At 39.7% G+C, this 272808-nt stretch overlaps 2 protein-coding genes across 15 annotated transcripts; both read right to left on the bottom strand.

The window, feature by feature from the left end:
- Positions 1–58206: 58206 nt before the first annotated feature.
- On the bottom strand, positions 58207–99277 carry AEBP2 (AE binding protein 2). Its single transcript, XM_058023451.1, has 9 exons — positions 98631–99277; positions 81632–81839; positions 78521–78628; positions 70989–71175; positions 65930–66054; positions 64266–64333; positions 61963–62076; positions 61639–61705; positions 58207–60337 (listed from the first exon to the last, which is right to left on the bottom strand). Exons 1-8 carry the CDS (start codon positions 99275–99277, stop codon positions 61651–61653), a joined length of 1512 nt encoding a protein of 503 aa, XP_057879434.1. The 3' UTR covers positions 58207–60337; positions 61639–61650.
- Positions 99278–115018: 15741 nt separating this feature from the next.
- On the bottom strand, positions 115019–272567 carry PLEKHA5 (pleckstrin homology domain containing A5). Of its 14 annotated transcripts, none has more exons than XM_058023545.1 (30): positions 272454–272567; positions 272226–272302; positions 269347–269404; positions 181923–182006; positions 180856–180976; positions 174545–174649; positions 171134–171206; positions 167081–167181; positions 165649–165764; positions 160226–160678; positions 153914–154379; positions 150494–150577; positions 147758–147877; positions 146459–146512; positions 142331–142411; positions 136611–136673; positions 135959–136039; positions 135675–135824; positions 134174–134275; positions 133654–133765; positions 133373–133419; positions 132408–132596; positions 131776–131893; positions 129334–129449; positions 127093–127302; positions 124408–124566; positions 123031–123152; positions 122098–122246; positions 120886–120990; positions 115019–117976 (listed from the first exon to the last, which is right to left on the bottom strand). In XM_058023545.1, the coding sequence occupies exons 1-29, from the start codon at positions 272540–272542 to the stop codon at positions 120896–120898; spliced, it is 3795 nt and encodes a 1264-aa protein (XP_057879528.1). In that variant the 5' UTR covers positions 272543–272567; the 3' UTR covers positions 115019–117976; positions 120886–120895. The 14 variants fall into 14 exon arrangements, with proteins under 14 accessions (XP_057879528.1, XP_057879529.1, XP_057879532.1 ...); XM_058023546.1 differs by having other exon boundaries at positions 122098–122243; XM_058023549.1 differs by lacking the exon at positions 132408–132596.
- Positions 272568–272808: the final 241 nt, after the last annotated feature.

Raw genomic sequence — 272808 nt, 5'->3', positions numbered from 1 at the left:
CTGGGGCAGCTTTTTCAGGAAAGGCATATCTACAGCACATGGGTTATGGTCCCCTGGGGAAGGGACTGCATCACATCACCATCAAAGGCTCTGCAGCACGGGACTGTTGTGCAAACCGGAGTCGTGTCAGCATCCACGCCTTCTCCACACATTTTCTCATGAATGCTGAGGCTGTCACTGCACTCCACATGGAGCTGATTCCAACAGATAAACCCTGGCTGAGTGCTGGGGGGAGCCAGGCCACAGAGGGAATGCACAACAGCAAATTCATCTTCCATAGCACAGCACAGGTCACTCGAGACATGTATCACTCCACATGAACAAAAAATCCTCACTTGCAAATGTGGCTGCAGGACTAAAAGTGCAGGCCAGTCTTGGGCCTGGGCATCTAAATTTCCCCTCTGGCTTTTGAATTTATCAGGCCAGAGCTCAGTTTTCCCCATGGGGAATGGAGATACTACAGTTTCCCAACATAAATGACACAAACACACCAAAATCCTGAAGTCCTGACATGCAAACAGGTTTTACATTTATATCAGAGAGAGAAATAAACTTTAGAGGTGCATATCTCTGTTTCTGTGTGAACCTCCATGAACTTCCCCCTTGGATTAAGCATTTCTAGCTGTGTTTACAGGAAACTGAAAAATGACTGTGTGGAAGAATACTACGGAAGAATGCTATTTCTTAAGGGCTCAGTTTGCAGATATTATAATGGATAGCTTAACAGATATTTTAATGCCTCTCTGACTAATGCCGTATTTCCTAGTAAATGTATAAATATATCATTGTTAAATAAACAGTCCTCTAACTTCTTGTAATTACACACAGCTGCAAAAACCTGTTTGCTCAAATGTCAGGAAGCAACACAGAACTTTTTGCCTTTTCAGATTTTCCCATAACCCCAGGCAATTTATCCTGAAGCTTAAAATGGCATGTATATATATTTCCTTTTTTTTATAATTAGAAATAAATAATTTTTTTAAGCTTTCATGGTGCATTCACTAATAATATACTTATGTTTTGGTCTTTCCTTGGAGATCTTTGACTAGGCAAAGCTTTCACAGAGATTTTACTGAAAGCAAAAATAGTAGGAGGTCAAGGCTGACAATCACAGGTGTCAGCTCCCCATGATAACCACAGGTTCATTATCTGCAAACAACTCTGCTATATTTTGCCAATTTAAATCATTGTGCTGCCTGAAGTGTCTGAAATTTATTGAGTTTCCAATGGAAAAAAAAAACAAAAACAAAACCAAAAAAAACCAAGCAGGGTCATAAACCCACAGAAGCCATTTAGAATCAAAGATGGCCCTAAACTGAAGCCTTGATCCAGACTCTTGACTGCAGCTGAAATTCAGGTCCAAACCTATTCACTCAGAAACTAGTGATGAGAGCCATACAAATATTTTAATACATCTTCAATATTTCTATGCTATAACTTCTTGTCTGGCTTCTTTCCTTGGAATGAGTGAAATCAGAAGCCCAAGTTCAAGCTCTCTATAAAATCTGGGAAATGTTTTATCCACCTCCAGACTCTGACAGTGTTACCCCCTGTTTGAATTCTATGCCAAATAAGAAGTAAAACTTCTGTTTTCCAAGGAGTCCAAGATTTAAATACTCCAATGTTATTGAAAAGAAAAGAAAAGAAAATAAAGAAAAACCAAAGATCATAACCAAAACCTCCACTTCTTTAAACTCACTTCAATGTGTTAGAAGAGTTTCTGCTTATCTATTCATTAACTAAGACTAATGGGAATTTTTATTTCTTACTATTCTGCAGGATAGATTCCATTATTAAAAAGGAGTTCATTTCATTAAATTCTGATACCTCGCTTACAAGCATCAAATTTAGGAAGAACAAAATGTAAAGACAAGGATAAGCTCCCATCTGTTTTAAATAAGATGGTCTCTGGGCCAAAAGGAGAAAGCTATAAATATTTTTAAGTTTAGTTGAGCTGTAGAGTTTTAATCTCACCTGATCAGGGCAAAGCTGTGAATTTTATCTCGGAAGATACTCACATTTTAACTACACAAACTTGTCATTACCTATCTCCAAACCAACATCTCTGCCACAGCAATGCAGGTCAGACCTGGGAAGGGTCTGAAGGGAAAAGGGAACAAGAAAAGCCTGGGGGACTGCTTAAAACTAATCCTGGAGCATCCTCTTTCACTAGCTCCAAAAGTTCATGCATAATGCTCTCTCCACACAGCCCAAGAGGATATGGCTGACAAATTCCAGGTGCAATGAAAACCTTTGGAAAGCTGCTCAAGAAAAGCAAATCCTTCCACAAACTCTGATTCTTGACCTCGATCTTCCCCTGAGAAAGCTGAGCAATCACAGTAAGTACATAACAAAAATTAATTAGGATTCATTCTCCTGGTGTAAATAGTGAGCAGTAGGAAAATTACAATGGTTTCCAGCAGCTGAAATACATTTTGATCGCAGGGGTTTTGTCTAATAGATAAGCCAGGCACTGTTTTTGTCAGATGCATGGAGAACACAGTGGCTGAAACAAGTTCCAGCTTGTAATATTCACTAATATATTTCAACAAAATTCTTTCCTCTCTTTGCATTTTGTTTTTGAGAGCAGGCTGAGCAGCATCTTTGTGCTAATATCCAGATTGTCAAATGGAGTTTTTAAATAGAGCAGGGGAGCTGGATTCTAAAGCAGATGCGAGCCAACACAATTGTTAGAGAACAAGGCTGGTGCTCACGTTTCCTGACACACAGACAAGGGCAGACTGCAGCATTCTGCTCCTGCTGAAGGGCTGGGACTTGGGCCAGGCAGCTGCAAGAGTCAGGTTGAGAGGACACACAGACAAAATGATGCTGTGCAAGGGGAATATTGTGTGACTTCCACGAGCCGGTGCAAACACAGGAACAATGCTGCTTCACTGCTATCTTTCACCAGAAAAGCAATCTGGGCTTCTTTCCCCAGATGCTGAACTTTGAGTCTTTCCTCTCTGCTTATCAAAGCTCCAGGGAGCCAGGACTGCCTGCAACTAGTGAAAGGTCTGCTGTTTGCACTCCAGTAGCAACAGATCTGGAGCTCAATGCATTAACGGGTCTGGTGAAATACAGAACATTACTACAATGGAAGTCCAAACTCTTTCTCCTTCATTCATTATTTTAATCACAACCACTCTCTTGAACATGCTGGAGAAAAGGCTAAGGTTCCCTGCTCCAGTGTTTCAGTCCCTTGCAGAAAATGACATCAGAGCCATTTCTGTGGATATCCATGCCAGCCATCTCATCGAGGCAGGACCGAGGCAAGCTATCTCAAAAGTCTATTTTGTTCAGACACAGTTTGCCTCAGGAAACATTTTACTGGGCAGAAAGTTCCTGCAGCTAACATGGCCTGCAGTGCTCAGAATCCAACTCTGACACACTTCCCTTAACCCAGAGAGGCTCCCAGAGGAGCTTTGCTACCATCACTTCTTGCCATCTGCCTTGCAGACACGCGAGCAGTGCATGCTCCTCATCAGCCAAAAGCTCCCAGCTTGATGAGCACCAGATGTTCTCAGGTCTCACAAGGCCTCAGCCAGGCAGGCACAGCTGGCAGGGCTCTAATTAGGCATGAACAGGTCTCATCTTCAACAGCCACTCATCCATTGACCAAGTGGTACATTCAGACACTTCAGGACTTTCACCTGGCTGCTCAACTTGCTTTGGAGTCAAGAAGAAGGTGGTGTTCATGTCACAATGACCCTCCTAAAAGTGTCCGACTTTTAGGACACATGGCAAGATCCCAAGTACACCCCTTTGGCTCAAATCTCCATTAAAGCAGTGCAGGAATACCTCAGCTCTTCCCAGCTCAACTCAGAGCTAGATTACCTTGGTAAAGTTTTATCTCAGCATGGTCCTACAGTGGATGCTACAAACTCCATCCTCAGAGCACACAGATGGGGCTGGGGCATGGCTGTGTGCTCCAGCAGGCCTGGACAAAGGCAGACAGAAGTTCTGTCAGCTTCCACTGAGGAAATAAACAATTTGTTCTTGCAGAACTCTGCTTTATACAGGACAGGGTTCTGGGCACTCCCATCAGCTTCCTAAATCAGAGATTTATCTTGATCAATACCTTATCACTACTGCTCCACTTCTGGCTGCCAGTTGTGGCACTGAATTATTTCTGCTGTGTTAGGATGACCTGGAGAGTGCACCTTTCCCCTGAGCAGGGCAGTCCTTGACACTGCTTATTCAAATGTTATTAATTTCAAGATGAGATTGCCATAGCCCACTTCTGATTGAAGAGGTCCCTGAAGTCCACCAGAAGCCTTCACAACTGCAGACATCAGCCTTTCACGTGAGGCAGGCTGCCATGAGTGCGTAAAGCATAAACTGATCTCCCTCCACAGGGTCATCTCAACCACAATAATTTTGTTGAAGCACAGTCTTATTTAAAATGCTAATTATATCACTTCAGCTGCACTGAGAGTGTGAGAACCAGGGGGAGAAATGACTGCCCAGACAAGTCCCTATCACAAATAACTTGTTTTAAGAGTGTGCCAACTGCCTAAGCCCCAGGAGCAGATCTGGAAATGTGTCATGGGAGCAGTATGGGCACATATTCTCCCAATAAAACTGATGCCAAGAGCCACAACTTGCTGCTAAGAAGTCTCCAATTATTCTAACTTCACGTGTTCTGTTCAACTTTTACACTATGGAGAAACAGAGCATGAGCTCCCTAAGATGGCAGAAAACCTTGCTTAGATTTCAGAGCACCTGAGGGCAGAGAGGGAAGGATAAATGCTCTCCTGCACCAGCCTGAGAGCTGAGTTCAGCTGACTGTAGAACTCAGGCTGTCCTGCCATTCCCTCCTGACATTCAAACTGACCAAACTCACCACAACTCCTGGCACATGGCACACACCATGGGTGTCTGCAAACCAAACCCCCTGTCAGCAGGTACAGTCCTTGCTTTTCCTCTCTGGAATGGATTTTCAAAAATCTTTTAGTCTATTCTATTCCCTTACCAAGTGAATAGAACCTAGAAACCAGACTAAATAGATCTTGATTTTAAAAAATTAATCACTTCTTGGTTTCCTTTTGCATCCCATCTCTCCTAGGCATTTATTCCATTGCTTTTACTGTTCTAGTAATATTTATATTGGGAAAAGAAGTACAAAGAAAGGCATAAAACCAGAGCTGCAAAGCCTGTTAAACCCACTTCCCACAGGTGTAAATGCCTGGATGAAATTTAAGGAACTGAAGAATTAGGACTGGAGAGTTCAAGTCCTGAATGAAACAGGAACCAGAGCTGGCTGGGGGTTGGCTGCAGGATGAACTCCTCAAAAACAGACAGAAACCTTAGCTACATGCAGGTGCAGCTTCAAAATCTCTGCATTTTCATCAAAACAGAAAATTCCATTTCCATTCCAGGAAAAAAAGAAACCCAAGCCCCTTGCTCTGTCACAAACATGGAGATATCAGATTTTCAAGGGATGAGTACACAGGAAATAACTTTTCTTGTAGAAACCCCATAAATCTCCCCCATGGGGAGATTTGTTACCTGTTCAGGCCACATTTCAACCATGGCAAGAAGAGAGGTGTGAAATCAGAGCATGGCATGTTGGACAGAAGCAATTTGCCTCCTCATGGCTCAGCAGTTCTGGATTTTCATCAGTGACCTGATGACCAGCCTGCCCAAATCCTCTCTGGCAGCATGAGAGCCAGTGCTGCTCGAGCTTTGAAGAAGATATTATGAGAAATAAAGATATAAAACACCAAAATTGTTCAGCCTTCTGTAAGCGTAGCTGAGGACTAACCCTGAACTCAAAAAAAAAATTCACTTGTTAGGTGAAAAGGTTTCTATTGTGTTATTTCAAACTTTGCAGGTAATTCCAGGCAATCTGAATTCAGTATCAAGGCTAGAGCAGCTTGCATAAACAACTCTCCTATAAAAGAGATCAGAATAAACCTCATTTACAGAACTTATGTATTTTTGATTGGAGAGAAGCCTGGTTTTTAATCATTGAGTGATGAACTGAATCCTGTGTCAGGTCACCTTTTGAAATAAGATATGGAAAAACAATAAAGCAGACTTAGAAAATCCAGGATAAAATCCTCCTAAAATCTCAGAGCAAAAAAGAAAAAAAAATAAATGAAAGTAACCTAGGTCAGGTTTAATGCATGATGAGAACAAGTGGAATACAAAGAAGTTTTTGTAGTATGTTTTCCTTCCAGGTTAAAGTAATCACCTCCTAATTAGCTCATGTGATGGGCTATTACCATCATGTGTGTCCACATCCCAGATTTATAGCTGGCAAAGAATTCTCCCTTCTCTTGTAGCACTTGGAGAGCTGCATAAACCCTGACTAATACAAATCTGGTATTGAAAGGGAGTCCTGGGTAATCACAGGGGCTTGGAGAGGGAAAAGTCCTTGCCTGGAATGATGTCTGGGGAGAAGAAAATACTCCAGAATCAATGAATCTGCTCCAGAGCCTCCAGAAATATGTTCTTCCCTCTTCCTGCTGGAGACCTGGCTAACAGGGACAAGAGAGATTGTGCTGCCCCTGCAAGACACAGAAGAGATTATTCCAGGATAACAAATGGCACCAGCTGAGGTCCTTGTGGAGAGAGATAAAACAAGAAAGCAGCAGAGCTGAGATCTTAAAACCAAGCACCTTAACTTTGTAAAACCCTCCTGTGGTTATGATGTTGTTGCTTCAAATCAGGAGTGCAGGGTGGAAACTGGCCCAATTCTGGATGTTACTGGGGAAGAAATAGTGGACTCATGCTAATGTTACAAAGGGGGATACATGCATTTTCTTCTTTAATTTTGTATGGATTCATTTTCTGGATTTACCAAACACAATTTACTTTCCCCTAATAAGAATGCTTTCCTATCTGTGTGTGCACAAGCCCCCAGGGAGGGTTTGCTTATTTATTTCACATTTCTGTGCAAGGGCTCAGCCTGATTTAGAGCACACATGGGAGGCAGCCTAAATATTTTGATTCTGACCATTTCTGCTGTCATTAACCACTTAAAAACTTCTAATTACAATGACAGACATCTGTCCAAATCAGATGCTATTTCCTTTTAGGAAGTTGTCCTACCACCAGAGGGAATACATCTAAGTCAAGTGAAAACATGCCTGCAAAACTGTGTGTCAATACAGACAGCAGCACATATCCTACCCCATCCCTGTAGCGGTGAAAAGCATCAGGGCACTTCTTTTGCATCTTTGCCAGTCTTGCTGGAGCCTTGCCTTCCCTCTGGGCCCCAGGGATGTGTAAAACCCCACTGAGTTCCCAATGGGAAGGCACTGCAGTGTGGGGCAGAGATGCCCTGTGGGAGCTGCTCACAGCCTGCACCTCTGCTGGGACATGGAATTCTGGATGGAGCACCCACCTGGGCCCCAGGTATGGCTGTAGGGGAACTGGGGACACCCAAAGGGGGTACACAGATTCCATCATCAGAAGGCATGATAAGCACTTTATTGTTAGAAACCTGTCGGGGTACCTGTTGCTGATCCCTTGACTTCTGGGTCTCAAGCTGGGCCCTCCCAGGGGACTCCTCTATCTGGGGAGACCCTCCTGGAGCAGTTTTGTGTCAGGAAAGAGAGACCCACTGGATCTTTTCGGTTTTCAGGCTCTTGTTTATTATTATCTCATCTAAAGTTTTGCACGCTTTCCACACCAGGCTCAGCACACTGGGAAAGCACCACAAAATGGCCAACAATCTCTTGTTCCAAGGTCTTTTCAGACTAAACTGTCCAATTAAGAGCTGACACTTGGATTACTTCCCCTTTTAACCCAATAACTGATCCCAAAGACCCCACAATCCAGACTTTTCTGCCCAATTACAAAATGCCACCCAAACCCATGGAGAAGGAGGAAGAAGCAGCATGAAGAAGAAACCCAGGATGACACCCTGTGCCCAACATCTTGCTCCCATCCACAACATACTAAAAATCCCAAAAACCTAAATTTCTCACCAAGTGATGCACCTACACTACTCTCTATAATCTATTTCACACTTTTGTGGGTTCCAGTCTGTCTTGAAGTCTGAGAAACTTTCTCCATGAATGAGGGTCAAAGTCAGTGCTGCCCTGGGGGTCAGGGCGCCCCAGAGCAGACACAGAAATATTCCCTGTGTGCCCTGGGTTACCACACAAACCCACAGTTCTTATAGAAGCAATGGTGGACTTAAGACCTGATTGGTTTTTAGGAATCTTCTCTCACACCATTGGTGAACTATGAACAGCACACTCTGGAGAACCATATCTAAAAACAATACTTACAGAAAGAGAGATAATAATTGTTTGAATGCTTTTCTTCCAAATTTCCTACAGTTTTTACACAGCCTTCCCAGGATTTTCCTGGGAGAACCATGTCTCTCTGTTCAGGGGATATGTGATTATTACATCCACATCTCTGGGCTGCACTCCCTTGTTTTGTGTGGACATAGAAAAGGAGAAACCCCTCAAATGGGGCTCAAATGGCTCTGCCACCCCTGAGCTGGCCTTGGGCTGGAGATGTCTGCGGAGCAGGAGAGCGTGTCCTTGGAGCAGATGTTCCCTCAGGACACGAGATGAACCCCAGCTCTCTGCCCTCAGAAATCCCTCTCACAAGGTATCATCTCGCAGGTCAGCAGCACTGGCAGCTGGTGCTGAATAAATCACACCTTGAATCTGTTTAACATAACCTCGCTCCCAGCTCCTGATAAATGAAAACACTACGTTTCCTTTCATAAGAAATGCATGAAAGTGTGCCATTCATAAAAAGATTCAATTAAATAGATGAAGCATATCCTGCTGTGACCCACATCCCAGTGACAATGTGCTCTTTCTTTTGTGGCAGTGGGACTTGTTCAGGCAACTCCTGGTTTTGGTTTTTGTATTCTGGTTATCTATTTAAAACACACAATTCGTCCTGTTCAGAAAACCTGTTCAAGGCTTTAGGATTAATTTTGCAAACATAAAATAATTTCTCTAGTGTGAAAGTAGAAATACAACTGCAAATAAATACAACTATTTATTTGAATAGAGGCTGCCAAATCATATATTTTTTTTTCTCCCTGAAGCAGAAAAGTAAAGTCCTTTTTCTTCCACTTAATGGAAAATACAGGGGACTTTTGCTATGGGCCAATTAGATCAAAAGGAATAATAGCAAAATGGTTCACAACAGACAGTTCTTTCTTCCTCAGGCTTTTATCTTCTCAATAATTATATTTAAGCCTGAATATAAAAGACTAAAATGTTAGTTTAAGAGCTGACTTTGCAGAAGTATTTTTAATACCTTTTGCCACCTTTGATTTCAGTCTGAGACAGGAAAGAGAGCCAATGAAGGAAATTATTCACCCCAACAAGGGAGTCCAAAATCATTACCTTGGGAGAAAAGTCCACAAATGTACTACCTCACCTTCATATTCATCTCTTGCACAGTTTGAAACCACAAAAGTAGTTATTACACTGAAATGTGAAATGTGTTATCCTAAGCAAATAGATTTCACTGGAAATACTCAAAGCAATTACAGAGCATTTATCTTTCTAATGCTTTTGCTGAAGAACAGGACCATTTAATTAGGAAATTAGATTAAATCCTGGCTCACTGAAGTCAATGGGAGTCTGGTATTCACCCCACTGGTTTAATCTTGAGATTTCAAAAGGATTGCTGTCAGCTGAAACTTGAACAAGTCCTTCAGTGCACTGCTGCAGCAGGTCCTTAACCTCCAGTCTCTTCATCAAGAGATAAAGAAAGTGGATATTTATTGTTTATTTCTTTATAAAGAAAATGGATATTTATTATTTGGTTCTTTATAAAGAAAATGGATATTTATCATTTATATCCTTATAAAGAAAATGGATATTTATCATTTATATCCTTATGAAGAAAATTGATATTTTCCTCATGTAGAGGCAAAGTTCAGCTGTGCAGGATGATGAGTTTTCTGGAGGGATGGTTAAAAATCTCTCACAGAAAATAAGTCTTACCAGATCCCAACCTGCATTCAAAGTGAACACCAAAGGCTTCTGTCCTTGCACTGCAAGTTTAGCATCAAAAAACTGTGCTTAGGGAAAACATTTTGGGATTAAAGCACAACAAAGCCTTAATGCCTGTGGGCATATGATTACTCAATATGCCTACAAGAAATAAAAACATTTACAGGACTAAAACATAGCTATTATAAAATACCTGATAGCACAAGTCTAGGTACCACTGGTGTTAAAATGTTTAATAAAAATTTATTTAACAACAAAACTAACAAAACTAAACCAACACCATCATAAAATACACCACCATGTTATTAAAAATGCATTAAATAGCATTTCTTTAAATCTATCGAGACTCATGGAAGTGAGATTTCAGTGCACATAGCCTAGGGCTCAACAATAAGAAAAGGTGAGTGGAAATTCAGTCTCACACCATCCTTACAATGCCATGCTGTTGGCACTGGGTGATGCAAGCACATCTCAGCATTACCTGATTAGTTTTGTTCAGTGTTGCTGTGAATTAATTGAACATGTTAGCACAAAAGGCCATGGCAAGGACCTGTTACACATCTCAGTTGGACCAAATGAGAAATGATTGCTGGAGTTAATTTAAAAAAAATGAGAATTTATAAAGTTAACGAGTGAGGTCTTGGAGAAAAATGTCATTTATTGCCCCTACAGGTCTGGAAAAATCTGCTGGAGGCAAACTGCATTTCCCAGCACCAGTCCATGGCTGAGAGTCTCCAAGAACATGACACCACCCCAAGAGGCTGCTGAGTCTGTTACAGCCCCACGGTTACACACTGACATTTGCTATCACAAATTCCAATTCTCAAAAACAATTCATTTATTTTTCACAGAATTGGAGAAATAGCTTAGTTTTGTTTGCTTCTGGGGTAAGCTGACATTCACCTTAAACTATATGAACTCCATATTTAGGGTCTTTATAACATTTTGATCATCTCTGTTAAACACAAGTATATTTCTGCTACACATGTATGTGCAATTGCCACTCTACTCTTTGCTAGTCAGTATTTTAAGGTCACCTACAGCATTAATCCTGCTTCATATTTTATTAAACTACCATTCTCTTCCACCAAAAATGTTATGTTGATCTCCTAAACCCCTCTGGCTCCAGCTGTAATTCTCTTCCCCCATGGATTTAGTCTGTTGCTGGTCACTACAGCACCACTTGCTTTAATAAAAACAGGAATGAATTCGTTTTCAGTTAGCAATTGCACCAAAGGGCAAGGCAATGAATAGACAAATAGATATGAGTATAATCATTAATGTTAAAAGAATAGTGGGGACTATCTGAAATCCTTACTAAACTTTTTTTTTTTTGTTTTATCCAGCATCAACAGAACAAGGCAGAGTGGTCAAGTAAGACTGATTTATACCACAGGCTTAACACAGGCCCTTAGCATTTCAAGGAAAAGACAGAATCCAGGTTTCAGAGGACAAGGAATTGCATTTGACTCGTGTCCAGGTGAAGGTGGGCATCACTTTTCAGGGACTGAAAACCCCCTAGGGCCAAGAAGAGCAAAGAGTTGCTGTCCAGGCTGCACAAAGCTTTTCCACCCCCAGGGCACCACCTTTGACTTTGCCTGGTTCTTCTCTGCTGTCTTTTATTGCCACTGCTGTCTCCATCAGAAAACACACAGCCCTGGGTGGGTCTGGCCCAGTTATGTCATTCTTAATCTGAAGTTTCACAGGGAAACTCAGAATGCAGAAGGAACCCTACTTTTCCATGTAATCACCAAGATGAGTCAACAGCAGCTCTCACCATGTACCTAAGGGTCTGCATCTTTATTCATTAGCCCTGTCTCCAGGGCCTGTCATGCTAAACCAAGAGTGATCATCTTGCCAATTAGGATTTTTCACTGTTAGGCTGGGATTTTTACTGAGTCACAGAACACTGACATGAAAGCAGAGTGTCAGCCTAAACTCTGCACTGTGAATTCTGCTTAATTAAGACACAAGGTTGTGGCATCACGATCCCTAGCCAAGAGCAAGAATGGAACAGTAAACAATGCCCCACTGGAAGTGCTCAGTGTCAGTGAGAGAAGTAGAACAGCATCATTTAAAAACTCTGCACTGGACAGGGACAGTGGCAGAAATAGGCCTTTGAGAGCAGTGTGACTCTTCTGTGCAGAAATGTCAGTTTGGTGTGTTCCAAAAAATACTGTAACACCTAAATATCTGCCTTGAAATGATGCCTCAGGTTTTAGCTTTTCTATTTTTCACATTCTGTACTGCTTTAGTGTGTGGGTCTGAGCTTCACATGAGAGGATGGTGAGTTCTGAGCACAGAGCAGGGAGACAAAACAATTCCTGCTCCAGCTGGGCACCAAGGACAAATGCCCCAAATCTCAGCCCAGGAGCACAAACCCCGTGGGCTGGAGAGAGAAAAACAAGCAGGGTGGGACTGCCTGGGCTGAAGCTGGGATGGGACAATGAACTGCAAGGTGCAAATGGAGCAGAACTGATCCCAGGGACAGAGCCTGTGCCCGGCCGTGCATTTTGGGGCCATGTTGCATAAAACCATATTTAGATGTGTGCTACACATTTAAATTAACTGCTGAGTTACTTCAATAAGACAAACTCAAAAGAAGACCATCTAAAATACAGGCTATAAACTCATCCTTCCTTTCTTCTTAATTTCTACTGCCATTTTATTTCCTGATTAGCCAGGCTTGTCAGGTACTTTCTCATTTCCACATCTTGCCCATAAATTCACTTCATATGCACATTTTTCTCTTGTGCTCAGTTTAACAAGAATTAAACACATTTTATCAAAAATGGATAAGCTATAATCAAATACAAGAGGCCAACAAAATCCTCCCCTTAATCTCTCATTGATTCTCAGCAATTTCATGTTCCAGAACTTTTTTTATTCACCCAGCACAAAGCACAATGTTCCTTATCTGTGTCTATGAATCCACACATACATTTGTGAAAATTAAAAGCAGCCCTGCCATCACAAATGAGCAGAAAAAATGTTTCAGAAACTTACAGATTCTTTTGCAAATATTGTGGTCTCTGAATGAAAGCTTCTTTTTCCACCCATATCTAGGTGTTAGTGGTTTCCATGACAACTTTTTGTCAGCTTTCCAGCAGGCCTTTGAATTGAAGTTTACATATGTTATTCAAATATCAGTTTTATTATTTGATGAACCCTAAAGCCTTCTTAACAGAGGCTGTTTAAGAGTTGATTTTGACAAAAATGTCACATGCCTTCAGACAAAAGGGAAAACCAACCCAACAATGACAACTCATGCAAACATACATTTGTTATCTTGCAGCCTCAGTAGCCTAATCAGAACACATCACTCAAACACAGTAAGGGGAGAAAAACTTTGAAGAAAATCTTGCAAGAGAGAGATGTGGCAAATTGAGCCACATAGAATTAAGACTGCTGCAGTTTCTCTGGTTTGTAGCCAAAATCCTGTGGATACCTTGGGTCTCCGTTTGAGCCACAAAATTCACTTTGATTCCCCCAAGCTGATAAACGGTTGGCTCATGAAAGTCCCTCAGCTCTCAATTCAATGGAGGAAAAAATACAAATACAGAAAAAACTTCTGTGCAGAATAATGGGGCATTCTACATGGGCAAAGAATTCTGCAACTTTTCTCGTATTATGACAAAACATTTTTTTTATATTTTCTGCAAAAGGTGGTTGGAAGAAATTTGTTACCATAAGGCATCTTCAGCTTCCAAAAGTGAAGACTGAAAAAAAGAGTTCTGCCATGTCAGAAAAGGGGAGATATTCCTGGGAAAACGTGCAACCCAACACCTGAAATCCTTAGGAGAGGCCAAATTTGATCCCTGTTCAGCTGCATCTCTCCTCATGACAGACATGTCATTCTACAGGGGGATATCCCAGAGATTGACAGCTTGGGGAATAGGGTGGATTTACATTTTGGGGGATTTTTATGGTGTGGGTTTTTTGTGGGGTTTTTTTGTTGTTGCTGTTTTGAAGTGGAACATTTGAAGTGATGTGCAATTCAGATTGGCTTAGATAAAAACATGACCCTGTAAAGCATTTAAAATTGGCAAGCAGGCTGGGGTGAGCATTCAGGCAGCACAGCTGGGTGCCTGAAAAGGGAGAATCCAATCAGCAGTGATTGCACATAGATAAATCCTGTGAAGATGAGGAGGGGAAAAAGGGATACTGGCAATTTTCTATCCCGCCTAGAACAGGGAAATAAAATCCTTGTGCTGACCTCAGGGAGAGCAGTAACATTTAGAGACTCAAACTTGAAAGGGGAAAATATTTCCCCTTATGTTTGGTGCTAGACTTCTCTTGAGAAGCATTTGGACACATGAACTGGGGAAAGGAATGAAAGCACATTTGGGAAAGCCTCAGATTGTGCCCAACCGTGCACATCTGTGACTCTGCACTCAGCTATGCACTGTCTCCTTTAGCCAAACCTCTTTTTGAAACTGAACATCAACACCAGGCAACACAAAGCCAGCCCAAAGTGGAGAGTTTCAAGTTTTCTAAAACCCCAAATAACAGGAGTTTCAAACCCAAAATAACACCAAGCATTGCCATGGGACAATCCTATTTGCTCAGTGTGCATCAGACACACAATTTGAGGCACACAGACAAAGGGCTCTGATCACACAAGAATGACAAGACAGCAGCTCCTCCAGCCAGAACCAGCCAAACAGATCTTAGAGGGGTATTAAAAATGTGTTTAGGATTATTCAGTTTAATTTGTTTTAATAACTTTAATTTAATTAATAACTTTAATTCCTGCCCACTGTGAAACAAACAGGAAGACAGCAATGTCCAGCTAATCCAGTGGCTTAATGCATCAGAGCTGTGTCATTTTTTTAGACTCAGGGTCTGGGGGGACATTTTTATTACCTGGCTGGAACTGCACCTATGCTGTTTGCAGGAAAAGTCCTTACCTTTGAGTGCCAGGATGTTCAGTGAATGCAGGAGTTTTCCCTTCAGTCCAAAGGCAGAACAACTGCAGCAGCTCTGAGGGTCCTCCCTGCTGCCTTTGTCATAGATGTTCTTCCATCTTTATCAGATAAAGACTGATCTCAGATAATGTGATAAAGATTTCCATCTTTATCAGAACCCATTATGTGCTGCTTCTTCTGCTGTCTCCACTGTCCTAGCAGCAAAGCCAAGTTTCTTCCCAAATCCTCAAAGCACCTTGGTGCTATTATCTACATTTGGGGGCCTAAGCAGAAACCAAGTTTTGGTCATTTTTCAGTGCCTCACCAGTGAGTCAGACCATTTGGCTTTGTAAGCTAAAAGTAAAAATTATCCCAGCACTACAAGAGGGAAGGAAATTGAATTAAACTCTCTCAGCCACCATTTCTCCTCCTGAAAATTTCCAGTTCTAATTGCAGATAACAGGCAGGTGGTGACAGATTGCACTGCTTGATTCTCTTCTCCTCTCAGGTGAGCATTGCAGTGAGGTTTTGTGGCTTTCTCTGGGGGGCACCAATTTTTTCTCCTTCTTTGGAGAAACTCACTGTCCAGCAAACAGCAACGAAGGAAGAGCCCCAACCTCTGCAGAGCTTCCTCTCAGTAAGATCTTGGCCATGAATATTTAAAATAGTTCTGAAGCAAAGAAAAGGTCACTGTTATATAGAATTGAATGCTGATTTTGGTATCATTATACTGATTTTAAATGTCATGCAGTTAAGTAGCAATGGGGAATTAAGTTCCCCTCTGCACTGTACACAGACATCAAGGGAATCGTGTTCCTCTCTCTAACAGGAGAAGGGATTTTTTGAGTCTGTTTCAGCTCATTATCCAACATGACATATATATTGTATATAAATTATTGATTTTCTTTTATTTGTGTGTATATACCTTATTTATAAGTTAGATAAGTCATATATTGCATTACATGAGTGCTCAAAGGTGTTGTGATCTGGACAAGAAATTATTAGAGACAAGCATTGGATGGCCCTGTAGCAGGAGACATTTCGATTTTTAAGAGCTTTTGTGTTTCTACATGTGCCCAAGGTGTCATCTCTTGGCTTTTCTATTTAGTCAGACTGACAAAATTATAAAACACTACTCCCGTAAGCATCCCTTTTTTGTAAGATGACAAAAACAAGGTTAAAAAATGAAAGCATCAAACCTTCCCAAGCTGTCTCCTGAGAAACAAGAGACTTTTGCCCAGGGCAAGGAATCAGCTTCCAGCACCTCAAACAGCAGAGCTGCAGCAGTGTTACAGGGTATACAAATCTCTACAGCTCTGGGCACATTATTTTCACACAGAAGCAAACCTGAGCACAGAGGTGCAGCACTGAGCTCCCCTGGAGAGTTCAAAGCAGAGCAAGAGTTCACACTGCAGCCCTGGGGAAGCAAAGTTCTGGGCAAACTCTTGAAGAACTCTGACAAAAACAGGCAGAGAAGAAATGTGATATTGGTAAAGAAAGTAATCTATCCAGGCACTACAACAATGCAGTCATAAAATTGAAGGAAAATGTGTTTTAGGATAATTCTAGCATTTATGCTCAATCATTTTGTCCCAAGGCATTTTTCAAAGTTGATTTCTATGCCTGGTTTTTTTTCTGGGTCTTCAATACCCCACCAAAACTAAACCTAAACCATCATTAATTGCATTGGTTTTTGTTGGGCTCTGCACCACTCTCTCTTTAATGTGGGAAGCTGAATTTCACATAACAATTCCCAGCTGCTGCACTCTGACAGTCAGCCCCAATGATGGTGTCCAGCTGAGGTTATTCCAGCATTATCCCAACTGATTCTCCCTTCTTGTTTTGCAGATTTTGTTACCAGCACCTGGTGCAAAGCCACCTGCCTTAACTGAAGACCAAACACCCCTCACATCTATTTTAGACAAAGCTTTTGCTCTTTACTGTGTGCATTGCCCCTCTAGTGCCCTTTTCACTTTTCCTACTACCAGCATAAAATTCCCTTTGGGTTTCTCACCCCCTTGATGTTTTCATTCAGCCTTTTCCACTGTTTCATACCAAAGAGGACTTGGAGGGACATTCAACAAACTAACAACAAACCCTCCTGCCTGAACAGAGCCCACTCTGTGATCTGGTTTAGAAAAGTTATGGAAAGGTTTTGTTCTGTGCGTTATCCATGGGGAACAAAGAAAAAAAATTCTCTTTTTCAAAACTAGCAGAGCACAAAAATGTGACATTGATGGAATTGCTTTCTTGCATTTCTTCATTTGCCATCTCAGAACAAACAGTCCTAAATCTTCCAATGCCAGCAAGGGCTGCCACGGAGCTTTTGTATCACCACGGCAGTGAAATAAATGGCAGATATTTGAGAGTCAGATATTGACAGATATTTGAAAGATGAAAAGAAGGCAGTGTTGGGGGTGAAATGTAAAGGTGCAGCTTCACATTTCAAACACAAATGGTGGGACACTGCCACACTGGATTTTACTGCAAAAACAACTTCAATAAAATATTTCCAGGGAGAATTGGTACTCTTGTCTGCAGCCAGAGGAGTAGTGCAGTGTCATATATACACAGAAATTATCTGGGGGACAGGACATGCTTAATCAAGATCCAAAAAAGAGAAATTCTTCCCCAAAACATCTTTCAGCCCTGGCACCTTGCCATGTGAGCAGCACTAAATCACAGTTTTAAACAGATTTGTAGAAACCATTTTTCTCAAACAAAAAGTGTTAAGTTATTCAGTCAAGTATTTTCTGCTAAAAGACTTTTTCTGCTGAAGTTTCAGCTTTCCAACAAATGCTGGGGAGCAGTAGAGAAAGAAGTGTAGACTTGCTACAGAAAAATACATATTGCATCCCAAATTGGAAATCTCTTTTGATAACACATTGTAGTTCAGGACCTTACTGTTGTTCACACTGTCTGAACTGGGCTCCTCAAACAGAATATATCTAACTATGCAAAAATTTCGCAATTTTTATTATGAAATCTGTCCAGGCAGACTGGGAACAAAAGAAAAGTGATCTACAACTTCCAACAGTTTCTTTCTGCACTGTTTTCAAAACAAATTATTTAGTCCACAGGCAAACCTGTTCAATTTTTTCAGAAAAGACAATTTTTCACCTTACCTTCTGTAAAATACAATGGCTTTCAATTAAAGCCAAAAAAAAAAAAAGAGGATTTGCAGATTAGTTTGTCCCACAGATGCTCAGCTGAAATCCATGTGAATTAAACTCACAAAGATTTTTAAAGCAAAGTCCTAAAGGTATCTACCCCAGTCCCAGCCCAGCCTAAGTTAATAATGTGCTTTTAATTAATTTAATCTTCCCTTTGCCTAAGTTCAAGGGTCCAAGCCAATCATCTACACAAAGCTGCTTATCACAACGAACATTCATAATTTCAAATATTTGGTGTTATGGAGCTGATATGGGCAGAAGGATAGGAAGCTACTTACACTGAAAATGCAAGTTTACGAAAGGGTTTTTTGTTGTTTGGGAGGGGCAGGGCTGTTTGTGATTTTTTTAATAGCTCATCCACATCTACTAAGCTGCTGTGGTATTTCAGAGGCAATATTTTCAACATTGGCTGACAAACTCCACAGAGCTCTCTGAGTCTTTAAACTCATTCCATAATTTAATACATTAAAAATATTTTCTCTCTACTTTTCAACAAAACCACTACTTTTGATAAATATGGACCAAATACTTTCTTGTGCCAAAATATCAACTAAGCCTGAATATTTAAATCTTAAAGATGCAAGTCTTTCATCCATTAAAAACAACCAACTTTAAAATAAAAATAAATTTGGTTGTGGCATGGCATGTAAAACCTTTTTGCAGAACTGTGTTTAAAGTTCACCTAGAGAAAATATTTTCCCTACCTGCAATGTTGCTTTGATTTCACAAGCTTCCTGTGGCCATATATTGAAGCATGCAAAATTAACATATGGAAGGTCTCAGAACATATTACCACACACTCTAAATATAATCACTCATCGAGTATGATGTCATCTGAAACTAATTCAGGCCCCTCACAGCAAGCCTGCCCTTTGAGCTCACACCAGACTGGCCATGGGTGTCCAAGCTGTCCCCATCTCCTGCCGCCTCCTCTGTCATGGACAGATTTGCTGAAAAATACTTTTGCTAGGATTTTTCTTCTAAGAAGCTGAGAAGCCTCAGAGGAAAAGAAAAACAATAATTATCTGCTGCTGTGGAATGCAACAGGTGCATCTTTGATTGGCCTCATGTGGCTGTTTTTAATTAATAGCCAATCACAGTCAGCTGGCTCCAACTCGCTGGTCAGTCACAAGATTTTATTATCATTCTTTTTCTTTCCTTTGCTAGCCTTCTGATGAAATCCTTTCTTTTAGTATAGTTATAATATATCATTTTATTTTAATACAATATATATCATAAAATAATAAATCAGCCTTCTGAAACATGGAGTCAGCATTCTCATCTCTTCCCTCATCCTGGGACCCCTGTGAGCATCTCCACACCTCCTCCGAAGGCTCAGGGGAGCCTCAGGGTCACCTCCTGTGCCACCCCTCCTGCCAGGTGACCTTCCCCAGCCAGGTTTGCTGTCCCTGCTGCCTGTGGGATGGGGACAGTTCAGGTACAACCCCTCATCCTGTGATGGTTTTCACAGGGATCTCAGGTCGAGGGAAGAGACGAGGATCTGACTCCATGTTTCAGAAGGCTGATTTATTATTTTATTATATATATTACATCAAAACTATACTAAAAGAATACAAGAAAGGATTTCCTCAGAAGGCCAGCTAAGAATAGAATGGTTAGGAATGATAACAAAGGTTTGTGGCTCGGACTCTCTGTCCGAGCCAGCTGACTGTGATTGGCCATTCATTAGAAACAACCGCATGAGACCAATCACAGATGCACCTGTTGCATCCCACAGCAGCAGATAACCATGGTTTACATTTTGTTCCTGAGGCCTCTCAGATTCTCAGGAGGAAAAATCCTAAGGAAAGGATTTTCCATAAAAGATGTCTGCAACACCAATCCATCAGAGAAATGTCACCTCCTCAAGCTGACTCCTCTTTTTCCTCCTGCCCATGTTCCCCTCCTGTCTGTAACACACAGTTCTGGGGTTTTGTGTTATTTTAGATCAGAGAGCAGGCTCATTTGGGCCAGAACCCACAGCCTGAATACTTGGCTCGCTTCTGACCACAGGCACAGATTACCTTGAACAAAACCAGCCTAATGATTATGGCACCATTCTCAGTTATTTCCTTTGCTACCAGTTCTGCTGGTAATAATAACAGCTGCTGAGTACTTGACACTTTTAAAAAGCAATTGTCCTTATTAAGTAAATAAATATCAACTTATCTTTGGGGACTCATTTTTTGTAAACCTTGGCCTTACTCTGGCTGCTTTTGTTTTTCAAGCTAAATGAATTACAAGTATTATCCCACTGTTAATATCTACACCACTGAATGCCAGCATCAACAGATTCCATTGACAAGCTGTGCTTGGGTTCTCCCCCCTCCTTCTATCAAATGTGCCAGTGCTTTAAAAACATCCCCAAGTAATTGGAATTACTCACTCAAAATGGAACGGCTGCAAACTTCCCCCTGTGTGGCAGATAATTAGTTCTGGGCATCTCGTCCATTATGCCTTGGGGCATTTTCTGCAGATGCCACCTAAAATTCCAGAGGATGTGTTTTTCAGTGCAGAATCACAGCAGGCAGCCATGCCAGGAGCAGTAACAAGGCTGCTGACAGCCTCACACTCTCCTTCATTCAAACAGCCCTGTGTTTTTTCAGCAGAGCTTTTTTCTCTGAATACATTTCACTTCCCACAAATAAAGGCTTTGGAGAACTCAACCTTGATAAACAAAACCCAAACCCCCTTTAACAACACTGAATAAATGTTAACCCATCTCTAAAGATTTTCCCTGTCATTCTCAAAAATATTACGCTGGTATAAATGAACAGTAGTTTTATTAGAGCACCTTTTTTTTTTTTTTTTTTTTTTTTTTTTTTTTTTTTTTTTTTTTAGTTTCCTACCTCTTCCCATTGCAGCAGACAGCAATAAATGGAGCACAAGAACAGCTTTTTGCTTCTTATGCATGGAAGGATATAAAGTTTTAAAGGTTTTTGGCACAACCAGATAAGGCTGAGCATGACTTAAAATAAATTCAGTGTTATCCAGCCCAAAGTAACCCTCTCGTGATAGTGGCTATAGGAGCTACATCATTTTATAACATCACAACAATCACTGAAAATAAACTGTAGCAATAACTAATTTTTCTGATGTTGCATTCTGACAGTGCCAAGGTTTAAAAAACCCTAAACATATATTTTATATTATAAATAAAGTATCAGCTGTTTAGAGATGCCAGCAAATGTTAGGGCTCCATCCTGTTAGGCACCTTATAGATTTTATCCCACCCAGGTTACCCTCTGAAGTTACTCAAGAGAAATTTTTGGGGATAGAACACATAACTGTGATTTTACAGGCAAAAAAAGTCACATACGGCTCAGCAACTACAATTAGCAGCTTTGAACCTGGATGATTAGACACAACTATCTGTATCTGGACATTAATACAAAACTTTGGAAAATCCAACACCATTTATTCACCTAAAAAATGAATCCAGGTGCTACTGAAAGAAATTCAGCTACTTTCTCAGAGTACCAGATTTTGTCTGGGGTTGAAAGGTTGAAAGAGGGATGCTGGCAATATTTTGTGCTTTTGACACAAGCACAAAGTCATTTCTGCTCTCTGCAGTGAGTTTATTAAGGTTTTTGTGCTCAGACAAAGGCTCTTTAGCCTTTTACTAACAGCTCTTAAAAGTCCTTTGCTTTGCTGTTCACAACTTCTATTCAGCATGAGTGGATGGAAAAGAAATTGATTTAGAATTTGAACTGTTGGCAGGAAGCAAATCTATATTTTATTGCTCTAATTCATTCTAGACTACACTGGAAGCAACCTAATCCACATTTCACCTGCAAATCCTAACCTGAGGACTCCCACAGCAGCCAAGGATGCTTAAAGAGGTGCTCTAACAGGGTAATGGTTTTTTATTAGACTGGGATTTATCATCATGAGGAGATGGTTGTTCCCCAGGAAGAGACTTGATAATGTGAAAAACTCCTCTACTGCTCTGCATGGGGATCATACACCTACAACAGATCCAATGAAAAAAATCCAACTCTCCAAAAACCCAACCACACTCTTGTAAGTTTAGAAAGCCAAATTTAAGATAAATTAAATTTGAACTGGGGAAGAAAAAATAATCCAAAGAACCCTTGAAATAGAAATGCAGACCAGGCAGAAGACACCACACTGAAGACAAGGCAAAAGGAGAAAGAACATAGGGAATCCTTCAGTGTTAAAAAAATTTACTGAGTCTGAACTTTGCTAATCTCTAAAACAATTGAATTAATAAAAAAAATAAGTGAAGAAGCACAGAACAAAAATTTTAAAAGAGTATCCAGATCAGTTATCTCTAGCAAATAATTTCTTATGTTATGTGAAGCCATAATGGGGAGCCAGCAGAGTGTTCTCATGGAATGCTGTCAAAACTCTTCTACTAATAATGTTTATGACATGCAATTAGCCACGAAGTCAAGGAGACACACAATATATGGTCCCAAACCACAATACACTGTCTGGAACAAAATGTCAGATGGAGAGATTGGTGAGATTCAGGGCTGGCTTTAAAGACTCATCTTGGCAGCCCCGAGTACAACTGGCAAGAGGGAAGCACAGAAGGACGGCCACTATTGTTCTGGTTTATTGAACTTTTTAGCACTGATGCCTGAAATGTCTCAGAAGAGGCTTACAAGAATAGCAAGAGGAAAGGAAAAAGGCCCAGCTTACTGCAGCTGAAGCATTTTTCCATAAAAGGCAGAAAGAGGTATAAGAGAATGGGATGGTGTTGCCACCAAAGACATGGAAAGGAGTGACAAACTTCTAAGCCAAAGCGGCAAAAAAATAAGGCAGAACCTGAGGAATAGTTGTTTAAACTCGATATTAACTTTGGAAGGAAATCCTGCAGCTTGTTGAGGGACTTGGAGCTTGGCACAGCCAAGGTGGGATCCATTTCCACAGGTCCTGAGCCCACAGAAGGCTCCTGAAGAGTTCTGTAACAGGACTCTCCTGCCCCAGCCTGCTCTGCAGCTGTCCAGGCACACAGTGCTCACTGGAAATCTTGGCAGAGTGCTTTTCTGGGAGCCGCAGAAGGGAACTGAAAACAGACTCTGAAATTCTTCTTTTTTTTTTTTTTTTTAAATAATATTTGTTATTCTGGATTCAGGTTCAGTGAGAAGAGCAACAAGCAGAAATAAAGTTTCAAGGAGACAGCCTGAACTGGGAAGAAAATACAGCCCAGCTTCCAAAGAAACTATATCAACAACCTTTCTGTTTCGTGTGTTTGGATGGATTTCACTGAGAGCTGGAGCAGAAAGGCATTCTTCAAAAGCCTTAACCCAATTCTCTCCAAATTTGGTCAAAAAGGTTCTTTAATAGAATCACATTCAAAGGGGGGGGGGGGGGGGGGAAAGGAAATAGAAAAAAAACTCTCATAAACTCAATTACCACCAGCACACATTTCAAAGTCAGCTATCTAGGCTGCATGTTTAGTTTTTCATTTTGCAGCACAGTGGTATTTACACTATCAAAGCCAGAATCAACAGAGTGGTTGTTGATGGTTGGTTTTTTTTCTCCTCTTCCTTCCCTAAAAATGGGTCTGGTCAAGGCTGTGCTGGTCAAAGTCTGCAGTAAGGCTGTGACTCAGTCTGTGAGTCCATCCTCCAAAGGCAAAAAGGGGCGGATGAGGGGCACAGGAGGAAATAGAGCTGCCATTTCATAATAAACCCAAGACAAGCAGCTGCAAGCAGTGGCTGTGCAGAGCTCCATCCAAGGGGCACAGGCAGGGCCGTGTCCTGCACAGGGACAGGGCAGGAAGGGTATGCTTCTCCCAGGGACAGCAATCCATGGCACATACCTAGGGCAGCTCAGCACAGCAGGATCCTGTCACCACGGGATGAGGATTCAGAGTGGGGCTGTGCTGTCTGATCCAGCAAATCTCCTCTCTGGCTGACAGAGCTGCCCTTCAGGGTCTCCAAAGATGCTAGTCCCAGGCTCCTTTGATTTGCAAAACTGTAAATGCTTGCTCTAATCTCAGCTTGTTTAAAAAATAAGCACATTTCTATCCCCAGTCTATCCTCTATGTTTCAAAATAATCTTGACAACACACACTGCTTGATAGAGTTGAAAGTGTCATAAATGTTTTTTTACAATCGAGTTATTTTCACAGTCAGGACAAACAACTACTCAGAGCTGACCTCAGAGATCTCTCCCAAGTTTTTTAAAGGATCTCTGTTCATTTCAGCTGTGAAGAATAGCTCTGCCCTGGCTGCCAGGGCCAACAGCAATTGCTCACAGCTGTAACAACTCCAGTGTGCAAGCAGTGTGAAAGCAAACCACTAATCCCAGGCCAGGGCTGGGGACTGAAAGCAGGGCATGGAGGGAACCTTGCAGGAGTCTCATTCCTCTGAAGAAAGTACTAATAGCTGCACTGGGCCCAGCAGGAGCCAAGGAAAAGAAAGCACTGGTCGCAACCCCTGCTGCTGCTGCTTCTCTGCTGTCTCCAAACCAGGGGCAAGCCCCTCACGTTCTGCAGACAGCAGCACTCCTGGCTGGAGCATTCCCAAGGAGTCTGGCACTCCAACAGCTCCTGCTCAAAGTTGTGGATGCCCATAGAATGAAAAGCAAAACCATCTCTAACAAATAATCTCTTTTACCTCTTGAGTTTTCTGCTAATCAGCACTCGAGCACTGGCACTGCTGCCCGTCACAGCCCCAGTCCTTCCTAGCCAGGGCTGCCAGGGCAGCAAGGAGTGACAGGGTTATTTCTGAGGCTGATGATGGAAACACATTCACACAGTGAAGCACTTGCAGAAGAACCCATAAAGAGAACAATTGGATGCCCAGCAAGTGCTTCAATTTTCCACTTTTCGAAGATGAGCTTTAAAAATTGACCCTGCCCCAGATTGTGTGGATCTACCAAAACTCAGTTTCTTGAATTAATTGGAACATTAACTAATGTTGCCTTTTCCTTGTTCCTGAATCTTTATGCCATTAACAGATTAGCATATTTATGTGCAAAGCAGGTTAATTTTTTTCAGTGCAAACCCACCTTGCTCATACTGGGGTGTACCATATAGTGCAGCCCTGACTTTCAGCACCAACACACACTGAGGGAACAGCTCAAGTGTGAAAGGGCAAAAATTATGAGGACAGCTAAAAAATCCCCTCAGGCAGGAATTTCTCTACAGGATGGGAGGTATATTTTCCTCCATGACATCTTGCATCTACTGCAGCTATAAGATTCTTACAGAAAATTATTTTACTCGTCCATCAAACCCCTCCCACTTACTCTCAACACCAAGAGAGGAAAACCAATCCTCTGAATCAACCTGCCCACCCACATCCCACCAACACAGAGGACTTCACTCTCAGCCTTCAAGTAGCAAATCATTTGTTCCATAACCCAAACTCCATGCCTGCATTGCTTACAGTAAATCAGTTTTGATATTTACCTATTTGACCACTGTGATTACATTATCCCTACGTGCTCTTATCTGCAGTGACAGTCTGCCAGAGCTCTTTTTGTTTGCAGCTACTATTATTTTATTTGCAATATGGGAGAACTGAAGAGCTGCTCTAATAGACACAGAAAAGAATAAAAACAGCCTCTGTCCTAAAGATTTCCCAGTTCCAAGTAAACTGCCCAATCCTCCCTTTGTCTTTAATTTTTGCCATTGATGAAACCCATGTATTTTATCCTTTTGAGATACTCAAATTTTTGTGTCTTCCAATATAGTTTCCTTTTTCTCTAGAAATCTACCTTTTGTGAATTGGCCATACAAGGTCCCTGTGTCTCCTTTCTTCAAAACTGTCAGAGATATATAAAATTAAGGTCTCTAAACCACTTACCTTAGCTCAGTAACTGGTAACAGCAATCAAGGCACGTTCTTCATGAAGGATGGAAACCCTTAATCTCATCCCTTTTAAATCCATTAATTGTTTCAAATATTTCCCCAGATATTATCATTACCTCTGTATTGGTAGAGAATGCCAATCATGATTATATTTGCACTCTTGCATGGTGCTCTCCAGCAGGAGTGAGCAAGATGGGAGGGAGCTTTTGCCAGGAGATGTGGTGGTGGGACAAGGGGGAATGGCTCAAACCGACAGGGAGTAGGTTTATATTGGATATGAGGGAGAAATTCCTCCCTGTGAGGCCCTGGCACAGGTGCACAGAGCAGCTGTGACTGCCCCTGGATCCCTGGAAATGTCCAAGGCCAGTTTGGACACTGGGGCTTGGAGCAACCTGGGACAGCGGAAGGTGTCCCTGCCATGAAGAAGAACTGAGTGATCTTCAAGGTCCTTTTCATCCCAAACCATTCTGTGATTCTGTGATTCATTCCATAATTCTGGAACAGTACAGAGCTCTTATCAGCCCTTCAGTCCAGCAACAATTTGCTATAAAATGAGAGCCAAGAGACCAGGTACAAGATTTTCTCATTGTTCTGGAAAACATCATTTGATAAGGTATGTGAAGCCATCAATTAGTTTGTAATTGCCAGCAGAGCAAAATACCAAAACTATCTGTCTCATAATAGAGAAATTCCAGCCTTACCTCCTCAGGATTCTCAGAATTCAATCTGTACAACAATTATGATGTACAAAAGGAAAGGAAGCCATCTCCCACACAGCACATGGGGTCACATCTCTTCTATTTCAAGTGGTTCTGTTACAGGGAATCCTCAAAGATCCTTGATGACTCAGTCTTTAAGAGTGCCTGAAAAATTCCTGCCAATTAAAAGAAAGATGCAGAGGTACAGAGATATCTCGGGGCAGAATGTAAGGGGACTCAGGCACAGCGAAGGGCTGTCATCTCAGTTCTTGTTTATTAGCTATTTGCATTTATATGCTATTATCCACCTGCATGACTAATTAATCCATGAGGAAGGGAGAAGAAAACTCCACGGAGCAGCCAAGGAAGGGTTCAGGTTTATGAGAGACACTTGTGTGTGAGCAAGGCTCCGTGAGTGGCTCAGGGATCCTGAATTAGAAGGCTGTTCAGATGAGCTTTGCCTCTCGAGCTCTGAGTCACTGAAGGAGGTGAGCTGATGGGGTTGGAACAGCAAGGCAGGCACTTCACATCTCTCAGGTACACGAGGGTGGGATGTGAAGAACGGGACTGACATCATCACCCAAAATGTGAGAGCACAAGCGGCGTCAAACGCTGGCAGCCGTGGGTGTGGCTGCAGTCCCTGGGCTCCTTTGGAGATACCAGGGATGAAAGGCAAACCTCTGCACTTTAAAAGAGCCTCCATCAAAGGCCCAAGCACGGATGGTGACTAACTTCTTCCTGTGAAGAGAATCTTAAAAAGAAACCGGAAAAAGAGAGAGGGAAAACAGCCAAAGGGCTCGCAGGACTAAGCTGTGTGGATTTGTCTGACCTTTATAAAAGCAAAGATCAATAGGCCTGACAGAACTTCACAAAAATGAAGGTGAAATCTTCCTCAGATGTCAAGCACAGTGAAATGGAAAAATAGTGCAAAACTATCCTAGTGCTGTCAGCAAAGTCTGCTACCTGTGGGAAGCCTCATCCCAAGCACAGGGTGCCTTTTGTGCTTCTGCCGCGTTAAATCTGTGAGTCTTGGTGGCTGGTGATGTGTTTAGCACCACACTAAAATATGCTCCTTGTCACAAGTTTCCTGTTGTTCCGGCTTGGTTTCTGAGGAATCCTGACACAGGAGCCCTGCAGAACTTGCCTGAGAGCATGTTATGATGCAGAAGGCATCACACACATCACTGATAAAACAGCCTCAGACAGATGTCCTCAATTGTTACATTGATCACTCAGAGGATTCCTAAATGCTAAACTCAGGATGGCATCATGAAAAGGCATTGCCTGTGCTGGAGTGCCAGCTGTGTTTAGTGTAACCCAGAGACAAACAAGGCAGGGAGATGATTTGTTGGAGTTGTAGGGAGTTCAGCAACCTTCCAGGGGTTACACAGGTAAATTTTCTAATGAAAACATTATCACCTCATTACCTCCAACATTTTTTAAAGTGCAGGATGAGCACTCTGATACCAAATGCCTCAAGGATGTCTTTCCCCCACAGAGAGCATCAAGCGTGGACCTACTTGGTCCCCTCAAGCCCTGCAGTCAGGCACAGGAGCAAAAAAACATGTTAAAAACAGCTTTTGCAGGAGCTTGATGTCTTCCTTCTGCTTTTCTTGGACATGGCCAAGGTCTATACAGGTGTATGCCAGATGGGCATGGCTACACTGCTTGTGTTGACAAGCACAATATTTCCAAGAGTTTTCTTGTTTTTCTTGGACAAGCTTCTAGAGAATGCCTAAGATTTCTGCCATGTATTTCATTAAATTCTGGAAAATTTTAAACTTCCCTGTAGAAGCCAGGAGAAGATGAGAACGTTGCAGCTGGGGCTGGATGTTGTTCTGCTGGAGTTTGAGGGTTTTCTCCATTCTGTCAGATAGCTGGGGCTGGAGAAACAGAGCTGTGTGGGGAGATTTAAAGCACCCTTTGAAAGGGAAGAGCTGTTCTCTCTGGAGGCAGTGGGCATAGCTGGCTTTGGGGCTGTGAGAGGTGATGGAAGCTCAGCCAGGGCCAGAAACACAAGAAGCTGCATGAGTAAATATGGGATGAGCTCCTGTGCTGCTCTTGCTGCAACCTCTGGGCTCTTTTCTGGAAGCTGGGCTCTGGAGAGAAAATTAAGGCAAAAGGAAAGCGAAAAGGTGCATTCACAAGCAGGAGAGCCATAATTATTTTTGTGATGTGCTGGGACCACCAGCCTGAGGTCAGCTCTCCACAGTCCTAAAGCCCTTCTGTCCCAGTTCTGCACTGCCTTGCTGGTTTATTCCTGGGCATCTCCAGACACATAAATGAAGTGCAAGGTATTAAATTCAGCATTCCTTATGCTTCTTGGTCCAGGTTTGGTGGCAGATTTGAGGAGTAATATCCAGTCCAACCTTCACAGCTGGCTCTATTTCCCAGACACCTTGCACTTGTTTGGGAGTTCTTTGTACCTCATATTCTGCCAAAAAAACATATACAAAAATAGATGTAGAGGCAAACAATCCAAATAAAAACTAAAACCCCAGAGTTCTGGAGCAGCATTGAGACTGATTTGCTCTAGAGGAAAGTGCCACAGGAAGGAAGGTGCTGTCTGTGTAGCAGCCAGACCAGAGCTCATTCCTTGCAGCAGGAAATGAGCCTGTTCTTGCAATGACCTTTCAGTCTCTTCCCATACCTGGCAGAAGCCACCCACATCTTTAATACACAATTTTTTAAGCTTTCATTGTCAGAGATGGAAGATGAACATCATTTGCCTGTGCTCATCACTCAGCTAAAGAGAGCTGAGGCCTCACTGGCACAAGTGAGGATCCTTAACCAGCAAACTGAAGTTATTTTAAAGGTTCTCTTCAGGATCCACCAAATTTTCTAGCAAAATTTCATCCTTGTCTCTCAGCAGGGCACTGAGAATGTTCACAGCTGAGCAGCCTTGTTCTATACATGAAACAGGTGGTTTATTTAAACCACAGAGAAAAAAAAGCTTCTACTTACACATTTAATCTTCAGTTCCCAGGATATCAGAGATGCCTGGAATAGAATTTAGTTCTCATTGTGGATATATTTTAAAAGACATACCAAGGATCTCTGTAAATGTAGATAACTGTGTGTTTGCCAACTTTAAAATTCAGTGTATTAGATATCACTGCTCATAAAGAAGTGTTCACCAAGTTTCTCCATATTGAGCCTTTTTTCTAGTGTCCCAGAGAACGTTTCTTCCACTTTCTGATTAGTACCTCTGGATGCCTTCTAGGTTCCTTGGTCTCTCTTGCGTTATTTGGCCATTGCTCAATTACTTAAGACTTTAAAAGTAGACACTCTTTCTCAACAGTTTTCCAACCTCTTCTCTTAAACATTCCTTCCAGCATAAGGGGCTGCTGACAGTTGCTGAATCTCTGCATTTCTTAGAAATTTATTGTAGCAATTCACAGTTTTTAGATCTCCTGCTCTTTTGAAAGTCCTAAAACTTTCAAATGCATTTATTAGAACCGAATACTGACGACTCAGTGATTCACTTTAAAGTGCAGATTTCCCAAAAACAAATCTTAAGCTGCCAAATCCAGCCCTGCCTTAGCCAGCCCCTGACGTTTTCACGAGGATGTGACTGCCAAGATATGGAAATTGAGTCATTTTATTCTGTCTTTGTCTTCTAGAGTTCAGATTCTGATTTCTCACTGAATTTACTTGTAGGACTCTCCTCTGGAAAAAAAATATAGAAGAAAAAAATCAAGATGACCAACTCCCTCTTGTTTTAGATGGTTCCCTTGTGTTTACTTGTTCCCGACTGAGCTGTCACATCAAAGATATTCCCCAACCACATGCAATTATTCCACTATCTCCTTATCAAACCACCTAATGACTCAGGGTATATCTGTGAGTTTCCTCACCGTGAAGTCAGTGACAATGCCATTTACTGGAGGAGAGAGAATGCATTTCATCTGGATGCTGACAATGGAGCAGTTGTTAAAGCAGATAATTAGGAGTAGCCTCAGACCTTTGTGCTGTTTTTCTTGGCACATGACACTGCACCACGTTCCTCAGCAGATCATGGTTTCTAAAGAAGTTTCTGAAGAAAACCCACAAGTGTACAACTGGTTTCCTTTCCTTTCTGCTTGCTGGCTGCTCTGATGTCTGTGCAGGGATTCTTACAGGAGAAATTTGTGCAATTTGTGCTCTGCCAGGCTGAAACTTTGGTCAGTTCTTCTTTGGAAGGTTGTGCAATGCCACATGAGCCTTTGCCATAGCTCACTTTGGTACGTTTTGGTAACATCTATTTGACCACAGGCCCCTCCTGGTCCCTGGCTTCTCTTAAGTCAGTGATTTTATCACACATTTTGTCTTCATATGCTACTGTCTTTCACAGCAGCCTGGTCTTCAGCCACAGCTTTCTCACATGCACGATCTCTGTTTCTCTTCTGCTGTTGGACTCTTCCCACTTCCTTTGTCATTGTCCTGCAGGAAAAACTCACAGGCAGCACCACCTGAAGGCTTTGACACTCCTCCCCTCATCCAAACCTTTCCTTGCTCACCCCTGCTGAACCCTCCAGCTCCCACAGCCTCCACAGAGGGGATTTTTCCAGAGGCAAGGCAGAAATATCAGAAACATCGCTGTCCCCACCAGCAGCAGGTTCACCTTCAGAGCTGGTCTGTCCTTGTGCTTCCTCCCAGCTCATCTCCCATCTTCACAGCCGTGTCACTGGCACAGCACAGCCCACCAGAAACCCAGTCAGGGACTTTGCCTCACAGCAGCAGCCTGTAAGAGCAGCTCAGAGGGGGCTTGATTTTAATGGATTGATTTTTTTCAATTCTGATTTTATGCCCACAGGCAGGGCAGGCGCCTACAAGGCTTGGACAGCTCTCCTGAGGCACCTGAGCTCCAGGTCATCTCCTTGGAATCCACCTCCCTCAAAGAAAACTCAAATACTACTGTTCCTTTTGTAGTTTTTTCCTACTCTCCAAGAGGAGAGCATTTTTCCCCCTCCTCTCTTCTCTTTAAGATGCATGCTCCATCAAGGATTTTCCTTTCTGTCAAGGAAAGAGAATTTTTTTCACTGAGAGAGAATACTATTTTCACTGAAGTTGACTGGATAAAATTATCCAGAGTCTCACAAGTCATTTGGAAAGCTAAACAGTGTATTGATAAAATATGTACATTGATCTTTAATATTTCCTACCTGTAAAACTTTAAGATATCTGCAAACAACCTGCTTATACTGCTGTATTAGGAAAATAAGCAAATTATCAATATTTTCATCTTTACAGTATATTAATTTTATCCCTTGTAAGTCTCATGGAAAGCTAACACATCTGGTATTTTCCTTATCTTAGACAGAATATCTGAGCTTCCCAAGAGTTTGCATCTTAAAGTAGCTTGTGCAACACTCAGCTATGACTTCTCCAAAAGCTCTTTTAAAAAGCACTGCACATTTTCAGAGCACAGAAGTGACATGGAAAGCTAAGCCTGATTTCAGAGATGTCTGGAGCATTCAGAGACAGCAGTTCTTACCCACCTCAATAGCTCAGGCACATTTGCATTGCTCCTGTGCTCAACACCTTTCGTGCCAGACAAGAGTTTTACCTGTGTCAAATTTTAATTGCTCATTTCTTTATGAATGTCATTGTAATTATTACATCCACTCTGCATTTTAACCTCCATGGTGAGTTGAGAGATGCTGTTTCTGCTGAAAACTGGCTGTGGTTTGACAACATCTGTCAGCTCTGATGCCCTGGTTGTGCATTTCACGTGCTTGGAAGGAGACAACCGGCTGAGAATCACTCCAGCCAACATTTAAGTCTCCTCCGCTGGACCTACAAGCAATGAAAGCCCTGTTGTTGATTTGAATAGCTTTCTGCTGAGAAATTGGGTAAGGCTGGGTCAGGGAGTGGCAGGACATTGGCAGAGGTGAGAGAAAGCCTAATTTCAAGGAATGATTGCTTGGAGAGCACCAGCCCAGACCACCAGCAGAGCCCAGATGGCAGGGACAGCTGCCAGGCACAGGGATGCTGAACAAGCCTCTGGGATGGGGTCAGGCAGGGGCAGAGCATTCAGGTCCATTCCTTGTTTTCCAAAGGGCTGCTGGGATCTCTAAAGCTTTCCAGGCTGCACTCAAAAAATTCGTTTTGCTAATCCTACTGTCTTACTCCCCAGTCCTTACTCCCCATTCCTAAGGATTTTTCTGGTCAGCTCCCACAGTCAGGGTATTTTTCTGTGGTGAAAGGATGGGAAGGGCATCACACTTACCCCAGAACCTGTTGTTTTCCACAGTCCAAGAAAAGGAGCAGACATTGGGTCAGCACCCAGGAGTCGTCCTGCCAGTGTAGTTCTAGAGGAAGAGAAGAGCAGAGGGAAATATTGCCCAGATTAATCTTCAGCAGGTTCATATGGTGTTCAAACAATTTCTGTGAACAGGACTGGTTAAAGCAGCTCCCACAAGAGAGACCAGAGTTCCTCTTTGCTCTTATGTGGCCCAGGAGACAGAATTCACAGCCAGGGCTTATCAGGGTTTTTGTGACTTGGCCTGGCCTGTCAGGTTTGACACACATTCTGTGCATTGTTTCTAAATTTCTCTGCTCTTGGGCTGCCTGGAATTTTGGCTTTATTTTTATTTTTCTCTTGCTTATTACATGATCATTCTATTATGGAGCTCACTGGTCAGTGAGGTTTTCCCAGGCACTACAGCACATTCTCAGTGCTACAGAAAATTCTCAGTGCCCTTGTCATCCCTGCAGCCCAACACCAGGAAGCCAAGGGGCACCAAAGCCATTGTGCTTTGCACCTCTTTACCTTGCCCTTACACCTGGCATTCTGAATTACCACTGCTGCTGCCTCACACTTTGATTCAGAATCTTAGGGTGAATATTTACACTCATCAGAAAAAGCAAAAGTGTGCATTTTTATTTTCCTTTACCCAGGAGTGCACAGCCTCCTCTCTCACTGTGACACCCCTTTCTTTCTTTCTATTACTTGTTCTGCATTCACTGCCCACTGCTAACCTATTCCTGATCTGTGCATCATCACCACCCTCTCAGCTGAAAAATATAAAAGATTTGCTTGAATTCATTTAATTGTGAGCTGCACCATTGAGGGAGCTGTACCAAAAATAGCTTGATTTATGAGCTGGCAGTTGAAGTAGCCCCTTAGCAGTGTTTAACAAGTGCTGCTGATGCAAAATGTCTCCATTAATTCAGGTTTGAGGAGTCAGGGAGCTCCATCTCACGTGCATCAGAGTGGCAGCTCACGTTTGAGGAATAAACCTGAAACAGTTTTATGGGAAAAGCCAGTGAAGAGACACAGCAAAAATTTACTGTCAAATCTCTATATGGGAAAAAGCCCCACCCCTCATCCACGGTTCTATTACAATTTTTGCATTAAATGCCAAGCAAGGGTAGTGAAATTAAAGTAAATATCACTCTGCACACTTTGTACTCACTTTTCCCTGCCGATATACTGAATTATGGCATAGATGGAATATATTGTCTCTACTTCACTGCTTTAAACACAATTTGGTGAACTGGTTTCCAGGACAGCCCCTGCAGTGTGCTTTAAGATGCAAGAGAGTCAGGAGCAACTTTGGCTCACCATTTTCAGGTGGTGCTTGCTCAACATGACCCTTTGCCACAAAGAGAAACAAAAGCAGCCCATGGAAGATGCTGGGTGCTGACACAAAGAGCACAGGACGAAATTCTGAAATTCCACTTTCTCTGTGGTGATTCCTCCATCATCAAGCCAGTCAGGGTTACACCTAATAAAGTACAACAGGAAAAGCCAAGCACAAGTAATCCCATTTCTAATTCTGCACAGCTCTCCACTGCACATCCCTGTTTCCAAGGGCAGGAGCAGGGTCCCTGGAGAAGGGTGATTACTGATATGGGAAAGGAATGGGCAGCGATGGAAATTCTTATTTTCATATCTACAGATCCTCAAGGCTGGGGCAGAAACCTTCTGCTACTGCCATGCCTCTAAGCAGGGGTGGGAAGAATCCAGCAAAAGAAAGCAGTTTGTAAGAGCTCACTCAGGAGCAAACTGAGATTCCAAAAGCTCCAGCACAACCCTGGAGGGCCACAAGACACTCCAAATGAATTGGATGATATTGAAAGGTCTAAATAAAAAAAAAAATCCCAAACTGTAATGACACATTTACAGGCAAGATATAGCCCATAAAATCTGAAAGCAGAAAGATATATAAATTTTGGGATGGGGACAATTATCCATTTGTAAATGTGGAAATAACAGCAGCCCTGTGCCCAGTGGGCAATAAAACACATTATGGAGCAGGGCACCAAGAGGGACTTGCTTGATCAGGGGAGTGAAAGAGATGAATGAAAAGGTCACTAGGTATGAATAGAAACATCTGAGCACTCTGAGGCTTTCACAATTTGTTAACCAAACAGAGATGCTGGAAGAATGGATGCTGGAGAAAACGGGGCAGAGAAACAGAGAGCAGTAGGAGAAAGAAAATACAGTGACTGAGTAATTGTCCTTAAACACAAAAGACCAGAGGCATAGTAGTAAAATTAAAGTAAATATTACTTTACTTAAAGTAAAACAAGGCACATGTACTTACAAAATTGTCTCACATAAATTACAGTGAAGTAGGCTGGGGTTTTTTCTATGTAAAGAATTAGCTCACATGCTCTCTCCTTATGCAAAAAAAAAAAAAAAGTTTGCACAGAGGAAGCTGTTGTACAGCTTTAAATCCCATAAAAATTGATATCAATGCTGTGCTTCTTGCAGCGGGGCCAGCAGCACACACATGTGAGGGAGCCAAGCCCCGTGACTGGGCCCTGCACGTGTGCTGTGCTGGGGGAGATGTCATGTAGAGCACAGATAATTCCTCTGATGTGGCATTTGCTGGGGCAGCCATGCAATGCTCTGTGCACAGCAAACCAACGAACCGTGCAAAACCCACAGCTCACTGCTCCCTTCTTCCCTGAGGTTGAATCAACTTTCTTTTTTTCTTTTTAATGCAGTATTTATCTCTTTGAGCCATTCATGTTTCTCCCTCTCTTTTTTTTTTTTTTTTTCCAGCTGCTCTCCCATTTATGAATTTGTGCTGTATATGAATGGTGGCTGTAATCCATTCATGCACTCTGCATTCATGGGGGTGCAGAAAATACAGGAACATTTGTGGATACACAGCTCCAACAGTGAGCCTGGCACAGAGCTGGCCTTGGGTCTCTGAAGGGATGTAGAGACAGCCCTCCAGCCCTGGCTCCCTCAGAAACAGCACTTCAGAAAAGCCTCCAGCGTGGGGGCTGCCATCCTCTAACTCTGTTGTATTTGCTGGGAAATGTCCCAATGGAGGCAGGAATGATGGATCTGACTCCATGTTCTCAGAAGGCTAATTTATTACTTTATGATACTACATTATATTAAAGAATAAAGAATCCAATGAAACAATCACCTGTGGGTGAACAATCTCCAAACACATTCCAGATTAGCAAAACAGAGGAGAAGCAAATGAGATATGAATTCTTTCCCTTTCCTCTGAGGCTTCTCAGCTTGCCGGGAGAAAACTCCTGGGCAAAGGAATTTTGATTTTTTCAGAGAATGTGAATGCTACAGCACTCACCAAGGAAAGCACCACAGGCAGAATCCCAGTTCCAGGGCCATGCCTGGGTTTGGGCAGGAAATTGAAGTTCCCTGAGTGGTGCCTTGGTGCTGGCCATGCTGCACTGCCCGTGCTCTCTCCAGCTCTCTCTTTGGGATCCTCTCTGCTAGACACAGGTTTCCAGCTCTCCTGCCACAAGTAGATGGGTTACAGATTTACCATGAGTTGTGCTGGTTTTATTCCCATGAACATTCTGTAATTCAGTGAGTTTAAGACTGAAATTAAGACTAAAAACAAAAAATCTCCATTGCTGACAGGACAAATCTAAGATTTTATCACAGCATTGTGCTGCCTTTCAGTTGCTTTCCACATCATAGCAGACTCCTGCTTATGGTTTGAAGTGCATAGTCACAAAACACAGAGTGTGGCAGGTTAACACCACTCTTGGATTTAGGAAGTTTTCCTGACCTGAATGTCAGTTTGTTTCTTATTTAAATATATACATACAGAGGCCTCTGGAGCTTTTAAAGGATATTATCTATGACCACACACATCCAGAGATGTTTGAAATCAATGTTTTAAAATGTTTGCTACCAGGTGGTCTTATTTTTCCTCTCTCAAGAAACAAGGCACATGTGCATACAAAATTGTCTCACATAAATTATAGTGAAGTTGGTTGTTTAGGTTTTTTTATGTAAGGAATTAGCTCACATGCTCACTCCTTATGGAAAAAAATAAATAGGTGTGCAGATGTCAAAGATTTCCAAGGTGAGTATCCTATAGGAAAATATTGCAGCTGGGAAGCAGCAGGAAATAGAACAGACCAAACATCTGTTTGGTTTCTTGTTGTTGTTGTTATTTTATTATTATATTATATATAATGTTATTATTATTACTATTACTATTATTATTATTATTTTCCAGTGCAGCAGCTATGCATTTGTCTGATTACTTTGACTCTCAAAACAAGAGCTCTGCATCTGTGCAGCAACTCACTGAATTCTAACTTGTCATCAGGGAAGGGCTGGATGGAACGGTGCTCATTAAAACAGAAATCCACTGTGGGATGGGGCTGCAGGAAGGTGTCCCTGCCCCTGGCAGGGGGCTGGAACTGGGTGAGCTCCAGGGTCCCCTCAAACCCAAACCATTCCATGATTCCAAACCCTGCACATAAATAAGAATAACCTGACACAGTGTATTGATAAAATACAGGATGTTCCACAGGATGCCTCGGGGCCATTTCCCCCAGAGATAACTCAGTGGGGAAGCACTGATCAGGGGCATTGCTGTGAAAACAAGGCTGGGGGATCCCAGAGAGCAGCTCTGAGCAGAGCTGGGCACGAAGCCTCACAGAGGGGGCACACAGCCTCCCAGTCTGAACGCTGGCAGAGCAGGGAGGGCTCCACACCCAGCAGAACGTGCTGGAATTCCACCTGCAGGGAAGGGACTCCACAGACCTGAGCTCCTTTCGGACCCTGTGTGCACTTTTGGAGGTGCTGGCCCTGCCCTGCAGCAGTTCCAAGCCCTGATGGTGGCTGTTCCAGGACACACAATCTGTGAAATACCATTGGAGATCAAGTGGGTCAGAGCAGGGAAAGTCAGATCTCTCTGTTCTCATCTGCAAGGGCACAGCCATGATTTACAGAGGGCAGATGAAATTTAGTTTGAAAACTAAATAAATGAATAATTTGTGTGCCAATAGGACAGAATTTTGCAGCAGCACTGATGAAATAAAAAGCAATTTGGCTTTGCACAGGACAGACCCTCAAGCATAGATAGGCTCTACAGTAACAAAAACTTCCTTCTCTAGAACTTGATTTGGTTTGGTTTCTTTCCTAACTACTGACTGGATGCCTTGACAACACAACAAACCTTTATTTCCTTTTGAAGGTTCAGCATGTCATATAACAATAACCAGATCACTCCCCCTAATACACAGAAAACCAAAATTGCTCAGAAGAAAAATCCCATTTCTGTTGTTTGGCACCAATTATTCACCATGTAAATTACTCTGGAAAGCCTTTAAGCTCAAAACCCATAATATTCATCAGTGTCTGTGAAATTATTCCACAGGTATCAATCAGAGATACAAGCTGAACCAGTGATTTCCTCCCCCAGTGAAGCCCAGAAACTTTTTGTCCTGACATTGATGAGAGGTAACCTAAACCTAAAATGGAATGAAATGCAGGAAAACAAAGCACACAACATGAAATTAGGGCATTGAGATCAGTGGGGACAGAGGAGGAAGAGCCTGCAGAATTAACTTGGATTGAAAACCCCAAAATTCTCATTAGGTGGAGAGTAACAGCTACTAAAGCTGTTTTAAGCATGGAACCAAGCAGAAGGATACAACTTCTGTAACACACAGACAGATAAACAGAAGGTTATGTATTATCCATGTTATGGCTCAGAAAAAGGAACCCATCTCCCTTCTGGTACCTTTAAAAGAAATTTTTTTTAAAACCCAACACCTAAGGCTCTACTTCAATAGATTTTTGCCAGAAGATGCTAGATTCTTTGGGGAATTCTCTAGAAGCGATTGAGATGTAGGGAAGTACATGAACATAAAAGTTTCATCTGGGCAAAGTTTATTAAAGGAGTGGGAGCCTAAGTTGCCCACACACTGTTGAAGCCATTAATATTCTGTTTGCAACATGTAGTATCAAATGATTCACAGATGTTTTAATAATTGGCTTACAAGCCTATATAACAAACTGTGTTTCTATAAACTTGCAGGATATGCTAGATCACCACTTTTAACTGTTTTTTAAATGAAAGCTTAACACCATCTCTGATCTTTAATTTTTACATGCAAATAATAAAACTACTAAAATGATCATAGTTTCAGAAACCATGATTTCAAATGAAATCCAAGACTGAACTCCATGGTTTGGGTTTCTATTTCCCAAATGCTAAGAACTAATTTTTCCCCCATGTTGTCTGAAACAAGAAGAATTTTCCTGCCTCCAAACAAGGCAGGCTGAGGGCTCAGAGGAGAAGAGATGGATTAAATGTTGACTGAAACACTTAAGGTCCTTCAGGAAGAAACACAAATGCCAGGTGCTGACCTAAGGTTCCAAAAGCCTGTAACCAGCGTACAATAAAACTGAAATATTTCAAAGTCTCCTACCCTTTGACAGATGTTGCAATCATGTTGTTTCATTTTTCTGGTTTCAACACTCACATTCTTGTCCTTTGGACATTCCTCATATTCAGCTCATGCTTCTATCTGTTGTTTGCAGCAAGTCTCTAAGGCAACCACGGGGTTGGGCAAATAGTTTCACTTTGTGCAAGATAATAGGTAATTCAAAACATCTATTTTTTCAAAGCAAACTGAAGTCATCTACACATCAAACACTGCAGCTGATTAAGAGTCCAAGAAAAACCAATCAACATGGCCAGTTAGACAATAACAACTCAATCCCAAAGTGCTGCAGCTCCCATCAACTTCCAGGGTCATGGCTGAAATTCAGGGGTGTGTAAAGCACAGCCTGCTGCCAAACATCCACCCGCTGCAGGACAGAGTGAGGAAAAGACTGATTAACTGGGGGGTCTATTGCCAGAGGATGCACAGATCAAAAGGTGAAATTCATTTCAGCCCAAAGAGCCCTTCTGGCACCTACAGACACAGCAGGTGCTCCTCACCCGGGCTCCAGGAGGGTCTGAGCCAGAGGAGAGACCACGCAAATAAAGCACATGATGATGAACAATTACCATCCCCACTGGCCTGAAGTGGGCCCTGTTTTTCCCTCAATACAAGTCAAAAAGCAAGGGCTTTGTCCTGCTAAGACAGGGCACTGTCAAGTTCCTTAAGACACAGACAAGAGACATGTCAGCTCTGAGCTTGGCACAATGAGGTTAATTCTCCAACCTGACAAAAAGGATCTGCCTGCTGTCCTTTTGGATGCAGGGAAACAGAGGAAATGACACTGATCTAACTCAACTGCCTGCACTCCTGTTTGCCAGGAGAAGAGCAGCTCTACTTCAAAATTTCCTGTTATTCTACAATTGCCAAAAGATCAGAAAGCAGAATTGGACTGAGGCTCTCAGGGCTTTAACAAATGAACTCTTTGTGGGCTCAGGTACTTGGGGCCCTGCAGAGAGACCTGAAACAAGAGCACAGAGCTGGGCCAAGACCAGGGGGAAGGCTGGGAGCAGCAATGTCCTGCCAGGGCTGTGGCCAGCACCCATCTCCTCAGGCAGCACCCTGAGGACTGCAAAGGGTGCTGATGGCACCACCCAGCCCACAGCATCTGTCAGACACTCCAGGGATGGGACCCATCCACAGGGTTTGGATTTATAGTCCTGACAAAGCTTTACTTACCACCTCCCCTGCTTTATGGTTGGCCCCTGTGCAGCCATAAGGTCTCCAGGCAGTATTGCTGCCCCGAGCTCCTGTGCACAGGAGTAGGTGAAGAAAAGGGAGAGTTTATTTAAAAAAAAAAAATTAAAAGTTCAAATGGATTGACATGTTTTGCTTGGACCAAGGGGGTGTTTGCTCAGCCTCACACCCTGCAGGCCCAGCTACACCCACAGTTCTGCAGGCAGTTTTTCCCTGTGATCCTCACTCGCAGCGGTGCCTGGAGCACAACCCCACAGCACAAACCCATTCTTGAACAGAACAGCCTAAACCAGTGCCCCTTCAGAGCTGTGCACGGGCTCTTGGACAGCTCAGGACCTGATCCTACAAGCGTTTCACCCCTCACTGGAACTGGCTTACATCCCAGACCAAGCAGCATCAGGCCTGAGACATTTTCTTCCATGTCAGCATTTCCCTGCCTCGTGTGTACTCAGGTGTTACCAATTTCTAACTCAGCTGGTGACTGCACTTAAAGCTTAGACAGTGATCCCTGAAACATCTGAGAAATAGGATAACAGCAGCTTTGCAGGCCAGTTGCAACAATGTAAGTGAATCCCGTGGACCCCATAAAAGATGCTGTTTTCTCTGAACTCCAGTAGTCTGAAATCAAAATACACGGTGCCCCAAGTGTTTGCAGAGTAAAGAAAGGTCACTCGGCTTAGCAGCAATGACACTGAGAGGCCAGCCAGCACAGATCTCACCACCAATATTTGTGTCTCACCTTGGGGAAGCCCAGAATCCGTGGAGAACTCTTGTCCATCACATGGCAAACACATGTCCTCCTGTGTGTCCTCCTCCCACCAAAGAGGCACCAAGGGTACAGCCTGACTCTTCTTTTATTAAACTTCACTGTGCTTGGAAGTGCAGCAGCAGAGGCAGGTTCTGGCTTTTGGCAGAAAATTCTCAAATCATCACCATTTACTACAAGGTAACACAAGGGGCACAGACCCCTCAGAGTCAGGGCAACATTGCAGAGTAAAATGCAGATGGAAGATGCAGTTGTGGATGGATTTTCTGATCCAGCAGCACAGATTGCTTCATCCACAGAGATGCACAACACATCATTCTACACATCTGATACCAGCCCTTCACAGAAATACACCAAAAGCACCACCCAAGTCTGATGGAGAGAGTTGCACAAATCACCTTGAATACTGAGTTCCCAAAACATTTGGGCAGTGTCCAGTGTCCACGGTTTCAGAGGCTGCACACCAGAACTGGCTGAGGAACTGCACTTCAGCTGTGGTACATAGAAGACCACAGAAGTGCTCAATAGCTTGCACAAGGTCTCCAGTTGGTGCCCCATAATATTCTGAAGCACTCTATGGTCACAAAAGCCAACCCCACTCTGGACATCAGCAACACTGAGGTGTCACATTCAGTGCCACCAGGAAAAACACCAGGTTGTGTTTCTATAACAAGACAGTTTTGGGAGAGAAGAACCAGACCAAGTCCAAGCTCTACTGCTATTCACAAATCCTGAAGTCTGAGAAGCAGATGGATTAGTAAGGAAAAACCAGATTGTTGCAGTCACAGCTGGTAGCACTAATTTAGATAATGGTTGTAATGGGAATAAACCATCATTAGCTGATTTTCTTCTGGTTCCTATTGTGCAGTTCCCTCACACCACAGAACAAATACCAGCTTATTGCAGATTCCTGGGGACATTTCCAAACCATGGGCTAAGCAGGGTGGTTCCTTTTGCTCAGGTCTGGACAAATTCCTACAGACTCCTGGAGAGTCAAGGTCTGAGTGTGAATCATTTCCTCCCCACTCACTGGTTTTCTTTCTGAAATATATCTGGTGAATGAACAGAGGAGGAGCTGTGACAGGTGAGAGAATTGTCTTCTCAATTTACACAGCACCTGAGCCACAAGCAGGTGAGAACACAAATTCATCTTATTTAGTTTCACACTGTAATATGCTGCCAACCACCTGCTCTTGTAGCTGCAGAGAGACAATTTTTATAATAATTTTGCTCTCTGATAAATTGTAGTTATGTCAAAATATATGAATTTCCTGGAACCTCAGATATAAAAAACATTCCTGAGGATATGTGACATGAAATCACCCCTGTACCTGTATCTTCAGCCAGATATACACATGAATAAATTTAAATATAGATGTTCAGTATGTATATAAACTCCTCCTGTGGAATCTCCCTCTGAAATGAAGAAAAACAGCCAGTTTTGAGGAAAACATTAAAAAGCAGAGAGAAAGGAACCAGACTCTTCCAGAGCATGGAAAAACAGAGTAGTTGGGTACAAATACCACATCTTCTTGCCATGGGAAGGAGAACAGGGGAACAAGGGAAGCACCTCATCCATTTCAGCACTGAGGTTCCCAGAGGAAGGTTCCCTCTGCTCCTAGGAGAGTGTTCCTCCACCCTCAGCTGTCTTATTCCTTCACAACCCTTCACAAATGCAACCCTAGATGCTATCAGGGAACAATTTTAGGTGACAAAGCTCAGGTGCCATGAAATTCCAGGCATTGGAATTCCAGGAGTGGGTTTCAGCCATTGTCACAGAAGGAGCAAAGTCTCCTAGAGAATCTGCATTGCCTTTAGCAAATACCCTGAAGACAAGAAAATGGCAATATTTAGGTAGGTGGTTGCTCCCCAGATGTCTTCTATAGCCACAGTTGGAGTCATTATTCATTTTAGCTTTTTTACAAATATTTACCTTTTCTCTAGACACTCTAGCAGCACAAACAGGAACACGTGAGTCTGGTTTTGGAGCAGGGAATGAATGTACAAACTTCTCTCTACCCTGGGAGATGGTGCATAACGAATGCAGTGCTTTGTTTGGTATCTCACTCTCTGTACCCCTGCTTCTCTGGAGTAATTGGAATTAAAAAACAAACAAACAAAACAAAACCAAAACAAACAAAAACCCCAAACCCCAAAAACAAACAAGAAACAAAACAAAACCAAAAAATACCCCAGCAAAACCAACCAAAAAAATTATTAAGAAGTTTAAGGAAGAAACAAAGAGCAGCAGAGGAGAGACTCAGACTCTCCAGCTTGTTGTCAAGATTGCTGGGGTGAAAAATAAAGGTCACAAATCCTGACCAGAAGAACAGGGAGACAAATGCACTCCAAAGGAGGTCAATATTCAGAAGACCACAACGCAACACTACTGCAGTTGGGGGTTCTGCACACCTACACCAATTTCTACTTGAATAACTGTTTTTCTTGAAAAGCCTCTTTTGTGCATCTGAAAAATGGAATTATTGGCATGTCCTGTTAGAATAAAACAGAGTTATCATTGTCATGGAGCTGCTTTAAAAAAAATAATTCCTAGACTGAAAGAAAAACAACTGGAGTCACAGTTGGAGCAAGAGCAACTAAAGCTCCTGGGCTTGCATCCACTATAGCTGGGGGTGAATTGAAATAAACTTCCCATTCCACAGAGCTCTGGTAATCTCCTGGGAACTGCATTCACCCCCAAAGCTATAAATAAATAAATAAATAAACAAATAAATAAATAAATAAAAGCAGCAAGCCCAGACCTCCCACACCATCGTATTTGACATAACAGGCCACACTTGGGTGGCCCAATTTGTAAACCAGCCGCATTTTTATGACAGTAGAAAGCACTAAATCACGCTCATGAAAACTGGATATGGCTCCCAAAAAGATAGGAAAAAGAAACAGAATATGAGCAAGAGTGAAAAGCAAGTGCAGTACTCAAGAAGGACGGAGCTGAATGAAAGAAGACATTTAAATTTAAATTTGCTCTGGGCAAAGGGGCATACCCCAGTGCATTTTGATTCTTTTTGGCACTTTCCCCTTCTATTTTTTGAAACATCCAAGCCTACAATAATATTGGCCAAGACATTCTCCTGCTCCCCACTAGAGAATCTCAATTACTGCAGATCTGTAAGTGTCAAACACCTGGCGTACTCTGTAAAAGAAAGACATTTCCTGCTGACAAAGTTCCAGAAAAATGGCTGTGGCTGAGGGGAGTGCCACAGGCTGCAGTGATGCTGCTCCTCAAGCTGATCCTGCTCCTCATGGCAGAGCTCATCATGATTTCTTTATCACCATTGCTTGAACAAGGGCTTGCAGCCCTCCCTGGAACAACCCACATCTATGACAGGACAGTCCAAAATCAGAGCATCCCCAAGGCATGTAAGAACAAACACTGACATCCAGAGAACTCTGCCTATGGTTCCTTGCAATTCCTTTTGGAATCTGAACCACACTCTTGGCAAAGCCTAGAACACAGGCAGGTCCTAAACACTCAGTTTTCTCCTGATGCCCCACGTGTAACTGGTGATACATTTAAAAATTAACAAATCTTTAGGAATAAAAATCGTAATGTTCTTCTTTTGAGCCCATTTACAGAGCTCCCTGGAGCACATTTCTCACTGCAGGGCTAGAGGCTCACCTCCCACTACCACAGCTAAAAACTGCAACACCACAGAAGAAAACCTAATCCCAGGGAATTGCAGAAGATGGATTAAGTCACTCAGATAAAACAGGAACAACAGATTCAATGTTCAGACCTTGACTTGCAAATTCAGCTGGATTTATAAGAGCAGCCCTTAGGGTTACACGGAGCTTATCTCCCACATTAACTCATGTGAGACTAAATGCCATGAGCTGCCAATTACACCTTTCCTGCTGCATCCCTGCTCTGGAACAAACCTTGTCTACTTGTCATTACAATTGCTTTCAGCTGCTTCAATTTATCACCCATCAGAGAGAGAACTCTGGAGGATCTCATTTCCATCTCCCCCAGCCACACAATCCTGTGAAGGTCATGCTGTCCCAAAGCCTCATTGCAGATCAGGTCTCAGGTGCCTATGAGAAAAGCCTCTCCTCCACACAAATTCCCCCCCCCAAAAAAACCCACCTGGTTACAATTATATCAGCTGCAGCTAATAAAATTACATCATTCAAAAGCTTACAGAAAATATCACTAATGGAACTGCACAGAAAAAAAAATTATAGAAATCAACTTCTGGTACTCCACCAGAAAAATAAGTACTTTCTTTCCAAGACATCACATCATGCCATCTCCTTAATTTAAAAGCATTAATCTTGCTCCTTTTTACAGAACAAGGGCTTTGCACTTTGGAAAACAGAGAAATGGGGAAAAATGTGGACTCTGACCAGTAAGGATTGCAGCTAGGCTGGGGCTGAGCAGTCTGACACACAACTGCAGCTGGTGGCTCTCTGAAAGCAGCTCAGCAGACACAGCAAAGAGGAAAACTCCAGTAAATGAGGTTTTCATGGCAAGAGGCTTCACAACAAATAAGGCAGCTGTGGACTTCCAATGCTGAAAAAGCTGTGTTACACTGTTAGCTTTAATTTGATCATATTTAGGAAGAGACCTGTTCCAACAGCACCCAGTAGTACGTAAGATGTCAACGCTAAACTACAGTCTTAAAAAAAAACCCAAACAAAAAAAAAATTTAAAAAACCAAAAAACAAACAAACACCCCACCCAAAACAAAACAAAAGAAACCAGACCAAAAAACCCAAACAAATCCACAGCTTCTTAATAAGAAGAATTAATAAATAAGACTTACGAAAAGTCAAACATACAAAATTTGGTTTTCCTTTGTAGCACAGCTGACTCTCCTGCAGCATGTAGTTTGCAGCCTTTTTTTAACATTTCTTATTGATTTTCTGAATTTGTCCATACATCAAAGTGCTGAAAAGACACTGATAAGCACAGCATATATATTCTGTATAGATAATGGCTATATGTTTAATATTGTACATAAATAAATACAGAATATCCTGTTCTCTATTCTATTACACAGTGAAGCTAAAGAGACTCATACCTTTAACTGTTAGCAGTTTTGAGGATTTATGGCTGTTTTGGAAATCCCAGTGGTATAGAGCACATCTGATATTCAGTTAAATAACACATAGTGTCACTTCACTGTGGGGGATGTTGAAACCCAACTACCTGAGAACACTCTCCTCAGTTTAGCTCTTGATTTCAAAAAAGTTGATGTGACATCCAGCTACCTCCAGTCTCACACTTTTCAGGCACTGTTCTGCACCAGCTCCTCATATTTTGCCTACAGTTAAAGGAGCAGTTGGAGCTTGATGCTTGCCACAAGGTGAGGTGATAAAATTCCAGCTGGATGCCTGAATTCTCTGTAGCAGGATCAAAGTGCCTGCACCTCCCAGTCCTGTCAGGGTTCCTGTTGCCAATTCCCTGACTGCTGGGACTCTGGCTGGGCCCTCCCCTGTCTGGGGAGATCTTCCTGGAGTGGTTTTGTGTCAGGAAAGAGAGACACACTGGATTTTTTCAGTCTTCTTTTTTTATCGTTGTCTTATCCAAAGTTTTGCATGCTGTCCACACCAGGCTCAGCACACTGGAAAAGCACCACAAAAATGGCCAACAATCTCTTATTACCAGGTCTTTTAAAGCCAAACTATCCTATTAAGAGCTGACACTTGGATTATTTTCCCTTTTAACCCAATAACTGATCCCACAGAGCTGCAATGCAGACTTTTCTGCCCAATTACAAAATGCCACCCAAACCCATGGAGAAGGAGGAAGAAGCATTGTGAAGAAGAAACCCAGGACAACACCCTGTGCCCTCCATCTTGCTTCCATCCACAACATACTAAAGATCCCAAAACCTCAATTTCTCACCAAGTGATGCACCTACACTACTCTCTATAATCTATTTCACACTTTTGTGGATTCCAGTCTATCAAGTGTAGGAAACTTTCTCCATGAATGAGGGTTAAAGCCAGTGTTCCACTGGGAGTCAGGGCACCCCAGAGTAGACAGAAATATTCCCAGTGCCCTGGGTTTCCACACATACCCACTCACCCTGTGCCTCCTTCTAAGAACCTAGACACAAAGCAAAGCTCTGTGTTGTGCCTTCAGAGCAATCAATAAGGCAGGAATCACAGGGAGGAAGGAAGGGACAGACATTTCTCACACAGCAGCATGCTGGAGTGCAGCTTCTCTTTTGCAGCCTGGCTTCAAACCTTATTTGACCTTGTGGTTTGGTGTACTACAGGCAGATACAATTTCCAGTGCCTCATGTTTTATTGCTGTGTTACAAGCAGGAGCAGCCTGCTGGCCATTACTACATGTACTCTTACTCATGCATGAGAGCCTGCTGTCTCTCATTTACACACACACTCCAGGCTAAGCCTAGTTAATCTATCACTATCTCAGGGCTGCAAAACAAAGCCTGAGCTGAAAAAAAAAAACCTTACAGAATTTTTTCCTTTCACGTAATCATCTCAAAGGCAGCTGCCTGATAAAACAGGCGTAGCACAGTGAATACTTTGTTAATTTAGAAATTCTAGCACAGCTAACTCCAGCATCGGCCCTAGACATGCTGTACTCTCTGCTGCTAAAACAGGACTTCCCGATAACTTGTGTTTACTGAAGGACTTGCTTAATGCATCAGCCCCTGGATTTCTCATGGAACCTTGCTAATAATAGTGAACAGGTCCAGAAGACTGGAGTCATTTGGGGTCGTTTATCTAGCAGTATTAAACAGACCAGGAATGCAGCAAAACCAGCAATCATGCCAGAACCCAGAAGTTCATGCAGAGGTAACCAAGAGTCCCCTGACTAGTAGGGCAAACGAGGGGCACAACGAGGCATGAAAAGCAGGACAAGTTGCCTTTTCTATGTGATTTGTGGGCATTTTTTCCCCTCAGTGATGGTGAGGGGGAATTTCTTCAGTGATGAAGAAATCCAAGACATTGCTTTAGGCTTTGGACCTTTATTGTTTCCTCCTTTAACTGTAAAAGTGTTCTTTTTAAAAAAATCCACGCATCCAAACAGGACATCCAATACAGTTTGATGTAATACATTAGAACTACGAGCTGATTTTACTCTGAGAAAAACAGAGCCTGTCTGCATAACAAGCACAAAGGGATCTGTACCTTTATCCCAGCCACCTCCCAGTCTGGTATCATGTCCTTTCTCACATACACCTGGCTGAGGAAAAGCCCTGGTGCCACTGCAGAAAATCAACAGCACATCAAATTACAGGAGTTCACAGGAATATACTCAGGAATTCACATCTTGCATCAGTGCAAGACCTTGAGAAAATTCACTCTTTTAGACCCAGATGCACTGACAAAAGAAGTCCATCTTCAGAAACCACCTGTCCAACAAAACCACCACAGAGCACCCAGATGATTACACATTAATTCTCTCAGGTAGGATTAGGTTAAGCTGAACAGCAAAGAGAGATGGTCTCATGTACACAGCAGACAGACTTTATATCTCTGTCTTGGAAAAAACCCTAAGTTTCTCTAGTCACTTCTTGATAAAACTCATCTGAACAGTAAGCAAAAACACCCTTTCCCCTGTAGAAGACTTGAGATAAAATGGATTTTCTTTAATCTAAATGTTTTAGGAAATAGAGGGGGGAAAGCTGTGTATGCTAATCAATAGAAATAAAAATGATCAGATGTAGACCATCAGAACAATATCCAAGTGTTGGGTCTCAATTTACTTTTTATATAGATTTCTGAAGTCAATTGTGCATCAAGTCACACAAATCCCCACATCACACTTCTGTGGCATTTCAACACCCATTAAGTGTGTGTGGCTACTTTTTTGTAACAATTTTTAAAAGCAGCAAGGAGTCTTTCTGATTTGTTAGAGTGTAACACTTGTGCTGCTATGGAACAGAAGCTTGAAAACACGTTTTGATATTCAGTGTGGATCAGCAGAATTAAAGTTTCAAGCAGTTATGAAGGAGGTGGTAAGAAACATATTTCTTCACTCCTCCTTCTTCCCCATTCCCAGTTGGTGATGTTAAACTCAGGACCAAATTCCATCAGCTTTGGCAAACATGTTGTGCTTAGGTGAGGTGTCCCTGTGATTGCCAGCACCAGGAAAAGGTACAAACCTACTGCTGATGCCTCAGGTTTAGCTTTTATTTTTTCTGATTCTGTGCTGTTTTAGGTGTGTGGGTCTGAGCTTTGTATTATGGGATGGTGAGCTCTGTGCACAGAGCAGGGACACAAAACAATTCCTGCTCCAGCTGGGCACCAAGGACAAATGATCCCAATCTCAGCCCAGGAGCACAAACCCCGTGGGCTGGAGAGAGAAAAACAAGCAGGGTGGGACTGCCTGGGCTAAAGCTGGAATGGGACAATGAACTGCAAGGTGCAAATGGAGCAGAACTGATCCCAGGGACAGAGCCCGTGCCCGGCCGTGCATTTTGGGGCCATTTTGGTTCATCTTGGGTGCAGCCCTGGCTGGGCTCTGGTGCTGCCCAAGGTGCATCCTTGGAGGAAATCCTTTCAATAAATCCCTGCTTTATTCTGTAACACTGCCCAGCCTGCACAAGGCATCACTGCCAATGAGTTCATTAAACCCTGCAGTAACAGAACACAGGGCTTTGCCTCCAAACCCTCGGTGCTCACTGGTGTCCTGGGAAGTTCCAGCACAGCTGGCCCCAGAGGGAGGGAGGCAGAGGAAGCACAGGGGACTGCAGCTGCAGGGCAAAAACAGAAAACTGTGGAGTGGATGTTGAATCATGACAACCCACACAGAAGAAATTGCTGGACACTAACAGAGGGTGCACATGAAATGATTTTTCTGCTCTACCACCACCCCAGATTTGTCCTGAAAAGCCTCCAGATAAGGAGGATGTTTAAGCACTGGAAATCTAACAAAGGTCAGAATAGAAGCAAACTGGCAATGCCAGAGTACCTTTCATGCTTTTTCCCTGTGAACCATCTGTTCCTTTCCTGCCAAAAAACCCCAAACCAACCAACAAAAAAGCCCCAAACCAAAACCAAATCAGCTCAGCTTCTTTTGTGGTATGACCACAAAAAAGCTCCCAAACTGAAGCCAACTGACTTTCAAAAGAGGAAAGAGGAAGAAAGTGTACATGAGAACAGAAGGATATGTTGACTTTTGGATTTATACTTTTAAAATACACAATCACTCAAAATGCACATCATCTGTCTCACTGACAGCTAAAACTTTGTCCCTTGTTATAAAAGAAACTGATGAAGTGCAGATGGCAGCTTGTGTATTGAGTTGGCTGCTTCATAAACTGTAATTATGGTGGATATGAAATGGTTCACCTCATCCATCTGGAATAAAAAATGGGATTATCACTTGGCAATTTTTTTTCTTTATAGGACTGCAAAGTATCTTGCCTGTCGCTACTCTTTGGCACGGCTCAATTATAACAATGAAATACAAAAGAATGCAGAGTTCAGATTATTCTTTATTTACAGAAGTGATAAATTAACCACTGGAAAGATAAAACCTGCCCAAGAAATCATTTCTCCTCACTGATCTCATGCTTAGGCACTGCTTGGAATGAAATCAGCTTTGGAAAAAGTTATCCATAATTGAAAACAAATGGTGACCAAGCACAAAAAAGATACACCACTAACTGACTTGTAATTTCAAGAGTTTCCTAAGCTCCATGAAAGCCTGAACCTTTCCTAAGTATGCAGCCAGAACTTGGTGACATACTCACCACCACCTGCCAGATTACTGTCATGTGTACAGCATGACAACCAGTGGATTTGTTTGTGAAAAGAAAAAATAGGAAAAACGTGCTCCTTTTGGCTGTGCAGACCACAAAACAACACATCTCACTATAAAGTTGACAGAAACACACAAAGGAGATGGAACACACATTATTATGACTCAAATCCCCCCTTACATGAGCTGACCTTTGGCTTTATGGTACACAGGCACTCTGTGACTTTGTTACTCAGCATTTGTGAACTCACATTCAGGAGGCACTTCAGGGATGAACCTGAAATAGTTACCCAAGTTATAGAACTCAAACCCTAAAAATTATGAGGTGATGCCACTGCTGTTGGGGGCAGGGAGGAAATCCACATGAAGAGTAAGTGCACCTTCCACTTAGACAAAGATGCTGATTAGAAAGCTTGTAGATAAAGAAAAAACAACTTGCACTATAGATTACACACAATCTGATTTCTTCTGCAACTTCTGCTGAGCACCTTGCCAATATCAAAAAAACCCTCAAAACCACATGGATCATTTGAAAACAACTTACTTTGCACAAATGTGAAAAAAAAAAAAAATCTATCACTGCAAAAAATCCCCCAGAACACCTCAGTCCAGTTTTCAACTGTGACTCATTAACCCCTATCCCATGATTTCTAGATTCATAATCATCCCTTGATCTGCCTTTCACATGATGGCAGAACAAGCAAATAAATTCTTTACTTCTCCTTTGGCAGTGTTTTTCACCCATTCTGGGTAACTACTGAGTTGAACAACACTGAATTTTGTTCAATAAATTCTTCCATAGCTGAGAAGTTTGCCAACCCTCCCCCACCAAGCCCCCAACAAACACACGTCCACTCCCCATCAAATCAAGAACTGCACCTGCAGGCAGAGAAAAGAGGCTGTGCAAAACACTTTGCTCTTATCACCTTTCCCTTGCAAGACCTTGCCATAGCAATAGTGAGATTTAAGTCTACACTGAGGGGTTGCCTGTGTTTCACACTTACCTGCCCTTGATCTCATGTATTTTTAACCTTCACTGTTGTCCAGAAACTGGAAAGTATCACTCCACTGCACACAGTGTACTGAGCCCTACCTGAAAGTTCAAAGAGCCCAAGACTAACCAGGAGTGCACCAGAAACTTGGCAATGACATTACTGGAATCCCTGGAAAGCCACAGAGGGTGGTGAAAACCTGGCAAGCTTCCAGGCAACTGCTCAATGACACAATGAGAGCACCAGCCAGAGGGTTTGGGATGAGAGGAGGCTCAGAGTCTGCAGTTCCTGGGTTAGATGAGGGGCACAGCTTATCCACTGCTGTGTCCTTCCTCCTGCAGCCATGCAAGACAGTTTTTGAGGTGGCAGCTTGAATTTCAGGCTTTAAGCATAAGCAAGAGAGACACTGCACATTACCCTAACATGGAATAGTTAGGGTAGGAAAAGATCTCTAAGACCCAATTGTCAACACAGAGATGCCTTGTTCATCACTAAACCATGCCCTCAGTAATATATCTGTGTTTTTTGAACACTTCCAGGGATGGTGACTCACCCACTTCCCTGGGCATGCCAGCAGCTCTGTGTTTACTGCATCATCCTGCACCACTCATGCAGCAATGCAAACCAACTCCCTTCCTTACTGGGAACAGAACCACATCCCAGCAGCTCTCACTCACTAAAGGATAAAGGTGATGTAGGTCATTGCTACAAAACAGCAGATGCCAATAGAGACCCAAGACCAATCAAGAAATACAGCAGAAAGCAAACCAAATAACACCACTTCGTGTAAAAACACGTTTTTTCAGATGTGTTTTTTGCAACTGCAGCTGTGAGTTTTGGAAGTTTGCTTTAATCCTGCCTTGTACATGGTTACCCATCTTACAGACAAAAAACTCACTTTCCTGTGAAAGGATTACTCAGATACAGAAGAAGCCATGGTTCTGATTCCAGCAGCATTTTCCACAAAGTAGATAGTAATCGGAAAAGCTTTGCAATTTACAGGAACAATAAAGTTGTTTGGTTTGAGCATGTTTGTTTTTAGCTCATGCTGAAATTACCCAATGTTTCATTTAGGGAGGGAAAAAAGCCCAACCACCAGTAATCTGATTACCTAAACAACTGCATTTGATATGCAACCTACTTGAACAAAAAATACAGAATGCCTGCCATGCCCCTTTAAGGAAAATAATCAGGCAGTGAAATGTGCAATCTTGGGCATCACTGGCAAAGAAAAGGTAATCAGAGAAGGAAGTGCCCAAGCACCATAATTACCTAGACACATTTTACAAAATGCTATAATGTTCAATCTTTTCAGTACTTGGGTAATAACAGAACTCCTTTCAAGAATTTTCAGTCTTGGGAGTCAATTTTATGAAAAGAGAAGGCTCTTTCTCTTCTCCTCTCCAATATCTGAGAGACGCAGACCAACCTGAAAAGCAGTGAGGAGAGCTGTAGTTGATTAACACAGCTGCATCCTGTATCAGAAAACCAAACTGCACACAAGGAGGCTGGTTTGGAAAAGAAAAACACCTAGCAGTCTCAGCACCAAGGGATACATTAATTTCTGCAGAGTTTAGTGTGGTAGGCTGCTGCCACCTTTTGGTTACAGACCATTGTGAAATTAGATTTGATCCTAAAACACACACAGTGGAAATGTACTGTGACATGTGGGATCTGAGCACCTGGGAGAGCAGTGGGGTGGGACAGGAACATCATTTGTACTTTCTGTAAACTGCACAGTGTGTGGCTGCATGTCTTGGTATTTACTGTCTTCCAGCTCAAAATATCTTTGAATCCTCTACTGCTGAAATCAGCTCCCACTGGAATCCATGTAATAGTTATTAAATTATGAAATACCTTCTAAGATTAAAATTATCAAACATCTTAGCCAAGAAGAAAAAAAAGGGGGGTTCAAGGAGATAAGTACATCAGTAACTACTGTGAGCAGTTTGTACAGCTTGTAGTAATTAGCCAGATGAGGCATCAGCCAAGGTAAGCTTTTGTTTGCACCTTTCCTCCACAACAATTCACTTCTGAACAAAAAGAAATGCAGCTTATTTTAAGACAGAGGCCACATTTTATCCACAAATCAGCTCTCTGAAATTTTTACAACATACACAGCTCTGCCCATGAGGAAAGTCTGTCCCCACTCTGAGCTCTGACCAAAACACTAATCTTTAGTCTCCACATCAATGGCAAACTCTCAACTGCAGAGGGAACAGCCACAACAAAACTACCAGATGAGCACAGGATTATTAGAAAACCTTCAGATCTATCTTCAGACCATAGAACCCCATCAAATGTCACTTGACTGAGGCAGCACAGGTGTCTGGGCAGCGAGGACACAGAACTCATGCGTGGCTGCACAGCACAATGAGAAAGCAGCAACACCACATGATGGCTCTGAGGACAGAGGCAGAGGGAAATTTTTAATAAGTAATTACACATGAACTTCCTCACTGTCAGCAGAATGTCTCCTGACATCCTCTTCTGCTTTCCTACCTCCTCACTTGTTTAAAAAGAAAGAATCCAGCTACAGGCAATTGCTAATTAAATACTTAGGCTTTCAGCTACAGTTGCTGTATGCACACATCTGCTCTGCAATAAACGGTTTTAAGTGTAATTGACTTATTTTCCATGCTCTAGGAGAGAATATTTCTGGCAAGAAGAAAGAACAAGCAAGCAGGGTCCAAGCCCCTACCTCATTTTCACTAGGAAGTAAAAGCTGCAAAGTGTTTAAAATGCTTTTATTGCTTAGGCGCTGTCTTGAATCTCACATTCCAAGGCCTTGCTCCCAAAACAATACATTTACTAATTTTTTGGCCTTGAAATTATGTAAATCCAAGCATATATTTCAGTGCCTAGACACATTTAAGTGGCTCATGCTGAGCATTTTGGCTTAAATGAATCACAAGCAAAATCATGTTCCCCTGATTTCAGTAATCCATCCATTCCCCCTGATTTCACAATCTGGGTTTCACACAGGAGATTTGAACAGAGGCAGACAAGTCAAATATCCATAACAATGTCCTCCTAAAATCAACGAGGCATTGGTCAGACTCCATATGCCTGTGCAAATCCCACATGAGCTTAGACACGATGTTTCATGGATGAAACAAGCAAAAAAACACAACTGAGCAATGACAGTGAGAAAAGGGAGATCTCAGAGTCTGGATAGGCCATTCAATTTCTAGTCCTATACCTTGTTATGGCTGGAATGGAGCTCATTTTCTTCCCAGTAGCTGGTAGAGCGCTGTTTTGGATTTAGAATGAGAAATGTGCTGGCATCACACTGATTTTTTACTTTTTGCTGAGCAGAGCTTACACTCAGTCAAGGACAGGTCAGCTTCTCATGCTGCCCTGCCAGGGAGTGGGCTGGGGGTGCCCATGACAGAGCCAGGGCAGCTGACCACAGGGATATTCCTTCATCATTTCACAAGGTCTCCAAGTTTATCTTTTTCTCCAAGTCTCACCCTTTGAGGCAGTCAGTAGCCCTTGACTAGTCAGAAGAGCTACTGACTGTCTCAAACCAGAAGCAGTTCTTCACAGTAAATCATTGTGAGATCTCCCATCCTCCACTGAGGCTACAAACACAGGCAAAACACCAAGGACATTAAAATCTGAAAATTCTTTTGAACAGCATCCAACAGACAGGACTCAAATCTCCTGCACACAAGCCAAGCCAAGGGGATGTTATCAGCAATTATCTCTCATTTGGGAAGAAATAAACAGATTTATCATATTACTAGTATTTGTTGCTTTACTACTGAGGAGGATTTACAAAAGTTCAAAGGGCCAGTTTTAAAATTAGAAAAAACAAATAATGTAGCATCAATCACAGCATATTAATCTCCACAAACAACTGCAGGACTTGAATTTATCCACAACTGGCTGACAACCAACAGCCCACTTTTTCTATGTAATCAACACCATTGTATTCTCTTTACCCTTAGAACTACATTTCTTTACTCCAGTGTAAGTTACATTACCACATCAGACATATCCTGATTTTAACTCCTCTAGGTAAGAGTTAGAGATAAATTCGTGGATGTATGTGGGAGAGAAGGGAAAATAAGCCTTAAATCTCTAGACTACAGTTCATTCCAGTCTAGGGCTTGTTGTCATCTTATTGCAAAGCTCCCATACCTTGTCAGTGATTTCTCACAGACAGCTCCTCACAGCACTGACTCCTTCTTCATCACAGCACAGCCAACAAACTCCAACTCTCTCCTCACCCAGCTAACCCACTCTTTTGTAGCACTTGTCTCCTTATTGGACACAGCTGCGGCCTGTTAAGGGCAGGCATGTTCCTAATCTTGGTGATTAGTGCAGCTGCAACTCCTCAGGTGTGAGACTGCCTTCTGCACTATTCTCTTACCTTCTATTCCTCCACAAGAGCTGAGCACAGTAGCATGAATTCTCACCCTTCCAACAGCCACCAAACTCACAGCAGCATCTCCTTCTTCCCTTCTTTATCCAGGTTTGCACCCAGGATAACACTGACTCCTGGGCCGGTCACTCCATGAGGACAGCTCAGCACCAGGAACCCTGGGAATGACAAATAACTCCCAGTCCTGCCATCACCCCTGAAAGGACAACAAGCTGCTGTGTATCTGAACTGGTACCTATTTTTAAGTAACTTCAGAAATTACAAATTAAACAACTTTCAGGTTTTGTGTTGCTCACAGCAGTAGTGCAGGTGGTGCTTGTCTTCCCCTTCCGCAAAACACAATACAGAATTTTTAATAAAAGTTGATTCAACAAAGTTTACCAGAGTATTCTTTGCTTGGAATAAATAAACACCAATGGCTGAAAGAAGCCATACATTCAGCTGCTTTTTTTAAATGCCAGCTTTCCTATTATAGGATTTTTTTTCTGTTGTACTTGTCGCACATTAATATGACAAGAGGAATACTTAAAATAGGTTCACTCACAAGTTTAAAATGTCAAGGCAGGAAAGCATTAAGTGAGAGTAAACCATCCATTTCAGGCTGAAGTATTAAACAAGACCAGTCTTTTGCACTAATTAATTCATACACAGTACTGAAAAGCTGAAGGGCACAGAAATCAACCACTTGAATTTCAATTATTAGAAACAATGCATGTTTGAACACAATTCACCTGTTTGTTCCAAGTGAAGCCAGTCCAGAATTAATGTGCAATTCAATTTGAAATTCAATTTTATATAATTACTTCATGGACTATAGAGGAAAAATATAATGCAACCTATTGGAGATTTTGGCAAAAATCTGAAAGACCCACAGTAACTTGAGAAAATTATACTCAAAGTAAGTGTAAGAAAAATACCAATTTGTTTCCGCTCTGTCTTTAATAAACAAATTATTACGTGCATTAGCAAACAGAGTAAGATCTAGCATCAAACAATCAGCTGTGTGCTATGCCCAAATGCCAGCTAGTTTTCCTAGACACGAATTTCCATCCACTTAGCAGGCAGAGCTGGTGTTCAAGCCCAAGACACAATCCCTCACTCAAAAATCCTGTTATTCCATTTTTGAAAACTGAACAATTCAAGCCAACACATTCCAAAAGAATGGGGGTTTGAACATAGTTATTTGTGTGCACTGCAACTTCTGAAAAGTGTGACTTTCAAGGAGTTGACATTTCTCTACAAAGAAAATAAACACTCAAGCTGGGAGGGAATGCAATCTGTAGATGTCTGGAAAATGTTCTTGAGAAAGACAGGGAGAAACCTTTAAATGTTACATCCCAAACATCTCAAAACAAAGCACATGGAATTACTTAAAAGGGGAGAGGCCAACTATTTCAGAAACACTTTTCAAGAGTAAGAGTAAGATTAGTTTCCGAATAAAAACATGATCAGTGCCCTCCAGTACACAGTGGCAGTTCCACTTACCTGGTATTCCAACAAAAGTGAAATATACCCAGGGGCACACAAAAAAATGTGGCAGGGCTTTAGAGAACAGACTGGCATTTGAAACAAAACACCACCAAGTAATTCCAAAATTTGCAGAATGCAAGTAACTTTCAAGCATAAATAGTTTTAGCAATTCACTTCCATAACTACAAGGTAAACACCAGCCAAATGTCCACTTACCTTTTGAATATTATGGAAAGTTTAACTAACTCCAGTGTATCCATTTCTTCACAGTTGTTTGTTATTTAAACTGATTTTTCCTTCCAAAGCAGAAACTCTGCCATGAGAACACCAGGTAATAGTTTTCTCAAACCCAGGAGAAGTCACATTTTACAGGAACACCACATTAAATCCATGAATTCCTCCTTCTGTAAAGGTGTATGTTACAACTTACAGAGGAAACAGCATCGTTTTTATATTTGTTTTTGAAAACTCCATTGAAATTGTACAATTGTGAAGCATATGAGGTTTGTTTGCTTTGTTTTATTAGAAAAAATACTCAGGCAAGGTCTACAATCATCTGTCAATTATAAATGACTTACAAGAAACTCATGAAGCAATAAAATTAAAAAAATACAAATACAAACTATATCTGAAACACTTCTATTTGGCAATTTTATAACAAATTCAAAAAAAAGAAACAAAGATTACGGATTACTTTATAGGTACAGAAAAAGCAGTAGGTGAAGTGCTCAAGCAAAAAAAAAATAAAAAACCAAAACACTGCATTTCTTCCAAAAATAAAGTCACGTCACTACAGATTTTATGAATAATACCCTTATTAAACAACCATTCCAGAACATCTTATATTAGTGGTGCTTTTAATCTGCACTTCATATCCTTGATAAGATTATTTTTTTGTGTATATAAGTAACATTTTTAACCCACTGGAGCTAAGCAAGACTTATGTCAGTACCAATGCAGAACGCATTTGTATTACATTAGGATATGCTCACTTCTGCAACCAAAGGGTTACTTTAAGTCTTAATCTATTTAATAAAAATTTAGTGTAAAAACTGCTGGTTATTAGTTTCACTGTAGTAAATTCCTCCCCAATAAGGAGGACTAACTCTGCAGTTTGACTGCATATATCCATACAAATTTTACATATTAGTTCCTTCCGACAGTAAGGAAAAAACTAATTCTGTGTTCACTATTAGAAAGGAGTGCCATGAATTAATTATGGGTACTATTCATCCCTCTAAGATTTCTGGGAAGGATGTTCAATGTAATTTTGTTCTTACAACAGATACTAACAGTAGTATATAGTCCCTTAGGTATGTAAAAGAAGGTTTTTTACTGTTAAGGAAGGTGCTTTTTTTAAACAATTCTTCTGGCAGCACTAGTGAATTACAATATCCTTCAATATTATTTCTACCGTAATATATACATTTTAACTTTCATGCCTCTAGAAAAACATCTACAGTACATTTCATAATATAAAAATATATTACAAATCTGCTGAAATATTTACAAGCAATGTCCTATTATCTATATGCAACATTTTTGTCTCCATACAAAGACTAACAGGTTAGACGCATCTCTATTTGTCAGTTAAAAAAAATCCACGGCTCCTTGCTTATTAAGCAAGAAAATGATTTTACTTTCCTTTTCAAAGCCAACTTTGGTGCATAAAGGATTGAATTTCTAGATTAATTTTTTTTAAAAAATACCATTTTCTTTACATCTAGAAAACATTAGGCCAAATAAAGTATACTTTACAAGTGAGTGGGGATCCTAGAGGGTCAAAAAAGCAAAATAAATCACCAGTAACACTGACTGCTTACACTGAGGTTTCCCAAACCCATCCATTGATACGGATCACACCAAAGCAGACCTGATGAACACACCACACTACTCCTGCAAAGGGGTCGGACAGACTGCAACACTCTGAACATCCTGCCACCTTACTATATGCATTCAGAGTTGACTGGAAAAGACAAGCATTCCATCAACATTTGATTCAACACCATAATCCAACATATTTTAGGGAGCTGCAAAAGGACACAAGATCACAAATGACGAATGATTACTATCCACCATACTCAAAGGGCAACAGGATCATCCCTTGGTAGCTGTTCTATTGTCTGGCATGTGTTAGGTTTAGTTAACACTGACAGGAAGCCCAATAGCTTGTTTAACAGTTCTCCTGGGAATCGGGAGGAAATGGTGATGGTTTCTTTTTCTTTTCATCAAATATAGACTACTGTATTCACTAAAGAAAAAAGCAGCTTAAAGAAGCAAGCATGCAAAGCCTTTTAGTTGTTCCACTAAGTTGCCAGAAGAGTGTTTGCTCAGTCTCCCACTGTACCATTCCATGAAAATGTGGATATACAGTAATATATTAATATATTCCACAGAAGCATCAACTTCATTCACAGAATGTTTACACTAAGCATAAATATTTCTCTAAAAAAAAAAAACAAAAGAAAAAAAAAAAACAAAAGAAAAAAACAAAAGAAAAAAAAGAAAAAAAAAAAGATGGGATTTGACTAATGTGCAACTTTATTTCTAAATCCATTGTCAGTGACTAAGACTGCAGGTGTCCCCACTTGCTTGGTTTTTACCTCTTCAACCTCTTCTGGGGCATCGTTCTGTAAAAGGAGATGGTACAGCTTTACGTTAAGACCCTGTGATGTATACATTGGTCAGCTGAATGCACTATGAAATCATGACTGCACAAAGTCTACTTTCATTTGATTAAAACCAAGAGCCATTTCAGATGATCTCACTAAAGTCTACATTTCAGATAATTATTTCAGACTTTCTATTAAAGCATGACATTGATAGCTGCCACTGAATTTCTTTAACTACCCTTTCCTCTTGAAAAGAGATTTTAGTTTTTAAAATTTTTTTTGAAGTTTTGGTTTTAAAATTTACATCATTAAGCTCCCTTAGCTGGTCCCAAAAGCTCATTTCAATCACAGACTGATCCATACTGCTAAAAATAGAGCACAACATTACATGTGGGGACCTTAATTTTATTTGGGAGAGATAGAAAGGTCTGCTAATTTTTCTCCAAGGGCTTAATCCAGAGATCATTAAATTTTTATTTTAAAAGGCTATTTTTTTCTTTTCAAAGCAAATTAATCTATCAAGCTCAGCGAAGGTAATCAATATAAAATTATTAACGCCTCAATTAGATTATCAAAGTCACTCTGTTAAGCAGTTTTAAAACACACAATCCAATCTCACCATAACATTTTTATGATTTTACCATTAATAGCAATGATTCATAGGCTAAGGTAAGTACTTAAAACGCATTTACAAAGATAGCAAATACAGTAGGATTGGTTTTCATATCATAAAGCAAGTTTTCATTAATTTGATTAGTGAAATACACTGAGTATTAAAGGTGAACTGAAAGGCTTATTGCATTGAAAGACCTCAGATTAGTGTTTTATTTACTCCTTGAGACTCTTGGTCACTGGATGTTAAGGAAGAAACATCGGAACACTGAACTTCTGTTATGATAAACTTTCTTTCCAAAAGCCATTTTCATGGATTTTTAATATAATCACATATGGATCTATGGATGCTCAAAATTTTAGAATGAATTAAGCATTTCAGATTACCTTTAAAAACTGTACACACAGAACTGTGGGTACTGACAATCATGGGAGAGCAGTAATAAAGGGGTGGGGGGGGAGAATCAGGAAATTATTAGAAACCAGATGGATTAGAAGCCAATCTGAGGGCCTAAAAACAGAAATGTGAAAGTAGCTTAAAGACAAGTAACATGAATTGTTCCCTTTTGTCCCCCTATAAAGAATCTTGTAATAAAAAATAACAGTACTTGAACACAAGTACAAGTTTCAAGGTAATACTGCATGTATTACAGTTGAATATAATATGGAAAGATAAATTTGGACTTTAAAAAAATTGGTATACAAACCAGTATGTGATCTTAACAGAAGTGATCTTTCAGGATTCCACTGTATGTACTTCCTTTACTAGAATTTCTGTACACCAAGCACAAAAAAGTAAAATACACTTGGTAAATACACACATTCCCCGTTTCTCAGTCACTAGAGTTTAGTTCAAGAAGTAATTCTGAAATAACTTAAGACCTCAGAACTTAACTCCTGGACGTGTACAGTACCAAGGCTCCCTGATCTGGTGTATAATATATTAGCAATCCTGATTTTCCAACGTCAAAAAGTTAAGTGAGGCTTAAGATTACATTCAAGTAAAGAAAGTTGCAAAATGAAGATGTTACCTGTAAATGTTTGGGTCCAGAAGCAAGGCAGTATCTTTTGGTAGTTTTGATAAATGAACTACTTTAGTTTTTAACTGATGTCGCTCACTTTCATTTACCCACACATCAGGCAGACTATGAATAAATAAATAAAATAAAAATATTCAAAAAATATCAACTGGTTTTCTTACCATAACATTATGTGGTAAACTAGTACATATGAAGAAAATTTCCCATTTCCCTGGTTAAAAAGCATCTTCACCAGAGTGAGGATAGGCAGCCAATCGTTACACATTATACTTTGAAGTTTTTCAGGTTCTCGGTTTGACAAAACACTGAAGAGAATTTAGATCATTCCAGAAATATATTCTGAGTGTACAATGATAATGGCACTACATTCTCCACTGTAACAATTTAATGTCAAAATGGGTAACAGAAAAAACAACCAGACCTTTAAAAATAATTTATTTCACTGGCAGAAATTCTTTGATTCTGTCCAATTAAAGGACAGGACACACTGCAGGCACTGAGCTTTGAGTTACTCTCATTTCCTTGCTCCAAGCTCAAAGGTTTCAAAGACAAAATGGTCCAACTCTGCTGAATTTAATTGTTTGATTATCCTCTCTGGGTTTTTGGTGGGGTTTTAAAAATTTTCTACATGTCCTAGAAGCCAGATTAACTTCAGGTTGGGGAAGGAGTTTGCAATTAAGGTGTCTAAGTCTTTAAAACAGGTTTCGAATTGAGAAGCCCAACAGTTAAAACTAAATGTAGTGGCTCTTTTTCTGCAAAGCCAAACTTCACAGACTTTTGCAAATTATTTCACTTTGCATGAAAGTTAGCTGCAACTCAAATTCAATTTTTAGGGTAAGCTATTCAAAACATGAAATAAAACCCAGAACCTCTAACGCAGCAGGAAAAGGAGTTTCTCCAATTAAACCTTTCAGATGAATGAGGAAGAAAATTTTAAAAACAACAGGGCAGAGGGGGAGGGAGAACAACCCAGCAGGCAATCCATTTATTCACTAAGTCTCATGGATCTTGAAAGGTGAAAAAACATCATAGAAGTTTTTTTGAATAAAGTCAAAAAATCAGGTTTTGGACAACCAACACTGGGAAGACATTTTCAGTGAGCAACATGCTCAAGATACAAACAGCAAAAAAGAAAACTTTTCACATGCAGAGATTTGAAATATACAGAAAGACAACATGTCAGTAAGCTGATTTTTTAAAGATAAATTCCTGCTCTTAACAAAAACCAAAACCAACAAAACAACCCCGACCCTCCCAGCCCACTAGAATTTATTTCTCTCTTATAGAGGAAACAACTTAAAAACTTGTATTTACTTTTCCTGACCAAAACCCTAAACATATGGACATCCTGGCGAACCTGTGCAGTTTCTCAAGAGCACTCAGTGTAGAAGTTAAATCACTACTGCCAGCTCCATGGGGAAGGCTGATAAGCAGCTCAGGGGAGTGGAAAGGAACCACCCTGAGTGCATTTCACTGTCTGAAGTGTGAGTGCCCTGACAGGGTAACAGACTGATGGTGTGTGCCAGGATACCTGGGCATCTCCTCTGCTTACATGGAATAATCAAGATGAAGTAAATACCCAGTAATTCAAAGCTACATCATTCAGTGCCTGAAATACCCATTCTATCTAACCCAACCAAGATGCAGCAAACAGCAATATAAAACACCTTTTTCGTCTGACCTGACCAACCAAATCTAAATTTCCTTGGGAATGTCTTAACATGTCTGAACAACCTCTCTCCAATGCAGAGATTCTAATACTGAATTCACCTCATGAGCAAAAAATTCATTCAACTCTGTATTAGAAAAAAATTTCTCTTTTATTTATTTTTCATGTTCCCAGTGTTGCATACTTCTTAATGCTTATCTTAAAATTAACTGCCTTTATCTGTAAAATAATATCATCTGTATTCATTTTAAAAAGAAAATTTTCAGAATTCTGTTAGATATAATACTACCAGCCCTAAAGGTAGCCCTAAAAAACTGCCTACTTTACAAGGACATTTTAGCTACTGTCTCTCACGATGAATTGAAACTTGTGACAAAACGCATTAAAAATACCGGTGGAAATTTAACTGAACTGGTATTAAAGTACAAAGACTTGAAAGTGAAAGCAAAAATCAATAAACTCATTGTTTAATAATTTCTAAACATCTAAATTACTTTTTGAAAAGCATTTTTAAAATATCACCTTTAAGTCAAATATTCACAGGCACAAAATAATTTAGTACCAGTTCACTGGTCCCACTGTAAATTTTTCCCCACTTAAAATGTGTCACTAGCAATATACTCACATGTCCTCCGGTGTCCAATGAAGCAAGAGTTTTATTTTGCCAGAATCTTCTTTTCTTTTAGCTATTACCTATAATAAATACAAAATCATAATTAAAACGAAATTACAGATTTTTTTCTCAAAAATTGTTGTTCTTCATGTCCTACTAGACATTCATAGAAAGCAAACTTCAAAGTTGTGTGTCTGCAATAAATATGCTCTGAAGACTTAAAATTTTTTTGCAAAGAACTTAAGTCCATTTAGGTTTTTAAGTGAAAACCACAATTCAGCCAGAAGATGTCCACTTAATCCAGCTTTATTTGGAAATATTCTTATTACGCTCTCTACATTTCCTGCACTGTCCCAGAAACAAAATGGAAATTCCAAGCAAACGTGCATCAGTGGCCTCAAATCAGACATGGAGTTCTGCTGACCTCTTCTGGAAAAAGAAAACAATTTCACACTGTAAACTGTGTGCATCGCAGGCATCTCACTGGATTAATTTACTGCCTTACAAGGTTTCAATATATTGAAACTATGTAACTAGTTAAAATAGTAGTTAAAAATGTGGCCACTGAACTGAAATACCTGAAAAAGCTAAAACCAGAGAACAGTTCAGTGTTTAAATGTTTTAGAGAAATAAGTCAAGCCACTTCAAAAGCTGGGAGTGGCATGACAGGGTATCCTATAAGTTACATTTTTCAATCATTGTAATATCTGTTCCTTAGTTCAGCAGAAATAATTTGGAAAAGATCTTCAATAGAGGCTACAGGTATTCAGCCTTGCAGAACAAGGTGAAATAAGCTTCATGCACACAAAATCTTTTATTTATGGAAAGAGACTGGTAGTTCAAGAGTATGAATCCCATACCAAGATTAAGCTGTAGCTGAAGACATGTCAGCCAGCACTCCTTGTCTGGACTATTCTACCAATTTAAAACCATCCCTCCCCATTTTGTCCCATCTCTTACTTTTCTTCAGTCAAGTCTCCACCTTTTACATGCCCTCATCTCCCAACATGCTTAAGAAAATCTGAGTTATTCAACTTTTTAAACTTCTGATCCTTCTACCCCAATTCAGTATTTTATCCCTGCTTTGAACTCTTCTAAAATAATACTGATGTCTTTCCTATCCAAACACAAGTTCCCCACTTGGTTCTTGCCTCCTTCCAGCAATTCCCCAGTATTTTGGTGGTAAGTTTATTAAAAGAAAAAAATGAGGATGGGAATAAATTTATTCAGGATTATATCTTTTAAACTGGAGGAACAAAGGGAATAAACACATATTTGAGATCAGCATCTTTACATATTCAATTATACACCAAAAACATTTCTTGTGATAAATGACCACTGCCACTCATGACCATGGAAATGCCATCTGAACTGTGCTCTTATTTAGAAGATAGAACCAATTTTCTTCTGCAACACAAAGTTGCTGTTAGACATTCCCCAAATGGATCAGGAAATGTTGCAATCCACTCAATCTGTGAGCTAGAACAACTACCACCAATACCTCTTAAAAGTTCATTTACTAACAGCAGTGGACAGCTCAACAATACCAAAGAGCCACTATTGCTTACTTCTGATTAAATGTCTACAGCAGTAAGAAGAAAACGGAAATCTTTCTGAAAGATTGGATTTTTTAGACACAAAGGTAAACAAACAGAATTCATCCTATAAATACTTACAGTACTATGAAATACAACACTGTGGCCTTTTCCTAAACTTTCTATATGTGCTGAGAGGTTAAAGCAGATGGCTCGATGTCTTATAGCGTCCAGTGTTTGTGCATCAAAGAAGTCATGAGGTCTTGCTGGAAAAAAGGAAAAGAGATCCTTAGTGTTCAACACAGTGAAAGCATTCAAACACATTCAAGCATGTAAACAGGTCTGAAGTGTCATTAGTAAAACATTTATCCTTCTGTCAGCAGCACTACCTTGTCAGAGAACTGCAAACATCATTTTTACTGAGAGGGAGAAATTATTCCTAGAGAAGCACAATTCAAGGTTGCTCAAAACACACTCCCTGTGAATTAAACAGCTATTTCCAAAACTGCAACCACATCCACTCATTTCAGTTTCAATAATGCTGAACAGTCAGTTGAAAAATTGCACGCCATTACAAATTCCTTTCCATGTAAAAGTTGCCATTCCATGTTCTTGGACTATTAGTAAACATTTTCTACCCAAGAAGCACAAGCTTCATGCAGCACATATCAACCTTCAATTTATAATGAGTAAAGCACAGCTAACACCCATCTGAGATTTTACAACCAGTATAAAACCAGTAGGCATTATAAAGGCCTTTTCCTATTAGAAAAGGATTTTTAGAGTGAAGTGTTTCTTGAACAATAGAAAAATTTTTGAATTTTGATTTAAGGTGTAAAATAAAGTCCATCAATTCTACACTAAAAGTAATTGCACTAAAAAATAATTGCTATTAAGAACATATTTGCATGGTATTAGAAGTATTTCACAGAAAAGTTTTAAAATATACCATATAAAACTGTAAATACATTACATTAGCTGAAAAGTCAGAATTAAAATATTCACATTTTTAAGCCTTACTTGAGAGCAGCAATTTATTAAATAACACACTGAAATTAAAACTAAGACTAGAAACTGGTTATCAACTATGTATTACTCCAAAATCTGCACAAACATTGATTCAAACTTCTGCTGCCTTCATTTAAAGCAGCAGCATTCTCTATTCCTGTATCCATGACTTCCAAATGAACTACAAATTGCACTTGGAGCTAGCACTTGCTGCACTCCTGGGGCTGATTGTTGGTAAGCATTCATCTGTACATGGTGTTCTGTCCCAGCTCCATCTCAGCTGGACACTGCCAATTAGGCAATCATCTCACTGCAATGAGTTCTCACTAAGTGCCAATGCAGGACCCCAGCTCGTGCTGCAGGTGCTCAGTGATGCAAGCATATAAATATTTTATAAATATTTCTGAGGGAGGAAAGGAGGGAGGATGGAAAGAAGGGAGAAAAACCAACAAATTTTGCTTTCAGGTTTATGCAGCAAATTTCTCCAGGATTTGCAGTGGAAAACATTCAGCAGACTGAGAAGAAAGGGTACAATTTTTCAAAAGTGTGTGAATTACTTATATTATTCTTAAGTGTTAGTATTTTCTATACTTCTTTATCCCAAAATGATTTTGAGAAAATGGATGTAAGTATCTTACTTCGTGCTTAATAATGCAAGTTCCAAGTACACATCAGTTCCTTAAGTCAAATAAATTACATCATCACATCAGTAACCCACCAAATGAAAACCAAGCTCTACATAAGTAATAGAGTCTCATTGAACATTTCATGGACAGAAAGCTTCCTTATCTGTCTTATATTCCTCCCGTGAACTTGATTATCATGCATGCTAATAACTACAGTGTCATCTTTGCAATGAAAAAGCAAGTGACAATATTGCAATCAAGACAGCTTCAGAACAGCAATACCGTGACCTATTTTAGAGGTGCACACTTGCAATATATTTGGTTCTAAAAGCCCCTCTGCATGAGTGAGAGAACATGAAAAAAGGCCACCCAGAAAAGAAAGCAAGCCACAGACTCTAACCCTGAATTGTTCTGCATCAAAATTCCTAAGACAAATAAGATCTCTACAGCACCATGAATGTGACCAGTTAAAAGGGTGCCACCAGTAAAACAAGCTTTTATAATAAAAGGCTGATTTTCAAACTTAGAAACACATAAAAACACAAGACAGGACAAAAGAAAAGCAAAACACTTTAAAATGGCAAGATCTTAAAAACAATTAAGTAACAGTAGAAATTTTCTTTAAAAAGTATCAGTTAGAAGACTGTAGTCTCATCACGTACAGCCACAGTAAAGCCTCATTTTCCATTATACATTCTCTAACAAAAAGGTGTTACCTTCAGATATAAAACAGGAAGCAAATGTATAAATTTGCTGTACTTAAACTATTAAGAATTTATACATGAGGGTGCTTCAGTAACAGCATGTATCAGCCATTAATTGTCAATAAATATTTAGTAATCCTTTTACACCTTTAAAAAAAAGCCAAGGTCTAATAAAGCCATGAGGCAGAAAGAACATACTGACAACATTTTTTTGTTTCAGAGACAAATTGTTTTGTGCTGAAAAACTGCCAGCTTCTGTCAAATTATTATCTGCAAGTGATCTAAACAGATTGTCCACTATTAAATGGCATTTTGTTTACATCCATATCATTAAGTCCTTGTAAGAGAGGAGAACTTGCAGAGAACCTGGTTACATGTGTTAAACATCTCTCCTTTTGGGCACTTAAAATATCTACATATAAATCTTTCTTAGGTATTTAGCTTTATATACTCTAAATTGAAAATATTTAATGATGTTAAATTGCGTTATTTTGGCTTCCTAGATAAAGGTTTTGCCTGCCCCCATTCTTCTTGTAAAGACAAAACACACAAACTTGCACACTTCGCTCTTTAACTAAAACGAAGCTAAGAAACAAAGACAAGCAAGATTGTATCAGCCCCTTGTCACCTTCAGTTCACCAACAATAATCCACCCAAAGTTTGAAAGGAAAGCTGCCAATACTCAGCATTTGCAGAAAATGCCATCAACTTTGGATACATTTCTGGGTCACATACCCTCTGGAGAAATACATTACAGTAGTCAGTTCCCAATTCAGTTAGAGATGATTTCTGCCCCAAGGCAAAAAAGTCTACAGCCAGCATTGCATTTGTCTCAAGAGGCAAGAAGATAAGAAATTGCTCAAGCAGCTGTCATTTTTCCTCCTGTGCAACACTTGATCAAGACAGCAGACCATTCAAATACTGCAGTCTGGTCTTTAACATTCACACAATATTTATTATTTCCATTTTTTGGCCATAAATTCATTCATAACTTCTGCAGCAAATTCTTATTACAACTAAAGCATATTAATAGGTGATTTGAAGTTTTAATTATGAAGCTCTGCTATGAAACTTGTAAGTCAAATAATATAATATGATGTTTATCAATTGCTAATAAAATGCCAACCTGAAAAACTACTTCTGCATATAGGGGGGTGAAAATTAATTAAGATGCATCAAATCAGCCACCTAACAAAATCAATGTGGAGAAGCAAGGTAACATGCAACTCAGGAACTCCTGAAAATGAGAATTTTCAAGTGACCAGCCTCAGAACTTTATATTTTGAGTAACAGTCAACAAATCATGATGATCCTTTAGGAAGCTGCAATTATCTCAAGATGTCTCTCTCATTACATCGAAGATGCAAAATGATACTGCAAAGTGAGCCCATAACCCTTCACTGATCAGCCTTCCCTTCTCATTTACCCAGACTTCCACAGCGAAAGGGAAAGCTCTTTGAAAATCAAATTCTGAAAAGGACAGGAACAGTTTTCTGATTTCTTTAAATGTTGAACCAAAACCAGAGGAATTCTTGAAATCTCTACTTTTAAGATGTGTTTCACAATACAATTTGCTCATACATATTTTAAGAATAATAAGAATTTTTAAGGAAACTTTTCAGAATTCCAGAAGATAATGTAACTTCCCAGGACATGCTGGTCTGCATGCAAGGCAGATACATGACCACTGCTTCATAAATTTCCATAAACTTCCTTAAAACACAAGTGAGGTATTAAGAATAAATCACAATTGTGTGATAATGAGTAATCACCTAAGACCACTAGTATGTGAATCCATCATTGCAGTACTATTTGAATAACTGGAAACTGTATTTCCTCACAGGGAGAGAAGGATGGATAAATATGTTATATGTTCTGCTACAGAAGAGTTTTGGAGAGATAAAACTGTGGAATAAAACTTATAAAAGGGTATCTTGTCTACTTTCCAATACTGTAAAATGGATTTTGCACCACAAGTAAAAATACATGTAGTTTTTTCTTCAGCTGTTGACATACCAGCAGAAAAAAATCTAAAGGGTTTTTTAATGTCTCTTCTAAAATGCAGGTGGCAGAATAACACTTTAATATTAGCAAATGGTCAGTTTGGTACTGGAGAGTTACATCCAAAGCAATTACAGCCCAAAGTGAAATACTACAACAGTTGCCTAATCTTTCCTAACTATTTCTGTAGATTAGAATCTCTATAGAAATTTGATATTTTATTAGTCTAATTCTAGGACAACTCAGGAATCAAACTACAGGTCCAAATGGACTAGACGAGGTACTGGGTAAGTGATGATTTCTTGCTAGAGGAAGCAGTTCTCACTTTAAATGACAAATCACACCTCTCAGCACACTGGTACATATAAAATTAATGAACAGCAACTATGTGGAGACAGATTAAAAAAACATAGCAAGTCAATTCTGCCCAAAATTAGATCTTGGTTATGCTCATAAAACTGTCATTAGCAAAACGAAATGTTGTGCTCAAAAAAGAGCTTATATAACATGCATTTATCTCTAATTTATATGAATCTGCAATCTCTGTCTGAACTTCAGATCTCATTAGCACTACACAGAACCCTTTCCAACAGTAATACAGTCAGTAAACAAAAAGCAACTCTGAAATGAAAAGCTTCTTTCAATTGGCAACTCCAATTGTTGCTCACAGAAAACTGATCTTTTTTCCTTGACACACAGAGATTTACCCTGAATAGAAACACAAAGAGAATCTGGAATTGTTTTCTTCCCCTCACAAGGAATGCCAACCCTACCAGATTCAAATCTGCAGAGAAACCACCAGGGTGAAGAGAAACTTTCACTCCAAGACAAACCTTTCAAGAACTTCTGCGGAACACTTACGTAGTGATCGTCTTCTCTTGTTCTTCAATTTTCTTCTTTTATTCATTCCAGCTTTAGATGGAGATTCCTCTTTGGCCTTTGGCTGGCTGGCAACTTTAGAAGAGTTTTGCTGGCTGAAGTGTGTGGGCACATGACGGGCAAGTCCTCCCTGAGATGCAAAGCTGGCATTGCACCCACCAACTACACACTAGTGAGAAAAAACACAACAACTGCATCAGTGCCTGTGTGGCACAGGAGCTTCGACAGCCTGCTGTGACTTTTCTAACTCAACTTCCAACACACTAAAGCAAAACCAAATTCTTAATGACCATGCAATTCTTAAAAAGAAAAACAAAAAAAGTATTCTGAAATATGTTTGAAATTTTTAACTCTCAATAATTATTTCATTATACAATATTTTTTATTGTATAGCATAAAAATAAACAATGCACTAGCAAACCTCCCTCTTCATAGACCAACATTCCCTTGCCTTTCAAAACACTGTTACTGTTTCAACACCTCTCCAATGCTCTCCATCTGGCAACAGTAACATCCTCTAACATCCTCCTTTCTTGTGACAAGGAAGAAGTAACAAATACATCCTTACCCACGTGAAATTTGAAACAGCTCAATGCTCTGTGTAAACGCTATAAAATTCAATGCACAGCTGCCTTACAGTTCTGTCTAAAACTACCTTCAGTCAAGCTGTAGTAACAATTATTTATACATTCATTTTGGGATGCTGCTATTACTTCAGGAGCATTTATGGTAGTTCTCATTTAAAGGAAATGTCCTCTCTCAACAGAAAAATAAGATCCAACAACAATCAAGTAGAAACATACAATGACAGCAGCAACTAACCTGGTACTGGCTACAATTACTGGTACTTTTATAAGTATCTGATTCATATTTGCAATTATTTTATTTGCAAAAGAAATATTTAAATTATACTGCTGGAGAGGGAAGCACAACCCTTTTCTATTGTTCTCTGAGCTTACATGAGTAATAGCAAAGTAATTTTAGAACATGCATTTCATCACTGGCTGCAATTAGTTGTGTATGCATATGATTGATTTTTCTTCTTGATTGGAAGACAAGAAAACAGCTTTAGAACTCCACATGTCCCACTTTTGGCCCCTAAATCCCAACTGTGCTGTTTTTTAACAGTGCTGGCAGAACTGAGAAATCTATTTCTGCCTCAGACTTAGCAATTGGTTTTCCATGATCAGTAGTAAAATACAGTGTCCACAATGAGAAAAACTGTGCTTAATACTTGCTATAGGACTAAAAACATGTACACAGATTTCAAGAAAACAACAGGCAAAAAATGAAAGTTCTTCACTTTTTTTTTGTGTGTTTGTTGTGTTTTTTAAAAGGGAAGAATTCTTAGAGAGAGTTAGAGAAAGTTCTCTATGTAATGAAATAACTCAAATGTAGAATTCCCTGACAAAAAGCTTGAGGAACCCTCACACTGTATTTGTTCCTCCCTGTCTCCCCCACTAATAAGCACCTTAAGAAATGTGAAGATTTCTATCAAAATCCCCCTCTATGCCTTTTTACCTTGCCCTAAGATTTCCCATGTTCAAACAACAGCAATATTGTCTACTTAGATTCTAGTGACTTAGAGTGGAAGAAACCCCAGCACACCTGTGAGTCCCAGCACACTCTGGATGCTGATCTCATTACACTACACTGACACAAACACTATTTTCCTTTCTTTAAAATCTGCACTTGCAGAATCACAGGGTGGTTTGGGTGGGAAGGGTCCTTTAAAAGTCATTCAGTTCCAAGACCCTACTGTGGGTAAGGCCACCATCCACTAAATTAGATTGCTAAACCCCTCAAGCTGACCTTGAACCCAAACCACTTGTTTTTAGGAAAGATTGTTCAACTCCCAATCGACAGATAAGTCTACAATGCCTGTGTGCATCAGTTTAAACATTTTCTCCTCTCCTTTTTGTTGTCCTTGAAATAGCTGTCTTGCCCATAAAGGCAGCTGCATGAAAGTAAGCCACATAAACGAAATTTAGGATTAAGTTTCACTAATGTGCTCCTGACTTCAGATTCCAGCTCTTGATCACACAAACACCGTCAGGAAAAAAAATAGCTGGAAACCAGCCTAGATCTTGAAATTCAGTCACACTGAGAAATTAAAATTTTAGTTTTAACAGTGCCTGCTATAGGTCCAAAATAACCTAAAGCCTTGGTACAGTGCATGCATTATCATATTCCAAGTTAAATATGGTAACAAAAAGGGAACATCTTTGGGAAAAAAGCCCAAACTATGTGTCAGGCACTTTTCTAAAACTTTTCAAACCATAACTGGACTTCTTGTCAGATGGGAAACACTGTTTTATGACAAAATGCAGGTTTACTCATGATGTCATAACTTTTTTCTTGTCATGTACAGAGCAAACAATCCCAAATATTCTATATGGATTACCTACAGAAGCTACTGCTAACTTTTCTTGCTCTACCCAAGTTTTACTTTCAAAATCCCTAAACCAACATCCTTAGATCCTCAATATCTGTTACTTGCAACCAGAAATTGTCTTTTTCCAGAAAGTGTATTAATAGTCTACAGCCACAGTACAAAATATTTGCAGAAATTATTACATTCAGATTCTGTGTACTTTGAGACTACCTGATAATGTCTTCAAATAATCAACAGCTGATAGATCAAAGATGACAGAGAATGCCTTTGCAGTAGATAGGAAATAGTAGAAGAGGAGAATGAAAAAATCTTACCTGTTTGTTCTTTTTTTTCTCTAAAATAATATATCCAGCAATCCGTTACTAATGGGTAAAGTCTCTTCTCTCCAAAGATAAAGGAGCAGTTCAGGCTGTCACTTCAGGATCTCTGGACGGTAAGTCACACCAAATCAGCTTCCCACCAGATAATTATATATCTCTAGAGGCCTTCTAATAAATCAAACTCAACTATTATGCACAACTTTGAACCAATCTTGTCATTTTTCCCCCAAAACCTAAATCTCAAAATTTTGCATTGAATTTGAAATACAACAGATTGGGTCCGGATTGGTGGATATGTTACTTCAAGAGAAAGGAAGTAAACATGTAAGAAGTTTAATTTCTCCAGTGTACCCATACCCACCATTATTAATGGGCAGTAATGACCAGTGACTTTAACAAACAGGATACAAAAGTATCTAGCAATGCAGCTTTTTGCTCTAAATTCAAAATAACCAAATCTCCTATTTGTGTTATTCAATGTGTAATTTTTTCTAGTAAATCTAACAGAAATAGTTTAGACATCTGGATAAACTTCCTTATTGTCTCTACATCTGAGTGTTTGGGCAGAGTGCCTTTATATTTTACATCTGCAATGCTCTGACGGACAGAAAATATTCTGCCAAGAGAGTAACAGACATGAATTGCCAATGAAGACTGGAGCTGCACGCCTGTGTTTTCTACATTTCACCAAGCATTACACTGAGGGTTGTATCAAATGCAGTCACCCCTTCGTGAATTCTGGAAGTTACAGGGAGCACCCAACTTCATTTTTAACACTACTTTCTTCCCCCATTTTAAGGAGAAGCCTGCAATGAACCTGTGCACTGCCATTTGTTGTCACTAGCAACATTTACCCCACAGGAGCAGACCTTGCATGATTGCTCTTGAAGAGCACATCCACTGGAATCCATGGGTGGAAGCAGCTGCTAGCACTCCCACATGCATCCTCATAGATTCATTTAGGTTGGAAGAGACCTTTGAGATCATCAACCCCAATCCTAATGCTACATGCAAGTATTATTACCTAAATTTTTACTTTATTTTTATTTTATGCAATTATTCTGCATAAAATCTCCCACTATTTTGTGCTCATTTGCCATTTGTCCTTTCATTGTGCTCAACATCTAAGAGCTCATTTCATGTGTCTTCAAGTAACCTTCAGTGCCAAGTAATACTTGATTAATTTAATTTTGCCCCTACACCAGAAACCATGCTGGAAAACACAGGTTGTCACAACTCCCTTAACTATTCCAATACTTGTAGCAGCCAAGTTAAGGACAAGAAAGATGGAATATCTTAATATTCACTTCTTTTCAACTTGCCAAGGGCAGTTTGTTGAAACCAGGATGTTTTCTGACTCAGCAGATTATTCCTTTACATCCTGTCTATAAGGTCTGAGAGCCAAGTTCCTGAGCCCTCAACAGGACCAGCCCTGTATGCTGATGATAATCCACAATATTCCACTGGTTTCTAAAAAGCTGCAAAATTGTGCAGTAAGAGATCTAAAAAAGAATAATGTTGAGGGTTTACTCTCTCAACTCTCAGTAAAATCATGTACAATATGAGCATGCTAAATGTCTTTGGAAAGAATACCTATATTCAATGAATGTCCACAATGACAAAAAATATGAAAAAGACTGGCTAAAATCAGACTGTGAAGGAAATTACTCAGAGAGGAGCTGGATGTACACTACCAAAATATTGCTCCAAAGAAAAAAGGAGCTAGCATGACAACAGTCTCAAAAATAGGTATCCATAAGGAAATTTACCTTTTCTGTGCATATTCTGTGCAATATTCATGATGAGAGGGACATACTAAGCCACACAACCAGGAAAAAAAAGGAAAAACTCATGAAAATATGAACCATTTTGCCTTTGCAATTTCATTTCTGTGACAAATGAACTGCACAGTCACGTGGCTGATAGGAATGAATGGAAAGGGCAGGTAAAACCCACAAAGACCTTCCAATAGGAAAGCAGAACAGCTCATTTAGAGCTGAATGGAGCTTTTAGTCAAAGGACAACTCCATGTGTATCACAAAAAGAGATAATTAAACCCAAAATGTGCAACTACATAAAATGAGCCCATTTGCAAGCAAAAGGGGAGCTGGACAGGGATATATCCTTCTGTGCCAAAGGGAGTTATGTTTGAGACGGTCTCCAATGCTTCTCAATTTAAGAAACTACATTTGTCTCTTCTTTTCACTAGAAATGTAAGAATATATCAATCTGTGATATACTTATTACTCTCTTCTGGTCACTGTTTAATTTACCTTTCCAAAAGTAAGATTTCCAATTTTCTAGTTGTCATTTTCCTAGCTAAGATTCTTTGTTTTTCTTTAAAACATTCTAAATAGCAGTTCTTCAGACAACAGCACAGAGCTGTACTATTTCCATTACCACTTCTTACAGCTTTCCTCAAAAATCCCAACATTATTTTTCAACTGAAACACTGAATGATTACTTCCTGCAAGTTTTCCAAAATGAAAGATTCCTTCCTTTTATGTTAGGATTTCAGTATACCCTCATGAAGTTTCATTTGCAATTTAGGTTTTGGGAGATATTTTGTCTGCAGTAATTATCAAGAACAGGTCTTTAAATCAACTCTGACTTTAAAAAATCTGGCTTTCCCTGAAAGGTGAGCAATTAAGATTTATGAGACAAGCTAAATGCACAAAATGGACACATTGGCTCCATTTTTGACTGGCTGCCACAAAACAATTAATAAAAGTCTGTTCTTGGACTGGTCAAGACTAATATCCAACACTTCAAGTGTTTTTTGTCTCAGAGTAGATTTCTAAAGTTAGCATTAAAAAAAAAGAAGCAGCAAATGAAGAAAGGAGCCAGCTAATTAATAGATTGCCATCACAGACACTCACATACTTGGCTACCTCATGTGAGCCCTGAAGCTTATTTCAGCATAAATGACAGGGGAACAAAAGATGTTACAAAATTCTACTCAGACCACAATTATCCTCCATTCAAAGCTCCCAGGAACAGATTGAGAAATACAGGGATAAAAAACAAACAGAGGGACTCCAGACAACAGTATGAAAAAATGCTGCAGTGACACACATTGAGCCAGGATGATTAACTACTGCAACCCTCCAATGTTTTGTTCTTTCCCTCAGTAGCACCAGAAAGGACAGAAAATCAGCTGGTGAAACAACAGATATTGAACACAAGATGATTATTATCAGTGGACAATTTTAGGGCTCTAGCTGTAACCAGCCTAGCCAAAAAACTCAGTTTTGCTAGGTAAGGCAAACACTCAGAAATAGTACTGGTTTCTGAGCTATGGCCACCTCTTCAACCCAGTGTCTCTACAATTGAGTTCCTTTCATCTAGACCAAATAAGAACACAGATTAAGCTATTAAAGGACTTTTATCCAAGAACAAAGCTTGCCATTATACTTTGAGTTAGACAAAATATTTAATTCCAAATAGAGAAAACCTAAGGTACAAGTTTCCTCTGGTAACTCGTGGTTGCTTTCTTTACTACTACTACTGCTACTATTACCACTATTATTAATAATTATAATATTAATAATCAGAGATTAGTATTTAAGATTAGATCAGTTCCTGGCACAACCATATCTGCAAACTTGCAGGGATGTACGATCCTTATGCTATCCTTCCAAGAAACTCATTCCTTCAAACACAGGCTACAATAACCTCAAAACTCATTTTCCTGTGGTTACTTTGAGTCAGAAATTTTCAGTCTAAACTGCACAGTTCAGTATGGAAAAAAAATCTGTTTGGTAAAAAAGTCTTTTTCACATGCAATGCACTATTTTTACTCTTTTGATTTTGAGTTTAATTTAGTTTTGTTTTCTGTCATAACTATTATTAAAACCTATATAGAAAATGTAACTACAGAGAGAAACTCCTGTAACAGAAAAGTACTTTTAGTTATAAAGCTGCCTTAAAATGTATTTTTTACAAAGTGGAAGATTTTACCTGAGGAGAAAGAGAAGAGAGGGAAGACAGGGACTAAAACTTGGTGAGGTTAGGGATGGGAGAACAGGAGGCATAAATTGCTACCTAAACTCAAAAGAAACCCCAAATCCTATTTCATTTTCATATCCTACATGGCAGAACTTCAGTCTGAAGTAGTGTGGGTGGGACTTACCATCAAGTGATCCAGGACTGACAGCTATGAACTGCCCCAACTGTATCCATAAGAGGATGAAGCAGCTCATTAATAACGGATTGGTGGATATGGGAATGATAAACACTACTATACCTAGAATTGCAGGTACAGATTAAGGGGAGAAAGAAAGAGAAAGTTAGAAAATACTGTGCAGGAAATACACTCAGGTCACCGGTCCTGCATTTCTGACTTCCTTATTCTGTTCACAGAATGAACCATAGTCACTGCCAGTGTTTCCACTGAATTTAACAAAAGCAGCTCTTACTCAAGCAGGAATGTCACCATCAGCCACGATCCAAAACTCAATGTGCAAGTGTAAATTATGAGAGAAAATACCTCACTGTTACAGTGCAAGCAGCTCAACCTCAAAATGCACCAACCCCCTGAACTTCAGCACTATTTACTCTTACACTCCCTGCCATTTATAGATTAAAAGAAACAGGGACAGAGAAGCAATAAGAGTTTTTTCACCTGCTTTTGTAGAAGAACGGGACTTTTGGGTACTATTACTGCAAAGAAGAAAGCTCAGCTCACTTTTCTTCAGCTCACTCCAGTGATAGTATTTTTGAATTAACATACTGTATTAGGAAAAATAAAGAGAATTTTTCTAAAAATGAGAGATGATGTATGTTACAATGAGCCTTACCTTGAAAGGTTTGTCCCCACTGTGTGTCAGCATATGCCTCTGCAACCAACTTTGACTTGTTGAAGGTGTATTATATACTTTGCAACCTTTCCACAAGCAAACAAACACCTAATAGAGCAAAAACGTGGTAAGTTTACACAAGTCAGAGAGAACAGTAAATAAAAAGCACATTAGCAAAGAAGGTTGTTTTTACAATATCTCACAACACTTCAGAATTTTGAACAATAACCATTTATTTTGAAACACACTTCTCATATCTCACTAATATATCATTTTTTTTATTAGGAAAAAATAATTACAACCCCAAGTATTCAGTAAGAACAGGTCACTGGAAGAAAATACCAACAGACAGATGCTCCTGCAGATAAACACAATCAAGAGCAACAGGGTCTGCTGTATTTGTGTTTGCACTCAGTATCTGTATCCACCAGATGTGGAGTCAGAACATTTTTAAATGAAAAATTTGCATTTTCATGGTAGTAGTTACAGAAATATAATTATTTGCTCTCCTAAGCAATTAAGTTATTTCTTGAGCATGAAAAAGTAAAACCTCTTAATTGCAATGCCATCTATCTACTGGAGTTTTGTATTCTGGAATACCAGATACTTCTAGTTAGGGCCTTACATTCAATTCCTGATGAAGGAAGCTACCAATTCTCATAGGATTCAAAATCTATGGCTGTTTTGTGATTCCAGTGTACAGAACAATCACGTGCACAATAGTGCATTAAGGGGAGCAGAACTCACTCATGCTGCTTTTCTCTCTCTCATTGTGTTTATCTGTAACTGAGGGAATAAAAAAGCTCAATGAACTTGCCTTTCATTAGAATTTCCTCAACAGGTCTGTGGGTGAAGGGAGGTAAAGCCCTAATTTGTCACAGCAAAAGAAAGTTCCCAGGAACAGCACTGTTCATAACACAGGTTTTCAGAAATGCAGGAAACTAATTGGATTTCAGTTTCTTGTTCTCTTTTGAAGAATAAAACCCCCTCACCCTTCAAAAGATGTTATTTTCCAAATGAAAAAACAGCCACAGGAGTTCTGCGTTCTTGCTGTACAATAGATCCATAACCAGCTTTACTCAGACAAAGCTGGAAACCCCTCGGTGGCTGGGACTGATCCACACCCACTGACACAAGGCCCAAGTCCCTGAACCTCTGGGGTCTGTCACTCCGCAGTTTTGAGATCCCATCAAAACCACAGAAATGGGATTTCTGAGATTTCTGGCTCTGCAGCAGCTCCATAAGTGTGCTGGCATTTCCAGCAGCAACTGCAGACTGCAGGGCACCTGGCAAAGGTGTTACTGGAACTTACAGATGGGGGAAATACAAGGACCTGGCTTTGCAACCACGGGCCAGAAGTCTACACAAGGCAGCTTGGGAACCCAAGAAGCTGATCCCAAAATATTTCTGAAATAACATCTTTCAAAAGCAAAACTGTTTTGTCAAAAAGCTTCCCAGGCTCATCATGGATGTATCTGGTTTGGACTGAAGCCACGACCCCGGTATTAGCTGGAAAAAGTACATTTTACCATGCACAGATGTTTATCCTATTCCTTTCCATTCTCAATAAGCAATTACTTAACCCCCACTTTTCTTCAAATGTAGAGCCATTGCAGTTAAGTAAGGTCTGAAATCCCATGAAAAGCAGGAGACAATTTCCAACACACTTGAACACCTCACCGGCAGGTGGCAGACAAATCCCTGAAACAAACCCATAGGACACATCCCCCTTCCACAGCCCTGCCTTGGAACTTGCTAAAAAATTAACTCCAGTAGGGGCATTCAAAAGTGCAAACTCAATGCAACACTTATTAGACACTTTGTGCTTCCAACAACCTCCTCTTTCAAATATACAAATATAGTCCAATATTTTCTAAATAAAAATATCCACAAATCACGTCACATGAAATGTTAAGTGACAAGAAAGAAAATACAGGGAAAAAAACCCAAACCAAAATCTGCAAAATCTTCCAGCCCCTTTTTAAGAAATGTAAAGGATAGGATAACGAAGATCCAAACACACCTTATTCATTTCACTGTTTCATGCAGGTTTCATGTAACACCTTTATACACCTGTGGACAGAACTCAGGAATCATCTCATGGGTGGCTAAAAAGCCACTACACTGGATGGATGATTCTGCTCAGATACTGGACTGAAAAAAGCCATCAAATATGAAACTGAAAAGTTCGATCATGCCAAAAAATATTATCTAAATACAGTCAGAGTCACAGCTGTCTCAGTGACATATTTACATAATAAATTATTTAAAGTAATGCAAATTAGCATTTTATTTAAGTTTCTTATTCACTGAAGATAAAGTGCAACAGCTTAACATTTTCCTTCTGAAGAACTGACAGGGCAAAAAGTCAAAAGATAACAACTATTCTACTTTGAGAACTGATATTATCTCTCCCAGAAATTGAAGAGCTGCAACACACAGTGCCTAAAGCAGGCAGATTGCTTGTGCTGGATGTAAAGGTAGTTTACATGATATATTCCAGACATCAGAGGTAATTTGGGAGCTTGAAGATGGGAGGTAGTTAAGTACAAAGTTGAAATTACTCTACTTGAAGATGTTTTTAAACATTAAAATTGAGACCAATTATCATCTGACCAGGGATTAGACTGGAATTTACATGTTTATATACGCAACTCAATTTAAAAAAAAAATTAGATGCAATTATATAGAAGGCAAACTTGCCATCAGTATTACACACAGAGCTGTTTCGTTAAGACTTTGTACTCTTGAGTCAGTGTTACATCTTCCCTTCTGGACATTCGGGATGGATTTTACCTGCAGTGAAACTCCTTTGGTAACAGTAATTAAGATGTGACTTCACCTGAGTTCACATGCAGGAACACGTACACTAAGAGTTTGAAGAAAATGAATTCCAAGTGTAAGCACTTCAGGGATATTGAAATCAACACACTATCAAAACCCTGGAAATCTCAATTTACTGAAAATAACTGACTATATTTCTAAAGTTAGGCCACTAACTTTCCTGCCACTAGCTAGAAAAAAGGAATTTTGAAACAAAAGTTGGTGCTGTCATTCAAGAGCAAAATATTGGCAAATAAGCAAGAAGGGAAACCCAAAGGTAACACCAACCCCTCCTCGCTGCCCATCCACGTGTATGGAGCGAATGTGGTCGGCCAGGTCCGGGCTGGAGCTGAAGCAGGCATGGCAGTGATCCCAGCAGCAGGTATAGGCAATGCTCTTGGCAGAGGAGGCAGCAACTCCCTGCCCATTCATCATCACCGGCGTGGAACGCCCGCTGGAAATTGTGCTGTCTACGTCCATGATAGTGCTGCTTATGCTGCAAGACAAAAAAAACCAAAAATGAAATCAAAGTTTGTATTTGTTGCATGTTAACAGAGCAAATCCAAATTGTAGCTCTTTTGTTTCAGATCTATTTAGACAGGTTGGAAAGAAAACCTTGCACAAATTCAAATTTATTATTTATAATATATATGGTTCATTGCTTCATTAATAAATGTACAGTTAGGAAACAGCTACTATTATCAACAGTGTAACTGCTTCTGCTCACTGGGAACAAAAGGGAAGAATGGAAAATCCTGCATATATTGAGTCCAGCATCCCCTGCCAACACTAGAGCCTTAAGAAGAACACAGCACTTCAGTTCTACTCAGGGTTTAAAGCCCTCCCACATGGACCCAGCATAGTTTCCCTCGTGTGCATGGTCTAAACTGTTTGTTTTCGTTTTGCAAAACGTTTCCAGAGGCAGAGGAAATCTGTGGCCAGCAGGGGTCACTTCCATCAGCCTTTCTGCTCTGTACCTCAGCAGATAGAGACAAGCATCAAATGGATCAGAAAAAACTTGCAGAGATCATGCTCTTTCCCTGTATAAGCATAAACTATGGAGATGGATGTTCCTCCTCAGTAAATACGTACTGATACACCTTTTTTTATCTTGGTAACCTGCTCAGTTGCCATGAGGGCCTTTAAGTTTTTCTCTTCCACGAAGCCACAGCATCACAGAACAGCTCATTTTTGACAGAACCTCCAAGACCAGGTAGTGAAATTTGCTCAAACAGGAACGAATGAGATCAGCTTGCCTGTGTTGTTGTCCAGTGGAGTTGTCAACGGGTGTGTTCAAAGGCTGGCATTTCTGCTATTTCTGAACAATTTTCTCAATGGCTGACTAACCTTGTTCTGGGGGAGGGAGGAAGTTTCCCAACATCTCATCAGAATTTCCAGTGCTGCAACTTCTGTCTCTTGTCTCTCATCCTTGGCAGCTGCAGGGCTGAGATGACTCTGCCTCCTCCATTTTAACCCTCCCTATCAGATCACAGAACACAGAAAAACCCTGCCCTCCTCCTCCCAAAACTGAACACACGCACTCAGCCTCTCCATGCTCAGGATTTCCTGCAGCACCCCAACCACTTTGGAGAGCCTCCACCACATCCTCCCAGTACGACTGGGATGTGTTCAACTATTCTGCTTTTAAGGTACAGGTGCTGCTCCTTATTTTGACCATCACTGTTTACATGCCCAGTACTGTTCTATAACACACTGAGATGAATGACAGAAAAACCACCATTAATCAAAATCTGAAGATACCATTAACATGTTTGCTCCTCTGCTGTAAGAGTCTCTACTACTGACTTCTCACATTATCTGCATCTTTCTGAATCACTACAATGCTAGCAGGTTTTTTCTGTGACAGATTTTAAAATAATCACAGATATTTGCTTTGTTTAGATTTCCCATTCTCACCCACCATGTAGATTCCACTGCTTTTATCAATAAAAAGTGACTTGCCTTAGTGTAAACAACAGATTCCCTTTAGCAATGCTCCCAGTTACAAGTTTTAGTTTTAACTACCCTGGGTAATTTGGTTTCATGAACCAACACTTATCTCAAGAGATACCAGCAATATAACAAATCCCAACCACAGAATCCTTAAAAATCATCCTCCATTCCATCTGTTATTAAAACTGACCAACTATTTCAGGCCTTTGTCTTCCAAATTAAAAAGAAAGATACCTTTTAAACACCTTTTTGCTTTAACGAAGTTATATCAAATACAGAGTTCCTAAATGCTACACCAACACCACATGCCTTTCTTCGACCCCCCTCCCAATTTCAAACAAGGTGTAATAATTTAGAAGGCATAGCTCCTACCCATGGAAGCCATACAGGCTATTTGCTGCTACACAGCCAATTTCCATGTGTCCACTATCTTTACTTTCTTCCCCTTTCTACACCCTGAATACACAAAGCTTCCCATGCTCCCTCCCCATGTCTCACTTCCTTCCCCAGTAATATTGATTCCTTTTATGACATACAATCAATCTCCCAATCTGTCACTAGCAAGTAAAAAAGTATTCCACTGGCCCCAAGCTGAAGCTCCCAGCCCCATGAGCATTAAGAGCCACTAACTACAGGCACTGTAACAGCATTTTAGGATCCCTGGAGGAAATTGTCAGAAGCTTTATCAGCAAAACCTGTTGCAAGTAATCCTAATTTTTCCACTGTGCCAGGCTCACAATAGATGCAATTATGAGACTGACATCTTCTACTTCCTCAACTGATGCCTAGGCCAAAAAATGATCCCAAAAATAAAGCCTGTAAAACTGTACTGTGAAAGCAGAATTTACCCATAATGTCAGAAAAATTGAACAATTCATTACAGTTAATTGTGCCACCACCTCACCTCCCTCTCAGTTTAAGCTATCCAAATGCAGCTTTCTCAAAACCACACTTGGAAGTAGGTTTGGACACACAGAATGGCACAGAGCCCAACCACTTCTGCCACAGACAGAGCTGTTACACGGATCAGTGGTCCCGACAGGAAGCTGCTCAGCCAAGGATGGCAAAGCACTGCACACACAGCACTCGTGCAACAGCTGCCTCACACCAGCTCAGCTCCATAAATAACCCTGCCTTTCCCACAGCTGAAAGGTACCAAAGGAAACTGCTTCCAAACACTTGCAAGGAGGAGTTCGAGCTTCAAAGCTATTTCCAGTCAGTACGAGTTTCTACGCCCACAGCCAGCATTAGGGCTGCTCTCACACACCCCACAAACACTGTAAGCAGATTTCTGACTGAGAGGATATGTTGTGCTGCTGACCACAGGCAGAGTATGAGAGTATTTAACAGCTCCCTGGGTTTACAGTCTGGTCTCAAGTGGGAAAGCAATGAGAAAACATAACCCTGAACAAGTTCTGTGAAAGCATTTTGGGGCAGGGGAAAATTGCACGATCACACAGGTGTGTGGTTTCTCCATTCCACAGGCATGAAATCCACTTAATTCCTCTAAGAGGAGATAAAAAAACCCCTGAAAATTATCAACCAAAACCATGACAGTTTAGTTCACATTGCCAGTGCAGTGAAACATACCTTGACACAAAATCACAGGTCTCCAATTTTACAGCCTAAGGAATGCAAATGCTTAGGCTTTGTGGTTTTTTATAAGCTATCTACCTTCTTCTGGAGAAAAACATGTAAAAATCAACTGATCCCAGCAAAAGCTATCATGACAAGTGGGGTTATTAATGACATAAGAAACCAGTAACAAGCTAATTTAGTTATTACTGTTTAAATGTTTGCTGGGTTCAGGTTTAATAGCCTAAGTGTTTGCTAAGGGCTAACAGATTAACATGGTATCAAAATTTTGTATCAGAGGAACTGGAATAAAAAAAGCTGCCCACAGCACTTAAACCAAGTAGAAGAATATAGAATTTGAAAACTGAGAATGAAGTGCTACACTGAACTATGATTCTATAAGCTCTTCAAAATCCTGTCTAAAAATGGGAAAAAATATAACTCTAATCCAGTTGAGCAAAAACAGCTTAAAATGCCCTCCTTCCTTCCAGAAACTCACTGCCCTAGCCATTTCTTCTCTAGTACCTGTTAAATAAAAATGCAGCACACATTGTTTTTGTTTCCTCTTCTGTGCCTCCAGAACCAGCGTATTTCAGGTGATCAGGCGCCTCCCAGTACTAAGAAATCTAGAATTAGTTTCTGCCTCACTAAACAAGTTCTGTCCCTCACTAAAGAGGCAAAGGCTGCAAAGAGAATCTGTGAAAGACCAGTGCCCAGCACAGCTCAAGTGTGTGTAGTTTTCTCTTTCTTACACAGAGAAAATATCAGGAAGCTTTTCAGAGAATAGTCTGCAGTGTATGTAACATCAAAGACACTGACTTGGGCGGTCTCTTGACCTGCCCATTTCGAGATGAAGCAGAAAGATAAGTTTTACAGTCAGAGCTGTGGCTGCTACTAAGTCTCTGAAGACTTAACTGCAACACTGTGTCTGTTAGAGCTTGCCAATTCACCCACTTTTTTGTTTCTCAGAATTTCACTAAGGGGCTGAGGGCAGGACACAAGCAAATAAGATGTGTGCACACATACTCAGCCCAAGATGGGCTTGGACTACAGAAAAAGAGTGTGCACCTTTCAGTCCATGACTGGGGCTTTTCAATCCAATACAACTTTGTATCTGTTTGGGATGATCTAACAGAGGGAAAGGTTTCTTTACAAAGGGAAGGTAGTAATGGAAATTACACCCTTCTTTCTCACCCCAAATCCATAAAGCCTACAAGTGGGAAAATAATAATGTGCATAAGAGGAGAAAACAAAGTAAGAAAAACACAGACATCCTGGTAATAGAACAGAGACACTGAAACAGATTTTAGCTAAGTTCAAGCAAGTCTCTCTGCCCATTGCTAAGTCCCTTTCTCGCAGGCAGGGGATCTGTTTGAAGCCTGCCTGCCACTATCAAAGCAGAATGACACGAGCAGAACGGAGGCGCTTGTGGCATTCCCCTCCTGCCAGTGACAGACAGGTCTGGGTTTGCTCCCAAGCTGTAGGCAGGCTCCAGCTCCATTGTAATGGATCTATAGACCATGGCCTGATGAAGAACATTAGACATTTGAGTTTCAGAGTTCAGCTCAGGGGTCATCCCAAACAATAGAGCATCAAAAACAGTCACTGCTGGAGAGAGCCTGCATACACAATAGCAGTTTTTAAGAAGCTCCATTCAAAAGGCTGACTAATTACTAAAATTTAGAACTGTTACAGCAAGCACAACATGATCTTGAAGCTTATGTTGTCCCTATTTTCAACCTAATCGAGCACCTGAATCGACTTGATGTAAAAATCACAGGTCTAGAGGCAAGAACTGAATGCCTTTCTGAAATGCCTTACTAAACCCACACTTCATTTCACCAAGTCTGCAAACACTGGCAGCATCTGCCAAATGCAGCAAGGTAGAACTGAAAACAAAATCTTCTCAGAGGGGTCAGACATTTTTCTCTCCTCCTACAAATTTTCCCTCTACCAAGAGATCAACAGCTTAGAAACAATAGTGACATTTAAAATCTGTTCATTAAGCAAAACCATGCAAGCTTAAATAGAGGAATCATTACCTCAAAGGCATTGTTTCAGGTCTTATTTTTACCTGTACTTATTTTACCTGTGGCTAGAAATAATGCAGTCTTCATTATCAAGAACATTAAGGTATTTTTAGTAGCACTTTCATGTTAAAAGGTTAGTGCCTACACAATTAAATGCGTCTAGCTTGTTACTTCAGTTCAAACTCTATTTAAAACAACCCTGAAACGAAAAATAATACCTAAAAACTTGTAAGATGCTGCTAGTCATTTTCACAGAAAACAAAAAGCATTTTTCAAGCACTTTAAATTCTGGATTATTCTGTTCCTTTAAGGATCTGAAAAAATCAAGCCACTGACCGAGTCTTTTTAATGTGGATATTTTCTATAGAGAAAAAAACGAAATCCAAATTATTCCCAATTTAAAATGTACAGATTTTAAACCACATATTATACACCTGGGCCCTAATTTTTGTGTACATTTAAATGTGAATAAAAATATAATGAGACTATGATGTAATGCATTAAATAAAATGGTATACTGCACATCACTGCTGACACACATATGGCTCTCCAAGGAGAGTTTCCTCACTATTCCAAGTAATTCCTCCTATTGAATTTAACGAATGAAATGTCCAAAATTTATTCTTTCCCTGATTTTCTTAATCTTCCAGAAAAACAGAGAGGAAGAAGATTAACATAAAAAAAGCCTGAAAGAACAGCAAAATAATTTCATTTTTAGTTTGCACCAAGTCCCATTAGCAACCATCCACTTGAAGGGAGAGCAGAGCCAGGCACCGAACACATGCACAAAAGCCCAATCAATTTGCTATTATACTTTTAATGTCTGCTAAACACAGTCCCTGTAGACCTTAACTGAAGCAACCTTCCCTGAGGCGAAATGCAGCCCTAACAGATGGGCCTTACAGCGTGCCCCCGAGGGTCAAGCAGCAGCGCTTCAGCCCGATCAACAGGAGCTCATCTGGGGCACAGCACCTCCACCCGAGCCTGCTCCCAGCCCCACACGCTCCGTGCACGAGGTGACCGAAGCACCCAGCTCAATTCAGCTGACACCAAACCATCCTGACAGATCCTCTATGCAAAAACCTCGCCTTGGAAAGCATCGAATTAAAAATGAACAGCAACTGCAGCGAGCACACGCTGCAGGGCGGCTGAAAGCAACACTGCTGAGCAGACATCGAACTGCACACTACTGCGAGTTTTGAGAACAGTTTCTTCTGAAATACGCTGATAACCCGGCCATGAAACATCAAACCAGCCGATTGCCTCCGAAACCAAATGCTACAAACCTTACTGGAAATAAGTAAACAGGCCAAGGATTAAAAAACAAACAAATAAACCAAAAAAAAATAAATACCGTGCTGGTTTCTTTCTCTTTTACTAGTCAGAGAAATACTCTGTCATTTCCCCTTACAGCTGCAGCTACATTGGTTTAATCCATGAAGCTTAAGAAATAAAACTGAACTGTTACAGGTAAAAAAAACCTGCCAGGTAAAAAAAACCCTCACAATAATGGGAACAGTGTGAATGACAGTCAGTCACATCTCACAGCAACTTCAAGGGTTAAAACCTAGAAATCAACAGAAAAGCTTTTACCACCTGCAAGACTAAATCACAACTAGGTACTAATCCCAAAAGAAAACAAACAGCACCAACTGCAATCATTCAATTACAAACACCAAGTCAAAACAGAAACATTGAAAGAAAATAATAATGACATGCTTAGTGACATCCCCCAGCAGCTCATTATTTTTATTTCACTAAGGAAACTCGAGAGTGAAAACAAAAACTTCACAATTTTCCCTGCTACTCCTACTACTTTCCAAGATAAGAAGTGGAAAATTGTGGTGTACAGCTCTGGCCAATGGACAAGTTCCACAAAAACAACAGCTTTTCAACACCACCAAATTCAAAGCAATTTGTGCTCACTACTTCCTAATGCAATTAAAGATCCAGTGAAGATAAATCCTCACGAAACCTCAAAATTATCTAATTATTAACCCTCAGCTCCCATCATTGAGAGGAAGATCTTTCACCTGTCCCATTTTAAAATATTTCCATCAATTCCAAACAGAGGAGCCAGAGATACAAATATTAATAACAGATTATATTAGTAACATTAGATTTTTGCCTCCTAAACAAAAGCAGAGGAAGAATAAATTCCTATGTTTTTGTAGTAAGATTTAATTTTTGCTGACATTCAATGAGTATCAAACAAACTTTAATGCCAATGTCTTTGTGAGGCTACTGTCAGAACATCTGCATGGGGGTACCAGTACACAATAAAATACCCAAGGAAATCACACACAGGTGGCCAAGGAGATTTCAGTTCATCTTTTGGCTGTATGTTCTCCAAACAATCATGCCAATTTAAAAGTAAGACTAAAACAGAGCTCCCAAAACATGAGCAATCACCACGAGACAGCAAAGTTTGAGATTTATCTCACCTTTTTTTGTTCCTCTGTCCATCTTTGGAAAATTTCATATTTTATGATGCATCTAGATTGGTAACAGATAAACTCCTACTACTAAATTTCAGTAATTTATCGATATAATTCCCTAAACTAAATATTTATGTTTCACAAGCAAAACAGTTTGTCTTACTTTAATGGATGTAGTTTGATTGTGGCATGAAAATACCATTATGCTTTAGAGCTCTTACAGTTCCTTTTCATTGAAGCAGCAACCAGCCCAGAGAGAATCTTTAAAGGAGACAGAAAGCAACTCCAGCTACCTGCATATCTAAGGGGTTTTTTTGGCTGATTTTGCTGAGAAAACCATTTAAATTTAAATCTTTAAATAGAACGTATCCAAAATAATTTCATGACTGATATTGATCATTAGCTGAGTTCAGGAAAACCTACTACCAGTAAGAAAAATATAGTGTATGTGGATAAACCACCATGTAAAAAAAAAAAAACAACAGAGCAAAGAGAGAATGCAGAACGCTAAATGGCTGCCAAAGAGAAAGATTACTCACGTGGCAGCAAGAAATCAGAATACCTGGATCAAAAAAGTAAGCCAGGACTACATGAAGTGAAAGTCCACCACTGAGTTTTGACGGCAGCACCTTCTCTTGGCACACGACACCCACAAAGATCCCTGGCAGACAGACAGAACTGACTCCACAGCCCTTCACAGGCAAGGCAGGCAAAGCAGGATGGGCAAAAATAAGTAAAAGCTACATTAAGACAACATAAAGAAAGAAAGACCTTCACTTCCAGGGCTACAAGACTGAAGAAAGCACCCACTCACCTGGAAGCACTTGTGCTTCTGAATCACATAAGCATTTTTCTGAAAATCAAACCTATCAAATCTATGCTTTACACTGATTATTCTAACAAAACCTTCTCAAAATGAACAGACTCAAAAAGTGTTCACAAATCAATCTTCAAAACAAGACTGCAACATTCTGTATTAAATATATGTATTGTTATATGACTACTAAGCAAGCAACAGAAAATAAAATAGTCAAGGGACAGAAATTTATACGGCATGGCAAGTGGCAACATTAAAAACTTGTTTTTAAATTCTTTTTGAAGCAGCAGCTTATTTTAGAGTAAAGCTGCGTCTAGGTAAGGCATAAACACCTAGAAAAGGGAACACTGCAAACACTTCAGCCTGATAATATAAAACCAGGGAAGACAGGAAAGCTCTTTGAGATAGAGAAATTTAAGGAACTTAAAATAACAAACATGCACAGGAAACAAAACAAGACTGAGAAAGTGTGTTATGATTCACCACCTCTAGAGCTGTTTCCACTCTCCTGGATCACTTAATTTGATTATTTAGATTGTTATTCCTAGAATATTTGAGATCATAATACTTGCATAACACAAACCAGGGCATCACAGGATTTGTAGCATACAGAGAAACTGAAAACACAAGGAGGAAATTTGGAATGCCAAAATATCCGAGCAGCAGTGCAAAAATAGAGCAGGTTAAACATATGGGCCTTGTGATATGACAGCACAAAGATGACATTCTGCAAAAGGATTACACAAATCAAGAAACTGTACTCGATTCTGCCTTGAAGATACAAATAAAACTGCCTTCCATTTCTGGGAACCATGTTATCTTCAGCTCAATAATCTCCCTGAAAAGTTAGAGAACAGCAACAAGTGGCTCACAATTTTCAGTCTTTACTGATAGAGGAGTGTGTTTAGTAGCACAGCTTAGGAGAAGCAGAGAAGAAAAACACTCACTAAAGAACCACCAGAAATAACTTATTCTTTTAACAGTGCTTCCCACTTTGAGAACCATAATCATTATGAAGTTGTGTAATCAGCACTGGAAGATAACAGCCTTCAGGTGTGGTGTCAAGGCAATTTTATCTGCTGTAGGTATTACCCTCCCATTCTCTCAACCCCAAAACACAGGAAACAAATGCAACATAAAATGACCAAAGAAAGATGCAAACTCACAGAGCAGATCTAAAAAGTTTCAGTTATCATCATGTTAAATTAACTTAAAACAGAGAATACACAGATAGGATAGCATTGTAGTAAGTAGCAGCCTTGTCTATTTCTACCTCAGTGAATACTTGTTCCTTCAAGTATTAACCATATATCAAGAGCAAAGAAACCAGCAAAGTACAAGTCCACTAACTGGCTCAATTCATAACAAAAGGGCCATAAATGAAGGTTTGGCTCCTGTTCTGCAGGACACTGAATTAACTTCTACTTGTACAACTGTCTAAGCTGTAACTTAACATTCAAGTCATCCTAAGGAAGTCCACTTAAAGACATGCCGAAAGGAGTTTGTTTCAAAGGAAAAGCAAATATTTACATTTCTTTGTTTGCACATATTGAAAATATTTTCTTTGCATTTTTAAGATTTTTTTTTTCATTTGGAACCTAATCATTACTACAGCACAATAAACTAAAATGCTCAAAATAAGGACTTTACTGCAATTTTACAGGGGAGCTAGTAATTTATACAAAGGCTACATGGAATGACATTAATAGTAAGTGGAAATTCTTTATGCTAGGTTCTTATTTAGGCACATTTAACAAATCATAACACCACTGTATGAGCCAACAGTAAGTTTTTTACAAGTCTCAACTCAAACCACCAAGGTGCAGTTTTCTCCCTCTGACATTATACAAGCTGTTTGAATTACAGCACTTCTCTATGGTGCACCAGGATGACAACAGGACTCTCAAAATCATAAATGTTTTGCTTTTCTCTATCAAATATCTTGGCATATACCTTAAGCAACCTCTATCAAATAAAGAAAGTATTCATTAAACATTAGCAACAGAAGTTCAGCGAAATTTATTTAAGAATGTAAATTCTAGTATAGAGAAGAAAATTAGATATGGGAAAAGAAATCCCAGGTCTTTCTTGCTTTACATTTTACCATTCTTAAGGGGGGAAAACATCCAGTACTCCAGCATCTCAAAAGGCTTCAAAATTTTTCCCCAGTTCTTTGTTGGTTTTGAATGCTGCAAAACCACCACTGTAATCATTACCTCTGAGTATCACAAAACCAATGATAAGCAGCAAGCACAACATGGAATACTTATATTTCATTTTCTAAAACAAATATTTTTTGAACAACCCCAGACAGAAAGCTGTCTGACAAAAAGCTTTTTGTAGTTATAAAAAAGAATCAGTTACATAGACATATGGATAGCCAAAGAAATCTCTACCTCAGGGAATCTTACAAAATTGACACTTTGTATTTCTGCAAGTCATGACATCGTATTTGTTTAACAGCCACAGGGAGAGTGGATAAAACTCACTGTTCATACAAAGACGTTCCTTACCCTCTTCTGCCCTTTCTCTTGCTCAACTTAACTGGAGATTACATTCCCACCTGTCTCAATGACTCCCTGCAATTACTTGGCTCCTTTACAGCAGAGACCAATTTTTCACTTCCTTTGGGTTAAGTTCTCTTTTTCCCCTCAGGCTATTAGACATATCTCATTCCCTCTCATCCCAGAAGTTTTCTGTGTGCATCTCACATCATCCCCTTGCCAGAAACCTCTATTCCTGTCTCAAAAGCTCCATCTGCTTTTCATCTCCCTGCTCTGCCATGCACCACTTTCTCAGCCAAGAGCAGACAGCTCTACAACCACCCCAGGCAAGGGGTTCTGGTTCTAGGTGGATTTCCACACTGCTGATTTCCATGCCAGCTCCCCGTGCTGCTCATTCCCCCACCGTTCCTCTCCAACTGGGCAGGGGTTTTAAAAAATATGTAAATATATGAAAGGTACTAGAAAGCTGTGGAAAGATCTGAGCACGAGTGGTATGGTAGAACATTTCCATGTTGGTTTTATCTGTGACCAGCTCCAGCAATGCGATGTCACATTGCTGCCAAACGGCTGTTCAGGCTGTGACACTCTGCTTCACTTCATTGGAAATGAAACAGGGAAAGCAAAAAAAAAAAAAAAAAAAGACAGTTTTTTTCCTTTACTGCCTAGGAAATTCCCTAAAAAAACCCATCTATTAAACCTTGTATTTAGAAGTTACCAGACTGGATGATGTCACAAAGTTAACACAAAATGCACACAGACTGGTATGGATGTTCAAATCCTACATAAAAGCAAAACTAATTCTGTCTTACACTGAAGAGGAAAATGTTTTTCTCAAATTGTATGAAGTATATTTACATCTTACTACAATAACTATAACAGCTCATTATACCAAGCTCTTTCATCTAGTTCACAAAAAGACCTCATGTTAACCACTCAATTATACCAACCAACAGCTTTAGTAATAAAGATACTCACCATACAAAATATCTGGGCTGTTTTGTCTACCCATCAAAAGCTATTTTCTCCCGTGCCAGAAAGGCCTGAACATAACCATTACAGAAACAAGGGGTTTATTTTGCAATTTGAAAGCAAATAACTACAGCAACAATAAATGCAGTTAGAAATACTGCACATACAATTTTCAGCAGAATTTCTGAAACTTGGGTAAACTTCTGTATAGCTCACTGTGACATGGCAATATTACACACATTAAAAAAAAAATTTAATGACTTAACCACCTTGCCCTAAGTGCTAATGAATGATTCTTCACTTCCTGCATAGGAACAAGTGAGACTATGCAGCAAAGAGAGGCCTGAAGCACTTTTTAATCTGGTCACATGGATCCATGAAACACACCTATTAGTACCACATGTCCTCAGGATTGTATTTCAAATTTACTGTTCTGCCTTCATAAGTGTCACTCATACAACTTGCGTGCCACTGCCAAGTCAATCTTGAAAGTTCTTCACTTCCAAGATTTTAAAAGATAGACAAAATAAGGACTAGAAATAAAACCAACATTTTTAAATCAGCAAACATCTTAAAAGTTGACAAAGCCTTCATTTTACACGAGATTTAAAAAACTCAGACTAGAGCCTGGAATTTTCATGTGTAAACCTCTTATCTTTCAACCCATTAGTTCCACATTGTCATTTCACTCAGCAAAATGAAAAAAACTTCATAATCTGAAGCACAGAAAAGATTACTACTGAAAAACTTATCTGAAATGTGTTTTCCAAACTGCTTATCTATTAAATAGGAACAGAATAATAACATTCCTAGAAGTATTTTGCAAGTCTTACGAACACAAATTGTCAATGAGTATTACTGAATACTCCTAGAGTCAGGGCCTCACAATAACTGACTCGATGGTGAATAACAAAAAACATGGAAAGGTTATCCTCCTTCCAAAACAAACCCAAAAAGAAAAAAAAAAAAAAAAAAAGAAGAAGAAAATGAAGCCTTACAAGTTCCATGAAAATCGCCTGTGAGATGGACATTATTTAGGGCTAAGCCTAAAGCAAAGATTGCTTCATAGGCGCAAAGACAACCTGTTACACTTGGCCTAGGAGCACATCAGTCAGCACTCCCAGCTCACGCAGCAGAACAGCTGATCCTGCAGCTTAAATGCACCTTTTGCATGCTCCTTGCCCAGCCAGGAGGAGGAGGGAGCAAAGGATAAACTGCTAAGAGGGGTAAAGATAATGCAAGAATAGTAAACCAGGGGTAACTTCTAGGTGACAGTAGAAAAAAAAAGCTTTTCATACAGATTTACTACTTGAATTTCTGCTCAACAACTTCAAACTGCAAGACCTACCACTGCTTTCTAAATCAAACAAAATCTGATGATGAAACTATTTCAGATTTAAATGTATTTCCATAATAAGTGTTCCAGTAAACAATATTTAAATTATTTCAGTAAACTAAGTGTTTGTAAGAAAATATCATAATTCAGCAGTAACAACAGCAGGGAGCTGCAGATGCATCTCCACCACGCTCAGCTCAGCTGGTTTATACCCAAATCCATGCATTTGCTTAGGTCCAGCTTCAGTATTTATAGTTAACTGAACCCTTATTTTTTTCTTTTCAAGTCCTGTCAAATGTTTCTCAGCATTGCAACAAGACTAGCAGCTCCAGAGGACTCTGGAGGAACACATCCATCCTTTCAGCACAGATCTCAAGTTGGGGAAAGGCACAAGAAAATGAGCTGCATTCACGTGCTGATAATGGTCTTTGTTCCAACTGTAAATCCAGAGGATCACCAGGCTTGAATGCAGACTATTATTACTCAGCCAGCTGATCTGAGCTCGCTCACAAAAGTCACAGACAAACTCCTGCACAGCAGTGGGAACTTAGCACAATTCCCAGGGAAGAAATGGAACTGCTACAGATGAACGAGATAGCTGCCAGTCCTAGAGTTACTGCTCTGAACTCTCCTGCTGAGCTGAAAATGCCACCTTGGTTATTTATCCCAGGTGTCAGTCTGGGCTTTGCTTTTTCCTTTCTGGGTTTTCTGGGAGGGAAGATAAGCATGTTGTACTGCAGGCATGTAAACGGAGGGTCAAAATTTACCCTAAATTTCAGGGCATCAGTAGTCACCTCTATATTTATTTCTTGTGTTATTATAAATACTGACCAATTTCCTACAAGTTATTTCTTTCTGTCAGCAGATACTCTCAAAACACAATAAAATGTTAAAAATAGAAGTTGTTGAACAGTAGCTCTATTTTAACCATATGCAAGATTTTCTTCTTCATCTGCTTCATTTGTATTTGATATCACTACAGGAAAAATCAGAGATAACACAACGTGGACAACGATAAAGAACATGCTCAAGAAAATGGGAATTTGATCACTCACGGAATTCAGGCCCTCTTACCACACCCTTTAATTCATTCAAATTTTCTGAAGAGGAAGCAAGAAAAAAAATCCCAAGCCCAGGGGCATGATCTGAACGTTACCAAACCTGCTGACAGCAGGAGAGTCTTTACCCAGTACACTCTCCTACCAGCCTCCTCCGGCTAAACTCAGGGTCTGAGAAGTCAAAACTGTTAGTTCTGTCTCTTCCCTTTTCTCTCCTCTCCCTCCCCAGGGAATCTTACTTTACAGCACACTGAGAGTCAGACACAGAGTTCCTCAGGACTTCGGAGACACGGGGAGTCAGCAAAGGTCATGAAGCACTGTACAAGAAATTACTCCATATAAAACAACACTTAATAGACAAAATATCGTTCTCTAATAGCCACAGAACTTACATTTTAATTCAGAGGAGACCAAATCAACGAATGATTTATTCTTTCAGGATTTCAATGCATTAAGTCTAAACTGTTTCCAGCTCTTCCTTGGTATTTCACTATTCCAATTTACACACTCTAACTCTTCAGCACATCCCTACCTTTTGCAACACTCTGCTTGTCTGTGTGATCATCTGAAAGGCACAGGATTATGCTGTGGCTGCCTTCCAAGCAGCAGCAATCATTTGGATCACAATGTCAAGGCAGCAACTTGCTGAACTACATGTGACAAAAATAATAAAGCATTCTAACACCCTGCAGCAAAGAGTGCACACCAAACGAAATTTTCCAACCCCAGGAATAACAAATGGCACTCTGGGTAGCATTGCCCTTCTCCCACCAACTCAACCAGCATGCTTGGAATTACAGCACAAAACACACGCTCAACACACCAAGTTTCCATCCTGGCAGGTCAAGACAAAACTTTGCAAAGATTTAAAACAAGGCACAGTCCTTATTTAAACCACTAAACACAAAGAGTCCCACTCCTGGTGTAAAGGGAAGGAGCAAGGACCCACACACGTGGATTTAACCACTTACAGCAAGAGGACCACGAGAACAATGACAGAGAAAGAAAGTAGCAACCAGCTCTGGAGGGCACAGGGCAAGGCACAATGACGCTACTTCCAGAAAACCCCTGCAAGTTATTTCTGTTATTTCCTCAACCCCGACATGCACTTGGATAAGATCAGGATTAGACTTAGACTTTCACTCTGTGGAAAACAAGAAACTGTTATCTTAAAGTTCCTTCATGCACCTGGTGTTTTTCCAGAAGTCTACTCCCATACTTAGTCAATTGCATGTAAAATCTCAGCTTTTGAAACAAACAGAAAACAAACAAAACCTACAAACCCCAACATCCACACCCCCTCTGCACTCGCATAAGTTTAGAAGAAAGAAAACGTGATTTCTAGGAGTCTCAAAAGTCTGATAGAAACCAAAGACCTGAATTTTTTTCTGTCTTCTTAAGACTTTTAGGCCAATTACATGGTTTTGGGGAACTGACTCACGAGGGGTTTGCTGGGCTGGTTTCAATCTTCGAGGTTAGGTCTAGTCATGCCCCCTTTTCATTCTGAAATATGGGTACTTGTACAGTTACAAAGATTTTGATCTAACATATATTCAAAGTACATTTCTGGACCAAACCACGTAATTCTCCACACTTAACAGGGAAACTATCTTAAGAAACTACAAATAAAATTTGAATTGTTACTTAACTGTAACTCTAGCAGGGAAGTCTGATACTTTTTCTGCTAAACGTATAGAAAAATCGTACGAGTTTCTTAAACTATTTGAAAGGACTAATTAGCAAGGGACACACAGCACTTCCACACTGTTTTTACGTCCTTTTTCCACAGTATTTTCAGTTTTTCAAGTACACTGTTGCATACAACATCCAGGAGAGCTGGATGTTGTTCTTTGAAATGCTCGAGTCAGTAGGCTGAAACGGACCTGAATGGTCGAATTCAACCATGTGTGAGAATTCGGTTGTGCCTTTTCACCAGAACCAAGCTCGAATCTTGGTAAAATTAAATGTGCAGCTTTAACATACAAAAGCTCAAGAACTAACTCATCCTTACAGATTCTGAAATTCACAATTACAGAACTCATTCAAAGATGACTCTGAGCCTCACTCCACACCGTGCACGATTATTACTTGTGCACACGTAATGCAGGAAGGGCTGGTCTCCTTTTTATTTCAGCAAACTCGATTTTTTTCCTCCCTCATGTTTTAAGAGGCTTTCACTCGGTTTTCTCGCCCTAGAGCAGAGACCCTGTTGCGGGCGCAGGTAAAACCGCATCCAGAAATGCATTTCCCATCCCGAAGCTTCAGCACACCCCACCTGCGCTTTGCCGCAAGACACAGCCCTGAAGAGCCCCGAAAGCACCATCTGAGAAATATCCGCAGCTTCCGAGGAAAGAGGCCCCGGAGGAGCAGGAGGCGGAGGCGGCAGCGCCCGGCGGGGCCGCTCGGGGCTCTCACGGCTCGGGGAGCGCCCCCTCCTCCGCGGGCAGGGCCGGGCGGCCGGGGGCCCGAGCAGCAGGGGCGGGGGCCCGGCACAAGTTGGCCGCAGAAACCTGTGGCTGCCGTGACAGCCCCGCGGCCGGCGGCGGGGCGGCGCCCGGGCGGCGGGGGCTGCCGAGGCGGGGACCCCGGGGCGCGGCGGACACTGACCTGTCCTCCGAGTCCATGCGGCTCAGGGGCTCCCCGTCCGAGGACATCTCCAGGCTGCCCCGCCGGCCGCCCGACGTGGCGCTGCCGCAGCTGCTGCCGCCGCCCGTGCCGGGGCCGGTGCCGTATCCCTCGTCGCCGCCGCTGGACACGCTGCTGGAGCTGCTGCCGCCCCCGCCGCCGCCGCGGCCCGGCCCGTCCTCCTGGCTGCCCCGGGGGCCCTTGGGCTCCTCCTTGGCGTCGGCCTCGCTGCCGCCGCCGGGGCTCGGCGAGCGGGTCTCGTCGCTGCAGCAGCCGCTGCTCGTGCTGCTGCTGCTGCTGCTGCTGCCCACCAGGCTGCTCTCCTCCTCCTCGCCGCCCTCCTCCTCCTCTTCCTCCTCCTCGTCCTCGTCCTCCCCGTCCCCGGCCTGGCTGGCGCTCTCCGGGCTCGGCTCCGACATGCTCTCCGCCTCGCCGTTCAACAGCAGCAGCGGCTCCGGCTCCGCCGCGGCCGAGGACGAAGGCGGCGGCGGCGGCGACGACGACGAGGAGGATCCGGCCCCACCGGCGGCCGCCGCCACCTCCGCCTCCTCCTCCTCCTCGGCGGGCGCCGCCTGCCCGGGAAGGCGCCGCTGGGGCTCCGCCATGTCGCTGCAGCGAGCGGCCGCCATGGCGCCTGCGAGTCGCTGCCGCGCGCGCGGGGCCGGCCGCGGGCGTGCGCACGGCGGGGGCGTGCGCGCGCGGCCCCGTGCGCGCCCGCGCGGCCGGTGCGCGCTCCCGCCGCCGCCCGCGCGCGCCCCCCTCTTCTTCCTTCGCCCTCCTCGCGCACCCGCACCGCCGGGGAGGGGCGGGGCCCGGCTCGTGCCGCCGCCGCCGCACGCGCTACGGAGCGCGCCGGGGGACAAACAACGCGGGGAGGGCGGAGCGAAGGGCGGTGGCGGGCGAGCGGCGGGATCGCGGCTGAGTCTGCCGGGCATCCCAGCGTGAATCCCCCAGGGATCCCAGCTGGAATCCCCCGGCAATCGCAGTTCGGGGCCGCTGGAATGGCGTGATCCCGGCCCCCGGCTCCATAGATAGCGGGGAGTGCCGCGGGACGAACCGGGAACGAAGCGCTCCCGGTTGCCCCGCCTCGCTCCAGGAGAAATCCCGAATGGCACCAGAGTCCCACAGCGGGGCAGGGACATTCCCGGCTGGCGCTGAGATGGAGCAGAGCCGGAGCAGGGTGGCCCCGGCGGAGGGTGGGGCAGGCAGGGCTCCGGAGGCACCGGGCACGGCGGGTCCCCTCACGGCCATTGCGGGCCGTTCCCTCACGGGCATGGCGGTGGGGAAGGGGACACGGAGAAGCGCAGGGAACGGGACAATCGAGGCTCCTCGGAGAGAGCTGCAGGCGCTGAGGAGCCAGCCGGGCAGAAGTGCCGCAGCACGGCTCGGCCGAGGCAGGAAGGAGACGGGGAAAGGGTCCCAGGGCCGCTGGAAAAGGAGTGAGAAACGCCGCGCTGGGCAGGGAGGAGAGAGAATGAACCCCAGAGCAAACTGGCCCGAAACCTCTCCAGGCAGGGAGGAGGCTTCCCGGCTCCTGGGAAAAGCTGTGTGACCGAAGGGGACTGTGAAGTATCACAGGATGGTTTGGATTGGAAGGAACCTTAAAGATAATCTCATTCCAAACCCCTGCCCTGGGCACGGACACCTTCCACCAGACCAGGTTGCTCAGAGCTCCATCCAACCTGGCCTTGGACACTGCCAGGGACCCAGGGACAGCCACAGCTTCTCTGGGCACCCCATGCCAGGGCATCACCACCCTCACAGAGAAGAATTTCTCCCTAATACCTAGTCTAAACCTATGGATGTATAAAAGGGGTAAAGTGAAATCTCAGCAGCATGACTGTCAATCACATAGAAGCCTTCAGAACAGAGTTTGAAAATTAAGGTCATTTAATGAGCATGGAAAATGGGATAAAGTTAACAGTAAAGTACATACGATGGGGATTGGCAATAGAACAGAAAGGTAGAATCTGAACGCAGAGATATAATCAGGTAGTTTGACAAGTTATTGGAGAGATGAGAAGGGTAATGAAAGATATTCAATCAAAGGTAAATAAACCAAAGGTAATAAAATGATGTAATAAAATGCTGTTCTTTGTGAATTTTAAATATCCTACATCTGTCAGTCTTTAGCCAATGCTTACAGAGCTTGCCACATTTAGCAGAAAAATCATGAAGCCGTGGTAGTGAAGTTTAAAAACAAACACAGAACCACAGCTCAGTCCAGAAAAGCCTTGTGCCTTCTGCGCATGAGGAAGAACCTCACAAACTCAAGTTTCAGCAGGCAGATCTGGCATGTCCACAGAGATCCTGGATTCCAGGGGAAGCTAACTGCGTAGGATTAAAATCTGGAGAAGGTGCTCCGAAGACCTGCATTTGCATGGCTGGTGATGGCTCCCAGCCCATCAACAGATGTAGCTGTGAGCAGCAACAAGAACAAGCTGTGGTGTAGCAGCCAAAATAGAGAGCCACAGCGCTGAAACAGCAACAGGGGGGTCGGGGACTCAACACTGGATTAGCCTTTGAAAACAAACCAATAACACATTTAGCCTGCAGAGGAGCATAAGCAAATTTTGGAAACCAACAGCAATGAAAAAGTGATGATAATTCCTCAGATTTCTAGAAGCCAGCCTTGGCTAGAAAGTAGAAATGTTAAGAATGCTTTAAAAAAAATCCAGAGGGGGGGGGGGGGGGAAAGACAAGAACAGCTGCAATGCTGCTTCTCACGTGTGCAAGATGTGCATTGCAGGTCTCCCAACGCCACCAACACAGTCACCAAACCCTGAGTTTCTGTATCGTGTTCTGCCTCTCCTCATGCTAACAGTGTGCGCTGTGCTTTGCTCCCCGGAGGAAGGCGTGGGGCTCCGGGGGCGTGTTGCAGTCGCTGCTCTAATCAAACGCCAAGTGTGACGTTCCAAAACCACCCCGGGCTTTGATTCAGCCCAGAAACGGCGGTAGCTGAAATAATTCCTGTTATTCCTGGTCTCCACTACCCACTGATGCCCTTCTGTGCTGCAGCAAGGGACAGAATCGGGGAGGTACCGGGGCATGAGAAACTAAAAATACATGAAAAGCTTCGGTAAAAAACACCTTTCACAGACGATGGCCATGAGATAAAGGGGAGAAAAGTCATCGCAAAGAGCTCTGTACCGCGATGTCAGTTGTCCTGATGGCTGTGTGCTCAAATGTATTTTCCCCCCAGGTCTCTCTGCGTTTCTCGAGGTGCTGTGTGCGCGCAAAGGCTCCTTCCTTGTGTTTGGCACTGAAAGCGAGCAGGGTGATTCGCCCTCCCACTTTCCGCTCGCCTAAGCGGGGCGGTAGAGACGCCAGCTCGTTAGGTAATCTGTGTATTCAGAGAGGGTCAGCGAAGGAAACCTCGGGACTTTTCTATGGCCCGGTGGAAATCACTCGGCGTTTAAGCAAGCGCTCAGTACCAACGGGGTCACTGCTGCGGCAGGCCGGCATCAAAGAGAAACTCCGTGGTAATCTCTCGGTGTCCTGCTCTCGGGTTTTCAAACACACAAAATTCTGCGTCCAGGCCCGGCCCTTGAGTGCTGTAATAAAGTCCTAATCAAGTGCAAGCAGCAGTGATTATTGCTCACTGAGCTTTCTCTGTACTAACCCACGCAGCTTACCGAGGCTGGATTTCCTTTTTTCCCAAGGTTTTTTGACTTTTCAAACCTCTTGAAAGAGATCTGTCAGAGAACAGGTGATTCCACAACTTGCAAAAGCACCTAAATCATTTACATGTGAATGCTGTGATAAAAGCTCAAAGGAGGAGACTCCTGTTAGGAAATCCTTTGGAGAAAAAAACACATCGTTCACTTGGGTGGATGTTACTCTGTCATTCACACAAAGAGTTTCTGATGTGCTCAGTCTAGCTTGGTATGATCACCTAACTACAATGATTTAAAGCTCAGATATTTGTGTTGAGAAATCAACAAAGTATAAAATAATAAAATACATTTTTAAAAGCCTGTAGATAAACCAGGAGAAGCCCGTTCACAGGCAAAAGATTCCAAGCAGGGCCATTAGTTCAAGAACAAACAACTTGTAGACACAGCAGAGCAGGGAGAAGAAATGAAGATTTTATTCTCTTACCTCAGAACACCAGGGTGCAGGGTATTCACACTGACAGCAGGAGCAGTAACAAGCACACTCCACAGAAATAGTTTCTTCTTTTCTTGATTCACAGCAATTTTGCTGTTTTGTGGGGTTTTCTTGAAGGACACTTAGGTGAGATCACCAGAAGATGTACGTAAGACAGGTTTCTTGAGGTTTTTTCCCTAACTTTGATCAGCATTATAGTACTATGTTATACAGTATACAAACAAAACACTTCAATACAGCAAGAAAGGCCTATAAAGAGAGAAAAAAAAATTAAACAGGCCTGAGGTACAGGAAAGGTGACATCCAGTCTCACACTTGCTAGGATACCAGGAGAAATTCTGTAAAGCCCAGCATCTGCTCCCTTCTCCAACCCCTGCCTCCCCATGCACGTCTCAAGCAGCGCAGGAAATTCCTGCTGCCTGCACCTCATGACTCACCTTGCTCAGCGTTCTGCCGACTCAGCAGCCTCTGGAAACTGCACCTTCCCTTTTTCTGCCCCACCCTCCCTTCCCCATCCCAATTCGAGGGCTGGAGGAAGAGACTGCCATCTGTCCTTGCTGCAAGTGAGCAGCGCTGGGTTCTCACCCTTCCCTTCAGACTGGGCTGAAATTGCCTCCTCCTGATGCAATTCTGACCCCACCCTCTCCTGCAGCACCCAGTTAATTCTCCCTTTAAACTCAGCTTCCACGCTCTTTTGCTCTTTTCTTTTTTAAAGCTGCCTTTAATCTTTGTCTGCGCTGTCTGCTTAGAAACCATGACTCTGAGAAACTGCAAGCCACGCTTAGGCTGGGCCAGCCAGAGGAAGGCTGCAGGGAATGCATGTTGGGAAAGGGTCCCCCTTCCCTCCCCAGGAGTGTTGAACCCTCTCTGGGATTGTAACTGGCTTTGAAAAACATTTTGCAGCAAAATGAATTCTTGATACTGCTTGGGACCTTCCTCCTGCTCTGCCCTGCCGCTGCTTTGTGTCACGCTGATCTGCTGCCTCTTCTCTGGTGCCAGCACAGCTGTCCCTGAAATTCCTGCCGTGATCTCGACCAGGGAACTGCTTTTAGTGGTAACTAGGAGGAAAAAAAATAAAATGACATTCTGTTCCTGTTAGCTCATGAAGCTTCAGAAAGCTCCAGACAGCTCAGTCAAATGTAACTCTCTGGGGATGGGGAAAAGAGGAACAAAAACGTTAAAAACTTGCTAAGGTGATATGAAGAACCACGGGTTACTTCAGGAATGGAAAACCCCATTCTGTCATTCTGGAGCTCATCCAAAAGCTCATCCTAACATTCATTCTATTTGCACTTGTGGTAAACTCCAGCCAGCCCAGTGGAGATGAGAGCATCTCTGCTTGAAGCCATCTATAAACACCAACAGTGAGAGGAAGGCCACGTTCCATAGATATTCTGATGAATTTGAAGGAAATCAGATACCTTACAAGTAGATGAACCTCTAAAATGCACACAAATTGATGCTCAATTTGTTCCATATTGAAGGAAAACAGAAAATGCAAAATAATAAACCCTGAAAATTTCTTGTAAGTGAAAGATAAAAAAGTGAGTTCAAGGCACTAGGAGACCTTGTCATATGTTCATTGATGTGCTCTACAGGTTGCTGCAAAACCTGAAATATAAGCGCAGAATTTTGAATAGGTACTATTCAGCTGTGATATCCTCTTAGTTATTATAGATACCACTGAGAATGAACTCAGAATTTGCTTCAGAAACAAAAGATACTCTCAGTACAGTTGCACTGTCGTAGCTGAGTATTAGTCCTGTCACCCCATGTCTCTCAATTTTTGTGACTCCCAGGGACTTGCATAAGTACATGCTAAAAGTGCATTGTGCTTTTCTTTGAAACTACTGGGAAAGTTTTTCAAGTGGAAAATTTAAATACCTGATGCAATATATCATATGAACAAGTAAAACAGCAATATATGCGGGACTGTACAAGCAAATAAACCATTTTTCTCTGTCATCAGTATTGTCAATATTTTTATTTATGACTAAAAAATCTACATAAATTATCAGAAATACTTTATTTTCCTCCCAAAGTATGCTAAACCTCCTTGTGTACATTTTCTTTTTGGCACAGTTTGCTCTTTTTCAGTAAAGGCAGCCAAAATTCTTAAGTCTCAGAAGAATCAACATCCTTAAATGCTGTAATTTAGATTCATTTTAGCCAGAGATAATTAAAATATTTGCTTCCAGATTACAGAGTCTTTACATGCTCTTAATTTGGGGAATTGGTTTTCTCAACATTCTTATGCAAAACAGAGCTGGATTCCAGCTTTAAATGAAGGTGTGTGCCTGAGCACATGTAGAGGGTTGTCACCAGGATGTCTATTTATTTTCTGCAGAAATAAATTTGGTGCAGATCCTCACAGTAAAACCAGGGCAGGCCATCCCAGCTGAGGGGACAATTCTGCACAAGCACATTAGACAGTAAATCCTGGTTTTTTGCCTAAAAATACGGATGTGAAGTCAGGAGCAGAGGTTTTTTTGCACACATGGAAATTCTTTTCAAAAACCATAAAAGTAATCAAGATCTTGCATGTTGCAAAACCGGTGTGTAACCATTACAACCAAACAGAAATGCATAATTAATTGGATGCTAATTAAATACAAATCACAGCTTGGAAGGAGTACAAATTTACAACAGCTTTTCCTTGTTCTAGGATTACTTTAAGACTCCCCTTCTTCAGCTTGTGGTAAGTCCCCGTCTTCAATTCGTAGTGGTAAGCAGGGTTTTAGATTTCTTTAAATTAATGTTTCATAAAATTTAAACAAAAATCCCCTTGCAGAAATCTAGTTATAAAGTTTATGTGCTTTTTCTTTTTCTTTTTTTTTTTTTTTTTTTTGAAAGAATCTCTTATCCTTCCAAGATCAAACCCTTGTGAACACATGTCCTTCCGAACAAAGTTCTCAGCTTCCCAGAACATGCTGTGGTGGGCCCTGCAAGGGGCCCTGAGGATAATGCAGGGAGTGGAGCATGTCAGATGAGGAGCAGCTGAGAGAGCTGGGACTGTCCAGCCCCAAAAAGTGAAGGCTCTGGGGGATCTTATCGAGGTATAAATATCTGAGAGGGGAAGTAAAGAAATGGAGCCAGACTTGGTGTCTGGTAAGGGCAGGAGTCAATGGTCACAAACTGAGATGCAGAACATTAATCCTATTTAAATGTAAGAAGAAACTTCTTTATTTTCAAGCAGTGGAGAGGTTGTGGCATTGCTGTTTGTGAAGTTATTCAAACCACATCTGGACATGGTCCTGAGCAGCCTATTCCAGCTGTTGCTGCTTGGAGTGGGGGATTGGACTCTGTGATCTCCTGAGGTGCCTTCCAACCTTACCTTTTCTGTGATTCTGTAAAGTTGAGATATTATTCCTGTGTTACACAGAGACACAGGCTTTGCTACTTATGCAAAGCCAGTATTTTTCTGGGTTCCCAAATATCACCATATACCCTGGCTTTGCCCCAGCCTCACGTGGGGATGAAAATCACAATTGACACCACTCCTGCCTTGCAGTGTGCTTTGTAAAGATGGGAAGGGAGTCCTGGTGGGATTCACAACAGCTGAGGTGGGCTGTGTGACTGGCACCAAGCCCTGAGTCCCTGCAGGCAGGTCTGGATGCAGCCTGAATGGCTCCATTCAGAATTCCCAAGCTGGCCAAATTTAGGGTCCTGCTACATCCCCTGAGATTAGAAATGACAAGCAAGCGAGATTACATGTTTTCCATGATTGCCAGATCCTGGCAGGCTAGAGACTTAAGGGAGAGAGGTTATCCTTAAGAGAGGCATTTATCACACGCTCTGGCCAACCTTGGGCAAGATACTGCTTGGAGAAGATTTCCCAAAATCCCCTGGAGGAGATTTCCCAAAACCTTAACAACCTGGACAATTCATCTTCTCTCCCCACTGCTCTGCTTATGCTACAAGAAAAATTCATGTCATGGGAAGTTTGTCAAACAGCTAGATATATACAGAATTAATTTATTTAAATAGAATTTAGTATTTGGTAGGCCTCAGCACAAGCAAACACATGAATTTCAGAAAAGTTCAGAGTTGCATCCAAAGATGTGAATTACCATTATTTGGGCATTCACTGAACAGAGAAGTCATACTGAAATTAATCAAAACTAATTTAACAATTACAAAACCAGCAGGATGACTTCATTGTCGTTTGCCACTAATGACAAATGTTTATTACAGATCGTGTATTTGTCTTCTGAGCTATTAAAACCCCGTTTGCTATTCATAACTCCTCAAACCTTTCCTGTAAGAAGAAGGATCCATCATGTTCATGGAAAATAAGCCAAGCTTGTAGAAGTACAGCACCCCTCCCTATTCTCAATCAATCAAATCTGAGAGAGAGAGAGGGAGACTGTGATGAGAACAACCTACTTTTCCGTGCGTGGCATTCATTGGATGTGAAAAGGGGTTTCAGCAGGACCGAGAAAGTAGCTGTTGTCATGACAGCACCGGGAAGCCCAGGGACTGAAAAGATCTTCATCAGCTCACTGCAGCAATGCTGTGCCAAAGGAACTGGGCTGCCTGTCTGCAGGCTGACAACAGAGCCAGGGGAATGCCTGCTTGTCAAACCTCCCTGATTCTACTCTGCAAACTTCCCCGCTCCTGGCCTCTGAGGCTGCAATGCAGTTGCAATCTGGCAAGAATGGATCTCTCCTGCCCCCCTCCTTCCCCTTCAGTACTCCCCACGCTTTCTGTTTCTCTCTCTGCCTTAACAAGGACAGCACCCAGCCTTCCTGCACTCCCTTTCTCCACAGAAATGCCATGCTGAAGGCAGCAGTAGCCTGTAAGAAACCCAGTCAAACAGCAGCTCATTCTGCAGCCCAGCTCCATCGATGGAATGCCGGCCACCCCTGCATGCTCAGTGCGAGGGGCAGCGTGTCTGTGTGCTCTGCTGCTCACCTGGCAGCTCTGGGGCCAAGGCTGAGGGTTTCTGTGGCAGGATCTGCTCCTTGGGGTCATACCCTTGGCAGGGCTGGATGTTACCTGCTCAGCTCTGGCCACTCCACGTCGATATATCACTTTTCACACAGAGTTAGGCAGCCTGCTGGCTGTGCTCACTGTAATCACCACCAGCACCAGTTTCGGGAGAACTGTGAGACTATTCCATTCCCAGAGGAGTTTTATTTCACAGAAATGACTAAAAATGGTTGCTGCACAGGTAAGATCCTCATAATTTAGACAAAGAAAGAGAAAGTAAGGTCTTTTTGGCTGTGCACATATTGATGGAGTTCTGGTGCTGTTTATTTGAAGCAGTGGGAAATGAGAACATTTGGAAAATTGTGTTATGCCCCCACTAGTTATCATTGATGGAATGAAAACTGAGATTGAGTGCTTTACACCCAATCTTGCAGCAGCCACCTTTATTGCAAACAAAATGCTCAGAGAGATGTGCTCTCAGAGGAATTTTACAGGCTTTGTCTGAAACTTTGGCGTCTCTGGTATTGATTGCAAATTTCACCATGACCTCAGTGGGGCCAGACTATCAAACCCAGCCTGAGAGCTGGGCAGCTAAGGAGTTTGGAGGAACCCACAGCAAATCCTGATATCCTGATATTATTGATGGCTGCCAGGAGGTGGGAACTTGGCCCCTACTGCACAGGAGAGCCTAAGTTGCATTGTATTCAGGATTTCAATAGTTCAGAATTCCACTCTCTCGGAGAGCCTGGAATATGTGGCAGAACTGGGAGATGTAGATCCTAAATTAGCTCAATGCCCTGTGGATGCACTGCATGTCCTCTAATAGGCAAAGCAGTGATTCCCCTCTCCTGAACTCTATTCCCAGCTCAGCTGCTCCCAGATTCTCCAAACAGCTGACTGCACAGGGGTGGGCAAAGCATTTTAGCATGGTGTTCTGCAGAAATTTATGCACAGTTAGGATATGCTTAAGAGAGTCTCTTTCCCTGCTCTGGGGTGCAGTTGTTTGTTTTTGAACCCCTCCAGTTAAAGCTGCTGTTAAACCCACACGAGGTCTCAACAGGAACAGGTGTGACTTTTAATGGCATAATGCTTTTGAGTTTAGTCAGTCTTTTAAAACTGTTTTTTTTTCTCCTTGAGCCAAGGTGAACATTATGTGCTTGATGATTTTTGCCCAATGACACATGCAAAGTGTGTTCAATAAACAAATACTATCCTAACAAATACTATCCTGTTTTCTAGGCAGGTGATACTGAAGTTACAGTAGGAAAAGGGGCACTATATATTCTTGGCAAGCTGTTGCTATAAAGGCATACTGTCAGCAGCAGCTTGGCTTTATATTGCATTGAACTGGATAATTTATCAGAACCATCATCTTTGCAGTTGAATTTCTGTCTGGTTTGGCAATGCTAAGCATTTGTTTCATCTTGGTGAAAAGTGGATTTGGCTATTTAGAGCCTGGAAAATAAGGAGACTTTTCAGGGCAAGGTGAAAAAGAGCTGATTTTAAATGTGGTGAATCTTACAGTCCATACCTACGTAAAACTGGGCTCTCTTAAACTGAGGAAGCTATTTGATTTAGGTTGTGCTAGTGCATAAGAGGTACAACAAAGAGGGATGTATTCTAAAGTGTAACTCAGGCACTGAAAGCATTAAGGTATCAGCTCTGCAGAGAGCCATGACCTACTTCTGCCTTGTTTCTTCCAAGGAAAATCCTTTGGCACCACTTCAGGCCATGGTTTCTGTTCTCCCTGCTATCTTGAGGACCTGATCTTACACAAAAGTGCCTCAGACACGTTCACATCCCAGTTTCTCAAGGCCGAGTTTCATGTAGAGAGGAAGCAAAGCAGCCAATTTAAAATGGGACTTTACAGGAAAAAAAACCCCAAACATTCTCCTTACCATCCTCAATAAAACATAAAGTGCTGGACCAATGTCCATGAACCTGATTTTTTATAACAGTAAATATTTTGGAGGTCTTTTGGATATGAATACAGTCAGATTTTGGGACTTTTCTTATATTGCAGTAAGTGATCTCAGTCCACCACCTGCACTGCACTATGGTAACTCCTTTTGGCACACTGCATGCATATTCTTTTCCATTACATGCAGCATATTCTCATCAGCTGATGTTCTACAGAAAAACCTCAACAACTCAGCTTATATCACGCTTAACAAAGTATGACAAAATAAATGCTGGTTTAAATGCCATATAAATATTGAAACATGAAGCATTTGAAAGTTACTCCCCTCCTCCCTGATCTAATTATACTATTAATAAGCAACATGCAGAATTTCATCTGGGATGTAGGAACCACAAGAGATCAGATTCTCACACAAATTCTCTCCTGTATCATAATGATTGCAGTGTGAGCATGTTTAACTTTAAATCATGCAATGTGTTCACCTGAAACCAAAAGGGCTGTTCCCATCTGGGCCCAGATCTGCTGCATCAACACTAATTCTGTTGCCCTGGTTATGTGCAACTGCAGCTTAGGCCAAGAACACATTTTCTCTGTTTTGCAGTAATTTGCCTTGCAATTTCAGTGTAATACGATTGTTCCTTTTTTATCTTTAATTGTTGCCGTGCACCATTAAGCAGCAACATCACGGTATTTAGAAGTCACTTTGTCTCAACCCCATTTTATGGGCAAAGGAAGGCTCTGAGATGTGGCTGCAACCTTGCAAAGAAACCTGTTTATACAAAGTCCTATCAAGAACTTCTTTCATTTAGGTTAAAGGATCAAGTCCTTAACATTTGAAAATGCACAATAAACACACAACACTGCATCATTGAGTAGGAAGGTTAATAAAAATACAGCCTGGCATTAACATTAAAAAGGCTCTAAATTTTTTCTTCACAGGTAATTAGTTCACACAATGAAATAATCTCCTTTCTTATCCTGGAAACACATGCATAAAACAGCTCAGATAACATCATTTACATACGGGCTGCTGCATCCGCATGTTAATGCCTGGCAGTGAAAAGTTCAGACAAGTTTGTAATCCCCGATTTCCTGCGCGTGCTCGGCACCCAGATTCCCAGAAGGAAGGGAGAGGGACACTAAATATTCCTGAGATGGGGAGAGGGACACTAAATATTCCTGAGATGGGGAGAGGGACACTAAATATTCCTGAGATGGCAGGTCAGCTGCAGCCCGCCACATCTGGGCAGCTTGCACTTACAGAGTTGCTGAGACATCTCCGGACACTCCTGGAGATTTTTTTTAAAACCCATCTGGGTATTTGCTCCTTTTGTCAGTCCCTTGTGGCCATGGCCATCACCCCGAGCCCATTGTGCCGCCGCCGCCGCCGGCTTTGTCCGCCCCGCTCCATCGCGTGGTACCGGGGCAATCTGCATTCCCATTTAAAGCGCTATCATGTCACCCATCAGCGAGCGCTCGCTTTCATCCCCCGAAACCCCCACACAATGGCAACCGCGCCGAGAGCACAAAGGGCCGGCCAGAGGGGAAACGGAGGGAAAGAAGCAGCAGCAGCAGCTGCAGCCGGGATAACTTTGCTCTGCCGGGCTCCTTCTGGGCGAGCTCTTGAACTCGCACTGAAAACACCCGTGCCCTTCATCCCCTGCTTCCCTCCCAGCACAGCCTCCGTGCCCAGGGCAGGCACTGCAAGGAAGCTCGGCAGCTCCTGCGCCCCGGCCGACAGGTAACGAGGGCGTTCGTGCAGCCTCGGCCAGCTGCAGGAGACAGGGAGGGAAAGCCTGCTCCCGCAGGGACACTGATCGCCAGCAGCGCTTCCCAAAGCACCAACCCAGCCTGCTGGGCAGCCTGGACCTACCGTCTGCAAAGCGCAGAAAATGTACAGCTCCTGCGGCAGTTGTTGTGCTGCAGTTACTTGTAATTTACCTGTGAACAAAAAAGCAAAGCGCACAGCAATCCGGGTTTTCGTTCAGAGGTGCAGCTACAGCACCCAAGGGTTTGGGAATCCAAAACTCAGACTCTCTCATCGCTGGAGAGTCTGCAGCACTAAAGCTTGAACGAGGATTCACTCCCGAGCACCGGCACCCCCTTAAGAGTTTGGAGCTGCAGAGACCTTAGGATTCACACACCGCCTCTGATTAATTGCCTGAAAATGCTGTGAGAGTCGGGGATTCCTGTCTGCAGGTGGAATGACTGCAGTGCTCCAGCCTGGGGAGGACGGATGGGAAGCACTCCTGCGAAACAGGCAGGGCTCAAAGCAAGGCTCGAGTCCCACTTCTCACAAACATGACCCAGCTGTGCTCCTTGGGGTCCACAAGATTTTAATGAGGCAAAAACGATCAAAATGTCATGACCTCTGTTCTCCCTTGTCCTGAAATCTGGATGATGGAAATGAAGGGGAGCTTAGCCTAGGTTATATTTAGCTGAAGACACAGAATGCGGTAGCTTTAAGATCATGAAATATAAGTTTTAAAATAAAAGCTGTGAGGTCAGAGTAGTTATACCCCCAAATCAGCTTATATAAGCAAGTGTGGTTTTCCCAGGGTTGAGGTCCATGAATATTAACCAATTCCTCTTCACTAAGGCAATCTCCTAAATGGCTGAGGCTGGTTGGTTAATTTGTAGCTGCTACCTTATAAATAGTGGTCAGGATTTCACACATTATCCAGGCACTTTGTATTTATTAAAAATATTTATAATTTGTAAGCACAATATACTAGAAGTACTAGCTACAAAAAATTATGGGTCTGTTGGCACAGGCTAAGAAAACAGCCAGGAATGTTATTCAAAGGTGATTTTGGTTTCCAGGCAATTTCCCTGCTCACAAAATGACACCTCGAGCTAGACCTGACTCCTACAAGCTGGCTCCCTTGCAGTACCAGCCCTTGCATGTGCAAACTCTCTGAGACATTCTCCAGGTAGTCAAAAACCAAACAAAAAATAACATCAGGAAACATTCATCAGAAAGTTCAGCTGTCTTGTTTCCCCTCTGTCTAGATATGAGCCTTTCAGTATATAAAAAGAGTAAACCCAACAGCCATTAACAGCTGTTTCCTAGACTGGCGGATGAGCATACTAAAAAAAGAAAAAAATAATAAAAAAAAATTCGTGTTTAAAGCTAAAACATCTGAAACAGCCTCCATGTTCTTGCTGACTTGGGAGTTTACCAAGAAGAAAGTTGCACAGTATGAAGCACTCAACTTACATGTGTAATCAGTGTCAAGACTCAACAGAAATTCACATTGTAAAGAAGTGATTTATGAGATGAGTTGCTGAACTTTTGCAGTCTTTTTTCCCCCTCAATTGCTTTGAAATGTACTGTCAATTAATGATAATTTTCTCAAACAAATTCTTAGGTGTTTGTTTATATACCTACTAATTATTTTATTTCTAGTAAAAAACTATTAGAAAAAAGGTTTTTTCTAAATAGACTCCATTGCTGAAAATAAAGGAAATTTACATCAAGTTACTTGGGAATCTTGGGTGTCTCTCATTGCATGCTTTGACTCAATCTTTCAGGATGATAAGCACCTGCAGATTTCCACCACTCCACACAAGAAACTGATTGCCAGGATTCAGCTGCTCATGCAGGGACAGACAGCTGGGGTGTGGATAAGGCAGATTTTCTCCAGATAAGGAATGCAGAATATTTTACAAATTGGGCTGTAATGGATGTAAAGATGCAGAAAAGAGTCCAGTACAGCACCAGGCACTTCACTGTGACACAGAGCAGGTAACAGCAGATGAGGATATTTTCCTGAAAGTTTTCATTGAGCAAACCTCGAGACTGAAAGTAAACCTTCTTTATTCTACATATAAAGTTAAACATGCAAAGTCTGCTTTTTTTTTTTTTTTCTTTTTTTAAACAGTACTCATTTTACCTTCAAAAGAGCAAGAGGGTGTTTCCATTTTTAGTCTGAAATACTTTGAAGTATTCCCATTCCACAGAACAGGGATCTGGATAGTATTTGACCAAAAGAAAAGAATTAATTCCTTATTTTCATTTTGGTTTCAGTAATAAAGAAGTTAATGATCCCACATCTGGTTTTGTCCAGACATACTCTACAGCAGCCCACTGAAAACAGCCCTGTTTGCTTCTAGTTTTACTTTTATCCCAAGCAGAGCCTAATCCAGCCTAAAAAAGTGTTCCTAAGCACATCCCTAGCCAGACTGCCACACGAGGCAATTGGCAACCTCTGTGCTGATGTCACTTACCCAGAGCTGCAATTAAGAGCTGCCTGCAGTTTCACCACACCAGCCAGATAATATTTAGACAGACCTTAAAAACATTTTCTTTGGCATACCACAGAATGAAGAAACACCACAAAAAAAAAAAAAAAAAAAAAAAAGCAGCCCCAAAAACTCCATTCCAAATTCGAATGCTGACACATCTGGAACAGCTGGGTAACAAGTCGTGCATGTCAAGTTCAGAAAGCAGCTGCTTTTAGCCTTCATTTTGGGTCAGGCATTTGTTTGTAGCCACCAGTATATTCTCTTTTATTTTGTAGCAGCTTCTTCAATGTTCCCATATGGACAAGCCAAACAGCTCCTAGGACACACCAGCAAGCATTTATAATGTTCTTTAGAAGAAATGAAGGCCAGATGTTGCTTTGTTAGCTCCATGTGCATCCCTAGAAAAGTTAGATGAGGTTGTTTCAGATATATTATCAATGCCACGTACAGGCAATTTGTTTATCGGCCGTTTAAATGTCAACTTTCTAAAGGACAGAAAATAACATTTTAACTTAGGATTCAAACTGATGTAAGATTAAACTACCCTAGAAAAACTTTAGAAAATAATTATAGCACAATCCAGGATCACAGGGACAAAATAGTACTGTGCAGAAAAGACATGATGAGCCATTTCTGAGATCTGAATGAGTACTACTTATGGTTTATTAGAAAAGGAAAAACAAAACCTCTCCACCTTATCTTTGAAATATAATGAAAAGTCTGAGGTAAGACTTATCCAACAGCACCACTGATTAAAGGTATTCTATTCTGCTGCTTTGCTCACCCAGGGTACAGCTTAATCCACTAGTCTAAGTCCTAGAGAGTTCATTAATTCTATTACTGACAGTGTAATTCATTAATGTTGTTCATGTATGCACTCCTGCTACATCCAGTGGGTCCAATAGGGTGGATAAGAATTCTGTCACAATCTCTCCAATTAATGTGATTTAGATTGAAAGGTGCAAGTTTTTTTCTGATTTCCTGAAAACAGAACCTTATTGGATTCATTTTATGATGCATATTTCTGAGGAAACGTGAACTGAGAACTACTTTTTCCACCTCAGTGATAACATGAACAAGGTTTGGGTTTCAGCTGCCTGGTGAGGTCTTTCCCTTTGAGCCAGTCCACAACATAGAAAAACTGCCAAGACACCAACTATAACTTTTTGAGTAATGTCACTTTATTAAGGGACTTTAAAGATTCACATTCTCTAGTAGCCTTGGAACAATGCAAATGGTGAACAAAAGACAAAAATAGATGTAATTGGTTCTGAAAAGCATGAACATCTGTAGAGAATGTGTTGCATTATTCCTAAGGACTCTTGCTTTTGAAAAAAAAGCACGTTCCATATATACAAGTGTCAGTGCAATAGCCAATAAAGCAATCAGTCAGAAATATAAAAATATCCTAGATACAAACATAAAATAGATGTTTGAAGGCTGACCATATCAGTATTCTGATATTTCTATATCTTAGGAATATGATCACTGGGATGAGTTATTCTGATGAGGTAAGAAACAGTAAATGCTCTGTGATAACACAAAGCCATACATTTATTATTATTTTTTTCCATAAGACAAAAAAATAGAGCACCCAATGAAACTCCAAGTCTTTGCAGCAAGTGCCCACAGGAAGTGAAATTATAGTCTATGATCATTACTACATTCCTGCATCATCCACCTCTGCTGTCTTTGCCAACAGTTCCATCAGCAAAATTTGCTTATTTCCCCAACTTGCCCAGCTCCATTATAAACTGCATGTTCCTTGCAGATATACCAAACCAAAAACTGCTTTAGACACAGGCAACATCTATAAATGTCCAAAAATCACTTAGTCATTCTTTCCTTTATTGGTTGCAATTCTTTTCTTGGCAGCAAGGGCAGAAAGAGATTGCAAAACTTGACAGCAAAGAGCTCTCTCTAGGAGGGTTAGGGAGAGAACAGGGTGTGTCCCATCTGCTTTGCCTCAGGTGTTCCACTGAACACTTAAGCTTTGGTTGGTTGTGCAATAAAATCACATTCCTCTTCCTTGCTGTCTTTTGGATGGAAGGATGCACAACTTTGGGGCTGCTGTTCCAAAAAAAGAGGGTGAGGTGGTAACTTTTCAGCTCCATGCTGCCTGCCTGCATTCATCATTCGTCCTTCCTTCAGCCACCTCTTCCACTGTGAGCCCTCCAGGCTCTGCTGCTGAATTCAGCAAAAAAATTTCTTCTTTTTAACTTTTCACAGAAAATGGCAGAACACCAGGTAGCCAGACAACATACTCTGCATCTTTGTGGCAAAGAGCACCAGGAAGAACGGGGAGCAGAGCTGGGAGTGCCAGAAGAATCCAACAAACACAAACTCCTACTTGGGGAGAGGGGTAATGGTAAAGTAATATCAAACTGTGAGGCAGTATCAGGTCAGGCATTCCTCTATGGAAAAGCACAATGAATTCTTTAACTTCTAGAACAGCAATATTAACTTGATCAGGATATGATTTGTGTGATAAGAAAAAAGCACAACAGGAGCTGGCAGCTGCCTTCCTGTGAAACTTGCCTTACCACTTATGGCACACATATGCACGGAAGCACACAGCAGCTGCCTGAACCTGCAAAAGATTCCTTAGCTTTAGAGCCCAAGATTCAAAAGCTTTCCCTGAAATATTTTTGTTTTCTTAGTTCTTTTCTAACCCTCTTTTGTCTCAGGCAAATTCAGGCAGCTGTGCGAGACGGAACAGCGAAGCTGCTAACATCTACAGTGTGACAACACTGTGACAGATTATTTCAGGTTTTCTTGCAGTTTCTGCAAGATGCTGTGCAGATGCCAAAGCCTCCAGGAATCACCACACTTCTCTCCCTAACCCCAGTGAACTTGGCAATCAGCGTTTACAAATATTGAATTACTGCTCACCACACCCCACTAAGACAGGCTATTACCTCCCGTGTAAACAGGCAGGGAATGCAGGAGCAGAATGACTAAGTGATTGTTCCAGTACCACAACACAAGTCTGGGAGAGCCAGGAGCTGAACCTGTATTTCTTGCATCTCAGTCTCAGGTTGTCTGTTTTGTCCTGTGTTGCAGCCTTAATTCTTTCCTGAAGAGGAAGACTGCGATCTCTTAAGAGTCTGTCACTGCTACTCTGCTTGACAGGTGATGTTGCCAGTGGGGTAGGAATTGTTGCATTCCCCACATCAAAAGGTGGAACACAGTGTGACATCTGTTTGCTGGAAGAAATACTAACCATACAAGTCCTTAAGAACATCAACATTTATTTAATATGATATAAAAGAAATGGGATATGAACATTCGTATTTGAACAATAATAAGTGGCTTCTCATACTTACATCGTATGTGCTCATTGTATAATATATACACAATGAACATAATTACATTTGTACACAAACTAAGTACTGGATTGAAAACCTGCTTATTGCTGTACACACCCCAACCCCATCAAGGAAAAGCCCAGTACCTCAAAATACCTACACTCCATTTTAGTCAAGAAAAATGAACCACTAACATTAATGTCTATGTTGACAGAAGTGTGGCAGTAACTGCTGACATTGCAACCTGACCAAGAAATCATTACAGCAGAAACAGGACATCTCTTACTAAGCAATAATAAAAATGGCACATTTTAAATATATCTATATGTATATATATATAAAAATTTTACAAATAAATTGTTAAAACAATAAACTGTAGTGCTGAAAAAGTGTAAAACAAGGTTTAGTGGTGATATGTAAAATTAACCGAGTTATGCATCTAAAAGAAGGAAAAAAGTAAACTTATATGATCCATCATTAAAAGAACATTAAATTCTGAAGAATAGCAAATAAAGTTCTGACTGTAGGCTGCACATGAAAAAGAGCCTTTGTTTTATGTGCACAGAAATCATAGCAGCAAGCTGGTATCAGGAGAACAATCTGAAGGTTGTTGAGTGTACACGTGGGCCATTTAAAGCTCTCTTGGAATAAACATTTTCCAGGAAGTGATAAAACGATGCTCTGTGGCCAAAAGCATCAGGACTATGAATTTCATAGATTTAAAATATACTGTACAATATCTTCTCATATTTTCATAGGTCAGGTCCATACATCTCAGGCATGAATTGTTTCAACAGAAGCCATTAGTGCTGCAAGACAGACAGATAAAGTTACTTTATTTTAGCAACAGAATATCATCTAAAGAACTCAGGGGATTAAACACAGCAAAGAACTCCTGACCTCAACCTAGCAATGCAGGTGTAGAACATAATAAAATATCTTAGAAATGAGTTGTTTCCAAAATCTGTTTTCCTGATGAATGGTACTGCTGTCAAGATATTTCAACAGAAAGAAGCAAAGCCAAGATTTTTTTTTCAAATTTACACCACTTTGAATGAAAGAGCTTTATCCTGTTACTCATGGTCACCTTCAAATGCTCTTCACCTAAAACCAGCAATGCCAGCAAAGATCCTAACTAGCCTTAGAAATGCAAGGCACATTTTGAAGAGGGATGCAGAGTTATTGAGCTGCTACACTGCACTGGAAGTGTTTTTCAAATGCTCTACCCAGAGCTTGCTGTATTTTGGTAATTGCTGCAAGGACTTCTATAAATAACTTTTAACAGTTCATTGGTAAAAATGTTCCTGAGCTTTGAACCCAGGTGCTGTATGAAATTTCATTATCCCCCCATTACTCAGTGCAAATGCAGTGCTTAAAATCTAACAGGGCTGGTGGTACACACAGAGATTTGTCTCTGCAGAATAAGGGCAGTGACAAAAAAGGAGCCTTGTGTTAAGGGGTTCCTCCTTAGTCCTACAGTATCCTGTGCCACCAATTTCCTATGGCAAACTCCCCTGGCATTGTGCCAAGAGCATCATTTTTCTAATTGACTGTAAAAGCCAAATACAGGTATTACCTCTTCATTCCCTGAAATCCACTATACATTTTCCAGATGTTGCCTGAAAAATTTGGTTGCATATGACCAGGGCTGACCCTACAGCCTTGAAGCTCCCTTTGCCACTTAAGACTTCTCGAAAATGAGGGATGCTGAATTCCTGTGTGCTAAAAGATGTGCCAGAAGCCTTCAGCAAAGCACTGGAATATTGGAACCACAGCCCCAGGAGGTAGAGGGCAGTAAGCACTGTGCTCCATCCATCTCCTCTGTGTGCTAAACCCAGCTCATGGCACAAATTTGCTTTGGAACTCCAAGGAAACAACCAAGAGAGGCATCAGGTGCAGCCCTGTGGAATGCAGGTGCACCCAGCTAAGGGCTTTGCCCAGCTCAACCCAAACAATGAAGAGCCACAGGGGATGTGGCTGAAGTTCTGGGATCCTTTCTCCATCAGGGAATCAGATTGACAAGTGCCATTCCAGATGGACCATTCTGTCAGAAAATTAAAGTAATTAAAGCTTCTTCAGAGGCTTTTGAAGTAGAGTTGTCCTGAACACAGGAATGCTTCACCTGCAGAACTGGCTGTGGGGATATACCTCACCAAGGGGGGGCAAGCCTTTTCCTATTCATTTCTATTTTATTTAGCATAAATCCTAAAGGAAATGAATTTCCTGATCTGATCTTCTGAGCTGAGAGTAGCTTAATGCAATTGGTGACAGATTTCTGGTTGCTCCCCCTTCCCGACAGGTGCCCTGTGCCTACAGACAGAATCCAGCAGTGCAGTTTCACTTTCATTACTGACCCAAAACTCAGCTGGATGGGGGGAATGTTTGTGATATTTAAAAAGGAGATGCATGACAAATGTGTGTATATTTATACAGTATATTTATATACATTTATAAATATATAATTTACATATATATATAAATATATATTTATACAGTGAACATGAAAAGCATTAACACAATTCAGTATTTCCAGAAGAAAAGTCCCACTCTTTTTTTTTCAATAGTTCTGCAATCAACATTTTAAATTACAGTACAAAAATTCAAGCTAAATCTAATCATGGTAGACTACATCCATCAGGAAGGCAGGAGCAGTGTCAGGACAGAATGTGAAAATGGCATTTTCCACTTTCTCAAAAGCAGAAAATATTTTAATAATATTCCTTTTTTTTTTTTTTGAAGGAGTATAAATAGTTTCTTGCCCTTAGTTCGTATTAGAAAGGTCTCTGTGATGACTAATAAGTCTAATTTTGCTAAAATGAAACCTTGCCAATTGAGACTGAGACAGGAAATTAAAAAAACCCACATTTTCAGATCTCCTCATGCTAAATGACTGAAGATGTCTCAATTTTAAATTGTTCTTGATTTTAAAGCTTTCTTAAATTACATTTATCATTGCCATTGAAGCAAAGCTCATTATTTTAGCAGAATGCTCATTTAAACAAACACTTCCTGACAACAAAGAAATGTGGATTGATTTAAATGCTGGTAAAGTGCTGAAGCATTGACACTGATATCCTACTAATTTTGTTAAACACTTGCCCAAACACACACTTTATATTTCCATTGCCCTTTATTAAATGGCAGGAACAGGTAGAAAAATGTAGATCCAGCCTAACTCATGCTTTCTAACTTGATTCCTAGAAGCAATCACCCACTATGGCAGGAAAGAGCAGCTGTGTGGGGCTTTCTCTATAGAAAGAAGGAAATAAAGTTTTATAATTGTTGTTTCTATGTCTTAAGCCATGAATTCTTCAGGCCATTACCCATTCCATCCTGGGCATCCCCAGCTCTGAGCTCTGGTTGCCCATTTTGCCCATGGCTGAAGCATCAAGACTCATGTGCACCTGTGCAGTGATGCTCATGCCTCAACTCCCTGGTTTGGAGCAGCTCAGGCTGTTATTTCCCAGGCTATCTACCCTGCCAGCTGTGAAAAACATACCTGATAAACCAATTAGCCCTTTCTCTTTGTAGCTGGACAGAGAATGCACTCCTTGCAAGCAAATCAATACACAAATTTATTTGTTTTCTGGCTCATTTATACTCAATACTGCAGGTAACCCTGTCTTGCTGAATATCAGATGTTTCTCCCAAAAATACCAGCACACAATTAACCTGGAAGAATATCAGGAAGAGGAGAGGTGGGAAAGCAAGCACCTACTTGTCTGTAACTATACACACATGAAATGGGATCCCTCTGTCAGCTGGGTCTGTGTGGATGGAGCTGGTGACAAGGACGATTCTGGTGAGGAGGGCAAACTTTTCACTGCCAGTCATACAGCAAAAGAAAGAAGAGTCCAAGTTACAGAAGCCATAATAAAGATCAGCTTGAAAAAAAGCACCATTTCAAGCCACAGCAAATATAAGAAATAAATGAAAGCTACACAAGGTAAAGGCTTAAAATCTGGTCAGCACAAAAAGCACAGCTTCAAGGGACAGCACAGCTGATCTGATCCTTAATCAGGCTTAGAAATAACTAGCAGAACAGCAAACACAGGAATGCTAATGTTTTATGTTGCCAAGAAAGAGAGGGGGAAAAAAAGTGAAATTTAAGTGGTTGGGATAGGCCCAGACCCAACTTCATATCCCAGCTCAGATGAACTAAAACTTCTCATTCTGCTGAGCAGTGCAAAATGCACAGACAAGTTCTGGTTTTGATTATCAAGTCACAGAAAGGACTGCTGACTGCACTACAAAGGTCCAGATCACCTTTTATTTCCATAAGTTGAACCATTTGGCTTTCTTAACCATTCCCATCAGCAAGTAATGTCTTGAATTCTATCTTCTCCCTTCCTCCTTCCCTACTCATTCCAAACTTTTTTTCCTTCTTTGCACACAGTTTTGCTTTATTCCACTCTTCTCTTCTTGCAGAATAGTCCACCACCAGTCAGGTGCTGTTTTCTGTTTTTTTCATCTTTCTTACTCAAAACATGGCCAAACTGCAGTCTTTTACTTGCTAGTTTAAAACATTGGAAACTCTCAATAATTCCACAATTTTGGGCGTATCTAAGGTCACTCAGCAGCAGGGAGCAATGGTAAAAAGTCTACACATATCCAGGACTGAGATAAAAAAGGAAAGATTTGCTCCAACCAACAACTACAGCATGACTCAGTTTCTGGCAACAGTTATTTAAATCCCTGAATTAGCAACTATAAAAGCTATATTAAAACCTCAGGAAAATGAAGTTTCTGTAGCTGTCCACTGGGAAACTATTTTTCTGTGCATTATAAAACTGTACACACTTCACATGTAGACTAGCTCAGCATTTTCAATTCACAAGGGTTTCAGAGCATCAAAAGACACAATGAAAATGAAATGAAGTTTTACACATGTACTGGATAAGCTGTGCTTCACCCAAACTCTTTTCCATACCTGCTGCTGCCTGATTTCCTTTTGAAGACTGTGCTGCTAATTCAAATGAAGACACAATCCCTTCTTGTTCTTGAACACTGAGTATTTCACTTTCTTCTGAGCTGCTTTTGGGTTTGTGGTTTGCAACTGTGGTGACACTCTGCAAGCTGCTTAAAAAAGCACAGCATTTAGAACCTGCTCTAACTTAATTTCAGGTGTTAACCACTAAGTACAGGAGCTATAATTTAATTTTCTCCTGTTAACAGAAAAAAAGCTGCAACTTGCAAGTCTGGGTAGCATAAATTAAGCAGGCATTTTGAAATCCTTCTAACTTTGTGTAGTTACACTTTTAAAAAAGCACCTGGGATTTAATTCCTTTCCTTTCTGCACTCCTGCAGTTTCCTACTGCTGCAGGGCCCTGTGACAAAGTCATGACCTAAGGTGAGAACTCACTTAGGACCTGCAGTGCAACTTACACCAAAGCCAGCAATTGTGAGAGAGAAATATCCAAGACATAATATTCTTCTAATTCTGCAACCCTGCAAAGCACTGAGGGGAAAAAATGAAGCAGGAGATGTAGAATAAGATGTTTAGTTTGCTCCTAAATTAATCAGCACTAAAGAGCATGCTATGGAAGCATGGCTCATAATAAATTGATACAAGGCCAGAATTGACATTATTAAACACATTTTGGAGGCCAAGACAAGGATTATGAATGCATGCTGGTTATAACTGGGACAACACTTGAAAACAAACATTGCTTCACCCTCCAAGTCATCAACTCTGACTGAACCCCTGCAGCAGTCAAGCCTCTCACTAGATTTCCCTATATATACCTCTCAAAACCACAGAAATAAACTTTTTCAGTATTTATGGCAATTGCTTGGTCCATTCAGCTAATAAATACAGCATGCAAGTTTAAAATAGCCTCTGAACATCTTGTTTGATTTTTACCTTATATCACCATCATGTGTTTCTTCCAATTTATTTTTCTTTTCTGCTTTCTCTTCATTTCTCCCTTCTTTTGAGTCAGATACAACATGTGCATCTGATAAAAGATCATCAGTTTTTGACAGCTATAAAAAAATTGAAATCATGAAACAAAAAGCTGTAACACACACTAAGTGGCAGGTAAGAAATACAGTACCAGGAAACAGTTTTATTAACAGACAAATTTTGCCATCATGTATACTTAGTAACTCAGAATTACATAACTTAAGAAATTTTTATCAATACCATGCAGGTTAATAGAGTTATCCTAAAACTTCTACCAGAGGCCAGGGGCAGGGTTTGCCTTAATAACTTCCAGAACTCCTCTGAGCTCTTTGGATTGCAGCCTGCCTGTTTTTCCATGCTATCCCTCTCCTCATGATGCCAACAAAAATCCCAGATGCTGCAATATTTTGTTGATAAGACTGAATGCTGCCCTTAAGGTCTGATTACATATCAACAATTTGAGTGTATTACATAATTTTCCTTTTGAAATATTTGCATATTTAACAAAGCAAGTCTCTCAGTAAGGAAGTTTTTCCAATGGATAACAATAGAAAATAGTTATTTGATTTTATACCATTCTCCATCAGATATATATATAAAAATTAAATATAAAACAAGAAAACAAAAGAATGATTAAATTAAATAAACCATTAACTGAGGAATATGGGTATAGAAGAAGAAAAAATCTGTACACAACACTTTAAAAAATATTAAACTATAAACAGGATATGATTATGTAGAAGCAACTCTAGTAATCCATTCTTCACAGTCAGTCTGGTTTTGCTGAGTCTTAAGGGAACTTTAGCACCAGAGACACCAAGGTAATTCCCTGCCAAGTGTGTTTCAAACTATTTCAGGGCAGAAATCAAAGCAGTGAAAAATATCTCTAAGTACAGGTACTGCCTAGTTCCATGTGTAATTTGTTGTGTCAGCTTTATTCTGCTTTCTATAAACCATTTGATGCATTATAGCCATCCAAACAAAAATTCAAGGACATTAAATGGCTGTCAAAAACTCCACTGGGGTAGCCTAAGCAATGAATATGTCAATGATTGTTATTATTTAAAGACCACATACAAGAAAATTCCATGTCTCAGCTATAGACAGATCCCATTGAATTTTGTGATTCTCTAGAGAATATTGTATTTTCAATAGGAAGTCTTTATCTTCCAAGCAAAGGGAAATGGCTAACTTTCCCATCCTCTAGTATGTGTGTCAAAATAGTTTGTTACTGCAAGATCAGCTGATGAACAGTTCAATAAGGAATAGCTCTGTCCCTCTTTAGCAAAACTTGAATTATGTTATTGAACAGTTTAATAAGGAATAGTTCTGTACCTCTTTAGTAAAACTTGAATTATGTTCTGCATCTCCATCGTTTTTGAATTGTGCTATTTCTTCTCCAGGACTTCCATTATTTTGTTTCAAATTATTTTCTCTGCTGGTGCTCTCGAACTCCTTCATGTTGCCAGACACTGTATCATCCTTTCTCCGATTCTGAGGAATAAAATTGGTACATGGACATACTGTTACAGAAGTTATCACAGTTCTGAGCCTTCTGCTGCCATCTGACTGATTAAAAAAAAAAAACAAACTTGGAAAACCTTAAGCATAGATTGTAATAAAGAAAATGGAAATCATTAGGGACTTGGAATTTTCTCATTTTTGTACCTTTCAAAACAGTTCAGCCTAACATTTCTTTGTCTGCAAGATTATTGTACTTTCTGCCCCATCTTCCTTTCCAGCATTTCAATGTCACCCTGATCTTCTAAATTTCATTCATAATTAGCTTAGACACAAATCAGCTCAGCAGCATTCTTACTTGCATTCATAAGTGCTGCTCTTTTTATAAAATAGCTTTTTCTGGTTTAAGAACAAAAATCGATAAAAATCTGCTTTCAGCACAAAATTCTCAGTGCACCTGCATGCACTTGCTCCAATTATCTTGGGTATCCTCCAAGCCTGTGGTGTGAACTGATTTAATAAAGGACAACACAGTATCTGATAATGGCAGAGAGTATTAATTATTTCTTAAAGAAAAAATTAATCCATGGCGCAGAGATGATATATATATAAGTTGATATAGAAATTTTGAGGAAGGACGGTAGGGGTGACTCAAGATTGTGAACTGTGACCATGATACTGGCAGAGCTGAAGGCAGGCTCATCTGAGAACTGGAGCTGAGGAAAAATAGGAGCCATGGAAGCAGTAAATCTCGAGGCTGAACTCCTGTGATCTAACACATGCACCCTATTAAGGGGAAATTCCACCTAAGTCAGTTCGTAAATCAGTCTCTGCTCTCCTGAATTAAAGTATGCTCCCCTTATCATCTGCTCGTCCCAACAGCAGTTGTGAAGCAACTTCCTTTTGGATTATGGTAATCACTTCAAAATTACACAGCAGGCCATTAATAAAATCCTCTTCCCCCTCCAATTCTTAAATAACCAAACCACAGTCAAAGAGACTTCCAGCAGTTAATGCCATTGCACCATTTTTCTAAAAATCAATAGACATAAAAACTATGCTTTTAGAAATAAAAGCTATTACTCAGCATAATACCTCATCCTGGGGCTTTTAGCCAAATAGCATTCTGGAAGAATTAAAGTTATTGTAGAAAAAGTGACTTTGTAATGTGGACTGTTAGATAAATATTCAATTCATAGATCTTCTCACTTACTCTATAAATTTATTATCATCCACAGAGGCCTGATTTCACAGAGGAGACTGAGGAACACGGTGCAATGAACAGAATTACTCTGGATTCCGGCCCCACTCTGCTGCCCAGGTGTGACACACAGGACTGCAGCTCCCTCACCCTGAGGTTTGGAACCACACCACAGGGAAGAGGCAAAGCTTAACCTTTCCTTTTCAGTAAAAACTACTGAAAGAAACATCTGCACAGCTCTCTCTGCTTGGCATGACCTCTTCAAGAGAAAGGCAGTGTTAATCACAGAAATATTTGTAGGAACTCCCTTCACATGTAGCATTCCTGATGTCAACCCAAACACAGATGCTCTACTGCAAAGGTTAAAATGGAATTCAGAGTCTTCTGGGGATGCAAAGTTCTTGAAGAAAAAGTAACTTTTGAATAGCTCTGTGACAGATAGGTGAAAAAACCAACCCAAAATGCAAAGCTGAAACATCTTTGGATATACCTGATTTCCTGACACTGCAATATATTTAACGTGCTTTTGGAAGATCAGATGTTTAAATGCCTACAAAACACACAAATAAAGAAGGCATTTCCGCACCAGCAGAAAAGCAAATAATACTAATAAAAAAAAGAAGCCAGTAAACAATGTGGTCTGAAGAAAAAAGTATTCCAGAAGATTAAAAACCCAAAGAAACCAAAAATCAACTCCTTTAAGCTACTGGAAAAGAAAGCTAAATTTAAGTATCTAGAAGATAGTAGGCTAACATCTGCTATCCTGTATCTGTGTTTGGTTTGGCTTTTTGGGTTTTGACTGTTTGGGGGCTTTTTAGATATGTATCCAGAATAATATTTCCTGGTTGATGACAAGCAATTCTATCTTCCTCCCCTCTCCCCATCTTTTACCCATGAATAAACTTTTTAGGCAAATAACCAAGTTTAAGAATGGTGAAAATAAAAGTGTGAGTTCTATTTTAATACATTAATGGGCTCAAACACCACAGCAGAAGAACACCACTTAGGTACTCTGAACATAAATATACATTCCTACCTAAAAATGCTGCAGATGCTTGAATACATCACAGGTAGAAAAATCAGCATTGACTTCATTTCAACATCAACAGAGTCAGGTTTCTCCCTGGTCTTGCTTTCAGTCCCAAACCTTGCAATTTCACCTTGTTTGCTGAATTTGACCAAAACACCCACCCTGTTCCCAAACATCACAGTGCACAATCAAATGAGGATTTGATCCACAATCAATGTGTGTCTGAGGTGTTTGCTTCCCAAAAAGGCAAAGAAGTGGCTTCTACCATTAGGTGCAATTAGGTGTGTCCAGTTTTTAACTGGGCACATCAAACCTTTAGATCACCCACCTGTGCCAGTTTGAGAGGATTATCCCTGACATAGGACAAGCTCTGGGAGGGAGACTGCTCTGAAACGCCAATAATGTTGAGTCCTTTCCTCTTCTCTCTCAGACAAGCTTGTTGGTGCCTCTTTATTCTTTCCATCTGCTCCTCCACAGTCATTCGAGGCCTTGAGCCTTCTGCAAGGCACAGCTGCTCCACTGCACTCCTTGGTCTTTCCTTAAATGGAAGGAAAAAAAATATTTATATATATACGTTTCACTAAAAACTAAGATTTCAGACTGTAACTTACCAGAAGAGATCACCTAATGATTTACTAAAGGGCAGAAAAATAATGGGCAAATAAAGACCTTCTATGTTTGTGAAAAAAACCCACTACAAATACCAATTAACAATAAATGAACACTGAAATGCAAAACAAAAGGAAGGAATAATTTGCTCTTCTGAACTATAACATCACCATCACCAACTATAGACATCAGGAGAATGGGTAGATGCTCTCTGAGCCACCCTTTCAAGCTGAAACAATTTACCAGACATTATAAAACTGGCAAACACGAGATATTTGACTGAGACAGAAACATAATTGAAATTTAATGATCCAGGACATTTATACCAGTTGATCTAATAGTAATTTCTGCCTTTTTATTTCAAGAAAAACTACAGTTGGGCATCATTTAACTGCAAGTGCAGGCTGAAATAAAGTGAATTTACTACCACTTAACAATCTGTAATTCTAAGCATTATATTTTTCCCAAAGTAACACCCATTTACCTAATCTTTTCTTGAAATTCACTAGTTTTCAGGCAGATTTGTACTTTTTGTGACAGACAAAAAATGACTTCAGGCTAATCAGCTGCATTCAGTGCCCTTACAGGACCTGATTTGATTATGAAAAGTGGTATTCTTTCTCCAGTCAACATCCTGGGAGTTTCTCTCTCCTCTTCCTTTCTTCTCACAACTTCTCCTCTACTATTTGTGCTGTAATGATGGCAAAAGTTTTCCTCTCTTTCGCATGAAGTCCATGTACATGTGGGTCTTTAACCCAGAGACAACAGAACTGTCCAATCTAAATTTCAGGCTCATTGCCTGCATACTGCTGACTACATCCTTATTTTCTGGCTGCTTTAGCTATTTCCCAAATTGTTTTAGAACTGAAATAAATAAAAGCCTGTGTTTGTTATAAAGGGGCTGTTAAAATTGTCAAATACAAGTGTTTGAAAGATGCTTCATGTGCTTTCAACTCAAGCCTGAATTTCAGCAGATTTATCATTTCCCACTCAGCTCTTGCCCAGTTTGAGGGTCTCCATGCAGTTTAACATGCACATCATTTATCATTTTATTATTCCTTCTACAGCACTCTCTGTTAGAATTTTGGATGTTCAGAATTTTAGACTTTTTGTGCTTTTAGGTATAGACTTTTCAGAAAACACTACCTTTGACTTGAGGTTGCAGAGCAAGTATCTTAGATTGAATGATAGAACTGAGATTATAAGCGTGTAGTTTAAATAGAAGTGTGTAGTATCATATAGTGGAAAAATTAGAGTTTCAAGTTTTAGAATATAATGAGATATATAAAGCTAAGGTAGAAGTTTTAAGGTAGTAGCTAGTTTTTTTCTTCACCTTCACTTTTTTCTTTATGGGTTTGAGTGATATTTTGCAATTAGACAGAAAAGTCTGCATTGTGGGATACAAGTGATTGGTTATTGAGTTAAAAGTAAAAAAAATTTAAGTGTCATTTCTTAATTAAATAGCTTTTCTTTAAAAGACTTGGTAGAGACAAATAAGGAGATATTTCCTAACTTATTAGTAAAATGCTGTAGAACAACAGCTTGTAAGACTATAATATAGATAAGTAATAAACATCCGAGTCCAAACACAAAATACCATCTCCAGTGCTTTCAATTCCAATCCTGACCCATAGAAAAAAAACCCCAAAAGAATCCAACTAGTAAAATTAATTACGTATATAGCGCTTAATCTAGTATATAATGCTTCTACAACAGTGATTTTTCTTTCTTTCTTTTTCTTTTTTTGTAAAGATATTGAAAATAACTTCAACTTTTGGAGTAACTACCAAACTTAAACATGTATAATTTAACCTAGTATATAAATGCTTCTATAACAGTGATCTATCTTTCTTTCTTTCTTTTTGTTTGGTAAAGACAATGAAAATAACTTCAATCTTTTGAAGTAACTACCAGACTTAAAAATGAACACAACCAACACTCAAAGATCATTTTGAAGTACCGTTCTTAGATCTATCTTCTTGTTCTTCCTCAAGGTGACATAGGATGCTATTGTTGAGGACTCTGGCGTGGGGGATTTGGTTCTGGGTGGAACAACTCCCACAGGGAAATGTGAGCCTGCAAAACAGCAAAGCAACCAACTGAGTGCTGTGCAAAACACTGCCAAAACTGGTGACTGGTTTTCTAGAAAAGACACATTGTCAGCGCTGGGAACCCTTGTCCAAAAGGCAGATTCAGAGGGTGGTGCTGAGGTTTGGTGGGTGCAGATATGGAAAGCCCAGGCAGCTCCTGGATGGTTTCATTTGTGTGCACACACCAATGCTGGTGTCTGTGGGTGAATGAAATCACCCTGAGCCTGCTCAGCTCTGAGTGGAAACAGGAGCTGAGATGTTCTGCTATAAAGCAGCAGTTTGGACGCCCTTCAGACATAAAAAAGGATAAACCACAGCAGAATTCCATTTTCTTTTTGTGTCACCTTTATGTACCACACAGGTCCCAAATATTCCTCTGCTCTCGTATTTGACAGGTTCCCATTTCCCTTTAATTGCTGAGGTTTGAAAAGAGAGGGAAATGGCTGGCATGGGAAGTGCTCAGTACTTTAACCACAGTGCACAACCACTAGAAAAACCTTTTTAAATTTCCTCTGAAAATATTTATTTTTAGAACCACCCTCAATAAGAAACTTCCATCACTGAGGTATAACTTCTTAAAACAGTAAGGCAGAAAAAACTCAGAGATGAGCTGCCTGTAAGTTTTTTCCCTCATCAGCTTAAAAACTTAAGACAGAATGACATAAAAATGTTTCCTGTCATGGATTACACACTAAAACAGAACTGAAACAATCAGCAATGGTTACATTTTCCTACTGCACAGGGATTGTTATTGTGAGTGAATGCCCAGAACAAGAGATGTCTGTTAGAAAATTCATCTGCTCACATGATAAAACACAGCTAAGGTAAACCACACACTGGAGGGAGTTTCAGAATATACAGAGCCTCTCACTGCTTGCTACCACTGCAGCTATTCTGTTCCACACCTCTAAACATTATTAATCTTAAGAGGAATTTGCACTACTGCTTTCCCTCACTGAGGACTGTTCTTCTACAAATGGACAGAATAAAATAATTTCTGTCTCTGAGACAGAAAGCAGACTACAGGTGCTTAAAAAGTGTTGGGTTTCTTTACACAGTCAGTGTAGATTTTCTCATTTTGTCTTTATCATTACTTCACCTTTTGACATAAATTACTGTGAATAATCAGAAACATCACAGGTCAATGAAACCCTAGGCATGTTGTCAGAAAGACAAGTTTCTCAATTTAGGTCATTGATGATTAGCAAATCTCAGGATAAATATTCCATTTTCTGCCACCAAGTTAACAGGGTTTTAATTATGTGCCTTAACATTGTATCTTATCTCAGCAAATACCCCAGAGAGTCTGAATTGACAAATTGTGTGGTAAGTGCAAGCTTAATTATATCACAGGGCCATTCACATAGTTTATACCCAAATTGTATGCTAACCTCAGTTTTAAAAACCTCTATGACCATTCTGATGGAAACAATATCTTTGCAAAAGCATAATTCTTGGTAAAATTCTGCTACCATTGCATCAGCCTGCTCTGTAATGTCAAAGCACCAGAAGAGAAGGCAGTGATCCTGCTGCCACTGGCAACATCAATGCTTAGGGTAAAAAAAATAGCTAAGTTTAGGTAGTTTTCCTCAAAGCTCTGAATATGGTTTTTGGGAGGTGCTAAAGCTGAGCTTTTTCCTGAAGTCACCTTTAACAAACTATTCTGTATGTTTTAACAAACAGAATTGAGAAGCACTTCCTGGTAAAAGACTCTACCAAGCAATTAGTAGCTTTCATGGGAGCTAGATGAAGAGAAGAATCTAAAGCATTTAGCAATTGCCAAGACCTTTATTGTCTGTACACTCCAAGGTCATGATCATTATTCCTATTATATCAGGGGACAGAAGGCAATTCAACAATTACAAGATTAAAAAAAAGAAAAAGACATTGTTTCCCTGCCTTATGAGAGCCCGAAAATTCTGTGGTGCTGCCTTTTTGGACGTTCCAGCGACATAACATCGGGAGCTTGATTCAAAAACTCAGTAATTGTTCAAGGGCAAGAACATAAAATGGGTAATTGTTCAAGGGAATGGCGTGTGGGGAATGTGAGTGATGTGATTAGACATGGTGTCAATAAGGATTTCAGGCTTGTTGGTGAGTGTAATGTTTGATTTTTCTGCGGTGTAATTGACTGAAATTTCTCTCGTCATATAATTAAATCATTATTTTATTGTGGAAGCTGTTCCATCAAACTGAGAAATGGACAGGCTGCAAAGGCACAAACCTTGAGGCAGCTCCTACAACACTGAGCTGAGCTCTGCACTCCTTGTGAGAAAGCTGAAAGGTTGCAAACACCGTGCCTGGGGACAAACCTTTAGTAGAAGATTCTGATTCTGAAACCGGTTCTGTTTTTTCTTCACCATTAGACTCATCCACTTCTGCTACTGTAGTTAGCTCAGGTTCACTCTTATAAAGCCTATAATCAGGACCCTGAGGAACAGCAAGGCATGAGGTAAATAAACAGGCACTTTGCTGCAAGTATTTATGTCTTAAGACTCAAACCAATTATTCTGTGATAACTCTGCTCTCACTTGAAGACAGTGTTCCATCCTTCAAGTGGTATGGCAGAAGTGTTTTCTGGTAGTTAATTTGAGTAACAACATTTGCAGACAATCAGAAAAAATTGCCATAAAAAGGCAGAGTTGTGGTTTTTTTTTTAATGATCTTCTGGAAGCAAACTGGTACAAGCTTCAAAAGCTGAGCCCAGAGTTTTTTAAAGAACTAGTCAGGAGAATCCAAATTTATGACATTTAAGTCTTAAGACATTTTATATATGTACAGAACAGATGACAGGAGAATGTGAAGAGCAAATGATGCAGCTCTAAACAAAACCAAATAAAAGTGAAACCATAACACAGAAGTAGCCAGATGAGTAAACAAAAACGGCGGCTGTGCAAAGGAGGGAGGATGCTTCAAGAACAACGTGGCAGCTTGAGCCACTTACACAGTAAGATCCATTTCTCTGATATCCTTGAACTTGGTACATCTTCTTTTCTTCTGTCAGATGTACTGGGCCCCTGCTATAACAGAGCAAGGAGCTGCTATCACTGGGCAGAGGGGGGATTATGGGAGGATGCTCTGTAAAGTCATAGGACCGAGGGAGTGGAGGACGAGGTGGGACTACTTCCTCTTCCTAAAGATTGTAGAATAGTCACCTTATTTAGACATGAGCACCTGGTACAGTTATTTATAACTTAAAAAGAAAAATATATTACCATGGCTACAGCAGCTATAGATTTTGCAGTTAAAGGGACAATGTCACATTTAACAAGAAGGAAAAAAATAAATCTAGCACCTGTGCTTTCTGTTGGACAGGTACAAACTCTCTAAATCACACTTTTAAAAATTAAATCCATTATATTTTGAAAGATTTTACATAAATGAGACTTTTAGAAAGTTCTGTAAGCCAGATGGATATTGCACACACTTTAGATAACCATGACAATGTCCCTTTAAAACTGTAATTTCCAGCCAGATTTTCAGAGGAATTGAACATTTGGGAGCTCCCACAGTCTCAGCTCTTCTTGTGGGTGCTCTGGCCATCTGAGAACCAGGCTCAATATCTGAATAAACATATAAAGCAATGTGTTTCTTCCCATGAAAAGTGTGGTGGGTAGAAAACATAAATCAGGGTTCATATTTCTATGTTAAGAGCCTAGGGAGAGGAAAAGGTAAGAAATGGAAAAGAGAAACATACCAGTGAGAATACAGAGACACAGTACAAATGAGTGTTAGAATTACTAGAGGAGCTATCAGTCTTTAAAACTAGTTCATAATATGGTGTTTTTACAGAAACACACTGAATACATCCTTCAGACATCCTTAAAATATTCACAATAACACTTGTTTTTATCATAGCCATGTTACAACTTCCATAATGCTAAAATAGTAAATATGCTAAAACCATACCTCATTTTTATATTTAATAGAAGAAAATGTCCTTGATACCATGATGCCTGTTTGGGGGAAGGTGCGGGGGAAAAAAAGAGAAAAATGGTTTTCAATAAACAGCTTTAAAAATATGAACTCTAACCTGTTGCTATCAACCAAATACACCAAGCACCAATTTAAAGTAGTATTTACTTTGTTCTCTTCTTAGTCATGGTGTCATTTTTGCAAACATACAAAAGCAATGATGGAGCTTTTATTTAAAATATTTGTATGATCCACTATCATTCCATATGGCTCACCTGCCTCAGAAGAGCTTCTTTGCTGTTTATGTTTAAGTAAACCCTCCATGACATCCTGAATTCTCCAGAGCTCCTTCTGAATCTGAGCACGCTGTATCCCTGCTGATTCAGTCTGCCAGCAAATAAACAGCAAATATGGCCACTAAATAACAAACTTAAAAATGTATCATTTAATCTAGGATATAATGCTTCTATAACAGTGATTTTTCTTTCTTTCTTTCTTTTTTTTTTATTTGGTAAAGATAATGAAAATAACTTCAACTTTTGGAGCAACCGCCAAACAAAAATGTCTGCTCACTGAAACAAAAAAAGAAAGCTCCCAGACAAAGGAATATCAGTGTTATCATATGGAAAAAAAAGAGGAAAGCCTGAAGATTTCTTCAGAACTTACAAGGTAGAAAAAGAAATTAAAAGTTTGTAAGTTACTTCAGCATTTGTCCCACTTTTTCATTAGTATAGTTTTAAAATTCATACAAAGTCCAAGTGAACTGAGTGCATTATTTTAAGATCTTTGGCACACCTGAATTTCTCCAAGCCGATCGAGCTGGTCCTGCATGTGGTTCCTTGTTACAGTTACATCATACTCCAATTTATCATATTCTCTCCAAGCTCTTTCCAGTTCCTAAGTATTTAACAAATGTAAAGAATTAGGGATACAGTTCAATTTAAAAAAAAAGTTTTTTTTTTCTTTTTCCAGTGGCATGAAACTTCAGGAAGTAACACATAAATAGACACCAGCAATAAATAAACAGATACATAATGTAGAGAATGCAATGTTTAAACAGCTTTTTGATTTTCTAATGATACTGAATGAAATTCAAACAAACAGCATTTTGAAAATTCAAACAAACAGCACTAACAAAGAAGACAGGCGTGGGCAAATTCTTCAGAAAATGCCTTTATAGTCAGCAGGCATGTGGATCTTAAGCTGTCTTTCCAGCGAGGCAGAAAAGCCACAAAAATGGATGCAAATTTGTCTCTTTTATCACCCAGAATACACATGTGTGAGAGCACAGCATGTGTGTGCACAGGCAGAGCATTATGCAGGGGAAATGCAACTCATCCAGCTGCCAACACAACACTGCTCTACTCATGTGCAGCTGCAAACACCACAAGGAAAAGGTGGGAAAAAAATTATTCTTCTTTGAGGTCAGCCCCACAGTCTCACTTCTGCAGCCTAGATCAAGCAATTTACTCATTTAGAATAAATTGGAAAGTTAATGAGGGAAAGTGTGTCTGGAGGATTTCCTTTCCCCTTGTTCCCTTTGCTGTGTCCAACCAATTCCTGCTACAAGACGTCCAACACTCAGACTACAACCAGGATTTCAGGGCTGACATCCTGTCTGGTTTTACCACAGCTACCCCCTGGAATCTGACACCTTTTTGGAAATAGCTCTAAGTAGGCAAAAATGATTCATTGTCATCACAAAGTAGAAAAGGACAGTACACAGCAATTTCCTCCCTATCCCTTTAAAAAAAAAAAAAACACAAAAACTTTTGGAACTGCATAATTTGAAAGATCTTTTAAATGCAATGCCCCAATATTAGAGAGAGACTATGGCAGTCCTGCAGCTGCCTTTGTTTAAAATAAGTGGAATACAGTTTGTGCTCAACACTATTTTGCCATCACATGAAATAGTTTATTTGCATTTTCTGTTATCAATTTCTGCTATCAATTTCTTGATAACAAAGAAATTGTTATCTTCTGTTATCAATTTCTCATATTTCAAAGATAATTACCACACCAATTAAGACAGTATACACCCATTCCTGGTCAAAAAAAAAAAATTAGAGAAAGATAATGATGATGAATCACCTTTCACTGCAATGAAATAATCATGGATTATTTCACTTGATGAATGCAGTGAGAAAATTTTCCATTCACCTTTGACAGCAACACAAGCAAGTAAAAACAACAGAGTTTTTGCTGGGATGCAGTGAAAAAAACCAATGCAATTAGGAATAGGAACACAATAATTTTACAGTTGATGAGGTTTTGGTGGAAAGAAGGTGGTACTTACTGCAGTGGCTCGGGACACCTCCCGACAGGTGCTGAGCAGTCCATTCTGCAAATCATCCCTCTGCAGGACCACGTTCTGTATGGCTGCTGGGTTATCTGCATTCATCTCTATCTCCTGACTTGCTGAGAGCAAAGCTTGCTCAAGCGTGTACTATTGTAATAAAAAGAATTATTTTTAATGCGCTGCATCATTGGGCTGATTTTCCTTTTATTTCAGCTATCAGTGTTCTGATAATAAGCATGTAAAATAACATCCACTTTAGGTAATAAATACAATTGTCCTACTTTCTCCTTGTGTAGCTGTTGAAGCTTCTCCTCCAGTGCTTGCACAACTTTGTCCTGTTCACATAAACGGCTAAGCTTAGCCTAGGGTGGAACAGAAAATTATCACAATTAGCATTTTTCTATTTGCATCCTCAGTAATCAAAATCTAACTTGATCAAATCATTACACAAACCTACAGAAAATACTATTAAATTAAGAATTCTAAATTATGTAAGCATCAGTCTTGCATTTTCAAATTATTTAAGAAACCCTCCCAAGAAAATATGAAGTGCTATTATAGCTTGAAGCAGCATGGCTCAAAACATAATTTATGATTCTACAGCTAAATCTTTACAACTTTATAACAGGTATTAGATTCTATTTTAATCTACATATTGCTTAGTATTACAAAATTACAAATATTTTATACATTCACAGCCTCACACTCTGTCCCATGGTTTCTCAGCTGACTGTATCAAATAGTTAAAATTTCAGCCTAAAATGTAGTATTTCCTGCAAGTTAGAAGCTTATTACAGAGACATTTCCCTCTATATCATGATGCATTTTCTGCTGGCAATCATGTGGAGTTTCAAACCCAAAAGTCAAGAGGAAAATTATTATCAAGAGACAAATACCAACATTTACAAGGAAGAAGGAATACAAATGACTTACATCAATGTCCAGCTCTTCAGTTCTATATTTGTATAGTGTACCCCTACATTCTTCTTGTGTTAACTATAAGGAAGAATAATATTGCCATAAAACAACTTAGTTGGACTGTGAAAATGAAAACTAATGTTCAGCTTAGGAGTTTTAACACAGAAATCAGCTTTTGCTTGAAAGCTAAACCTGCCACACTGAACAATACATATTTAGCCAATATACATTAATGAGGGTAACTAAATGGAATGTCAAGCAGACTGTCAGCAGAGCTGCAGTAAATTAACAGGCTGTTTCTAATGCAAACTGCAGTTTCAAAGACGTACAACTCAATCAAACATGGATTATGGAGGAAGACGAAATTGCCAGAATACATCTAAATAATAATGCATCATTGTGCCTAAGTTTTGTCATATGAATTCTAAACAGAGGGGCTCATTCTACTCTGAATTATCCATTCTAGGCCCACTAAGGTCAGGTGTTTCACAAGCAGGGTGATCTGAGGTGAAGCCAAAACCAGAGCAGAACAACCCATGTTTACAACATATTTTGTTGTAAATATTTTGTTAGAGATATGTCCAATAAGTGCCATCAGTTTTCATACGGATTTTTCATATGGATTTCCTACTTTTCCTAGGATTTCCTCTCCTCCAGCAGAGCATCACCAGAAATGCCACAAATAGAAGCTCTTCTATTTTATCTTTGGACCTAGGCAAAGTTGTCGCATTGTGCTAGAAGGATGCACAGTATCTCGAACTACTTTGATACAGCTCCTCACATAAAGTTCTTAACTTTTTCAATCTGTTACTGACTAGGAACAAGATTTTTAAATATTTTACAAGGAAAAAGGCAGCTGCCCATTTCAGAGTGAACTCTCACATAGAGTAACTATTTAATAGCCTATACAGCAAGTAAGAACATAACACTATCAACCTTCATATTCTATTTAATTAAAAACCATTAGGTATATAGAGTCCCAACAGAGATTCTTTCCTTCCATGTGTCTGTCAGAATTAGGTAATTCTTAATAGTGACTTAATAGTACAAGGAAGACTACTGCGACACAAGTCCATGTTAAGGGACACTTATAAATAAAAGGACTAGGGAAGGGTTCATGAGACAAGCATTCCAAACATAAAATAAACCTTCAACACACAAGTGTTTTATTTCACGATATTATGTCCACATACCTCATGCAAATGTACCTGGTGACAATTCAGAAGTATGAATAGTGTATTAAAAACACAGAATAACTTTCTTTGAAATGGACACTTCATGAAAATGAATGTTGGAACATGAAAAAAGCCACAGCACTTTTGCACCTCATGAATGTCACACAAATTAAGATAGCTGTTTAAACTCCCACTATTGTAGAGTTGTGTTGTTTTACTGTTGATTTTATCACAATGAGAGAAAAATGAGGAATGGAAATATTTAAATAAAACTCATAAACATGGCCAAATGTATTTAACTTACAGAGGAAACCTAGTTATATTTCACAACAGGAAGATTTTACAGAAGAAAGATTATCCCATATTAGATAAATACACCTTTCCAAGTCACTGCTCAGCGTTTTATGTGGCTTGGCTGGAAAAATATATTGCTTTTTCAAGCCAGTATTTTCCATACTTTTTAAAAAGAGAGACATTTATTTTTTTGTCATTTCAACCTCAATTATAGCCGAGTTTAAAACGGTTTGCCAATTCAGCGTCCCTACCCCTCTCTACCTCCTGAAGGGAATACATTTTAAGTATTCAGACAAGGAAAACAGTTTTTCAAAGAACACTATAGCCGTGCTAATTCTTCTTATTAAAATCCTATGACACTTTTCAAACCGCTACCGACTTCTTGCTTCGGTCAGCAGCACCAGCTCCACACAACAGGCACTGCTGGGAGCCACCTTGTCCTGACATTTCCGCTGCAACATTTTGCCCAGGATTAGCACAAAAACGCCCCAAATACTCCGAATAACTGAATCCATCCCGGACAAAAACAGCTCCAACTCTCCCAGCCCATCAGTGAACGTGAGAGGTGTGGGATGCAATCATGTCCTGCTGGAGGGATGGGGGAGATGTGGCAGGCAAAACACAACTACACACCTCAGGCAAGGGCAACAGCCTCAGAAGCCTGGAAAACAACAGCCTCAGAACCCTGGAAAACAACAGCCTCAGAACCCTGGAAAACAACAGCCTCAGAACCCTGGAAAACGCATTAGCAGAGCTCCAGTGACCAAGTTATCAAAATGTCCTTCGCGCCAAGTGGCTCCTGCAGAGGCTCTGCCAGGGCAGAACTCCAGAGCAAGAGTGCCATCTACTGAAGCCGGGACAGGAGCTGCTGCTGGCCTCCCTCTGCCTGTTCAAACACACCAAATCCATTCCTCTTAACACCAAAAACCTCCCAGTCCTGAGGGAGCAGCACCCTGAGAGCCACAAACAGAACTCAGCATTTTTCAAAGACAAGCTGCACAACCACAGTTTGGCCAGATGTGTTATCCTGAGTGTGAAAAAGCAAAATGACCTTGACTGAACCTCCCTCTTAGCTTAGGAATCACTTGTCACTATCTGTACAGTCCCCACCTCTGTCACACACCAGCAGCAGATGATTCACAGAAAGGGAGAGATGCCCTGTGCTGGACACCCTGGGACACAAGAGGTTGAACTATTTAAGTAGTTGATATTAAAAACATTGAAGTGACAGCATTATTTCATTACTTTGTAAGCTACTTCTGGATTCCACCTACTGTTTTGATTCCATGAATATCTTGGAAGATATTTCACACCCCAAAAGCATGATATGTACCTCTGCAGGATGCTGCACGTAGGAAATTAAGACAACCTAGGACATTTTGTTGTTGAGCACAAGATTAAAATCAAGACTTGCAAAAGGCTCTTTTGTTTACTTCTTGCTTTTTAGAATACTTCTTGCTGTCAGGAAGCTGGGCACATGGGCATTTAGCCCCATTAAGCAAGGTTCCCCTCTAATTTTGAATTCTGTGACACCAAACACTTCAAATACAAATTGAAAAGACAAGATTTTTACCTCAAACAACATCACCTTGTGTTCATAACACAACCTGAAACACCTCAAAATCTAACATGCATAACAATTTAAATATATGCAGCTCCTATAACAATAATAACAAGCCATAAGCAAAACCTCCCTATCCTTACAGGAACAAAAAACTTAAAGGGCTATTTTTCAGTATTTTTAATCTATTAAGAACAATTCTCCATGGCAAGATCTGGACGTTAGCTTGTTGTGCTCAGATTTTCATTTTTCTTCCTAAAGGGAACTCAGACATATAAGAGGAATTGAAGAAAACTTTGCTTTTTAAAGTCAGCCTGTACTGCTTTAGAGAAAAAGATTGGAGAACAAGACTAACATTCCTCATCTAGTATTAGAAAGAAGCAAAAGACCCTAAACCAAGGGAGAAATGGGTCTAGTCTATAAAAAACTTTTTTCTTGTCTGTACATATGGAATAATTTCCATGGCCTGTACTTGTGAATTTATAGCACAGTCTGCAGAGCAGACTGATGTAAGTCAAGTGATTTAAATAACTCTGAAGATGTAACAAATCACAAGCAAAAGTGCCTTATAAATAACACATTTGAAATAGTAGAGGTTCTTGCTGCTTTACTAAAGAACCATTAATCATTACAAAAAGGAAGCAAGACAAATTAAATACAAACTTTTCTTGCTTTCCTTTGCTTAACTCTAAATGAGCTCTGAATAAACTGAAGCTGAGAAAGATCCTTTCCTTTATCCACAGGAATGGCTGCAGTCATCACAAACTATTTTAGCATCCTGACAACAAAACAAGTTTCACTCACTTGCACAGAGGCTTCTCCCAATTATTTATATGGCTTTAAAACTGCAGCAGCAAAGATGATTGTTAAACAAATTTATTTCATTTGAATAAGAAATTATATGTTGTTTAGACTTTAAATAAAGTTGCCAGAATTTTAAATGGGTTGATTTTGCATTACAAAAGTTTAGAAGACTATTTAGACAGTGAAATTTGGAGTGTATTTTTAGCCTCTCCAGAAAGTCAGTTAATGAAACATCTCACACAGGAAAACTTTATCCACGGAAGCAGAAGATGTTGTGACTCCTCAGCTAAGGCAGCTTCTGCAGAAGCCTTCAGCATGTCACAAACCCTCTGCCCTGAAGAGACCACATCTCCAGAGGCAACAGGTTATTCAGTCCTCAGGACCTGTTAGAGTCACTGCTTCTCTGACAAGAATGCCAAAAAAGGTGTTTATTCAGTCAAACGTGCCTGCAAGGTGAAGGCAGACACTGCAGCTGGCAGCAGAGCTTGGCCAGGGCAGCACTGGGGAATTTATTGGTATCCCCAAAGGCAGGAGCAGATTAGCCCAGGCACAACTATATAAAATATGTCTATTTAATATTAGAAGCTTGGGCTAGTTTCCCCTGACATGTCTACAACACCTCTGCTCATTATACCCCCACTGATTTATCTTACATACTCTATCACACAAAATTTACTTGCTTTAAAAAAATTCTAACAGTCAAAATTACAACAAACCCCCAAAATTTCATTTAGGGCTCCAGGGCACCTTACTTCTCTCATTCCCCTCCAAATATTCCAATTCCCCTCCAGGTTCCAAGTTAAAGCTCCTGTTTTGTATGTAGGAACACAAATTGGATGGTCATGTAATCAGTCACTCAGATCCCAACTTTCTTTGGAAAACTGAGATTATTTTTGGCAACATTTCTGGATCGGAAGCAAACTTACGATGTGGAGTTGACTTTTAAAAAAATTAAATATTCGATTAAACTGCAGCATTTTTTAGAAACATGGAAGTAATAAACATCTGTTTTACATGGCAGAACATCCCCTTTTCTTCAAACTGTGCAACCTTTATATGTAATTTTGGCTCACAAGGGCAAAAACGTAAATGCAAGGGAACTGGCCAGATATTCCCTTGTGAGAACAACACCTTCCCTGTGGTTGAGGCAAGAAACTTCTCAAACACCCCCTGGCATGACAGGGGCTGCTCAGTTCAGCTCCAGCACCAACAGAGAGGGATTGGCCATGCTCATAAGTTAGTGCAGGTCTCAACTCCCAGACAATATTTCCATTCACATTTCTGATTCTTCTTCCATCTTACCATTGCCAACCAGCACCAGATACTCTCTAAGTGTGCACAGTAAAGTCTGCTGTGACTTTATGAACAGACACTGCCTTTTGGATTTACAGGCCCCAGATCAAAGTAATTTTGATCCTTTCTTTCTTCAGTGGCTAAAGGCTTGGTAGGTGCAAACAAAAAACTTGTAAATCCACTTCCTAGAACGAAACAAAATTGCCAGAAATGACCAGGTAAACACCGCTCACATGCTTTTGTAGTGGTCAAAAGAAAGAAGCACCTTTGAACACTAATTGCAGAGAATCATGCTAAGACAAATGTTGGAAGCTCACTGGAAGTTTCATGAATTTTACTGGACACCTGCATAAAGCACCAGCTAATTAAATAGTCTAGACAGAGAGGAGTTACTCAGAAGTGTACACTGAATATTAAACAACGAAAAGGCAGCGGAAGCCATGCCAACGATACTGCAGCGCTTCGGGAAGCATGGATGACTTGTGGGTGTCCAAAGCAAAGGAGAGAAACACCAATGTCATGGATAAATCTGAGGGACAACCAAAACTGTCACTAAGGAAAATTCTGGCAGATGATAAAGCAATTTCATTCACTCTCCAAGACCTTACTTGATGGTACAGTTGCGGTCTTAGCGCCGAGTTCTCAATCATAGTGTGAACCATGGTGATTAAAGGTTCATTCTCTTTCATCTATTTCAAATCAGGAGGAGCATACAGCAAACATCAGTTTACAGCATGGCTAGATTTGAAAGACGACACTGTAAAATATAGCCTCTACTTTAATTCTTTCTAATAATGCAGTAGATTACATTTTAACCCATGCTTTTCATATATTCCATCATTCAGTAATACCAACATCTGAAAAGTTTAATAATATCAAACAAATATATCAAAAGTAAGGTAAATGCTTAATACCAACGTAATATTTGTTCACCAACACTCTCCCTTTTTAAAAATAAAAAAGCTTAAAACAAGTTTGGCTTTGCATGGTATTGAAATGAAAAGGATTATTGGATTTTGCAGCAGGAACACAAACCTTTATCAGAAAACTTTTTAAACTATAGACTTAATAACTCAGTGTACATTAAAAAGATATAAGCATTCCCAGCCTGTCAATAGACTCATGTTCACGTATCACAAAATGCCTTTATATACTGCACTGATATATGTCCTTTGGAGCTCTGAATCATTACCTGTTGCATTTATCCACCCCCATACACAGGAGTGAAACTATTTTGGAACTGGTCAGACATCTTCTATAATGATTAGTATTTATTGCTAAGCATGCAAATGTCAAAATCAGGCACTTTATTACACATTGCATACATTTAGTGTTTCAGAGAATTGTGCAACACAGAAAAAAAAAAGGGATTTTCGTCTTAAAAAGGAGACTTTCCTAACAATAAGGGGAAAATGATGAAAACAGGTGGTTTTCTTCTCCAAAAGAAAACTGAAAAGTCACTTGATGTACAATTCTCCTCCTATTTTTGCAATAACTGCTTTAGCAGAAACTTTTAGCAACACCTGCTTCAGGCATGGTTACACAAAGTGTGTGAAGGAGCATTCATGATCTTTCACTTTGTATTTATATGCACTCCCCATGAATTTGCGTAGCAACGTTTTCTTTCATAGATAGAAATGCAACAGAATGAGTTTCTGATGCCTTCTAGTATTTCTTGCCCAAAATTATTTAGGAAAAAACCTAACTTTTACATTTGGAGGAATATTTTTTTTATCTTATTTTTTTCTTGTTGTAGACAGAGGACCTTTTTGTTGTTGTTGCTTTTTATCCACTGCAAAGTCTGATCAGCTGGTAAGTTAATCAGGCAATAACAGGTACCTTAAGATGCTCTCTTTGTTCAAGGCAGGGAAAAACCCCTAAACAACCTGCCCCTGGCACTTACTCCATCATCTCCACTATATGTAAACAGAAAACCAGGACTGACACAAGAAGTTGTTCTCCCTCTACATTAAATTTTGTCCAGAGTGGTTATACTAAAACAGATCTCAATAAAGAGAGAAATAATAAGGCCCAAAGCCAAGCAATCAAATACAGCCAACTGATAAATTAATAAAAGAAAAATTTCTCTGAAGCTCAAATATTTCATTAAGAACACACAGGTTTGTATGCATTTTTATTATCAGGATCTGAACCACTTCATATCCTCTACCTAATACCTTTCCTACAATTTCAAATTTTTCTTTTCTGACCAGTAACAGACAGTGCCAGAATTAGTTTCTGTTGAACTGCTCAAAGTTTGTTTAAATCCAGATTAGAAAATAAGTAATATGTTTTTGCTTAAAAGACATTTTGAAGTAATGTTTGGTTTTCTAGAAGCTCCAACTTTGATTTACAGGAGTTCTTCCAACATTTTTACTACCACTGAATCTCTCTCCCAACTCTGCAAACCTTGAGCCAGCAGAGTGGTTTAAAAAGAAAAGGGTTCTGGACAACCATTTATTTGGCCCTAAGACATAGAAGATATCATATGGCTGGGTATCTGTGGGCCAAGTCTCCTCAGGTTTTTATCCCCCTCTCTGAACTCCAACAACAACAACAAAAATTCTGAAAGGATAATACAAAACCATCAGAAAGTGTAAGGTGAGAATTTCTGAGCATGGCCAAAGGAAACAGCAGTACAAAAACAAATGATTTCCAAAAGGTGACTGAATATTCTTGATTCTTGACAAGAAAGCCACCTATTTAACAGCCATATTATTGCAGCAGAATATAAATTACCTTCATTACACATCAATTTTAGTCTGCCTGAAAAGTCACCTGTGCAACCTTTTAATAAATTTATTATTTATTGTTGAGTACAATACTGAGCTCTTTGTGACCAAGAATGTGAGAGTTGAGGATGCAGGGACTGGAGTCCCATCATGTGCTATAAGCAAAGTAGGTTCTGACACTATTTACAGAGATTAAACACAAGTGGAAATACCTAATTTAAGTACACAGGACATTTCAAATCCAGAGAGTAAGAGACTAATCCACATGGGTTACAGATACTGGTAAAAAGGTGGAAAGGCCTCAATTACACTGAAAGAAATTTTGATTTTTTTTTTAATGCTTTTAACATAAAGGGAAATTGATATATGGCAAAATAATGAAAAGCTATAAATGTGATACCACCCCTAGAAGCAGTGGTACTCAAAGCAGAGAGACTCTCAGGGGGATTTATTTTCTACAGGTAGATGACAGTATTATAAAACAAGAGAAGTGAGTATTCCAACCTGCTTTTCCATGATTTTGAGATTAAGGCAATAGATTTTAGACTTGATTTCTAAATTGTACTGATTCCTTGCATTTCTGGTATGACACAACTATAAGACTTACACACTTTCCTAAATTAATGCTTACCACATCACATTTCTAAATTTTATCTGGTGCAAGTGAAAGGAAAATAATTTTTACTATTTTGCATCTTGTACATAGACAATTCCCCCCATTTAATCCTGCCCATCATACTGACAAGCTTGGCTAACCAAGCAATAACAACAATTTTACATTTCACATTGACAGTTATCCTTTCTTGACAATGAATTACACTGTTGAAGACAGAATAATCATTCTCTTATTCCAAAACATTATAGACTGGAAATATTTGAGTTGGATGAAATATTTTGGTCTAATTTAGCAAGCAGTGTGTCCCTACTGCTTTGGACCTGCTGCAGCCCCTTAAACAAAACAATACAGAGATACTTGGAAATGCACTGCCATCAGACTGAATTGGTCACAGTTCCCACCCTGTTTTCAAGAGGTAGTAGGAAAATAAAGTCGAGCAAGCCCATGTGAGAGTGTGTATTGTGTGTTTGTGCACAGCTGGGGTTTTCAATAACTCACTGAAACCCCTTAGAGGAACATATAAAAGTTCTAACAGCCGGTTTTAGGTGTAAGCCTCAAAAGTTTCAATAAAAGACATAATAAATATAAAATATTGTTACAAAAAGTGATTTTTATATTTTTAACCAATGGTCATCCAGTTGCTTATTTTAGTTCTAAGCATTACGACTGTCTTTCATAACTGCTAGCAAAAAAAAAAAAAACTCCACTTCAAAACTTGTCAAACACAACTTGTACAGAAATCCCATTTGGTCATGCAACAAGGCCAGAGAGAGAGATATTCTAATTCTTCACTTGGCAGTCAATTATGTTAATGAAGACCTGTACCTTAGTGAAGAACTGAACCCTCACTCCATAAGATACCAGAAACTGAAAAGAATTAACACCTTATTTCTATATAAATCCTTCAGAATGAAATGAGAAAAATGGGAAAAGGTGTCATGTTATGATTTGCTTAAAATATTTCTTCATGTTTGACTTTCTCTTCATTTAATGTGCTGTAGAAACATGTAACTCTTTTTAATTTGAAAACTGAAATTCCCAGAAGTACCCATTTTTTATAAATTACATGTGTGTCATGTGAGCTTGGAAACATATTAGGACTGGTTAAACAAGGTAAAATGCTACAGTTAGTGTTATTATGAAAAGGAAATTAGGAACATATTTAGAACAGAAAAATGAATTGGTGATTGGCTACTGTTTTCTGACAAATTTTAAACTGAGGAATTTTTCCCCATCAGAGCTCAAATTTGTGATCAATTGAGATATCCTATGCTGTGGGAATCCTCCAACTTCAGTGAAAATCCTTCTCCCCAAATATTTCCAGCTTTGATAGGAGCAGGCAAAAAGCATTAAGAAATATAAACACACAAGTAAATTGCAAATCCCACCTGGTGATCCAAATATATGGCATTCCTTTGAAGGTGATGTGAAAGAATCTCATTCTAGCAGGCAGCAGTCAGGGGGGAAAAGGAAAGGGACAGAAGGTGCAGAATGCATGAAAAGAGCTTGGAAGGATGTAAATTAGACAGTGATAGACAGTTGTGTTTAATGGAGAAATACAATGCTGTTTTTAACTGCCTTTTTTAGCGAACTGTTAACAAGTTTTGAGCCCGAAACAGAAATGATGAAAGTTTGCTATGAATCAGACCACGACCACTACATTTCATTCTGGTTTACACACAAAACACAGTGAGCTTATGTCAATGTCCACTATGCAGGCAACTATGAACCCTTTGATGAATCCATTTTTAAACATGTCCTGCTTTTTGTACACATATCACAAACAAGATGGAACCTGATTGGAGGCTGCATAAACAGCAGATTAGTCTCAATCTATCACGACTAATTTTGTTTGCAATACACAATAATAGATGAAAATCACTTCATTTTCACAGAATCACAGAATCACAGAATTTTCAAGACTGGAAGAGACCTATAAGATCATCTAGTCCAGCCGATGTTCTAACTGTTCAACTAGATCATGGCAGCAAGTGCCACATCCAGTCTTTTTTTAAATTCTTCAAGGGATGATGCCTCCACCACCTCACTAGGTAAATGATTCCAGTTTCTGACCACTCTTTCTGTGAAGTATTTTCTTCTTACTTCTAACTTACATCTACCTTGACGCAACTTGAGACTGTGTCCTCTTGTTCTATCCGTTGTCGCCCGGAGAAAGAGGCCGACCCCCAGCTCACTACAGCCACCCTTCAGGAAGTTGTAGAGAGTGATGAGGTCGCCCCTTAGTCTCCTTTTCTCCAGGCTGAACAACCCCAGCTCCCTCAGTCGCTCTTCATATGGCTTGTGTTCCAAGCCCTTTATTAGTTTCGTTGCTCTCCTCTGGACACGCTCAAGTAACTCGACGTCCCTCCTGAAGTGAGGGGCCCAGAACTGGATACAATACTCTAAGTGAGGCCTCACCATTTTAAACCTGAATGTCCTGGGGTGTCTTTACGATGCTTTTGCCTGTTTAGCACAGAACTCCAGCCAGCTACTTTAAAACAATCCCAGGTGATTTTGACTCTGCTTACTTCAAAAACCAAAACGTCAAAGGGTTGATAGCGGAGCACCACGCGCACACTGGGTTAGTTCCACTCGCACAGGAGAACTTTGCACAGAGCAGACTCGGGTTAATGGGTGGCTGTGGGTTAGTGAGCATGGAGCAGGACACACATTGCTGGATGGCTGACCTTTGGGCTGCTGGCCTCAAGCTTTAGCTGCATGAGCTGTGCTAGTGTGTGCTCCCGGATACTACTCAGCTCCGCCTGCTGCCGTCTCAGCTTTATGAGCAGCAGGGTCAGCTCCTCCGGCTGAGGGAGTGCAGTGTGACAAGCCAAAGAGCAGAGAAGAGGTTAATTGGTACCCCAAACAACACCTCAGTAAAACAAGGCACGCCTCATAAAAGGTTTGCTACTAAAAGTAAAGGAGGGTGCACCTTTAGAGCGCCTTGCAGGGACTCTGGCAGTGATACAACACAAGAGAAAACATTTCCCCCAGCTGAACTCTTCCAAATATAAAATGAAGGGTTAGCCTTTGACTGCTCAAACCAGCAAATGCCATAAAAGTCAAACTTTCTGTAATAACTGAGGATTTTGCAGGGCAAAGTCTGTGCAGTCCTCAATTTCCCGGACATGCATATCAAATTGGCGATACTGACTTAAGTCAGAGGGAGACAACTCCAGTCCTTAGGATGTTGTTCCCTGTATGTGGGCAGCCATTTGAGCTTGGTGAAAGAATCAAAACATGCCCTCAAAAAAATGTAGTTTTAAAAATAATTATTCGGACAATTATTTAAAATAATTCTTCAAATGTATGTGTCGAAATTGAGAGGAAAAATTGATGACAATCCCATGTTTACTGAACTACCTCAGAAATAATGACCTTTCACAAAATAAATCTGCACAAGCATGACAAAAATGATTCTCCATCCCACCTTTCTGAGGCCTCTAGTTATTTTATTGCTTTACTTCTATGACTAAGCTGTACAACACAGCCTTAGGAAGGGATGAAGAATAGCATTTAAGACTTATTATAGATTATATGTATTATGGAAATAAAGTCCACCTCAAATGGGTATTTTTCAGGTAATTCCACACAGATCAGCTTAGGTCAGTTTGGGAAATTCTACCTGAACCTTTCCTGGGAACCACTTGTATTAGCAATACTCCAAAGAAAACAAAACATTGAGCATCACAAGTATTTTTGTTATGTTCCTGTTTGCTTCTGTTTCTTACACTTCACCAGAAGTCCGCCTTACAAGAGGTTAAATATTAATCTAGAATTTTGATTTTCTCACAAACATTGTGAGTTAAACAAAGCCCAAGCACAAAAAGCTCCTAAACCCCTGCTTGCCCTCACCCACAGGCACAGAACTTCCCCAAAGCAAAGAAGTAAAGAGCTCCAGAGAACCCCACATTAAAAATGCTAAAACTGAATACCAGTTTCTCAGAATAAAGAGAAAAAAAATCTCTGAGAAGGAGCATGGCACCAGCACTTCTATGAGTTCCGAACAGAGGAGCCCACAAGAGGGAGCAAGGGATTTCCACATAGCTTCAGCTGGAAAAACCATTTGCTTTTGAGGGAAAATCAACACCAAACCCAAATTGTCTAATGGCAGTTTTCCTTCTTACAGTTCTCCTTCAATAACTGGACTAAAAATACTGAATTGCAGGGAGCAAGTGTAAGAATCCAGACTGCTATACAGGGCATTTTGGAGCTCTCTCCACAAATAGACAACAGTGCTTTCAGTCTGGCAAGTAACATCCATTGAAAGCACAAGGAGTCTCATTTTTAGGAATATGAGAACAAAAAGCAGCATTTTCAAGTAAAAGGAGCAGTGATCCACTTTTTCAAGATCAAAACTCCTTTTGGTGCATTCTGAAAAAGCCCAATTTTAGTGCATTAGGAGTAACTTATTTCATGGCACTCCAACCCAAACTTTCTCCACAGAGGAGCCCTTAGAACAGAACTCCTACTCCTCTTTAGACATTCATAAATTTGCTGCAGGTGCTGTGCATTTGATGCAGGTCCTGGGACTCGTGCAACAGCCATAACACAAACTTTTCTCAGGGCTACCTACAGGTTTCCTCCTCTGGCCCTGCACTGTTCTGCTGTGGGTTTCTGGTTGGTTTCCTGGACCTGTCTGGAGATCAGCCCAGCAGAGCTGAGGGGGCCACGAACCCCAAGAAATGTCTGGAAGGCTCCAGCTGCCAAAGGACAACCCCAAAAGTCACTGAAGGTGCCAGAAATCTGTGCTGGGAAGTGCAGGAAACAGGGCTTAAGGCAGTGGAAGGACTGGCTGCCCACACCATGATAAAAAAAAATAAATTAAAAAATCATTTTTCTTAGTTCGTAACTCTCAATTGGTATTTTTGGATGGACAGAAAGATGACAAAAAAAGGAGCTAAAAACTGGTAAAGAAGTGACAGCAATTTAGGGCAATTTTTTGGCGGAGAGTCATGTTTCAATTAGGAAAGTGGAGAGTATTCACCAACATTACTTTGATGAAATATCTTCAATGGGAATTTCAGCTCTACCACAGTACAGTGTCAGAAAGGACATCCTTTTATAAAACACTCTTTTACATTTCCAAAAAAGCCAAACTTTACTTCTAGGATTTTCTAAATAATTAATGGAGAAATACATGTTCTATGATGTTGTCTACGCTCTCCCAGGAATTTTAGCAATGTATCAACAATGATTAAAAAATAATAAATCTGTATTTCCCAAAGAAAACCTTGGCTCAGCAGCTACACAATATTCTTAAATTCTGTGGAATCACAGAGTACTTCTTCCCCTGATAATTTAAATAAAGGTTACATTTAAAGCAAGCTTGAACTAGAATAAAATTCCAATGTTGCCTCTTCATATTTAAAGGATTATTATTAAAAAAACCCCCTGATGTATCAAATAAAAATCCAACTCACTGTTTTGCCTTGGAGGTTCTGAGGAGTGACAGGCTGTAAACTCAGACCTGCTGGCATCGACCTTCTGTCAGGCACAAAGACATGCTGCACAAAAAAAATAGCACAGTGTAACCCACAGTTGTTTCTAAAGACTCAAAAACTTTAAATGCTAACACAAGAAGTCAAGCCAACTTACCCCTACTGAAAATTTGTTATGATTTGTGCCAGTAATGCTCTCTGTTGATTTACTACCTAGGTTACTAAGTCTGTAAGTTTTAGAAATACACCAAATTTCATATTTGATTTAATTAACAGTTCTCCCTCATTACTGTTGCTCTACTGACACAGTGCTGACTACGAGCAAGGTCTACCCACAAATCACAATTATTTCTGACAATACACCCAGAGACTCCCACTACAGTTATATTTCCAAAGCATAAACAATATAACCAGTAATATTCACCAAAGTGGATGTTTTTCACTTAAATGTACATTATTATCACTTAAATGTATGTTAAAATAAATGTAGACATGAGCTAACAACACTGAAAAATATTAAATACTCACAAATATAAAATGTTTTGTAGCAATTTTAAAGGAATCCTGAAAAATAACAGTTTTAGCATAAAAAGATCCAAAGCCATGGCAAGATACCTTAGGAAAGCACATCTACAATGATTTGTGATTAAAAAACCATTGAAGACTTATTTCCTTTACCAGTGTTCCAAAGGGAACTCATAGGACACAGTTCATTTAAGGACAGCTCAACACAGCATTTTGGGGAGGCAGTCTTTTTCTGTCCTGCTGTACTCTCAAAATATTAGGGGCAGATTGCTAGATAAAGTAAATTCTGTGGGTGTAGTGCAGCATTCTCAGGGCTGCAGATGTCATTTCTATTTCAAGAATAATAGGGAAGGTCTTGGAATAATAAAGAAAGACACAACAGGACAGAAAACTAGTTGATGTGAAAATAAGTAAGAAAATGTTCAAGCTGCAGGGTGACTACTTTGGAGTAGGCAATGCCATTTAAACATAGAGAAGCAGTAAATTCAAAACCACGTGCTGTAAAAAATAAAGTTTTGGCATCTGCTCATGATGTTCTCATTCCTGAATTCTCAAACCATGTCTTCATTGACGTTTTAAACTGAAATAGTCACACCCAAGGGGATTTGTGCAAATGGGCATGTGGATGTGAACACAATTGCTTTATGTTTGCCAGGTGTTGCAGTACCACCCTTGCCATCGTTTGAGGCAGGAAAGGATCAGCAGAACAAAACCAAAAGCCACAACAAAACCCCTGCTCTTCTTTCTGGATCATTTTCTCTTGGGAAGCAGCTCAGCTTGAGCATCCTCTGCCTGCCAGAGTGACCTGACTGAGGCAGACAGTGCAGCCTGTCCTGAGCACACAGCCCCAGCCTGACGAGGATGCTTGGATACATGCACACCTGGCTTGGGCTCCTGGACTCTGCTGGAAGAGACCTCTAATACCACTCACAGAAACATCCCTCTCTGCTCCTGGGGGGCTTGAACTTCCTTTAGTAGCCCTTTCTTCAAAGTGAGTGTCCACTTTCCTGTAAAATTGCTGGATGGCTAAAAAGACTTCCTTCATCTTTCCTGTTCCAACACGAGGCAGCTCCTAGAAGTTCAGCCTTGTTCCCTAACCATTTGATTTCAGCTAAGTGGACATTAGTCTCCTCTCTGTCTTGTACACAATAAAGAGTATTTGAGTTGTTTTATATCCTTCTCCAGATATTCTTTCTAACTCATCACTTGTGAACAAGTTTAAAAAAGGTGATGGCTTAAAAGGATAAATGCTGGCAGGAATTCTGCAAATGTAGAAGTCCAGCCAGGGATGATAAGATTACAGTCTTGTAGCACATGGAGAACAATATATTGGTGACAAAAACTGATCTTCTTGTGGGTAAATGCTCCAGCCCATAACAACTGACATATTATGAGGAACACTGTTTGAACTTCTCACAATAGAAGGATTACAGAATATTGGATAAATTATAGAGCTTTCTGTTTGGATGGCTATCTATGCAGAAGTGAAGCACTGTATATGACAAATATTGGCTATACAGCTCTGGAGAGGAAAATACATCCCATCTCTCAACCTGGGATAGTGCCTAACATGCAGAGATGGGGCTGAGCTCTGGAGAGACACAGTCATGTGTCTCCATGTTTCAAATCACTGGCATGGATGGGTTTCAGAAGGACTTTGAGAACCTAAAACTAGAAACCCACTGAAAAACCTAAGATCTCTATGCAGATAGGGTTTAGATGTTAAATTTACCCTACTGATTTCAAATGGTGAGTCTTCTGATTACCCACCTCTTAAAGATAGGGGTGTTTTTAAAGTTAATGGCAAAAGCTAATTTTGTAACTAATTAAATACACACCAAACAGCATGAAAAACTCAAGGGAAACAGGAGGTTTGTATAAAAGGTACTCAATACTAAATGAAAGACGAGCATAAAGTGTTCAACAAGGAACAAAAACATCATGAAGCAAAACATAGCTGACAGGACAAGCAATACACACTCTGCAGCACTGACCCAGTGGTATTTCTCAGATATGTGAGAAGCACTGATTACTAAATTTTCAGAGCAGTTGAGACATAAAAGATGCCAAAGCAAAGTAATTCCTTTGGTGATAGGGATCTAAAAACTTTAAAATCCAACACCTGATAATCAACTCTAAGTTGTTTAAATTGCTTTAAGTCATAATTATAGATTTATTTCTTTGCCGGCATCAAAAAAAAAAGACATCCAAGAATGAAGTTTTTAGAAAATGCTCAGGAGCATTTTACATCCAACAGAAGAAGTAATTTTTATTTAATTATTTCCAATCTATTAAAACCCATGGTAACACAAGCATGCTGGATGTAGCAGAGCAGCACATATGGCACTCAAGTTCACAATTCCTCATGTGTCCCTCTCAGGGCTCAAGCAACGAGGTTGTGTGCATTTAGACTGATCTTCAGTGATCTCCCTAAGAGCTCAAAGGCATAAAAAGGAACAATACACTCGATTTGCTGCTGGAGCCCAAGGCAGCCAAACTTGTTGCTGAAGGACAGAAAGCAGCAGCTGTGAAGAAACCTGGGATTCTGAGTCCTCCTGGTGATAGAAAGGAGATAGAGCTCTTTATATGCATAGGGTATTCTGAATATTGACTCATTTTTTTAAGAGGAAACATATAATGGGCAGTAATATCAAGACATGTTCCCATCTTCCAGTACTATAAAAAAATACATTTTTTCTATTCTTAGATTTTTCAGCCCTTTTTAAAACCAAACCTTTCTCCACAAAAACAGTGATGTAAAAAATCTGTTATAGTCAAATACACTCCAGCGCAACACGAGTTTTCCAGTGATCAGACACATTCTACTGAAGAGCCCTGCAGATGAGAGCTTCAGCTGTTAGAGGAAGCTTTTTTTACCTTGGTGTGATGCGTCCTGTGCCTGCGGTCGATGGTGACATCTCCCCTCTGCACCGGCGACGACACCTCCGAGCGGTACGTGCGCTGCGGGGAGTACCCCTGGAACGCCGCCGCGATGGAGCCGTGCGAGGGGGACGTGGGGATGGAGTGCATGGTCTGGTCAGAGATGTTCATCATGGTCTTGGGGCTGCTCAGGGTGCCGTGCCTGCTCAGGGTGCTCTGCTTGTTGTAGAACTGGCGCTGCTGCCACTCGTAGAGCTGCCACATGGTGTCGTCGCGCATGGAGCGCCGCTTGTCCTCGGCGCTGACGGGTCCCATGGCCCTGTCGTAGGGAGCCACGCTGCAGAGGCTTTCTGGACGAGTCTTGCTGTTCCTTGGCAGTGTCCTGTAGCCCTCTGGGTACCGGGGCAGCACCTGGGCTCGATGGCTTGGCATGTTCCTCGGCAGCGTCTGGTAGGAGATGATGCTGGAACACAAGTTTCCTTCTGTTAGCGTTAATATTATGGCAATAGGAAGGTGTTCGCTGTGGGTTGGGTTTATCCAGCTCTCAGCTTTTATACCATTCTGAATGCCATTTAAAAAAAGCTCAATAAATTCAAAGCAACAGTTCAAGAATCAATGATTCTGACTGAATGCACTGTAGCAGCCCAAAGTGGATCCTTTCTCTCTGATTAGCTCTTGCTGATATAATCAATATTTCATCTTTTTACCAGTTTGCCAGTCTAGTACTCTACTGGACTGGCAAACTCCATTTCAAGTTTTGATCAAATCTTGGAACTTGTCTATATGCTGGATAGGTGAAAGCTTTTAAAGTTTAAAGTTCTACACTGATTCCATATGCTTTCCATACTTCCATTTGAAATGTTTGTTTTTTCAAAAGTTAAAAAATCCTGCTGTTTCCCTAAGAAAATATTGAGCAATTACTACAGACATTAAAAAAAAGGAGCAGCATTAAAAAAACTCCTTTAACAGCAGTCCATGGGAAAACTGCAGTAATTGTCTGAAGAAATTGTATTTTGCAATTGTCAAGGACAAGCCATTTTGTATCAGTCATTCAAGTGAAACAAAGAGCAATACATGTCTTTGTTTGATAATATTTTATTGCTTTTCAACTCAGATATTAATTCAAAGGCTTATTTACTTAATTTTTTGCCCCTTAGAAGTCTGCAGTTCTACAGCCATTCAGCAAACTTTCAGCATTAGTTAAAATACTAAAAAATTTTCTATACTGAGGATTGATGCATGCCTAAATATGACAAAGCACTTCTTGTTAATTTATTTCAGAGGACAAAATCTAGGTCATAAACATTGATTTATTCCGCCCTTATCTAAAATGCAAATGAGCTCCTCTTAAAGCCTTTTGCTACAGAGCATGCATATGATTGATGCTTGCTTATAGACAACAAAACCAGCCTCAAATTGGACCTGATTTAGCCATGAGAGGGCAGCAGCTTCCAGCTACACCCCACACTAATCTGAACTAAAATCCCTGCACCATGAAGCACCAGAACCTGGAGATGGTTTTGAATTAATTTAGTGCCACAAAAAAATGCATTAAAGAAATTATGTAGATCATATGGCATGATAAACGAGCATTATGCATGTGAGATCCTTATGGAATAACTATCAGGGAAATGGATGATGGTAGAACCCACTTTTCTGAAAATACTTAAACTGAGTATTTACGATCACCTGCAACATTTTGAAGATGAAAACTGCTATAAAGAGCTTTGTGTACAAAATCTGCTACAGTTTCTGAAGCTTTTCAAGAATTACTGAAGAATTATTCCCACTTCGTATTGGACAGCTTCCCATTCTTGCAAAAAAATTACAAAAAGGGAAAAGGGATTCCAAGTACTAGTCTTCTGTTGCCAAGTCTGCTTAAATACCTCCAGATTTCTTTAGTAACATACCATTAATGATAAAGCTTTTCTCCATCTCCATATTTAAAACCAAACAAACAAGATGCTTTTGAACTCCATTTCTAACTTTCAAAATAGAATTGTAGCTATATCCCATAACAGCTACAGTAAGGCCTGACATTTTCATGAATATATTTAGCAGCAAGACACACCTCACTCACTGAAGTTGCTCACACATTTTATTAATCAAATGGGCAATGTAATCCTGTTGGCACCTTTAAATATCCTGAACTTGCAAAAGAGCTGCCCGAAGTTCTTACTGTGCAAAGACATCAATTTAAAATTTGCATGCAATTACTTATATTCTGGAACATTTAGAAAGTTAACATAATCCATCTTCAATTGGCAAACCATGACAACTGTAAAAAGCTCAACCACCTCAATATTAAGCCTTGTTTTACATAATCCGATAAAATCAAAATAGATTCACCAATGCCTTGTTGACACTTGCAAAAATGTCATTCCAGTCAAACCCAAACCCAACCTCAGACAGAACTGCAGCTTCCAGCTGCCCTGCACACAAGGGGAGGCTGCAACAGCTGGGTCTGAGGCTGCAAAATATTTCTGCAGCTGCCATCATAAATAGCTTCTTATAATTGCTCCCATATGAGAAAGTCTTCCACATGTGTGTACAGACACCTTGAGAGGTTGTCTCTTGGGTAGCAATAGTGGTGCTGGTGTCTGAGTTGGACTATTTATGTGTCTTAGGTTGGAAACTTAATATGTGCCTGAAGGTGTGCATTCTATTGCCATCTGTTAGAGGTGGAACAACTCTCTTCTGTTCACTGGGCAGTTTTCTTTATCTCTCCAACACCCAATCCTCCCTCCAGGAGATCTCTTCTGTTAATGGGCCATTAATTATTAATTACCTTCTGTCCATGGCCAGTGAGTGTCCCTGCATGGCTGATCCAATCCCACCATCCCATGGGGAGATGCTCCGCCCAGGGGAGGAGCCAAGCATTCCTACCTGGGTACAATCTGAGGTTTGGGACACCCCAGCAGCCTCTGCCCCCTGCACTGCCAGAGGAGCAGCTTTCTGCTGCCCTGCATGGCCAGAGGGAGCCCAGGCCCATCTGCAGCAGCCCTGGAGCTGCAGAGGAAAACTCCCTCCTTGTTCAGGATCCCTGCTGCAGCAGAGCCACAGCTGGGGCTGCAGGAGGGCTGAGCCCCCATGGCATGGGGCTGGGACACCGCCCTGGCACACAGGGGGCAGGGCATGGTCTGTCAGTGTTTTTTTTTTGTTTGTTTGTTTTTGGTTTGGTTTTTTTTTGTTTTTTTTTTGCATTTGTAATTTAATTTTTATTGCATTTGTAATTCAATTTTCCTAGTAAAGAAGTTTTATTCCTACTCCCCTATCTTTGCCTGACAGCCCCTTAACTTCAAAATTATAATAATTCAGAGGGAGGGGGTTTACATCTTTCAAACCAACACATTGGGAAAGCAACTTTGCTGCTAGGCCTTTAGAGGCTCAGTGCTGCAATACTCTGAACATCCTCAGAATGAAACCTCAAAACAGCCCCTCATCCTAATGAACACAAATACCAGGCAGCCCCAAACACAGAACCTCCATGTAAGAATCAAGAAAGGGTGGCAGAGTGAAGATGGATACTTGGAGTTTCATTGCAGGCATTTATCATTTTGGATGAATTTTATATAGGCAAGGCAGGAGAGACAAGCTCACATCCTGGGGTAGCAGCAACAAAAAACATCCCTTAGTACCAAACAACCCTTCTGTATTTTTTCACATTTGTGAAAGACCACTCAAGTGAACTACTTCTGTGAAAAACATTTTTTTGATAACTGACTTCTGCAAAATTCAATAAAACGATACCAAAGTGGAATGTGTTTATTTTTGATTCAAACCACATTTATTTTTGTTTTTAAAAAGGTTTGCCTTCCTTAAGGCAGCAGTTTATTCATGTGGCTTTTGCCAAACTAGATGTCTAGATCCATGGAAACAACAGATAACAGCTTCAAGAATTAAAATCTACATTGCTGTCATTCTCATTACTTTTTTGGGCAATCACACCACTGAGGGGTCAGCCTGTTCCTCTAAAAAAATTGGTAGTTGTATAGAGAACCTTTTTCATTCTATATTAAGGACAGCTAAGAGATCCTCTTTTCTTTTATATATAGTCATTTAATTGAACATCTTTGTTGACATCTTAGCATTTGTCCTCATTTTTTCTGCAGTCTGACACACCAGAGATATTGAGTTGGGTCCTCCATGATTTCTGTAATGCAGACACAATAATACAGATGCACTGGAAAGCAGCTTGGTGGAGAGTCAACAACTTTCCCCATTAGGTAAAGACTATTTTTTTAAAAAATTATAGTTATGAGTTTTACAGGTCTTAAACAGCCTTAGGATCCTCTCACCCCAACCTTAAGCTTCAGCATAAACCAGAGTTTTTTTTCTACTCTCATTCACCAACTTTGATTCTACTTAAATTTCTGTCTCCAGCCATAAACTGGCAACCTGAGCAAAAATAAAATTTTAAATTTAAATGAAGCCCCATTTAAAAGACATCACTATATACATCAGAAATTAGGATCATTATTCAAGGCTGTTTCCATGCAAAACAAAAAAGATAGCTCAAGGCAAATTCTCCTTCAGTTTGCCACTTTTTTGTAGAACTGCTTTTGAAAGCATTTATATTATCAGTGCCACCCTTATCTAGGCAAACAAGTGTTCCCTATACTCAGGAATAAAATATTGTTAATTAGTAACATATTGTTAATAGCACTTCCCTCCCTTTGATTCTCACTATGAAATCAGTTTTAGTGTTTTTATACTTATTCAGAACTGAAAAATAGCACATCTATTCTAGTTTCTTCTGTTTGGTTGCAAGTTTTAAAGTCCTATTAAAAAAATTAACTGCATCAAAGAGCCTTCTGAGTTCTCATTATGCAAGTCTGAATAATAAGATTAATGTCAGGGTGTGCAAGTCCCTGTCTGTATTGCAAGTTCAAACTTGATGAAACTACTTATGATGAGTATTTCATGAAACACCACATTAACAATTCCTAATTATATGTAATGAAAGGCTAAAAGCAGTGAGGAAATATTCAACCTTGGCAAGTGGAAGCCAAGTTCATGGAAATGTTTCAAGACTTTGTGAAAACCGAGAAGCCCTCAGGTACTTATCTCAAAATTTTGGGGGAAACACATTTTCTGAACTTGGTTTATCTTAGGCTCTGCTCTGCCATCCATCTATACACAAAATCCTTAATTTCCAGCCCTTCAAAGTATCTCCTGTGATAGCATCTCCATACTTCCTATCAAATGTAATATAAAAAACCTTTTGCATTTTCCTGCTGGAGCTGCTTGTCTGTAAGGCAGCCTGGAAGCAAGGTCCCTACACTTCTCAGAGAAACTGCTATTGGCACGACATTCAATATTGCCAATCATTCACACATCGCTTTAAAGCTTCATGAATAAGCTCAATATTGTAACTGGCTGATAGCTAATTTCATGAGAAGAGAAGCTTTAAGCATCAAGTTAGATTCTGTGTCTTATTTTTAGATAAATCTTCTCTTCCTCTCTTCATTTAAAACTGGCTTAAAGTTTAAAAGCACCCAGTAATATTTTTTTAAAGAGAATTTAAAATATTATTACAAGAACTTGTGAGCAAAAAATATAGAAGAGGGCCATTTAAAAAACAGATTTTTATGACTGATGACACATTTTCCCTGATAGGACAAGGAAATTTCCAACACCCAAAAAGAGTTTCTGGCCATTTTTATTTATTGAGTTATTAATATACTTTATGAATAATAATTCAAATGCTAATAAAATAAACTTCCACACATCTGTTCTGAGAAGTCCTCAAATGCAAAGTGAAGAACAGATTTTAAGAGGAGAAAGAATTGTTGTGAGTGATGACACCTTCTCCCTGCTAGGACAGGGAAATTTCTCACACCCAAAAAGGGTTTATAGCCAGGTTTAAGGGTTTTTAAGGGTTTATTTATTATTAATATACTTTAGTTTATTAATAACCATTCAAATTCTAATAAAAGAAACTTCCACACATCTGTTCTGAGAAGTTCTCAAATGCAGAAGTGAGGGCAATTTCAAGAAGAGATTTTAAGAGGATAAAGAATTTTTGTGAGTGATGACATCTCTTCCTTGCTAGGGCAGAGAAATTTCTCACACTCAACAGGAGTTTATGGCCATTTTTATTTATTATTAACATACTTTAGTTTATTAATAACCATTCAAATTCTAATAAAAGAAACTCTCATACATCTGTTATGAGAAGTCACCCAGGCACTTCTTAGAGAACAAAGAATGCGATTATATAATATAGATCCAGAACGAAAGAAACTAACCAGGGTACAAATGCATTATTTACTAGAAAGTCTAAAAATAAAATTACCCAGTACTCACCCTCTTGTTTCCTCCTCTTGTCCCTTTCCCCTCTGGATTTTAATCCACTGCTCCAGCTGCAGCATGGAATTGGTTCTCTGCATGACCCGCTTGGACTCGGCGTTGTGATGGGCTCCATCCCCAACATCCGCCAGCACAACTCCCATGGATTTACTCTCAGATCCATTCAAATGGACAGGCCTGAAGTGCCCACCTGGAATCGTGCTTATGGGCAAAGTCCTGTACTCGGATCCCAAAGGGTTCAGCTTCACACTGTTGATTTTTGTCAATGGTCTGTCTTGCCCGACTTTCTGGAATCCGTATTTTTCGGCTTCCAAAGCTTTCTTCTCCTCGTTTTTGTTCACATCTCTGTTCTTCTGGTTGTTTTGGGCCTCTGGCTTAATTAGCACCCGATGGTTTGAAATGTTATTTGCCTCTCGAGGTGATGTATTTTCAACAGTGAACTTTTCTATTCTGGAAGGGAACATACGACAAGTTATAATACAAAAAAAAAAATGTTCCTTACAAATAGTAATAAAAAACTGGAAGTTATTTCAGTGAACCCCTGACCATATATTTTACAACAATATCTTGACTTTGCGAGAAAAAACCAGGACATTTTAACAATGATCAAGGAGAGGTTGGGGGGTTTTGCTGCTGCTGTTTTGGTCTTCTTTTTCTTTTGTTTTTAATTTTGTTTGGGGATATGTGGTAGTGCTTGATTGGTTTGGTTTTTGGTTGGTTGATTTGGGGTTTTTCTGGTTGGCAAGTGTGAGTATTGTTTTCTTCTACACTCTTCTCTTTATTTGCTGTTTTAAAAGCAATTATAACATGAGGTCACTTATTAAAAATTCACAACAGTCAATTAACCCCCTACAAAACACGTGCACAATAGGAAATAGAGCCTGAAAAAAGTGGATGCTCAGCTCCTGGAGGGCGGAAAATTCAAGGGGTGAAAATATTCAGTGGCTCTCCAAGAGCTACAGCTTCCAAATGTCAACAGCCTGAAATTCAGATGGTTTTCAAAGTCAGCTTGTGATTCACAATACTGCTGAATTTAGCATATAATGAGCTCCTTTCAAGAAAGCAAATGACTTTTCATGGTCACTGGTATCAATTAGGTTTCTCTGGTGTGTTATCACTTTGGCTGGCACACATTTTGCAGAAAATGACTGTGGCTTTTTCCAATTTTAGGGGGAAATAGCTGCTGACTTAAGGAACTGTACCACAGAAATAATGATATTTTTGGAATTGCTACTGCTTTACAATATTTACACAAGCACTCAATGTGTGCAGTTCTATTAGTGATCTTATTTTAAAATTTCAAAATGTCAAGAGGCTCTATCTTTTGCCATACTGCCAGGACCAGAATTTCAATTTCAGCTCAAAAAGTGACTTTTGGGTTTAGCACACTAGAAAAATAACCCCACCACTTTAAAGTGTTTTGCTCTGCATTTGTTGCTATGGGAAGAAAGAAGAAGAAGAGATATAATTTCTTAAGATTACATCTCTGTATAAAACCAAACTAAGAACAACACTTTATTTTAAGAGGATGTTGAATTAACTTTTTGTTTTGCAACTTTTTTAAAAAAATGCATTATTCATCTTTATAACTGCATCCAGTTCAAGTGTCTGTAAAAAGGCCATCACACACACAACTTACCAGGAGCACAAGACTGACTACACACACAGCTGTAAGCATTATTGCTTATTCCATTGTGAAAAAAGCCATTTATTTCCCCCCCAAGATCCTAAATCACTCCCAAGACCAAACATTTGTGCCTAGGTTCCTTCTCAAGGTGATGGAAAAGAAGGGGATCCCCTCCTCACTCCCACCTCAGAACTGCACCAGCCAGTGTTCTACCAGAAACCAAAGGATTTTTCCAACAGGAATGTGAATTAAAAACTCAATTTCCCACAATTATCAAGTAAAAAAGGGGTGTTATGATTTCACTTTTCAGGCAGCACTCTGGAGGTCACAAACGGATATAAAGACTACCTTGCAAACAATCCTGAACGTGGGCATTAATATTTGCAGTGTGTCTCAATAGCACCACCTACCCCATTATATAATATAAAATTTATAATAAAATCTTTCTCAGGTGGCTTTAGAGCAGAGGAAAAGGTGGAAAATCCATGGTGGAGAGGGACAGTGGCATCTCTAGGACACTCATTATAGATATGGCAAAGTCAAGCCTTGGCACTGTGCTCAATTCACACTCTCATACTTTCCACTGTGTTTTAATTAAAAACCAGCAACTCCCAAAATCACAGAATTGTTTTTCCACGCAGTCTCATGCTGTATCCCTCATTACTATGGTTATACAGAGCCAAACATTTACATTTTACACTCCTTGGGATGGTGTAGAGGCTGCAGGACTGACATTCAAACAGCCTGCTGGGCTCTCTCAACTTGGTGGAACCAAATCAGCCAATTCTGAGTGAGCAAGGGATCTCTTTCCACACTGAAGGATCCATATGGGGAGAAATTATCAGAAACAAATGTAAGAAACCTAAATCCATATGTATATTTGGCTCCATATTTATAGCTAGCTCTCAAAGACATATTCAACAAAGCTGGCAGGCTGTTTGAGGATGGGATAGGGATAGAGGAAAGAATGAGCATTGAACATGGGTCTTTCAGCATATGCTGAATGCAATTTATATATTTCTGCAACCATAAAGGAATCATATGTACAATATGCAGTACAGGAGAAGTACTATTTTATGCTGGTTTATATACAGAAGTAATTCTGAACGGGTTGGAGAGGGGGGGAACATGTGATTAATGATCAGATGGACAGGAGGGCTGTGATCTAACAAAGCTAGGCAGAGGCATTTGAAAAGGAAAAGCCATTTTTTCCAAGCACACTGACGTCAGTCAGCCCCCACTGTGGATGTCTCTATGCTAACAAGTGCTTTTTTGGCAGCCTGGCTTATGCTGTTCAGGGAAAGTAACTACCCCAGGAGGGAAAAAAAGCAATCTTTTCTTAGTACATGCTGCATCACTGAGGAGAAACAAAGGCTGCAGCACACAAGGTGACAGTGAAAGGACAGAAAATGGCACTCACACCTGGGAGAGCAGAGAATCAGCATTTAGGGTAAAATGGTAAATCACTGTGTTAGTGGACACTACCATCTACAAACACTGGCAAGCACCCAGAGAGGGGGTTTGAGATCATATTTTGAGTCATAAGCTTCAATAGCTCCTCACTGACTAAAGTACTTGGTTTAATTATTTTAATAGGCCTCTCAGTACATTATTAAACTTGATTGCACTATGTAGGTAAAATCAAAACTGTTTAGAAAGGAATAATTACAGTTCAGTCAATAGGGCCAAATACTGTTTGTCCTTCCCTGCAGCTAAACATCAGAAGGGAACATTTCTGCTGCTAATAAAGACCAGTTCTAAGAGAAATGGGTACATTTTGACTTTCTCACTTCACTATCACATTTGTGGTTTACATGGCTAACTATTTGTGGAAAATAAGAGTAGTTTATAAAAAACTTGCAACACCCCTTCCCTCCCACTAACTTAATGTTTTAAATATTCCTTTTCTCTTTATCCTCTCCAAGGAACTCACATCTCCAGAAAAACAGACACAAAAAATGTGCTAAAATTATTGAAAAGTTTCAGTTTAACCGACAGTTGGATTTGATTTCCAGAGTACCACAGCAGTGAAGTGTCTTGATTTCTAGGTTTAAAGAATTATACTGTAAAAAGCTCCTGAATTATCATTGGGCATTTTATATGAACAGGCAATTAAAAGTGGCCCAACATTACTTTACACGAATATTTAAGGAAGTAAGTTCCTAATTACTCATTTATTGTATTGAAAGTATCCCGTCTGTTAAAGAAAACTGTATTCAGTGCAATGTTAGGACTTCTAAAAAAAACCAGAACTCAATAACAAAAGCACTGCCAAATTTGACTGAACTAAAACCATTTATGCTTAAGCTCCATCTATGCCAAACTTCAGGTTATTTAGAGATGAGGTAATAAGACACTTAATACTTAACAGATTTTTACAGGGAAGGAACAGTATTTCTTCTACATAAGATCATATCCTGATATGTTTCATTTTAAGAACTTAAAAAACAGCCAAAAGATGGATTCTTTAGAAAACAGATGTCTTAAGCGTTTTCTTCCTTATTATAGCTAACAGATTTTTAACTTCTTTGAGACTTGGTCTTGAAATCTATTTTCTCTGAAGTAATTATTTCAAGGCTACCAACAAAGCTCTCAAAGAGGTCACATCTACTTCTGTTTCATTCTGAGGTTTCTTGCCTGAATCAAAACAAGAAGATGGTGTTATATAAGTTGCTTTTCTAACAACTGTTTGGCTGCTGGCAAGCCTGTTCTGCCTGTGATATCCAGGCAGATATTCACAGTATTGCAAATATCAAATGAAGGTCATTTCACCAGTTCAGAAGAAGATGACCTCCCTTCAGTTTTGTTCCTCTACAAAGTGTTTATACAATTGATATGTGATTTTTAGTTGAAGTGAAGTGGGTTTGATTTGGTTTAATAATTTCTCCATATGTAAATTACTATTGTATCTGAAATACAAACCCAATTTTTCAGATAAAGTTTATTACTACTAAACTTCTCTGGAGCCTGTGTCCATGAGATTTTTCTGTTACTTTTTTAAACTCAGAGTTGCTCAGCGTTGCTGACTTTATTTAGCTCCAGGGTAGCAGGAACTAAGGGAGTGGAGAACAGATCAAGTGACAGCAGCCATCAGCAATAACTTCTGTGCTGTCAATAACGAGGAGCTTTTAAACTTTCAATTGATGAGGTTTCCATTACAGATGCCAGGGAGCTGACCCTAGGGACCACACTCTGAGAGCAAATGACTCTCACTGGAGAGACAGCAGCAGACAGGGCTCAGTCTCTGAGAGCACAAAGCTTCTGGCTGTAATTTGCTTTTCACTGTCAACACACGGGCACAGGAAGGTGAGGCTCCAGATCAGGTAAGCATAAATTTGGTGACAGCTTAATGATGAACAAGAATGGCTCCCCACAGGTTGCCCACAGGTACAAGTGGTTAATTTAGCCAGAAACTCCAGCTGTGAATTTGAGGACTGTGACAGCTTTAAGCCCAAGGCTGCCACCAGTTGAGCTGCTGTTGCTATTCAGTCGGGAGGGCAGGGAAGTCAAACATGCCTGCACACAGAATTTGTCATTGCACTTCTGATGCCACTGGCTAGAGGGATAGGTCATTTTTTTTCCTTCTAGCTCCTGACAATCAATATTCAGAACTGAACTTAGATTATTTTTGCTACTTCAAAATTTTATCCAACACTGTCCAGTTACTAAGGGGTCTTCAATATAAGGAGAAATCACTTCAGCCAATTTACATTCTGTTTTAGTCTTTCATTAAACAAATCAAACTAAGCAAGAGAAACAACACTATCCCCACTGTTTTGTCAATCCACACTACCTTTTCACAGGCTCTGTTTGCACAAGTGCTGCATCTATCATGGCTTTCATCCACAACTCCATTTCCTTCCCTGTATCTGTGCAGAAATAATAGGTCCTCATGTTTGGATGAGCTGCCTGATTGGAAATGACATGGTCATTGCAATAAAAATGTAAGATTCTGTAAAAGAAGAGAGGCAAATATTGTTACTGCATATTCACTCTAATGCTTTATCTAAGAAGATTTCTTCAAATAATATACTCAGAAAAAAAATCAAAAGGAACACTATAGTGTTTCTTGGTCACTGCATTCATATTTTCGAAATAACTGCCTGTGGTTTTCAACCATAGCTGCTTCTTCATTAATACATTAAACAAAAAGCCCTTCAATTTCTTCAATCTACTAAAATGATATTGAGCATTCATTAATGTAGATGAATATAATTCTTATAAATAAGATTTTAGCATAGATTTTGGCAGTCTGAATGATACAGTAGGTTTTAATTTGTACTTACCATAGTAAATAAATGATGTCTTGGTTAGGAGACCAAACAAAGTGCCAAAAGGAGCTCATAAAACAACAACAAAAAAAAGTCAGGACAAAATGCTTAGTAAAGTAATTTATATAAGGATTTAAGATTGTCATGAAACATTGCTAAGAGTGATTCATGTAATATCATGATTTAAGTGATAACAAGTTCTTATTTTTATTTATGTGCAAAAATACTTTCTATTAAATAATGAATGAACTTTCATTAATGGGAGAAATTCAGCTGCACATGCTGGCTAATAATTCTAAATTATAATTCACCACAGAGGTTTTAAGACCCATGAACTACAAAAAAAAATAAATCCTACCAGTAAGTGTTATCCATCCATTTCCCCATTCTAGTAATTCTGTCTATATTGACATCAGGCTAAGCACTTTAAACTTTTGCTACTCTATTATGCAAAAATCAACCTCAGAAGCTGTTTGTTAATCAATTCAAATGCTAATAAAAGAAACTTCCACACATCTGTTCTGAGAAGTCTTCAAATGCAGAAGAGAGGGCCATTTCAAGAGTAGATTTTAAGAAGAAAAAGAATTTTTGTGAGTGATGACACCTTCTCCCTGCTAGGACAGGGAAATTTCTAACACCCAAAAAGGGTTTATGGCCATTTTTATTTATTATTGATATACTTTAGTTTATTAATAACTATTCAAATTCTAATAAAAGAAACTTATATACATCTGTTCTGAGAAGCCACCCAGGCATTTCCTACCGAGAACGAAGAATGTGATTATATAATAAAGATCCAGAACTAAAGAAACTAACCAGGGTGCAAATGTATTATTTACTATTTACTATGTATTATTTACTAATTTACTATTAACAACTCAGTAAAATGAGCTTTTGTGACCAGGCTCGTGTGCTTTCAGACATGAAATCAGATGGCAAAGCCGCTCCCCTCACCTTGAAGGCGAATTTGCGGTTGATGTGGTCCTCAGCAGACAGCACAGATATCTGGAAACTGGGCAGAAGTATGCTCCCCAGGATTCCTTCTTCCTTCTCATCTGGGGATGCACACTGGCATTAGAAAATGGCCCTTGGACACACAATATTGTGTTCCTTGGACACAAAACACTGCATTCTGATACTTCATTAAACTCCTTCAGCCACACAGGAGCACGAGTAGGAAGTTTAGCTCAGAGGAGAATGCATCAAGAACCAGAAACCCAGACTAACTGTGAAGAGTAACTGGAAGTCAAGCCCCTAATTCAATGACAAAGAACCAGAAATGTTGGAAGCCAGGACATCCCTCTGGCTGCCCTGGATGGCTCAAGCCCCTGGCAAGGAGCTCAGAGACCTTGGCACAAAGCCAAAGACACCTGTGCCTCTGATTTTAACCCATGGAAACAATTACCAACTTTGGGTGAAGATTTACAAGCCATGAGAATTTAAGTAGAATGGTAGTTAATTTGTCACAAGGTGGAAAAGTAGAATTTTGGGGTTTTTAGAATGGGGGTTCAGAAGCCAAGATGGAGGGAGGGATTTGGGCATGCCTTGTTCATCCTCTTTCTTCTCCTTAGCCTTCATCTTCTGTGTGATGGTGGCACTTTTGGATTGGTTTAGAGTAGAGACAGACTAACATAGGTGATAGGTATTGGAAAATTATTGTAAATAAAGTACATATAGCTTTTAGTATGAAAAGTTAACATCGCCCTGAGGGCGGTCAGTGTGCCTCAACCCGACCTGCTGGACAGATGTCAGCTGGTCAGAGAAAGAATGTAATGGATAAGTGCAAATAAACAACCTTGAAAAGCAGAGCTGAGGAATCCTGACTCCTTCTGTGATTGCTGGGCTGGCAAAAAGAGACTTTCTGATACCTTGGGGTTATCTCGACCACAGAGACCCCGAGACAGAGCAGCACACATCTACAGCCTGATCACTAAAAACACCTCTGACAGCACAAGTGGTTAAAAACACTGCTCATGACAGCTGGCATTTCAGAGAAAATGTGCACATTCTTCTTCTGATCCCAGGCATATTATGCTACATAATCCCCATTATAATATTTAATTATGAATTATCATTATAATTCCCACAAAGAGTTTACACTCAATTACCTTCCATTTGTAAGAATGCACACGTTTCAGATAATTTGTAAAAAAAAAGCTCTCCCCCAAAACAAATACCCTTTTCCCAGAGCCTTGTTTTACATAACATTTTAGATCAACAGATCATAATAAAAAAATGACATTTTAATTGAAAGCCACAACCAGTTTTTAAATCCAATTATACTTTAATAGAAAAATAATTGGATGCAATTCATAAAGTCTGTCTTAATTGTATTTCATGAACAGAATTTCTATTCACAACCACTCTCTTAGAGACTGTCCCCCACAAAACTTCTCTCAGTTGAAGATAGTGCCCACAATAAAACTATGAAATTAAGATGAAAACAGGCATTGCAAAATTTCAATTAAAAATTAACAATTGCAATTAAAATACACTTAAACAGCATGCCAGAGCTATTGCTTATGTATGGACTTAAAAATATTTTCCAGGTTCTCATTTACTCCTAGATTTTAAAAAGCCAGAACCTTCATTTAAGTTATATGGGGAAAAGTTGTGCCCAGCCACTTCAGTATCCCATGACAGATTAGATGTACAAACTGTGCTTTCTGGGATAGTTGTTTAATTGCAGAGCTGAGCATAAATTCATTCCTATGATAAGGCAGAAAAGAACTGGAGCGGATTGACTTCCAGGAACTCAGCAGCACCTTTAAATACGACTGAAACCATCCCACCTTTCCCTTCAAATATTTTTCTAGTCACACACAAAAATGTGCACTGTCCCTAAACACACATGGCAAATATTGGGGTTTACTTTATTTGGACTTCTGTTTGGGGGAAAACTTCTCTTTTCCTAGATCATATTTTGACTGCTGACTGAGTAAACCCCTCACTAGTGCCACATAACAGCATTCAGCATTTCTGTTCCACTGAACAGCTGCATGTCTGGAGCACTTTGCTATTTGTTAAAGACATGCTGCCACATTCCAGCTCCAGATTTTTAAAATCTGTTCTCTATCAAGTTTGCTTTTATCTACACATCCCACTGCCTCATATCTTTACTGGTGTGCTGTGTATGAAAGTACACAAGAAAAGCAGCAAATCTTCTGTCCAGTCCTAAGAACTTTTATTTGTGCCAACAACACAACCTTCCAATATGAAAGTGGATGGTTCTTCATGCCTTGGGGGAACAGAAAGAGAATATTCTCTAAGCTGTGAGAAAATACTATGACACAATTTTTCTTTTGATCTATAAATTGGATTTCAGCTGCTAACACTGTAACACAATTCTGGAAATTTAGTAAGATTTACTAACAAAACCAAAGAAACCCAACAACCACAACTGCACAACCACAAACAGGTCTGTGGTTTGATCTGGGAGCAAGGGCAGGACCCTCCCTTTCCTATTTTTTCACTACCCGAGACAGAATTAACCAAAACATAAAAGGGTTTAGAGTAAGAGCTTTTTATATTTTATCAGCCACTTCTAATAGATTTTGGACTATCACTGCATACATTTAATTCCTTTTTAACAGTTTTAACTACTTTCTAGTGAGTGATAGCTAAAAGCTGCATTTATCACAAAATCAATTCAGATTATTCTGCTTGTATTTCAGAATGTTGGGCCATGTAGAAAATAAAAAGATTACACAGCTGTTTATATTTATTTTACTTGTTGTTGGTTTTGCTTATTGCTTTGTTTTACTTTGACAAAATTCCTGTGCAGCTTAAATTCAACCTAATCTGTTCTTAAGGCAGCACTTCTTTTACAACTTTTTGAAGAAGGAGCCTGAAGAGATGTTTAAAATAAACCTGTAAAAAGCACAGAGCATGTAATGACCACTTAGGTAACCACAGTGTATCTGTACCAGTCAGTTGATGCCTCCACAACTGGAAAGTGATTTTGACCCAAGATTTTCTCTCTTGGGGTAGAGAAACAAAGCCTAATGATCACATTTGAATAATTCAGAATTTGTTAACTAAACCAGCTGCAAACAGAGCTTTTGTTTCAGACCTGATTTTTCTTTGATTGGATCTCTGCTGCACTTTCAGAGAACACCATTTGAAATTCATCAGTCTCTGCTTTCAGCATCACCACCAGTCCTACCAATTCCAAAGTTTCATCTCAAATTGGAACCATTTGATCCCCTTCACCCTCAGTTAAGGCTGCAGGTGACCCTGTTTACATTCCTCTATTTCGCCATGCTCTACAATCCTCTTCACTCTCAGCCTCCTTTAAACTAAACTGTACACTTTATTGTAGGATTGTCCATGTTTCCCTGTGCCCAAGTCCATTTGTTTTTGGAGGAGCACTACAGTTTATAATCTGCAGTGCTGAAGGGATCACTAACCCATGTAACTCCAGACGAGAAGGAGAAATAGCTAATTTTTCCATGTAAAAGAAGTCTGATCTAGCTACACAAGGTTACTAACAGATTCTTTTGTTCCAAAATACAGCAGAGACTTCTACTCATATGGAAATGGACAATGTTCCATTTTATAAGTATTCATGAACACTGATTAGAGTTCCCAAAGGCATATATATGCTCTTTATCATTCTAAAAGCTGAGTTTCAGCTTCCCTGCACTATAGCCCTTCCCTATCCCCATTTCAGCTACTTAACTCACATAAAAATCAGATTTAACCCAACATATTTAGTTTCTAGCAACAGAAGCTGTGAGAAAAATTACAACCCAGAATTTATTAACAGAGGTGCCTGTGAATGGGCTTGCCCCTTCAGCACAGCCTAGCAGGCAGGAAGTAATTATGTGAAACTGGTAATTAAAAAAGAAAGAAGAGAGATAAGAATAGCAGGCCTGGATATTGACAGCTATACAACTACACAACTATTTTAATCCATTATGTTAAGCAGCAGCTTATTTCTTACATTTGACTGGTGTGTCAAAATTTATCTGCTCTCAGTAAAATTAGCAAAGGAGCTGAACTCACCTCTGTAGTAGAAGAGACACAGATCTGAGAGCACAAACCAGCGCTTCTTCCACAGCTTCATCCCAGTGCTGTCCTGCAGGAATCACAGGGGCCAGGTCAGAAAACACACTTGGGGACAGCTCTGGCTCCCAGCACAAACCAGGCACTGCACAGCTGCTGGAACCCTGGTTACTGACAATTTCAGACTTTCTGGGCTGCCAGGCACTGACCCCCAAAAGAACACTGCATTGACCTGAGAAGGCTTCCAAAATGGAATGAGAGAACTGGGATTGTGGGTGTGGAGTTTGAACAGAAGGGTGTAATATCACAGGTTTTAGAATAAGTAATAAGGTTTAGGTTTTAGAATGTAGTAATCAACATAAAGCAAGGTGGAGGTTTTAGGGTGGTGGATGGTGCTTCTTCTTCCCCTTTTTCTCCATGGGTTTGGGTGGTTTTGTGCAATTGGATAAAAAAGTCCCGACTGCAGGCACGGGTGTTTGGGTTAAAAGTGAAAGTATTTATGGTGTCATTTCTTAATTGGGCAGTTTATCCTTAAAAGGCCTTGTAGAGAGAGAGATATGGCTCCATTTTTAGTTTGTTAGAGTGAAGTGCTGTAGAACTCAGGGTTTGTGAGACTGTGACAGAGATAAGAACTAATGAACATCCAAGTCCCAACGAGAAATTCTGTCTTGTGATTTAATCCCAACCCTGGCAAAAAGAAGATAAAAACTCGACACAAGACTGTGCTGTGTGTGCTGCCAGCTCAATTTCTTGGCTGTTTTAAGTATTTGACTTCTCATCCTGAGCAGTCACTGCAAACAAAGGCTGTGACCCAGGAATCCTGAGGTGAAGAGGGAATTGCTGGGGTTGGAAAAGGCTGTTTAGCTCATTGAGTCCAGCTGATACCAGCACTGCCAAGCCCACCACTAAACCATGTCCCCAAGTGCCACAATACCACATCTAGTTACACCTTCAGGGCTGGTGACCTGACCACCTCCCTGGGCAGCCAGTTCCAATGCCTGACAACCCTTTTTTTTCCCAACATCCAACCTAAAACTTAAGGCTGCTTCCTTTCGTCTTGTCACCTGAGAGAAGAGACCAGCCCCCGCCTCACTACAGTCTCCTCTTTGGCAGCTGTAGAGAATAGGGAGACCGTCCTTTTCTCCAGGCATGCTACAGATTACAATCTACAGTTTACCTAATTTTAAAAACCCCAAAACCTACACTTTTTTCCTTTTAAAGAGCAAGATAACACTTCATGTACATCCTCTTTTGTTTTATGTAGGAACTCTCTGCTGAACTTTGTCTTCTATTATCACTCATATATCTAGAGCAAATTTATTTCCCAAATAAAGTTTATTTCCTACAGCAATTTAATTTTCTTTTATGCTTATAACCAATTTACACCACACAACTCAGAATGAAAGACTGCCACCACTGCTGCAGTGTAAATAAGCCAGAGCACTGCAGTACACACATCCTGGCAGAATCAGATTTAATAAATATGTTAATCTGTTCCAAGAAGAAGAGTATGTGTGAATTAGCAATATTCTTGTAGTAAATAGGTTTTGTGACAATGAAGAAGAGGGATTCTCTAATGAAAAACTGTCAGGTGGGTTTGTTTTTGGGGTAGTTCCCCAGCCCAAGAAAAGTCAGGATAATTTTTAGCCTTGTATTTCAAGCTCTGTTCTTTCTGGGGTGGGGGAAATGAGTTGAAAGAAAAAGAAAGAATAAACCAAGCATTAGCTAGGAAACATTTTTCAAAAAAAGTATGTTCACTGTAAGTATCTTCCAAAAAAGGAGTTGGCTCTGAATTTAAAAATGACAGAAGAGGATCACTACATGTACTGAGACAGCACACCCTGAATTTAACGAAAAATGCCACTCTCTGTGATTACATAAATGTTATTTTCCTATCAGAAAGAAACCTGCACAAGCTTTCACTGTACATTTCTGACGATCATATCTGTTGGCAAAATTGACTAAACTGGCTCTCAATGACTACTCCAACATGGAAATACACAGTAGCACCTTTTCTAACAAACACCAATCGAACATCACAGCATGTAAGTTGTTTCCTACATAAACCATCTCCAGCCCAGAGGTGGATTAAGCACTTAGAGGTAAAACTTTTTATGGTCAAACACTGTCACAAGTTGCCAGAGAGGCTGTGGTGCAGTCTTCATCTGTGAGGAGATTCAAAGCCCAGCAGGACAAAGTCCTGCCCAAGACACTCAAGCACATGCTGTGATTCTGGGGTGTCCTGTGCAGGGCCAGGAGCTGGGCTCGATGATCCTGATGGGTCCCTTCCATGATATTCCATGATTCTATGACCCTGCCCATGATATTCCATGATTCTATGACCCTGCTCATGATATTCCATGATTCTATGACCCTGCCCATGATATTCCATGATTCTATGACCCTGCCCATGATATTCCATGATTCTATGACCCTGCTCTAGCTGAGCCTGGCTAATTGTGTTAGATCATCATGAGGTCCCTTCCAATCAAGACAGCTGTGTAATTCTGTGCCCCAAAAAACAGCAACAAAATCACCTTTGTAAGAATTTTTCACTCTCAGCATTCACATTTCAGAATTCTCTTCACTCTCAGAGTAGAGGCCACAGGACTGTCTAAAACTGAGAAAATCTTCCACTAAACAGACACTTCTAGATCTTACTATTGAGCAGTTTTTAAAAACTGACTCATCACCAGCACTCAAATCTATGCAGGTCATTCCAGTCTATCTGAGTAGGCACATTAAATGACAATGTAGATCAAAATGATATATACACATTTGTCTCAGCTGAGTTTAAATTAACGAGTTCTCAAGGGTTTCTTGGTGGATTTTAAAAATAGATTTGTAATATTAACCAGAAGAGCAAATTTACAGCAGGCTAGAACACTGTCCCAATATTAAAGAGCGCATACTTTAGATTAATTCACATTCCAAGGGAAAACCTAAAATAATCTCTGGTTTTAACATGATTATCTTTGAATTAAGGAAATGGACATACCTATGTGAAATATATGAAGAAATGGCTCCACTTTGTATTTTTTGTTGAAAATATAACTTTTAGAAAAAAGAAAAGGATGCATAGTCTAACAAAAGAAACTTTAAAACCCCCAATATTCTGGGTCATACACCTTTTGTCCCATCATCTCTACATACCTGAAATTAAATCAGCTATTTACTACCAACATCTGCTCAGATTTTTTAGAGAGAATCATATATATAATCTACCAATGTTCTTTACTTGTCTGATGTCCTTATCTATATCAGATATTCAGTAAGGAGTTAATGAATTGAAGACCACAGTTTATAGCCTCATTCTGCAATTGCTATCATTGTATTTTTTAGAAGTGGGTGTCTATTGTATCATACAATAGAGGGGAAAAAAAAAAGAAGGGGTGAGGAGGGTCTGAGTACCTGTTTGTAGAGCCAGCCTCTTCTGACAACTGGTGCATTAGGATTTCTCTTTATGGAGTTGGATCTCTTCCCAAAATTATGAACCTTCTTTGAAGATCGTGATGTCTAAATTGAATTGAACATGTTATAGAAACCATGACATCAATAACTGTACAAAAATCAAAATGCTTTGCTTTTGTCTAAGATGTTTATCTTGTATGTGCTACTCTGGGGGACTGCAGAACACAAACTCTATTCTTTTTTTAGATAAATAATTACTACAATGGTTCTGCTGGTTTCAGCATTTCTTTCTTTTCTTCTGCAGAGAATATAAAGATAAATCCCAAGACAAGTACCAAAAGATGTTTTGGGTTTTTTTCAAACGAGAAAAAACCCAAATTACAAATAACTGACCTTCTTCCAAGGTAGGCAGAATGCCTACTGAGCTGTAGGAAAAGAAGTAAACTCACAGAACTATTATTAATCATTAAAAACTACATCACCTGGGCAACAAATCCCACTCTTTCCTGCTTCCAGCACTGAACTAACATGAAAACTTGTTCAGATTCCAACAAGATATAATTCCCCCTTTCCTAAAATAAAATAATTTTTTTTGTGATCCTTCTTTGTTCTGTGATCTCTTGGTTGGTTTGAATATTACTTTACTTGTGTGCACTAAAGTCTACATAGAAACCTTTACATGGAACTTCAGAGCTCACATCAGCTGTTGCTTATACTTTTTACAATTCTGCAATGATCATCTATGATTAAGAGAAGTAAGAAAAATAAAGCAGTTTAGATTTCTTCTAAATCCTTCTACTTGAATAAACACAAGAAATTGGAAAAGGCACAAAGAAACCTGCAGTGCTTTGCCAATTCACACTTCGTTCTTCTCAGCCTACATTTAAAGAGTTTGCTCTGCAACTAAAGGAGCTGAACATTTACTTGTGTTTTAAATCCTGTAAGAATTCAGACACCATGAGACACAGCAAAGTACACTCCTGTGCAGAAGAAGTCAAGTCCAAATAAGTTTTTAAAGCTGCATTTCAAATCCACCATTTGGATTGAGACAATATGATATTCCTGAGTTTCAGCTTCCCTCTCTCTGCTACTGGGACTAATCACGAGGTTATGCAAAATTCCTAAAGGAGGAAAGCTTGACAACCACTCAGGTTTTGTTGCAAATGAGATGTGGGGTTTCTCCATGGAAATTCTCTCAACACTCATCACAGAACTAAGCTGGGTTTTACTCATGCTTCAGAGAGAATCCCACAGTAGCTGAAAAATCATAAATTGAGAACTTGATTTAAAATTACGTGCAGCTTTTGTCAATGATGCCATTAACTGAAAAATACAACACTGCTTGGCAAAAAAAAATAACATTACAAAAGCTATATGTGCCTGCCTAGAGTCTATAACACAAAGTAAATGTTGTATTTCTTTGTTGCAAGAATAATGAGGGAATATAAAAACAGAGTGCTTTTAATTTCCCTTGGAGATACAGAAATTTGACTCAGTTCTGAAAAGCAAGACAGAGCAAGCAACTGAAAACCTAATTAAGAATAAAAGTAAAAAACTTCTACATTTTATTCTGAAAAATTCTGTCAGCGCAAAATGGACAAAGATCTCTAAGAAGCCAAGAGAATTATGACAGCCAGCTGTGAAAAAGGAATATATAACAAAGAACATATAAAAATGCAGTCATAAAGTGAACTACATCTCTCTGTTAACCTGTGTGACTGCTGCATTGGCATATCACACAAAAGCTGTGCTAACACTTTGATCAGAAATAATTTCTAACACTCACACCTACTCTAATATTAGCTACTAAAGGTTCAGAACCCCTCAAGAGTGCTCCAGAATTCCTACACTCGTAAAAATAGCTAATGCATTGAGGATGCTTCTGAAGACAAGCAAGCACTCATGTCAAGCCTAACAAATTCAGATAATTTAGGCAGCTGTCTCTAAGGTAGGCCTGATAAAAACCCATATTGACTCCAATTTCACTGAGCTAACAGCAGAGTTTTAATGGGTTACATCCTACCAAATGTGAATACAAACTTCCTTCAATTAAATGCAACATCACAAGCGCTTTCTAATTTTAGTTAATACACAGAACACTTGAGATGACTTGTAATTAGTCTGCCATACACTGCATAAAGAGAATAACTTCACAACAAACTCTGAACCTTAAGACAATGAGTATTTTGGGACACTGAAACACTGTAGGTGAGTATATAAACTAATTATGGGTTCTCAGACTTTAGATTATTCCTCCTCTTGTTATGCCTGAGATCTCTGGCTATCCCATGGTCCCTCATATGTAACTAATTATCTCAAAAAGCAGAATCACACCTGGTACCATCTGATCCATTCCAAGGCACAGCAACTCAGATGCCTCCAAAATCAGATCCTGTGGGAAGAGCCCTGCACAAACCCAGTGCTGAGAAAGAAGCCAGGATGCCCAGCCAGTGATGTTCACTGCTTTCCAAAAGTGAAAAAACAAACACCCAGCAGGGTTTTGAACTCTGGATAACAGAGCAGTGAGCATCTGGGGTTGCACATTTCAGCACCCTGGAAGTGGCTTTTCTCTCTGCTTAGCTGGTAGGAAAACACAAGGTCTATGTGAGGCTTCTTTCCCATTTTCAGAACTAGCGAAAAGTCATTAATTAACATTAAATTTATGTGAGGCTTCTTTCCCATTTTCAGAACTAGCAAAAAGTCATTAATTAACATTAAATTTATTGCACGTAAATTCAAAAAACCTAGGTTGAGAACCTTGCAAATAAGGCAATTCTCTGCATGTAAACTCAGAGAATAAAAATCTGTATCTTTGTTACTTTTAACTTGTGTTTAAAAATGTTTCCAGTGTTCAAGGCTACCATTATCGTCCAAACCACAAAAGAACAGGATGCTGCTTTCTGGATTTTGTAGGCAATTCTGGTGCCTTCCAATGCTGCAGTTTTCCATGAGCTGAGTGGTTTCTGCCTCAGCATTTGAGCTTGAACCAGAAGGTTGCTTTTGAAGCAAACCTCCCCATCATTCACTCTCAGTGTGCTTTAGTTTGCATAATAAAGTGAACTGGATTCCATTTAGGACTAAAATATAGAGATGCACAAAGAGCACTACTGGGCTGGTCTGAGTATAAATCATAAAATACAGTGCAGCTGTATTTTACCATCCAGCTCTGAGCACCAGGAACACTCTTCACAGCTCTCCTGTTCACTGGGCTGTTTGCTAATGAATTTTAATAATAAATAATAATAATTCTAATTTCTGTTAATCAGAAGTTTCCAGCTAACTTGGATCCTGAGCAGACCTGAATGGCTACACCTACACTGGCCATTCCAGGCTGGACTGCACTGAAATACCTATAAACAAATTGATTAATATTTGTGAGCACTGGGAAACATCCCAGCTGTACTGGAGTCACCAGGAGCTGTCCTGGCACAGCTGTCTGGTGACAGCTTTCTGTGACAAAATGTCTTTTTGTGACAAAAAATGTCTTCACCTTATTCTGTTGATAATCAGGACAGCAATGAAGAGCAGCAAGATCTGAACTGTGGAGGATGTCTGGAAATGTGATTGACTTTACACATTAAAAAGCAATTTATGACACATAATCCTGTTTGTCTAGGTAGTGATTTTAACAGCAGGGAGAAAAATAAGATTAAAAAAAAAAAAAAGACAACTACAAAAACAATTTCTTCATGCCACAGAGAGATGAAAATAAATACTTCTGCAGCAATCTGAAGCCTGTGGGTTTTCACAGCCAGGGGTCTGTGCTAGTGCCTTCATGTCTGGAAACACACTTCAAGCTACAGGAAATAAGCAGCACTTAGAGCTGTAATCTGTTATTTGGCCCCCCTCATGAATACAGTGGGAAAGGAAGACTAGAATTAGGACTTCTACTGGGCAGGAACAGATTTGGCCTCACCTCATATTAGTCTCTGGTCAGCAACAGCAACAGACCCCTGAGAGTCTGACAGAAAATAGAAACTTCTCCAAGTTTCATGTCTATCAGGGATCAATTAACAGAAGGAAGAATTTTCTCCTATACCCCTTAACTGTCTGAAACTTCAGTTGTATCCCAATTTTTTTTCCATTCCTCATTACATTCCAATATCACGTGTGGTCATGAGTTATCTCTGGAAACAAAAACCACCTAATAAAATTGGTTTGGCAATGACATGAAGCATCCTTCTGCTCTGTAATTAATTCTGTGTAACTTCCTTCACCAATATTTTATTCCTGTTTTATTGTTCTACAATACTATTATATTAATATCATACTGTATATATATGCATATAATATATAAAAATAAATAATATATATGACATTATATATATACACACACATATATACACACACTATACAATACTACAAACTACATATTGTAATAAAAAGTTAAGAATTTCAGGCTTTACTTTTTGAAGGCATGAGTTAGGAAAAAAAAAAAAAAAAGAAAATCAGTTTTGTATCCAGGTACAACCCATGGGCCATATCTACATTTCTAGGAAGCCAGGATTCAACTCATTATCCTTGAATAGCTGTCAGAAAAGGCAGATTGATATTAGCTGTGGTTCTACTTTCCCAGCATTCACCTCCCCAAAAACAACAGTTTTTAAATGGTGTTGCACTAATTCAGACAAATGCACATCTGAAAACTGATGTAAAGTAATTACATATGCAGCCACAATAATCATATTAATATTTTCAGTGCATTTAAATAACTAGAACAGGAGGAATGAGAAACAGAACAATCTATTTTTTTCAAGATGTTATTTTCACAGGAAACTAAAGTGTCATTAATCAATGAAAGTAGAAGAAATCACATTAACTGGGCCAGAGAAATCTCAATTTCCTTCTCGAAGACTATGAAACAAACACAAAGGGCATTTTCAACTTCTCTTCTGAAAGAGAAGTGTAAAAATGTAAGACACATGCTCCTAAATTATAATTAATTTTGCATATTTCACCCGAGATTGCTCCCCAGAAAATGAATTTTGACAGAACTAGCTATGTAATTATTGCATTCTACACCACTGTTATGACTCTAACAAGAAATTACCTGGGGTTTTTTGCTTGCTTGGTTGTTTTAGGGCTTAGCTGGTTTTGAGTTTGTTTTTTTACTGTTGTTGTTTGGGGGTTTTCTAGTTTGTTGTATTTTAAACTGTTTTTCCTGCATGGACTTAAACATGATCATATGAAAGTTGAGATGGATTTTGTTACTGTTCATAATACATCTGTGACTCTATTTTTCCCCCCAGCAACATTAATAGATTAAAGACACTTTTCTGATTAAATCACAGTTTTCTAACATAGGTCAAAGACTCTGCCTGTCTCATAAGATATTTAAAACAACAAAAAAGTTTCCAAAATGCACTGGAAGGAACCTTGCAATGTTTCTTAGCACATGGCAAGTCAATTATTTCAATCCAAGTTTCTGACATTAAGGAATTTGCTCAGTTAGAACACATTCCAAAGTTTACTTTTTTCTTGCAGGCTGGATTAATTTACTGAAAAAGCACTTCTCAGGGTTAGCATTTTCAATGTCTAGCTAAAGCACAGGGTTTTCTCCTTGTTTAACTGCTAACTACTGGCTAGAAGAGATGACAGCTCTTGTCTGTCATCACTGATCAAAGCTGTTTTCTTGGTATCCTAGAAAACTTAAGGCACTTCTTAATTTTGCAGCAAGTGCACTTCTCTCTCAGGAAAGCTGAAAATTAAAAAAAAATGCACACAATAGGCTCATCAGCTTTATCCAATAAACCTAAAAGTTGGTAAGAACATCTGGGCATGTACCTTCTTACTGAGAAACTGGGTAAATGGAGAAGTAAAACATAAATTAAGGTGATCCTGGGATTCTCCCAACCATTTAGCAGGAATTTTTCTAGGAAGCCAGGACTTCTGCTTCTGGCCCAATGCCACCTGCTGTTTAGGGCCACCTCCCACCTCTCTCACAACTACTTCCTGCACACAATCCCAACTCTCTCTGTTTTACCTGGACACATCCAGGCAATTGTTTGTGATGGAGCAATTTCTGCAACAGTGCTGGCCCAGGTGTCTCATCAGTCACTCAGGGTTTTGCTGTTCACACAGATCAGAAAGGTCAGTTTAAGTCACAAGATCTGAGATACCTGATAAAAATTACAGCTACAGTGACAATTTGTTTGAGTTTCCAAATCAAACCTGGAAGAAGTTGAGTGCCCTGAAAAATATGTAAGGGTTGTTTCTCTTTTTCAGTGGAACGCTAACACACAGCACTGTCTAGCACCTTGTGGAATACCTAAATAATTTTAATTCTAATTTATTTGGACATAAAGACTTACTCTGCCCACAGGGCTCATTGGATGAGCAGCATAATCTGATGCCAGATTATAGTTAGTTGCTTCACATATCATGCTTACAGGTCGCTCCTTCTTTTCTTCAGATGACATTGCTGCAGCAGTCCTGAAAATAGAATATGTAATAGCACTGGAACATGCTGTGTGTGCAGACTGCTAATAAAAAGCACCCCTAGATGTAGCTTTGTACAGCCTGTGTCCTACTTTTCCAATCTGAAAGCAATTCACACTTCATTGCAGAGTTACCTGCGCTGTGTTTTAAACTCCAACCTGTTATAGATGAATTTTAAGATGTTGCTTAAAACCAGAATTTCTCTCTTAGCACCAGCAAGGTGTTGGTGGGAGGGAAAAAGACAGGTATGGGTGTGAGATGGAAATGGGAAGAAATGCTCTCCAAAGGCCCCCTCTGGCTTTGCCCCCCTTTCACACTGGTGAAATTTGGCCAGTTCTGGTGTTTTCACTGGAGCCACCATGTAATGTGTTACAGCAAAGGTGGTGGGGGGGACACCCAGAATCCCAACAAAATCCTGAGCTCAGGCATGAGCTCCATGCAGACCTTCTGTATTGCTCTACAAAACTAAAGCAAGGACAGCAAATCTGAGTTATTACCAATGATTCAGAGGGTGCCCCAAAAGGCCAAGGAAATAATCAGTGGAGGAGAAACTATCAGGTAAAACACTATTGATTAACAGCTTGTGGTTGTCTCTAAGTGATTATAAAATTTAGCCCTTTCTGGAAGTTTATTTGCTTGTTATATAGTATCTAGGCTGTTTACTTAAATTACAGAACAATTAAAGTGATAAGAGCAAATTAATGCAGTGCATAAATGTGATTCATTTCTACCACACAACTAATCTGAGCTATGTTTTCTATCTTAACAATCAGTATAAAATATTTATCATTGCTTTCAAGTGATTTAAACAAGTGAAACTGTCTACATGTTGATCTGACTTGGAAAAAATAAACATTGTCACTAGTAATCACTGAATCTTACTTCATTATTAATGGGCTTTAAAGCCTGTGTTTTATAGAGTGAAACAGAAGGCACTTACTGCTCATTCACAACAAAAATACAGTTGTCCTGTGAAGGCTGTCCTGTCACTGGATGTTTGCAGGTCACTTTTCGTTCATTATGACTGTGAAAGAGAGAGAAAGAAAACTTATTAGGCAATAAGTTTTGTTTTTCCAGCTCAGTTATGTAAATCCGGTACATCAAATGTACCAGTTCAGTGAAAACAATTAAGAATATTTCATTATGGCATAGAACAACGTAAGTGTACACAGTCACAAATGCAGATATATATATATGTACACACACACAAAGAATAAGGATGAGAACTAGTATTGAAGAATCTTCACTGGCACTGGGTTGGCAACCATTCTGAATTATAAAAACAATAAAAGTGATTTTAGTTCATATATGAACATAGATAATTCACTTCAGCTATGACTTTATGTATTCATTAATAGGGTTTCAGCTGGTTAGAGACAAGTTGAACATGAGAGATATATAACTGCTCTGTAAAGATAAAACCCTACTGTAAAAGCAACTGTCTTCATCCTCAGGACGTGAAGACATCAGTTTCAAATGTCCAATATTACAGATAAATGGCCAGTGACTGGAAAAAGAGTGAGGGGTTGTAATCACAGTTCTACTTTTGCAGACCTGACTTTTTAATTCAGTGTCTTCCAGATGCTGGGAGGCTGAGCTTCATCCCCAGCAGCACAAAAATGCTTCCCTTGCATTATCTCATTCCCCTGAACTGGAGATCCTGATTGAGCACAGCAGCTCCTGCAGCTTGGAAGAAATTGCCCAAATTCAACAACTACCAGCTGCTGCCACACAGGAAAGAAATGCCTGGGCTTGAGTCCTCCAGCCTGTGAAGGGAAGAAGAGAACGGCAGGGCTGGGTCTGGGCTCCTCAGAGCAAGAAGGACAAGGAACTGCTGGGGAAGGTTCAGCACAGGGCTGTGGAGATGGTGAGGGGACTGCAGCATCTCTCCTGGGAGGAAAGGCTGGCAAAGCTGGGCCTGTTTAGCCTGGAGAAAAGATCATTGAGAGGGATCTTATCAGTGCACCCAAATGTCTGAAGGGTGAGTGACAGGAGCCCAGTGCCAGAGTAGGGGGCACAAACTGAAACACAGCCAGCTCCACCTGAACGTGAGCCAAAAGCACTGAGCACTGGAACAGGCTGCCCAGAGAGGCTGGGGAACCTCCTCTGGGGAGATTCAAACCTGCCTGGCCACCACCTGTGTCTCCTGCTCTGGGTGAGCCTGCCTTGGCAGAGGCATTGGACTAGAAGATCTCCAGAGTAACTTCATCCTTAAGACCTACTTCTTTTCTGCCTATTCATTTAGCCATCTGAATTTTCAAGCACTTTGAATCACAGCTCATCTCATGAATGTCACACTTTCCATCCTTCCTGCTTCATAAAAACAACCTGAATTAACAAGACTATCTTAATATTCTCCACTTTTAAACTAAAATTCTTTGGATCATAACAATTTGCAATTATACAGCATTATTGATTAAAAGTTGCCTCCAAACAAAAGCATATAAAAAAAATCTACATTACTTTCATGGTGAATGAATGGAAAAGCCTTCACAGAGTGCAAGATTAGAAAGACAGCCCAATTCTTTACACTTCCTCTACTGGGATTTTAGAAACCTACTAATGCCTAAATGGAGAGACCATGTTACAGCGCTTAATGATGAGCTGGCAATTGCCAGTGCTTTATCTTTGTTCTGAGTTCAGCAGATTTCTAAGTTTAGCCCCTGAAGGAGCTGTTGTTGCAGAAATGGATCAATTACAACGAGGAGACAGGAAAGAGGACAGTCTGTGCCATTCCCAAATGCCCTGGTCATACAATGCCTCTCAAGGAAATCAGCCCAGATTAATGAGATTTCAGGTTCAAAACATCCCTGAGGAAGTATCCAGGTTTCTTTGGTTGGGTTTTTTTTCTTTTGTGAGTCCTATTTTCTTCCTTTCCAAAACATTTTTTCCCCCCTCTGACATTTCAAACACTCTCACACAAACTGAAAAAAACCCCAAACCAACAAACTATGGACATGAGCTGTCCAAAACGCTTTGCCAAAACGTTGCCTTCTTGTTTGCATTAAACCTTGACAGGTGACTGTCAGCTGCATCCATAAATGTGGAAATAAGTGGATCAGGACTTCTTCTCAGGGACCAGAAATGCTCAGGTCCACCCAAGAGGAGGCACATCCCATGTTTTGTGTGAGTGCACATCACTGATGATACAGAAGAGGCAACACCCAAGGACTGCAGAGGGGAAACCACACAAAACCAGGGGGGAAAGGAGGGAGAGGGCAGAAAATCAGAGAGGAGAGCAGAGGAAGCAATACTCAAGAACATTTTGCTTCAGGTTTGAGTCACATATCAAGTTAGCATCCAAAAGCACCAAAAAAATCCTTAAACAAAACACAGTTTTCCCCACTAGTCACACAGATGTTGAGATGTATGGGAGGTAGCTGAGATTACATAAAAAGGCAGAAAACATATCACGGACATGAGCCATGCTCCTGAGGATTGTACAGCACTTTCTTCTAGACCTGAATAGTCACTTCCTTCTAAAAGAGTAAAGCAAAGGGAAAACAGGCTTTTCCCCCCTTCCAGACAAAGGGAAAACAGGCTTTTTTCCTCTTCAGCTTAAACACAAGTGAAATCTCATGGGTGAACACTGGAAATTCAGCTTGTGCAACTAAGAGTGATGACTGTAAATATGTCTAACTGCATGAACAGATTTTAAATACTTCCATTTGAAAACTTTTTCATTACTCATCTAATTACTGCATTTTTGGCAGTAATCTACCTGGTATTTTGACAAGGCTCCTCAAAATCCTTGTGCAAGGTGTAATGAAGCTTGATAATTATTGTCATAACCCTCCCACATAACAGAAGGTTAAGGCATTTGTTTCAAACTCTATCTTGCACAGCACAGAGAGTTTAATTCAAACCAAGCTACAGCTTGATATTCACAATCTTCAGCACCCAATTTAGACGCTTGTTCAGTTATCCATAAATTCCTAGCTACACAGAGAATTTCATTTATTGTACTACAATAATCTAAACATCATCAATAAATCTCAGGGAAAATAAAGCAAAAACCTAATTTATTTATTGAGAACTCTAATTTCAACTTTATACCAAGTCCAGTGTGTAATTCAGAGTTTCAGCCTTGCATATTTATGTGTATGTACTTTATTATGTGGAAAGAGAGTGATTCACTTTGACACAGCTAGTGTGTTACTTTTCCCTTATGCAGAGGTGCATCCTCTTCCTTCTCCTTCCAGTTTTTCCCATGTTTTGAGAACACAGGACAACTACACACCAAAGTCTTTTGCACTTTTTCTTAACTGACCCGTACTATTTTAGGATCTGTATTAATGGCATGCTAAACACTAGAGACAAAGACAGGAAAAAATTCCCTGTGTATTTCATTACTATTCATGAACATATTCTCCAGACTTGGGATGTGGCACAAACTATTCCTCATTAATATTTGCTACTGGAATGTGCTGGGCTCCAGAAATCTACATTAAGATGACATGAGAGAAGCAATTCAATGCAAAATAAAGCATAATTCTTGCATGTATCAAGATAATATTCTGTGCTTGATTCCAGCTGGGGTTTTATACCTGCCATGAAAGAATCAAAACCAAACTAAAGCAATCCAACCATAAATGTAAAAACTAGCAACCCTAACCACACCAAAATAGCTTCACCTGAGTATAGGGTCCATTTTTAGATATCTCAGCGCAAGACAACTGGTAGCAACCTAACAGCACCAATTTGACCCCTCTTCTCCAGAATTTTCAAACTTTGCAATCCTTTCCTCTGAAAGCTGCAAGCTTTGGCATCATTTGTAAGATAGCTTAGTTCTGGCACATGGACAAACCCCCAGAGCAAAAGGATTTGTCCTGTTCAGGTTAGAAATGACAGCAACCTTGAATTTGAGTCACGTTATTTGCCTCCTTATCTACTCTCTCTCTCTCCTTTCCATCATTTGAGACTCTTAATGTCTTTAGAAGACAGGATTATTTTACTTATTTTCTAGACATGGTCAAAAAAAACTTTGTTGTGCAGTTTTAATTACTCACTAAATGTACAGTCAACAGCAATCTTTTTGTTAGTTTAATGTGATCCAGGGACTACTGAAAAAAAAAAAAAAGCCCTCAAATATATCATTCAGAGATATTATTCTATTTGTAAGCAGCAACTAAGCACATCATTCCAGGTGCAGAGCTTGCCAACACAAGTCCTTCACAAGCAGTTTCTTTGTTTTCTACCTTGTGTTTTCAGGACTGCTGACCCAAAATGCTGTGCACCAATGTTTTGTTCTAACACATGATACAAAAGTCAGCCAAATCAAAACTCTGATCAGTTTTGCTATTTTGAAGTCACTATCATCTTTGTCAGTATACTGCAAAGGAAATTAACTCAGATAACTGCAGCTGGAATGGAAAAGGAGATATGTAATCCAGTAGTACAGTTAAAATGAAGGGTTAGACCATTTTTCCTCTGGAACAAAACAGTTCACTCCAAAGTGGCAACAAAGATCAAAGGACCAGGATGGAAACAGTTGGTTTGGGGTCTCTCCATTGAATGATTTGGTTGAGCTCCCTGTCCTCTTAAAAAAAAAATAAAAAGAGCTGGGCCAGAACTCCCAAAGACATCTGGTTTTCTCCCACTCAAATTAAAGCTAGATGCCACTTCAAAGCTTCTCTCATGGCCTTTCTTTGCAGCCTTTATTTATGTGTTCCTCAGTGCTAAGGCCTTCTCATTTGCTTATTGTCAATGTGGCCATCAAAGCAAAGGCTGAATACAAACAAATCACAAACCAGGACACAGCTTTTAAGAGGCCTCCACATCCTTAATTTAGAAACACTGTTCCTTTTGACAAATGAGCCCTGAAGAACACATTTCAGAAGAATGCTACACCAAATACCTGCTTCCTAACATTTATTCCTAACATTTATTCTAGGTCTTGAGATTCACAGGCTGGCAATCTAATCTCTATTACGGATACATACAATCCCTACATAGCACAAACATGCTGAGACATATTTCTTATGAGAAGCAGTTTTATGCATTTTTCATGACAAAATACTTGAAAAGACGACAAATAAGGTAAGAAGACCAAGATTACCAGAGCAATAAAGTCATTCTCTCTGCATTCATGCTGAACTTCTACACTGATATTTAAAGGTAAGGTTCAACTGGAAACAAACATAAGACAAGTCTAGGGCAGATTTGTTTGGCTTCTGTGAATGAAAACCTTCATTCCTCACCTGGGCTGGCGGGGTTGAATCAAATCAGCCATTTCTACGTTGTGTGCTTGTTCTGTAGCATAAGAATGTCTCATTTCTAACAGCAATAAATGCAGTTATAGTTACCTAAGCAAGAGTTGTCTGAACTTGGAAAAAAATTAAGTAAATGCAGTCCCTTCACAACAGCAAGCAAGGATGTGGTCTGCGGCTATGCTGCCACTTCTATTTTACTACATCTGTAATGCCACATTTTACAGCAAAGAGCAAATGCAAGCACTTTTTCACCAGCGCTATCATACCCTAGAATTACACAAGTCTTTTTTCAATTAAGGTTTTTCAACAACAAGTTTGGAAAGGGGGCCGCATGGCTCCACAGGGAAACATCTGAGTGTGGTAACTAAACATCAGGGAGCCCCAGGAGAAGTGGGAGTGAAGAGACAGCCAGTCCCAAAGTGCTGACAGACCTGTAACACGTCCCATACGCTGCCGAGAACAAAGTGTTGGTGACCCTTTGTGTGCGCACACGCTTTTGGGAATGTGCAGACAAAATTCTCCTCGTTTTCTTGGCAGACAATGTAACACCTAAACTGTAGTTCCTGCTGCCACCATTTTTCTGGGCTGCTCTGAGTTTATTTTTTCAGGCAACCTGCCAGTTCTGTAGACTTTCCTTGTAAGTCCTCCTCAGCTACAGTTACAGCAGCTTTGGTATCTTTGCTGTTGCTGTAGCGGAAAGCATCTGGACATTTCTATACAGCTGACTGTAGTCCAGCTTTCATTTTTATTTTCCAAAAGATTAAGCACTGCTGCCCCAAAATTATAAGCCTTCCTCTCAATGGGACCATTCTAAACCCACACTCATATTCCAGTGAAAATATCCATATGAAAACAGCCTTTTCTCACCTGAGCAGATATGATTATCATGCTCTCATGACATATTTCCAACATAAAACTAAGTTTATGTAAGCAAGAGCAAACATTTTAAAAAACCCAACTATTTCAGAATACTAGGATGAAATACTTGCTAAAACAGCATGCACTCTATTACAGATTGAGAAGGTTTTAATAAAAAACTCCTCTTGCTAATCAAACGCTCCACTGTCAGGAAAAGTTACTGTTTTGAGAGTTCCCAGAACTTTGTGGGAGGTGTCTTTCAATTTGTAGGTAACATATCTGGGAATTTGTAAATACTGAGGCTCAGTAAGGGCCACAAAGCCATTGTGGTAATTAGTGAGATACACCTGCCATATGTCATCAATTTATGCAACATTTCATTATATTTTAAGCCCTAGGCACAGGGTCTGACACAATACCCTGATATCAGCACTGAAGAAGAAGAAAATGTTCAATTCTGTAAGCATTACTCTGTAGTAAAAATGACTGAGACTCTGTTTGCTATCTGAGGTAGAGTTTAGGAGAACATTGAAGTGGGTTTTAGAAGGCAGACCTGTCTGCAAGCCTCAGACTTGGAATCCCATGATCCTTCAATGGTTAACTCCCTGGGGGGATTCCAAGAACTAGAGTAACAATTCTGAAGTGAAATCCCATAATTTTTCTGAAGAGAACGAGGGTTTGGAGCAGCATGGTCCAGCAGGTGGTCTGAGGAGCAGAAACACCACTGGATTCTCCAGTCTGGCTGCTGCTGCCTCTTCCTGCTGATGACAGGACACTCATCATCATCATCATCACCATCACCATCATCTCACCCTCTTCTCAGCCCCGGTGAGGCCATACCTGGAGTGCTGTGTCCAGTTCTGGGCTCCTCAGGACAACAGAGATGTGAGCTCCTGGAGGGGAGGGCCTTGGGGACGGTGGGGAGACTGCAGCATCTCTCAGGAGCAAAGGCTGAGGGAGCTGGGGCTGCTCAGCCCTGAGAAGAGACCTCATCCCTGTCTGTCCCTGCCTTCAGGGAGGGCTCAGAGCAGGGACTGTGAGGCCCAGCAATGGTGGCACAACAGGAATGGGCAGGAACTGATGCCCAGGTTCCACTGAACATGTGGAAGAACTTCCACTCTGTGGGCTGTGCCCACCAAGACTGCCCAGGGAGGTCATCTGCCTCTCTGGAGATGTTCCAGAACCATCTGCACACACTGCTGTGCCCTGTGCTCTGGGGTGACCCTGCCTGGGCAGGGAGGTGGCTCCAGATGCCCACTGTGGTGCCTTCCAGCCTGGCACTCTGTGGAGACTGACAGCAGATGGCTGAGCAGCTGATGTTTTCCAAAATCTTGCTTCCCTGGTGCAGCAGGGACACTACAGCCTCTCCTGAAGAGGTAGAGAGGGTAGAACAAGTAAAAGCTAATTTGTAGAGAGGGCAACAAAAAGCCACATTCAATTAAAAAAAAACCAGAAAAACAACCAACCCCCCAAAAAAAACCAACCCCAAAATAAACAAACAAACATGCCCCCAAAACAAAGAATGCAAACAAAAAAACCTTGTTCCAATACAAAGAAAAAGCTGTCTTTGCTGCTGAAATTTCACCACTCAGATTAGCACACTAACAAATTGGGACATTTCATTAATAGGGGTTAATGAGAAACCACTAATTGGCGTTTTATTACATATAAAATATTAGAGATTTTCAGAACAAGCAATGAACCTGACTTGAATTTACAAGGGATAGACAAATCACAGATTGCATGAGCACAACTGTACAACACTACCAGAAGAAATTCATCCCACCAAGTAAATTAGAGATAATTGAGCTCTCTTAGTCACCCCCTCTACAACTACAAGCATCAAATTCAGTAAAAAACTTTCAGCAAATGCTTTCATAGCTACATAGCAACTTTTACTCTTTTCTAAGCTCACTAGACAGAAAATGATCTTCACCACACTCCACTAAGTTCAGTGATGCAAGCCCTGGCCTATTTCATTTATTAAAAGCCTAAGTGAGATGTGCTCTTGACCAAGTATTAGAAATAGAAGTAGGATTTCAAAAAGCACTTCTGATTTATGCTTTCATTTCACTGTATGAAAATTAGAGATATTAGACAAGAGAAGGCAACTTTAATAGCAATTCCTCTTAGCAATTTTAACCTGTTTTTCAATAATTGTATTTTGAAAAAAAAGCTAAAAATACTTCTAAGAAAAGTGAGTGCAGACAATTTAAGCAGTGTAATACCTATTGATGTGGAAACAGTTGTGTATTTGTTCAACAAACTCTTCCTATGGACCTGCAAAAAAGTAAAGTTCCCGAATTTACTGAGTTACAAATTGAACAGATTTGTAACTCAATAAAATAGAAAAAATAAAATTAGGAAAAAATAGAAAATAAAAATAAAAAATGAAATTAATAAAAATAGAAACAATGCATAATTTCAGTGAATTTCTACCTGAAATTCAACAACAGAATTTCATCAGACCTTTGGTAAAAACACAGTGTTGCTTTGCAAATCTCTCTAAGCACATTGGGATCAAAACCCCAATATTCATTAACAGAAGTAGTTCAATACCTTATTTATCTTAAATCTTCTACCTTTGGTGACATTTCTAACTGGTAGGATTTATCATCACTCAGACTTGTTTGCTTTCTGGTTGATTTGTTTTTTGTTTCTTTTAGTATGAATGGTGGTGAATGGTGGGTTGCTTTGGTTTTTTTGCACTTGGTGTTTTCTTAAGATTGTGTAAATCACACTAATTTTTTAATCATCTAAGCCAAGGTTATATAGAAGTTTAGCAACATTGCACTGCCTCCAGACAGCTACACAACTTCCATTTCTTGACCACTTCAGATACCTGGGAATTGGCATTGTCACCACACAATCACACCTCTGGTAAACAGCCATTTTTATTCAATAAAACCACATTTCTATTAGTAACTCAGCAGAAGTTCTAAAAGAAAACCATGTTTATCAAGCACTTATATCAGAATACACCAGGTTGTAACAAGACCCTTCTTAAGTCTGCTGAGAGAGAAAAACAGTCTGGCAAACTTCTGCCAAGTCACTGTCATCTGGGAAATGATTAGAAATCTTTCTTTTAGCAATCTGAGAGAAGAAAATAGCTGAGATGTTGGTGCACCCAGCTGTCTATCAGTTGTGACTGTGGTACCTATTCAGACACATCCTGTATTTCAAGTTGTCCCTCCCAATAGAGCCTATTGTGCAAGAAATAAGCACCAAGACTGAAATCTATAAAAATAATTATTTTATAAATGAACAGTCATCACTAAGGCTTTAATCACTGGCCTTCTTAAAGCCATTGTGAGGATTTAATTGAATAATCTTGGTGGTCCACTGATAGAGCATATGCAAATATGTGCAGCAGGCCCCAGAGGATAATTAATTGAAGCTTACACCATGTGTGGGCCTGCATTCATCTCAGACAAAAGCGTACAAACCCCATTAAAAATATTCATTGCCTGTGACGTGAAGTTCAAGCCCAGAGACACTGGGGGCACACAGTGTGGCACCGAGCTGGAACGCTGAACGTGCCACTCGCCATCCCCAAGGTCCCAGCTGAGCCTCGCCGAGCTCTCCTTCCTTGCAGTTCATTTGAGTGCAGCTTCAGGAGCTGATCACCTCAGAAAAATAACAATATTAGTGCTTTAGAACAGCAGCAAGTTGTTCTACACGTCTCCAAAAGATTAAAAATGTCAGCAACAAATAAAATTGGTTTGGGATTTGTTTGACATCACAAGTAGATCAGAAATTATCTCAGGATTTTCTCAGAACCCTTACAACCTTTAAAACAGACCTTACACTGTTTTCTTGGAACATCCACACCTAATGCTCATTTGCTCCTAAACCAGACTAACAATCCTGGTGCACATAGAACATATTTTAATTTACAGGTGTGGACACCAATCAGGCTTGTGGGGGAGCTCTGAGAACTAATCTAACTGCAGTGGGCCCACACATCCCCTCTTTTATTTAATTTTAAGTCATCATTGCCTATTACTCACCTTGTTAACTTCAAGTATTTATAAGAAGTAGGCAGGCATTGACTGCTTTTGAGGAAAAAAATATACTGCTTTTCAGGAAAAGCATCCTTACATTATGCACAGAAAAACACCAGAGAGTATCATACTTTGATGTGGCACTCTCACAACTTAAAACATCAACACAAGTCCTTATCAGGCAGAGAATGTCAGCCCAGATGGACCCACCCATATACAAAATATCCATAATAAAAGTTATTTTGAGAAAATTAATTGATTTTTAGAACCAGTCTACCTAACAAATAGCAAAACAAAGCAAGTCAATCTAAATACATTAAAAGATTAAATCTTATTTCCTTAAGTAATATTTTAATTCTTAACCCATCTCAATGCCAAGTTTCTTATAAAATAAATGAAAACCACAACTTAGACAGATGGCTGAAGAGGCAGCAACACCAATACACACTATCAGGTAAGGAAGCATAGCAGATGAAGAGTAACCCTTCCTCTCTAATTAAAGTAATTGGCCTTTTAAAATTAAGGACAAAAATCTGTATAATGGGTAAACACAAATTAATTCTTTCAAGTGCTATAATAAATACACTAGAATAAAAAAACCCAAACAGATTTGTTTTTTAGAATGGCTTCATGTCAGGCGTTTTAAAAGGTGACTTGGCCAAAGTAAGTACCACAAGAAAAACAGCATTTAGGTGGCAGGATATATCATCATTCAATTTACAGACGAGATTTCAGAACCCCATCTGATCAAGAGTTTACGTCTGCCACCCACTGCTTATATGCAGACTGTCAATCACTTTGATGCCTGCTGGTCTCATATAATCAAACTGTTGGCTCTACAAGTCCAGAAATTTCCACTTGACAAAAAGTATTTCTTGGCTGCCTCCCCTTGTATTTTCACATCTTCGATTTCAACATCTACACAGATTGATCTGCATTATCCTTTTACCTCATAAATGCAGAGGAACAACTACACTTTATTTACAAAGTGAACTGTCAGCACATTTGACAGCTCTGCAGGAAAAATATCCAGCAAAAAAACATTATAATTCAGCAGTCCCCTAGTTTTACATCCTGACTCTCACAACTGTATCCTTGCCTCACAATACAACAGAAATAACAATTAATATTTATTAAAGACTTTTGCTGACCCAGCAACACATTGTGCTTCAGCAAATGGCACACCAGGTTGTTCCTTCCAAGGTTGAACTGCAGCAGCAGAGAAAACGACAGGACAAGACCTCTTGAACAGACATGATGCCTCCAATGACCTTCTATTGAATTCATACCTCAGTGACAGCCAGAGTCTGGGAGCTGGTTTTATTTCTCAGGTGGTTTTTTCAAGCTTAGGGTACAGCAAAGTGACACGGAACTGGCTTTTTTCACAACAGCTGACTATTGTGTAAGAACATCCTTAGCCTCAAGCACACAAAAGTGACTTTTTTAATGTGTTTTAAATATTTTTAATGTGAGAGCAGTTCATCTCTATGACATTTCTAAGAGTGAAGCTATATGACAATGAAAAATATCCTGGTGAAGAATCAGTTCATTGAGAAACTCCTTAATGGGAAGTGAAAATCAGTTTATTTCATTTGTGTCAGAGCAAGAGGTCAGGGACAGAAGAACATTGGGATCACACTCAATGTCAGTCATTTCACGGGATTTTAAAATGGGAAAGAAAACCCCACAGAAAACACCCTCTGTATTGGGTGGGAACATTAGTTTTTATAGACTTCTTTAGGAACTTGTGTAAGTTTTTCTTATATTGAATCTGGCTTTGGAAACACTTTTAAAGGACTAGTAAAATTGTATCCAAAGAAGTCAAATTAACTGCTGTTTACCATATGGAGTATTACTCAATTCTCCTCTTACCAGCAGAAAACATGAACATAAGGAAGAGATTTGCAAGGCAGGGAATATTCCTATGAAACCCAGAAGTGAAAACTCCTTCCCCCACCTTTTTTCTTTCTGGATTACACATTGTATCAGTAAAGCACATTTTAGGCTGCATTTCAAGACTATAAAACAGGGGATTTGTAAAGAAATATGTTTTTACAGTATCTCTCACCTTATATCCTCTTTGCAGAATCAGCAACTTTAGAGACGTTCCAGATCTACAAAGTAACTATGCTATGCAGAATTTTTACAGCTCTCCAGCTACTCAGTACAGTTCTACTTGTTATGTACCTTCTGACATTCAGTTGTTTCTGCATGGTTTTCTTCTGGCATGCCAAATCTTGCATATTTTTATGTGGATCCAGCCTCCAAATTTGGGTACTCCTCTTCCTAACTCCAAAGCGTGGCAAGTTTGGAGATGTGCTTATTGCCAGCAGGTTTGGAGCAGCACAATACTTTAGAACTGGCACAAAGAGGAAAAAATCCAACACACCTGGTCATTCCTGGCTGAAAATACCAGTAGTTACTTGTTTCTTTACTTTAAATCCAGATTTCTGTGCCCACTGGAGCTCCAGGCACCACAGAACTCATGGAGCAGCAATCACAGACCATGTTTAACTCTTTATGAGCCTGGTTTTGTGCATCCTGCTCTGATGAATGTGGCAATGAAATCTCTAGAACAGGCTACTGGCTAGAGTTGTATGGACAACAATGTTACTCTTCAATGGTGGACATCACAATAAGAATCCCTTTAAGACAGAGCCTTTGAAGGTATTTTTGAATATTATTCTCCTCAGATGCAATTTGGATCTCATAAAGCAATGAATTTTAACAGCGTAAGCTGGGAGAGGGGGAAAAAAAAAATCAATTCACCAGCAATTTCTCATTCCACATGAAGAACGGGGACTAAAGTAAGTTTTGCATGTTGAAAACAAACTGTCACTTGGAGAACTCTTCCATGGAGTAGGAATTTAGAGAGTTTGGCCTTACTGCTGCCTTGGGCTGGGAGGTTTCCCATGCCTGCTGTTTGTAGGGTTGCTAACACCCAGCACACTTCTGATCCATGCCTGCCTCAGGCAGGGCTCTGAGGATGCTCTGCCAATGACAAGTCAGCAAAAAAACATCTGCCATGGTCTCCTCCCTCCTCATGCCCTTCTCCTGGAGATAATTAAGGCAGAACCACCCAAACCAAACAATCCAGCCTACTCCATTTTAAAGGAACAGAAAATGCACAAGCCAGAATACACATTGGTCAAACAACTTGAGAAAAAATTTATTTTCACTTTTGTTTGGAGAGTTCCAACCCTGGAATGACTGGCATTGCCTCATGAATTTTTAATGATTTAATGCCAAGCTAAAAGCTTGATTTCATAATATTTTATGTTATAAAGGCAAACATGGTCTTTAAGTGTTTTCAGTGTTTTGCAAAAAAAGAACATTCTGGAAAGTGAAAACAGATCAATGTATGACGAAAATAAAAAAATGTTAAGTTCAAGCAGTGAATTCATCACCTTCCCCAAAATCAAGTATGAACAAGCCAACAGTGCCTTGCCATGAATGTTGTTCATATTTTTCCTCATTAGGCAGGAGGTATTTTGAGGTAAAGAATTTGTTCCATGATCATGGCTCTAAACCACTTCACTGCTCAGGTGAAATCAGAAATTTATCCCTTCCCTCTCCGCCTCGCAAGATAAACACCACACATTTAAGCTTTTGAAAATTTTTTGCTGCATGACAGCTTTCACTTGTTTACTGCAAAACATTTGTTTCTATGGCGAGGTAAGTGAATCTGCAGATGACTCTGAATGTTCACACCTGGTGTGTTCCAGTAGGGATCATATTATTCAGATGAAACAGGAGTTTCAATACCAGAAGAACCACGTGTAACCCCCTTTCACCAGTAAAACAGCAGACTGATACACCTGGCTCAATTTAGAGGCAAAGCCAGAAGTTTCTTTCAGTCTTGCAGTTCACTGACACACAGCTTTAAATACATCAATATATTCCTCTGCTAGCTTATGTTAGGTAACCACATATTTAAATCAAGATATGCTTTAAGGTTTTAAAAAATTTGCTCATATTTCAACTGTATCCTTTTCTCCTTTAAAAAAACCAAAAAACAACAACCAAAATCCTGCAAGAAAATGGGAAACTTATGAGCTAGAATGTGACTCCTATGGGCTGGAAAAATTAACTGGAAAATTCCAGCTATCACCATACCATTGAATGGAACTATGGAACTATGGCTCCATTCAGTTAACCAACAAACCCAGAAAGTTTCATACGAGCAGCCATGACCAAGCTAACATATGCAGTAAGCATTTCTAGACCTATACTTAAGAAAGGCCCCTCATTCCATTCCCTTTTCCTTTCTGGAAAGAATTTAGGCACATTATTATGAGCTTAACTGATTAACTTAAATGCATAGCTGCATGGGGTTTTTTTGCTGAAGAAAAGCAGCAAATTAGAAGTTTATGTACAATCCTAAATTCCTGTCAACAGAACAGCACAACAGCAATTTATGCCATTCAATCTATACAATTCCAAACCTAAAATGCTACCAGCACTTCATTTTTGTGCATAGCCTCTGTATTTATTTCCATCTAATAGTACATTCAGTATACCAAAAAGCACAGCACACTTGAAACATCTTTTAGGACATTTTGATATAACTGCCTATAAAAAACTATTATGGCTAAGCCCAAATCATACTAAAAAAACCCAAGAAAACAAACCAGTGGTAAAACTTGCATTAAAATTTAACTTATCAAGCTTAAAGAGAAATATAAAAAAGGCACCAAGTTGGTAAGATAAGCATCTCACAAAAATGAAACATTAAAATTTATCTAAATTCAACATTAGAATTTATTTGGGAACTAAAATGACACAGAAAATAGTTTTTCTATTCATGACAACAGAATTTAAAAAGCTTTTCCCAGAGCTCATTGTTTTTAGTTCTGGGTTGGGAGCCAAACCACCTACATGAAGAGTCAGAGCTACAAAGGAACTTCAATGCTAACAGCCATCTTCCAAATCACGTAAATCATAAATATTACATCAATTCTGCATCTGCAATACATCACCACCACACCACTGTACCACAAGAATTGCCAGTTGCTGCATTAATGAAATTACCCAAAGCACAGGTTTCTGGAAGCTGATGTATTACATCCACCCACAGCTCTGATTCAGACCATCCAAATTCTGTCTGGAATTATCTCCTGATGAAAATCAATACCTAACTTTTACTGAGATGAGTTGCAGTATTCCCCAGAATCTTCAAACAGATGAATAAGACTTTTTTTTTTGCATGTATTCATCCATCAAGACTTGTCATCTTTAAAGGAACACCAAAAGAAATCAAAACCAAAGTGACACAGCAAAACCCTGGGCTTCCCTTGCTAAATGCCTCTCTGGAGATAAGTGTGCAGTAATTTTCTAGCTATAAAATATAAAACCTTCTCAAAATTGGAATCTGACAAGATTTCCAAGTGTCACAGGACTGCAGCACTTTTACAATTAGACATTTAACTGCCAGGGAAGAGAAAAGAAGACACACATTTTGTATTTCTTCTATCAAGAGAAAACAGTTACCATGAAGTGGAAACTGAAGTGGTTTTTAGTTATTTAAATACCAAGCTACAACCAGATACTGCTTTGTGGCTTGGCTGGTGTTTTTTTCAGAAATATTTTTTATGCTGACAGATTTTGCAGCTCATTATATGACATCCCTACAGAAATAAACACCCAGCTTTGCAGGTGATACACACACAGATATATACACCGACTGGAAATGTACCTGGTTTTCTGTTTTGTGCCTTCCACAAGCCCCAAAATTACATTTGAAACCCAGCATCCAGTAACACTGCCATATGAGCTGCGTGTTAAATCAGGTACCTTACAAGTGTCTGTTTGGAAAGTACTTCCCATCCAGCATTGCAAGCTAATTAAAAAAGCTCAAATTCTGGCTACACTCAATCTCTATGACATGATTTAGCAGAGAAGCATGTCTAAATAAAAATCTTGGAAGTGAGACACAGTTACAGTAAGTAATAAACACAACCTCTATCACAATTAGGCTTCTACTTAAAAATCTTAACTTGAACTCTACAAAGTTGTGTTCTGCTTTGCATATATATTGCGAGTTATTGAATGTTGGATTTTAAAAAAAAATCTTTTAAAAAGCATTTTTTCCAAAGTGGGAGAAAATGCTTTATGTCTTAGGAAAAACAATCATTAAAATGTATAAGAATTACTCACCAGTCTCCAGAGACATGAATTCTTTAGCACAAGCTTGACACACAAACAGGAAAACAACAAGTAAGGATGTGAGGGACGACCCTTTTCTCTTGGAAGCTGTTTCCCAGTGAGTGCTGCACAGCCCCGACCCAGAGGAAAAGCAACTCAGCTGTCAGGATTGCCAGACTCTGGGAAAGCTGATCCCAGAGTGATGTCACTTATTCCTGAAATGTTACTGCAGCTCCAAACTATTGACTCTCTCCTACCAATAAAATCTCATCCTCCAGATGATGGAAAACAAAACGTTTAACTACAGGACTGAGTTTCAACAGGAGATAATGGTACAGATTTTAACAGCATATCTTGAGCTCAGACAAACCATTACAGTCAGAAAAAAGTGAGAAAAAAAACCCAAAACACAAAAGAAGCTCCAGATGTTATCTAAATATACTCTTCTAATTATCTCTGACCTGACAAGGGTTTTCTTTCTGGCAGCAGTAGTCAGAAAACACTCCATGAGATGAAGGGGAAGAGCAAAGACTGGCACCACAGCACTGGGCATCTGTCTACAAAGCTCCAGCTAATTCGCTGAGAAGTTCTTGGGCTGGCAGAGTGGTCCTCAGCCAGGTCACCTTTCTCCCTTTTTTGACTTCTTTCTGCCTCAAGGTGTGCCCCACAAAGGAAGCTCAAGCCTCAGGATTTTGGCCAGCTCCATTGGGAAACATTTTTTTGGATGGAAAGAAAAAAAATTAATAATGAGCAAAACCCATAATGCTTGTGCACTAAACCCAGGAAGGTTTGATACTGAAATAGATGTATCCAAACTACTAATGCAGCATGTGAAGCTATAAATGCTGTGAAGAACACCACAGAAGGAAAGAAATTATCACAACAGGCACTGCAGGAAATTTCTGTACTGGTCAGAAAAACCAGGGACTAATACTCTACTTTAAAAACATAAAGCAAGAAGGAGATGAAGAACATGAATAAATAATTTGGTGCATAAAATTCACTTCTGCAATAGTAAAAATCAGAGTTGCAGCTGAAGGGATGTCTGGGGTCTTCTACAAAATCCCAAATTTTAGACTAGAGCACAGAGATTTCATATTAAAACCCTGAACATCAAAGATTATCTTCAAATTAGTGTCACACACATCTTTAAATATGACAGCCCACAGATTTCCAACAGTCCTGAGCCAACACCATCCTAAATTAGAGCTGGTTAGCAACCACCAGGGCACTGTGTGGGCAAGCACCACCCTCAGTCAACTGCACGGAGGGCAGTGCCAGCCTTTCTGCACAGAGAAGGCCTGGATTTTTGCACATTTATTACTGAAAATATGTGAGCCATAAAGAGAAGTCTTGCAGAATAAAAAAAAAAAATGCAAATTCACAAGATAAATTGCTGCTTTTTTAAAAATGATCCCACACGTGCAAGATGAGAAATTCTAAGGAATGCATAAAGTAACAAAGTAGAGGGAACACAGAAGCCTTCAAAGCAAAGAAATGGCAACTCCAGTTAGAACAGCAGAAAACATTCCTCTGATAGCAATGGGAAAACACCCCAAAAGTGGCAGGCAGTCAGAAAAGGCTTTAAATGGGGATTGAAACCTCGATTTTCAGTGTGAGCAGCATCAAAAGCAGAAGCTGGGGGCAGAATGAACTAGAAATAAATGCAGGGTACAGCTGCCATGGAAGGAACTGGTTAAAGAGGAGCAGCCAAGTGCTCAGCAGCGTCCAGGACACTCCTGCCAGATGCCTGCTCAGAGCTAAGGGGTGAGATCATCAAACCCTTCTGTGTCAGAAAAAGGCTGGCTCCAAAACCCACAAGTGCTAAACCCCGAAGGCAAGTGACCTATTTTGAAACAATTTCACCTGTCACACTTAGAATAGCAAAAATCTGGAGTGCAAAACCTGTAAAATGCTGTTTTCCGAAAAAGTATGGAACGTGAGACTTGAGCCAAGTATTAACAATGCAGAATTAGTTGGAAAATGTAAGAGTTTTACCATCACTCTATGGTAATGCCAAGCCATGCACTGTATTTCAAAATGTGACTGGATGGATTCATAAATTCAAGTTCTGTTAATCTGATAATTTTTAAAATTAATTTTTTTCAGACTTAAATAAATACAAATCACCATGGGTGCACTAAAATTGTGGTATTACACAGGCATGTGTTAAGTGGTCAATATTAGATATTGTGCCTCCTTTTCTTGCTTGGCACATTTAATTCACAACTTGAAGTTAGCAATCTTCTCTTCCTCTTTTTGATAGCATATGATAAATTTTATAGAAGTAATTAATCTCCTGTTAGTTCTGTGGCATTAAAGCCTCTCTTTATAAGAGCTGTGCTATTTCCAGAAGAACCTAAATTTCATTAATAGCCTCCAGCCCTGAGTTCAGTGTTAAGACTTGATGAAGCATTAGCACATGACGGTGGAAGACAAAGATCTACCAGTTCTGAGAGACAGAAGCTTGCCAGAATGTAAGCGCTGATTTTGAAAGAGAAAATCTTCATATTTAATTACACCGACTTTCTGGTTTTGTCCAGTTTTGAATTTCATTTAAAAATTAGCTATTTCTGAAGGCCTTCAAGCTGAGATTGTAGTCAGTGCTGAAGCACCATAATTTTCAACAGAGCTTAACTTCCTAAAAATATAAGAGAGCTAAGACTAATTCTAATAGTCTAAATCAGAGTAGTACAACAGGACACACTTTGTCACTTCTGAACAAGAGACTTAAGTGCCACTTAACGTAATTTGCTATTTTCAGTAAGAAAAATTTTGTTTTTTTCAGCCAAACCAACATAACTGAGCCCAAGGAGCAGGGGAAAATAAAATTACTCTGGGCACATAGGTATAGACAACCACATGGCGATACTGCCTATATTTTTCACAGAATTTAGGGGTTTACGTTCATGTCTAAGTTACTAACACCTTTACTAAGTTATTTTACTAAGGCCTTTAGACATTTGATTTAGGGAACATACTTCTGATTAGTTCAAGAGGCTGCCTTATGTACAGTCAGTGTAAATGCTATAATATACAAAAACCTTAGGTTAAAAACATGTCACACAGGAATGAGGCTCATGAAGAAATGTCACATGAACAAGACTCTTGGTGGTCATCAAATTCAACCTCATGCTCAGAAGTAACTCCAATGCCAGATCAGACTGCAAAGGCCCTTGTCCAGTTGAGTTTCAAAAATCTTCAAGAAAGACATGGAATCATTCTCTGCTCAAGAGGCTTGGGTTTTTTACTACTATTTTTATTTTTAATCTGTTAGAATGTACTTTACTGCAGTTTATGACCATTGCTCTTTTCACAGTTCTGAAGAGAGTCTGTCTCATTTACAAAGCCCATGTAGTTAATGAAGGATGCAGTTAAGTCCCTGCTTTTGTCATTTCTTCAGGCCAAACACATTAATCTCCTTCAGCCTCTGGAGCAGAGAATGACTCCAAGTCTTTCTTGAAGACTTTTGAGACTCAACTGGACAAGGGCCTTTGCAATCTGATCTGGCACTGGATTTACCTCTGAGCATGAGGTTGAACTTGATGACCACTGAGATTCTTGTTCATCTGACATTTCTGCATGAGCCTCACTCCGGTGTGAGGAACTGACTTGCTGATCAGTGACAAAACAGTTCCATCCCAGCAGCAACTCCAGTGAAGATTCTCTGCAAACAGCCACTGAATTGAAACTTTAAATTATTGACTGCGTATGGTGCAGTCCGTTCCTCACCATTCATCCCATCCACACCCCACGCTCAGACACAAAGGTACCACGTGAAGGTACATCAAAACCCTTGCTGAATTTATGTGGTTTCCACTGCTTTCCCCCTCCGTTGCAGAGGCAGTCACTGTAGGAGGCAGACAGGTTGGTCAGGCAAGATTTTTCCTTGATACATCCATGCTGGCTGTTTCCAATTACCTTCCAGTCTTTCACATGCCTAGCAACAGTTTAAATGAGTTGCACATTAATATTCTCAGGGAAAGAGGTGAAGCTGACCAGTGTTTATTTCCCTGAATTCCCTCTCTTGCCATTTTTTTTTAAACACAGCAATGTTTGTCTATTTGCAGTCATCAGGGTTATCCATGTTGATAAAAATCACTCTCGTGGTGACATCTGTCAGCTCACTCAGCACCCTCAGCTGTTTATGCTCCTAGAATAAGAATCCATAGCTGTTCCAAGCATCAGTCAAAAAATAATTTTAACGTGAATGTCATATTAAAAAAAAAAAAAAACAAAAAACAAAAAAAAAAAAAAAAAACACCACAAAAAGCAACCTAGGAGAGGTAAGGGCCTTAAGGCAGCTTATATCTGTCAAAACAAAAAAAAGAAGAGGTGGAACAGCAAATGACCCCATAGGAAACACATCACTGGTCCAGGTTGCTGGAATGCTCCAGGATCTGCTGGGAGCTGCCACCTGATATTTCCTCTGCATCCACAGCCCTGCTGTAAATCTCTCTACTGAGAGCACTGAGGTGTCACCCAAACATTTCCTTAAGCTTGCTCTGCTTAGTTTAAGCTCTATACAGCATGAGCAAAAACAATAATGAATTTGAAAGCAGGAATTCTGACTGCTTGCTGTTGACAGTACAGACAGAACAAGTTATCCCAAAGGGAAAGCCCAACCTTGGCTTGCAACTGGAATGTCTTGTTCTGTCCCAAACATCAAAGAATTTAAAGACAGGTAATGGAAACTGCATGCGGCACGAACATTACCAGTCCAGCAATCTCAGCAGGCAAGGCAAGCCCTCAACAGCCCACAGGGCTCTTTTTTCCCAATTACATGACACACAAAGACACTGACAGAGAGCCTTAAATGAGCTTGGGAATAACCAGGCAGTATTTAGAGTTGCAGTCATACTAGAATAACATGTTTATAGTTTATATGCAGCCTTTGATTCTATGCATTGGAAATGAAAAGAAGCAAAGTGAATGTTTCCTCCTTCCCAATGCTTTCAGAGGAAGAGAACAGCATTTTTAGATTTACTGCTGAAAGACCAAGATTAAAGCAAACGTCTGGGTAAAGAATGCATTAATTTTACAAACATATATACATTTCTACAGCATCTCTTATTAAAGCAAACTGCACTCTCATGCTGCAGGAGCTGCCATTAGGCCACAGCTGAAACAACAATGTTTCAAGGAATTTTAGCTCATTGCTGATGCCACCACCAGTCAGAACCTACTCTTCACTCAATCACAGAAAGGTTTGGGTTGGAAGGGGCTTGAAAGATCCTCTGGTTCCACCCCCTGCCATGGGCAGGAACACCTTCCATGATCCCAGGGTGCTCCAAGCCCTGTCCAACCTGTCAACTTTCAGGCATGAAGCATTTACAGCCAGCCTCTCAGGGGAACCTGTGCCAGTGCCTCACCAGCCTCACTGGCAAGAATTTCTTCCTAACACCCAACCAAACCTGCCTTTTTAAAATGAAATCCTGCACTCAAATTAAAAACTGCAAATTAAAAACTTGCAAATTAAAAATTGCGCTTACCCTGTCACTACCTGCCTGTGTAAGCTCCTCTCCCTCCCCTTTTTTCTAAGCCCCCTTAGCTCCTTCCTTCCCTTGCTTTTCTAAAATGCACTTCATGTTTAACCCAGGATGCAACTCTTCAGCAAAGAACAATCACAAAACTTGATTATCTAGAGATTTTATTCACTGGAAAACAGATTTTCAAGCATGTACCAGACATGAAGGACCCACAGTCTCCCACAACTCATCATTAAGGCCTGAATTTTCTGAGATGGAAGACACTTTTTCCACACCCTGAAGTCTGAGACAGTCTTCTGCTCCCTCCAGTGGCAAAATCCCAAATATAATCCACAAGGAGGCCACCGAAGCAGCATCACACGCTCACACAGCACTGCTCTCAGAGGTTCTTCAGACCCAAAATTTCCAGTATGCTAAGGACTTTTGTTCTACAGAAAATAAACTACATTTATCTTGATTTGTGCAAAAAAAAACTTTTTGGAATTTATAAAGTAGTTGCTAATGGAAACATTTTCAATTAATCTGTAATCCTAAAGCTGACGGCAATTTTCTTGGGTTGTGATATATGAAAAAAAATTTAAAATATTTTTGATACAAGCAGTAGTAGCAATCTTCTGTTTAAAAAAAGTCACAGGAAGCTGCAGCCACGCAGACATCACTTGCCTACTCTTATCAGCCTTCTGCTGTTTTCTTTTTACCCTGGAGTTTTACACTCCAGTAAAGGGGAACAAGACTTGTTCATTTCACTTCACTCAATAATATTCTTCCTTTTTCTCTCTCCCTAAAAAGGAAGGTGCTAAATAATTAGGATTGGCTGAAATGGTCCACAGAATTATGTGCTTTAAAACCACTGAGTTCATGAGATTTAAGACCTAACAGCTTTCTGAATTTCATTTCCATGCTTGTCTTTCAAATGTATTTTGCACACTTTCCCAAGGATTAAGATGACAATGTGACAAGCAGCTTTCTAAGGATTTTTCTCCACTGTCTTTTAATGATTTTGCAAATGTTCATGCCAGTGCACAGCAGTTGCTTAGCTTCACTGGCATGGTTTCTATAAGTACATTCCAGCCAGGTTGCATTAGTCATTTTGATATCTCAAAAATAATCAGGATATCAAATATTCACTACTTGAGCTTGAGAAGACACATTTCCCCCAATAATTATAACAAGACTCACATTACAAACAGTTCAGCTCTTTGCAGAATGAATTCTGATGATCCACATCTATTGGATACTGCCTGTCAGAAAACATGAATTCAATGTTTGGACAGAAACAGAATTACTGATAACCATCTGCAGTGCCATAAAGGACTTGATATGCTCTGAAAAAACATCTGGTCAGAGGTTATAAGCTTTTCTACTCTATACATTGGGGTAGTTGTTTCTAACATGGATGACATGCCAAAGTTATTGATAAATAACATTAAACCTGTAAATTACAATTTCTTGCCTCTAGAGCAAGGACTGTGATGTCAACTGAATTAACAAATCTACTGTCTTCAACTAATTTCTTTTCTAGATAAAGAGCAACAGGGTCTTAATGATTATTATACCTTATTACTGTAATTCTTCAATTAAAAAGGTTTCTTCTAGCCTGATTCCATATGAGAAAGCTGCAGAGAAATAGAAGTGTATTCACCAGTCAGTGTCTACATTTTGATCAGTAAGAATGCTACTGGTGTGTGCATGAGGTCCCCAAGTTAAAAGTAAAGAAAATGTAGACTACTTGCAGATACTGAAATGCTTTTCAATGAAAAAGGGTCCACTGGATCAGTGTTCAAATTGTAAATTTGAACACTGCCACAGGGATATCAGGGAACCAGCTGGAAACATTTAAAAACTACTGAAAGCATTTTTCTTCTAGTATTTTTCAAGGAAATAGCTGAGCCATTTTCATTTAATCTTTCATATAAAACTATGGAGGTAACAAGAGACAAAAGAATTGTGCCTGGGAAGCTGAAGAGCTTTCTGGATCAGAAAGTCTACAAGTGTTAGAGGAACTACAACATGGTTATGGTTAGTGTAAAGCAGTGGCTGAACTTCTGTACAGGTGTGGACACACTCATGCACTCACACGACCCAGACATTTCTGAGCTTCTTTTCTCTTGGCTGTGCTATTACTTTTCCACATAGTTCTCTGACTTTGTTCCAGCTTTACATAGGTGCAGCAGAAGCTTTCATAAATTTTTGGATGAAAATGGAGAAGGGGAATGCAGTCACAGACTCTCAGTATCACTTCAACACAGTTATCAGAAAATGACACATTACCACGCTACTAAACATGTCACTGTAACATAAAATGAAGAAATTAAATAAATCTAATTCTGTTGAAGTCCTACTCTGATTAATACATTTAATAGTCCTGTCTTAACAAAACTGAAACTGTTCTTACTTGGCTTCAATACAGACAAGGTAATGAAATAAAAACGTGCATCCAATGGATGAAATTATCAATCTGAATGTGTCCTGTGAGTGTGAATTATTACAGGACACAATGAGACAAGAACATCTTGGTGCTCAGGGCCTTGAGCTGATGAACTTAGGACCTTAAACTTCCTTTTACAGGGCAATACCATGGTAAGATACCACAACAGAATTTCTAAATGGAATAATGCAAATCTGGTAGCTAAGATATTGAAACCAATCCAGCTTCATGAGCAAGAAGTTTCTCTGGGGCTATTTGGCTTTTCTCCCGATGGGGCCAGGTGCAGCTTTGCACTGACATGCATTTGAGGCATTTGACTGACAGTCATCATCAAGCTAATTGCACCAGGGATGTGCCCTTTGGCTTCACCAGGCTTCCTCTGTGATCCTGGTTAAGTAAACCTCAGTTTCCCCTCCCAATTTGTACTATCATTATATAAGATACTCTCCACCATTAAAACAGATAAATATAACTAAACAGCTAAATACAACAGCTTAATGCTAAGTAAATCTCAGTTTCCATTCTCAATTTCTACTGTCATGATATAAAATACTCCCCACCATTAAAACAGATAAATGCAACAGTGAGATACTAATGCTGCACTGGAAGGTTGTGGGGAACATTCCCAACCTATTTCTGATCATTTAGGCAGCTGGAAATTGAATTCAGCTGCTCCTGCAGGAAGCACACCACAGCCAGAACCATACTGTACTTGGAGACACTTTCAGAGGCAGCATTAAAGAACTTATTTTGACAGCCCTCAGTTTGAGGGCTACTAAGGATATCTGTCTTGTCTTTGCTCACAGAGAGAACAAATGCACTGGGCAGAGTGGGCTGAAGCAGATGGTATTACCAAAAGTGGTGGTGTTTAAGTCATGCCTTTCGTTCTCTGCTATGACAACCTTGATGGCTTGGGCTATTTTCTCCAGGAAGAAAAAAAAAAAATCATCCCATTTCTCGGAACAGTAAAAAATAAGAAATAAAAAGTCTAACATAGATTTCCCAGGCAAGATACAATGTCTCCTATCAGACAAATTTCTATTGAGCAAAACAGTTAAGACTTGTTTTCATATCCTGTATTTTGAAACAGCTCTGAAAACCTTTTTGTATTTCTTGTTTTGCAGTACCTTTTCCCCCTCCAAAACCCCAAATGTTTTATATCATATCTGCTGAACCCATCCTGTCAAAAAGAACTGTCCATTTAAAATAATGCAACAAATACATTTTGCTGTTTTTGTTTTTATCTTAATCATGGGTCACACTTAAAGGGACCTCAAGACTCCACATAACAAATCCTGTTTCACGAAAATATTTCAGGTCCTTCTACTAAAGATGTTACTCAATGTTGTCAGCAAACACAGTATTTTCACTGATTAAAAGGTTTTTATTCAGTTGCCCATATGCTAATGTTCATGTAAATGACAGATTTTCTACCAATATTGTTGTGTTATGATACCTATAGAATTGCCTGGAAAAAATCCCTGTACACATTATTTTATATATATATCATGGTAAAAGAGGCAAAGGGACCATCTGAAATATAAAGACAGCCAAATTTGGGAATAAACTTAAAGATTGAAAATACTAAAATTCTAATTAAGTTAATAATTTCCATATAAATAGGGAAATATAAAACATGGAAACCTTTTGATATTTGACACAAGATATGAATTGATTTGATTTTTTGGGCAAGATATGAACTGCGCCCAAGTCCCTTTAAGTGGCCTCAAGTATATCATAATTAACATTTCTTTTCTTTTTCCCTCAATGGGTCATACTTTCAAAGAGCATCAAGTTTTGTCTGGCTTGGAAACAAACAAAGTCACTGTATGGTACATGCCTCCATTAAATTCAGATTAGCTTAAGGAAAGCACAAAGCAATTCCAGTTTTCTTACAGCCATTGACATGTTTAAATACTAAACTGTCTCCTCACCACAACACTGAAATGTGCATAAGACTGAATATCTTGAAAACATTGTAAAACATGGAAATATGCATAAACATAAGGAAAGTGATGTTGTACTCAAAACACACTGGCAAAATTCAAGCTTATGTATCATTTTGAGAAGCATTCCTGGTTTGGGGTTTTTTTTTTTTTCCTTTTTGTTTTTCCCCTTTTCCCTGTGTTCTTGGAGAGGAGGGGGACAGAAATTCTGATCTACAAAAAGAAATTAAATTTCCTAAAAGATGACCAAGAGTAAGTAAAATAAAGTTCTAAACAACTCCTCTATACAAATATATACTATAGTTTCATTGACAGAAAATCCCAAAAAATACCTATTCACCATTGAATCGCAATGATCTAGTGTATTCATGGCAAAAATCTGCCAAAATTCACAGGACTGTATTTAATACCCATTTTAAACCTCAGTGTACTGAAAAAGTAGACAATTTTTAGCTCATTCAGCAAAGACTTAACCAGCTCCTTATTTCCACTCTCTTGGTACAAAAAAAAGCCAAATTTTTTACAGAATAACACAATCCCAAATATTTTCATTTTTCACTTTAACATACCCATTTCTCAACTTATACCAGACACATATAAAAAGAACTAATAATGCCTTCTTTACTTTTCCATAAAATCTCAGACTTAATTATGCATGGCTGACATTAGAGCCAATTATTTTAAATGAGAACTGGTGCACATTTTTTTTTCACTTGGAAAAGTAAATTTAGCTTGTGCTTGTGAAACATAGCTCCACTCCTTCCTCCACTTCATGAAAAAAACCTACAAAAACTAATAAATGGCAGTATCAGATTGTAGCAAACTGTCTAAAATAGGTCAAGCTCTGATGCAGAATGCTGACAAGGTTTTTAGACACAACCTTCAGCCTAAAATTGTCACAGGCTCTCCATCCTCTCCATCTGGCACACCAACTGAGTATGTGCAATTGTCAGCAGTAGTAAAATCTCTTATTTAGAGCACAGTGTGAATGGAAAAAGGCTGAGCCTTCACTGTCCAAAAGATTTTAATAATTCAAAACACAGTTGGCAGGCAGCTAAAGTGATACAAAGTTTCCCCATCACACCACATCCTTAACTCATTTTTTCCCCTGTGCAAACAATTATATTTATGGACATTCAAGCAAAAAGTTTATTTAAACATTATTTCAGCAGTGATGCTCTCTCAAAAGCAGTAAAGCCACCACATTCTCACTGCTCTCCTGGTGAAAAAGTACCACAGAAGTCAAGTGGCTTTTTATTCATGTGTTAAAAAAAAATTATTTTTTGATCCTCTTCAAAAAATAACTCAACAGGTTGAATTACATGCCTTACATTTTCAGTCACATGAGGGAGTTCCTCAAGCTCCTTCCAGAGACCGCCAGTTTCTAAAAATCAGAACACCTACATGGCACAATCCCAGGAACTTCAATCTTTCACCTTATTTTATTGCCAATTACAATATATTGATCCACAATAAAACACAAGAAAATCCAAATGATGGCTGACATGTCTAAAATGACTGAATAACAACATTGCTTAGCATGGAAAAGCATCATTTTATTCAATTTCAGTCCTCAATTCTGTGCAATTTAAATGCACTTTGAATAATCTTGTTCAGCCAGCAGACCTCACACATTCATCTCCCTTTCTGCAAGTTCTCTGTGTATATCTATATATATTTATATATATGTATTTATTTATGCACACACATCTAGAAATACAAATAAACCAACAAAACTAGCACAGAGTAAAACTGCAGCAAAACAAAAGCCAATATATTGCTGTCAAGTTTTCTGAGTTCTCAACCTCTTTATGCACAACCACCATTAAGATATAAACACAAGGCAGATTTTTCTCTTCCCACAAGTTGCCCATGACCCCAAGTGGATTTGAATGTTCAATAAAATGGTTATAGACAAGATAGACAAGAGAAGCTCTGCAGAGAAGTGAATGTTGGGGTTTCTTTTGTTTTGTTTTTGTTTTTTTTGGTTTTTTTTTTTTTGGTTTTTTTTTTTTTTTTTTTTGTTTGTCTTTTTTTTTGTTTTTTTTTTTTTTTTTGTTGAGGTTGGGATTGAAAGTTTTTGAGATGATATTTTGTGCTTAGACTTAAATGTTTATGTTTTAAATCCATGTTATAGTCTCACAAGCAGTGAGTTTTGTAGTATTTTACTTGCAAGTTACAAAATGGCTAACTACCCTTTTTTAGAAGGTCTTTTAAGTCTAAACTACCTAATTAAGATATGGCACTTAAATTATTTTTGTTTTTAACTTAATAACTAATCACTTGAAGTAGGCAATGCAGACATTTTTGTTTAATTATAAAATACCATTCAAACTTATGAAGAAGAAGGTGAAGAAGGAGGACTAGCTTCTGCTTTAAAACTTTTATCTTGTTTTATATATATTACTATATTCTAAAACACCAAACTCTTAAGATTTTTACTTTGTGATATTGTACACTTCTAATCAAAGTACACACTTGTAATTTCAGTGCTGTCAATTAATTCTGGAAGGTTTCTCCACGGCCTCAGGTCAAATGCAGCGCTCTCTTGGGGGTCAGCATAGAAAGTCTGAAATCCTCAGCACCCAGGGCTCCAGCAGCAGCAGCGATGGATTTTGCTCAGCACAGGTCTGCAGTTCCCCTGGCTGCCTCCCTCTCATCATTTGTCAGAGCAGCAATCCAGGCACAGCTTTGCTGATGGGTTAGGACAGCCCTTTGCCACCACGAGGCCTCAATTAAATGCATTATCCTCAGGCTTGAACAAAAACCTGAACTCCTGCACCCATTTAGATCATTTTGCCCAGAAACCCCACATTAGGGGGTCAAGCAAACTCATGTTCAAGTACTCAAGATTCACAGATCACCCTCCCACTTCCAGCCAGGAGTGTCAGAGTGAGGATGAAGCTTAAGGGCTTATTGATTCTGCTCCTATAAATCAGGTCAGCTGGAATCATAACAGGGGTTGTGCTTGGCAGGAGCCTCTTTGTCAGACTCAGCAAATTCACTGACAAGCAGCTTTTCCCATTGTAACTCAAATCTTTTATCCAAAAGACTGAAGTATATATCCACAATCACAACAGGATAAAGGCTATCCACTTGTAAAAACAAGCTCCCCTCCCAACACAAAAATATTTGTGAATGTATTAGTACTAAGAGCTCCAGTCTCATTCCTGTGTCACACCAAAACCTTAAAACACACAAATTTCATCCATAATATTAAATCATCTGTATTCACCCACAGGTAAGTGAAATCAGGAAACAACTTTTTTTTTGGGGGAATAGAAGTGGGTGGTGTCAGTTCATCAATTCACTCCCTGCTTTTTACAATCTCAGTTTAGAGGTTTTAAAAATATACTGCCAACTGATTTTTTTTTGCTGGAGGTTAAATGCCTTGCATTAAAGAATTTAAAAGCTACAATTTGCAGATGTTCTTGGAGGAAAACAAGATTTTAAATCAAGTGCAAAAGTAAGCCCTGATAATACTTTGAATCATAAATCCTGCCTTCCCCGCAGTTAATTAGAAGTTAATTAAATTCTAAACCGTATCAAGCATTCACCTTAACTACTACAAAGACTATAAATTTGTTCAGAAATTGCTACTATACCTTACCAAGGTGCCAAATCTCAGCTGTAGCAAAGAACTAGGAGATACCTTTTCCTATTCCTTAGTTGGTTAAAGAAGGAAATACATGCACAGCAGCCAAACTAACATGACAACACCTAACTTACCCTGTTGAATTTCTCTTGGAATCAAGTACTGTAAATATCTTTGAGCATTGTCTTAAATAATCCTCTTTTGCAAGACTAATCAAGCCCCCTCGAAAATATGAGATGCACAAAATAATCCAGGTTTTAAAGCAAAATTGGTTTAAAAAGAACATTATGAAAAATGACTGAGAAGTGATGGTTGAAGAACTGTTGCTATATTTAGAATAGTTAGCTAATTTGAAGTCAGAGGGAAAAAAAAAATTATGCCCATTTTTCTGCCCAGCCCAGCATTCCTGTTAAAAAAGCAATTCTTCTGCAGTAAAGAAATTAATACACATATTATTTCACTGAAGCGAAGCACGGCAGAGCCATTTCAAACAGATCCCATTATCAGAGCAGAGAGCCAAGTGCGAAGCTGAGTTTTATCTGAGATATCTAAAGGCATCAGAAAGGCAAAGAGATGAATATCAACTCACCAAAAGCAGCAAGGCTCGTCTCACATCTCCACTCGCCGGTTCCAAGAGGAATCATACGAGCACTGATGGAAGGATGACAAAAGGGCACGCTGCGCTCTCTGCCACCCCCCTCGAGTGACAGCCCAGACACACTCTGAAAACCTCAAACGGCGGGGCCCCGAGAGAGCATGCTCAGAGCCTCATTTAGCACGGCCTGACGCTTCATCTCAGCAGGGCATGGCCTACTTCCAAACAACTTCAGAACTTTAAGTCAAATCTAAAATGGTTAATTGGAATACGCAAAACTCAGCCGCCAAGCAGCATCGATTTTTTTTTTTTTTTGGCCCCCTCTCTTTTTTTTTTGTTTTAAATCTGGGCTGATGCTCCGATAATTATTTGCACTACTTCCCTGAAGGGCATCCTGAGGCTTAAACACTATCATCATGAGCTCCACTGTAATTACATGATGCCACTGCAATAGATTGGAAACCTTTTTCAGGATGGGATATGGTCTGAACACTCAGCACACAACTGATAAATCAGACAAAGACAACAGATTTGCTGAATAGTGTCCATATTGATTTAGGAATTGGCCTACCTGCTGATTTCTGGACAGGTTTTTAAATTATTTATTAATTTAATATTTTTTTTAGGGCGAGGGAGGCAAGACAAAAGGCTTGAGAACTGGCTAACAAGTGACTGCTTGAGAACAGTCTACCAAATGATTTATGTTCCAGAGCCATTTACCTCCACTTAAAGTCTCTTTGTACATAAAGAAACCACTTAGCTTCTTAATGAAACAATTTATTTAGATATCCAAGTCAGGTTATTCACATGCAAAAATCCTGTGAAGCAGATATTCAAACCTTTTCCCCTCAGGAGATGAACATCTTTTAATACACCCACAGACAAGTGGAACAGAAGCCTTCCGTGTTTTGGTTTCCTCTATCTCATAGCCCTCTTTCCATATTTATTGTATATTCATTTTTTCAAATGAATACACAAAGTTTTCCTCCTCTTGTGAGAAGAAAAAAGCTGTGCCCCAGGCACTTCTGGTTTTTTAAAATGCTTTCCTGCTCATCATTTAAGCTGAAAGCAGAGCCAGGCAGGCTATTTTATAAATGCTGGATTTTAAATTATGCTGTATAAAAGAGCAGCACAGCCCTCCCCCGGTCTGTACCACACCTGAGCATAAGAAAAACATTTGGAATAAACTCTACCATCAAATCCTCCACTTCCAAGATGGTGGATATTGGTGAATACAGTGGTTGGCAGAGAAGCAGGACAATATTTTAAAGCTTCACTGATGTCTACAAGTAACTTAAAAATTGGATTTTCCTATCTGTCCAAAAATGCTTAGATCTATTATGAGAATCTGCAACTTCACACACAGAGTTTTGAAGTCTAAGACATGCACTCCAATGCTATAAAAATCCTCTTTATTAAGGTAATTATTTGAACATGAATCCTTGCCCCTTTCCTTTGAATTCACACAAAATAAGAGGAAGTATTTCCACTTCAGCAATTCCTTCCAGCCACAAACCCAGAAGTCAAGGTGCACAACAGAGCTGTGGCACAGCTGAACCTGATTTCATAAACACACCCAAACATCCCAGCCCATATTCCAGAGACACTATAAAAAGTAGTTTATTTATACTCATTTATCATGTAATACCTTGGTAGTCAATTTTCTTACACCAAAACACACAAAAAGAATCCTTGCTACAGTACATGTCCACATTGCAAAATTCAGATGAATTCTGCAATCTACCATTAGATGATGAAAAGCCATCTTCTTGATAAGAATTTCAGTAGTTATTTGCCAGCTAGTGGGAACTTTTAAGAAACAAGTACTAAATTACATTCCACATTTTTACCTAAGCTTTTATTCTTTGGTCATCTAATTTTTTTTTTCATCATTTGCTTTGTTATTGTTCTCTGAACATCCCTGTAGACTCAGACTGGTAAATTAAAATTTTATTTTAAAAAAATATTTATTTTTATTTCTAAATTTTATTTTTAAAATTCAAGGTGCCATGGACATAAGAGCTGCCTTCTGAATGAGAAACATTTTCATCCAGGCTTGCTCTAGCTTAGTTCAGGAAACGAAATCAATAAATAAATGCTATTGAAGAAAGATTACTTGAACAAATCCACAGCTACCTAATCAGTAGTTTTCAGTTTCTACACATATGAGGAAGGGGAAAAAGAAAACCCACTAAAATTGAAATAAACACTGTTCTTGTTCCACGTTCATTCCCCTTCTCTGCCCAAAATCCCATTAAGCTGAACACAAATTACACCAATTTTCTTTGAGGTAAACAACAGTTTAGAAGTTCAAAAGGTCTTCTTTGAAGTTAGATATCTGTGGGTATATTCTCCCTCAAAAGACAAATTTTCATGGGAAAAAAAACCACACCAAAACCCTCTGTACACTTTTTGGACAAGTGCCTACCTTTACAGAAGCATAAAGAAATTTTAGGACGGTTTTGGTTTTTCTGTTGATGAATCTGTATTTTATTGTTTTAATGGCCTACAAATTGTAGCCACAGTAATGAAATGCAAGGGGGTTATGAGTAGCACATAAAGCCAAAATAATTTGATTACACAACTAATGCAGAACAGTTGCAAAGCACTCTCTTGTTGACCTTGAAAGGGTTCATTTACAATGACATAAATTTGAGTTTCAAGATCTTGATAAGGAAGTATTAAAGTGAGTAAATTTGCCAATTTGCCATCTAATAAACATGTCTTGAAAGAAAGAAAAATTGAATTAATACATAAGTAGGGAAATGTAGCCTGTACAAAGGACTTCTAAAAAAATAATTCTTCTGAACATGACAAAGCTGGGATTAAAATCAAACAGCCCTGGAAGCTGAAACATTTTTCTAGAGTTTCTGCACTGACATCCAAACCACACAAAACACTAAAATCATGCCAGACCACTGTGTTATAAAGACAGCGAGCATCAGAGACTGCTACAGGAACATAATCAATTTCAGTAAACTCTGCAGACAGTTAGAAGTTAAGTTAGAAAATGTCTAATGACTGAAGTGATGGTGCTATCTATGTATTTTAATGCATTTATATATTTTAATGTACTTAACAAGAACTCAGGTGCTAAATACTTTAAACATCTTTCTCACCAACAGCTTCTTCACAAGAGCTCACACACAAACAGCTCTGATCACCTGCTCTGACAGCAGAGCAGCTAATTTTAATAAGATGTTTGATCAACAGTTTATTTAAATTAATTTTCAGTGTCAGTATCAAACTCACCACTCTTTCACAATGAAATATGATGCACTTTTAGGGTTATAACCGGGCTTTAAATGGATTTTATCAAGAGCCTTGACTTCTGAACTTGGCGTTTTTTAACTAAACATGATAAATTCTTCAGTAAATTATATGCAGCTGAGCTTCACGAGACTTTCTGGCATCCTAACAAGAATTCCACAAGGATGTCTCTTACACACATGAGCTCTTTCAGCTCTCCTCTCAGCCTTGGCATGATGTCACAAGCAGCTTTCCTGAATGTGGTTACTAGCAGTAATACCTCAAGATGTCTCTCTCAAACACTACATCACAGACATGTTAAGAATTCTTCCATTCCTATATAAAGCTACATTCTGCAGAAGTGTGTAGCAATTTAAAATCTGTTTGCCATTACGTTATTATATCTTATCTATCAGCTGACCTATTCAAGTGGAAAGAACATTTTTCAAATAAAAGGAAAAAAATGATATATCTGTGTCTAGACAACCACAGGGGGAAAACTACATCTGCAAAGTTCAAAGGATGAGTAGTTTTTTTCTTATTTCTATAACATAATTTACATTTCTTGTTTCTATTCATAGTTTCACTGCACTATATTTTTTCAGTGTTTCTGTTGTGTAATGTATATTCCCCCCTTTTTTGTTATTTTCTAATTATTTTTGCACCTCACTTGAAAACAGTCATGGTTTACAGCTTTTCTTTCTGTTCCATGCCATTTTCGCCTTCTTTAACTTTCTTTTCTCGTATTTTCCCTGTTAACCCACATCCTAATGTCATCAATACTGGGAAAAATGAAACAGACATTGACTCTCATGGGGCAAACAGAACCAAAGGACCCACAAAGTACATATACATTTAGTACACCAGCTGCTAAGTGCCTTGGATTTTATTCCTTAAATTATTGCAATGTCCTGATAAGTCTGATTTTTTACAGTCTTTCACTCTTCAAATGCCCACAATTAGACTGAATTGTCAATTGAATTGAGCATTCCCATTTCTGTTGTCATTTCATGTCTAAATATAGGTCTGTGCTCAAGATACAACACACTGTGCTCATACTCTTGAAGAAGTAAAATGGAAAAATGAGGTTTATATCTGCTGTTCACAGCTTATAAAAGCAGGCTGCCTGTTGGTCTTTAATAAATGACCATAATGATTCATCTGGAAAATTGTACCAGACAATGTGCCAGAACATATAAAACATATAAAACTGCCACTGCTGCCCACACTGTTAGTGCTGGTTCCCAAGTTTAAATATATATATATTTATATTATAGGGTGTGTGAGACTAAGACCAGGTATGAACTGAGCACCTCTCAATAAATCCAAGCTCCAGCTGTGCCTACCCAAAGACAAGCTCCAACTACCCAGCCAAACCTCTGCCCATCCTCAGAGTAGAGACAGCTCCCCTTCACCCACCATTCTCTTAATACATTTGCTTGTCTTTTAAAAATAATCTAAAATGACTAAACACAGTCATTAGATGAAGGAACACATTCAATGTGGGCAAGAGAACAACAGTCCCTGACAAGGAACTGCACTTGCTAAGGTAAAATTGTTACTGTTTATAAAATACAACCTGTTAGTGACATTCCTTTTTATTTTATGTTGATTCCCAGAACTGCTAAAAAGGAATTAAAGAAATCTAGTGAATTATTCCATGTATGAATAAATTTACTTTTGCTGCAAGACTGCTGACCTCAGGAATCCAATCTGAATCCTTCTTCTTAACGCCCAACGGAATTAGTTTTTCTACAAAACTTTGCTACTGCAAGACTTGTACAAGTCAAAGAAAATCTTTTAGGGCAATGACATCAACCAAAGGAGCATTAAATATTTTCCAGTTTTTGATGCAACACAGAAGTGAAACAACAACTGAAATCAAGTTTCATTAAAAAAATAAATATCAAAGTTTCAACCCATCAAATACAAGTTTCTGTGTAAGAAACATTGAAGCTCAGCAGCTTTTCTGTGTTGCAATACCTACACAAATTTTCAAATCCTTATTCAATAACTGTCACAAAGCACAAACCCCTTTTATTAACTGATAAATTCAGAGTTAAACTGCTGCAATCCCATCTGGAAAATATCTCAGTTCTCCTCTCAAAGTAACTTTCCAGTCAGCCAAAGCTCTTTGCAACATCCTTAAACTCATTCTGAATTGCAGCTACATATGTGCTCATTAAGCTGCTTCTTTCTATTAATGGCAGAAACTGTAGTAAAAATACCCTTTTGTACAGTTATCAGTTTATAAAAACAAATAGAATGAATTTAAAATTAACTACTTAGAAGAACACGCTATTTTGACAACTTGCTGACTGTGTAGCCAGAGCAGAATTACAACCATGAACCAATCTGAACCAGCACAAGATCTCTGCCTCATCTTCCCAAGTCTCTCAATATGCAAAAATCAAGTTGATTAAATGCTTGTAGTGAAAGAGTGGAGGAAAAACTCTTCTGTATTTGAGAAAAAGTCATGTACTGCAAGGGAAATGTGAATAACAATCAAAATTAATTAAAGCAAAATACAGTTCAGCATCACTAAGTAGCAAAGTAAGAGAAGTTTACTGAAACAAAGAAAAATTCTCCAAGTGCTGAAATAGAAAATGGAATATGAAAAAGTTCAACAAAAACTCACAGGTCAAAAAATGGCAGGCTGTGAGGAATCACTTGCAAATGTGTAGATAGCAAAAAGGAGAGACAGGCCCATATCTCAAACCTAACACAGCTCATCTTTCAAACTTCACAATCAGAAAACTTTTCAACCAAAAGAAAAATTAAAAAATAAATAAAAACATTCACAACAGCTTTTGAAAATGAGTGCCATAGCTCAGAGAACTATCAGGTAAAACAACAACAACAAAAAACGTTAACCAAACAAGTGAACAAACAAATTAGTAAAACCCAAAAAAAAAAAAAAAAACACCCAAAAAACCAGAAAGAATCTAACATACCTCTCAGCTCACAGAAAATCTGGTTTTCCTGAAAATACCCTATAAGGTCACTTGTTAAAGCTCCTGAAAGAAGCTAAGGTGCCAGAGCTTAAGAGATGGCAATGGGCTCACAACAATGTAAGGACGCAAATTAATGAATCTGCAGGGACTTGAGCTCACAAACTCTTCACCCTGATTTCAAAGAGGGAGGGAACACAGAAATTAAACTTTATCACTATTCCCAGAACCAAGGGTGCCATTCAGAAGAAAGGCCCAGTTGAAGGAGTTGCACAGGATTAGAAACACAGGCAGTAAAATAGCAAATGACATTTTACAGTGGCAGTGTAACATGGTAAAAATGAAAAAAACCCTCTGCATTTTACACAAGACAAGACAAGACTGCCAACTGGAAGAGTGCGGAGTTACATGACATATTGGAAAGAATTCTTCACTATAGGGTGATGAGACACTGGAATAAGTTAGCCAAGAGAAGCTTTGGACATCCCATCCCTGGAAGTGTTCAAGGGCAGGCTGGACAGAACTTTGAACAACCTAAACCATTCCACAAAATTCAGAGGGCTTTGAGATGGCCATTTCTAGCATGGAACACAACTTCAAACAGATACGTTTGACAGACTGGCCATCTCAGAGAACTCACAGCAAGTTTTGTGTGAGGCTATGAAACAACACAGAGCTTTGGTTAGCTCTTGAAACAGCTCGTGGAGAGCTGGTGTGGGGTCGGGGTGAATACAGAAACCCACCAGGTGCAGTTAAATACAAAGATATGAAGGCAGTGAACCACAGACAGCAGGTTCTCCAAAACACCTCTGAAACAAATCCTCACCTCTGGCAATCTCTGTTTCTGGCAAAGGCAGCAAACCCCAGAGAATACAAGGTTCAAGAATGCATGAAGACAGCACATGTCCAACTGCTGCAGGTAATTTCTCCTACATTTGGCTGCTTTTCTCAGCTACAGAGAAGCCCAGTAGGAATGATGATACTGCATCAATTTATTAGAAACTAGGGTCTTCTCTTTTCAAATTTAAAGCTAACTTCTAGCAGTTTTTTGTATTCCCCTGACTTCTTCACCTTTTCAATGAGGTAGGGCCTGATCCACCCACTTGTGGCACACAGTTGATTTTCACTTCAGACTGCACAAGCTTGCCAAACATGAACATCTCCCTCTAGCAGGCCAGAGCTTTACCCACTGTTCCCTATTTCCCTGGGAACTGATGCAGCATGGATTGTGGGAGGGAGAGCAGAGTAATTCTCAAGCAACAGACACTGAAAGATTATGAAACCAGTGAACAGGATAATTAAACCCTGAATGATCCACAGCTAATTTGCAGTTGAACTTCCCTACACAACCCAGGTCTGTAATTATAAATTTCCATCAGATGCTTGATACGAGTCCTTGTCAGGGGGTTTCCACAGACAGACGCAGAAACAGGGGTACTATTTATTACACTTGGACAACAAAATTCACCAGCCAGGGTGTAGCTGTTTAATTTTGCTGCCAGCTGAATAACTGGATGCAGCAGGGTGGATTAGCCCCTAATAGCACAGGCTTTCCTTCTGTCCAAGCTGCCACCAGCTCAGCACTGCCCTCCCCAAGACGTCCACATCAGACAGCAACCTCCTAAAGCTGCTGAAAGCAAATCTAATCACAGTGACAGCTCAAATAAAACCAGCACAGAGGAAAATCATCGTATTCTGGCTTTCTCTTTTGTTAAAATAGATTTAACTGATATAATGAGCTTTATACTCTTCTCAATAGCAGGAAGCCTTCATACATCAATAAAAACTGGAGGGAGCAACACTTGAAATGCTTTTTTAATTGACTTCTGTTTTCAGGGCAACAGCCCAGGGATAAAGTTGCATTAGCACTCCAATATTTTATGTCCTTCAAAAAGTACACAATTTATTCTCAGGATACTATTCTAACATGATTCACAGGAAATAAACTAAAAGCAAAACCACAAGAAAATCTACAATTCAATTGGATTTACATGACTAACAAAAGTCTCCTCAGTTTTGAATCCTCCAGTCCAAATTTTTTAAGGTAGTATACACCAAGAATATTTTGCAAGGTGATTGTATTTTCTTAGAATATCCATCTTTAAAATTTCTAACACTGACCTGCAGTCAGGTGTATTTACAGTACCCTTAAGAACAGAAAAGTAAATACTGGAGCTTTGACCTCCTATAAGTAAAATACTCATTATCATCCAAAGAACTTAAGAAAAATCAAGGGAAATTTGAGAGGCAAAGTACATGGTATATTACATGCTGAAACCAAATTACAAAAACCCACTTAGTCCAAGAAAAAAAGAAAAAAATTAATGAGCAAGACAGGCAAAATGTGTGCCTTCAATGCAAGCCAGAGGCAATTCATTCACAGCTTCATTTTTTCTTTCAAGCAGCCTCTGATGGGTTTTTCTTAAGGCTAAGGTATTAGTTAGAAATATACACACACAAACTAAAATACAAACAGTCACAAAGCAGCATTGAAAGTGAAAATTTTAAAAAAAAATGTTTTGACATCCTACTTGAAAAGCATAAAAATAAAAGAAAGATCAAATGTTTTATTCTACACTGATTATTACATGAGAACATGATTACTTTAATCCTCTGCTGTGGAGATGAGAAGAACAAATCAAAATTTGCTTGTGTTTCAAAACTGCTGCTGATTCTGCACCTTTTAAGCCATTTGTGACCCAAGATTTTAAAGCAAACTGCTTGAAACTCACAAAAAAAACCCCTAAACAATTGCAAAAACTCAAATAAAATAAGAAAAGATGACAAACTGGCTTTGGTCCAAACTGAAAATGAATAAAATTAGATAAGAAGACTGAATTACTTTCAGTAACACAATCTGAGAAACAGAAGCTTGTACAGTGCAAGTTCAGGCACACCATCAGTGCGCAAACAGCAGAAATGGACACAACCTGTAAATGTGGTTGCTCCAACTTGTCTACAAGTTTCTCTGCCCAACAGCAACTCTGTCTACTGCAGTGAAGTTTGCAATACAAAAATACACAGAGGAGTTTGCAGTGTGCAGTTTTACAGTCAATGGTTTTGTAGACATTTTCTAAAAGTGCCCATGTTTGTTTGACCTACAGAATTCAACCATGCACACAGCAAACCCTTCTGGACCATCTTTCTGTCATGTGTAGCTACAAAATTCTCAGGAAACCATCTCCACACAAGCAAAAGTTTAACATTTTTATCACATTAATTCCTCCACCTAAAAAAAATCTCTGCTGTTTTAAGTGCTTTTAAACAATTTATGTAGAGCTACAGATCCCCATGCAATATCCTATGCTGCACTTCTAATACATCAAATTATATCTGAAAAGCCTTGAAACAATAATCTAATTTACTCTGTATATAAACATGCAGTATTGCAGAATAATTATGAAAGAGCATTAATTATGGATTAATACTCCTTCTTGGTAAATCCTTAGCTGCTAAGACTATAATGTGGAGACATTACAGTATTAGCAAAATGAATCCTCGTTCTCTCAGAGCCATGCCAACAGAGCTGAAATAGGCTGGCAGCATCCTGCCACTGGAGAAAAACAAGAATTTGCTTTATTTCCTTAGCAAAGGGTGTCTTACAGGTGTTGACACCTGCCAAGTCTTGTACGTGCAAGGGCCAATGAGACAGCAGTGTGAACTAAGCCCCAAATATTAACTGAGGGTTATTAATTGAGTATTAATGGAGTTTCTATCTGTCCAGCAGGGCAGCTCCTGAGGCACACACCTGCAGCTTCCAGCTCCAAGGAAGTCACACCACAGCCCATCAGGACCTGCTGGGATTTACAGGGTTTGCACAGCAGGCCTTGAAGATTCATTGACATCTTCCCCCTCTTTTGAATAATTCATTAACATGTGTAAAGCAAACAAAAAATCCACAATCCCTATTCAGAACTCCACACTCAAACACTCCCCACTCAGGGTCTGAAATTCAACAATTTGTTCAGAACTGGAAGTTTGATAGACAAAGAAAAAAGTGTTTTTCCAAAAAGTAAGTTTCAATTAATGTGCTAAAACCTTAATCCCTCTGACACAAGGTGTGTTCAGACTAATTTTTTTTTAAAGATTAAATCAACCTGAATAAGGTACTCCCAGCGTTCTTATTGCACCAAAACATCAAAATAATCTAAGAGCAGTATTAAAAAAGTTAATTCTGCTGTAAATTTTGAAACAACTGTTGCTATTAAATGTATTTAAAGCAAAATACTCCCATATTCTGAAAGAAATTCTGGCTAGTATTATTCAGTGTATTACTAAATAATTTCTGTTAAATGTAGGAGCTGCAGGGCTTGTTTGTGCTGGTTTTTTGTTACTTTGTTTCCTGGGTTGTTTTTTTGGGTCTGTTTTTTTTTTTAATAGCTGGTAACAGGTCAATATTCAGAGAAATCCTTTACTTACCTGCTGCCAGATTTTAGAATTGTAATTACCTTTAGGCTTTATAATGGGAAGTGTGGAAAAAAAAAAATCAATCCCCACAAGCAATAATTGCATACTCCACTGCCAAGCCACGTAAATAAGAATCATCCAAAGAGCACATTCAGATAAAAAATGCTCCCAAAAGCTTGTTAGAAACACCAGTATCTGAATTGCACACATACAGATATTTCAGTGCCATTATTGTATGATCAATCAAAATTACACCACCACTGCGCATTTTAAACGTGATAAAGAACGTCCTAAATGCACTAAAAGAACGTACTAAAGAACTTCAAACTGCCTTGTTTTTCTTTCAAACAGGGGCATTTTGATTCTTTAGTGTTACATTGTGGCATAGTACATTTTCCCTTTTCTTTCTGATCTCTTTAGGCAACCTGTTTGAGATTTTTGTGCGCTTGAGAAATGACTCGTGCAAGTTGACTGACAGGCATTTGAATTTCCTGTTGAGCGTGAAGACAGAAGCTACCTTTGATGATTATCACATTTATTCCTTCTGGATATGAATTTCAAACCCTCTATTTTTATTTTAAGAACAATATCTAGCATTTCTGCTCTTTTAAGCCTTGGTAACAGCTACTCAAACATGAAGCGTCAGCACTTATGCTTGCCTGTAACGCGCATTTCCGCCAAAGCTTTTGATTTCATTAACTCCCAAATATTTCATCCAAGCTTTAAAGTTTGGAAGCAACTTTAGACAGATGAGCAGGCTACTACCCCGGTATTCTCTCCCAAAAGCAGCTTTCTGTTTTTGAACTATATACAGAATATTTATGCCTGTTCTTGGATGAGCACAACAGGTAACAGGTCCATTCTAAAAATCATTCCCAAACTCCCTTTCACTCTTGAAACCTTTAAGAAATTCTGTTTAGATGCCAACTTCCTTCCCCAGAATTCTTACCAGTATCCCAGAACAGCCCATATTTAAGTGATTCAGGCATGCATAACCTAAACAGTCAGAAAAACAGGTTTTATTCATGATGGTAAGTACAATGTAATTATTAATTGTATGAAGTACATCTGAGAATAATTACACATAAACTAGATTTCTTTGGCACTGCAGTACTTGGCATGGTTTTTGCAACCTGAAGTCACTTCACCTGGAAAATCTTATTCTCGTGCCAAGGAGTCAAATATATCCTGCATTAATATTTTAATGTGGAACACACATAGCTTATTCACAGAAGCATGTGAAAGGAGTAACTTAATCTGCAGTGTAAGGTAATACATAAATGCAACTTAAAAAAAATAAATTAACAATACCTCACCAAATAAAAACTAAATCCCATCCAAATATTTAGCCTGTCCCACAAAAAAATGAAGAAATGAAGCTCATAATGTAAGAGAGTCTACATTTATTAAAATGAGCCTCAAATAGTCTTCCAAAATACAAAAAAAAAAAAAAAAAAAAACAAACAAAACATTTGGCTTGAACAGCAAGAACAGGAAGGTTTCCACAGAAATGGGTATTACCCTAGGCAAAAGCCTTCTAAGAAGTAAAAAGAGACACAAGGTAAATTTCTTCAGAAAAAAACCCCTCCAAATTCCTCAAACCCCCCCAAACAGTCTCACATTTGTTTGTTTCAGGCTTCATCTCAAGTATTAAAGCTGCTGAGAAAGGACTGCTGTTGTTTATCCCCCCCAAATCCTTTACATAAGTTTTATACAAAGAACAGAATTCAACTTCAGAGAGTGGAAAATAAAAAGAGTAAGTTTCCTGGAGAAACTTTTTCCTCTGGGCTATCTACTCAGGGCTGGGACAGAAAGGACGGAGAAGGAAAGAGAGCAAGAATATATTAAAGAATCACACATTTCTGGTCCCAGCAATAACACAATTACTGTACCTTTGAAATCCTTTACCATTACAAAAGTCACTCTTTCTCCCTCTGAATCAATGATTTGTTTTAATCACACTGATATACTTGTAACCCACCAGTGCCTTCGGGACAGACAAGGATTTGGTCAGTTGCAGCAGATTTACAGCCCAAAAATGCAGCGAGTGAGAGATTTCATTAGAAAAGTGCCAGATTATTTAACATTCACAGCACAGGTATTATGAAGTTCTTCCATAAAGGCTAATGTCTTTACCAGTCACTGAATTAAATATTCTTTAGATTTTCCATCTATACTCTGATGATCTTTAAGTGTCTGATATGATTGGCAAAAAATATCCAAATGTTTTTGTTAACAGGAAGAACACAATAAACAGATTTTAACTGCATTTTCAATATGTTCCTTGAATTGGTTTGGACACAAAAGTCAACACTTCCATAATGCAATGAACTATTTCCATTCCCTCCCCTACATTCAATCATTTCAAGGACATAAAAAGCAACATTTAAAAATATTTTGACACTTCCCTCCCCTTTAGATAAATATACACTAACTGGTTGAAAGCACAGTTACCCAATGAAGCCAAGCATGCTATTTTTTTTCCCCCTAAAGGAAGGATGAAAACACCAAATATTGCAATTCTCTTTACCCTTGACATACCTATTTTCCCATGTCATTCTCATTTGTATCCTGTTATATTTCACTCCACATCCTACCCCATTTTTTGTCCTCTTAGTCCACTTCTAAGTTTATGCCAAAGTAAAATGTTAGACTTGACATCAACTGTGTTCTTGTAGCAATTTTGCAAAGAGGAAGGAATACTGAGAGCTTGAAAGAAAGCCTGAAAATACCACCTGAATAATTGAAGCAACACCACCTCTGCTATTGAAGTAAGGCAATATTAATGACAGATTTCTTTCTAGAATAATCCTAGTCTTAATGTTCAAATTCAGTTTAATTCATCTTTAATGTAGTATAATTGATCTTTAATGTAGTATGCTATATATGTACGCTGTATTTATAGTCTGTGCATACTGCATCCAGTATTTAGATTGGTCCAACAGAGAAGTATCACCTCTTACTCAGAGGCTGAGCTACTCATCTCCCCTGAGAATTCCAACACAATCAGGAAAAAGAAAAAAGAAAATCCACTCCTGAGCCAAGGTGCCCAGCATAAACCACGTCCCAAAAGGTTCTGCTTGCTCCAAGTCTGGGAGAAAGCTGACAAAAATCTCCCTCCCTTGCCCACAAATCAAGTGAATCCAGCTCCTGCTGGGATGGGCAGGAGAACAGGCAGTAAATGCTGCCATCTACCAGAAATTCAGGAGTTTTCTATTTCAGCTGGCAGAAGGAAAGCAGGGGAGCTGCTGGGTAAACACAGCTCTTATCCAGTCATAATCTTTAAAACATAAAGGCCACTAAATAAAACCCACAAGGAAAAAGACCTTTCAGAAAGTGGAACCCGGTCCAAGTATGGAAAGCAAAAATGTAAAGCCACAATTCATCAGGCCAAGAAAAATTGCCTCTGGCATATGGCACAAAAATCGAACACAGGCTTGCTCCAAACAGACAAAATTCTCTTAGAATCTTAACAAGAGGTTTGATCTGAAGAGGCAGAAAGAGCACTCAAGACAGGCAAAACCACAGCAAAAGAGCCAGCCACATTTTTCTCACTGGAAAAACCAAGATCCCCTTAGAAGCACTGAAGAGTTTCTTTATAGGCAAGAGAGTTCTAAAGTGTCCCAAAGCAATGTCACTACAGAAGTTTTATTTTAGAGACCTGGTAAGTGAACTGCAGCAAAACCACCTGGGTAAATTAGTATTTATTTAATTACTCTAAGGAAATAAAGAAAAAAAAAATAGTAGTATGACATAATAGCTGCACTTTGCACAAAAGCTGACATTTTTATCAGAAGAATGTGGTGATCCTGTCTGCTCTTCACTCTTTTCCAAATTCTGCCTCTGTACTGGGTGGTTATCAGGTATTAAGAAGAACATTATTATCAGGTATTCAGAGAAGAACACAATTAATAAAAATTTTAATGCATACTGTGAAAAGACTGATGTCACCTCTAGGGGAAAGCCTCTCCTTGCACATGTATTGTAATGGAATCAAATTAATCAGATTTGGTTATCTGTAAAAAATGTGTTTTTTAATTTTTTTTTTTGAAGTACATCATTCAGATCTCTTAAAGAAGCCTCATAGTAACAAAACAAAACCTGAGCCCTGTGTATGTAGGGGTAGGAATGTGCAGAATATGAGACTCATTATACTCAAGATATTCACAAGCTCTCTGAAAAAGCAAGTGAAGTGCATAGGAATGACTTCCACTTGATAGAAAATTATTCAGGACAGGGAAATTTGATTGAAGAGGGCTGCTGAGAAAACCCACAATAGTCTGTGCCTGAGATACAAGATAGCAATTGAAAGGGGGTGCATTAATTGAATAGGATTCTTACAGGAAACAGAAGTGCAGCCAAGGATCAGGCTTGGATGAGGTGCTGCCTCTCAGAAAAGGGCTGGAGACCCTTTTCAGGTTTCAAAAAGCATCAGCCCAGAGGCAGGAAAAAAAAAAAAAAGGTGGAGCAGCCGCCACCCCTGTCCCCATGGAATTCCATGGAGAGAGCCTGGGTTTAACTGGACTCAAGCTCACAGAACAGGGAGGGGGCACACAGGAAAATGGTGCAGACAAAGCACAGAGCCAAGGTGAGCAATCCTGGGAAGGGATACTGAAATCCCTCCTGCACAGGAAGCACTCATCATTTCTCAAGGGGCAGGAGTGGTAATGGGAATAGTGGCTTCACTGAAAAGCAAGTTTTGTTCATCAAAACAAACAAATGGAACAAATTCTTCCTCTCCCATCACAAAGTATTATGGAGAGGAAAAAAAACCCCCACATGCATATGCAGAATGTAAGTACTAAAATGCCACAACATGTTTTGGTGCAGCATTTAGCTACACCCACACACCCAACAGGTACCCTATTTTTATATATTCTTTCCTAAAGGTCTCAACATTCATCACACACAGGTCTCTTTGGTCTGTCTGCCTAGTACAACCATTTTGAGGTTATCCTCCAGATGACCATTGATTAAAACAAAAAAACAAAAGCAACCCTCCATTTACTACACAATTAAAATTGAGCTATAAAATTCAACCACTTGGACAAAACCTCCCGAAGGCAGCCTTAATGTTTTTTTGGGTTTTTTTTTTCCATAGGAACATTGGTATCAGTGTAATAATAAAATAAACCACTTAAGATTACAATAAAATCCTACCCTGAATATGCACTTAGGGAATGCACTAGAATTGTTTTGAAAGTAGTATATAATCCTTTATGAGAACAAACTGATGCTTGTGGGGATTTTCTGCTCTCCACCTATTAAAAAATAATATGTTTAATCAATATTAATGTCAGAGCATAGAACCTGCACTCCCAGTTAACTGGTTTATTAACAAATAAAAAAAAATCTATTACTCCCAACAAGAATATTTTCACACTCCATCACAAATTTAATTACTAATGGCACTTCAGGCATCATACCAAATTTCAAGCCTAACCCTTTTATCCTTACATTACATCACAGCAAGGTTAACATTACAACTCAGGTGAACTGACTTCACCTTCCATCAAGAATTTTGCCAGCAGTCACAGAAAGCAACTCTTGAGTGCTAAAGCACTAAAATTCTCATTCTTTGTTTTCCAGGCAGCCTGTTCAGCCATTGCTACACACATTACTTTTAAGAAACACAGCATTAACTCCCAAAAGACAAAATTAATTCCCCTGCAGGAGCATTTACTTGTAAAATCCTGGTAACCTGATGAACAAAGGAAAATAAAATTTGGCTCCCCAAAGAAAACACTTCATCTAGCACACAAAGGAGGCAGATTCCTAAAGGTGACAGTAAATTACAGTATACTGGCTCCAGCCTTTAATAACCACTGAATAGACACCACATAAAACAGCTGCTCTGATACCACTGCAAATACATACAGCACAGCAGCTGCCTCAGTTTTAACTTGGAAAATCCCTTTCCTGGCCCAGAAACCAAGTGGTGTTCTGATTTGTGCACTAAACATGATACAGGAAAACTTAGTCAAGGACCAGTACCTCATCAGCCATATAGGCATAAAATGAAACCTCTTACTTCATAAAGATTCACATTAATAGAGGGGAAAAGCAGACCAAAAATACAGACAATATGCAACAGAATGTACCTGATGAATTGCTACTGGAAAGCTAGCAAATCCATCCTGAAATAATATGCATTTGTAAAGTCTTTCAGAATGCAGAGTGCAGCATCAAAAAAAAAAAAAACCAAAAAAAAAACCCAAAACTAACAAACAAAATAAAACAATCCCAAGACTGAACAAACACCAATTCAAAATTCAATGTGAAAGTTTAACACGTGCCCAAAGTGACATCATCATTTCAGAATAAAAACAAAAATGCCCATGCACAGCACATTCTTAGCCAATAAATCTAGGCTATAGCTAGATATTTGAATGCTTTCATCACATGTTTATTAAACAAAACAACCACTTGAATGTGTGTTAACACCATGACTACAAACACAGACTGCAATTGTAATCTGTCCCACCGAGGCTTTTGAAACTATCAGGAACAGTCTTCCCTTCACACTGTTGTTTTTTTTTTTTTTCCAGCTCCAGCTTCAGAGCATTAGTACTTGTCCCAACTACCAGACACAGAAAACCAATTACTCTCACTTTGCCGTAGCTGTTAGTGTATTTCTGGAGGTCCATCTCCTTCCAGCCTCTTCCTCTGTAAACTACATAATCTGTCTTTACAGGCTGTGCTCCCCTGGTTTTGGTTATTTCAAAGTTTGCACTGGCTGGAAGTGATTTCACCAGATTAATGCTTCAACACAGTGCACCCATTAACTTACAGTATTTTCTACAGAATATCTGATGTGACTGTTGAAGAAAGTGGAAATGTGCATATTCTGCAATCCACTACTGCCTTTAACAGGGGTCTCATCCACCCTAACCAGGTTTCCACTCTAACAAACACAGCTGGGGACACCTGGATTTCCCAGTCCAAGACTCCCAGCATGGATGAAATCACCAGCACTGCTTATCCTCAACAGGCACACTTCATATCTTCAGTATTGAAGGATTTGAGATATTTTTAGTTCATCTCTATGGCTGAGGGTGCACCTATGCAGCACACTCACAACAAAACAGATCAATTGTAGAGCAAGATCCAAGTACCAGTTTTTATCCAGGACAACCAAATCCTGGTGAGAGAGAATATAAGAATAAGGTTGTCCTCCAGCAAGGACAGAAGAATTAGCAAATTCTTATAATAAAACTACTGCATTGCTGACAGGGAAATCAAGAGGCCTTTGTAAGTTAATTACATATGGCCTTGAAAGCGATCTTGTAACAAGGAAATCTTACTGAACAGCTTTACAAAGAAATCTCCTGTTGATCTTAGAATAATACCAACACTTTCTTTTAAACAAAGCAAACATGTCACCACAGTATTTACAACTTGGGAATAAACTTCCCTTTTGTACAGAAATGCTTACTCTACCCTATAAATCCCAAAAATCTGCCTGAGTTTCCTTCCAAAGCAACCATCATTGCATATGAACATTCAAAAGAGTCTCTTCATCTGCACCACTAATGCCACAGCTCCAATTCTTCCCCTCATGAGGCAAATAGAGTGTTTTCTGAGGTTCCTCCCTTGCTATTTTCTGACAAAGAAGAAACAAGCAGCAGGAGCAGAACTGCAAACCAGCCACTATGCTATGACGCTTGTGCACAGGATGGAGTGGCAATGGCCCACACCCGTTGTCATTACAGTGCAAGAGTTCTAATGTCGTTACATTGCAAGGGTTCCATATTGCCAGAGTTTCATACCTCCTTGATGTTTCTTGTAGGCAGCTCCTCAAGGCACTGACTCTTCCTTGTCCTCACAGCAGCCAACTGACTCCAGCTGCCACCAACCCACTCTTTTATACCACTTGTTCTTATTGGCTACAGGTGTGGCCTGTTAAAATCATGCCTGCTCCTAACCCTTAGTAATTGGCTCAGCTGCAACTCTTTAGGGGGTAACATTACATTCTATACTACCTTCATTTACCCACACTGTATCCCCCTACACACACCCAAACGGGCTTCCAACTTCTATATAGAAGTATTGCTTCATAACTGTGGTATCAAAAACATTAACTGGATTGAATATCTAATTATATCTATTTCTTTACTCACCCTCTGTATTTTTTTAATAGGAACTTACATTGATTACAGATTTTAATACCAAATAATTTCCCCCATATAACTACTGTCAATCCCAGACTAAGTAACTGTAATGAACACTAAACAAATCAAGCTTTTCCAATATTAATTTGTATTTTTGGAAAGGAGTAACAGGGGTACTGATCCAACTTGTCCATTTTACCAATGCATCAGTATGGAAAAAAAAAAATAAATTTTTGGAACAGAAAGGAAGAGAACAGTTTGCCCCTGGAGAGAATAATAATACAGGATCAATTTACACATTAATGAATAAATTATTAACAATATAATATTGCAATTTCCTTAAATGATGAGCTATTTCCTCTTTACTGCAATATTTTACAGCTTACCTATGCACACTTGCATATTTATGTGAGTGCTTCCTAATCCCAGAATACAGGGCAGAATCAGACACGGAAAGCTTCAGTAGCATCCCCTGGAGCACTCAGAGAGCCTTTGCTGCCAAAAGCACTTCAGATAGGACTGGTTTTAATGGGACTGGAATATCAGTTGACTGGGTGTAAGCTTCTACAGTAAACAAGGTTGGCCAGAAAAGCAAATTTCCAGGATGCTCCTAAGAACGGCAGAGGAGCAGCTTCAGCAAGGAAGCAGACTGAGAAGTCTTCCAAAAGGACAACAGTATGGCCCTGCTGGAGTTTAAGCAATCCATTGTATCTGAAAGCTTTTGTGCCCTTCTCCTGCCTGACATGACAGGCAGGGAGAGCAAGAGAAGAATAAAATTAATCCAAAAGGAGAAGAATGGGTTTTGTGCCAGACTACACAAGTTGCAAACCTGGCCTTGCCACTAATTCCAAGTTGAGGCACCAAATCTCATAGCAAGAATGCACAGGGTCTCAGAGGAGGAGATCGAGTATGAAAAAATGATCCAGTATTTATAAATAAATGCGCTGGAGGAAACTTGGAAGAGCTCCAGCAAGTCACAGAAGCAGTTCAAAGCATTACCAAAGACAATTCACTCAATGCCAGTCCTTCCTCCCAACTGGAACAAAGATCAAGCTCACAAACTACCAATTAGTTCAGACTGCATTAGAACACTTTGGGGCTACCCTAGCCAAACTAACCAATTATTTAATTCTTCAAAGACCTTTCCCAGATTTAGAGACTTCCTTGTCCAGGTTTCGCCTACCAATACTCCATCAGATATTAAATACTTGTTATATATATCTTGTAAGAGTCACCTTAACAAAATAACATGTATTTCCATTTCCATTCTGGTTTTCCCCACTTTTTCTTCTTATATTCTGAATTCTCACTTTACACTGCACATCTCCACAACTTAACTTTAACTTCTCCAAATTAGGGCACCCCTTTTCTTGTGTCAGACAAACTCCTGCATTAATTTGCCTCTTCTTATTTCACTTCTTTTTAGAGCAGGTTCAGTCCTCTTGATACCACCCTAATACTAAAAATTAAGAATCCAAACAACCTCTACATGTTCCTTGCAAAGGAAACAAAGGTTAGAATTAAATACTTCAGTTTAAAGCATCTTGGACTACATCCAGAACTGCCTCTCATTTCACACAGATCAAGACTATTACTCCTCACACACTTCATAAGAGATCACGATTACTACTGACCTGAGAAATGGAACTCCTCTCATAAACACCATCCCCCAGCCCTTCCTTTCCTGACACTAAGGTGGGACCTCAAAACCACACAAACAACAAACAAAAATCAGCCTAAGTCAGTTACGAGGTCTTACTTCACATGGAATGAATCCGAGGTGACAGCCTAAAGGCACTTGGCAGCAGCTTCCTCAAGGCAGCAGCTTCCTCAAGGCATCATTTTTATTTTAAAAGCCGGTGTGAACAAACGTAGGAAATTTGGGAACAGGTTTTTGTCTACACAAAGTTACACAGGAGGGCCACAGGGATCCAAAGTGTGGATGAAAACCCGGAGCTCACGGTGATTTTGATGCTGATGTGAAGAGATCCCTCACCTCCTGCCCTGAAAAGTTCAGTCTCTTTTTAAAGCAACAACACAACCACACACGGCACTAAACACTGCAGATTGTTTTGGTAAAGAATATCCAAACATGAGGGTGTTACACACTCAGCTGTTAGGACAGTGAGATCCACACTTTCCAGCTCATGGGATTTAATGTCCTAGCTGACATTTCTGTAGGTAAAATCTACTGCTTTGAGGTTGTGTCTGTCTGGTAGCAATCAAAGTCTCCCAATTTTAGGTCATGTTTCTCATCACTGATATCTGCTGGTGAGAAGGAAAGAGACAAACTTAAAAATGCTCATTGTAAGTAGCTCTTTGAGTAACAGCACCTTTTGGAGGAGTCTGGTATTCTGACTAGAGAAGCTACATGAATAAGATTATTTAATTTACAGTTCTACTGTGCATGACACAAAGCAGTCTTGTTAAAAGCTACGGAAGCATTTAGAATTGAGCAGGACAGAATACACAATTTCAGATTGTAATGAAGGAGCTGCTACATGTTCATATAGCTGTGAGCTTCACCATAACAGCAGCAGCACAGAAAAGCCTTGTACTTCCTTTCTTAAAATCTGGCACAATAGAGGTAACACACATGAAACTATAAAAACATAGACATTACCAGTGAGGAACTGCAGAGGGAATTTTGAGGTGAAAGCAGAGCAGAAACAGTGGGAATAAAGCTTCAAAAACATGTCAAGTTCTATCTTTCTCTCAGGTTTAACCACTTTTGGTGTGTAAGCAAAGCCTTTCAAAAGTCAGCCCAGGAATCACTACACCACAGTGTAAGCGTCAACACAGGCATCCCTTCTGAAGTAATTTCTGAGGTGCCCGAAGCTACAAGATGAAATCCCTTAGGAATTCTGACTCCAAACACTATCCCACTTACAATAACAACTTGAGTGTTGTTGATGTGGAGGTTCCAGCAGGATTTGCTGGCAGGCAAATCACCTCAAACTCATCCCATTGCTCAGCTACGTCCACCGCGCTGCTGGCTTACGTCACCTTAATTGAGCAAAAAGCAACTTAACTTATGCTGACTGCTGACAGACAGAAAGACTAATCTGAAGGCACATTTCAAAAACAGACCTGCTGCCTGAAGTGATGTGATTTATTCCTGACTCTGAAAGCCAGGACAGAGCTCCTGAGCTGGCGGAGCACTGGGCTGAGCAGCAGAACGCAAACATTCTGGTTCTCATCACAGCCCGCTGCAGGGATGTGACAGGGTCACAAAGGCATTCTTCACAAGCCAGTTTCCACTACTGCTTTTCTGACTGCTCCCCAACATGGAGATGCAAAATATGCAAACTTTTATTGCCTCTTTTTGAGAGGAAATTGTGCAAAACCTTGCTGGAATGCACAGAGCTTTCTAACAAGAGTAAATAACCACGCACTGCCCTGCTGTCCTGGAGCAGGGATAGAGCTGCAGCTGAATTTCAGCTCTTGCCCATTTGGTAGCTTTGAACAGCTGCAGAATGCTGCTTTGAAAAGGTCATTTTTAAGTGTTAAGAAGATCACTGGCCTTTTATGCCTCAGCCTGAAATAATGGCATTCACAAAACCTATATGCTATATTTAGTTTGTACTGCTTATATTTAGTTTGTTATGTTTTCAGTGACTAATTAGAAAAGAAAGATGTTTGTTGCTTACAAGCCAAAAATACCCCAAGCAAAACCCAAAATAATCCAAAAAACACCCAAGGCAACCTTTTTTTACTCCTAGAAAAACAAGTTATTTTACTTCTCTGCTGATGGTTCCCTAAGAATCAGAGTGAACCCAAACTAAAGACTTAACCTGCAAGCTGCAGTGGGGTTCTTTTCTGCAGATACCTTGAATTTCTGAGCTTTACAGCAGCAGTCAAAACACAAATTAACTCTGAACATGGTCATGTTGAGTTAACTGACATGTTTGGTTCACACAGCATTGATCATTTGAATAAACATGATGCAAGCTCTTTAAAGAAGCCAGTGCTGCAATCTGAAGTTTGTATTATGCAACTTGTATTAATTGGCCTGTTCACTGTACAGGAAGATTCCACCAGCTGCAATCTTTGTGTGACTACAGCAAAGGAGCAGATTTCATCTATTTTTTAAAAATTAAATGTTATGCCTTTAAAATAGAAAGTATTTTTATGGGGAAAAAAAAGATGAAAACCAACAACTTCCTGCAGTTATTTCCTGAGACACATTTTACTGATTTTTTATATGCAATGAAGCTAAAGAGTCAGAGAGAAATGCTCAGTACTGGAACTCTTTAAATGAAATTCAATACAAATTCCTTTACAGGCAGTTTCTACACTGCCAGTTTGGGATTATTACTACTTATGTATCAAAGTCAGGCACCACTTTGGAGGCTTTAGCAAGCCTTCATTGTTTGCAAGAACAAGATAAAATTACTAGTAACCCACAGAATTCTTCATTATTTTTATCTTGTTAAAATAATCAAAGGTCTCACGCAAGAAGAACTCATGGAAGGTGCTCATTTGAAACAAAGAGAGGCAGGAAAAAGTAAATCCGGGGAGGGAGCCGTAGTGCAGCTCAGGTCCACATGGGGGACCCAAGGCTAACACTTGAACAGCTCTGGCACCGAAATTCACCGAGGCATCACAGCTCTGGGAGGTGTTTAAAGTCTTTCCAAAGTGGCACATGCACAGAAGTCATCTTTTAGATCATGGCAGAAGAAAGAATTAAAGGTATGCAAACAGAGAGGCTGGAAGGGAGGAGAAGGACAAGCACCCACCAAGGGACAGGACAAGTGGGGACTGACCTCGTCCCCGACCCAATATCTGGCAAACCCAACTTCACATTTCTTGCTTGAATTTGTTCCTTGACTCACGACCCCCCTAACTGGGGGGCAGTCTTTAGTGCTGTGAAGTTGTGTCACAGAAGCCTCCAAGAGGCCAAAACAGCCAGGCCCCAAACATTCTAGAATACTGAGGAATTTTCTTGGCACTTCTTCATTGGTTGTCACGTTAAATATTCCAAAGTAATTTCTCACTGCTTCTCCCTAGAGCCATTTACTTCTCAAACAGTGACTACTTAAAAGCAAAGGCAATACCCCAAAAGCATTTTAATATCCAAGATAATGACTTCAAGTTGAAGCACCATGGCAACTACAAGTTGCTATGCATTTTAAGTTTATCACTTCTTTTGAATTTCCATTTATAACAAACCAGAGTTGTTCAACACCCAAACACACTGACAGCCCAACCCTCCAAACAATGACATTTTCAAGTCTGATTCTCCAGTAGTCAACAAACAAAACAAGAAAAAAAGTTAATAAAAAGTGTTTTACTGGCCAGAATAAATACTAAAACAATGAGGGATGGGGTGACTCTCAAAAACTGCTTATTGCTTTACAATTAATAACATTCTTGCAAGTCTTTTCATGTGGAGACATGGGGGTCACAGGGAAGTGAATGTGCTCACATGAGGTAAGGAAATGTGAGAAATGCTTAGAATGTGAATGGGAAGCCATAGTAGGATAACTGAGGATATAAAGTAGAGATGAACACCTGGCAGGAATATCCAAGCTTTAAAACAAATAAAAGTATTCACCATGTGGTTGCAGAATGTCTCTACATTTCCATTTCCAACTACTTTCCAAGTCTAAAATGTTCAAATCTGCACATGCAGATGAAGATGAAGATCAGAAGTACAAACCAAAGTACAAACCTTTTTTTTTTAGAGGGAGCAATTTTTCAGGACAATAGTAAATTTCTAAAAGTTACAGAATCCATAGTGATCAATTTTCCATGTGCTTTAGGCAAGAAGAGATCTCAATGAGTTGGTACCTTTCTTAACAAACTCTTCACATTTAAGCAATTTCAGAGCTGTTCTAACTCCTATGCAGAAAAAAACCCCAAAACAACAAAATATCCCCAGACAACAATGCAGCTTAGATTCAGTTCTTAGGATTATGTGCCTTAACTACATCTTCAGCAAAAGAGATTTTTTTTTTTTAACAGAATTGTTATTTTTAAGCTTTCCTATGTTTTGGACTTCTGATGAGATCAAAATACTGCTCCTATCAGAAGAGTCACTGAATCCAAATGTTTACAGGGAAAACTTAAACACAGAGTAATTGCTAAGCACACAGTACAAGCAAAGTTTTGGTGGAAATGCAGTATTTGGGCTATAATGTAAAACTTCCCCTTCTGGGTTTATTTCAGTCCAGTTCCTGCATCAAGAAAGCTGAAACCAACACTAATTATTTTTTGTTACAAGGTTTTTTTAAAGCTAAACTATTTAATTAAATTATTTTCACTTTCAGTTTAATAATTAATTTTTCAAAGACCGCACTGTGGACTTTTTCATTTAATTACAAAACATTACTTAAACTTATTAAAAAAAAGAAAAAGTAAAGAAAAAGAACTTGTTTCTCCCTTAAAACTTCTATCTTGTTTCATATTTATTACTATAAAACTTTAAACTCCAGGTTTTTTTACTTTGTACTATTATACACTTCTAACTAACTACACACACATAATTTTAGTAGAATTAACTTAATTTTAGAAATCTATTCCATAGTTTTAAGGTAAATATAATGCTCGTTAAAGAGTTAAAATTTGCATTAAAAGTTTAAAATTCTCAATATTTAAAACTCCAACACAGAACCATTTTCTCATTTACAAAATTGAAAGGCTCAAACAAATATTTTCTACTGTGAAGGACAGTAGAAGTCCATAGATATTATGGAATATATATACTATGAACATCATATATTTTTTATATATATAATATTATATATTTAAGTCTATTTATATATTTCAGCATATTTCAACTTAATACAACAATTTCCTTCATAATGAAATGAGAGAAAAAATATTTCATATTTTTGTTCTGTATTTTTGCAGCTGACTGTGCCACAATTGTCACTTCTGTTATTGAATTTACAGCTGGCAGTCTTTATGCACTTAAATAAAAGATAGATAGTGGATTATTTTTCCATTTCTATATGAAATATTCAAAGAAAGCAAATACATCCAGCAAGAGGTTGTGTAAAATTTATAGATTATGGATATTAAGTGTTTAATATAATAATTGTGTAACTGCAATGCATCCTGTGTGACCATCTTTGCTGGAAAGGCCCCTAGGATCTACTAAAACAGGAAAGAAATGAAAAATAGGCCTTCATGAAAATTTTTAATGGTCTGCAAGGTAAGTATCTAAAAAAATTAAGAATTTTTACTCTGCTGCTTTTATTGGCATTTCAGAAATAGGAGATTTCTGAGCAGAAAGCAGCAGCAATGAATTACAGAATGGAAGGCACTCTACAAGAGCAAGGACTATCAGATTTTTGTAAAAGGAAAGAAGTGCCAATTAAAGATTCACTAACTGAAAGAAGGCACATCACAAAACGTTTAAAAGCCTGAGCAGTCACAATCTATGGAAACTTTTGAACAAGCAGGGAAATACATCAGAAACTGATTATATTATTTTGACCACTGTCCATTTCCTGCTGATAAATAAGCAACAGCCTCTTTTAAAACCCTGAGAGCAATTAAAAGATGATAACAAGAACATTTACAGTAATTGATTACAGAAACAAGTAGAAGAAACAGGAACAGAACTTTGAAAGCAAAACCTTTGGTGCCAAGGGCACCACACAATTCAGGTAGGTTTGGTTTTGTTTTCAAATACACCTGAGGAGCTACAAAATACTCCCATAGGTTATCCCCTGAAACAGAGCACAGGAAAAGGAAAATTTAAGCTGCTATTTCTGCTTCACTGGCCTCTCTTGGCTGACCGAGTACAGCTGTAGTTCCACATTTCCTGGAGGAACGATCTGCGGAAAAAAGGGTGCTCAGAGATGCTCAGCACGGAAATCTCCCCAGTTTCCAACAGAGGGAGCTGGCCAGACTCACACGGCAGTCTTGAGAGTCTCAAAATAAAACTCAGAGGTAAACCAACCACATGGAGCAACTTATTCTCACCTCTGCAGGAAGCAGAATTTAAACATGCCAGCAGCCAGGCGATATAAAAATGGGGAAATGTAACATTATTTCTTTAAAAAAAAAAAAAAAACAAAAAACCAACAAAAAACAACCACAAACACCCCCCCTCAAAAAAAAAAAAAAAAAAAAAAAAAAACAACAAACAACAACCCACCCAGAATATGTTAAGGCATGCAAGTGGCAAGATGCTTAGTTTTATTTGAGACATTTCAGTTGCATATGATCACTCAAAAAATCTGCAATATTTTCCAGTTAATAGGCTGCTTACAGGTCATGAACAGACCCTTAGAGGATGCGCCCTTATAGCCCAGTGGGCAGCTGCAAATCAGCTGACAATGATTCCAGTAATCTGAAAACTAGGCTTTATTAAATGGGATTCTTAAGGTGTAACCATGACTGCAAGGCAAAAAAAAAAAAAAGGCAAAACAAAACAAAACCAAACCAAAAAAGAAAACAGGGAAAAAAGGAAAAAACTGTAGTTTAGAAGATTTTTTCCTGGGTTTAAAAGCTGCTAAAAATCCGGAGCACTGCTAAATCTTCTCCTTTTCTGTAATTGCCTAAGAAACCATGATAGCGAATTATTCATTGTCACAAGTGTGACTGTCAAGCTGTGACCATCGTGACTCTGGACAGTTTGTGAAAGAACCCTTTGATGTGGATTTAAATTAAAAGGGTTCTTCCTCTTGCCCCCAAGGTGCAGTAAAATTCAAATGCAGACCTCAGTGTTCTGGCTTCATTTATAAATTACTTTTTGACTGACAGAAGGCTTCCAAGAGATTCTCTTTAAAGGAGATGGGAAGATAAGAAGGTGGCTGTTAATCATATCCATAACATGCATGCATATTGCAGTTACCAGCCTTAAAATTACCAAGATTTTATATTTTTAGCACTTGAAATTCTTGCAGAAGCAAAATTATGTTCCTAACATTTCTCAGAAGAAAAAAGCGAGACACTTCAGTATTTTCACATGTAAGAGCTACTTGAATTAAGGGCTGATAAGGATCTGTATCTAATTGATTAAGATGCCAGTTGATATCTACTAAAGATAAAATACAAATGAGCAAAATCCTCTCATATATTCTATACACAATTCATGCCTGTCTACTTTTGGAAAAAAATGGAAATATTAGTTCTATCGGGTTACTTGAGGTTATGAAAAGACTTCCAAACACAGTTCTGTGCATCCCCTCCCCCCAAAATATCTAGAAATTGATAACCAACAGCTCAGGGATGCACTCTGGCAATACAAGAAGTAAGGCACATAAAAATACGTGCTAATTTGTGAACTGTAAGCTGTAGATTCCTCTTTATGATGTGCAATAAAGAAGAGGAGCATCTCTTGTGCACTGTCTTTCCTAAGAGAACGACACAAAAATACATTTGCTAGAAGTGGAGAAGGAGCCTCAACATCTAAGCAAGGAAAGCTCTTAAACCACTGTAAAATGCTGAAGTCTGTCTGAAAATAGACTCATTAAGGGATCAGCTCAGCTTCCATATCTTGCAAGTTTCCAGTCAATATTCCCCTGCACCGGTTCTTTACACTTATTTATGTAACATTCATAGTACAGTCTGTTTTCTGCTGTATTCAGATTGCAGACTCCCTTCAGAAACGTTTCAGGATGCATCAGCCACCTTAAGCACCTCCTCAGCCAGAAAAATGACTTAAAATAGTTCTGAACTACCTACCCCTTTTGACAGCTACTCAACTTCATTATTTCAGAAGTTCTGATGTTCCTATCATTGCTACTGGTGAATTCTAAGCACCAAAAATCTTGAAGATGCTCGACTCTGCCGCTTTGCCCAGGCAACAAATCCAAAATCTCAAAATGCTTTACACCGAACAACTTATATTAGTGCTGTACTGAGTCATGCCTTCTGCTCTTGCTCTTTCCTTTTCTTAGTTTTGCTGTTTTCATTTATTTTAATTTATGAGTTGTCATGCAATAAATTCAACTAATTTTTTGGTGGGTACCAATGAGATTCACTGTTTTCCATGTTAAAAATCAACACACACATTCATGGAAGTACTTCCTGCCTTGAGGGATTTTTATTCTGTTTTAGTGTTGAATCTTCTTCCTGAAAGATTAAACTTTAATCTCCCTAAGCCAAATTTATTTAAATATTTTGGTCTGAAAATTATAAATCCCAGTTATACAAAGCAGTGTTTATGTAGTCCTACAGTTCTCACTTGCTCCTTCTTTCACACTGGCATAACACAAAAGCAAAAAGGCAAAGTAAAAAAGTCAACGCCAGCATTAAAGTTTGTGTAATCCTAAATGATTTTAAAAGGGAGAAAAAAATTATAGAAAAAGAAGAAAAGCCTCAAGAGCTTCGCAGCAGTCATCAGCATCACCCTGGGGCCTAAAACAAGTTTTTCCTGTTGACCACACCAACCATAAAGTTCATAGTTTAGCATGGAAGAACACACTCCAATTAAGCAGTGGTGTACAGAAAGGATGTTTACCTTTTCCTCCTGTGCTAGACCTTGTTCATTTATAATCAACGCAAGATAATTAATTGCCAAAGCTCCTCCACCCCAGCATTACTCATGTTTTAAGCAAGAAGTGGAACAAAACAGTGAAAAGCTTAGGAGACACTGTGTTTAAACCAAAGAACACAAACAGCTAAGCCAGCATTTTATTGCTGTTACCTGTTTGACTACACTTGAAAGACAAGGTCCTAAACTGGTTGTAAATTGTTGTAAACTCTAAGTTCATCACCTCCACCACCACCCAGGAGAGCTCCAATCACATGTACAAATTGTGCAATACACTTAATAAACTTAATACAAATTTCAGCTCCACGTTCAGCACAGCTTCATTGGGTCATTTCTGAGAGCTACAACACTGTGGGTCTTAAAGCAATAAATGAACTTTGCTGATCAATATCCTTCCATTGCTCCACAGGGTGCTTTTCTTGCTCCCAAAGATGAGGTGTTCATGTCTGAGCAAATGCTTACCAAAAGGGATGCTGAGCACCTATGGAAGAAGTTTTACAGGCACTCGCTGTTTCATGACGTCAGATGAGAAAGATACTGAAGTTTTGAACACAGGATTGCTCAGTTTTGAGAGGTGTCTAAGAAAAATATTTTAAACATCTGATTAAACATCCAGATGCCATAAAAAATGAAGAGGAACATATTACAAGATAGCTCTCTGAAGCTCAAAAAAATTAGGCACTTCCACACACTGCCACAACAGACATAATAACAGGACTGCTTCTCCCATAGATGAAAAGTCTTGCTTTATGCTTTGAAGCATATTATTAGTCTAAAATGCAAGTGTTTATTTCACTTGATTTCAACCTGTCTGCCTTATGAGAGAAAAGGTGAGGGCTCCAGTTTAACATGTGGGTCACTTCAACAAGAAGCCTGAATTTTGTTTGTCTTCTGCTTCTATGAGTCAAAAAACAATCCCTGTCCTAAATTCCCAAATTACTCTCGCTCAGAGTTCTGAACTCCTCTCCTGGCAATTAGTACCCCCCTTGAGCAGTCAAGCTGCTAAGTTAGGAGTTAGGCTCTACTTAGGCAAATGCAGATCAGTGCAGTCAGACCTGGATCACTCCTTTAGTACAGGGACAGCATTCCCACCAGGAACAGGTGGGACAATCTCATTTTACAGTCTCTGTGTCTAGAAGAAAGGTTCTGAGCTCATTAAGCCTCAATAGCCCTGCATCATTTACAGCCTTTAAGTACAGCGTCAGTGGTTCCTTGTCCTGTGCTAAACTCCAGCAGTTTTATTCATAAATACCATTTCTAATAGAAGAGCACTACTTGAATGCTCAAAAATAACCCACCACAAGGAACAGCCACCCCTAAGCCCCACAAAAAAATGTTCACTGACTGTACTTCCAAAACCACTGTCAGAGAAATGAGCATGAGCTAGATCAAAGATCAAAGCTTCTCCTGGAAGGTGACACAACTGCAGCCATGACTCACATTCCCCCTGCTTCTGAAAGAAACAGGTTTGACCAAGTGAAGAAGCTGCAGACTCAGCATGTAGGGTGTTCTCAATATCCTGCTCCATAAATGAGCTGCTTACGGTGTTATTGTTACTCTTACAAATACTTTGCCGCGTCCAGATGAAACCATGGCAGTCAAATTGAATTTTCCATGTCTTTTTAAACTTATTTTCCCCTACACTATTCACAGCAGCTACTGCCATGATGAGGTAGGCAGCTGGGGTTGGCCATGCACTCTACAAGTCAGAATTTCCTCCAGTCTATTCCTCATTGTACCACTTCTTCGTCTCTGCTTCCAAATTTTTTCCAGACACATGAACTAAAATTAACTGCAGCGATGAGCTCACCACCACAGATTCACTCAAGGAGGTGCCCAAAGTTCAGGCTTGCTCTATTTTCTGGAGGCTGGAAAACTCCTCATTTTGGAAAGCATCTGGTTAGGCAGCCTTCTCTCTGCTCTACCAGGGAATGGCAAGAAATTTAGGACACGTTAAAGATGTGAAAGCACAGTGGAAATCTCTGACAGCCATCAAACTGGAAATACTTGCACACAACAGAGAACTATGCAGCAATGCTGCTTTGGTCTGGAGCTAGCACAGAAGTATGCCAGAGATGAAAAACAAACAATCTGAAAGGCTTTTTATGCTCCAGAAAATTCACTCAGGAAAGATTTCTTGATTAAGTAGTGGATTCTCTAGCGTATCACCCAGAAATTAATTTCTCAACTTCGCCATAACATTTTTTCCCACACAGAATAAATGCTTCTATCTGTTTACACAAAACCTTGTAGGGATTAATCACATTTGAGCTCTAACCCACAGCAGGCACGTTTGAAATTACTTCCAGCAGACAAATGCCATTATAAACATGTAACAAATTCATCTCTTCATGGTCACATTGGAGCCCTGGGCTTGCTTGCTTGGCTTCCCCTGGGCTGAAAATCAAGGCTGAGGACAGCACCACCTAAATCAACATTCCTCCAGTGAAAATCTCACAAGCTGGCACAGGTGACAACAGCAACAAGAGAAACTGAGGTTTTAAATATAGTGGCAGGAGGGAAGATGCACAAGGAAAATGGACAACGAGACAATGAAGGTGTCCCAGGGTAGTTGTACCCACACTTGTTGCTTTTCCCCCACATAAAGAGGAAAAGCTGTTTTTCTCTGAGGTGATCTGCATTTGCCACAGGAAAGTTCCACTAATTGATGCTTCCAGAGAGGGCACAAACCCAGTCAATCCAAAAATGTGACCTCAACTGAGTTATGAGTCTGTGTGTGACCACAGCCACCAGCCCAAAGCTTCTCCCCACAATTACTTCTTGTACCTATGGAGTAAGATCAGGAAACTCACTTACTGGCACGAAAAGGCAGTAAAGACAGCACAAGAAACATACAAAAGACATACAGTACAAAAGACATACAAAAGACAGTAAAAATGAAAAAAAATTAAACTCCCAAATTAAGTGCATTTGTTATCAAGCTTCCATAAAATATGCTCTAGTACAAACAAAAAAAAGATTAATCCATCAGCACACATTTTCTACTAAAGTCCATGCTCCTCTCTTCCCATTTTGGATTGCCACTTACCAGAGGGAACTGTTAAAATTTTTAAATTAGATCTGAAGCATAAATTAAACTAGGATTACTGTACTGGTTTCTAGACTTCTAGGTCTTTTCAAAGGAGAAGAACGAAAAATGGAAGCACCTATGTATTTCATATATATACACCTATATATATATATATAAATTACAGTTATGTTATGGAGAGAAATGTTTAGTACCTGAAAACCTATACACACCTAAGGTTTCATAGCATACAGTTTGTTTGAAGGTACTGCATCAACAAACAGTCAATTAAAGCAGAAATATATAATGGTAGATTACATCTGCACTGTGTTAAAGTGCTTGGAGCCCCACTCTTATTAGCATTGCTTACTTCAATTTATTTTACACCCATAGCAAACCAGAAACATCTAGGCAAACATTGTGCCTATAACAATTCTATTCAAGTGTAAATATTCAACTGCCACTGAATTCAAAACAAAAAACAACAACCAAACAAGAACAACAATAACAACAGAAATCAAACAACTTATTTGATTTATGCTTTATCAAATCAAACTTAGTTTGTGTGATAACACCCAGAAAAGCTGTCACATTCAATTATCCTCCAATTTAATTTAAAATGATTTAGCATTAAATGCCTCATGGAGAAGCACATATAAAAGGACAAAAACACATCACTAGTAAAAAAAAAAAGTATAAAAGAACAGATTTTAACATTTGAGTTCTTTTGTTGTCTAGCCACAAGGAAAAAAACAACAACATGAACCAAACAGAAACACTATCTCATCATCATCCTTGGGATTTAGTGTTTAAAAAGCAAAAAGAGATTTTCCTCTCTCTGACATAGTAATATTTTACTGGACCAAACCAGAAATGAGACAACTTACAACCCTGCTCTGCAGCCTCACTGCATATTTGTATTTGTGCACCACAGTGCTCTCCCAAGAAGGTACACAAGTGCTGGATTGTTTTGGTTGGCTGCTGTTGTTTTATACAATTTAAAGGCACTACCAAGCTCCCTCTGCTGTTTTATTTATTCCTGAGATGTCAGTAAAGCACAAACCCAAGAAAAATGCCTTGTCCTAGAGAGATGTGCATCCTAAAAGAAGAGATTAATTTGATTACTAAGACTTATCTCAATATTTTTAAAATAAATTGAAAAGTGCTACATTCCAAACTCAATGCAGTATAGAGATTTTCCTTAATAGTAACTGTAGCACTTAGCACTTCCAAACAAAACATAAGAATAGGAAGTAGAAGTACTCCATGCTATAAAAAAAATTAAATCTATAAACATAAATAATATTAAATATAAATAATACAAATAGTAAAATTAAACATAAATATTTTTATAAATAAAGTCTATAAATATAACAAACCCAAGTAAAAACACTAAACAAAGTAAAAGCATAGTAAATTTCTCCTTCACAGTTCACCACATTCAGGACAAGCTGGTGCCTTAACCCACTTCCATTAACTTTTATTCTGCATTTCAGATATTGATCTTTTATGATACCCGCTCAGGTATATAATACAAGGGAGTCTTTAAGCATTCTCTTAACATCCCAGCAAACTCCAGCACTGCAAATAAAGTCAAACTGCAGCTTTTGTGAGGAGCCTGGGCATGGGGCTTGCTCCCAGTATTCATCCCACTCCAGAGTCGGCTCCGAACTAACTTTGCTCAGTCTGAGCTTCAGTTCTCTCCCAGGTACACACAGCCAAGATTTTAAAGATTAAATTCAAGGTGAGTCTTGTTTTTTTTTTTCTTTTTAGTTTAGGGGGACTAAACTGAACATCACCTCTCATTGGTACTGGGATCCACAGAGGCGCCCAGTTTTCACCATTACTGAGCAAACTGCAATTTCAGAGACATTTTGAACTCTCTGTAACCTACAACTGCATTGGCAACCACAAAAACATCCAAAAAACCCAACCTCCACTCACCCTGGTATCACTGAATTCTAGGAACAGAGATTGTGTTTGCAGTTACATTTCTGCTTAGTGCTCATCCTTCTACACCTCAGCCACAAGCTGATGTCCATAGGGAAAAAAATTAATTTAATATTATCTTACAAAGAGCCACTGCTTCAGTGACAAAACATCACCCCGTGATTTAGGCTGGGAGACTCCTCTGGAGCTGATTTACTCTGACCCCGTGCTCCAAGCAGGAACAGCCTCAAACCCAGCTCAGGTTAATTAGAACCTTGTGCAGTCAAGTTTCAACAATCTTCAAAGACAGAGCCCCCTCGGCCTTCCTGGTCAAGAGCTGAGATGAAGCAGGTCACAGATTATGCTCCTCTCAAGGATAATTACATTTCTTTATCATCAAGAGCTGGCAAAAGCCCCTGTCATTGCTGACAAAATGATATTTGCTGTGTCAAATAGCCCTGGAAGAGTTAGCAGCAACAGCAGCAGCAGCTGTCAATTCCCAATAACAGAGTTTCTGCACTGAAAACTGTTTCTGACAGTATTTTTCAAAGCACAAGCATTTCACGAAGTCATCTTGCCAAAACTGACAAAACTCTGGGTATTCAGTCAGAAATACTCCTCTATTTCTAGGCACAGAGGTCCATACATTTGTTGCTGTGCTGTGGTAACAGGTGGATCAAATACAGAAAATGTTTTCTGCCTTTAAAGCCAGCAGACATGTCAAATAATCCATGGAGAAAAAACAGTGCTCACAAACAAGTCAGTTAAATGAATGGTCTTTTCCCTTATTTTATTAATGTGATTAATGACTTGCTAAATCACTTCTGAATCAACTTCTTTGGTTGTTTGGTGTTTTGGTTTAGTTTTAATCAATTATCCTAACAAGTCAAAGAAAACCTAAAGATTCAAATTCCCCCAGGAACTTGTAGCCAAGGTAAACGTTCCTTTGGCCATTATTTTCTATTTGGTGCTTCCCTCCTTGATTGAAAAACAAACCTTTACCTGCTCAGTCAGCTTGGCACTCCTTTTCTTATGTTAACTTCAATAGTTTGGTCTCTAGATATGATCTAGAACTCCAAGAGAGGACCTGAATTTTTGATACTGAAATCGACAGGAAAAACTAGACTAAATATCAAAAGTTTGTTTCATATGCACACAAACACGTGACAGTCAAAAGAAAACACACAGTAGCCTTCCCCCAGTCCCAAAGTCACTTTAAAAAGTTCCTAAAAGTTTAGACTTGTACCTACAAGTGTAATGCACAGGTTTTACACTCATTTCAGATAGTTCTAGTTATTTAAGGTCTCTACACACACTGCTAAACCAGAGCAGTTAATTCTACACTTCTGATGAATTCCTGGGAGTACAGTTACTTTTTAATCCTGACTCATCTTCCATTTCAGCTATACCCACAACATTATTTTTCAAACTTCTGTGAACAGACAGGCAAGTCATTCAACTCAATAAACAATATTCAGTTTTGCTGGGTTCTAAAGTTTCTGCTGATTTTGGAGGCAGCCATAAAAGCAGACTTCAAAGAATATCTTCACATCTTTATTTCAATATGCCTCTAATGCTAGAAATAGCACCTACTTACTGTTTTAGTTAATCAAAGAAAGCTTTAGATATAAATAGAAACACAAGAGAACTGCAGGGAAATACTGAGCTGGCATTACTTAAGTATGCACATAAAAACACTGTATAAAAACTATAAGCAAATCTACATGTCAGATTTTTTCCCCCCATATAGCAGTACCAGGCAATATGATATTTAGTGAGAAACATTTCAGCATTAAGAAACCCTCTTAAGGCAGATGGAGCCCATGGCAGCATAAAAGTCTTTTCCCTGAATAGCTGAAACTGTCTGAGGAGCTGATATTTGCAGCAGCTCTTCTGGAAAGTGGCACAGGTTCACATCAGCTCATATCTCACTGTAAATTAGTCCTACAATGGACACAATTTCAGTTTGATGACACTAGCCCTGTCGCTGCAAAAATTATGGTAAGAGAGGAAAGACTTCATAACCACAGGAAAAGGAATCTGTGGCACTGATAACTTTTATAGTTCTAAGCCAAGATGAACCAATCCTGGCAAAGTGCTCCAAAGGTACCACAAAAACACAAGCAAATAAAAACCCCTGAACACTTTTCTCCTTGGAGTGAGCCATGGACTTCGAGCTTCTGACAGTAGTTTTCAAAGCACAGCCAACTTCCTGAAGTTATCTTGCCAAAACTGACAAAAGTCTGGGTATTCATAAATACAATAATATTCAGAAATATTATCTCTATTTCTAGGCACAGAGGTCCATACATTTACTGCTGTGCCGTGATAACAGGTGGATCAAATACAGAAAACGTTTTTTCTACCTTTAAACCCAGCAGACACATCAAATAATCCATGGAGAAAAAACAGTGCTTACAATCAAGTCAGCTAAATGAATGGTCTTTTCCCTTATTTTATTAATGTGATGTTTGAGCTTGGCAAACCCACATCCACTCAGTGTAATTCTCTGTCTGCAGCTGGGATTGTTCAGCCTGGAGGAGAGCAGGCTTAGGTGTCACCTAATTGTGGCCTTCCAGTGCACGAAGGGAGCTGCAGGAAAGATGGAGAGGGATTATTTTTAAGGGTCTGCAGGGACTGGACAAGAGGGAATGGCTTCAAACTAACAGAGATAGGTTTATATTGGATATTGGGAAGAAATTCTTCATGATGAGGTTGGTGAGGCCCTGGCACAGGCTGCCCTGTGGCTGTCCCATCTGTGGAAGTGTCCAAGGCAAGGCAGGATGGTCCCTGAGCAACCTGGGATAGTGAAAGGTGTCCCTGCCATGGATGATCTTTGCCAAGCCGTTCTACAATACAAAATTGTACAGCAGAGCCTGAAGAAGATCTATTGTCATCTTTCCCCTATTCTACTTACATTCTTTATACTGTCAGCACTTAAAGCAGCCTCAATCCACCATTGCTTCCAGGCTGCTGAAAAATTACACATCAAACAGTGGCAGAGAGCAAATGCTGCTTTGACAAATGCAGCCTTTGACATAACTTCTAAGTTATGTCAAATTCCTCATCTTGTTTCCTGTATTCCAATTTCTTCAGCTATTACAAAAAGTTCTGCAAGAATTAGGTCCCAAGAGTTTTTTGAAGAGAATGAAAATTAGAAAGCTGCACCCCAATAATTTTTGATGTGGACATGCCACTACATTAGATTAGGTGCAAGTAATTATGTGAGCTAAAAAGCTTGCACAGAAAACAAAAACTATTTTTAGGTAAAAAATAGATTTCAAGTGTCATTATTGTATGCAGAAGAATTTTAAAGTAACTGCATAGAAAGCTGTTGTAGTCCCTCTAGAGTGGACTCCATTTTCCATTTAGACTTGCTTCTGGAAGACTGGAGATTTTAATTTTTTTTTTCAAAGTTCTGTTCGTGCTTTTGCTGTCAGCAACCTGGCTTAAAAAGCAGAAGGCAGTGCCAAGATACTGGTTGCTGACTTCTCTGCCAAACAATTCTTCTATTGTTTCTCAGGATTTAAACTGACTTCTTTTTGGATAAAGGAGTAGTCACAAACCAGTCCAAATTAAAGAGCCTGAAAATTGGGAAAGCATGGCAAGATCTTTATCAGGATTATTTGGAAACTCAGTCAACTATTCTTTAGTTTTATTTCCTTATTTTCTCTTCACAAATGGATAACCATGCAAAAAAAAAGGACACCAAATACCTTTAAAAGCTTTGCAGAATACCTGGTAGGATTTAATTCAGGCAGTGTTGGTAGAAGCTTCACAACCTAATTTCTGGTGATGAACAACTTAAATGAACAAACTTGATTTTAAAAGTGTTAGTTTCCAATATTCTTGTTACTCAGCTCTCCCTTGTTTACTAGACCATATGAGAACCCAGGTTTCCAGTGCTATTAGATAACTTATTCCTGATCTTGCTCCTCCCAGCCCAAATGAGAAATCATTAAAAGCACATAAATCCTACAGCAGGAATGCAGCAGCTGCTACACTAAGCTGCTTTCACCAGTTAAATTCTCTTTATAGCATTTTCTTCATATTTTAAAGATAGTCCAGTGGCACATCCAGCAAATTTAGGAATTTATTCCCATCATTTGAGAGAGTTTACAAGTCTATCCCCATAAATGCAGTTTAACAGCAAACACCATCATTTGTTTCAGAGCAGTAGTCTGTATTTCCACTCTTTCAAACATCTGAAAAGGAGCATCACCACAGGCTTTCTGTTTTGTTTGATAACATGAGATAATACTGAGCCCAAAACACCAAACCTTTCAGAGAACCTTCCAACAGAGCGTTCTTGTCCTCCAATTTCCTTTTGGAGTTGTGTGTATGCAACCTACAGTGATTTACTATTAGCAACACTCAGGTAAGTATTTGGCTCTCAGATTTTATGAATACGCAACTCTATATTCTGAGGTTATTGTCCTAGAAAAACAGAAATTCACGATCAGAGTTGATCAACATTTAGATCCACATGTAAAAAAGTTTCCAGATTCATTACTCAAATAAATCCATAGTTTCACTAGTTAAAAGGAAAAAAGCCCCAAATCCTCATAGCTTTAGAGAAAAATGTTGTCTAAACTATGATTAAACCTCTACTACACTATCCCACTTGTTATATTTTTCGAAGAATTTATTTCATGAGAGAATAAAGTAGAAAAGGTAATTACTTCCTAATAATCCAAGTACTGAGTTGAAGAAAAGTAATTCTTCAAAGCCCATGTGCTTTGATAGAACAGATCTTTTGGGAAGAAAGGAAGAAAGAGAAGATTTTCTTATCAAGTAAGTAAATATTTCATCATTTAGACTGTTGTAAGCATCTTACTCTACCCTCCCCAAGCTTGTATCATCTAAATTAATCTCCTACTATCTCTAAAATGATCTCATGGGATTTCTGAAAGCAGGTACAAGTTTAATACTTCAAATCCATTTATAATCTGAAAAACAATTCAGCTTTCAAATCTCTCTGCCAGGTTCCAACTCAGTCACCCAAACTCCTTTGTGCAAAAAGTCAATTACACCAGTCTGAATCAATATTCAGCCAGCAGACAGTATCTAATGATTTCACAACTTTTATGTTTCTCTCATTAAATCTCTGTGCCTAGTAAAGCTTCAGTAGGAAGATCAGTGAGATTTTCATGTTTACATAGTTTATTTTCAAAACAAGCTAAAGCCAAAACATCACTATAAGCAAACTATTAAGTCTTCCCATGCAGCCACGCTTTGTGCACACACAGCACCCATCAAAGCTTCAGTGATAAGATACAGTCCGAGATATTCTGCAAGAGCTTCTCTGAGTACCTGCAGCACCATAATTAAAGCAACATTCCTCCCACTGACTCCTGGCCAATTAAAATGTATTCCCTGGTGATGAATGCCGCTCTCCAGAGCTGCTGGAGCAGCCTGGAGGCACACAGCAGGGCTGGGATCAGCAGCAAACACCTGGCACAGGTGGGGTGCACAGCGATGCCTTGTGCGCTATTTGCTGGGTTTCTAGGACGAAGGAGGAAATTATGAATTTGACTCCATGTTCTTAGAAGGTTAATTTATTATATTATGATATTCTATTCTATTATAGAATGCTAAACTAAAAATACACTAAAGCATAGAGCAAGGATATAGGGTAAAATGATGAAAAGCTCGTGACTCTCTTTTATAGAGCCCTAGACAGCTTGACCGTGATTGGTCATTAAGTTAAAACAATTCACGTGTGGGATAAACAATTTCCAACCACATTCTAAAGCAGCAAAACACAGGAGAAGTAAATCAGATAATTGTTGTTTTCATTTTTCTCTGAGGCTTCTCAGCTTCCCAGGAGGAAATCCTGGGCAAAGAGATTTTTCCAGAAAATATGACAGTAACAGCCTTGCTTTGGCCATTACAAGATTCACAAGTGGGCTACCAAATAAAAGGAGTGAGCAGAGGGTTCCATGGCTGCATGTGGAAAGTGGCTGTTTTCAGCCACTTTCCTGAACAACAGAGATTTCTTTCAGACCTTGGGAACACCTGAGACAAGAGCCAGCTCTCCTTGATTTGTGATTCCTCCTGGCACCTCTCCTATTGGAATATACAGCAAATCTGTTCCTCACTTGCCTTTCTACCATTTCTAACTTTGGAGACTTGCACTCTCAGCCCTCAGTGAGGTATTCCAGGCATTCTCCAAATGAAGCTCTTCCATCTCTGAGCACCCCTGTCAAGCTCCTCTGTGTCTCCAGTTCCATTATATCACTTTCCTGTTAAACCAGTACTACTACAGCCTACAACTCTGCTCCTATTTCTAGACATGCTGAACTGGAACAATATTATTTCAGATGTCAGGTCTTTAAAAATTCCACTTTTCCAGCTGCAACTTGATTTCAAGAAGTCTGTTTTCTCAAGGCCACAGTTTCTGCTTCTTCTCCTAAATGGAAGTGATAAAATATAATCCAAATATCAATAGATTACATTTTTTTCCTATCCTGAGGGCATGCAATTCTGCCAATTCATAAGCTTAGCATCATGAAGATATCAGTCGAATTTGAGCAAGTAGTGCTGCCTTTCAAATAGGCAAGGGAAATCTTGTTAAAAAGAGCCAGAAATCCTGGCATGAAAAGGTCAGTGAAAAGCAATGGTGTTGTGACAAAAAAGAGCACACCTAAAAATCAAAAAGAATTATCTCCTCTGTATTTTCCATATGAAATCATTAAAATAATCCCATTCTCCTAAATAGCTTAGGACTCTCTAAGCATTAGAAATACCAGTAAGACAACAAATTGATAAAGTTGCATGTAACTTTTTTTAAAATGCATATCCACTCAAGAAGCAACATTTGCTCCAAGTTTATTTTAGTAAAGTGGAAATAAAGGATTCAATTAAGATACTGGCTCAAAAGGAGACATAAAGAGGTAAAAAAATCCCCAAAAAAGCAACAACAAAAAACCCCAAACAACCAACTTATCCAACTTTGGAAAGTCATCACTAAAATTTAGGACCTGGTGGCTCCATAAGCTGAAGTGATAAAATAACATATATTATCTGCAGATTGCCTTTGCAGAGATTCAGATCACATCAGGGAACAATAAAAAGCAAGCTGTTATTTAACTCCAAGTTAAAATTTAATTTTAGTGCCCTCTTCACAAAAATCTGTACCACAATTCACAAGAGTTGGGATATATTTGAAAATCTTTGAAAGTCTGAAAGAACATTGAGTTTGTACTCCTCTGTACTGTGTGTTACTGCTGAATTCAGTATTCACCTTGACACACTTGAAGTGAGAGGGCAGCTTTCTTCCTGGTTATCTTAAATAAGAAACAGATTGTTATATTTTGTTTAATTTATTATTTAAAGAAACCAGTGGTAAAATCTGCAAGGAAAGGGATTTCAATGTTCAAGTTGGTACCTAAAGAATGAAAACTACATGTCAGCTAAAAAGAGGAAAAACCTTGAACCAGTATTAACACTACACAGATGTGCTTTTTTTGGTTATTAGCTTAATTTTGAAAAGTCCCTCTCCCCAGGCAAATGAAAAAAAAATTACAAGAAAACAATTAAGTACTCAAAATGAGCAAGTATATAGAGGAAAAAACATTTACCAAAATAAATTTTCTATAGAATGCCATTATACATCTCTTTTTTTTTAATGCTGACTACCTACACAGGGTAACCAAGAAAATATTTTAATTGGCCTCTACCTTCTTATTCTTCCACCTATTCATCTTGCACCACAAAGAAAACCTTTAATCTGGTTTTGTGGCAAAATAACGTCCGACAAACAGATGGTTAATTTTGGTTAGATAAAAAAAGCTTTAAAAGGGAGAGCTGAGCCACATAAAATATTTAACATGAACCACTTCAGCTGCCTCGGAACAGGGTACAAAGACACAAAAACTCTTGATGAATTCACACTATTCAGTTCATCTGCTGCCAAGACAGGTCATATCTTGAAAACACTGCAGTTCCTCTCAGCCCAAAGGAAGCAGCTCCTGTATGTAAATTCCTGTCCTAATTTCATGTAGGGTGTTCATCCCTCTCCCCTCAGCTGCCAGGACTGCACATCAATCCTGCTCCTGAGCATTTGGAGAAATAAACTTTCTTGTAAATATTTTCTTTGCTCCATTGAAAGTTTTATTTTGAAGAAATGTGTCCATTCAGAGGGATGCTGCCTGTTCTCACAGAGCTCCCTTTTAACTGCTGTAACTCACAAAATCTTTACATCCCTACAGCTGCTGATGCACATCAGCCCTTACTCTGTACTATTATCTTCTTTTGGGACTTGCACCTCCCCAGCTTTTCATGAGTCAGTTTTCCCCAAATTATTACCCTGGCCATTACCACAGCATCAGGTGAATCATAAAGCAGGAACACTGGAAGGGGTTACAGCAAATTACTGAAAACAAAATCCCAGCTTCAAAGACCCTTCCACGCACAATATTTATATACTGTTCTTTACTATGCCTTGAGCAAGTAAATATATATATAATTTATTAAATATCCAAGTATAGCTTACAAACTAGCAATGGTCTTATATAATTTTGGTGGTCAAAACAATCACCAAAACAGCAATCAGAAATAGCTCAAAGCAATGTCACCACAGAGCTCTAGAATTAACATTTCCATGGTATTTTGGGCAAAACATGATATAAAGAGCATGAAAAGCTGAGATGCTTTGAAAAGTGAACAAACATGAGCAGTGGTTTTGTACACAAATTATAAAAAAAAGATTAAAAACACAGTCAACCCAAGGTAGTATATTATGGAAATGTATTATGAAATTACATTCTTCTCCATTCCCACTTCTTTTGAGTGCTGAGTGCTAAGAATGTACCATTATGTGGAATTTAGTCAGGCAATTTTTTTTTTTTTTTTTGCTTTATCATTTCAATACATAACTTGGAAAGCAACCAGTGAAATAGCACAATTTATCTCTAAAAATAAGACCAGAGATTTTAGTGGCTCTTGATTATGTTTTCCTTACAAGGATTCTTTACAGAAAAGTACAAGTTTCAGTTTAGAGCCCTGATAATTAGTGCCTGTGGGAATAAAGCAAATTATTTTTTCCACAGCAACATAATTTCCTGTAACTTTAATTTTTACATGATTATATTCCAGTGGTTGCTCAGACATAAGACTTTACTGTCTATGGTGTGATCAGGATTTGAAACAATTATCTGTGCTCAGTTTAATCTTTCCCATCCAAAAAAAAAGTTAGATTTATAGTTATTAAAAACCTGTGTATGAAGAAAGAGTATTTGCCAATAAGCTCCACATAATTTTAGGGCTGGTAACAAATTTGGATTCAATTATTTAAGGTGACAAAATCTAACAGATGCCACCTGTAAGTGCGCCTGGAGCAGAGGTGCTGCAGCCACCTTCCTGCAGGTGACAACTTACTCCCAAAACTCAGAATCCATCTTCAGTGACTGGGAAAAGCTTAATGCACAGAAAAGGGGTGCAGAGAAATGCTGAAATGCAGATGTCAGAGCTGCCCGTGGTTTTTGCAGAGAGGCAGCCCTGCAGAGGTGACACTCCAAAGTCACCCCAAGTGGCTCAGGGGCACGCTGAGGAAACCACTGCTGCTCTCAGAGTGGTTTGTTCTCACTCAGCAATGGGATGAAACAGTGTCTTACAGGGCACACAGCTGTGCAAAGGACAGCAGAGGCAACCACCCTTTTCTACTGAAATAAAAACCAAATATCAGCACTTTTTCTCAAGTCTTAATGATGCACAGGGATGCTATGTTTAATCATCACACCTCACGAGGAAGAATCATTTAACACTTCAAAAAAAGCTTCTAAAAAAGACCAGTGTTCTACTTGATTGAAAAAAAAAGAAACCCAAACAAACCCTACATTCCCTTGTAGACATCTCAGCCAGCAATATTGGATCCTTCCCAAAATAAATGCTGGGGTTACAGAATTGGAGCAGGAAAACCAGTGATGCCATGATGAGCCCAATGGACACTGTGTGCTTCACTCAGGCAGCTGCAGAACCCAAACCAGAACCAATCCAGATGGTGAAATGAGGCACTTACTGGTGTTTAAAACACCCTTAATCCCCGACTTTAGAAATTCAACAGCATTGCTACAAAGTGCTGTAAAAAACAAACAATGAAACCTCACAAATCACAGCTAGTCACATGCCAGACTTCTTGCCATCCTGCTGATGAAATTCCCATCATTTTCAAATGGACTTTGGGAATGACTATTACATCATTACATAAACAACAACAAAAAAACCCCACACGTACATTCTGTTATTAAGTTAAAAAATTGCTTTTCATTTTATTTTAAAAGAATATAACTGATAAATGAGCTGTTCCTACTCCTTCACAGCCTGAGTTTTTACTTGAATATTTTAAGGAATGGCCTCCTAGCAAACAGGCGTTTATTCTTTTCATTTTTAGAGAGAAAATGTATGAAATGTTCATCTACCAAATAAATTATTGCTAGTAAAAAATGCTGCCCAATGGCACAAAACTAAGCATTAATAAAGCTGTTCAAGGAATGCATTTTAGTTCTATTCTTGAAATACAGTTTTACACTCCATAATACATTCATCTTTGCTTCAGAATGAGTATTTCATAATGGATTCATTTGAACTTAACATTACTTTGCTTACATGAAAGCCACTAAGACTGTTCATTTTAAAATCTGTTTTATTCTTTGTTCAGCACTGTAGTTTTTCATCAATAGCTCTTATAGGTATTTCCAATACCCACTCTAATCCACTGAGAAAATCAAAGCGTAGCATTCAATAACCAAGTATTGCTTCATCTGAGCATCATGAAGTTTCCCAGACAAAACCATGAAAATTTACCAGGAACATAACAAAAACATTGTGAAGCAGTAGGGACTTATCTAACAACCACAACACTGTTTATCTCCTCAGAAAAATAAAACAGCTTTGATTTTTAAAGAAAGCAAACATTCCCTGACCACAAGCTGTATTTTTCTGTTGTCATTTCACAGTGACATTACCATGACATCTTAAGAGACCTGCAGAAAGAATTGGTCTTGCCATGGCATGGCCAACAGAAAATACCAAAGAACAACTCAACTCCTGGCTTGTCTATAAATATTCAGAGGTTATTTTCTTCTAATTTCATCAATTAGATGGATTCTTCCCCAGACTAACACCAGCCAGTCTTTCACTGACAACAGTCTGAAAGACAAATAGAGCTAAAATATTTCAATTTACTGACAGCAGCCCTACACAGCAAAAGCCCCTCGAGTCCAGTTGTTAATCTCTACTTCCTTCCCCTCCTGGTAAAACGAGAAGTTCTGGTCCCTAGCAGCACACAGATGCAAGCAATTCAAACCATCACACGGCAAATTAAAGAGCATCACTGAGCTGAAGGGATCACAGGGAGCAATTCTCCCTCCAAAGCACGGCCAGCAGGTTGTTTGAAGCACAGCAGAAAGTCATCAAGAGCAATTTGTCTTTGCTGTGCCATGTGAGTTTACCCCTGCCCATTCTTTTCCAGGCAGAAAGGGAGGAGTGAAGGAGGTGAGGGGAAACAAGAGGAATGGATGGGCTGAAGATTTTATTTGCAGCACATTGGTTGAACACATAAGTGTCACTGTATTAAATATGTTGCAGGGCAGCATGCAAAAACATTCACCTCTTTGTCATTTATAGAAATAAATGAAGTAATCTAATCCATCAGTGTACAGAGAGGTTTCTAACATATCTGTTAATTACCACAATTCTAGTGAGTAGTCCCTAGTGCACACTTTTTCCCACTAATGTGAAAGAGTAAGCTTAATTAAAGTAAAAAAAAAAATCCGTAAAGCTTAATATATAATTCAAAGTCTTGACTTTTCAACATTTAGCAGTGTATCCTGAGCAGGTTTTAATTTTGACTGAATAGCAGAAAACCCTGCTGGGTTCATTTCAGGCTGCAGGCATTTGATACTGCACTGACCTCGCAGTATTTACATTCCCCTTAGGAAAATCTGGCATGCAGTCCAACTGGGGAAGATCATGTCTAACACTCCTTGAGCTACCAGTGCTAGAAGCAAGCAGAGTAACAGTGAAAATAGTAGGGTGAACAATAAGGGCATGTATACAGAAATAAAATAAAAAGGAAGAGAAAGAGAAGGTCAAACAGCAGAAGAGAAGAACTGGAGACAAAGAGTTGGAGACAGTTGTTTTTCTGATATAAATAAATCCCTATTCTTTTTTTTTCCAAGCCAGTGGTGCAGAGAGGCTTTTAGACTACTAAAAAACCAAATTATTTCAGCTCAAGGAAAATAAACTGATCAGAAGACTTGAAATATTCGCCTCTGATCAAAACAAAGTAACAGCTGCCAACTGCAGCTTTGTCTGCATTGCATTTGATTTTTTGTTGTGGTTGACATATCTATGTCAAATTTGGACAGAAAAAACCCCAAACCATAAAATCCTCCATAAACTCTGCTTTGACCATTTACTCTACAGTCCTAATAGAGACACTTGGTGAACCCAGCTGTTAAATCAAATCCAAAACCTATTCACCTCCAGTCATTACAATTCAGGTCCCCACTGCTGCAAAGAAATTAGGTAGGAATACAAGAGCCAATTTTCCACAAATTCTACTCCAATTTTTCTTAGGCCATCTTCAAACGAGTGAAACATTTTGTTTGTTCTTTACAGATTCACTCTGCCAGCAAAATAATCTCCTGTACACCAAGCCTGGCGAAAGTGTATGAGACACACAGGTTCTGAAACAGTGCCAGATTCATTTCTTCACCTCCTTGAAAAAATAAATAAAAGCCTTAAGTTACCAGAAGAAAACTCTGTTTACAATTGTGCAAGGCAGTTTTTCAAGGAAAATAATAAAAGCAAGAACTCTTGTCTAAGCTAACGATTGCAATACTTGACAAAAACGATGGAACCTTCAATCCTCATTAAAAGTTTGAGAAGTCTCTGTCTGCACTAATGACTTTAAAACAACATCACTAAAAGTCAGAAAGAAAAAACAACTCCATTACCGAGCAAAAGACTTCGTCCCCCTCTTCTTTTAAGACCTGATAATTCCAACTCCTCAGCCTGATGCAATCTTTGCTTAAATCATCGAGGGCTGTGAAACACAGCAAATCCCACTTAGAGCCTAATAGGACACCAGCACTTTAATCAACAGACTCTACTTATGTCTCACTACCTTTTCAGCAACTAAATAGCAAGATTTTCAAGGAACTTACATATCAGAAACTCCAAAGTGTTTTGAGGCAGCAGGCACCCAAACAAAAGATTCTAATGAACAGGATAAAACACTGGCATTTGAATTGCTGAATTTGATAGCACTTTTTGTTGTTTTGAACCGCAAAACGAGCAATCAGAGGCACCAGAAATCCCGAATTTCTTGTTAGACAGGTTTGGCACTCTCACCTGAAGCTGGATGAAAACCACAGAGTGAGCTCAACTCTGAAGCACACTGCAAAGTGTCTAGCTTAGAATGCAAGAATAAGGAGCACTTCAGGAAAAGGGGCAAATTTTTATTATGTTTTGAAAGTGAAGCAAAATGCAAATATTCCAGGTAAGAAACTTGGGAGTGGGTGGTCTGCAGAAGAGGCATAAAGAACAATGTGCTCTGTATATGTATGTGAGCATATATATGTAAGAAATAAACACTAGTGGTAACAGGAAAACCAAAAGGATAACCTTTCATTAAATTTGCATTTATACAGATATCACTTTACCATACTACCAGGCATCACTCATCTAAATAATTCTAAAATGTCACCTTTTATGCTCTTCACTATGAACTGTGTAATATATTCACCTAGAAAAGTAGGCAAATTTAATGGTTTTGTTGTCAGTTTATCTGCTCTTAAGAACAAAAACCTTTCCTTAAACCCTCCTCTTTGTGGCAATCACTACAGAGAAAGTTTAAATCTGGGAAACTCTAAATTCAGTTTACAGGAAAAAACCCTTTCATTTAGTTATTGAATTGTCAGACAGACAGGAGTTGCAGATAAAGAAATCCAAGGCTCAGTACAGGGGAAATAAAATACCTTTGGCAGCAGTGTTGGCACAGCTCCCACCCTGCTTCCTTCCACAGCACTCCAAGGTAAGGCGGATGAAGAGACCTTGCAGACTGCAGGATTGCCAGCTCATTTCTACCTGGAGCTGAGCAACAGGAGGGGCACAGGCAGGAGCCAAGGCTGCCTGGCAGGGATCAGGACATCCTGCTGCAGTGCCCAGGGATGGGTGTAAGAAACCCCAACCCAGGGCTTTTAACAGACCACAAACTCCAAACACACAGCCCAAGACTCCCATTGCTGAGTGTAAATATTCAGGCTCCCAAACTCTTCCAGGTCACAAGAAATTCATAGAAAGTCACAGAAAGACCGGGTTGGAAGAGACCTTCACGATCGTTGAGTCCAACCCAGCCCCAACACCTCAACTAAACCCTGGCACCCAGTGCCACATCCAGGCTTTGTTAATGCACCCAGGGATGGGGACTCCACCACCTCCCTGGGCAGAACATTCCAGAACTTTATCACTCTTTCTGTAAAAAAGGTTTTTCCTAATTTCCAGCCTGTACTTCCCTTGGTGCAGCTGGAGGCTGTGTGCTCTGGCTGTGTCAGTGCTGCTGCAGACAGAGCCCAAGGGCAGCTGGGCACAGGCACCTTTCAGGAGCTGTACAGAGTGATGGGGGCAGCCCTGAGCCTCCTTTTCTGCAGGCTGAGCACCCCCAGCTCCCTCAGGGCTTCCTCACAGGGTTTGTGCTCCCAGCCCCTCTCCAGCCTCATTGCCCTCCTCTGGATGTGCTCAGTGTCCCAATGTCCTTCCCAACCTGAGGGGCCAGAGCTGGACACAGCACTCAGGTGTGCCCTCATCAGGGACAGAATGACCTCCCTGCTCCTGCTGGCCATCCATTGCAGGACAAAAAAGACGTTAACATTTGTGTGCTTTAACAACTGAAAACATTTCAATGTTTCAGACCAGGTAAGCAACTGATACCCACATCAAGCAGAGAAGATCTGAGTTTGTACCACAAGAGAGATTTCAGATCAGAACAGATGATATGAATATCTAATGAGGTTTAGCTTGCATCATTCTTCTGATTAAAATTCATCATTAAAATGAACACTTGCTCTTACGACATTGATTGCTCAAACATGCATTTTTGTTTGCAAATTTCTTTTTCAGCCTTTGCATCAAACCTTCCAAAAGATTTCAATCACAGAGGTTTATATTCATCTAGAGGATTTTCCTCGTTCATCAAAAAATACAAAAGTAACCCTACAAAACGGTGTGAACATAATCTAAAATCCACACCAAAACTCTCCCCCCACAGTCTTAGCCATGAGGAAACCAAGTTCCCCTTTTAGGCACTCAAGTAAATCAGATTAAAAGGTTTTCTTCTTCACCATAAGCATTTCAGAGCACCATGTGTTTATTCTTGTTGCTCACAAAATTTTATTTCAAAGACAGATTTCTGTCCTTTTTATAAGCCAAGTTCATTGAAAAAATTTAAAGATTATACATCACATGCTTTTACTCATCTCAAAAATAGATTCTCAGAAATGATAAATGTTACAGGCATTGGTCAGCAGCTGCATAATCTGCAGGATTTAATAAAAAATAAGGAATAAAACAAAAAATCCAGAATGACAGAATTTTGCTAGTAATACAGCTCAGAAAATAATCCAAAGCTGTGTTTTTGCAGGATTTGTGCAATTACAGTATCCTGCTTATTCAGTGAGTAGTAAACATGATAAAAGCTTCCAGGAAATACTGGAATGGAAAGATGGCATTTGAAATTGGAACTTTCATCAGGCATTTTTGTTTTCAAACACCTCTTTTAACTAGGACCTCTCTTGCCTGGTCTGACACACTGAAACATTTCCAGTGAATAAAGCACAAAATTTGTTTTTAAAGCACTTGTTTCTATTAAACATGATTTCTAATAGATTCTGGAAGAAGAAGAAGCAGGGAGCCAATTTTAAAGGTTAGGTTGCTTGGCAATATACCTTTCCTTAAAAATAATTGTTCTTACTACATCACACTGGAGAAAGCCATGAAGAACTAAGTTTGTGGAGCCTCCTGAATACGGAGAAGTCTTTTTAATTGTTTATATAAAGCTTCAACACAGTCACAGGCCACACAGGCATTCAAAATACTGTCTTAAAAGCTTTTTTTCCTCTACCCACAATTTCAAATAAGCATTCAATTCAAGTTTCATAGATCTGGAGCAGAAAGATGCAACTTCACAACCAACCATACAACCAGACCTTCCTGGTTGTATGCTCTGCCCTGGGAAGCAGAGTTTCACTGCAGTGCCTCTACTGACAAGTTCTCATCCCCAAATTTCTGCTTTTGATGGTGGCTCCTCATGCAGCTTCTCCCCCCTTCAACATCACTGCCAGAGAACCCATTCCCCCATTCCTCTCAACCAAATGCAAGAGAACTGCAAGGCATGGTTATCTCACACATCCCAAAGCAAGAAGGCAAGGGAGGAGGGAGAGAGAGGGAAGGGAAAGAGTTTAAATTTAGTTATTTACTTACTGAAACCCAGAAAAGAACACACACGCAGGCACCACTGCTGGCAGAAATCCCAGCAGTCAGGGCTGTGGAGCTTTGCTTCCAGCAAGGATTTCTTTGCCTGGAGCTCCACAGGAGCCTTCTCTCCCTCTCACAGGAGAGAACTCAGGAGTGCTCTGCACTGCCAGCCCAGCGTATCTCAGCTTTAATGCAAGTGTAATTCATTAGAATAGGAGCTGGGGTAACATAAACATGTGCAGGAAAAACAGGCTTGGTGCAACACCACAACAGACACCAGGTCTGATCAGCACACCAAAACTCTGTCAGACCACAGGGATTAAAAGAAAAAAAAAAAAAGTGGGTGCAACTCCTTTAAAGCAAAAGCAGGACATAAAAGGCACCAGGTGGAATCTGGACCTGTGAAAGTTCTAACAAACAGAGGTGTAATGTATAACAATAGAAATGAGGTGTTTTTGGAAGTGTCCCTCAGCTCCAGGTGCTGCAGGATATGGGTACCAAGATGGGGAGAAGAAAAAGAGCCTGTGCAGCGCCCAGACACAACAGGAAGGTGAAACAGCCCCAAAACCATTTTTAAGAAGGCACATGAATTTTTTTTTTTGCAAAGAGGGGAGGATTTGTGGAAAAAAAAAGTACTGCATTTATTAAACATTGCAGCAACCACCTACATGTAAGTTTTGATTGATAGCATTTCCTTTGCTTTTTGCCATCCTTCACACATGGTGAATACCAAAAATGAAAGACCATGTAAGGATTCACTTCACTGTAGTAAATGTAGAGCATATTGACTTAATCTGCTATTAGTACCTAATCACCAAAAGAGACCAAAGCTAAGGAAAAGATCCTTCGACTTCAAAAATAAGGTACTAAAGCTGGAGGCTAGTTTACTAATTTGGTCACAAATATCAAAAAAGTTTGAGTGTCTTCAACATCTTTCTCATGGACTTCAGTATTTCATGCAACTACTTATGTATAGGTATTTTTGTGGTTTTAAATAATTAGTCATTAATTCTTACAAGTGTTGAAAAACTTGGTAATGATTAAAAAAATCAGTAAGCTCCTTCATGCTTTCAAGTCTTTGTCAGTGAAACTGAAGATTTAAGGTATTGCCCAATTTAGAAACACACTTCAGGAAAGAGACAGCTCAAAATATCAACCACAGACGTCATAGGCAAAAAGAGCCTTTAGAAGCAGAGCAATTCCTAACACTCACATTTGATATTCCACCTCCCAGCCTGACTTTGAAACAGACTCCCAAGCCAGGGATAATGGGCCCTCCCAGACCTGCACACGAGTCAGACAACTTGTTTGTGCAGGGTGAACTTTTGCCACCCTTCCCTCTGGGAGAAATCCCATTAAGCTTGCTCCTAGGAAATCAGCTCCCAACTCCTTTTCCTGACTGCTCCCCTCTGCCTGGTTGTCTCTCCTTTCCTCCTGCAATTCTGCCCACCCTTTCAGCCTTCTCCTGCAGCCCAGCACTACCTACAGCCCTGTCCTTCCCCATCCAAGCCATCAGAAGATGCTTTTTGGATGCAGTCCCACCTCTGCTCTGACCCACACCCATTTCTTTTCCTGTGCCTAGAATCCTTCCACCTCCACACCCAGCTCCAGCTCCGTGGTATTTTTGGTTCTTGGAATATTTCAGTGGAAGAAAGAAGCAAATGTTCAAACAGATAATAAATGTGCAGGCATTCCCCAGAAAAAGTTCTCCTCATCTGAACAGCTTTGCTCACTACAAAAGGCACAAGGTAGCTTGTTGCTAAGTCCCAGTTCTCACATACACCATTATTTGACCTACAGGTCTCACCATATGAGAAAAAGAATTAAGTTTATTCTTCATTTTAGTAAAATAAAGGTTAGAGGTAAAAAGAAAAGAACTGAACTTCTGGGAGCAATACTGCAATTCTTATTCTTGGAGAAAAACAGTTTGATCTGTTCGTATTTTTCTCAAATTGCATTTTTTCTTTTCAAGAAAGGGCTTTTCTGCAAACACCACTGGCTGTTTGATTTTTCTGGAGAAAGTCTCAGCTGAATGGGAAGGGATCTTTAGAATGCACATAAAAGACAAAGGTTCAAACGAAAGCTGAATTCTCAATGAGCACAGGTTTATTTTAGTAAACAATAGAAACTCGGGGCGGAATGAGATCTTATCCCTTTTAATCACTTAATAAATTTTTCTTGCCTTCCCAATTTTCAAGCTACATGTCTACAATAAACAAACCTGAGCTGAGAAAAAAGTCTCTATAAAAACACACAAAACCTCTATTTGATGCAACAGTGAATTCACCTTGGCTTTGGCCAGGCTTTGCCAATGCCTCAATTTAGCCAGCAACAGGCAAAAACTATTCTGATAAACACAGAAAAAAGTAAACTTCAAGAGAAACCCCCAAAAATTAAACTTCAACCCTCTTGATTCTTTGAGCTTTTAAGCACTTTTGCAGTCAGCTTTTGTACTGTCCAAAAAGTGTCAGTCCTATAGCAAAGTTAAGAAAAATCAAATTCTAACATGCAAACAGCTTACCTAAAAGTACTTCTGTAGAAACCAACCTTGGCAAAGTGATGCAAAATTCCACAAGTATCATCTTTGGATTGATTTTTAAAACAACCTTATTTCATAAATTAGTAATTTAAATAATACAATCCTTGTTTGAAAAGATAAAAAATATTTTCAAAATTGAACATATATTTAGAACTACTGCAATGAGCACCAAAAATGCAAGAAAAGTTAAATAAATGCCGGACTTTAGATCACTGGGTCATTTTCACAAATTATAAGGGTTCTCAAACACATGCATAAATGCACACACACATTTATGTCATTTTATGGTCCTCAAACCCAGTGCTTTGGTGCCTAAAGATTATGAAGCCATCACCAAGTCCTAAAAACATCAAGTTGGAAATTCTCAATGTTCTTACCAGGTGAGGAGTCTGAGCCCCATGACCAGGTGTATCTTCTCTACTGAGAAGTATCATAATGGGATTTTCCTGTGGGGTCCTTTTCCTCAGGCACTTATAAATAACATAAATAGCTTAAGCTTCCCATACTACCATCCAGCTTAGATGTGTTTTGGGAAGAAAGCCCTTAACTTTTCAGAGTGCACAATACACTCAGCACAAGTAACCAGTCCAGTGAAGGACCCTAAGCAGGACAAAAGAAAATTAGCAAGTTTGCTGCTATTTTCAAGCCTCGGGAGTTTTGTTTCATAATACAGAAGATTCAATACTTAACTGATGTTGTAATTGAATGCTATCAGTCCTACAGTCAAGGGCCCTATATTCTGGGTAAAAGTTTAGTTATTTCAGTAAAGTTTACTGCTAGAGCTCCCCACAAGTGCCAATGAAGGTATGACAGTGCACAGGTCTGATGTAAAGTCAAATCCCGATTTCTCACCCTGAAAGAGACAAAACCCCCAAACAATGTACCCGCTCTCCTGAGAGCACACAAGGTATCCCAGCATTGCACATTTTTTAACTCCAAATAACAACGGACGCCTTTTGTGATTCGAGTTTACCAGAGGTGAGTGAGGAGGGTGTGGGGAAATGATTCTGTCATTAGCAAATATTCTACTGCTCAAAAACCCCAGAAAAAATAACATGCCAAAAAGGTCAAAGTCCTAGCTAGCATCAACTTACTATGACAACCGTACACCAGCAGAAAAGCACAGTATGCAATGGGAACAACTCCTTATCTGTCCCTGTTTAAGTGTATCTTTCCACTTTAAAACTAGAACAAATTCAATGCCACGGGAGAAGAAAAAAACGTGTAAAATAGTCACTGTTTGGTATTTACTTATTCTGAAACCGAGTGCACACATCCCAAGAAAAATACAGTGTCCTTTGAAAAGAATCACATTTCAGTGCAGTCTGTATACTGAGTCATTTGTTTGAAATGCCAGTGCAAGGAATGTTAAGATTTAGCTGACGATTATCTCCTCGACATTATCCCAATTTGATTATACAGTGTTTACTACATCAAAGCCAAAAAAAAGCACAGTAATAGATTCAGCAACACACCCACTTGGAACACTGAAGACCTATTATTAAAGAACCAGAAGAATAATTTTCAAAAGGTTTTTATTTTCAAACACAGTCTAGCATAAGATCTTACCATAAAGGAAGGTTGTTAAACATTTCTATTCAACCCACATATTTGAAGCTGTGCCTCAGAAGTTAGGTCAAATTATTTATGTGATCAGGAAACTTGACTGCCCTTCTTGTCTAACCCTGACTGGACACAGGAATCCAACAGACAGGTTCCAGTGGCTGAAGCACCAAGAGCATGACATTAACATTCATTTCCTCCTAACTCATATGGAACATAAAGCAATATGTTTCTTTCAGACCTAACCACAAGCAAGCTTTCAATATTTATAGTTTTGCCATGGTTTTATTACACTGCAATTGACATAACAAACACTAATATTCAGCAAATCAGTACACCCAAATGAGCAGGTTATGGTTAAACATCCACACATGGAGGTGTTTGCATGGCAGGAGGTCACAACAGCCAGTGCTGTCTGCCCCTCACGCAGAATCCCCACAATAGTTAAAATTCAGACAACCAGAATTATTGTAATCAGCACATCACCCTGAGTTGCAGTGCCTAGGATTAGAAGACAGTGATTATAACGTTGTCTACGTTAGCTCTCACATCCTCTCTAGCACCAGCAGGGCTGAATGTGAGACAGCTTTAAAAGGAGAAGCTATCACTGGGCAGGAATTCAAATTCAGCCCGAGACTCCACACAGCAAACCAGTATTTAACTAAGGATGCCAAACTGGTCAGGCCACGTGAACCTTTCAGCAGGCCTGACAGCACCAGCCCTGCTATCCTCCTACATCTGTCAAATCCCACAGAAGTGTTTGGGAAAGACAGTGTTTCCAAAGACAGCTCAACTTCCAAACACAAACTGAGCTATTTGATGCTGGCTATCAGCAAAACAATCAGCTCCATGTGCATCTTCACAGTTATGGTAACACCTTGAACACAAGATCTTGGAAGGACAAGGGTACACAAGCAACCTAGCACTCAGTCAGTCTCTCCAGAAGAGCTCTACAACAGCTGTTCACACACTTGTTTATTCCAGGAGAACTCAAGTTCCTATTTTCCAGTTACTACAGCTGGCCAACACACTGTTCATAAGCATATTCTACAAGAAAAAGTTCCATCTCAAAGTCTAAAAGAATTTTTTTTCACATTGTATACACACACAACCACAGCTTTCTTTAATTCTCACTTGTCTTCATTTAACAATCTGCACAGAACTCCAGAGGTAAAATTCTCAATGGATCCCTGTCCTCAGTCTGGTGGATTTCTTGTCAATGCCTACTCAGTGCTCCCACAATGTCAACTGCAAGAAGGCAGAATGGAAGAGAAAAACAAACATGCTGCTTATCAACAAACAATCTGCCCTCCTAGACAGCACAGCGCCTATTCTGGTCAGATTTTTTGAAAGCATTATGCTTCAATATATGTTTTTAAAGTTTGTTTAGGACCAAATCAAACACACTCATATAAAATAAACCATGAAGCACACATATAACATCCTCCTTACACTGTCTGCAAAGCATCTGACACAGAGCAGCAACCTTGTGCTCAACACTGCAACACAGAAAACCTACCTGCAGCCTATAAACTCTATCTGTAACCTTCACTCAAAAAGTTACCACACTAATGACATTTTTAATTTAAAGACAGCAAACCAAACACACAGTGCAGTGAGCAAAAAACTCCTGAATAAACTGAGAAAAGCCTGTGAATTGTTAAACAGAAGAAAAAGATGCAAATTAACCAAATATACATAGGTGCCACTTAAAAATTTTCCAGGTGAGGATGGTCTAACTATCTGGAGAGGAAAAGCCTGTAAGAAGCTTGTACAGATCCAACCAATACACCCTCTGGACTTCTATACAAGAGCTCGATTTTCATGTCTCTCATTCAAAAAGACAATACACACAGTAAGGCTACCATAGTGAACATGCTCCTCAAAACATACTAAAACCAGAACAAAAAAAAAAAAAAAAAAGAGGAAATCAATGCCAGAAGCAGGAGGTCTGCAAAGAAAATGGCCAAATTAAACCATGCAATTAGAGAATAGGGCTGAAACCAAGACTCTTCTCCCAGTGATGAAGTAAGATCTTGCCTTTGTGAAAGCATTAATGGCACAAGAGGGTACACACACAAATGTCAAGCAAACAGAAAAATGCAAGGTTTTCTTGGCTTGCGAGGACATTTGTTGCTAGATGGTTACATTCACAGCAGAAACTGCACTTGAATCTGCATCCTCAAACATCTTGAATTAGCACAAACAGTCAAATTGTTTCAGCTGTGCAGAATTCAGTAAATAAAGGACGAGATGTCCTATGAAAATTTAAATGCTCCTTTTGGATTTATAGCACAGTTTCAGTATGGAAAGCATTCAGAATTACAGCAACATTTACACAAACCAATTGAAAATTATAGTATTGTGACAAACATTCAACTTACTTTACATAATATCTTGCACCTTCAAAAGTATAGGCTTCCTCCCAACCTGTGGGTAAGTCTGGAAAACAAGCAGCAAAACATTCCAATTACCTTTTGAAATGAGAAATTATGCTAGCCATCCTGCTCTACTCCCTAACACCAAGGTAGTTAAAACACTGTGTCTGATTCCTCATGTTGAAACCTTCAGTCCCAGAAACAAGGATTTCAGAATTGACTCACCAGACTGCCTAAGTGTGAATTCTGTAAGCCAAGAGAAGCTACACACCTGAAAACCTGATTGGGGTTTCTGGTTCTCAAACAGTAACAAGGGTGGTTTAAGTGTGCCCTCGTTTAATGCTCCTTCCTTTGCCCAGGACTCAGAGTCATCCCCAGGTCTCCCTGCCTTGGACCTCAGCAGCACCAGCTCGCCTGGCAGGCAGAGATCTGAACAAAAACCCATCTAACTGAGCTGCGTGCAAGCCACAAGCTCCTTAAGAGGCACGATATCAACTGCACCACAGAGCATTAGCATTGTATTAGCATAATTCCACCACTGTTGTGACTAACAACCGCTCCTGCAGTGTTTACAACTCTGTTGCATTTTACATGAAAATCGTTTTCCATGTAAATCTAGTGGAGGATGTGGGTGCATCTCTTCCTTTCCATTGCCACTCTTAAGAGTCAGGAGTCCAGATATAAAAAAAACCCCATAACACTAATGGTCAAAATTTCAGTTTCCTGATGTGACGGAAGCTCTGGAGATGTTTGGCACCTTAAAAGTTTGCCCCCATCAATAAAAATAATGATTGATACGTAGTGCTCTCCCATTGAATTATAAAAGCAAGAATGCATTTCCTAAAGAAAAAAAAAAATCAGGCTGGGTTATGTGGTGGTTTTTATACTCCTCAATACTTATTTGCTCTGGCTTCTTTTTTTCTTCACTCCCATCTTTCTGCAGAACAAAAATCAAGGTGTCTTTCGATAATGGCACGGGGCAAAGTACAGCAAACAGGAAGTCTCTCCAGCAGAAGTATTTATGGCTGCTCCAAGAACTTTGCAAAAAATACCCTTCCAGTGGTGAATAGCTCAAAGAATAAAAAGCACTTCCATCCATAATGGAGGACAAAGCTTTCCTCACCGTCTAGAACATGTCTCACAGAATTATTCAACAGAGAGCTTTACAATAATATACATCTGCAAAAGAAGTGCCATTCACTCAAAAATTGTATCTTAAGAGGAGATGTATTCTGAACATATTTTGACTAGGTTCCAGAACAATGGTCAGAGCAAAGGAAGAGATAAACCCCAGAATAATGCTGTTTGATTATATCTGTGTATGGAGAGGTTCATTAACATACACATGAATGAGGAAAACTCCAGGAATAGATTTTGGTTTTAAACACTTTGGTATCTGACTGATGAACTGTGGTCAGTGTATCCAAGGTCATGCCTCAGCCAAGTTTAATTTATCTGATGATGACTCTGCCCTGTTACACACAATACTCCAGACACCCAAAAGCAAACTGCATTTCCTTTAGAAGGCACTTAACAGCAGAAACAAATGAGACACTTGGAAAATTACTGGGAAATCATCATCAGTCAACAGGGACAGTGGGAATAGCTTAAAAAAAGAATTAATACTCAGCTAATGCCGGTGTTGAACAAGAAAAGCACTTCACACACATCTGCCCCCATGCATGCTGCTGTATTTGAAGGCCACTTTCTCAATCTGAGCACTGAGAGCAGGAGCAAGAGGAGCCTGATAGCAATCAGTAGTTCCATTTCCCAGCATTAAATGACTTCTTACAAACAACAGAACCTTCACTGCAAATCAAACTGCAGGGTTCTAATAGCCAGAAACCTGTGGTTTTTAAACTATTCCCAACTCGAAAACAAAAAAAACAAAAAAAACAAAAAAACAAAAAAAAAAAAAAAAAAAAAAAAAAGAAAAGAAAGGCTGCCCGCAGTTTTCTAAAAGGCTATTTCTGATTCCTGAATGCATAAGTATTAACCAAACATAAAAAGATAAAAAGCAAATAATCTGATACAGATGAATTCACTTGCAGATTATTTCCCCGTGATTATCCAAGTGCTTGTACACATGAAAACAACTGCACGTATTACTACACTCCACCACCTCCCAGCGGCATATGCAGCCTGTGTGCAGCTCCAGCAGCCAAGAGTTTGGCTCCGGGTCTCCGGAGTGTCTGCTGTAAATCCTCCTCCTCCAGCACCTCCTGCTGATACTTCTCCAGAGTGGAACTAACAGCAGAAGCAAAGATTCCACCCTCCTCCCTTCCAAGTTATTTCTAATGTTTCAAGCCCTTTTTCCTCCTACCTATTCCACCTCTCCCAGTCACTTGGAAACCACACAGAGTCTCAGCCTGGATGCAAGCGCGGGGAGAAAAAAGGGTTTCTAGGTGACTAGCGAAATCAGCCCCCTACATTTCTAGTACACCTATCGTGGTTAAATCTAGGCACTGCTGGAAATAGAAATACGATGAGTGGTTTCGTGCTAAACTGGGGAAGGATGCTGTGCAGGTGGATAACCGGGGTAGCCAGCGAGGAGCACGAGAGGAACGAGGCGGTCTCTAATGGTAACTACACAGGCTCGCAGGGGTGATACAAGGCAACGAAGGGAGAGCGGAGACAGATACATTACACAGGCACAACTCGGGGGCAGGGGGAGAGAAAAGGCGCCTGGAGAAGCTGGCCAGCACGCTGGGCATGCAGGGCTGCACGGCGACCGCGGCGCTGCTCAGCCCGCGGGGAACAACTGCGCGAAGTGCGGGCAAAGCGCGACCGGGACCCGTCCCGGGGGGCTGCGGGGAGCGGGGCTGAGCCCGGCGGGGCAGGGGCGGCCGAGCCGGGGCTCCGGGCAGGGCTCCGGGCTGTCCTACCTGCGCTGCGGCGGTGCCCGGTGATCACGGCCTCGCCGGTGAGCGGGTGCAGCCAGGTCGTGCTCTTCGCCTCTTCGCTGCGGGGACGGACACACGGACCGAGTCAGGCAGGCGCAGCCCCGCCGCCCCCTGCTCTCCCCCTCCTCCCATTCCCTCTCCTTTCCTTCCCTTCCCCGCACGCCCCTCCCGGCCCGGCCCCGCTCCCCTCCTGGCCGGCCCCGCGCTCACTTGATGAAGAAGACGCGGCCGCCCTGGCTGATCCCGTAACTCCAGCTGCCGGGCAGCGCCCGCAGCCGCTCGGCGCTCAGCTCCGCCATGGCCGAGCCGCCGCAGCCGGGGAGAGCCGGGCACAGCCGAGGGGAGCGCGGGCGGGGGGGAGGCGCGGGCACGAGCGGCGAGCGCGTCCCCGCCGCCGCCAACACCTTGGGGAGGGGAGGGGAGGGGAGGGGAGGGCGCAGCGCCCGCCCCGCCCCGCCCCGCCGCGGGGGCGCGCGGGCCGCGGGGGCGCGCCCGGCCGGCGGGGGCGGGTTCCGGCGGGCGGGGATGGAGGGAGCGCCGTGAGGCGGCCGGGCCGTCCCGCGGG

The sequence above is a fragment of the Melospiza georgiana genome, chromosome 4 (assembly GCF_028018845.1).
Source record: "Melospiza georgiana isolate bMelGeo1 chromosome 4, bMelGeo1.pri, whole genome shotgun sequence".
NCBI classification, from domain to species: domain Eukaryota; kingdom Metazoa; phylum Chordata; class Aves; order Passeriformes; family Passerellidae; genus Melospiza; species Melospiza georgiana.
This window is presented reverse-complemented; position numbering and strand designations above follow the sequence as displayed.

Bases quoted from the DNA above. Each gene is read 5' to 3' on its own strand.
- PLEKHA5 (XM_058023545.1), bottom strand. From the start codon at position 272,542: ATGGCGGAGCTGAGCGCCGAGCGGCTGCGGGCGCTGCCCGGCAGCTGG. The intron at 147,878-150,493 runs GTGAGTTGGATT...GCACTCCCTCAG, and splicing joins AGAACCTCCAAGGCAAAACA to CCGGAGGAGCTGACCCTGCT. The intron at 133,766-134,173 runs GTGTGCCAAAGA...ATTTGCTGGCAG, and splicing joins ATCGGCTTGGAGAAATTCAG to ACTGAATCAGCAGGGATACA.
- AEBP2 (XM_058023451.1), bottom strand. From the start codon at position 99,277: ATGGCGGCCGCTCGCTGCAGCGACATGGCGGAGCCCCAGCGGCGCCTT. The intron at 81,840-98,630 runs GTCAGTGTCCGC...TTTGTCTTGCAG, and splicing joins CGCATGGACTCGGAGGACAG to CATAAGCAGCACTATCATGG. The intron at 64,334-65,929 runs GTAAGTATTTAT...TATTTATTATAG, and splicing joins GTGTTGTATTTCATAGTACT to GTAATAGCTAAAAGAAAAGA.